Here is a 276,630-nt window from a genome sequence, read left to right as displayed (position 1 = left end):
CACGGGAATACCAAATTTTGGTATTACTTGGGCAAATAACAGCGACCAAAATGTGCCCTTGGTTGCCCAGTAATAGATGGTAAAATACCATGAAATCATACCAAAATCTTGTATGTGTAAGGGCACAACAATACCAAACCATGTTATTCCAAGGGTAAAATAATACCTCAAAATAAAACCATTTCAATACCAAGTTGAGGTCTTCTGGATTTTTGAACATTGCTTGAATACCAAAACTTGGTATTGCCATGGTTTTATTTTGAGGTATTCCCGCGCCCTTGGAAAATCATATTTTGGTATTTCTGTGGTCTTTCACATACATGATTTTGGTATGATTTCATGGTATTTTACCTTACTGGGCAACTAAGAGCACATTATGGTCGCTGGTATTTGAACAAGTAATACCAAAATTTGGTATTTTCATACCATTTTTAGTGCAGCAGTTGCAGTTAGTGAAAAAACGGAAATTATTCATATGCAACAGCCAAATCTACTCACCTAATGATTCCATGTTGTTATTAGTGATATTCTTCACCACACCGAATGCATTTGTCATTGATGAACGGCCTGTGCTTGAAGTTCTTGAAGCTTCTGAAAAATAACAAGATTGAAAAATAAGTATTATTAAAATGAAACTGAATTGAAATTCACCAAAATTCATTAATCTGTCGATTGACTCGTTTTTCAAAGTATTTGGTTATCCCGACTTAGAGATATTTCAACGTTTTTGAAAAAAATACTAGTGGGTATATCACACTAATTTTTAAAATCATCTTTAAAATTTTTGGGTTTCAAGTCATTATAGCGCAAAATTAATTAACTTTTAAAATTTTTTTAACAAATTTCCCATAGTTTCAGAGAAAATTGATGAAACCTTTCAATATTCAAATAATACCAAAATGTGCCATCCTGACTTAGAAAATTTTCCACAATTTCAAGTCATTTCTGTAGGGGGTATATCAAAAATGTTTAATATCAAGTTTGAAATTTCCGGTTTTGAATGAAAGCATTCGCTTTGAGACATCATTTTAGCGCAAAATTAATTATTTTGTCAAAATTGGTCAAAATTTTCCCATAGTTTCAGAGGAATTTGATAAAACACTTAAATACCAAAATAATACCAAAATGTGCCATCCTGACTTAGAAAATTTTCCACAATTTCAAGTCATTTCTATAGGGGGTATATCAAAAATGTTTAAAATCAAGTTTGAAATTTCTGGTTTTGAATGAAAGCATTCGCTTTGAGACATCATTAAAAGCGCAAAATTAATTATTTTGTAAAAATTGGTCAAAATTTTCCCATAGTTGCAGAGGAATTTGATAAAATACTGTAATACCAAAAGAATACCAAAATGTGGTGTTCGATCATTGAAAAATTCTGCAATTTTGCAATATCAAAACAATACCTTAAATTGGTATGATACCACATTTTGCTCTTGCATAATCTTTAAGACAAATTTTAAAGGGTCCAAGAATACCAAAATTTGGTATTGATACCAGAAAAAGGTATTATTACGCATTTCCCTTGTTATTTACCCATGCTCGGGCCAGTTGGCCGTCGAAGATATTGCTCCGTGATCGGCTACCTTTAGCGTCCTCCCTTCAAGTCCGTAAAAAGACATAGGGAGAACACTCGAATCCCGACGGTTGGACACCAATTGTTGTCAAACGAACACTTTTTAGTTTGACACCAGACGTGCATCGGCACTCAATAGCACTTGATAGTTTTTCTAAGGCCATGGCTTGGAAAAGGCACCATATCAATTTGTTTTGTGCCTAAAGTATTTTTTTGCAATGCACTATGAGGTTCTGAACGACCGATACCTTTATCTTCACTTATTCGCTAGTTTTAGTGATGAAGTGCTTTTTGAGTGGTAAATAGCACATTAAGCACTTGAAATTTTTGTGATATTCAAATCACTATTCAATTTTTGCTAATCCAAATTGCATAGTGAACAACGATTATTAAAAGCATCGAACTAAAGCTTGTTTTGATGCACAGTGAGCAAAGCTTCACTCTGCCGGTTTACGAAGGCAATCATCTCAAAATGTGGTGAAGTGCTATTGAGTGCCGATGCACGTCTGTTTGACACCCTCTTTACACGGAGTTCACACACACTAGGGACTAGAGATGGGCTTATTTGAGCGAACCGTTCTTATGAACCGGCTCAAGCTAAAGAACGAATGAGCGACCGCTCAGAAAAAATGAGCGGCGGTTCATTTTGTGAACCGGTTCTTTTCAAAGAACCGTCAAATCAAAGAGCGAGTCGAAGAACGAACCGAACGAGAGCGAATGAGCGAGAGCGAATGAACGGAAAGAACGAACGGAGCGCTTGATTAGCGTCGCTCGCGCCGTCGTCGACGTCGTCAAACGGCGTCGTTTTCGCTCACTCTTTCGTTATTTCGCTCTCGCTCATTCGCTCTCGTTCGGTTCGTTTTTCCACGCGCTGGTGGTGACGGTGCTGTGGAGAAAAGAGGGGAAACTAGGTTCTCACCGGTCGCCTCATGTTCCAATATTATATGCTTGGTGCTAGCCCGTGTCGGGGCGCCTGTGATTTTGAATCAACTGACTGTCGCCCGATGTTGCATGATCTCATTATGAAAATATCGATACATTTCTCAAATGTTATGTATATGAAGTTGTTACACGCATTCGAACATAGTTCGTATGCTAGTTTGCGGTTTTAATCCATGTATTGGACTGTTCAATAGTTTTCTTAATGCATTTTTTTCTGATCTTTTTGTTTGACGCTTGTTTTGATCATTCATTTGCTGTCATTAATAAAAGATGTTCTTTTTAAACAAAAAACTGCATTTCAAGACTATTTTATCAAGTGCAGTAAAAGGCTACCTCAAATATGCCTGTTACTGAACACCAACTTAAATATATTGTTTCACAAAATAATGGAAAAATAATTATCAAAACGATAATTCAGCTTACTTTTCATAACTTTTAACGACTGAAAGCAATAATGTGGTTGGAAATATTCACTTTTGAAGAAAACTCAAGTTTGTTAAACAAACAAACTTTATTTACCTCTCTATGAAAAAAGTTTTCGACATTTGTGGATTTCAGAGATCAATGTTTTTTCTCCAAAAAAGGATAAAGCAAATCGACGATTTTCTATGTTTTATGGACGATCTCCAATCTGTTCAGAATAAGTGCGATGAAAACATATATTTTTTTAATTATCAATCAACAAAAATCATACGAAGCGTGACACTCATGGACACTCCATTGGTCGTTTGAAAAAAAATTTAAATATCTTGAGCAGATGCTTCAGTTCATTCCAGTCTACTATCTGACTTTGAGCGAAATGAGCGAATGAGCCGTTCAAAAGAGCCGCTCATTTAAATGAGCGAACGAAAATGAGCGGCTCACAGAAATGAGCGGTTTTGCTCACCACTACTAGGGACCATCCATAGAGATCTCCACGGTTTCTCTCACGAACACCATGAACCTGCGTTAGTATTGGTATTTATAGTATTGTTTTGGTTTTCATCGATTGTGATTGGCTGAATTCCAAGCAGCTGATTTTGTTTACACTATTTTTACGCAGACATAGGCAAATCGAGTAGACGATCTCTATAGAGATATCCACGCGCGAGAGTGTGTTAGTTTGTAACAAAATTTACACGCAGACATAGGCAAATCGAGTAGAATGATTCGTCTGTCAAAATCAGCTGTGTCCTTTGTTATACCACGAGCACGTAGTAAACAGCTGTTTTTTACAGTCGATTGATCTACTCAATTTGCCTATAGAGATCTCCACGGTTCTCTCACGCACACAATGATTCTATGTTAGTATTTGTATTTGAAATATTGTTTTGGATTTGAACGATTGATTGGCTGAATTCCACGCAGCTGATTTTGTTTACACTTTTTTACGCAGACATAGGCAAATCGAGTAGATCAATCGTCTGTAAAAACCAGCTGTTTTCCACGTGCTCGTGGTATAACAAAGGACACAGCTGATTTTGACAGATGAATTATTCTACTCGATTTGCCTATGTCTGCGTGTAAATTTTGTTACAAACTAACACACTCTCGCGCGTGGATATCTCTATGTCTGCGTAAAAAAAAGTGTAAACAAAATCAGGTAACAGATTCCCAAAAAAAAGTGTCCACGTGGTTTATGCATAGCCCCCTACCAAAAGATTGTTTTGATAGTGTGCGTGAGCGCCGTGTAAAAAGTGACAGTTCGTCACTTTTTAGTTTGTCTTTGACCAACCAACGGGGTACAAAAAGTGTCAAAAGAAAAAGTGACCAACCACCGGGGGTTGAGTGTACACTGTACAGTCAAACCTTTTTTTTACGCGACCTCCTTTTACGCGGATTTTTTTTACGCGGTATTTTTTACGCCGGAAGTTACGAATAGAATATCTATCTGTTCAACGAGAGTCTGTACCGGTGTATTCACCATCGATATACAGTGAGTCAAATATTTGTCCGTAAAATTCGCGTAAAAAGCGATTTGACTGTAGCAGCCCAGTTGACAACACAATTTGACAATACAAGTTGTGTTTCTTCTAAGCGCATGTCTTGTGAAACAAACAGCAGTATTTATACGACGAGTACATTTCTCTAATTAGTTTTTAGATGTATTCTCAACAAAACTATGAGTTCCGCAACGTTTTGTCGAACTTGCTTGTCGCGGACCAGTTCCAAATATCGCTCCCTTTTCAAGGAGTCCTTCATATGTAGTGAAAAACGAAATTTTGCCAATTTGCTAACCGAGTTTATTCCATCGCTTGAGGTAAATAAACACATCGAAACAAGATAGGCGCCTTTTTACCACAGATTTATAAACTGAAGATGTTGTGCTTTTTCAGATCTCTAAAGAGGACAGTTTACCACAAATGATTTGCGGAAAATGTGCGTTGGATTTGAAACATTGTTTCCGCTTCCGCAGGAAATGTTTGCAGGCGGATTCTGTGTTGAGATCTTCACAGGAAACGAATTTTATTGTTGGAATTTCTATAGCAAATCTAGAAGAGGAAATGAGCTCTGGTAGCGAATCTGAACTCAATGAAATTGCATCGTCGAAGGAAGTTGATCCTTCTAGAACGAACACTGACGAGAAAATTGGAAGTTCAACGGAGGCTATTCCAGAATGTCCGGACAAGGAGATTAAACCCAACAAACCCAAATCCCTCGAATGTCCCTTCTGTCAAAAGGTGCTCAGTTCCGCCAAGTCCTATCGAACCCACCAGGCATTGCACTCCGACGAGGCCAACTTCCTGTGCAATCGATGTGGCGAACGGTTCAAGACGAAAATGGCCTACACGGGCCACATGGCCACGCACAATCCGAGCAAGTTCAGGTGCGAAATTTGCGAAAAATCCTACCGGCAAGCAGCGTCCCTGCGAAGTCACATGCTCATGCACTCCGAGGAACGTCCGTTCAAGTGTTCGGTCTGCAATCACGCAACGACCCAGAAAAGTAGCCTAGCGAGACACATGCTGACCCATTCCGAGCAGAAATCCTACGTTTGCGATCTGTGTGGAGAGCACTTCCGGTTCAAGGGAAATTTGGCCGTCCACAAACAACGTCACACCAAGCAGAAAGATTTCCACTGCCAGAAATGCCCGAAAAGTTTCGTCACGAAGGACGAACTGGCGAACCACGCCATAACCCACACCGAGGAGCGACCGTTCGGTTGTGATTTGTGCAGCAAAAGTTTCAACCGGAAGAGTGCGCTGCAGTTCCACCGGAAGCACACGCACTCGGTTCAGCCAAAGAATGCGTGCCACGTTTGTTCAATAATTAGCTATCCCTTAATGCCTCAAAGTCAAAGTCTTAAAAAATGTTTAGATATTAATTTGAAAAACATTTGAAAAACCTATCAAAGTCACCCCAGTTTACGCTAACTGTGCCAATTTTGAGCCAAATCGGTTAAGGTTAAGGGGTCGCTTTTTATCGTTGATATCTGCATGAAAAAAAAACGCAAAAATGTATGCAGAAAAACATCGTTTCAGTATTTTTCTGCCAGGTGGCGCGGGTCTCACCCAAAATTGTCCAAGTGTGAGATTCTTGTAGGAAATTTAAATTCCTATAATGTTGTCGTAGGGTTTAAGAAGATCCGAGTTGGTCCTGATGAGTTATTAGTTATGCAATGAAATGAAATCGTTTTTAATACTTGAAAGTAGGGGAAATATACCCTTTCTAATCAAACGCCTATCTTCGTCATATGGAGAGTTTGATGCTCGATTGAAGCTCCAAAAATACTATTTAGGCTATAAACTTACCAGCAACAGCACCGCCTCGAGTTAGCATGCAAATTTATGCCATTTACAGGCCAAAAACATCAAATTTAATGCACTTTTGATCATAATTTCTATTTTGCGAGACCATTTCTCATCATTTTGGTGGCACACACATCCACACGCAAGATCAGAGGTTAACTGCTTAACGAAAGTCGCCATCAATATCTTTGCAATTGCGCTAACGATTTCAAAGCGCTTAAGATATAAAATAGCTTCCAACTACCGGCAACATGTTCTTTTGCACATTAGTTAGTCACGCACTTGAAAAATAATCCCGAAAAATGTAAATAATTAGCATGCACCATCAAAAAACCAAACGCGCTAAGTCTTCTGACGTTTGAATTTTGAATACCCATTCCAATCGAAGGCTGAAGAAAACCGAGCGAGAAGCGAAGGCAGATCCCGAGCATGGGTAAATAACAAGGGAATTGCGTAATACAGTCGACTCTCTGGTTGTCAATATCCAAGGGACCGTCGAGGAAGAGAATCATCAGTTTACAGAACGATGCAAAATGAAGACTCGATTGAAAATATGTTTTTCTTGGTACCCTGGTATGCGAGAGAATCATGACAACGTCCATCAAACAAAAACAAACTAATGTCAAACATCCTTCAAAGCTTCGTTTGGCCAAGAAAAATGTCTATGCAAGCCATGAGAAAGTGAAATTATTGACAACCGGAAGAGATTTTTCAAGCAAACAGCATCCAAGGGACCGTCGAGGAAGAGATCCTTCAAGCAAGGGAAAATATCGAGGAATGAAGATAATTGAAGTATGCAGATTGAAGGGACTGAAGAATTCATCGATAGATGAAGAATTATTGACATCGAGAAGATCGACAGCCAGAGAGTCGACTGTAATACCTTTCTCTGGTATCAATACCAAATTTTAGTATTCCTGAACCCTTTAAAATTTGTCCTAAGGATTATGCAAGAGCAAAATGTGGTATCATACCAATTTAAGGTATTGTTTTGATATTGCAAAATTGCAGAATTTGTCAATGGTCGAACACCACATTTTGGTATTCTTTTGGTATTAAAGTGTTTTATCAAATTTCTCTGAAACTATGGGAAAAATTTGACCAATTTTGACAAAATAATTAATTTTGCACTAAAATGATGTATCAAAGTGAATGCTTTCATTGAAAACCGGAAATTTCAAACTTGATTTTAAACATTTTTTATATACCCCCTACAGAAATGACTTGAAATTGTGGAAAATTTTCTAAGTCAGGATGGCACATTTTGGTATTATTTTGGTATTAAAGTGTTTTATCAAATTTCTCTGAAACTATGGGAAAATTTTGACCAATTTTGACAAAGTAATTAATTTTGCACTAAAATGATGTATCAAAGCGAATGCTTTCCTTGAAAACCGGAAATTTCGTACTTGATTTTAAACATTTTTGATATACCCCCTACAGAAATGACTTCAGGATGGCACATTTTGGTATTATTTTGGTATTGAAAGGTTTCATCAATTTTCTCTAAAACTATGGGATTCTTTTTTACCAATTTGGACAAGATAATAAATTTTGCGCTAAAATGACTTGAAAAAAAAATCAAATACTTTGAAAAACGAGTCAATCGAAAGATTATTGAATTTTGGTGAATTTCAATCCAGTTTTATTTTAATAACACTTATTTTTCAATCTTGTTATTTTCAGAATCTTCAAGAACTTCATGCACAGGCCGTTCATCAATGACAAATGCATTCGGTGTGGTGAAGAATATCACTAAGAACAACATTGAATCATCAGGTGAGTAGATTTGGCTGTTGCATATGAATAATTTCCGTTTTTTCACTAACTGCAACTGCTGCACTAAAAATGGTATGAAAATACCAAATTTTGGTATTACTTGTGCGAATATCAGCGACCAAAATGTGATCTTGGTTGCCCAGTAATAGATGGTAAAATACCATCAAATCATACCAAAATCATGTATGTGGAAGACCACAAGAATCCCAAAATATGATTTTCCAAGGGCGCGGGAATACCTAAAATTAATACCATGGCAATACCAAGTTTTGGTATTCAAGCAATGTTCAAAAATCCAGAAGACCTCAACTTGGTATTGAAATGGTTCTATTTTGAGGTATTATTTTACCCTTGGAATAACATGGTTTGGTATTGTTGTGCCCTTCCACATACAAGACTTTGGTATGATTTCATGGTATTTTACCATCTATTACTGGGCAACCAAGGGCACATTTTGGTCGCTGTTATTTGCTCAAGTAATACCAAAATTTGGTATTCCCGTGTTATTTACCCCTGCTCGGGATAAAGAACAAAGGGTGGCCACCAACACCACCAACATGCTGGTGCAGCGCCTGTTGGAGTTAGCAAGTGCTGCCAGGAAACTTTCACTATAAATGCTACTTTTTGTGACTGTTCACTTAAAATTTCATCAATTTCGGCAGCACTAAGCAGACCCAAAAGAGCGCTGGAAGAAAAAAAGAACTAAGCTGAAAATAGAAAAATGGGCGTGGCCCAATGCACTCGACTCATTAGAATGCATTTTTGAAATATATTTTTTTAAATGCTTGTAAAAGAAATAGCATAACTTTTAATTAGGAAACGATGTTTTTCTGCGTACATTTTTGAGATTTTCCCCATATAAACTTTTTCAATTAATTGCCGATTTAAAAACTATTTTTCCATATTAATAAAAACATTTATCAAACACGATTCGTATCAAGCCCGGCAGCAATTTCCACTAAAAACTCGCATTAAAAAGAATCATGAATTCTGCATTCTACTAAAGTGTAAGGGAGTGTGAGGAGACTTGATCCCCTGTTTTTGTATCGCACATAACTCGTTTAATTTCTCACAAAACCATGATGTTTTTGCATGAATTGAAAGCTTAAACGTTCAACGATGTTTGACTGACAAGGGTATTTCATCAGATGAACTCTTCGAATCATGTTTAAAAGAATATAATATAGTATGTATATAAAACAATTCATGTATAAAACGTTTTTTTTTTAATAAATTTTAAGTGTTTTTTATACAAATCAAAACAAAGAAAAAAATCGTTTGGAGTTTTTTTGCAGCACTTTTTAGAAAAATGTGTGTAATTCAATCATTTTTTTTCTTTGTTTTCTACAATGAGTTTTAGTCAATTTTGCACAACTTTCTAGAACAACGCTAATTTGTTAACCCACATGCTGACGAGATATCGGCTAGGGATCAAGTGTCCCCGGGGATCAAGTCCCCCACTCTCCTTTACGTATTTCATGGCAGGGTTACCGGATTTAAATATTTTTTTTATAAATTACTCATTTGGCACATCTTTCAAGAACCGTGCATTAAATTTTAATCTACATTTTTTTAATTTTAGGCCTGAAAGGGTAAAACATCTAACTATGAAAAAAATTAAACAATCTTCTTAGGTGTCAACCACAATAGACGTATCACCTAAGAGAGGTGGGAGGATCCGAGCGATTTGTAAATAACCGTACACAACAAAAAAAGTTATTAGAATTTAGAAAATTAGAAAACCTAAGTAAAATTTTCTTACAAACGTGATGGTGAGGTCAAAACTTTAATAAAATATGCGCTCAATGTGATAATTAAGGTACAAGTTTTCATTTGCTCAACACGCACAATAAACCATTTTTTATTGAAAATGGACTACACAATTCGGTTCTACGTCCAATTGGGTACTAAAGCCCTATGTCAATTTTTATGTACAACGGTAAAACACACGATGAAAAGCCATTTGTGATCACTTTTTTTCATTTTAATGCAAAACAAAAAATTACAAGACAACATTTTTTCATTGGATCAACTATGGTCCCCTTGGAACGAGCTGTCAAGTAGGAACTTTTCTGTCATTAATGTGGTTAATTTTTCAAAATTGATTTTAAAATCCATTTTAAACTCCTTGTGGTTGTACAAAGGGTCATTGCACTCAGTAAAATTAGCTTTATCACTGTAAACAATAATATCAGCAATCTAAGCTTCATTTTAGAACCCAATTATCTTTAAAATGAGTCCTGCCTCGATAGAAGAAGCTATCATTTGATGATCTTTGCACCAAAACTTCTGAGAATATAGCGACCGTCCCTAAAACTTGTGAGATCTTTTCTTGCGTCTTGTGATTCCCAGCAATGGCATTTTCTCTCTATCACTCCTCCCCTTTTTTTCATAAAATTATTTTTATTAGGTCCTTTTTGGTACTGGGACCTGGTTAGGACCGAGTCGGCTTTTGTAATTACATTTGACTTAATAATTACAGAGGTTCTTGTGACTCCTCCCCTTTCCCTCGACTGTGCGCTCTCGCCGCTGAGACTCTCAATATCTGAAAACTGAAATGAAAGAACACGAACCGTTATACTGCGCTTGGGAGATTGGTTTTTGTGGCGGCTTTTGTGGTTAAACCAATGCACAGTAAAAACAAAAATATTTTTTTATTAATATTATTTAATTTTTTTTTTTTGTAAATCAATTCTGAATTACTGTAGTAAAAGTCAAATTACACAGTAGTTAAGTTAAATATTGTGTGTGATAGAAGTACAACTCTAGTTTTTTTTTTGAATATAGGTCCTGTAAACATATTAAACACAATAGTCTATAGATCCTTTAAAAAAAACTCAAAAGCTTTAAATGAGGTCATCGGCCGAATGTGTTCTCAATGATCACAATTTAAGTAGTTTATTTTGTACATGGCCTTCTATCGAATGGGGAAGTAAACCGTCGGTCCATTTGCGTAAAAGAGGTTTTGAGTGATCCACCACACATAACCTTCGGACGCCTAGAAATGAGCAGAAACTTGCAACAGAGACCACAAGAGACCCGGGGGTCGTTAAAGTGGATTGCTTTGCTTTTTTTTTGATTTTGTACATAAATTGATAAAAATCACATCAAAAACACACACTTGCTTTAAAACGAAACGGTGAAGTTTTACATACAAATAATAATCAGATTATTTCCACTGCAGGCATAGTTGTTGTACTTTTTTACAGTGCGCAGTTGCTTTGTTTTGGTTCTTTTGTGCTGGCGCCGTAATTCGACGCCAACATTTCAAAACGCATCATGTACAAACCATGCGTTTTGAGAAAACCGCATTTGAATGTTGAGCATCCATTTTCAATTCCCATTTTAATATAAAAGCAAAATAAGATGTTCTAATAATAACAAACGATGAAAAACGTTGCTTTTATTGATACTTGATCATCCAAATTCAATAAAACATCATTTCCGTAATTTTATTTGAGAAAAACAAACATAACTTCTTTTGAAATCACTATTTCCCTGCTGTCATTGAGGGGGGCGCTTTGTTATGATTCGTTTTTCTTCGCCGAATGTACATGGCACTTTGTTCATGTTGCTTTTTTTTTCGTCACGAGGTTCATGTAGTCTTTTGTTTGACAGGTTGACAGGGCTATACAAACAGGGACTGCTGATGGCAGAGATTTTGTTTATGTTACTTTATTTAAAATCATGATTAAACAGACTTAACTGAATTCGCAATTCGCAATTTTCAGTGTAAGAACGGGCCTTGACCGATCTTATGCACCAGGTTCCCGACGAACACGCACTGCCCTTACACCTACATCTCACCCTTGCTCTGAGTCAGTACGAGCAGCACGCTAGAACACGCTTTGAGTGTTCGTGCCAGGCATGCACACCTTCTTTTCCGGTTACGCATTTTAACTCGGCCGGGGGTGGTACATTACGTAGGGTTTGATGTAAGTATAAGCGCCTAACCATTTATAGTGTGCCTATCAATTTTCATTAAAGCAAAAACTGTTTTATTTTTAGTTTGAATTCAAAAACTTATTGTTATTTACTGTGTATTGTTTTCTCCTGAAATCTTCCCTATTGTTGAGTCTGTTTATCTGTTGCTATTTCTTTTGTCGCGGTGTTTTGTTACAATGTTTGGTCCTAAGCATGTTATAAAAGTTTACCAAAAATACAATAGTAATATTTGTGTTAATCCTTTAACCATTCCATAAATTGAGTAAGGGCTCAAACCTCACTTGTTTGAAAAAAGGTAAAGATTGAAAACAATTGACAGTAAAAGAGAATTTATTTTATAAAAATCAAGTATCAATAGTAAGAGAATGATGAGCGTATTTTGAAGAATAAAAATGAGAAGCTAGATGTATTCGATGTAAAATTAGACATTAGTTTATAAATAGAGATACAAAACAAGCTTAGATTATAGTAATTTTTTTTTTTTTTTTTTTTTTGGGAGGGTGATCCAGCCGCACATCGTTGATGTCGAAACCTCTAAACTGGGCCCTCGTCCTGTCACGTCCGTCAGTAGTCTTGTCGTACATTACAACTAGAACCAGATCTGCCAATGAATTAGTACACTTCGACCAAATAAACACTGACGCTGTATGGATCTGACTCCAGAATAAATGCACAGTTGTGTGTTATTCATAAGTCCAAAATTCGCAATTCGCAATTCGCAATTTTCAGTGTAAGAACGGGCCTTGACCGATCTTATGCACTAGGTTCCCGACGAACACGCACTGCCCTTACACCTACATCTCACCCTTGCTCTGAGTCAGTACGAGCAGCACGCTAGAACACGCTTTGAGTGTTCGTGCCAGGCATGCACACCTTCTTTTCCGGTTACGCATTTTAACTCGGCCGGGGGTGGTACATTACGTAGGGTTTGATGTAAGTATAAGCGCCTAACCATTTAAAGTGTGCCTATCAACTTTCATTATAGCAAAAACTGTTATATTTTTAGTTTGAATTCAAAAACTAATTGTTATTTACTGTGTATTGCTTTCTCCTGAAATTTTCCCTATTGTTGAGTCGTGTTTATCTGTTGCTATTTCTTCTGTCGCGGTGTTTTGTTACAATATTTTGGTCCTAAGCATTTTAGAAAAGTTTTTCAAAAGTACAATAGTAATATTTGTGTTGATCCTTCAATCATTCCATAAATTGAGTAAGGGCTCGAACCTCACTTGCTTAAGAAAAAGGTGAAGTTTCAAAACAATGGACAGTGAAGGAAATATACTATGTAAAGAATCAATAGTAAAAGAAAGATAGTAATTTATGAAGTCGATAAAGAAAATAACAATTGTTAATAAATTGAGGTGACGAACAAGCTTAGATTATATTGAGGGCAATTAACAGGGAAGATGAGAAGTTATTCAAATAGATAAATAAAAAAAAAAAAAAAAAAAAGGCACATGTTAACAAATTTACATCGCTGCCAAATTAAGGGAAAGCAGACAGTTTGTTGCAGCAGCATCAATTGGTAAAATAGAGTGGAAAAGCGTTGAGAAATAAGAGAATCAAATGAGTAAAATCGAAATCAAATGGAGGATAGTAAACAGAAGCCGCGTTAGAAAATCAGTGAAACAAAATAAACAGAAGATAGGTGGTAGCTGAGAATGAAGAGAAGAGAAACCCCGTTGTGCGATGTTTCAGGTACATCCACAGCAGTTGACTCAACATACTGCGAATCAAAACAATACCGTCTACAATCACAAATTACTTCCCTTTCCCACATTGTCGCGCCCCTTTCTTTTAGCCGTCTCCACTCTGACCCTCGCTGGTCAAAGGTTTACGAGTCGTTTCCACAGGCCACCAGCTAGGTTACACCTTGTCATCATGATGACTAAACCAAGCCAACGTGGAGGTAAGAAAATAGGACACTTGCAAGGAACCAGAGCCATGCTGTTTTGTCCAAACAGCACTACGGATGTAGTTGGGCTCCTTCCGGGATGTTCCTCGCCTGGGTGTTGTCAACCGACGAGTATCATCAGTATCATGCACCCTTGGCCTGCATTCATAAGTCCAAAATGTTCAATTATTCATATAAGTCCAAATATTCATTTGCGGATAACTACCTAACTTGAATTGAATACAAGATTTAAAGCAACCTACCCGAAAGCTACGCTTATCTCAAATCCCCGACATTTTAATTAATAGCAAAAAATAAACGTTTTTTTGTAAAACCTGTCTGGCTTCTTTTAAAAAAACAAATAAAAATTAATAACAGTTCACATTTTACAAGTCGTGAATTGAAAAAGAGACGACCATTTGTTCGTCAGAATTCCAGTTGATCCTCGATTCGCAACAATGGTCGATACAATCATAATCCGACAACCGTTAGTTCAACAGATCAACGAATTTAGTCCGATATCATTTCACTATTGTTTGATCGAGACTCTATGGAAATTTTGACAAATCAGAATGGTTTTTATGCTACTTGAATGAAAATCACCGATTCTGATAGAATTACTAAATTCACTGTTACTAATTTTGTCCCTAAATAACTAAAGGCAAAGTATAAAAGTTGATATTTATAGTTAAAATCCTAAATTCTACAAACACTATTTTTTAAACCCGCATCCTAACCTGACACCCACATTAAGATAGGGAAAAATCACATATGTAGCGGTTCATTGTACAAATGTGATATTTCCACTATCAGAGAACCTCCTTGTCTCGATGACAGCTTACCGGCCATCGATTAAGCCCTGAGACTACGCCAAAGTGGGTTCTCGCAGCATGAAGTGGTGTCCATGTGTAAAAATGGAAGCTTCAGCAATATACTGAACACTTCGATTTTAATTCCACATCGAATCAAATCATACTCTTTGCCAAACAAGCATCAAACCTATGACACTCATTATGACAAAGCCCAGGGAAAACAAGCTTAGATTATAGTAATGATAATTTATAGGACAGAAAAAAAGTAATATTTTTAAGTATATTTTTAAGGGAAAAAAAACAAAACAAAGTTTGTTACAGCAGTATCAATTGATAGAAAATAGTGGAAAAGCTTTGAGAGATAAGAGAATCAAAAGTTAGTAAAATTCAAATCAAATGTTGGATATTAAATAGAAAAATCAGTGAAGAATTGCGAATCAGAAGAGCAAAATAAAAATAGGAGATAGGTGGTAGCTGAGAATGAAGAGAAGAGAAACCCCGTTGTGCAATGTTTCAGGTACATCCACAGCAGTTGACTCAACATACTGCGAATCAAAACAATACCGTCTACAATCACAAATTACTTCCCTTTCCCACATTGTCGCGCCCCTTTCTTTTAGCCGTCTCGACTCTGACCCGCGGTGGTCAAAGATTTACGATCCGTTTCCACAGGCCACCAGCTAGGTCATCATGAAAACCAAGCCAACGTGGAGGTAAGAAAATAGGACACTCGCAAGGAACCAGAGCTATACTGTTCTGGTCAAGATAATTCGGATGATCTAACAGAACTACGGATGTAGTTAGTTACGCTCCTTCCAGGATGTTCCTTACGTGGACGTCAACCGAAGAGCACGCAACAAGGTCAGTGCCATTGCATGCTCTTAGGTATCAATCCTTGGCCTGCATTAAACAGACTTAACTGAAGTAACTTTTGGTCATTTTTGGTGGAGAGATAGCTTATTAGGAGTACTTTCAGAATATGCAATAACCCAGAAAGTGTCAAAATGTACATGATGCCTTTTGAAATGTTACCGTCGATTTGACAGCTGAGCAATTCTCTGAGATTTCGGTCATTCGATTTTTTTTTTTTTGTATTTTTTAATCTAGCTGAAACTTTTTTGGTGCCTTCGATTTGCCCAAAGAAGCCATTTTACATCATTAGTTTGTCCATATAATATTCCATACAATTTTGGCAGCTGTTCATACAAAAATGATGCATGAAAATTCAAAAATCGCCCATTGTGTTGCCCCGATAGTTGGCAGAATCGAGTCTTAACCCCTTCTTGTAGATTGGGGTGACGACCCCGTCCAACTTGGTCATCCGCGTACTCCAGTGCTTGAAAAGTTCGGCCAGAATTCCGTCCTTAGTATCCTGTCCTCGACGGTTCCCTCTCGAGTCTCACCGTTCAACAGCTGCTGGAAGTGCTCCTTCCTTTCTTTCATTTTCCTTTATAGGTCCCTAATTCTAATGCATTGGCGCACTACAGATGTTAATATATGGGTTTCTCCAGGATCCCTTCAAAAGATCGGCTGCGCTAGGGATACTGTTGAAATTTCAGCGGGCTTTCTCAGTGAATAAATGTCCGCCATTATGACGAAGTTCCAAATATATTTGTTTCCTTTAACTGTACCACCGAGCAAGAAAGAGTCCCCAATCACTAACCTTACGATGCTCCCTCCACAGCCACCTCGGTGATTCCTCGCACGTAGAACGCACCTTCGGCGGCGTACTGCTTCAGCTCTGCGCTCGTTTGCGGATCAAACACACTCGACGTGGCCAGCAGCCGAATGATCTCGTACTTGTCCAGAATGACGTCCTTGTCGGCTTCCTGCTTGCGGTCCAGCAAGTACTCAACGAAACCTCCCGTCTGCAGCATGTACTGCTGGCCCCACCGGTGGCCAACGAGCGCCCGGAGCAGAGCCAGGGCGGCCCGCTTGATGTCCGGGAAGGCGTTCCGGATGTAGTCCATCACCAGGTTCAGGTTTTCCTCCTCGGTGAGGTACCCGTACCACGTTTGGGTGATTGAACTGGAAAAGTTCTTTTAGTGAACAAAATTTGAGGGAACTCGTCAATATCTTACGTGATCTGATTATCGGCCGTGGCACCATCGATCGCGAACAGGTTCGTCAGGCAGCTCAACAGTCGCAGCTTGATGTCGTTCGGTAGATTCCGGATGACGCCGTGGATGTGCTTCAGGGTCTTCTTCAGCACTGCACCGTGTTTGTAGTGGAGCTGGCGTTTGCCCTCACTCGGGTACGCGATGCATCCTGGAGAAATAAAGGTACATTTTTTCAAATCTTCAAATAAAAACGTTGAAACTTACCCAAAGTATCGTACGCCGTTGGCAAAATGGTAAGATCCTCAGACAACAGGCAATCAAACAGCAGCGTGATAATCTTCGGATACCCATCGTAGATCCTAGCCGGATGAATCGTTGCAATACTGCCGTAGAACCGCATAAACCCTGGCACAAGAATCGTCGCCAACGGATCCTCCTCCAATCGTTCAATCTTTTGCATCAACTTATCAAACACTCCGTTGTTCTCCAAATATGCCATCCCGTGGTTATTCACCGGCAGCTCAGACAACACCTGCAGCACATTCAACTGCAGCAAAATGTCCTCCTCGTCCAGCTCTTGGATGGCCTTCTGAAGGAACTTCTTCATGGCGTCCAACAGCTCCCCGGACTGCCGGCCAACCTTCACGGCGACCTCGTACAACCGACACCGAACAATGTCGTTCGCCGTCAGCAGCTTCTCCAGGTTGTCCTGAACGCTTCGCATGTGGACAAACTTGGGCAGCAACGCCACCAGCAAATCTATCGAAGGCGTTCCGACGCTGGTCTCCTCCGACGCGAGGCAGTTGATGACCAACAGAATCAGCGTCTCGTTGGCAAACGCCTCCGAGGACGAAACCCGCCGCAACTCGCGCAGCCCAAACGCCTGCACGCTTGCATTCGTATGACTCAACGATTTTTCAATCACGTTCTTAACCTCCGTCGATTCGTCAATGGACAGATTGCTCATACAGATCGACAGGATGTCGCAGGCCAGCAGGGTTTGCTCGCTGAAAAAAAATAACTATTACAACCCCTTCCTGATGAGTAGTGGTGCACCAACCTATTGGAATCGGTCATACACTCGAGCAGTTCCGGCGACTTGAGGAAGCTGCTGGCGATCGAAGAGTCGTTGCTGGAAATGAGCGTGTTTTTGATCTCGTTAAGGGCCGTCTTGCGGGATTGCTCGATCTGCAGGTTGGCCAGCAGCTCGCGGCACACGTTTTCGTCCATGCTGGCACACTGGTTAATTCAACTTTCGATTCAGAAACGAACTGAACGGATTTCTAAACTGAAACACGGATGATTTGCGAAATCAAACCAAAACAGAACGCTCTTTGTTTTGGCGTTTTGGTGGTATGCACGTTTAAAGGAACTTAGGAAATATAAAATTAAATAATCAGGTTGCATCACAGACAAACAAATAACTAAAGGCAATAATATTGTAAAAAGCTATCCAACAAAGTGCACACCAAGGGGCTGGAAACTCTAATATTTCTTAAGAATACTGAGTATATTAATGATATTCCAGTATACTTGTTAGTATACTAACCGACAAGCAATAAACTGTTAGTATATTAAGATACTCTCAGTATATTGGTAAGTATACTGGCGATATGTAAAGGAAATAATAAGTATACTAACATATATTCTGATATACTGGTTGACATAATAATTATAGCTCTAAGAGTTTCCAACCCCTTGGTGCACACCTCAAACTACAGCAGAAAAAACTATCTAAGACACAGTCCCTCGTTTGAAACTCACTTGATTCTGCCAGATGTAGATTCGACAGCCGCAAACGTGGAACAAATTCCGTTGCGAGAACAAAATTTTCTCCAGCACCATCTAATTTGGTAATTGGGTACTAAAGCCCTATGTCAATTTTTATGTATTTACAACGGTAAGAAACACGATCAAAACCATTTCTGATCAGTTTTTTTTTCATTTTAATGCAAAAAAAAATGACACGAAAACATTTTTTTGATGGAACAACTATGGGCCCATTCGAACGCGCTGTCAAGTAGGAGCTTTTCTGCCAAGAAGGACCGCGAGGTTAATTTTTAAAAATTGATTTAAAATCCATTTTAAACTCCTTGTGGTCGTACAAAGGGTCATTGTACTCAGAAAAATAAGCTTTATCGCTGAAAACTATAACATCAGCAATCGAAGCTTCATTTAAGGACCCAATTCGATGGCTTATTCCACCAATAGAACTGTGTTCAAAAGATAAACAATCAACTTCAAGATGAGCATGACGTTTCTATCCAGGTTTTTAAGCGAAGATGGCGTTCGAATGTTGAACGACCGAAATGTCAAAATCGCGCAGTAGCACCAACATTAGAAAAAAAATGCGGCTGTCATGCCATGGCACACTTTTTTCGTAATGTTGGTACCGCTGCGTGATTTTGACATTTCGAGCGTTCAACATTCGAACGCCATTTTTGCTTAAAAAGCTGGATACGTCACAAGTTACACTCTCAGAAAATGGCAGAATTTGGCAGAAAAGTTGGCCTGGGATTAAAAAGTTCTGGCTCCGAGTCAGCAACGCGACCGAAACCTGAAGTGGCACACTTTTGACCATAAGCCATTGTGGCATCGTCAATTGGGTCCTAAAATGAAGCTTAGATTGCTGATATTATTGTTTACAGTGATAAAGCTTATCTTTCTGAGTACAATGACCCTTTGTACGACCACAAAGAGTTTAAAATGGATTCTTAAATCAATTTTGAAAAATTGGGTCCTAAAATGAAGTTTAGATTGCCGATATTATTGTTTACAGCGATAAAGCTTATTTTTCTGAGTACAATGAGTACAATGAGATTTTTAAATCAATTTTGAAAAATTAACTTCACGGTCCTTCTTGACAGAAAAGCTCCTACTTGACAGCTCGTTCCAAGGGGACCATAGTTGATCCATCGAAAAAAAGTTGCTTTAGTACCCAATTCTCCAGAAGATCCACTTGGTTTGTAAATCTTCTAAAATAAAGGCAAAAGTTTTATTATTCATGTTGGGCCATTTTCTTGAACATCGAGTTGGTGAGGCAGAAAAAAACGTCATTCTCCTTCGACAAATGAAAATGAAAGAACTTGACAAAATGGCCCACGATAAACAACGTGGGCTCTTCACTAATACTACTACTGGGCTCTTCGAGGTTTTGGTGACTGTCAAACGTTCTAGCAATTGGGTCCTAAAATGAAGCTTAGATTGCTGATATTATTGTTTACAGCGATAAAGCTTATTTTTCTGAGTACAATGACCCATTGCAAGACCACAAAGAGTTAAAAATGGATTTTTGAATCAATTTTGAAAATTTAACCCCGCGGTCCTTCTTGACAGAAAAGCTCCTACTTGACAGCTCGTTCCAAGGGGACCATAGTTGATCCATCGAAAAAATGTTGTCTTGACAAAAAATTTTTTTGCGTTAAAATGAAAAAAGTGATCAGAAATGGTTTTTAATCGTGTTTTTTACCGTTGTACATAAAATAGTAGTTTATGCAACAAGTTGCAAAAAGAGGATTTTTTCAGCACGAGTCGTACATTTATCCAACGAGGTTCACCGAGTTGGATAAATACGAAGAGTGCTGAAAAAATCAAGTTTTGCAACGAGTTCCATACAACATTTTCTGCAATTCCGAAAAACACCCATTGAGTGAAATTTTAAGTCAAATTTTTATGTATTTTGTCAATAAATGGTTTAAATCAAAAAAATGTTAAAAAGTGTTACTTTTCGAAACAAGTGCTGAAAAGTTCAACTTTTCAGCACCCATTTCAGTGCTGAAAAGTAGAACTTTTCAGTATTTATTTTGAAAAGTGTTGCTATTCGATTCTGTTATTTTTGGTACAGAAAAGTAGGCTATTTCGTCGTTCAAGAATGACAGGAAAAGTAAGTAGTTTCACGACGGAATTGCAAAAAATTACATAGGGCTTTAGTACCCAATTTACAGTGGTGCCAGAGGGTTGAGTGCTTTTATCCTAAATATTTTACCCTTTTACCTGATGTATGGGATACCCAAAAATGGGTAAAATAGGTAGCGGATAACACAACTCATAAGAGGACAGTTTCCTACAAACGTGTAATCAGTTTTGACATTCCTGTCAAACAAATAAACGAGCGCCGCCGCCGCGAGTCGTGTTTTTTTTGCACAAACAATAAAAAAATTGGCTTCTCGTTTTTAATTTCAGAAAAAAAATTGTTTTGTTCTTCACAAGTGACAAAAGCTCAGCATCATCGTCCTGTCCCAATGGAGACCCGCTCAGCGAACGCAGGTTTCTCCGTGGTCGCCGCCACGGGCCCAAACATTTGCCGAATCTGCCTAACCAACGGCGGAACCGGAAAACAAGGGCAAGTGCAAGGTCTGGAATCGATCTTCAGCACCGTGGTGGACTACGAGTGCAAAAGTTTGTACGGGATCCTGCTGGAGGTTTGCGCTCCACTCGGCACCCGGGAGATGCTCAACGGGATGCCGGAACGGATCTGCCGGGGTTGCAAGTGGCGCCTGCTGACCGCGTACGAGCTGTACGAGACCTGCCTGCGGAGTGACGAAAAGATGCGCGAGGTTAGCGCACGCGAGATCCAGCTCAAGCAGGTAGGATTTTGGTTTTGGTTTTGGAAAAAAGTCAGTTATTGTGTTTCGAAAGATGGTCATTTGATTTATTATTTTTTTTTTAATAAGGTCAACTCTTATTCTTCCATGTTAGCTACAATCCAATCCATACAGTATGCTACCATTAAGAACACCATGTCCTTATCTTGACAACCTTGTTTGGGGTCTTGATTAAGATTTATTCCAAACTGCACAAATCGCTTTCCCAAGAACCATACAAATTTACCAAGCGGTGCTCCTAACATAGGTGTGCAATTCACGTCAGCGTGGTTGGTGCAAAACTGCATCTCGGCAATATTTACAAGTTTTCCACTTACACACTTTCGTTGAGAAACAATAGCTTCCCGAAAGGTATAATTAAAACCATTCCAACCTGCAACGACGTATGTTTGTTGTTCCATTTGTTGAAGATTTTGGTTTACTGGCAAACAAGCGGGATGGATATGATCTAAAAGAAAAAGTAAAATCTAAATTGTGGTAAATGTATTGGCCCATCTGTCTGTATAAACCTTCGAAAAGAACAGTTTTCTTTGTACGAATTAGAGCTATGTTGTGAGGGGAACGATCCCCACCTATGTTGTGATTTTGATGTATCACTGCATACTCCACGTCATAATCTCTATCGTTGTCCTTTTTCAAGAGGCAATTCTGGTATTGTTTGAGTTTGTTTATTCCTAACCTAACGAACATACTGCAATAAAAACAATTTACAAGATATAAAAGAAATATTATTGGGTGGAATTGGATACCTTTTTGCATCATAAATGCCGATGTGTATCAAAGTTTCAGCAGCAGTCAGCACGTAACGGTGGCTAATTAGTGTTCCTGTTTGATCGTTGCTAGTTGAAACGTAAATGCAAATCCGAGCGAGCCATGGGTATTTGTGCAGCTGGTCATCAGACTCACTATCATTGTGTATTGCAAGAGAATTCCCACAATTTAGTCGGGGCAAGAGTTTAGGATATCGTTTCGTTGCATCGAAACCCTGGCCTCTTCTAATTATTTGCAAATATTCAAGATTCGTTACCGTTATAATCCAAGACAAGTAGTCGTTTAGCTGGACGGTGTTGGCTCTATAGAAAAAGTAATTTTTCTTGCACGGATCAAACGAAAGCTTGGTACAATCAACGATAACCTTCAAGTACCACTCATCCTTCAAAGAATACATGCCAATGCTTCCTCGATCTTTATTACAGATTTCAGTTTGGTTATAGTACCACGACCTAAGCGTATCTGAACATTTCTTCCTCTTATTTCTGACCTGATCCAAGTGTTGCTTGTCTTCAGCTGCTCCCCAGCCTATCATTACATCATTAATATACCCTATTCGGCCAATACATATGGGTTGTATGTAGTCGTTGAACTGGACCTTGACTCTCATCTCAAAAATGACTATGTCATTCTTGCTGTTTCTATCAAAATCAACTGGTTGATGTATTCTGAATACTTGACGGTGCTGAGCATATCCAAAGTTTAGTAAGTTTTGCTTATTAGTTCCAAACCGTACGAAAACGTTTCCACTGTCCAGCAAAGATCCATTTGCATTAATCGCGCAAAGTCTTGAAGTTAGGACGTGTGATTCGCTTATTAAGGTACCTCCGCAAGCATACTCTACGGCGCGGTTTGGCTCCCGGTGGTACACGGTTCCGTACCACGGCCATTGACCAGGGTAAGGCTCAACTACGTAGTGTTTTACCTCCTCCTCAAGGTTGTTTGCAATCCGTTGTCCGCATTGTACCTTGTTTGTTTTACTCTTTGCTACCAGCGTGATCCGCCCTTCATTAAAACGTTTATCTTGCAAACTAGTAAGCTTGGTGACGTTCAAAATCCAATTTCGGTAGACATTCAATTGTACTAATGCGACGGATTTAAAGTTGGGTTCTTTCGCACACGGAACGAATGGCGGACTTGTACAATCCACTATACCAGCAACGTACCAAGGATACGATATACTCTTAAAGATTCCTATGCTTCCGCGGTCTTTCTGGCAAATCTCAGTTTGATTGTAGTATTTAGTACTTTTGCTGCTTGAACATATTATTGTTGTTCTGTTAAATTCTTCAAACCATGTGTCGTTATTAACCACTTTCCAGCCTATCATTGTGTCAGGCCTGAAAGCTTCGTTACTTGTTAACACGCAAATTGGATGCACAAATTTGGTGGATTTAATATTGGCACTAAGTTCCAAAATAACCAGTTCGTTTTTACTCGAGCTGTCATAATCCACTGGTTGGTGAACCTACATCACGTGACGGTACTGACCGTTACCAATATCAACATTTTTTTCTAGCACCAAAGACCAAATCTCTGTTCGGTTCATTGCCTTCAGCAACCATTCCTTCCAAGATTTCATCCTATTCCCGCGTTTGTTCAATTCGTACATATGAACTCCCATCCGAACAATAAGCTCTCCGCTGTCCAGCAACGATCCGATTTCATTTGTGGCGCAAATTTTCGCACTTAAAACGTGCTTCCTACTAATCAAGGTACCACCACAAGCGTACTGCACGGTGTCGTCTTGCGTCCGACGATAAACAAGGTCAAACCAGGGGAATTGTCCAGGGTATGGATCACCGTCATACGGATATTTCGGGTAATCTGAGTCGGCCTTAGGTACGCCACACTCGAACCCATCCTTCTCCAGGATGCAGCTTCCTACGAGCAAACTCACAAATGCTATTCTACCAGTGCGCATTTCTCCAGCGGAACACGTTCACCAAAAAACTAAAGCGACACATTCTTCAACTGATGGGCTTGTCTCGTCTGAGCTCGAATATTAGGGTGCTCTAAAGAGGTCAAAAGTCAAACAAATCAATTCCCGTAATCGTGAATTGTGTACATGAATTTGAGAACCACGAAGGAATTTATTCATGAGTATGGTGCATTTGCACTATAAACGTGAATACTAGGGTGGCTCGACATGATCGATTTCACAGAACAGGCATTTTCCGGTCCCATTTGGGCCTCTAAACAACCCCCCAAAATTTGGGAGCGATTGGATTTGACCCGGCTTTCCGCAAAGCGATTAAAATTTGTATGGGAAAACCCTCTTTTTTACATTTTAATTTTAATAATTTTCATTTTTCACTCAATTTAAAAACTAACACCGTAGAAGTATAGTCCTGAATCTGCCCATGTTCGCATAAATGTCCCATAAGCAAAAATAGCAAGCTGAGAAAAACGCATTTGAATTTTGTCCCACACACATAAGGCTACGTGTTAAGTTTTCACGGAAAAACTGGGTTTCCTCCGGATTTCTAGAACAAAGTTCTGGATGTTATTAGAGCTGGGACTTCGGATCGGATATTCCGGAACTCCGAAAAAACGGATATTATCCGAAATTCACGGATATCCGGATATTTTTCCATGTAATGAAGAAAGAAGCATATTTTTCCCCAATTTTTGGTACAAGCGATGGTGTTTGGAGCAGAATAGTTCAGAAAGGAGAGGGGACAGGGAGGCCACCATGAACAATCAAAATTTATGGGATTTGAAACAAATGGATTATTTTACTTCTGATAGCTTCATAAATCACGTTAAATGCTACATTAGTTATCTTCATTATTCTGATGATTATTTGTAAAAAAGTGTGATATTACAACATAAAGCAATTCCATTTGAAAAGAGTATAAATTGAAAAACATGTTCCCCAGTCGGACTAAAAATTATTCCGGGGGTTCCTTGGCCAAAATAAATAGACCTGTATTTTTTTTTTGTTTGGCCATTAGGGTGACTTGCACCGTGCTGGTTGTCTAAAAAATTGCAAATTTCGTAAATTCCGCAAAAATCCATATTTTTCAAAAAAAATTAACTCGACATCTTTCGATATCTCGTGACGATGGGGCGGTACGATACCTTAAATTTTTATTTTTTCTGGATATTTACTAAGACACATTTTAATGAATTGTAGTTCAAAACCGTGAAAATGATAGAACATTTGGTGTTAAATGGACTTTTGTGTAACATTGGACGTCTAATTTGATGGTGTGCTCAAAATTCAGAAAAAAACGTATTTTTCATCATAAAAATTTAAAAAAAATAGTTTTGAAAACGTTCCCGTTTCTCGTAACTGAACTGTCAAAAATCGAAAGACATGTCGTTTTATGGAAAATTTTATGTACTCCTCGAATATTCAATAACCCATTAAGAAAAAATCATTTTCAAATTAGGGGAAGCTATCAACTAAAATAACCCAAAGATAAATCATACTCTTAAATATGTGCAAGTCATTGGTAGTGAATAATGGCATTTTGATAAAATGACCTTAAAAACGAAGTCTTATTTTGGGCTTTCCAAATGCTATAAGAAAACAAAGTATTTGAAAAAAAAACACCATTCAATCTTGTGTCCCGTGGCGTTTACGTCGTTTTGGCGGTTATGTGGTAGTAGAATTAACTAATTGCATTGCTAGTAACATATTGGAATTGTAAGAATAACGATCGTACGAGTGATTGTTCGTCTTGGTCGTCTAGGCCCACTTCCTCCTATGTTTTTTTTTTTATTTTTTTGTAACTTTGGGTTATTTTTCAGAGTGTATCAATTTTCTACAAAGTTATTAGCTTGCACCGCCCCGTCATTAAATATCGAAAAATGGACCTCGGATTCGTGATCATAGTCCAAAGTTACCCCATAGAGTAAAGTTTCAGGAAATCGCTTCAACTTTTCTAATGGTTTTGAGAAAAAATATCCGGATACCTACGGATACCGAATAATTACCCGTCTATCCGAAGCTCCGGATATCCGGATACATTCGAAGTCCCAGTTCTAGATGTTATAGGCTTTTCGGAACGAGCATACGATTTTGAACGAAACTGCATCAATAACTCAAAAGTGATGAAAATGCATATAGAGTTATCTACGTGCGCATGTATTGCGTGTACGTACACGAAAAAGATTGAGGTTAAATTTTGTACCCGCCAGCAAAACAAATGGTGCGCTAGTGTGCGTGAGATCGGGCTTAGATAACTCTATGGGACATTTCGAGCCAAACATTTCATTTGGGCACAAAACCAAAACGTAAACATTTGGGATTATTCCACTATTTCATTCATTAGTACACTCCCTACATGCCCTCCAAGAATCAGATTGATAACAAACAATTTCCTATTGAAAAAATCAAAAACACAAAAGGGCACATAACAATGTTCAATCCAAACCAGAAAAAAAAGTTCAATTGTGCCCTTTTCGTTTTCGTTAGTTTTTCGTGGTTAAGGAACTTTCTATGTTATAAAGTGAACTTTGCATACATTCTTAACAATAATTCACTTCAAAACAAAGTTTGGTTTACGTTTCACCAAGGATTTCTTCAGAAAAAATACACTTTTGAAGAATTTTTATGTTTAACATATCTTATCAACACTGTTCGATCACAAAACTTCACCAATTATCAAAATTTCCGCTGGATTCCACATTCCTGGATTTCTAACTAAACAAAAGGGCCCATAAACGACATTCAAAACAACAATCGGGTAACAGCGCTTTAGTGCTCTTTTAGTTCTCTTCGAAATTGCGTTTAGAAAGGGCCCATTATAAACAACAGTTGGAGAGTTAAAAGGGCCCGAAAACGATATTTTTTTAAATTATCAGTTTTATTGCGAAAATCAACATAAATTAAGAAGCATCTAAGCAGAGTTGAGGATAATGATGTGTTTTATCGTATCATCAGTAAAAATACCATCAGTCAAGCTTTCTTTTTAAATAGGAATTGCAACAAGTTGTCCACTTTTTGCTAGCGATTTTCTTGAATCGCGGTTTTTGGTTTTGTGCCCTAATGAAATGTTTGGCTCGATTTATGCGATCAGGGGCAGTGAATGTCCTCTAAAACTTTCCCGAAGAAGGTATGGTCCTATCATGCTTCTGAAAAAGATACAGAGTTTTTAAAAGAGGCATTTCAAAATAAGTGTTGAAAATTATAACAGTATCAGTTTTTCACATAAAATTTCCTGGGGAATCGATTGCACATGATAAAAAAACGGTAAAAATGTTAAGATGCTAGTTTAGCAACTTTCCGATCAGTTGTATTTTTTCTCTAAATTGCTCAACAAAATGAAAGAAAATTATCTGTTGATTTGGCTCAAACTTTGTGGAGGCCTTCCCTATCACCAAAGAAGCCATTTTGTGTTAATGGTTCACCCATATCCATACAATTTTGGCAGCTATTCTTACAAAAATGGTACGTAAATATTTAAAAAAATCTGTAACTTTTCAATATTTTTTTTATTAATTTGGTGTCTTCGGCCAAGTTGTAGGTATTGATGAGGACTATTCAGAAAAATTGACACATGGAAAAAAATGCTGCTTTTTTTTAATTAATTTTTTTTCACAAAAAATCTTTTTCAAAAATATTTTTTTTTAATTTTTGTTTTTTTTTCAATTTCAAACTTATGGGAAATTATTTACAGGGTGGCCACTCAAGTCGGGAAATCGGGAAAGTCGGGAAAAAGTCGGGAATTCGTCAAAATCCGCCAAAAATCGGGAAAAAGTCGGGAATTTATGATTTTATGTCAAAAAGTCGGGAAAAGTCGGGAATTCTGAGCTTTTTAACTCTTGAATAAATTTTGTAATATTTTGTACAATTTTCAAATTGAATTCACTCATTTCTGCTTTAGAAACTAACTTTAAATTTAAGGTTATTTTCACTATTTCAATATTTGAGTATGGAAAAGCTGTTTAAGACCTTTAAAATCTTTATGAATATTGGAGTCTTTCACAGAGATTTTCAAAATATTTTTTTATGAATCAAATGATCGCTTTTAAATTTTGTTCACAAAACAAGAGGTAAAGTTGATGAAAAACTAATATAAAAAAGAGCGTAATGGCTAGCTTAGAATTATGATTCTATTCCATTTTGTCACATAATTGAATATTTGAAACAGGATTCGAACTTGAGTTTGGCAATAGTTTTTTTGGGTAAATATTTGTAATTGTTTAACTAAATTCATTAAGTAATTTAAAATGTGTTTTTTTCCAAATGTTGCCCTTGAACTTTTTTTGTGAGTATGGGTAAATTACCTACCATAGATCAGAGGCGACTCGTCCACCTGTTCAACCTGTTCATTGAACAGGTAGCCGATTTCAAGCGGATAATTTTTTTTTATTTAATTACCGCGGTGTTTTTCAACCAGCAACATACAATTACAATTTTTGTTTGAATATACGTTAACAAAATCGACGCCGTAAGTTCAGCAGCGCTGCATGCACCAAAAAAGCATTGGCCCGCCACTCTTTACTCTTTACCTCTCTTTACATCCCACCAATACTAAAGCGAGTCAGCCTGGCGGGCCACGCGCAAATGCTCGTCGCGTTCACACCGACCCTCTGAACGTCGGGGAAAAAATCTCCATACGGAAAAAATTCAACACATGTAAAGAGCTTCCTATTCATACGCAGCGGCATTATCGATGTGTTGGTAAATCTGGTTCAATCTGAGAGCGTGAACCTACAGCATTTTTGGGAGAGAGCGAAATGCCACCCCCTGGCCCCAGCTGACTTAGCTCGCTCAGCTCTGCTGGGAGCTGCTTGCAAAAGGTAAACAAGCCAGCGCGTTGACAGCACGTTGAGAGCATGAATAAATGAGAGAGCGCGAGAGCACCACAGATATTGCTCTATATTTGGCGCACTTTTAGGCATCAGGCTGTTTTGCGCAGACTGGTGATGGCTTGTTTTAAAACTGGAATGTTCAACTGCGCGCGTTGAACCTCTTCGATCTTCTTGGTTACTAGTGGATTCTTGCTCTACTGGAAAGTGATGTAATGTTAAGTTTAGATAGTGTGATTGATAAATTGAATTGAAACAATTGAAACAAAAAAGTACTGTGTTTTTTCCAGACTCGGGACACATGAGAAGAACTATGACAGTAGATTCAACCATGATCGTTATTTTATTTTCAGGATGGTTGTATTTAAAGCGGATGCAGTCCTAAAAAGTTTAAGAGTTGATGCCATTAAATGCTCCAAAAACGACTGTGTTTATTCAGACTGTTGGTCCGGTTCACTCTAGTTGAATATATTATTATCATATATTGTAGCATGAATTTGTCCTGAAAACTTTTTTTTCACTGATGCTAAAAACAAATATTTTAATTATCTCGGATTCATGTCAATATAGTTTTGTTTTTAACATCAGAAGCCCTTCTTTTTATTCAGAAATTGAATTCCAAAACCATGAGGACATAAGCGATACGACCTGGTTCTAAAAGTATAAAGTAAAATGTCAATTTAATTTTTAACCAAGTTAGCTCAATATTTGTTGGGCCTAAAAGCCCAACAAACAGTTTTCCTTTGTGAAGGATGTGGATTTTTTCTGAACGTCATGATGAATAGTTTTGAAATTTTGTACAATATTCAATAACTTCCTTGAATTTTGATAAGGATGGCAGAGCGATTGCTCTATTTTCTTCATTCACCACGCTAATGATTAAGTCTAAAAATACATTTTAACGGGATAAAAGTCTTAATCATACGTGTAATCAATTATTTGCATAAACAGAAAATTTTAATAGTATAAAAATAATAAAACGTAAAAATAAAAGCCATTTGGAAAGAAAAAGCTTCAAAGACATTTTTAAAATAAAGATTCATAAATTTACTACGATCTATGAACAATATTTATTAAAAACAACATTGTAACCGGGTCGACTTCAAGCACGAAGTCAAATGATCCAAAAGAGTTGAACCAGCCTCCGGCTGAAAAACTTTATAATAAAGAATTTAAAAAAATATCATTGAACAGGTACTACATTCGGGCACGAGTCGCCTCTGCCATAGATGAAGCTTGATTTTCAGTTTGCGGAAAATTCAAATATCGAATATAATCCAAAATTGAAAAGATTTTTACGTTTTGAAAACATAAAGAAAATAATGAAATTGCAAAAAAAAATCCAAATTGAAATTTTTAGTTCTTGCATAATTATTTAAAATAATGTCTCTTCAAACAGTCGCTTAAAATAAGTGGGAAAGCATAAAATCATATCAAATTAAATTTTCATTTAAAAAAAAATGGTAAGCAAAGTCCTTTTTGCATCGTTATTCGACCTACTTACCAAAAACCAATATCAGAAATGCTCAAAATTGTTCATCTACACGTCCTTCATGCCCCAAACTTAAAAAAATTGAAATGTTGTCTCATTTTCGATAAAAACTTAAATTAGTGTCAGAGGTCACGGTGGCTCTTACGGCTTTTTGAAAACTCACCCGAGATTTGTTGTTTAGTTTCTGTATTTTCAAAAAATGCCTATATTTGGATTTTTTTTAATTCATTGAGTTTTTTTTTCGGTGGTTAATATGGACTTTTCTTATAGAAAGTTTTTTGTTTAAAATAATTCTTTAGATAAGAAATGCCTATTATTTGAGCATTGGAAAAGTCTGGAAAAAAGTCGGGAAAAAGTCGGGAATTTGAAAATGGAATTTGAGTGGTCACCCTGAAAATTTGAAATTAAACTTGCCTTCCGATAAAAATATTCACGAGACTAAAAAATCAAGTCTGTCATATAGAAATTGCCAAAAACCACTAAAAACCCTATTGTTTCAACATTTTTTATTTTTAAAGCCGCTATATCTTCACAAGGCTTGGACATAGGACAATTGTCAATATGGAGACTTTTATGTAAAATTGTCTGGGGAATCGAATCCCACTATCGGTTTTTGAAAATTTTGACGTTTAGACCACTTTACATAGCATTCTGCATTTTTCGTGAGCCTTTTTGTCACATTTTAGGCTATTATCACAAAAATTGTGAACGAAAAAAATCGTGACATCACCTTCAAAATTTAACTTTTAAACTTAAAAATTGAGAAATCTCATGGAATTGGCGTATATTTTTCTTCCAGTGTATTTTTTTTTCAAAGATCGTCTAATTACCTACAAGTTTGTCTTTGACCATTTTTTGATACGATGTAACGGCTTAGAGATACAGCAAATTTTATTTTACAAAATACAAAAATATTTGAAACCCTTACGCCCTTCTCAAATGTCATTTTCGAGTGCAACTGGCTCGATATACACAAAAATGGCTTATATAAGCGTAGGATAATATGTCTACAAAGTTTCATTGAAATCGGAGAGGTTCGGGTACAAAAGTACCAGAAAAATTCCTGATTTGAGCTCTATAGGACCTTATCGAAAAAAAGTCTAGAAATGACTCTTCTGGGTAAATGTTTCACAGTGGAGTAACGGAAAATGGCATAGTTTTAAAAACTTGTTCATGTGTTTTTTTTTTTCAATGAGACATAGTTTTTTTTTCGGAATTTCGAGTACGTCATCAAATTGGGCGTCCAATTTTACATAAAAGTCCCTTTGACACCAAATTTCCATCTCATCACCATTTCAGGCTGCATGTTCAAAATTTGAAAGGATCGTATCGCCCCTCCGGCACGAGATATAAAAAAAACGGTGCCCAGATTCGTGATTAGGGACCCCTTAGGACAAAGTTCCACGCAAATCGAAGAGGGGTCAGGGCAGCTGCTGTGTGAGTTGGCGGAGAAAGGCCATATGAGAAAAATTCAAACCATTGCCAAATCTTAATGGCACATTTTGAAAAATATCTACCTATCAAATGCAGCCAAGAGAATTGGAATGGATCAAATTTTATGACATGCAAGCAATTTTAATTTTTTTTTATGTTTTCGGACCTTAAACTTCAACTCCCGGTTTGCCCCACTTCCATTTTTCGTATAGGGCTTATATTTGGCATGATTTTATCCAATGTATATACATACAAACGCTGAAAGTTCTACATATAGAAATCGGAGCATTTTAAACCCTGAACCCGAGTCAAGTCATTTCTTCAAATTATAACGTATTTACTGTATATAGTATAACAATCGTTCAATCTTCTCCCTATCTATCTATATTCAGGCCATGCAAGTGGAGAAAAAGGAAGAACAGCAGGTCGTCATCAAGCAGGAACTGCCCGACGGGGACGAGCAGCCAAGTTCCCAACACACAGAAAACGACACAACCATGGAAGACTACAGCGACGCGTCCGCTCTGTTGCTCGAGAGTCAGTTCTACCCGGATGCGGAAAGTTCGCTGGTCGCCCCTTCGCCGAACCTGCTGGAAGAAATGGCCCCGGCCGTGGACCTCCAGGAAACGTTTTTCGAAGAACATTACCAACCCGGCGAGAACGGGAACCACAAGTGTGGCATTTGCGAGGCAGAATTCCAGTACAAGAGTGCCGCCCGGACGCACATTCTCCAGAAGCACGACCCGTCGAAACCGTTCAAGTGCGACGTTTGTTTCATCTCGCTGACGACGGAACTGCGCCTGATTCGGCACAAGGCCTTGGGGCACGGCGTCGGAGTGATCAAATGTGACCAGAGTGCGGAAGACAAGGACGAGTCCGGCGCCACGATCTACACGTGCAAGATCTGCTCGAAAACCTTCACTTCGATGGTTCGCTTCAAGCGCCACAAGAACGTCCACGTCGCGTACAACAGACCGTTCAAGTGCGACGTCTGTCTGTACCGGTTCTCAACCCGATCGCAGCTTCAACAACACGCGAAAACGCACCAGGAAAAGCCCGAAGGCACCGACCAACCCGATCAGGACCAGTGGCCGTGCGAGTTCTGCGAGGAAAAGCTACCCAACAAACGTGCCCAGACGATGCACGTCCGGCGATTCCACCCTGAGCAAAGTCTCGCCGTAGAATCTCCCGCCGGAACTGCCACTTCCACCGGCAGTGACAAGAACGAGTACAAATGCATCATCTGCTCGGAGGCGTTCGCCCGCGAAAGTGTCCTCAACACGCACATGAAGATGCACGAGCTGATCGCCCTGGAGAAGGAAAAGGAACAACGGCAGCAACAGCTGGAAGCGATGCTCAACAAGCGGGAACAGCAGCAACAGCAGCAGAATTCCGCGTTGGATTCGAGTACGACCGCGGTCGGCGCCATCAGCTTCAACGAAAGTCTGACGACGATGGCCAGTGGTAAGAAACGTAGCGACGCCGATATGCTTTTTGTGTGCATCGTCTGCGAGCAGGAGTTTGAGGAGCGGGATATGCTGTTGAAGCACCAGAAAAGGCTGCACAAGGAGCTGGAGCTGAACATTGTGTCGAGTGGGGCCGCGCAGGAACAGCAGGATGGGGCGGCGGAGGAAGGTAAGAAAATAATTTCATTTGAATAAGTTACAGTTTCGGCCGTCACAAATGGGAGCGTTCTTTTATTACGTAACGCAAAATTTTGGATTTTTTACGTTTATCAATTACGAAAATTTTGGTACCCTAACATGTATAGGTCATCGCTGAAACGTTCAAGTTATCGCAGTTTTAGTGAAAAAAGTCGATTTTTTCCCGGTTTCGCCATTTTTCCATTTTTGCGCGTGGCGCGTCGAAAAACCCAGTTTTCATTTTCAAAAAATCGTATCTCAGAGTATCGAAAACTTCACCATTTTTTGATATTATTTGTGAAATTTTCCGATTAATCCGATAAAAATATTTTTAGACATAGGCTCTTTGATTCCGAGACCTTCAAAACAGCATTTTAAGTTTTCATACGACCTTTTCAAATGTTAAGCTAGATTTTTGAAACTTTTTACTATTTTTCTCAAATAGCCAAACAAATCACCATTCTTTTGCGTCTAAGACAGCTAAAATCGGATAAAATGGCGCGGAGTTATGATTTAAAAAAAAATAGTTTTTGCGAAAAATGATGAAAATTGCCATTTTTCGGACCACCCTAACACGACGTATGTCACCCTAATGGCCAAACAAAACAATACGGGTCTAATTATTTCGGCCAAGGAATCCTCAGACAAATTTTGAGCCCGATCGGAGAACTTTTTTTTCGAATCATGCTGTTTTCGTGGGGAATTGCTGAATTTGTAAAAAAAATGTTTTACTAAGTTCCTTTTTTGATTTTGTACATTTTGATATTGAATTTTTGAATCAATGTTGATTTATCTAGTTGCCAGAAGTTGCCAGTAGCGGAACCGTTTTGAATTGTCAAAGCAGGAACATCGTCAGAAGCAGCAAGTATTGTAATCGATCATTAGAGAAATCATTGAGCAATTCTCTACGAAATCGGTCTTTTTTCTTCAATTTTAATTTTTGTATTTTTTAATCCGACTGAAACTTTTTTGGTACCCAAAAAAGCCATTTTGCATCATTAGTTTGTCCATATAATTTTCCATACAAATTTCGCAGCTGTCCATACAAAAATGATGTATGAAAATTCAAAAATCTGTATCTTTTGAAGGAATTTTTTGATCGATTAGGTGTCTTCAGCAAAGTTGTAGGTATGGATACGGACTACACTGGAAAAAAATGATACACGGTAAAAAAAATTTGGTGATTTTTTTATTTAACTTTTTATCACTAAAATTTGATTTGCAAAAAAACACTATTTTTATTTTTTTTTATTTTTTGATATGTTTTAGAGGACATAAAATGCCAACTTTTCAGAAATTTCCAGGTTGTGCAAAAAATCATTGACCGAGTTATGAATTTTTTAATCAATACTGATTTTTTTCAAAAAATCGAAATATTGGTCGCAAAATTTTTTCAACTTCATTTTTCGATGTAAAATCAAATTTGCAATCAAAAAGTACTTAACTGAAATTTTGATAAAGTGCACCGTTTTCAAGTTAAATCCATATTTAGGTGACTTTTTTGAAAATAGTCGCAGTTTTTCATTTTTTTAAATTAGTGCACATGTTTGCACACTTTTGGAAAAAAATATTTTTAAAAAGCTGAGAAAATTCTCTATATTTTGCTTCTTTGGACTTTGTTGATACGACCTTCAGTTGCTGAGATATTGGTTTAAAAACAGGAAATTGATGTTTTCTAAGTCTCACCCAAACAGCCCACCATTTTTAATGTCGATATCTCAGCAACTAATGGTCCGATTTTCAATGTTAATATATGAAACATTTGTGAAATTTTTCGATCTTTTCGAAAACATTTCAAAATTTTCAAATCAAGACTAACATTTCAAAAGGGCCAAACATTCAATATTACGCCCTTTTAAAATGTTAGTCTTGATTTGAAAATTTTGAAAATAATGTTTTCGAAAAGATCGGAAAATTTCACAAATGTTTCATATATTAACATTGAAAATCGGACCATTAGTTGCTGAGATATCGACATTAAAAAATGGTGGGTTGTTTGGGTGAGACTTAGAAAACATCAATTTTCCTGTTTTTAAACCTTTGCATTGCAATATCTCAGCAACTGAAGGTCGTATCAACAAAGTCCAAAGAAGCAAAATATAGAGAATTTTCTCAGCTTTTTAAAAATATTTTTTCCAAAAGTGTGCAAACATGTGCACTAATTTAAAAAAATGAAAAACTGCGACTATTTTCAAAAAAGTCACCTGGGTAATTCTCTACCAACTCACACGAAATCGGGAAAAGTTGCCCCGACCCCTCTTCGATTTGCGTGAAACTTTGTCCTAAGGGGTAACTTTTGTCCCTGATCACGAATCCGAGGTCCGTTTTTTGATATCTCGTGACGGAGGGGCGGTACGACCCCTTCCATTTTGAACATGCGAAAAAGAGGTGTTTCTCAACAATTTGCAGCCTGAAACGGTGATGAGATAGAAATTTGGTCAAAGGGACTTTTATGTAAAATTAGACGCCCGATTTGATGGCGTACTCAGAATTCGAATAAACGTATTTTCATCGAAAAAAACACTAAAAAAGTTTTAAAAATTCTCCCATTTTCCGTTACTCGACTGTAAAAATTTTGGAACATGTCATTTTATGGGAAATTTAATGTATTTTTCGAATCTACATTGTCCCAGAAGGGTCATTTTTTCATTTAGAACAAAATTTTTCATTTTAAAATTTCGTGTTTTTCTAACTTATGTTCTAAAATTGTAGAGCAGACAATTACAAAAATTTTGATATATAGACATAGGGTTTGCTTATAAACATCACGAGTTATCGCGATTTTACGAAAAAAGTTTTGAAAAAGTTACTTTTGCGTTTCTCTTTGTTTCGTCGTCCGTGTCTGTCGCGGGTGACCATAAATGGCCATGATCGATGACGACCAACTTTTTCAAAACTTTTTTCGTAAAATCGCGATAACTCGTGATGTTTATAAGCAAACCCTTATGTCTATATATCAAAATTTTTGTAATTGTCTGCTCTACAACTTTGTAGAACATTGTTACACTCTAAAAATAACCCTGCAAAGTTAGAAAAACACGAAATTTTAAAATGAAAATTTTGTTCTTAATGAAAAATGACCCTTCTGGGACAATGTAGATTCGAAAGTACATTAAATTTCCCATAAAATGACATGTTCCAAAATTTTTACAGTCGAGTAACGGAAAATGGGAGAATTTTTAAACTTTTTTAGTGTTTTTCGATGAAAAATAAAATTCGTACGCCATCAAATCGGGCGTCTAATTTTACATAAAAGTCCCTTTGACACCAAATTTCTATCTCATCACCGTTTCAGGCTGCAAATTATTGAAAAACACCTCTTTTTCACATGTTCAAAATGGAAGGGGTCGTACCGCCCCTCCGTCACGAGATATCAAAAAACGGACCTCGGATTCGTGATCAGGGACAAAAGTTACCCCTTAGGACAAAGTTTCACGCAAATCGAAGAGGGGTCGGGGCAACTGCTGTGTGAGTTGGCGGAGAATTACCCACCTAAATATGGATTTAACTTGAAAACGGTGCACTTTATCAAAATTTCAGTTAAGTACTTTTTGATTGCAAATTTGATTTTACATCGAAAAATGAAGTTGAAAAAATTTTGCGACCAATATTTCGATTTTTTGAAAAAAATCAGTATTGATTAAAAAATTCATAACTCGGTCAATGATTTTTTGCACAACCTGGAAATTTCTGAAAAGTTGGCATTTTATGTCCTCTAAAACATATCAAAAAATAAAAAAAAATAAAAATAGTGTTTTTTTGCAAATCAAATTTTAGTGATAAAAAGTAAAATAAAAAAATCACCAAATTTTTTTTACCTTGTATCATTTTTTTCCAGTGTAGTCCGTATCCATACCTACAACTTTGCTGAAGACACCAAATCGATCAAAAAATTCCTTCAAAAGATACAGATTTTTGAATTTTCATACATCATTTTTGTATGGACAGCTGCGAAATTTGTATGGAAAATTATATGGACAAACTAATGATGCAAAATGGCTTCTTTGGGCATACCGAAGGCACCAAAAAAGTTTCAGTCGGATTAAAAAATACAAAAAAAAAATCGAATGACCGAAATCCTAGAGAACTGCTCATTGTAAAATGCATGTGTGGTTTGTTGATTTTCTTTTAATATTTTAATTACTTTTTTTATGTAAATTTCGTTACGCATTCCCTCTTTTCATCCCTCAGGTATTTTTTTAAATTAAATTTAATAATTTAATAGTTTTTTTCAGTTTGATAAATTTCCATGTTTTACCACTTATTTTATGCGAAATGTTTGGAGAGACACATTTTTTAAACATATTTGCAATTACTCAAAATTTCTTGGAATTTTTTATTTTGCAACGTGAAAAGGTTTTTAACATATATATTTTTTTCGTACAAAACGTCAACGAGTTTATTTGATATTGATTTTTTTTGAAGCTTTATCCATAGTACCTAATTTACCCATACTCATAAAAAAAGTTCAAGGGAAACATTTGGAAAAAATATTTGAAATGACTTATTGAATTCAGCTTAAACATTGAAAATATTTACCGCAAAATAAAACCATTCTCAAATTCAAGTTGGTTTTTGCTTAATAAAATTTAATCTGGATCTTAAAATATGTTATAAAAATTTATAAGGCCGCTGCAAATATTGTTTTCATATTTTCTCTTTCACCTCCATAAAGGTGGGCTCAAAGTTTTAAGCAGGGTTGCGAATGAGCGAGCGCTCACGGAAGGCTTGCTCGCTCCAGCTGGAGCGTGAGTTTTTATCAGGTAGCTCGTGCTCGCTCACGCTCACCGGAGCGTTTTGCGCTCACGTGAGCTGGTGAGCCAAAGTAGGTAGTTGTTTTTTCCTGTTGAAGTATCTGCCTGTTTGAAACGAAGTTTCCAGAACTATCTCAGCACAGGCAGCAAAAACAAACAAGAAAGTGGTCGAACAAACAAAAGTAAGCAATGAAATAGATTTGGTCAGCGAACCGAAATTTACGTTTTATTTAAAATCTAGACATTTTTCGAACAATTAACAAAAACTAAATTCATAATGTAAACATTCATATTGGACCATATTGAATTGTTGTTATGTACAAAAAAAATGACAATTTATGTATATTTTAATTTTTTTAAATTATCTTTAAAACAGTTACAATTATTCATGTTCAAAAAATCATATATAACTTGTAATTGAATATTTCCAGAGGTTTGGTTGCGGAAGTGTTAAATAAAATCCACTTGTTGGAAGAAGAGCCAACCTTTTTGTGGTGAAAAATATTGACAATTTATTTGATTTGAGTCAAAAGGGTTATTTCAACCATTAGCAATTTTGAAGCTAATATTTAAAAATAGAACTGTTTCAAAAATGTTACCCTATTTTCTGAAATGTCTGCCAAATAATGACTAACCTTATAGAAATGATCATCCGTTTCTTATCACTGAATCATTTAAAGATTTAATAAACGGAATAACTTTTTTTAATAGTAGCTCATTCTGACCCGCAATCTGGAAATGTAGTCAAAACACTGATTAGGTACCTAAAACAGTTTAATGTTATATTTTAATCAACGAAGCATTTAACATTGAATCGAACTTACCAAAGCATAAATCCTCTTGAATCAATTCATTGTTTTGTAAGATTTTCTAATGTTTACAGGCCCTTTTACTTAGGCGTCTATACCCCTCCCCCCTAACCTCTCTGCGAAAATAAGGCCTTTAAATTCTAAAATATTTATACATTCAACTATATGTCTGAAAAATGATTTGACCCTTGCGAATCCAACTTTTTATTTTAAAACATGGTTGATGAAAATAAGCTATTCCAATTCATATATCATAAAATTTGTTCACAAAGTCATATTTCCTCAGCCCTACTGCACCTTAAGCAAAAAATCCATCTAGAATTGAAAAAACTTTCTCAAAACGTTAAATGATTAGCGACACGTCCAAATGAGCGCTCCGTGAGCGAAATATGAGCGCGAGCGCGAGCGTGGAGCAAACGCGAGCTGAAAAAATCGGAGCAAACGTGAGCGCGGGCAAACGTGAGCTAGCTCGCGCAGCGCTCCTCCTCACGAATGAGCGAAAAGTGAGCGCTCACGAGCGCGTGAGCGCGTGAGGAACGCAACACTGGTTTTAAGGTACAGCATAAGTTTTGCGTGTACGTACACGAAGCGTTTTCAGGTAAAAATTTGTACCGGCCAGCAAAAACAAATGATAAACTAGTGTGCGATTGGGCTTAGATAACTCTTTGGAATTGATGTGCATTTAACTGAATGCCATTTTTGTTAATATTACTATAATTTCCAACATATTTGGATTATTTGAAAATAAGTGTAGGAAACATCTTTAAAAATAGTTCATAAATCTAAATTTCATCTGAGGTTTGCATTTTCTCAATCTTATTTAAACAATACAACTATAAAAAGTCTGGTATAACAAAGCTTTATTACAACAAAAAGTTACAATTCATTGATCTAAACTAAAAGTTGCTCCAATGCCGCACCGAGGTCCGAATGCTGGTCCGTGAACAGCGCCCCCACGATCTGCTATACACTACAAAGGGAAGGAGTCCAATCTGGGGAAGAAATAATCAAACAAAAGGAATTAGAATGATCATAATGAATTATACAATAGATTTAAAGACAACTACCAAAAATGCTCCCTTGCAGTTAGTTTCGTTAGCCAGTTGTGATCTGTGGAATAAAGAAAAAAAAATCATAATAAAAACATTAAATAGCTTCGAAAAAGATACGAGTTACATTGTCAATTTGAGAAACTGTGAATTTAGCAAACCAACATTTCAAAATAATTCACACAAACCTATACAATCACAGACCTTTTTACGGATTTTGGTTTGTATCGTATAGATTTGCATGAATGAAAATGAAATGACGGTTGAACAAATTTCATCAGCTCAAACTATCAATGTTCAGGTCTATCTACGATAGAAAAAGCACACAAAATTTGGAAATTCTACCAAATTAGCTCTAAACTACATTCTAAACTAATTCAACAGTAAACAGAAACGCAACCAAAGAACAAACACAAAAACAAGAAAAATATTTTGAAAACAGTGAAAATTTGGAATATCGCAATCTCAGCAACCGGTGAAAACCACGGTTACCGAGACTTTGACAGTTGCCGAAAGTTTGAACTTTTAAATTTTGTACTGTGGGCAATTTCTCATTGGAAATCGTCACAGTTTTGGCCAAAATCGTGTCATCAGGGTAAATTTCGGTTCCCGATGGCGCATCCGCCGGAGTCGAATCCACACCGGGTTGGTCTAAATCAATGTAATGAGATTTTTCTATACCCAACGATGGATTCGACTCCGACGAAGCCGCCACGGGTTGGTCGAAATAATTTTCATTTGGAATTTGGAAAGCCCATGATGGACCCGGAAGTGCCGGATCCACCACGGATTCGATCGAATTGCTAGGAACGAAATAATTAGTGAGAGAATTTTGATCTGATAGTGATTCCGTTTCCAGAATCACCCCAGCAGGTCCGAAATAGTAAACCTGATTAGAGGTCCAATCGTCGAGTGGTTCCGTAACCGGGATCGCTGCGAAAGCGAGTTCCGCTAGCGATCTCGGTTCGTGAACCACTGACGCGCGGTCTAGCTCGTTGAGCCGCTCGAAATAGGCCACTGCGAGTTCTGCCAGGTCATCGTCATCGTCCCGGATGCCCGATTCGACATCCGGGTCATAGGCCAGGGCTGGCCGGGACCGCCAGACACCCATGCGGTGCGCTAGAAAGAGAGAAAAGAAATTGCGTATTAGAAATAGTAGAATACGACCGTACGCCGCCATCTCCAGTTTGGGAATGAGGGGTTTGGTAGGGGTGCACTCGGGTATATACCTTTTCGGCTTGTTGATTCGTTGCCAAGGGGGGCGTTGCCAAGCGCGCGCGCAGCTATTTATGTTTTTCATTGCTCACGCATAGCAACGGGGGCGGTGCTTTGGTCGTAGTAGCCGTTGCCGTTGTTGACTTTTTAGAATAAAATTTAAAAATTCAAAACTCGAACTGATTGATCTTTTCTCTATTTTCAGCCCCGGTAGATGACTTGGAAGACAGCGCACGTACCAAAGATCCGGAACAAACCCAGGACGAGTCGATGGTGGTCGATCTGGACCCGATCGAGTTCCTTGCGACGGAGAACGGTCAAACGAAGCCGCGTGGCGGCAGCGGTGGTCCTCCATCCCTGCCCAAATGTGAACTCTGCGGGAAAACCTTCATGTACAACTGCCTCCTGCAAACCCACATCAAAAAGAGTCACAGCGAATCGAAGCCGTTCGAGTGCAAAACGTGCCACATGCGCTTCGGCTACCGAGGCACCCTCCAGAAGCACGAACTCTCCCACTCGGCGCAGAACGTCCGCGCCGGTGGCCACGGTTCCATCATGTACAAGTGCAAACTGTGCGGGGCCAAGTTCCTCGAGCAGAAGCTGCTAACCTTCCACCTGAGGACCCACCGCAGCGCACCTCCCACTCCAACCCAAAAAGCGGAACCGGAACCACCCACCACCAAAAAGGTGGAAATCTTCGCGTGCGGCTTTTGTCCGCAAATCTTCAACGCCAAGGACGAGTTCGATCGGCACCTGGTCAATGTCCACCGACAGACGCCGGCGCCACCGCCATTGAAACCGGCTCCCGGAATCAACCGGAACTCGCCAACGCCCGCGGCGGCGCGCAAGACTGCCGAACGGCGAACGCCCATGAACGAGAAAGAAACGTTTTTCGACAGCTTGTCGATCGTCAAGCTGGAACATCCGTTGGGAACGGTTAAGTTAGATTAGAATGAGGAAGTGGAAAACAAGGAGGAAAGCCAGACAATGAGCGTTTCTGAAAGAAATGTGTAGAACCTAAGTTGGAAAGATTTTCATTATGTTTAGGAAAACCAATATGAACACGTGTTACATGTGTGACCCCTTAAAACCGATTTTATGACGCGATGTGACGTCAAGTTTGTGACAGAATAATCGAGTGTTCTCAAAATAAAGTATATTTAAGACAAGATGTGACTTTTTTTTTTTCTTTTCGTCTTAGCCATTTTTAAGAAGAGTGTAACTAGATAAGCCCAAACATGTGTTTAATGCGGAAAGGCTGAAAAAAAATCGAAAAATAAGTACATATTTCTTGATAAGACCGTAGGGCTTTTGTTAATTTGATTTGGTTAACCGCGGTGAATTTTCTTGAAATAATTCAAACTGTCAAAAATCCACCAAAGCATCTACCGCATTGATCGCACAAAAATCTGTGGTAGAAAAGTATCCACCGGTAGATGCTTTGGTGGATTTTTGACAGTTCGAATTATTTCAAGAAAATCCACCGCGGTTAACCAAATCAAATTAACAAAAGCCCTCGTGTGTTGTTGAGGGTTTATTCAAATATCACTTAGCACAAAATTTTGGGACGTTCAGAATCGAAACAGTGCTTTGCGTTGATTCTTTTCATTTTGGGTTTGTCGAGTTTTTATTTAAATGCGAGTGTGTGTGTTCGGTTAAATTTCGCAAATTGGTCCGAAATATTGAACGAAGACAGCGGAAAAACGGTGGAAATGAACAGGTCTCGGCCGCCGGGGGAAATAATAGCAATGTTTTTTTTTTCTAATTTCTGATTTTCTCACTTTTAACATCAAATTAAAGCTATGTGAATCCATTTTAGTCAAATTAGATTGGTTCATTTCCTATTAGGGTGGATTTTCATGGATTTTTCGATGACCGACATCGAAAGCGGCTTTCGATGCTCGTGGTCAAATTTGGTCGAAAACTCATATTTTTCGACTAAGTTAAGTGGTAAAATAGTTTAGATTGATTGTTCATGGCAGTACGAACAATAAAAACAAATACTAATTGCCGGAAAGCCCTGAAAATGTGATTTTCCGACTTTTAATTTTCGATGCACGAGCATCGTAAGATGACCGACATCGAAAGCATAGTCACTACCATGCTTTGCTAAAATGTCAGTGCATCGTAGTTCGATGCCTGTCCTGTCAGCTATATTGCTGCCGCGACACCATGGACACAAACCAAATAACGCTGTGAAATATTTCCGTGAATATTTCAAGCAGGCAAGCGTTTCAAGCGTTTTGTGGCAAACACATGAGATTTTTCCGATGCCAAAATGGCAACAATGGAATCGGCTGATGTTGATGTCGACAAAGTTTTGAAAAGAGGCGATAGGCTACCTCAAATTATTTTAAAGTGGGTTTTTACGTTTTCAAATAACAAGAAAGAATTTTGATTTTATTTCACAGCATGAAATGTATGTCATTCAAGGAAAATGAAGTGAAAAGGAGTGTTTCCCATAAACATAGAACATTTTTAAACAGTACGCTAGATCAAAGTGTGTACGGTTTACCATGCACGGAAAGTTGAAAACATGGAAAAAATTAGATTTTTTTTTCAGATTTATTTTTATGGAATAAATATTTGATAATTGCATCATAGTTCTGGCTGAAGGTTAGAAGAGTGGGAGAAATTAAGAAGAAAAGCAAGTAAAGAAAAAAAATAAAGAAATAAAGCAATAAAGAAATAAAGAAATAAAGAAATAAAGAAATAAAGAAATAAAGAAATAAAGAAATAAAGAAATAAAGAAATAAAGAAATAAAGAAATAAAGAAATAAAGAAATAAAGAAATAAAGAAATACAGAAATAAAGAAATAAAGAAATAAAGGAATAAAGAAATAAAGAAATAAAGAAATAAAGAAATAAAGAAATAAAGAAATAAAGAAATAAAGAAATAAAGAAATAAAGAAATAAAGAAATAAAGAAATAAAGAAATAAAGAAATAAAGAAATAAAGAAATAAAGAAGTAAAGAAATAAAGAAATAAAGAAAAAAAGAAATAAAGAAATAAAGAAATAAAGAAATAAAGAAATAAAGATATAAAGAAATAAAGAAATAAAGAAATAAAGAAATAAAGAAATAAAGAAATAAAGAAATAAAGAAATATAGAAATAAAGAAATAAAGAAATAAAGAAATTAAGAAATTAAGAAATTAAGAAATTAAGAAATTAAGAAATTAAGAAATTAAGAAATTAAGAAATTAAGAAATTAAGAAATTAAGAAATTAAGAAATTAAGAAATTAAGAAATTAAGAAATTAAGAAATTAAGAAATTAAGAAATTAAGAAATTAAGAAATTAAGAAATTAAGAAATTAAGAAATTAAGAAATTAAGAAATTAAGAAATTAAGAAATTAAGAAATTAAGAAATTAAGAAATTAAGAAATTAAGAAATTAAGAAATTAAGAAATTAAGAAATTAAGAAATTAAGAAATTAAGAAATTAAGAAATTAAGAAATTAAGAAATTAAGAAATTAAGAAATTAAGAAATTAAGAAATTAAGAAATTAAGAAATTAAGAAATTAAGAAATTAAGAAATTAAGAAATTAAGAAATTAAGAAATTAAGAAATTAAGAAATTAAGAAATTAAGAAATTAAGAAATTAAGAAATTAAGAAATTAAGAAATTAAGAAATTAAGAAATTAAGAAATTAAGAAATTAAGAAATTAAGAAATTAAGAAATTAAGAAATTAAGAAATTAAGAAATTAAGAAATTAAGAAATTAAGAAATTAAGAAATTAAGAAATTAAGAAATTAAGAAATTAAGAAATTAAGAAATTAAGAAATTAAGAAATTAAGAAATTAAGAAATTAAGAAATTAAGAAATTAAGAAATTAAGAAATTAAGAAATTAAGAAATTAAGAAATTAAGAAATTAAGAAATTAAGAAAGTAAGAAATTAAGAAATTAAGAAATTAAGAAATTAAGTAATTCAGAAATTAAGAAATTAAGAAATTAAGAAATTAAGAAATTAAGAAATTAAGAAATTAAGAAATTAAGAAATTAAGAAATTAAGAAATTAAGAAATTAAGAAATTAAGAAATTAAGAAATTAAGAAATTAAGAAATTAAGAAATTAAGAAATTAAGAAATTAAGAAATTAAGAAATTAAGAAATTAAGAAATTAAGAAATTAAGAAATTAAGAAATTAAGAAATTAAGAAATTAAGAAATTAAGAAATTAAGAAATTAAGAAATTAAGAAATTAAGAAATTAAGAAATTAAGAAATTAAGAAATTAAGAAATTAAGAAATTAAGAAATTAAGAAATTAAGAAATTAAGAAATTAAGAAATTAAGAAATTAGGAAATTAAGAAATTAAGAAATTCAGAAATTCAGAAATTCAGAAATTCAGAAATTCAGAAATTCAGAAATTCAGAAATTCAGAACTTCAGAAATTCAGAACTTCAGAAATTCAGAAATTCAGAAATTCAGAAATTCAGAAATTCAGAAATTCAGAAATTCAGAAATTCAGAAATTCAGAAATTCAGAAATTCAGAAATTCAGAAATTCAGAAATTCAGAAATTCAGAAATTCAGAAATTCAGAAATTCAGAAATTCAGAAATTCAGAAATTCAGAAATTCAGAAATTCAGAAATTCAGAAATTCAGAAATTCAGAAATTCAGAAATTCAGAAATTCAGAAATTCAGAAATTCAGAAATTCAGAAATTCAGAAACCAGAAATCCAGAAATTCAGAAATTCAGAAATTCAGAAATCCAGAAATTCAGAAATTCAGAAATTCAGAAATTCAGAAATTCAGAAATTCAGAAATTCAGAAATTCAGAACCAGAAACAGAAATTCAGAAATTCAGAAATTGAAAGAAATTCAGAAATTCAGAAATCAGAACCAGAAATTCCAGAAATCAGAAATTCAGAAATTCAGAAACCAGAAATTCAGAAATTCAGAAATTAAGAAATTAAGAAATTAAGAAATTAAGAAATTCAGAAATTCAGAAATTCAGAAATTCAGAAATTCAGAAATTCAGAAATTAAGAAATCAGAAATTCAGAAATTCAGAAATTCAGAAATTCAGAAATTCAGAAATTCAGAAATTCAGAAATTCAGAAATTCAGAAATTCTGAAATTCTGAAATTCTGAAATTCTGAAATTCTGAAATTCAGAAATTCAGAAATTCAGAAATTCAGAAATTCAGAAATTCAGAAATTCAGAAATTCAGAAATTCAGAAATTAAGAAGTTAAGAAATTAAGAAATTCAGAAATTCAGAAATTCAGAAATTCAGAAATTCAGAAATTCAGAAATTCAGAAATTAAGAAATTCAGAAATTAAGAAAAAAAATTCAGAATTTCTCAATTTCTAAATTTTGTAATTTCATATTTTCAGAATTTCTTAATTTCATAATTTAAGAAATTCAGAATTTCAGAATTTCAGTATTTCAGTATTTCAGAATTTCAGGATTTCTGAATTTCAGAATTTCTGAATTTCTGAAGGTCTGAATTTCTGAATGTCTGAATTTCTGAATTTCTGAATATCTGAATGCCTGAATTTCTGAATTTCTGAATTTCTGAATTTCTGAATTTCTGAATTTCTGAATTTCTGAATTTCTGAATTTCTGAATTTCTGAATTTCTGAATTTCTGAATTTCTGAATTTCTGAATTTCTGAATTTCTGAATTTCTGAATTTCTGAATTTGAATTTCTGAATTTCTGAATTTCTGAATTTCTGAATTTCTGAATTTCTGAATTTCTGAATTTCTGAATTTCAGAATTTCAGAATTTCAATTCACCCCATGTTTGTACAGTTGACTCTCTGGCTGTCAATTTTCTCAATATCAATATGGCTCCATCTATCAATTATTTTTCAGTCCCTTCAAATAGCATACCTGGAGTTTTTTTTGAAAAGGACCCCGCCTTGAGTCAGGGGTATTCAAAACACCCAAAAGCAAAAATGAAAATTTGGTTTATGACCTTTTCAAAAAAACTCCAGATACTTTGATTTTTCGTTCTATAATTAGATACTTCCCGTTCTCGCCGGTCTTATTTTGGTCTATTTTGTTGTGCTCTACTAAATGCTGCCAAACATTGTTAATATTAATTTTATTTTGTTCTATCCGGAAATAAATTTTGAATGGTTCTAAATTAAAAGTTCCCCTGCATTTGTATAAAATTTTTATCTTTGGTTTTTCCGTGCACGTGTTGCTTTGTGTTGACGTTTCCCCAAGCGTTTCTCTCCCATTTTCTACCGTTCCTTCTTGAAACGCTTGCGGGAAAAATGGCGGTCTGCCCGTTATTTAGGTTTGAGTCATAGCTAAGTCATAACGCCATCCAAGAGCATCGTAAAAATTTCGATGCTCGTGCTTACGATGTCGTTGCATGATCCATGAAAATCCAGCCTAAAAACCCACTTTAAAATAATTTGAGGTAGCCTATCGCCTCTTTTCAAAACTTTGTCGACATCAACATCAGCCGATTCCATTGTTGCCATTTTGGCATCGGAAAAATCTCATGTGTTTGCCACAAAACGCTTGAAACGCTTGCCTGCTTGAAATATTCACGGAAATATTTCACAGCGTTATTTGGTTTGTGTCCATGGTGTCGCGGCAGCAATATAGCTGACAGGACAGGCATCGAACTACGATGCACTGACATTTTAGCAAAGCATGGTAGTGACTATGCTTTCGATGTCGGTCATCTTACGATGCTCGTGCATCGAAAATTAAAAGTCGGAAAATCACATTTTCAGGGCTTTCCGGCAATTAGTATTTGTTTTTATTGTTCGTACTGCCATGAACAATCAATCTAAACTATTTTACCACTTAACTTAGTCGAAAAATATGAGTTTTCGACCAAATTTGACCACGAGCATCGAAAGCCGCTTTCGATGTCGGTCATCGAAAAATCCATGAAAATCCACCCTTACGTTTTCAAATAACAAGAAAGAATTTTGATTTTATTTCACAGCATGAAATGTATGTCATTCAAGGAAAATGAAGTGAAAAGGAGTGTTTCCCATAAACATAGAACATTTTTAAACAGTACGCTAGATCAAAGTGTGTACGGTTTACCATGCACGGAAAGTTGAAAACATGGAAAAAATTAGATTTTTTTTTCAGATTTATTTTTATGGAATAAATATTTGATAATTGCATCATAGTTCTGGCTGAAGGTTAGAAGAGTGGGAGAAATTAAGAAGAAAAGCAAGTAAAGAAAATAAAGAAATAAAGCAATAAAGAAATAAAGAAATAAAGAAATAAAGAAATAAAGAAATAAAGAAATAAAGAAATAAAGAAATAAAGAAATAAAGAAATAAAGAAATAAAGAAATAAAGAAATACAGAAATAAAGAAATAAAGAAATAAAGGAATAAAGAAATAAAGAAATAAAGAAATAAAGAAATAAAGAAATAAAGAAATAAAGAAATAAAGAAATAAAGAAATAAAGAAATAAAGAAATAAAGAAATAAAGAAATAAAGAAATAAAGAAATAAAGAAATAAAGAAGTAAAGAAATAAAGAAATAAAGAAAAAAAGAAATAAAGAAATAAAGAAATAAAGAAATAAAGAAATAAAGATATAAAGAAATAAAGAAATAAAGAAATAAAGAAATAAAGAAATAAAGAAATAAAGAAATAAAGAAATAAAGAAATATAGAAATAAAGAAATAAAGAAATAAAGAAATAAAGAAATAAAGAAATAAAGAAATAAAGAAATAAAGAAATAAAGAAATAAAGAAATAAAGAAATAAAGAAATAAAGAAATAAAGAAATAAAGAAATAAAGAAATAAAGAAATAAAGAAATTAAGAAATTAAGAAATTAAGAAATTGAGAAATTAAGAAATTAAGAAATTAAGAAATTAAGAAATTAAGAAATTAAGAAATTAAGAAATTAAGAAATTAAGAAATTAAGAAATTAAGAAATTAAGAAATTAAGAAATTAAGAAATTAAGAAATTAAGAAATTAAGAAATTAAGAAATTAAGAAATTAAGAAATTAAGAAATTAAGAAATTAAGAAATTAAGAAATTAAGAAATTAAGAAATTAAGAAATTAAGAAATTAAGAAATTAAGAAATTAAGAAATTAAGAAATTAAGAAATTAAGAAATTAAGAAATTAAGAAATTAAGAAATTAAGAAATTAAGAAATTAAGAAATTAAGAAATTAAGAAATTAAGAAATTAAGAAATTAAGAAATTAAGAAATTAAGAAATTAAGAAATTAAGAAATTAAGAAATTAAGAAATTAAGAAATTAAGAAATTAAGAAATTAAGAAATTAAGAAATTAAGAAATTAAGAAATTAAGAAATTAAGAAATTAAGAAATTAAGAAATTAAGAAATTAAGAAATTAAGAAATTAAGAAATTAAGAAATTAAGAAATTAAGAAATTAAGAAATTAAGAAATTAAGAAATTAAGAAATTAAGAAATTAAGAAATTAAGAAATTAAGAAATTAAGAAATTAAGAAATTAAGAAATTAAGAAATTAAGAAATTAAGAAATTAAGAAATTAAGAAATTAAGAAATTAAGAAATTAAGAAATTAAGAAATTAAGAAATTAAGAAATTAAGAAATTAAGAAATTAAGAAATTAAGAAATTAAGAAATTAAGAAATTAAGAAATTAAGAAATTAAGAAATTAAGAAATTAAGAAATTAAGAAATTAAGAAATTAAGAAATTAAGAAATTAAGAAATTAAGAAATTAAGAAATTAAGAAATTAAGAAATTAAGAAATTAAGAAATTAAGAAATTAAGAAATTAAGAAATTAAGAAATTAAGAAATTAAGAAATTAAGAAATTAAGAAATTAAGAAATTAAGAAATTAAGAAATTAAGAAATTAAGAAATTAAGAAATTAAGAAATTAAGAAATTAAGAAATTAAGAAATTAAGAAATTAAGAAATTAAGAAATTAAGAAATTAAGAAATTAAGAAATTAAGAAATTAAGAAATTAAGAAATTAAGAAATTAAGAAATTAAGAAATTAAGAAATTAAGAAATTAAGAAATTAAGAAATTAAGAAATTAAGAAATTAAGAAATTAAGAAATTAAGAAATTAAGAAATTAAGAAATTAAGAAATTAAGAAATTAAGAAATTAAGAAATTAAGAAATTAAGAAATTAAGAAATTAAGAAATTAAGAAATTAAGAAATTAAGAAATTAAGAAATTAAGAAATTAAGAAATTAAGAAATTAAGAAATTAAGAAATTAAGAAATTAAGAAATTAAGAAATTAAGAAATTAAGAAATTAAGAAATTAAGAAATTAAGAAATTAAGAAATTAAGAAATTAAGAAATTAAGAAATTAAGAAATTAAGAAATTAAGAAATTAAGAAATTAAGAAATTAAGAAATTAAGAAATTAAGAAATTAAGAAATTAAGAAATTAAGAAATTAAGAAATTAAGAAATTAAGAAATTAAGAAATTAAGAAATTAAGAAATTAAGAAATTAAGAAATTAAGAAATTAAGAAATTAAGAAATTAAGAAATTAAGAAATTAAGAAAGTAAGAAATTAAGAAATTAAGAAATTAAGAAATTAAGTAATTCAGAAATTAAGAAATTAAGAAATTAAGAAATTAAGAAATTAAGAAATTAAGAAATTAAGAAATTAAGAAATTAAGAAATTAAGAAATTAAGAAATTAAGAAATTAAGAAATTAAGAAATTAAGAAATTAAGAAATTAAGAAATTAAGAAATTAAGAAATTAAGAAATTAAGAAATTAAGAAATTAAGAAATTAAGAAATTAAGAAATTAAGAAATTAAGAAATTAAGAAATTAAGAAATTAAGAAATTAAGAAATTAAGAAATTAAGAAATTAAGAAATTAAGAAATTAAGAAATTAAGAAATTAAGAAATTAAGAAATTAAGAAATTAAGAAATTAAGAAATTAAGAAATTAAGAAATTAAGAAATTAGGAAATTAAGAAATTAAGAAATTCAGAAATTCAGAAATTCAGAAATTCAGAAATTCAGAAATTCAGAAATTCAGAAATTCAGAAATTCAGAAATTCAGAAATTCAGAAATTCAGAACTTCAGAAATTCAGAAATTCAGAAATTCAGAAATTCAGAAATTCAGAAATTCAGAAATTCAGAAATTCAGAAATTCAGAAATTCAGAAATTCAGAAATTCAGAAATTCAGAAATTCAGAAATTCAGAAATTCAGAAATTCAGAAATTCAGAAATTCAGAAATTCAGAAATTCAGAAATTCAGAAATTCAGAAATTCAGAAATTCAGAAATTCAGAAATTCAGAAATTCAGAAATTCAGAAATTCAGAAATTCAGAAATTCAGAAATTCAGAAATTCAGAAATTCAGAAATTCAGAAATTCAGAAATTCAGAAATTCAGAAATTCAGAAATTCAGAACCAGAAATTCAGAAATTCAGAAATTCAGAAATTCGGAAATTCGGAAATTCAGAAATTCAGAAATTCAGAAATTCAGAAATTCAGAAATTCAGAAATTCAGAAATTCAGAAATTCAGAAATTCAGAAATTCAGAAATTCAGAAATTAAGAAGTTAAGAAATTAAGAAATTCAGAAATTCAGAAATTCAGAAATTCAGAAATTCAGAAATTCAGAAATTCAGAAATTCAGAAATTCAGAAATTCAGAAATTCAGAAATTCAGAAATTCAGAAATTCAGAAATTCAGAAATTCTGAAATTCTGAAATTCTGAAATTCTGAAATTCTGAAATTCTGAAATTCAGAAATTCAGAAATTCAGAAATTCAGAAATTCAGAAATTCAGAAATTCAGAAATTCAGAAATTCAGAAATTCAGAAATTAAGAAATTAAGAAATTCAGAAATTCAGAAATTCAGAAATTCAGAAATTCAGAAATTCAGAAATTCAGAAATTCAGAAATTAAGAAATTCAGAAATTAAGAAAAAAAATTCAGAATTTCTCAATTTCTAAATTTTGTAATTTCATATTTTCAGAATTTCTTAATTTCATAATTTAAGAAATTCAGAATTTCAGAATTTCAGTATTTCAGTATTTCAGAATTTCAGGATTTCTGAATTTCAATTTCTGAAGGTCTGAATTTCTGAATGTCTGAATTTCTGAATTTCTGAATATCTGAATGCCTGAATTTCTGAATTTCTGAATTTCTGAATTTCTGAATTTCTGAATTTCTGAATTTCTGAATTTCTGAATTTCTGAATTTCTGAATTTCTGAATTTCTGAATTTCTGAATTTCTGAATTTCTGAATTTCTGAATTTCTGAATTTCTGAATTTCTGAATTTCTGAATTTCTGAATTTCTGAATTTCTGAATTTCTGAATTTCTGAATTTCTGAATTTCTGAATTTCAGAATTTCAGAATTTCAATTCACCCCATGTTTGTACAGTTGACTCTCTGGCTGTCAATTTTCTCAATATCAATATGGCTCCATCTATCAATTATTTTTCAGTCCCTTCAAATAGCATACCTGGAGTTTTTTTTGAAAAGGACCCCGCCTTGAGTCAGGGGTATTCAAAAACACCCAAAAAGCAAAAAATGAAAATTTGGTTTATGACCTTTTCAAAAAAAAAACTCCAGATACTTTGATTTTTCGTTCTATAATTAGATACTTCCCGTTCTCGCCGGTCTTATTTTGGTCTATTTTGTTGTGCTCTACTAAATGCTGCCAAACATTGTTAATATTAATTTTATTTTGTTCTATCCGGAAATAAATTTTGAATGGTTCTAAATTAAAAGTTCCCCTGCATTTGTATAAAATTTTTATCTTTGGTTTTTCCGTGCACGTGTTGCTTTGTGTTGACGTTTCCCCAAGCGTTTCTCTCCCATTTTCTACCGTTCCTTCTTGAAACGCTTGCGGGAAAAATGGCGGTCTGCCCGTTATTTAGGTTTGAGTCATAGCTAAGTCATAACGCCATCCAAGAGCATCGTAAAAATTTCGATGCTCGTGCTTACGATGTCGTTGCATGATCCATGAAAATCCAGCCTTACATTACCAAATACATTTTCTCAATATTGCATCACCGCCGCACAGTGGGCAAAAACGGGTGAAAAAACGGATCTTTTGATGCCGTCAGTTTACCCCAGAAGTGGTCCATTTTACCCCATTTAGCGCCTTTTTTGGAGTGTTTTTCTCGAATATCTTCAACTGACGTAGTTTGTCGCACTTCTAAAGTATCTTATTATTTGTAAAAAAAAAAACACGAGAAATCGATGGGTGACACTCTCAATGGCGGCAAATGACGGCAAGGATCCATTTTGCCCCATTTACCCCCTTTTTATGTGTTTTTCTTTAATCTCTTGAATTGCTGTAGTTTCGTACAGTTTTAAAGTATGTTATTTTATGTAGAAACTCGCAAGGAATCGATTTGTGACATTTTAATTGGCGGCAAATGACTGCAAGGGCCCATTTTGCCCCAGTTACCCCATTATATGTGTTTTTCGTCAATATCTTTAACTGCCGTTGTTTTTACACTTTGAAAACATAATATTTTATGTAAAAAATCACGAGAAATCGATTGGTGACGCTCTCATTGGTGGCAAATGACGACAAATGCCCTTTTAATGTGTTTTTCATCAATATCTTGAAATGACATAATTTCTTATAGTTTAAACGTATATTATTTTATGTAGAAAATCACGAGGAATCGATTGGTGGTGATCTCATGAGCGGCAAACGACGGCAAAGGCCCATTTTGCCCCATCTATCACATTTTATGTATTTTCTTTGATATCTTGAATTGTCGTTGTTTCCCAAAGTAAAAAAAAAAGTTATTTTATACAGAAAATCACGTATAATCTATTGGTGGCGTTCTCATAAACGGCAAATGACGAGAAGGGCCTATTTTGCCCCATTTACCCCTTCTTTATGCGTTTCCTTCAGTATTTTGAATTGCCATGGTTTCCTAAACTTTAAATAAATGTTATTTAATGCAGAAAATCTCGAGGAATCGTATGAGAACACTCTAATTTGCGGCAAATGGCGAGAAGGGCCCATTTTGCCCCATTTACTCCTTCTTGAGTTGTTTTTCGTGAATATCTTGAACGTACTATGAATGGAGTACCCGACGCGATTGGTAGTGAGCAATGTATTTCTTATGGAGCGAACTGTCAAACTACCACTCGAATCGGGTATTCCATTGTACCATAACATTCCTGTAAACTGTATAGGAAATCACGACGCGTTCAAAATATTGACTAAAAACACATGAAATGGGGCAAAATCGGCCAAAGTTAGAGTGTTCTCAATCGATTCCACGCGATTTTTTGTATAAAATAACTTTTTTATAACTTTGGGAAACCACGGCAATTCAAGATATTAAAGAAAACACATAACACGGGGTAGATGGGGCAAAATGGGCCTTTGCCGTAGTTTGCCGTTTATGAGTTTCATTTGCCGCTATTGATTAGTGCGCTGACCACGCGGACGCGCTGTCTTGTTTTTGCATGCTTATTTTCATTTCTTTTATGTCGCTGTTTGTGTGCTTGGGTGAGTGGTTATTATAACTTATTGGACATCATAAGTGCAGTGCTTCTGGGGACGCGCAGTCCTGTTTTTTCGCGATAATTGTCATCGTTAATGATCGTAAAAATTTATTCTAACTGGCATCGATCGATTTTATGAAGAGTAAAGCGTCATTTATTTACTATTTTTGAAATTTGCTCGCGATATCTAAATTGAAAACAGTAAAAATATACTGATAAGTCCAGCCCATAGCACTACTGCTCGGCTGGCACGCGTTCGATAAAAAAAAACTTTTTAAATGATCAATTATCTATCTTTCCGCAGCCGGCTGCCTAAGATTTAAAATTTTCAACCGATAAACAAAATGCTCATGGTCACATCACTGCCACTCGTAAATCCTGACCTCATACCCATCTACTAACCCCCTCAAAACTCATGTGATACTTTGTCGGAGATGCAGTCGATTGGGCGGTCTCTATCACTCAAGTATCGTACTAACATTCCCATCCACTTCCCCGTGACCCTACCACTGGTCGTGGCCGGCGCCGGTATTGATCAGCATGATAGGGGCCTTTGAGAAGTTGCGAAGCGAGGAAAGATAGCTCCCACTTATCTTCCACGGCTCGTGGATGTAACTTCTGGAGGTCCTGGTCAATAACGGAGTAGTAACTGCGGGTGGGCACCTATGCTTATGCTTATGCTTATGCTTATGAGTTTCATTTGCCGCTATTGAGAATGTCACCAATCGATTTCTCGTGATTTTTAGAAGTGCGGCAAACTACGGCAGTTGAAGATAATCGAGAAAAACACCACAAAAAAAGGCTAAATGGGGTAAAATGGACCACTTCCCGTCATTTGCCGCTAGTGAGAGTACCATCAATCGATTCCTCGTAATTTTTTACATTAAAAATGATACTTTCGATAGGCAGAAACTGACGGCATCAAAGGATCCGTTTTTTCACCCGTTTTGCCCACTGTGGCGCCGTTTTGGCGGTCAGCAGCTTGAATTTTAAAATTCTAAATCCAGGGTTGTTATGGACGCGAGTTAGCGCGGATTTGCTGGCTAATTTTTTAGGATAATTTGTTTTTTTTTTTCGCACAATGCCAAAAGTTCGATTTATAGAAAGTTGTTACTGAAACAAAATTGAATTGCATAGATCTAGGGTTTTTTCTCAAAATTTATTTTCCCTTAAAGAGCACTCAGCTAGCAAAATCTAAACGTAGAAAGGCTTATAAATTCATCTCAGTTGAAAGGTTCTCCAATTCTCTGAATTGCAAACGTAAAATCCTGGAACAGAACTGCTAAATTCTAATAAAAACACAAATTTAAAAAAAAAAATTCTTCTGAAAAAGTTTTTTGTATTTTTAAAGTTAAAATTAAAAATTCAAATCATTTTAGATTGTTATAGTTTTTTATTCAGGTTCCAAAATTTTAAAAAATCCTAGATTGCTAAATTCCAAATCAAATAAATCTGCAATTCAACACATTAAAAACATAAGAATTTTAAAGTTTTGAAAGTCTAAATTTATTTGTTTATTTAACACCAACAGGCACCACATGCCCAAATGGTGTGCTTAAAACTAAGTACATGTACACAAATTATCGCCTAAAAAACAATAAAAACTTATTTTTGATGACGTCACGGGACAGATTAAAATCGAACAAAGAAGCTACAAAATTGAATGCTCTGTGTAGTCCCGTCAACGCGCTATGCATAGCATAGTTCGTCCGGCGAACAGGAACACGCAAGAACGGAGTGTTACGAAGCGTTCGAAGCGGGGCCATAATGTCTAGTCCTCGAAGAGTGGCTGGGCACTGCAATCTAGAAGTCAGAGCGTCGGAGATTACGAGTGCACGGCTGACATTTCTACGCACTGCTAAGGTGTCAAGGTTGATCAGTTTACAGCGGCTTTCGTAACTAGGCAGATGAAATGGATCCCGCCAGGGAGTCGACGGAGCGCGAACCGGATAAATCTTCGCTGCACACTCTCAATCCGCACCGCACTGTTTTCGTAGTAGGGGCTCCATACGGCAGAACAATACTCCAGCGTTGAACGGACCAGAGCGCAGTACAGAGCCTTCAAACAGTAGACATCTGTAAAACCTTTGCTGCACGGAAGATGAAGCCGAGCTGTCGCGAGGCTTTGGAAATCATGTATGATATGTGCTGCTTGTATGTGAGTTCCGTGTCAAGAAGCACGCCGAGGTCCTTGACACAGTTCTCCCGGGGAATTAATGTGCCGCAGATCTGGTAGTCAAACTTGATTGGGTTGCGTTTCTTGGAGAAGGTGATGACAGAGCACTTGGTGGGGTTGACGACCATTCGATTTGTTTCACACCAGTCCGCGAAGATGTTCAGATCCTGTTGGAGGGCTTGAGCGTCGGCTGCATTATTCACTTGACAGTAGATCTTCATGTCGTCTGCGTAGGACAGACGCGGTCCAGAGAGGGAGTGGTTGCAGTCGTTGTAGTATAGAAGGAAGACGAGTGGTCCGAGATGACTTCCTGTGCGATACCTGAAAAGGCCATCAAGGCAGCCGACAAGCAGTCTCCAATCTTGACGTTGATTTTCCGGTCGGCCAGATAGGACTGGAACCAACTGAGGAGAGTCCCGCCGATTCCCATCCTTTCCAGTTTTGCGATCGCAATAGCGTGATTCAGCTTGTCGAACGCTGCCGACAGGTCGGTGTACACCGCGTCGGTTTGCGATCTGGCGGTGAAGCTGTCGGTCACGAACGTCGTAAACGTGAGTAGATTCGTCGTTGTTGACCGCGATGGCATAAACCCGTGCTGGTCCTCGCTGATCAGGTTTTTGCAGAAGAAGAAAACTGGAGCCATGACCGCTAGCTCGAAAAGTTTCGAGACGGCGCACAGTGCTGATATTCCACGATAGTTGTCCACGTTCCGTTTATCACCTTTCTTGTGTACCGGAAACATGAAGGCGTGCTTCCAGAGCTTCGGAAATGATCCAATAAAGAGGGATAGATTGAAGAGGAGGAGGCTCCAGGAGCCCGTCGATGCATTTTTTCAGGACGATCGATGGAACTCCGTCCGGGCCTGTCGTGTTGGATATCTTGAGCTTGGCTGCGGCTTCCAGAATCTTGGAGCGATCGATTCTAATGCTGTTCAGACCCAGACCGTTTGTTGGGACGTTGCTGGCGGCGGCGGTGACTTGTTCTGGTTGCAGGTCCTCTAGCGTAAACACGCTCGAAAATTTCTCGGCGAACAGCTGGCAGATCTCCTCCGTATTCGATGCTGTTTCGTCTCCTAGGAACATAGATGACGGTAACCCGATTTCTTTCCGCTGCTCGTTGATGTACTTCCAAAATCCTTTCGGGTTAGACTTGAGTTTCTTCTGGGTACGTACTTCGTGATCGGCATGACACTGTCTACTCATCCTTTTGTAGCAGCTGTTGAGTCGCACGTAATAGTTGTGCAAAGGTAACGCCCGATGTTTGGAGAATTTTTTCAGTGCCGACCTCTTTGCAGCTTTGACTCTCCTAAGCTCGCTAGTTTGCCATGGAACACGAGCGTTCGTAACAGGTTTCTTCGGTACGTGCCTGTCGATGGCGTAGCTAAGAATGTTGGTAAAGGTCTGTACGGCCTCGTCGAGATTATCCTTGTCAAGTGTGTTCTCCCAATCAATGCTTTGCAGGAGCTCTAACATGCTGGGAACGTCTAAATTGCGATAGTCATAGCGGACTTCACAAACAACTGGCGTGTGCTCGGTGGCCAAACGGACCGGCAGGGACAGCAGCAGCGGCGGATGATGCCGGACATCCTTAACTAGCGGTGCCGGAGCGATGACTAGCGGGGTGCGGTATCTGGGCAGCTGACAAAGCAGAGGTCCAACACCACGTTGTTTTCGTTCGGGAAAGAGTTGATCTGTTGAAGCAAGGAGCTGGAATAGCTGTCCAGAAACTCCGTCACGTGCGCGGCCTGGGTTGAAAGCGCAGAGTCGGCATACAGAAAACCATCGCCGCTGGGACGCCAGATCAATCCTGGCAGGTTGAAATCTCCGAGGACGATGAGTTCATCGTAGGGGCGGGCCATGGCAGAGACGGCCAAAACAGAAGCTGCGTTGATTTCAAACACATTTGCACTGCTGGTTTGATCGGGGGGGATGTACGCAGCGCAGATGAAGACGGTATGGTCATCGAGATCGATGGCGACCCATACTTGCTCGGCACACTTCCATTCATCGGACACAACAATTCGCGCTCGAAGTCCGTGACGAACCGCGATAGCAACGCCCCCGCCATCTCTCTTCTGGCTGTTGACGAACTGCTCGCGATCACCCCTGAAGACCTCGTAGCCGTTCCCGAAAACTTGAGTGGACAGTGTGCTGGCCTTTAACCAGGTCTCCGTTACTGCGATAACATCATATGAGACGGCGGAGCATGCGAGACAGTACTCCAGAGCTCGTGTGTTCATGCCACCGACGTTCTGGTAGTAGATGTTCAGCGACTCGTTACACGGCAATCGCGACTTTTGGCCTCGTCCCGGACGCCTTAAGGGAGTGGCACTGGAAACTGGATATGCATCAGGAGGGGAAGGGCTCAGACGGTGTGCGTACTTGCCTGACTGTGACGACTGGAAGACCCCGACTCTACTTCCGACAGCAGGATCGGGATGACTAAGATGAACGCTGGCTGCGGACTGCGCGACTGTGCCGAAGAGAGTCGGGGCTTCCTCGGTACTTTGGGTCGTGCATCCCGATGTCCAACATGCCGTGGGCTGCGGCGGTGCAGCAGCTCGTAGGTCACCGTCGGGATTGTGTCGGCTCAAGCAGCTTGAAGGAGTAGCACTGGAAACCGGATATGCATCAGGAGGGGAAGGGCTCAGACGGTGTGCGTACTTGCCTGACTGTGACGACTGGAAGACCCCGACTCTACTTCCGGCAGCAGGATCGGGATGACTAAGATGAACGCTGGCTGCGGACTGCGCGACTGTGCCGGAGAGAGTCGGGGCTTCCTCGGTACTTTGGGTCGTGCATCCCGATGTCCAACATGCCGTGGGCTGCGGCGGTGCAGCAGCTCGTAGGTCGCCGTCGGGATTGTGTCGGCTCAAGCAGCTTGAAGGAGTAGCACTGGAAACCGGATATGCATCAGGAGGAAGGGCTCAGACGGTGTGCGTACTTGCCTGACTGTGACGACTGGAAGACCCCGACTCTACTTCCGGCAGCAGGATCGGGATGACTAAGATGAACGCTGGCTGCGGACTGCGCGACTGTGCCGGAGAGAGTCGGGGCTTCCTCGGTACTTTGGGTCGTGCATCCCGATGTCAAGCGGCAGCCGAATACTGGAGCTAGTGATCCATTGGGGCCGGCGCCCTGTCTGAGTTCCCGAGCGGGGTGTCAAAAACGGTTCAACGTCGCGATTGTCAGGATTGGGGCTGGCAGAACCTGATGGTGTGAGAGTGATCGGTATGGTCGCGAGAGACAGCATTGGTTTTTGCCCGTTGTCCATCACCATTGCTCGGCGAAGAAGATTTTCGTTGCAGGTCCTCAAATTCCCTAAAGCCGCAGTTGCCAGGCCAGATTGCTGGGTTTAGAATCGCCGCCTTGTGTCCAAGATTCACCGCGACTTTGAACGAGATGAACGGTAGAGTTAGCGGATCGACCCCTTTGACCAATGCGGTCACTTGAACCAGTTCGTTCTGACCGATGGCATTTTTCACGAGTCCTTCCACTTGTGTAGCAGTCGTGTGGTTGGCGAAGCGTGTCACGTACAGCCGGAACAGACTTTCTTCTGGGGGGATGCAAGTGACACTTGCACTCGCTACTTCGTTCGTCCCAAACACCAAGGGCTTCGGCGGAACAGGATTGGAGTCACGGGTACGTTTCGGAGTAGGCTTATTCCTTGGCGTACCTAATTTATTGGCAGTTGGTGTTAGGCTGCTGACGCGCTTGAGAGCAGCAGCAGCTGCTTCCCATTCTCAGTGATCAGGTCCCGCAGCTCGGAGTTTTTGCGATCTTGTTCATCCTGCATGTGGTCGACCGCATCGCCGACGGACTCCATTACGGTGCGGAAACGAGCCACCTTCATCAGCTTCGAACACTCGTCGCACATCCAAAACATATTGAAGCATTCGTTGATGATCTTCAGGAACGAGGTGTTCATCTTCAAGCTGCCCGTCTTGGTACAGCGCATATGTACGACCCTTCGCAGAAGCCCATGCACTTAACGAACGGCTCCTCATCCTTGACCTGTTTGGCGCAGTAATCGCAAGCAGAAGCCATGTCCAAAATTTCGGCAAATAATTTGTGCAGCCGCAACCAATAAACACCACCGGTAGAGATGCCCTTAACGACGATGTTGTGTTGGAGGTTCACTCAACGGAGTAAAAACACGCAGGTTTCAACCAGCAACCAGGCCACGGGAACCGACCGTTCGACACTTTCCGGGATTGGTGGTTAGCGTAAACGGACCGCACAACGCGAATAAACTTCGGAAACTTGCGCAAAACACACGTAAAATCGCAAAAAAATATCAGCGCTATCGCAAACGTAAACTATCGTCGTAGATGTAGACACGGAGAAAACTCAAAAAATTTAAAGCAATTAAAAGAACCGAAAATTATTTCTTAAATTCTTAACTTAAAAGTAAGTAAAATAAAAGTAAACTTTAAAAAACAACTGCTGAATTCTTAATGTCTGTACCTTTTACAAACTGAAAAACTGCAGAATTCTGAAATTGTTCAATGCCACAATCATTGTCACCATCTTAGATTACAGAAAATTTTATAGGTTAGAAAAATTTCGTGCTTCGATTTTTCTGAGTGACACTGGCTAAATTTTTAAATCCCTAGATTTATGAATTAATTTTTGAAATTTTATGATTTTTTTTAATTTGTTTTAGTTTAATTTTTATTTTGTTTTCATATCTCAACTTCTAAATGTTTGAATTTCTATTTAAGATTCCTTTTTTGCCATTATTATTTCAAAGTTTTTCTTTTTGGTTTATTTCATCCCAGCAAAAATAAATTTGTCCTTAAAATTTTCGTCGTAAAGATTCTAGTTACAACTTTAAATAAACGTTTGTATTTTTTGCGTTCATTCCCACGGAGCCTTTAAACATAAAACGAGTTAAGTTTTCTTGTATGTTTGTCGAGAAATTATTTTTTCTTTAAATGGCGCGGATTGGGGTTTGGAACGACGCGCCAAATGCAGATGTTTTTCCGACTCCTCCGTAACAACCCTGTAAAATCGCTTAAGATCAAAACAGGACATCGTTTCTTTTAGATTCGAGTATCCGAAGTGATTTTTTTTCGAGAATCTTGGACACTCGAGCGAACTGTAATCGTTTTGTTCAAGTAGACAAGACAAATTGAAATTTTCCGCTTCATGGACTGTCATCAGCTGCTTGAATTTAAACACAATACACAAGATTGATTTATAATTTTTATACATTTTTCGTATATTTTTACTTGACCGCAATACGTCGCGTGTATTTTTTTTTAATTGTTTAAATATTATACCATTTTTATACAAGAACTTATTTATGAAACACCAACTTCCATGCTACATAAGGAACAATTACTACACGTTCTGCACAAACAAAAATCGAAAGATAAAAAGAAGCACGAAATTTCATGTTTGGAGTTTTTCATTGCACAACAAAAACGGATATGTGTTCTTGTTTTGAGGCACAAATGTAAATCATTAATTTAATTTCAAAAAGTGAATGGAAAATCTTCTGTTGTCGTCCTGCAACTAACAATTGTTTGTTTTGTGTTGAAATTTTAAAAGTATAAGATTTTTTTTTCGTTAAAAAAGACGAACATACAGGAAGCTTTAGAAGAAAAGCAGGCGTAAAGTGGGGGGAAAATTCCGTTACAGAGCAGGAAATTGACATGCTTCGTTAATAATACTTTTTTTGCTCATGCTCGCACTTTTCCTCTTTGTTTAAACTTTTTTTTTATGATTTTTTGTTGTTTGTGTAGTTTGCTTAAATTCACTTTATTCCATCTTACGAATATGTGTTTGTTTGTTTGTTTTTTTTTTTGTTTGCGTGTAGTTTGCTGTCTTACAGATACAGTATAGTTTAGTAGAAGTAGTAGTAGTAGTGGTGTAATAGTAGTTAAGTTTTGCAGAAAAGTTGGTGTAAGATTTGAAAGTTTGTTTTTCTTATTTGTTTGATAATTGTACAATAGCTACAAATCGAATCTGTTTCATTCTGGTGTGTTTGTGTAAGTGTGCATATAAGAGTATTGATTTTTGCTTATTTTTTGGTTTTGCGACAAACTTCAGATGCTGTTTATAGTTTTTAATAGTTTTTTTTTTGGATTTCGAACAAAACAGTTCACATTTTTATCCTTTTTGTGGTTACTGTTTTACACAACAAATTTTGGTGGTGTATCCTTTAAATATGAAGCGCACATTGTTCAGCCTAAAAATGTTGCTTGTATAAAATGCAGTGTTTTCTTTTCTTCTAAATTTTTACCTTGCTTCACAACTGTGAACGTAAACGTGGTGATTATTCTCTGGATGTAGTTTTTTGTTGTTGTATAATGTGTCTAATTGTTACAAATATCGCGCAAATATCGACCGATCCCAAAAACAGATCGTACTTGGCCCAGGGTAGGGCAGAATATGGGGCTTTTAAAAAAAGGTCACGTTTTTGTGTGTGTGTGTCTGTTCACACAGACGATACGCAAAGATCTTAAATTTTCACAAATATTTGTCGAAAAAACAGACGCGCACACAATACAAATGTATGTTTTAAGGCAATCGTGTTTGAGTGGCGAGGGGGGCGAGGAGGTGGAGGGGTTTGCCGGGTGGTGGTAACACATTTATTTGGGTTATATTTTTATTTTTCGAAAAGAACAAATTAAACCACCATTTTATTTTGATAATTACATTTATTGAGTACAAATCGCGGTTGATAATTTGTTAAAAAAATGATATCTCGGCAACTATGTTAAAATATCTTTTTTGAAAAGGTCCAATAAACCAAATTTTCAGTTTTTGCTTTTTGGGTGTTTTTAAATACCCCTGACTCAAGGCGGTTTCAAAAACACCCAAAAAGCAAAAACTGGAAATTTGGTTTATTGGACCTTTTCAAAAATAACTCCAGATATGAAGCATTCGTGAAATTTTCCGATCTTTTCGGCAATTTTTTTTAAATCAAGACTAACATTTCAAAAGGGCCAAACATTCAATATTACGCCCCTTTGAAATATAAGTCTTGATTTAAAAATGAAATTATTGTTTTCGAAAAGATTGGAAAATTTCACGACTGTTTCAAAACAAAGTTCAAAGAAGCAAAATATAGAGAATTTTCTCAGCTTTTCAAAAATATTTTTTCCAACAGTGGGCAAATATGGGCACTAATTAAAAAAAATGAATAACTGCGAATATTTAAAAAAAAAGTTACCTAAAAATTGCTTTCACTTGGTGCACTTTATTAAAATTTTACTAAAGTACTTTTTGATTGAAAATTCAATTTTACAAAGAAAAATGATCTTTAAAAAAATTGGCGACAAAATTTCGATTTTTTAGTATTTTTGAAAAGTTGGCATTTGATGTCCCCTAAAAACTATCAATAAGTAAAAAAATTATCACAATAGTGTTTATGCAAATCAAGTTTAATGACAAAAAGTGGAATTAAAAATCACCAAAACAAATTTAATAGTTTATCATTTTTTCCAGTGTAGTCCTTGTCCATACCTACAACTTTGCCGAAGACACCAAATCGATCAAAAAATTCCTTCAAAAGATACAGATTTTTGAATTTTCATATATCATTTTTGTATGAACAGCTGCAAATTTGTATGGAAAATTATATCGACAAACTAATGATGCAAAATAACTTCTTTGGGCATACCGAAGGCACCAAATAAGTTTCAGCCGGATTAAAAATTACAGCAAAAAAAAAATTGAATGACCGAAATCTCAGAGAATTGCTCACGTGTATGCACAAAAATAATTGAAAATCAAAGATTTTCAACTTATTTAAGCTAAAAAAACTTTTCTGAGTGTTTTTTTCTTTTTAACTTTAATTTAATATTTCTTTCAAAATTTCGTAAATTGTTTGAATTTCTGTTTTCTTTATAAATTGCAATAATGTCAGATTTAAAAATCTTGTAAAAGTGATTATTGTTTAAATATGTAAATCTTTTTTTTTAACTTGTGAAATAGTTTTAAATTTTGAATGCAAAAAATACTGAAAACCTTGATTTTCTCATGTTTTGAAGCTTTTATTTTTTAGAAATTTTATATATTTTTTATTTTGATGCGCTTGTTGACATTAAATATTTATTTCAATTCCCGTGTTATATTATCATCCAAAGCTTTGAAAATTTCTTTTTTTTATTTGCTGTAATAAAATTTTGAGTTTATAATGGTTTCTTTAAAAAATAAAAAAAAAGTATTTTTAGTTTTTCCAAGCTGAAAAAAAATTGGATTTATTCATGTTTTTTTATCCAAAATTTATGAAATCTATACTTTTTTTTAATAAGGTCCTATGAACGAGTGTAAACCCTAAGTGTATCCCGCTTACTCCAATATGACAATAAGGTGTGAAAGCGATACACTCAATGTTTACATTTGTTAATAGGACCTAAAAAAAAAGTCGAGAAATGTTCGTTTTAAATTTTTTAGACATTATTGTGTTTTTTTCAGATTATTATTATTGTTTTATTTAATTTTTATTTTTTTTTGTTTTAAGAATGTTATTGAATTTTGTCATGTTTTTTGTTTATGAAGGTATTGAATTCATGATTTTTTTACAACGATTGTTTACATAAAAAAACTAACTACACAATCATAAAGTAATTGCAAAAAAAAACAATAATAAAAAATAGTTTTGAAAGCTTTGAAAAGCTTAGTTTTAGAGAAGAAAAAAACAAGAGTATGTGTCATTTACATTTTTAAACTTTGGTATATTATACAAATAAATAATCTAAACTATAAATATAAGAGGGGCTGCAGGCCAAAAAAAAACTTTGAAATCTATCGGTCTAAACTATTTCCTTAAAATTCAAATGAGATTTATGAAATCAATGAATAAAAATTATCTTACAAGTTTTGAGCAATTCCAACATAAAAAACTGAACAAAAATAATGAAACAATCAAAATAATTTGAAAAATTGTAAATATATTATTTTTAAAAGCAGATTCACTTCAACTAAATTCTATTTTTCGACTAAAATTTTGCAACATTTTTCGATTTAAAATAGAAATTCAATAAAAACATTAAGCAATCTGGATTAAATTAAATATTCTATGTTTCAAAATGGAGTTTCACCACAGTTTGTTGTTGCAGAGTAAAAAATAAAATAAATAAATGTTGCACTTAAGTTTCCGAAACTTTCCGTTCCGACAATCCCCTTGCCTCACCCTCCACCACAGATTTTCTACACAACAACGACGATGACGACGACGACGACACGGCGAGGACAACTCAAAGACTATAAGACACTGTGTATTTCGGTATTCCGCGCTCGTTTTCCAAGTTCAAGTCAGTTCCACGTTTTTTTTGTTTTTTTTTTTTTCTCAGCTGGCTGGTTGATGTTTGATGTTATTGTCTCAACCTCGAAAGGGCTCACACACCCACACACACTCTTCCCCCGGATCGTGCCCCATTTTTGTGGGAGGGAATTTGATAACTTTGAGGAAGCATGTTTTGGTTTGGATGGTTCCACGCTAAGTACACAATGTTTTGCGGAAATGTTTGGAAGGGGTTTGGCTTTACGAAAATTGGATAAGTACAAAAGAAGACGGATTTTTGCTCGATTTAGGACGAACGATCCGGATTACGGGTGTGTGGTGACCTTCGAGTTAGGTTCTCTCTCGTGTGTGTGTGTATAAAACGTGCGTATCACAAAATGGTTAACTTTCCTTACTTTTCTTCTGATGAATGCCAATATTGCAGCCTAGACAAATACTTTTTTGTTGTTGTTCAAATATGTTTTTGGTATTTTATATCATTGCAGTTAGTTTACGTTGCATCAAACAGTTTTCTTTTCTATTGTTTTCCGTAGAATGAGTGCAATTTAGGCTTATTTACAACTTACTACCGTCCTATAAGATCTGTTTTCCACAATTGTTTTTTAATCTGATTTCATTAAGTGAGTTTGTGTGTGTGTGTTTCTTTAAATTTGTTCTTGCTTACTTCTTCTAAGTGATATATATTAATATATATATTGGTTATGGTTTCTTAAACGCAATTTGGGAAGAAAATGTACAATAAATAATAGACCGTTCTATCTCGCGCAATTTTTGCTCTTTCTCTCTCTTTCTCAATCTCTCGCAAGAGTCATGATAAAATAATGATAAACAAAAAGGTTCCTAACTTATTAAATGATATAACTCTCATTCTTACACTTTCTTTCTCTCACTTTCTAAACTCTTTCATCAACCGTGTTTTCACCTATAAAAAATAATCTTTCAACTTAAACAACATATAACCGGTAAACTGTGTAATTTTAGTAATTCGCCACACATTTGTATTTCCCAAGAGAAGCGTATACTTGCGAAGGGAAAAGCTGTTTTGTTGCAGTAAAATCATTTAGCTTTATTTTAATTTATTACGCCAAAGTGCGCAAAAATGCTATTGCAGAATGTTAAACAAAAAATAATTACAGAAAACAGAAAAAAATAACATCACTTAAAAAAAGAAACGGAAAATAATTTAATACACACTTTTCCCCTTCTACCTCCTCCTCACAAAAATGTTTAGAGTTAGAAATTGCTTGATTGGTTGATTTTCTTCTCACAAATGGTGTACGCTCTAGTTCTCCTGCTCTATCCGTGGTTGGTGTTTCGAGGAACATTACATGCTCCTCCACGCGCTTATTCGCGTCGTCCGAAATTTGGGTTTGCTTTTAAGGCCGTTTTGCGACATTCACTCATTTACTACAGTGTTGTTGCTTGTGCTACTGCTGTTGGGGCAGATTGTGGTGTCTGCCGGGACAGCAACAGTTGTTGCAGGTGCTGCTGCAAGTTCAGCTGTTGGCGGTGGCTGTGGTTTGTTGGTTTGCTGCGGTTGTGGGGGCTGCGATCCGGGGTCAGTTACGGGGGCTTCCGTAGTTTCCTGTGGAATATAAAAAAAACATTAGTTATTTATTTGTTGAAAATTGAATAATGGGTTGAACAAAGTCGTCTAAAATAAGCCAGCACAGCAATTTTCCATTTTTTGATATTTCGAGCCGGAGGGGCGGTACGACCCCTTCAATTTTTGAACATTCGAAAAAATACGTGTTTTTCAATAGTTTGCAGCCCGTAAAACTTTTCAGGGACCTTTCCTATGACTAAAGAAATAATTTTGCATCATTGGTTTGCACATTTTGGCAGCTATCCATACAATGGGACCGTGGTGTAGGGGTAAGCGTGATTGCCTCTCACCCAGTCGGCCTGGGTTCGCTATGACCAAATAAGCTATTTTGCGTCATTGGTTCACCCATACAAGTCTCCATACAATTTTGGCTGCTGTCCATACAAAAATGGTATGTAAATATTCAAACAGCTGTAACTTTTGAGTGAATTTTCTGAACAATTTGGTGTCTTCGGCAAAGTTGTAGGTATTGTTGAGGACTTTTGAGAAAAAAATAGGTACACGGGAAAAAAATGTGCAGATTTTTTTATCAACTTTTTTTTCACTAAAACTCAATTTCCCAAAATACGTATTTTTTGATTTTCGAGGTTTTTTGATATGTTTAAGGGGACAAAAATCCGCAACTTTTGAGCCATAGAGAAACATGGTCAAAAAATCTGCCGCCGAATGAATTTTTGAAAAAAATGTGATTTTTGGAAAAAATCGAAGTTTCATGCAAAAACAAGTTTGACATTATTTTTTAATGCAAAATTGAATTTGCAATCGAAAAGTACTTTACAGATTTTTTGATAAAGGGCTCCGTTTTCAAGATAAAGCCACCGAAAGTTTAATTTTAGCGAAATATTTGCAGTTTTTCAATTTTTAAAAATAGTGACCATGAGTAACCATTTCTAAAAATATTTTTTTTTGAAAAGTTCGGAAAATTGGCTATAAAATTGTCTAAGAGATATTAAAGATTGGACCTCGGGTTGCTGAGATAGAGCCGCTTTAAGAAAAAGAAACACGGAAATTGAAGTTTTCTTAATATCACCAAAACAACCCACCATTTTCTAATGATCATATCTCAGCAGCTAATGGTCCGATTTTCAATGTTAATATATGAAAAATTCGTGAAATTTTCCAATCTTTTCAAACAAAATATTTTGAATTTGTTTAAATCAAGACTAGCATTTTAAATGGGCGTAATATTCAACGTTTGACCCTATTTTTAAAAATTCACTATTTTTTAAAATTGAAAAACTGCAAATATTTCGCTAAAATCAAACTTTCGGTGGCTATATCTTGAAAACGGAGCCCTTTATCAAAAAATCTGTAAAAGAACTTTTCGATTGCAAATTCAATTTTGCATTAAAAAATAATGTCAAACTTGTTTTTGCATGAAACTTCGATTTTTTCCAAAAATCACATTTTTTTCAAAAATTCATAACTCGGCGGCAGATTTTTTTACCATGTTTCTCTATGGCTCAAAAGTTGCGGATTTTTGTCCCCTAAAACATATCAAAAAACCTCGAAAATCAAAAAATACGTATTTTGGGAAATTGAGTTTTAGTGAAAAAAAAGTTGATAAAAAAATCTGCAATTTTTTTTCCGTGTACCTATTTTTTTCTCAAAAGTCCTCAACAATACCTACAACTTTGCCCAAGCCACCAAATTGATCAGAAAATTCACTCAAAAGTTACAGCTATTTGAATATTTACATACCATTTTTGTATGGACAGCAGCCAAATTTGTATGGAGACTTGTATGGGTGAACCAATGACACAAAATAGCTTATTTGGTCATAGGGAAGGCCCCCACAAAGTTTAAGTCAAATTAAAAAAATACAAAAAATAAAAATGGTCGAAATCGGCCGATTTCGTAGAGAGTTGCTCCGGTGGCAAATTTTGAGACGAGATTTGTCTGATCACGCCTTCCGTCGGACGGGAAGTAAATGTTGGCCCCGGACTAACCTAAAAAGGTTAGGTCGTTAGCTCAGTCCAGGTGCAGGAGTCGTCTCCCTGGGTCCTGTTCTGGTGGAGTCGCTGGTAGGCAGTTGGACTCACAATACAAAGGTCGTCAGTTCGAATCCCGGGGTGGATGGAAACTAAGGTGTAAAAAGAGGTTTGCAATTGCCTCAACAATCTAGCCTTCGGACACCTAGTTTCGAGTAGGAATCTCTTAATCGAGAACGCCAAGGCAATGCACAGTGGGCGAAATGGACCCCAAAATCGGACTTAATTGAACGCGGCTGGTTCCCTGGTATGAATAATACTGTTTCTAAAGTAAAAAAATCCGGGGAATCGATTGGTGATGGTTTCATCCACCGCAAAAAACGGCAAAGGGTCCATTTTGCCCCAATTCTCCATTTTTAAACATTTTTCTTGAAAATCGGTCTGTATTTAGAGCGGAGGCTTTATGCGGCCTTCCAAAATGCACTTAACTTATGTGAAAATGTCCCAGGAATCCAGTAAAAATAACCACTTGCACCGCAAAAATCATCTAGGGTCCATTTAACCCCAATTCCGCTATAAAAGCATTTTTGGTCGTTTTCAAATGTTAGGTCAGATTTTAAATATCTGAAAATATTTTTATCGTAAAGATCAGACAATTTTACATTAAAATGACGATTTGCACTTGAAAGTTTGACACATTTATGTTGATATAGAAATTAAACTAAATAAAATGATTGAAGAATCACTTTTGGGCCAATTTTCCCAAACGCAGAATAAACTGCCTTTTACATACATTTTATATTTATCAACATAAATGTGTCATACTATCAAGTGCAAATCGTCATTCCTATGTAAAATTGTCTGATCTTTACGATAAAAATATTTTCAGATTTTTAAAATCTGACCTAACATTTGAAAACGGCCAAAAATGCTTTTATAGCGGAATTGGGGTTAAATGGACCCTAGATGATTTTTGCGGTGCAAGTGGTCATTTTTACTGGATTCCTGGGACATTTTCACATAAGTTAAGTGCATTTTGGAAGGCCGCATAAAGCCTCCGCTCTAAATACAAACCGATTTTCAAGAAAAAATGTGAAAAATGGAGAATTGGGGCAAAATGGGCCCTTTGCCGTTTCGTGCGGTGAATGAAACCATCACCAATCGATTCCCCGGATTTTTTTACATAAGAAACACTATTATTCATACCAGGAAACCAGCCGCGTTCAATTAAGTCCGATTTTGGGTTCCATTTCGCCCACTGTGCAATGCTGTAGAGCGAATAATTTGATTTGATTTTGAATGAAAGAATGAATTTTAAGCACAACTAAAAAAAGAGTACCAGAACTTTCGTCGTTCAATTAAAACAATAAAAAAAAAATAATAAAATAATTTTCAGACTTCCAGACTCTTTGATACAGATACCGTCAAACGGTATTTTGAAGGATGCTAAACGAAAAAATATCGTCGATAATATTATCGTCTCACGATAACAATAATGGTTATTGTTATCGTCGGGATGATAACGATAATCTATCGTAACAAACGAAGTTAAATTTTGTATGCTTTTCCACATTGTTAGAGTTTTTGTATGAAAACTAAAATTTTCATGCAGGCCAAGGATTGATACCTAAGAGCATGCAATGGCATTGACCTTGATGCGTGCTCTTCGGTTGACGTCCACGTAAGGAACATCCTGAAAGGAGCGCAACTAACTACATCCGTAGTTCTGTTAGATCATCCGAATTATCTTGATCAGAACAGTATAGCTCTGGTTCCTTGCGAGTGTCCTATTTTCTTACCTCCACGTTGGCTTGGTTTTCATGATGACCTAGCTGGTGGCCTGTGGAAACGGATCGTAAACCTTTGACCACCGCGGGTCATAGTCGAGACGGCTAAAAGAAAGGGGCGCGACAATGTGGGAAAGGGAAGTAATTTGTGATTGTAGACGGTATTGTTTTGATTCGCAGTATGTTGAGTCAACTGCTGTGGATGTACCTGAGCATCGCAGAACGGGGTTTCTCTTCTCTTCATTCTCAGCTACCACCTATCTTCTATTTTTATTTTGCTCTACTCAATTCCTAAAAATATACTTTTCCTTAATGTACTAGTAATATCAAGTCTATTTATCATTTGTCTAATCTTTTTTGATTTTATTGCGAATTTATTTATTTGAATAATTCTTTATCTGTCCTATAAATTATCATTACTATAATCTAAGCTTGTTTTGTATCTCTATTTATTAACTATTGTCTAATTTTACATCTAATACATCTAGCATCTCATTTTTTTTATTCTTTTAAATACGCTCATCATTCTCTTACTATTGATTCTTGATTTTTATAAAATAAATTCTCTTTTACTGTCTATTGTTTTCAATCTTCACTCTTTTTTAAACAAGTGAGGTTTGAGCCCTTACTCAATTTATGGAATGGTTAAAGGATTAACACAAATATTACTATTGTATTTTTGGTAAACTTTTATAACATGCTTAGGACCAAAAATTGTAACAAAACACCGCGACAAAAGAAAAAGCAACATATAAACACGACTCAACACTAGGAAAGATTTCAGGAGAAAACAATACACAGTAAAATAACAATTAGTTTTTGAATTCAAACTAAAAATAAAACAGTTTTTGCTCTAATGAAAGTTGATAGGCACACTTTAAATGGTTAGGCGCTTATACTTACATCAAACCCTACGTAATGTACCACCTCCGGCCGAGTTAAAATGCGTAACCGGAAAAGAAGGTGTGCATGCCTGGCACGAACACTCAAAGCGTGTTCTAGCGTGCTGCTCGTACTGACTCAGAGCAAGGGTGAGATGTAGGTGTAAGGGCAGTGCGTGTTCGTCGGGAACCTGGTGCATAAGATCGGTCAAGGCCCGTTCTTACACTGAAAATTGCGAATTGCGAAAACTAAAATTTTCATAAATTACCGTATTTTTTCGAAAGTACTAACATTTTCAAAATTTGTTATGTGGGTATCAAACGAAGCGAAATTTTGGATCCTTTTTCACTTTATTAGTTTTTTTGTTGTTAAAAACTCAAATTTCCAAAATTTACAATATGGTTATCAAACGAAGCAAAATTTGGTTTGCTTTTTCATTTGAATTTTTTTTTTGGAAAATGCTAAAATGTTCACAAATTATCGTACTTTTTCGAAAATACTAAAATTTTCAAAATTTGCAATATGGGTATCAAACGAAGCGTAACTTTGCATGCTTCATACATACATTCAAATTGTTTATGCTTCATACAAAATTTTGCGTCGTTTGATACCCATACTGCAAATTAAAAAAAAATGAGTATCTTTGATAAATAAGATGTTTTGTAAATATTCTAGTATTTAACAAAATAAAAACTGCAGTAAAGCGAAAATGATTGATACCCACATAGAAATTTCGAAAATTTGAATATTTTCGAAAAATACGGTATTTGTGATTTTTTTTATATTTTACAGAAAAAAAGCTATGATAAAGTGAAAAAGCTAACAAAATTTTGCTTCGTTTGATACCCATATTGCAAATTTGAGTATTTTCAAAAAAACACAGTAATTTATGAAAATTTTAACATTTTCAAAAATATAAACCTTTTTAATGTGAAAAACTGCGTTGTTCTACGTATGCCGTTCTACGCATAATTGTCCCATGTCATTTTTGGACTATTCTGATTTTTTATCATTTTTAAGTTTAGTTTGACGTTTACTTTCAGAAAATCACATAAAATCTTTTTTTTTGTTTATTTAACTAACTGGCCTTTGTCAACATAATTCAGCCAAGTGTTGTCTAATTCTAGAACAATTCAAAATAATAATAATAATAACAAATTTAAGTTGACTGGCGTAGTCCTGTCAAACGGCTGGCTTGCACAGTCGTCTCTTCGGCGTGTTTGGTGGTAGAATTGGTTGATCTCGTTGTCCATGGTCATTGCATTGTTCGATTTCGATATTTTGTTTGTCGTTCTCCTCCACGCAGCTTCTTTTTTCTGCTGAAGCTTCTTTCTCAGATAACTGCCTTTTTGCCTTTCCTTTCTTCCCAACAGTAGTAAATCCGTCCTTACCATTGTCCTCAGTGTGTGTAGCAATGACTTGAGATTCAACTACTGTCGGTTCGATTGGCGGCAAAACAATCGGGACAGCTGGATTGGTTGGGGCGATTAATTGTTGTGGCTTGTTCACATGTGATGTTTTTGCTGCTTCGGAGCAGCTCTTTGACACGTGTCGTTTTTTTCCGCAGCGTCGGCAGCTGGCAATTTGACCCGTGTATGTGGCAAGGGTACAGAGGTCGCACACGGAAATGTACGAGGGAATTGGTTTAGAAAGTTTCATTTTCAACACCCGCACCCCGTTTGGGACACCGGCGAAGAAATTTCTCCAAACTTCGTCCCGTATAGTGAGTACATAAAATCTAGTAATTTGTTCGGAAAATCATTGAAAACAACACCAAGTCTGTTTGTCCCATCGTTACACTTCTACGCATAATTGGCCCACCATGTATTTTCTTACACGGAATCATTAGTTTTACTGGGCATCTTGTATCTTGTTGGCATGTAGAATAGCGAAAGGATTACAAATAAGGGTGATAAAATGCTAACAGGGGTGATTAGTGTCATATACGACGAATAAGAACCCACGGGACAATTATGCGCAGAAACACAGAAATCGATCGAAAAATTTTATTCGCTTTTAGCTCAGTTGCCTTTGCAGAACATGGGACAATTATGCGTAGAACGGCAGAAAAGCAGTCCAAATTTCGCTTCGTTTGATACCCATATTTCAACTTATGAAAATTTGAGTACTTTCGAAAAAATACAATATTTTGTGAACAATTTTAGGTGAATATTTTACTTTGAAACTCAATAGATTTTCAAAAAATATATTCTTAGGCAAGCATTGGAAATTTAACACAATATGGTTGAATTAAGTCGATTTTAAATTTTTTTTAAAATAAGTTGTCGTCCATTATCGGCGATAAGATATCGCCGATAGAACTATCGAAATAACGATAACGATAAAGCCTCGAGCCTCGAGAATTTTATCGTTAACAACCTTGTATTTTATGGTTTTATACAAACCTTTAAAATGTTAGTCTAGATATTTTGGACCCCACAATATGTTTTCTTAAAAGCCCAATTTATGACCTTTCATTTGCGTCCAAGGGAGCTGAAATCGGTTGGAACGGCGGTAAATTATGATTTTTTGTACAATGTGGTTTTTGCCCAAAAATCGACGAAAATGGCAATTTTTCGTACACCCGTAACACAGCGTAGATCACGCTAACGGCAAAAAAAATACTAATCTAATTATTTCGACCAGAGAACCCCTAGTCCAAATTTGAGCCCGATCCGAGCACTTTTGTTTTGGTCTGTTCTCTTTGCATGTAATTTTCAAATCTTTTAAATTGCATTTTTTTTTAATTTTATATATTTTTCGCTTAAACTTAAAGATGGCTGTTTAACTTACCTGCGATTCTAAAACTCTCTCCTGATGCATTGCATTCAGTAGTTCCCGTAAATGCTGATTCTCCCTTCTCAGCGTTTCTCGCTCTAAATCTCGTTCGCTTATTTTTGGCTGCAATTTAAAGACAAAGTTAATGCTTTATCGTCCAACTTTATTTGCTGTATCGAATCTTACCAATAGCTGTGAAATCTGCGCGTTCAGGCCAGTCACGTAGCTCGCTATCAGATGGCACGGTATGGTCGGGGCCAGGGCGGATGCGTGCAGCAGTCGGTTCCGACCGCACAGATCTATGCCCAGGTTCGGCTGCAGGTGATTTTGCGAAAGAGATAATAAAATTACTGAAGATTTGGATCATACAGATTGAGGACGTTGGTCATACCTGTGTACTGTCGTAATTATCGTTAACGACCTCGATATGCGAGTCCGCGGACTTGTTGTGTCCATCGCTGTCGTCTAGGTTGTTGGTGCTTTCGGCCGCCTCCGCTGCCAGTTTCTTCAGTTTTTCAGCTTCGGCTAGCTGAGATTCAAGCAAAACTGCCGCAGCTCTGCAAGATTCAAACATTATTAATTAACCGAATCGGAAAAGAAATGCTTGAACAACCAATCTTACCTAACTTCGTCAATCTCGCAGTAACCGTCCTCGTCTTCGGTAATCTCGACCTGGTCATTGTCCAGTACGGACGCAATCGGCGGAACTCCTGTACTCGTCACCGACTGCTCACTCGCCGCCACGATTCCGTTAAGTTCCGCGGCGGGGACAGCCGTCGTCTTACCTCCGGCCTTCCGGTGGCACTCGTCGCAAACCCCCGCCCCGGACACCGCCGCCACTTCCTGGCCCTGGCTAACGCGCATGTGCTCGTTCAGCACGTCCGTCAGCGACTGGATGTGGGCAAACGCGGCCAGGATGATGTCCGTCGGTTCCTTTTGGGGCGCTTCCGGTTGGCCGGCGATGTCGGCAATCGCCAGGAAGTGCTCGTCCGGCACCCGGAACATATCACAGACGACGCGCTGCTTCTCGACCAGCGTCTTGCGGATGGCCTGATCCAGGCGGCGGAGTTTTTCTGGAGAAGAGAGAGTAAAGGCATGCTCTCGTTAGGGATTTCGTGTCCAGTTTTCTGACATGGTCAGTGCCCAAGCGAAAATAAACAGACTGTCGAAACTGTCCGGAGTAAAATCAAGAGCATGCGACCTGTTTATTTCTGCTTACAGCGGTCGGATCCGAGTCAGTCAGATCGGTGGTTAGTTTATTGATTCAAGAAATGGACCATTAGGGCGCGTTCGAGGAGGCGTTCCACAACCCAAGTTCATATTATATTCTGCGGGGTTTTTGCGAGTATTCCGTGGAAACTGGTGTAGGCGCGGGCTTCGTTTCCACGAAACACTCTCATCAAAACGGGTGGCCGGATTGAGTAAATTTTAGAGAAATGGAAAAGGGCAACATTGTAGCCTCTTGGAAGAGATTGGACGTGAACTAATATTTATTTTCGGTTACTTTGGATCTTAATTTTGTTTCAGCGGATAAATTAAACAAAATATTAGTGCACTTACAATATATTTGCTGCAAAATCTATATTTTTACAAAAGGGAACAGCATGTAATTCTATCAAGTATCTAATTTTGGTAGACAACATTTTGACGTTCAATTATAGCTGCAGCCTTTAAATTATTTACGGAAAATATATTTCCCGAAATCCTTGTTATTCCGTTTATAAAATTTTTCGGTATGATGCAAGGCAAGAAACAAATACATTAGACTTTCTGGCTGTCGATCTTCTCGATATCAATATTACTCCAGCTGTCAATATTTTTTTCAGTGTGTGTGTGTGTGTGTGCAACCAACCAAACGGGATAACGCGGTCGCTTCTTACAAATTGAGTTGTTTCCATGTATTTTTAGATCTACATTCTATACATGCAAATAACTCGCATAGGCATCTGGAAGGTGTTAGCTCTGCCGAGCTTCGGTGACCCATTTCTACGCTGGCTAGCCGAGCGCGAGGTACTTCAGCTTTATCGACAAGCCCCGCCCTGAAGAACGTTTGCATCGATCGGATTCAAACGTTATTTAGAACTTCCGAACCCTTGTCAAATGGACAAGGACCCAGCGCGTATATAGTTGGTAGTAACAGTATTCCTGATTCCAGTCATAGCTCACCAAGTCGCGATGGCCTAGTGGTTAGCATTTTTGCATACCAATCCAAAGGACGGGGGATCGAACCCCGACTCGAGTGCCTTTGATTTTTCGTTCATGTTCAGAGTTTCAAGATTTATATTTCCTATACTTTCTCGTTGGGAGCAGATGGGAATCGAACCCAGAACCATTCGCTTACAAAGCGAACACCGTAACCAGTCAGCCACGGCCGCTCCTTAGCTTTCAATATTTTTTTCAGTCCCTTCAAATAGATTACTTTGATTATTCATTCTATAATTTGATAACTCCTGTTCTCGACGGTCCCTTCAATATCGACAACGAAAGAGTCCACTGCAACAAAAAAAAAAAAAATAAAATAAAGAAAAATCACAAATATCAAAATGAGATAATTCTTTATTATTAAAAATATCATGAAAAATTCCAAAAATGTCAAAACTTGATTAATATGAAAAGATTTTGAAAAAAAAAAAAACATAAGCGGCTGTATCCGATCAAAATAAGAAAAAAATAGGATCAGCTTTTCGAACATGTTTTTGAAATATTTTGGAATTGCAAAAATCTGACTATTTTTTCGAATAATGTCACCTTAAAGTGCCTTTATCTTGAAAACAGGGCACTTTATCACAAATATGTGAAGTTATTTTCAAATGCAAATTTTATTTTGAATTTACAAATCAGTTTGTTATAAATTATGTTTAACAATATTTCAGTTTTTTTTTTCAAAAATCTCTATTTCTCGTTACTTTTTCAAAAGGTCGCATTGGTTGTTTTGAAAAAGTTATCTAGATTTGAAAAAAAAAATAACTCTGATTTTGAGCAAAAGATGTCATTTTTAGTCTCCAAAAAAATTAAAAATAAACTTAAAAAAACAAAATGTAGCAGGTAACAATTTATGAAAATCTTGCGCACTACATTGTCAATGTGTTAACAGTTTGTCCAATGGAAATTTTTCTCATAATTTGACCATTTTTGGGAGCGTTCTTTTATTACGTGACGCAGTAGGGGGAGGGGGTCGGAGGCCGTGTTACGCTCCATACAAAATTTTAAAATTTGTATGGAAATTTTGTTACGAGGGGGGGGGAGGGGGTCTAAAAGTCCGATTTTTCGCGTTACGTAATAAAAGAACGCTCCCTTTCGGTAGAGCAGATCCAGCTCAAAACGCTATTTTCAAAGGAATATTTTTACTTGACCTTTTTCTTTATTTAAATCTGTTTTTGGACATGTTTTCCTAGGCTCGTATAAGCCATTTATGTGTATATGAAGCCAATTGCACTCAAAAATAACATTTGAGAATGGCATAACTCTACTGCAGTCGACTCTCTGGTTGTCAATATCCAAGGGACCGTCGAGGAAGAGAATCATCAGTTTACAGAACGATGCAAAAGGAAGACTCGATTGATTTTTTTTTCTTGATACCCAGCTATGGTAGAGAATCATGGCAACGTCCAGCAAACAAAAACAAACTTATGTCAAACACGCTTCAAAGCTTCGTTTCGCGAAGAAAAATATCTATGCAAGCCATGAGAAAGTGAAATTATTGACAACCGGAAGAGTTTTTTAAAGCAAACAGAATCCAAGGGACCGTCGAGGAAGAGATCTTTCAAGCAAGAGAAAATATCGAGCAATATTGATATCGAGAAGATCGACAGCCAGAGAGTCGACTGTAATTTAAATATTGCTGTGTTCCAAAACCGTTTCATCAAAGTAGCCAGAGGGAAACTTGTCGGAAATTTGAAGAGCTTTTTGAAAAATATGCACTGAAAGAAAAATACGCACTATTTCTACGATGTTTTTTGTTTTAAAAGATTAAAAGTAAAATTCTAGGGTAAGCCTCGCTTTTTAATTTTTTTTTTTGGTTTTGCTATCGAGTCGATCCCGCCATTTCGACGTTCCGAGAAAAACGCGTTTTAATGTTTGACCTTGAATAAACAAAAACGAGAGCACGCAATGTAAACAAAAAAAAACACGTTTTGTTTGGTTGACCATTCTGTGCTTTGCCTCGGAGTTGGGTTGTATTAATAAATACGTTATTTTTTTCTAAAAAATGGCAAATCAGCACCAATTTCGCTGAAATTTTCACCTGGAGTTTAATTTTAACCCTGAAGACACATACTTTGATGAAAATTGAATTCCCAATTTTTTTGTATCGATTTTCATATGTACCTTTTGGCCAATGGGTTCCCCTGCATGGATTGCCTCAAATCACCCTAATGAGGATCTACTCGATGTAACATTACTGGAGTTTTTTTTTTTGGAAAAGGTCCAATAAACCAAATTTCCAGTTTTTGCTTTTTGGGTGTTTTTGAAACCGCCTTGAGTCAGGGGTATTAAAAAACACCCAAAAAGCACAAACTGAAAATTTGGTTTATTGGACCTTTAAAAAAAAAACTCCAGATTTGACGTTTCAATCACAGGGTAAACACACTTAAGTACTTTTTGCTAAAGTGTTTTATTACATTATTTTTCCAATCACATATACAACTCCAATACCTCAAATTTATGCGATATTTCCCAAGGATTCTGTAGGGGAGAGTGGGGAGACTTGATCCCCGGGGACACTTGATCCCAAGCCTGTATCTCGTCAGCATGTGGGTAAAACAATTAGCGTTGTTCTAGAAAGTTGTGCGAAATTAACTAAAACTCATTGTGGAAAACATAGAAAAAAATTAAAAAATGTTTAGATTTAGTTACACACATTTTTTTAAAACGAGCTGCAAAAAACTTCCAAGAGATCTATTTTCTTTGTTTTAATATGTATAGAAAACACTTAAAAATTATTCAAACCAATATATTTTTATATATGAATTGTTTGATAAACTTATCAACTCCAAAACCCTTACGCATTTGATGTTAAATTTATCGTCATACTATTTTTACAATCAATTGTTTAAAAAAGTGCGTTTAGGGAGACTTGATCCCTGCATTTTTACAGTCACTGGAATCAGCCTCAAGATTAATTAATTGGGCTGGGTTTTCATACATAGTTTTCTTTAGTATAGTTGTACATAACTTACTGCAGTTTGAACCTTTTTTCAAAAGTTTTGTAAACAAAAATTTCCAGCTTTTGTAAACATGCTTAATTTTGGTCTAAAAAATAATATTTTAAGTTTTTAAATATTTTACATACTAAACTGGTTATATTTTGAACACAAACGTACAGGTTTTATGTGGAATTTCTGTAACTTATAGAAAATTAATAGTTTAGATGATAAAGACACATTTTTATTAAGATTTCTTCAAAATGTTAATAGGGGGATCAAGTAACCCCTAACATTTTTAAAATGCCGGTTTAAAATATTTTTCTAAAACGCTTGGCATGATTCGAAGAGTTCATCTGATGAAATACCCTTATTAGCCAAACATAGATGAATGTTTAAGCTTTCAATTAATGCACAAAGTTTATAGTTTTGTGAGAAATTGACAAAGTTCTGTGCGATACAAAAAAAGGGATCAAGTCTCCCCACTCTCCCCTAAGTGAAATTGAGATCAAAAATTATTTAAGAATGATTTTTGGCGATTGACCCGCTGGGTTGTGGAGGGCTTATGGAGTTCCACTTTCAGTATTTTTTTTACAGTATTCAGTATATTTTTAGGAAATCCAAACGGAAGTGACTCAGGAGTCAACGTGTCATCTTCCCCAAAACACTCCCTGGGTGGTCTTTCGCAAAACAAAACCATCCCATTGACTCATTCGATTTCAGCCAGTTGATTCAACAGTCACCCTTCGCCCCACCCACGCCTCCCCCCGTCAAGCTCAAGTATGCAATTCGCGCAATGTTTACCTGTCGGTGTCAATATCGGCTCAGCGGTCAGCGCGCTGCTCACGCTCACGTGGATTTCGCTCGGCGCAACCAGCGAGCACTGCTGCGTCAGGGCACAACCCTGACCTCGGCCCCGATAGTGATGACCCGCAGACCGGTCATCATCGCCGTCCGCCACCGGCGGCTTCTGCAGGTCGTCGTCGCCGCCGTCCTGTGACGATCCGCCAAACTGACTTCTCCGCTTGACCTTTTCCTTCTCCTCGTTCTCCATGTTGTCATCGCTTTCGTTCGCGGCCGCCCGGTTCTTGTTCGGCAGGGAGTCTTCGTTGTTGTTGTTGCTGCCGGCACTTCCGGTCGAGGCGTTCGACGTGCTGTGGCCAATGCTCGGACCGCTGCCAGGGCCTCCCGTGCTGATGGCCCGACACTGTTGGCTGCTGTCCTTGCGCTCGAGTCGCGGATCGAGCGGTGTCGCCGAGATCTGTTCGATCTTCTGGGACTCGGTCACCGTCTCAAAGTTGTCCTTCGGCGGATGGCCGGCGGCACCAGCGCCCGCTCCCGTCGCGTCCTCCGCGTACTCGTGGCTGCCTTTGGTGCGCGCTTTGTACGCGTCGGCCGCGTCCGAGATGTGCTTGAACCACCTGTTGATGAGAAGATGAGGGGTAGGGTTAGTAAACAACTTCTTTAATACAGGACTGGAGCGATTATTGTGGTCATGGGCTAATCAACCGTGATGGTCATATTCTACACAATTTTACAGAATATTTTTTTATGATTTTTCTTTTAGTAACAAATCAGTTGCTAAATTATATTTAATTCATCCTTTGACGCATCTACCTGGACACCAGCGACGGCCTCCGAACCGGTTCCCCTCCCAGACTCCCACGCCGTTTGTTGTGTTTCGCCGTACCGGAAGCCGTCCCTCCCAAGCCTCCACTGTCTTCGTGCTCCAACCTTAAATCCGTCAAACAGTGGACCACTTCCGCGGCGATACTTTTGCGCCGCAACCGGCCTGTCACCACCGGAACGGTCAAATTCATTGTTCTGACCGAGCGCAACACGCTTGGCTTGGGTTTTCACTTTTTAACCAATTTTCCTCATCATAATCAGCACGTGGCGACGGTTTTCTTCTGCTCTGAACAAGAGCGTGAACGAAATCTTCAACAGCGTTTTCTTTTCTTCTCTCTAAGTGATGCACTAGTTCAAATCAGTTCAGAGATGCACGCAATTTTGTTAGGACAATTTACTGGTTTCTTGGAGCGGAATAATATATGCGACGATGTGCGAATGCACTTTTTGTGGAACACCTCGTGTGCATGGGAGCTTTTGCAGGTGGGTTAATTGATAAGCTTTCTGCTTTGATTTTTCACAGCTTATAAAAACATCTCATAGTTACAAAATATAAAACAAATATGTCAAATTCCCACATGTATTTTCCATAAATTTTAATCAACTTTGTATTCGATATATGTGTTGTTAAAGATGTCGCCATTTCCTTTTTTACGTCAAAAAAATATTGCTATATTAAAAACCTAAGAATTCATACATAACTAACGGTACAGAATTGAGGCTTTGTAGTTAGGATTCTAGATTCGAGGGCATGATTCTTGAATGAATTACATAATTATAACATGCTAAACTCAAGTCCAACAATGGTTTGCTTAGAAATTTGAATCATTCTATAAATAAATACTTGTAAAATAATAATTTAGCCCATTTAACCCATAAAAACCCAAAATATGGTCAGAAATCGATATTTTGACACTAAGGGCGAATTTTGCGGGTAGATTAAAATTAAACAGTCCAAATTAAATGGCGTTAGGTCCATTAAACTTTTATTGAAAATTAGACATTTTTTTTTTTTTTTTGGGAGGGTGATCTAGCCGCACATCGTTGATGTCGAAACCTCTAAACTGGGCCCTCGTCCTGTCACGTCCGTCAGTAGTCTTGTCGTACATTACAACTAGAATCAGATCTGCCAATGAATTAGTACACTTCGACCAAATAAACACTGACGCTGTATGGATCTGACTCTAGAATAAATGCACAGTTGTGTGTTATTCATAAGTCCAAAATGTTCAATTATTCATATAAGTCCAAATATTCATTTGCGGATAACTACCTAACTTGAATTGAATACAAGATTTAAAGCAACCTATCCGAAAGCTACTCTTATCTCAAATCCCCGACATTTTAATTATTAACCAGAAAAAACGTTTCTTTTAAAACCTGTCTGGCTTATTTTAAAAAACAAAAAAAATTACAGTTGATATCTTACAAGTCGTGAATTGAAAAAGAGACGACCATTTGTTCGTCAGAATTCCAGTAGATCCACGATTCGCAACAATGGTCGATACAATCATAATCCGACAACCGTTAGTTCAACAGATCAACGAATTTAGTCCGATATCATTTCACTATTGATTGATCGAGACTCTATGGAAATTTTGACAAATCAGAATGGTTTTTATGCTACTTGAATGAAAATCACCGATTTCGATAGAATTACTAAATTCACTGTTACTAATTTTGTCGCTTAATAACTAAAGGCAAAGTATAAAAAGTTGATATTTATAGTTAAAATCCTAAATTCTACAAACACTATTTTTTTAAACCCGCATCCTAACCTGACACCCACATTAAGATAGGGAAAAATCACATATGTAGCGGTTCATTGTACAAATGTGATATTCCCACTATCAGAGAACCTCCTTGTCTCGATGACAGCTTACCGGCCATCGATTAAGCCCTGAGACTACGCCAAAGTGGGTTCTCGCAGCATGAAGTGGTGTCCATGTGTAAAAATGGAAGCTTCAGCAATATACTGAACACTTCGATTTTAATTCCACATCGAATCAAATCATACTCTTTGCCAAACAAGCATCAAACCTATGACACTCATTATGACAAAGCCCAGGGTTTTATTGAAAATTAGACATTTTAAAATGAAAATATCTCGAGGTTAAAGAAAGAGGCCCCTGATAATCGCAAAATCAATTTTCCAAATATGAAAATTTTGATTTTTCTGAGCTCTACGAGTTTACTAAAACTAAACCCTGAATTTTTACTTTAAAAGTGATGTTTGAGGTTGTGGTTTGGTTGAACGTTTTAGCAGAATGCATTAATATGAATACATAGAAACGAGTTGTTCCTTTTAATTCCGCTATATATTTTAATATCTCGACAGATACGTAATTCATCTACTACTTGCAGACTTCATCAGTGTTCTCAGAGTCGAGAACAGAACACTGATGAAGTCTGCAAGCAGTAGACGACAAACGTATCTGTCAGGATATTAAAATATGTAGCGGAATTAAAAGGAACAACTCGCCTCTTTGTATTCATAGATGTTTGATGGTTTGCTCTGCAGCTTCTGATAAAATTAGTCGTTGAAGACGTAGAATGCGAGATAAAATTGAGTTGTATTTAACAAAGTTACTTGGATTACATTACAATACTCAAAAACTTTCTAGAAGAGAATATAATTCCCAAAAATATTCCTGAAGGGATAGATTTGTTTTAGATTTTTTTAAAGCACTCAATTTAATGTTAAGCCAAGCCAATCTATTTGCAACAACTGTTCCAAATATACCAAAACCGCATTATTTTTTTCTTCGAAAATTCAATATTTCACTAAATTAGCAACGCAAGAAAAGGGCGGATAAACATTTTGACAGCTAGAACCTGGGTGCAGAATAGTTGTTCGCAAAGCGGCCTCAATTTAGAACTGTCAAAGCGGAACCAATTTACTTCTTGCAAAATGATACCATGAAGTGGCAAGTATTGTAATCGATCTATAATTTATTTTGTAAAGAATAAAAAAAAGACGATGACGTCGAGCTTTTGAGGTATTCGAAGTCAACAAATCTTAAAAAGATGTTTGAAATCAAGATTGGCCCAGTTCGTCGCTATATTACACCCAAAGGAAAAATATATCTCAAAATCTGCAACAGTGGATTTGCTGCAGAAAATGTCATATTTTATAACATTTTTTGCAGCAAGCCCCTAGATCATTTTTGCCCGCGTGTAAACATTTCAGAGATCTGCAGTTCTCACCAACACATATAATGCTGGCCCGTCCCCGAGCAACACTCCAAAGAGAAGCATATGTTGGTGCTCTTTCACTCACTTTTCATCAAGCGTCCATGGCGCGGTGGTAGCGAGTCGGATCAATAATCAAGAAGTTGGTGAATCAATCCTCATTTTACTAAGTGTTTTTTTTTGTGAAATACAACCAAAAAGCCGTCGGTAATGTCGATAATTGTCGGTAACGGGCAAAAATGTCATACTCCTATATCGCAAAAAATGCATGAGGACAGATTTCATGCAGATTCTGATATACTTTCATGCCGCCATGCATCACAATCATGCGACTGCCAGTTGGGTGTACAATAAGTGCAATAAGTGTTCTCAAGCAAAACCGGTAATAACTATGAATGGCACCTGCCAAAATAATTTGAATAATCATGCTCCGATATTATCTCTGCGCTTCAAGGATGCATAATCTCGGAACTTCCATTTAGATGATCTTCTGATTCACAAAATTCCGCCCACTTCTGACGCAATTTATCATCTCGTGGAAAACAAAAAAGACCTTTTTTGGCTGCCCATTGTTTGGTCTACGAACAAAAAAAAAAGCGCAAGTCACTAATTTTTCAAGCAAAACATTAACATCAACAGATCCAAAATGTTTCAAATCAAGTCACTTCAGCAGCAAAAAATATGTCGCGCTTGAGCTTCAATGTATCCTTCTACTTTGTTTATGTTTAGAGCTGTAGTGCAGTTGTAGTAGTGAGGAACAGTGGGGAGCATTCAAAAATCACGTTACGCATTCTGTCTTTTCAGCACCCAGGCTAGAACTATTTTACAAATTCCGAGCCAACAGGTAACTTTTTCACAAAACTCGATGTGTTAAACAATGGAGATGTGTTAAACAAATGGCCTTCCCAGCAACCTTTCTAACGGTGCGGGTTTTATTAAATAGTTCTAGCTGCCAAAATGCTTATGCGCCCTTTTCAAATGTCGCTCCAGAATTGTCCATACAAAAAAACTTTTTTGTATGGAGCGTGGACAACTTTAGGATATCTCGCCTCCCCTCTCGTGGTTTATGGGTGGTGATATGCAACTCTATTCTAAACCCGATATTGACGTCGTTTTTACCCAATTCGGCAAAGCCTTAATCTCGAATACCTTTTGCAACTTGTTGCATAAACTTGTTGTTGTGTAAAATAAATTCAGAGCTTAAAAAAACACATTCTTTGACAATTTTAAGTTTATTTCACCTCTTTTTAAAAATTGCCTCATAAAATCCGAGATTTTTTTAGGCATCATAAAATTCAATGCATTCAACTGTAAACTATTTAAAATACATTTTCCTGCGTTGATAACATTAACACTTGTAGCACCAACGGGATTAAAAAAGTTGGAAATGCAACTTCAACCGGCTGTATCTCGGCAAAAACTCAACCGATTTGGATGATTCTTGTTGCATTCGATCCGGAATGATGTCAAGATTCACCTCCAACAAGGTAGATCCGAAACAGATGCGTTTATCCTAAGTTACAATGAAAAAGGCATTTCCAACTTTTTTTACCAGTGTTCAAAGAGCCGGTGAAAATGCATTTCCAACTTTTTTGACCCCATTGGGGCTACAAGTGTTAAGCATCTTTGGATTCGGTTATATATATTTTGATATTGAAGTGTAAATTCAAAGCGAAAAATTACAAAAGAGTTTTTCATTGAAATATAGGTTTTTTGAATCTTTATTATTGTTAAATTTAACATCCTTGATTGAATTGAATATTGTATGTAAAAGAAGTTGTTCCAAAATAGATTTTAAAGTTATAATTTTGGCAGGTTTTAAAAATATACAAATATCTACATTTTTCAATTTCACAGCATTTAACATGTCTTCTCGATATATTTTTTTTTTAATTTTTAGGATCAACTCATTTGTAATGCATTGTTCAATGAAGGGTCCGGAACCGTGGTGGTAAGCGTGGTTGCCTCTCACCCATACGGCTTGGGTTCGATCCCAGATGGTCCCGGTGGCATTTTTCGAGACGAGATTTGTCTGACCACGCCTTTCGTCAGGTGGGGAAGTAAATGTTGGCGCCGGTCTAACCTAGAGGGTTAGGTCGTTAGCTCAGTCCAGGTGTAGGAGTCGTCTCCCTGGGTCCTGCCTCGGTGGAGTCGCTGGTAGGCAGTTGGCCTCACAATTCAAAGGTCGTCAGTTCGAATCTCGGGGTGGATGGAAGCTAAGGTGTAAAAAGAGGTTTGCAATTGCCTCAAAAATCAAGCCTTCGGACACTTAGTTTCGAGTATGAATCTCGCAATCGAGAACGCCAAGGCAATGCTGTAGAACGAATAATTTGTTTTTTTTTTTGTTGAATGAAGGAGTTGTAAAGAGTTGAATTAAATTTTTGTCCATAAAAAGATATTTCCCACGATTAATATCCCCATGAAATGACCACAAATCCATCAGGACAACGAACCACAGAGTTCAGTTGCGTGAACACCAGCTTACAAGCCAGTAACAACCCGTTACTAAACGGTGGCGTTCTGCAGCAGTGACAAATGGGGATCCATTATTCATGGGTTGTTAATTTCGGCTGTACGGTCCTTTGGTTCCGTGCCGAGAGAGAAGCTTGGGAAACCGTTTTTACAAGTGATTACGCACCGCTATTTTTAACGCCTCGTTTTTGGGGGCAGGAGGAGAAGGAGTAACAATCCCGCTGCTGTAACCGTTTTTTCCGGCTGATTGATTCTTTATGAAGGAGGAAAGCTCCCACTGACAGCTTGGTAAATATTGGGGGGAGGTTCACAGATTTAATCGATTTTCGGTTGAAACGGGTCAAAATTAGGTTAGATGTTTTTATTTGAAAAACAAAATATTTCAACACAGTGTTAGGATATGAAGACATTTCTTGGCATGTTTCAACTAATCAAACACGATAGCTCAATGAACTGAGGTATCTAACCGCAGAGTCGATTGGTTGCACTTTGTAGTTTATTGTCAACATTGCGGTTGATTTCACTTTTCAAATCCGCTTACAAAACGATTCAGACATTTTTATTGATAGAAGAGCTTTGATGTGGCGTTCTCCTAGTTAGGCATTTCATTGGAGTGTTTGTATATGTTTTTTTAAGGAAATAATTATAAATTCTCTTAATTTCAAACTAACATTCTCCACGATTTCAATTCTACAAACTTTACTTATTTTGATTACCACAGCCAGATGTTGTTTGAATAAACATGTAATGAGGCGGAAAACTTTGCATATCAAGTGGGGTTGTAAAACCCAGATGATCTGCAATGTGCTGAAGCAATTACAAGCAGCAGCTTTGCTGTCGCGCCATCAAATGAACTAACCACAAATAAACTTTGTCGCTGCATTCACCAACTAGTGGCCGGCTAGTTAAAGCAACTATCACATATTCTGCAGTCTCTAAATCAGTGTGTCCCGCACTCCACACTCCACCCGTGTCCTCACACTTGTGGAAAAGTGGACAGTTAGCAGAAATATGTACCTAGTAGTGGGGGAGGTCGATCGGATGTGAAATGCTCATTGAAACGTCGCCGACGACCGTCCGTCCGTCCACTAAAGGGGGGCACAAATGTGTATGTACTGGCGTACTGACGAGGGTATAGACATTTGATAGACAGGTATCCGGTACACTCTTCCAATTAAAACGTTATCATATTTTGCCCATTTGTTTTTGCGAGAGAGAGAGAGGGAGAGAGGGTTGTCCCCCTGCGGCAAATGCCGACATATGAGGGGGGACAACGTTTTAATTGATGATTACTGGGTGACATTGAACCACAATGATGGGTCGATCCTTGTTTGCTGTCACTTGAGGGGAGCCACTTTCCTAGTACCGTCAGTGGGGGTGACATTGGGTCTGGGGGGTGAGATTGGGTCAATGTGATTTTTTACGAATTTTACCATTTCTCATATTCTTCTCAATGAAACTGAATTCTGTTAAAAGGGTTGTGTAGAGGACATCTTAAGATGACTTCGCTGAAAAAATCTCGTTCCTAGAACAAATCCTGTTATTTTGGCAGCTGTCTAAAGTTGAGAAATGTTTTTGGCCAGAAATGACCTCTCGAAAAATCATTTTTCTAATATTTTTGTTGGAATTTGCTCGAAAACTACCCAAATGTTAAAAAAAACTCCACTTCAAACATTGTAGCATGTCAATACGATTCCCTCGAACAAGAAACACTATTATTGGATGGCTTGTTTTTACCATATCGTTGTATTTGAGCATTATTTTAGTTTCATTTGACCTAATGTAACCCCCTCTAAGGGGTGAGATTGGGTCAATTTTCAAACTATTGGCAATTCAGGTAGTGTTCATCAAAATCCCCTATATTTTGGGAAAATGTTAGCAAACTATCTAAGAACAAATCTCGGGTGAGTTTTTAGAAAGCCGTAAGAGCCACCGTGACCTCCGACACTAATATTTGTTTTTCGCCAAATTGTAACAAAATTTCATTTATTTTTAATTTGGGGCACTTGAAAGACATGTAGATGAACAATCTTAAGCATTTTTGAAATTTGTTTTTCGTAAGTAGGTCGAGTACCGATGTAAAAAAGGCTTCGTTTACCATTCGCTTTTACGTCTTTTTGAAAACAAATCCGAGAAATCAACGTTGAAAGATTTTCCATGTTATCAAATTGTTTTTGTATTAAGAAATTACTATAGGTGTATCGTTTTTTGACCCATAGTCACCCCCACTGACGGTAGCCAACATGTTGAACAACGGATCTTATAAACGGTTGTTTAGCGATTTTGAGTCTAATATTTAGATTTAGGAAATGATGTGCAAATTGCTTGCTACTTGGGCTATAAAAAATTAAAATATTTTTCATCCAATTTTAAAGAAGTGGGAAAATAGAGTTAAACACATAATTTTAACTATTGCAAACATAAATTTGAAGACATTTGGTTGTATAAATGATGAAATATAGCTATTTAAAGTTAGCAATTTCAAATAACGGGTGCCAGGCTTTTACTTAATCATCTAAAAAATTTGGTGAAGACTTTTTAAACCTGTCCCGCGTGCATGACCAAGGTTTTTTTTTTCAAAAAAGATAAAAATATTTTTATGTATTTAATATTTAAAAAATGTCAGTTTTTGAATTTTGTATTTTTTCGAAAAACTAAATTTCTTAATCGAGCTTCGTCAGATTGGTGCGCTGGAAGTGGGGACGCGAAGTCGTGATTATTCAGTTTAGTTTTTTTTATGTGCTTTTGTGTCGCTGTTCGTATGGGGTGAGTGCATCATTTGTAAAGGGAGCGCGTGGTCGTAAAAATATTCGGAGTGAAAAGTGATTATTTGTGTGTGCCTTTTGTCGTGAATTGTGTGTGTCGCTTGCGGGCGGTGGGGCAACGTGCTTGCTTGACAGGATCGATCGTGTTTTTATGTGTACTATTTCTTGCTAGCAATGATAATATCAGTCCTTCCTTTATCATCGTTGATCGGAGGGCACGCCGCCGGTTGAGTTTGTCGTAGTAATTGTGTTCCAAAGTAACAGGGTGTTAATTGTGTTTCCTACTTCAGTCGATTGCGGGCGGCGAGGCCACGCGCTTGCCTTACTGAATTATTTGTGTCTTGAGCGTCATTTTCGTTGAGTAATTAGTGTTTTTTGTGCTTTTGTAATCTTAATTAATTCTTTTGTCATTTTCAAAGTCCTTCCTATATCATCGGAAGGCACGGCGTCGGGTAAATTGTGTATATTTTTGTCGAATAAGGTTTTAATTTTTTATGGTGAAAAAGCCATTCCTATATAATGATCGAAAGACGCTCTGACATTTTGGATCATCGAGTTAATAGTGGAGCAAAATAATTGTGTGTGAGTGATTTTGTATGTTAACCAGAAAGACCTTCCCATAGCTTCGTTGCTCGGAAGGCTCGCCGACGGGTCTGTTATGAAAGTCCTCCCCATAGAATCGTAGCTCGGGAGGCATCGAAAAGCCAATACCTTATCCTACTAACCCAAAAAAAAATTAATCACGTGATGCTTGAAGGAGATGCTGTGGATTCAACGGTCTCAAGCGGTATCAACAAGTATATAGCGAAAAACTGTGTGCTTGGTGAGTCTGCAACTCCAACTATCGGACTAACATTCCTCCCTTTTGTTGAACTGCAGGCTTCTTGGGAATGCGCCGGTATTGACTAATAAAGTAGGGATCTTCAGAGGTTAAACAGTGAATGGATGGTTGGCTCCCACTGATCATTTTTGATTCATTGTTTAACTTCAGCTAATCTGTCAATAACAGAGTAGCAGCATTGGCAGTCAACCATGCTCATGCTCATTTCTTAATCGAGCATGCACACGGGGTATGTCTTGAGAGTAGCCATCCCAAATTTAAGCCAATTTGTTTCATCCAATCTCTAGATATCGTAGCACTCGATGTTTCGAGAAAAACGCTCAGAATGTTTGACAGTTCGCTTTGCTCACGGCATCTTGAAATATCTTCATGAAACATTCAGGCAGGGTTGCGAATGAGCGAGCGCTCACGGAAAGCTTGCTCGCTCCAGCTGGAGCGTGAGTTTTTATCAGGTAGCTCGTGCTCGCTCACGCTCACCGGAGCGTTTTGCGCTCACGTGAGCTGGTGAGCCAAAGTAGGTAGTTGTTTTTCCTCTTGAAGCATCTGCCTGTTTGAAACGAAGTTTCTAGAACTATCTCAGCACAGGCAGCAAAAAACAAACAAGAAAGTGGTCGAACAAACAAAAGTAGGCAATGAAATGGATTTGATCAGCGAACCGAAATTTACGTTCTATTTAAAATCTAGACATTTTTCGAACAAGGAACAAAAAACTAAATTCATAATGTAAACATTCATTGGCGTGAAGAGATGCACTGTTTGTTCACAAATCAAATCCATATTGTATTGTTGTTATGTACAAACATATTGACAATTTATGTATATTTTTTCAATTTTTAAATAATCTTTTAAGCAGTTACAATCATCCATGTTCAAAAAACCATATATAACTTGTAATTGAATATTTTCAGAGGTTTGGTTGCGAAAGTGTTGAATAAAATCCACTTGTTGGAAGAAGAGCCAACCTTTTCGTGGTGGAAAATGATGACAATTCATTTGATTTGAGTCAAAAGGGTTATTTCAACCCTTAGGAATTTTGAGGCATATATTTAAAATTGAACTGTTTCAAAAATGTTACCCTACAGAAAACAGATTAATGTTATATTTTAATCAACCAAGCATTTAACCTTGAATCGAACTTACCAAAGCATAAATCTTCTTGAATCAATTCATTGTTTTGTAAGTTTTTCTAAGGTTTACAGGACCTTTTATTTAGGCGTCTATACCCCTCCTCCCCTCTCTGCTACAATAAGGCCTTTAAATTCTAAAAATATTTATACATTCAACGGTATGTCTAAAAATTATTTGACCGTTGCGAATCCAACCTTTTATTTAAAAACATGATTGATAAAAATGAGCTAGTCCAATTCATATATCATAAAATTTGTTCACAAAGTCATATTTCCACAGCCCTACTGCACCTTACGCAAAAAAATCCATCTAGAATTGAAAAAAAAAAATTTCTCAAAAACGTTAAATGATTAGCGACACGTCCAAAATGAGCGCTCCGTGAGCGTGAGCGCGAGCGTGGAGCAAACGCGAGCTGAAAAAATCGGAGCAAACGTGAGCGCGGGCAAACGTGAGCTAGCTCGCGCAGCGCTCCTCCTCACGAATGAGCGAAAAGTGAGCGCTCACGAGCGCGTGAGCGCGTGAGGAACGCAACACTGCATTCAGGAGATATTGGAAATCATCTTTTGAAAAGATTTAATATATATTCCTAAATAGGAAATTTCGTGATTTTCTACATGTATATAACCTCTTAACAAAGTTAAAATTCCAAAGCCAAGACAGTGAAATTTCAAAATCGGGATTTAAATTTCAAAAGGGTGCTATATTGAATTTTTGGCCCTTTTAAAATGTTAATCTGTAATTTTTCGAAATATTTTTTTCGAAGAGATCAGACAGTATTACAAATGTTCAATTTTTTAAATTCGACCATTAGTTGCTGAGATATTGGCACAAATAGGGGGTCTGGGTGAGATTCAGAAAATTTTAATTTTCCAAGAAATTTCTAGATTTTTCAGCTCAGATGTTTTTCAGCAAGTCTAGAGGTCCAATTTACGATATTTCTTCAAAAAATGTTCAAAGAAATTTTCGGAAGTCTCCCTTCGTGGACAATTTCCATACAAAACAAATCTTTTTTTGTTTGGAGCGTGGACAATAACTGAACCTTCCTTAGGAGTCCACGTGGTTTATGGATGGTCTCTTATCAAAATTTCTGTAAAGTATATCTAGTTTTGTGGGAAATTCAATTGCGATTTTTTCGTTTTTTGCGATTGCAAATTCGAATTAATATTAAAAATTCAAGTCAAATAAATGGAGTATCTTATTTTACAAAAAACACATAAAATTACACACACTTTTTTTCAAGACACTAAATCGATCCTATAATTTCTGCAAAAGATACACATTTTGGAATATTTACGTACCATTTTTATATGGACAGCTGCCAAAATTGTATGAAGCTTTGTATCCAGGGTTACCAGGACATAATTGAAAAAAAAATCTGGCAGACGAAAATCTTACAATTTTGAGTAGGGAAGGGGTGGGAAGTCACCGATTAGTTCAAAACATAGTTGAATTGAGATGTTTTAATTAATTTTTCGGCTTCGAAATGATTGAATTTTTAATAAAATAAATAATTACTATTTTTTCGATTTTTGATTATAATGTTAATTCTAATCTAAAAATTGTTCTAAATTGACAGAAAATGATAAATCTGGCAAAATCTGTTAAAATATACTACAGATAATGATTAATCTTTGATTTGGCTGACACTTGAAAAATCTGACATTCCCAGATTAATCTGGCATCCTGGAAAACTTGCTTGTATGGGTGAACCAATGACACAAAATGGCTTCTTTGGTCATAGGGAAGGCCCCATAACGTTTTAGTTAACTCAAAAAATAAAAATGCATGAAAGCGGGCAGTTTGGTAGAGCATTGCTCATAATGTAACAAAACCTGGACAATTTTTTTTAGTATTCCTGTAATTCTATTGTTACAAAAAAAACTTTGGGTAAAAAAAACTTGCTTTTCCCAGATATAGAACAAAGCATCAAAATTTTATTAATTTCTCTAAACTTAGATGCGATTAACAATACAAAATTAAATTGTTATTAATTACAAACCCAAATTGAATCTTTCCTGTTGTTCGGTTTAAGAATAGTTCTTTTTATGTCAGTAACAGTGATATACTGGTTTGTTAAAACATCAGCTTCTGCCAATCTTTTCGCGCACAAAACGATTCGGTAAGCCATGATAAATGATACCATTACGCGGTTCCTGCTCGGTGAGTAGCAACATTTAGCACTGTTTATGATTTTTTTTTTGAAAGGTATACACAGATCTCTTTCTGGGGCTCTTCAAGGGATCAGATTTCCAGCCCCAGATTGTATTGTGTGTGTTTTGAGGACAACAAATGCAACTGGCTGACTGCTGGCTGGAAGAATATACGATGTCTTGAAAAGGTTCTCGCGTCATCTTGAGACAAAAAAAAGAACAGAGTGATGTAACGAAATTGAGACAAAATTGTGTCATTTCATGATTTGAGACGCACACTTGAGATGCCTCACAGTGAGATTCGACTCGATTTACATGTCCCGACACTGCGCGCGCGATCGTCTGAAGGTTGAGTCCCAAATCGGGGAACCAGTCAGCCAGTGCCGCCGCCGACAAAGTGTAATGAGCTCATACACGCATCACAAATCGAGGGATCATAAAAAAGTGGCCCCTGGGCTGGACTTGGTCACGTCGGCATCGATGATGTTCCGTGTTTGTACTAACTAAGGAAACAGGCAACCTCGTAAAAAGAAGAGAAGAGCGAGTGTGTGTGAGTGTGAGGATAATCGAACGTCGATTAATATAAATTATTTCTCTGGGATCTTTTCTTTTGTTATTGTTATTTTTGGCTTAATGTGAGAACCAGATTTGACTTTGTCCGATTTTGTTTGTATGGAGAGGAAAAGTACACATTATTGACTTCTTTTAAATTAATGCTTGATTTTTTTTTGCATTTGTTTACTAACTGTATTCAAATTATCAGAAAGCTCCATTAGTGTATTTTTAAACTGCCACAGTAACTCCTATTTGAAGACCACTTTTAACTCTGAGCCATCTACAAACAGTCACTTATGGTACTGTGTTGTTCTAATGGGGGAAGCACTCAGTATTATTTACTGATTTCAATGTTTAATCAATCTGACGTTATGCAATCCAAACTGTCGATTATGATCTCACAAAATGTGATTCTTACTATAGGCTGCATGTTTTATGAGCATGAAAATTGAAAAATCATTAAATTTGCGATTTAAAATAAATCAAACACCAATTAAAAAAAAGAATTTTCGCCAAACTGAACAAATTCGCAAACAACAAACAGTTCCATCAAATCACATCATCACAAGCGGTTTGGAGGGAGGAAAAGGCGGATAATGGCGGAAATCGTTTCAATTCACGTGCTAGAAAAGTGGCAGCAAAACAAGTTTAACTCCCAACCCCGACGGTCGGGTCAGGTCAGTTTGGTATGCTTTGCTGGTGGGGTTAAACAAAACAGAGGATCCTCTCCTCTCCGTTGGCACCTCATCAGACTGCGATTCCTCGCTGTCATAAATTGATGGGGTTTGCAAGCACGCACGCACGCTTTAGGGTGCGGTAAGGAATTGGAGCTTTTTTTAGTGTACGCAAACAGTGCTCGAGTGAGGAAGTGTAACAAAATTTGGCTTTGAAGCTTATAATTAGTGATGGAAGAATCTTCATCAAAAGAAAAAAAAAATGACGCTCATAAATCGAAAACAAATCGGAAGGGAACTTGGCTCTCCTCTCTCGCGCACGAAAGATCGATAAAAGGAATCTCCAAATACAGTCGACTCTATGGTTATCATTATCCAAGGGACCGTCGAGGAAGAGAATCATCAGTTTACAGAACGATGCAAAATGAAGACTCGATTGAAAATATCTGTTTCTTGACACCTAGCTATGGGAGAGAATCATGGCAACGTCCATCAAACAAAAACAAACTAATGTCAAACACCCTTCAAAGCTTCGTTTCGCCAAGATAAATGTCTATGCAAGCCATGAGAAAGTGAAATTATTGACAACCGGAAGAGATTTTTAAAGCAAACAGAATCCAAGGGACCGTCGAGGAAGAGATCCTTCAAGCAAGGGAAAATATCGAGGAATGAAGATAATTGAAGTATGCAGATTGAAGGGACTGAAGAATTCATCGATGGATGGAGAATTATTGATATCGAGAAGATCGACAGCCAGAGAGTCGACTGTATCATCATCTTGATTATTCGGTGGATCATCTTTTTCACTACTACACTTGCAGGTGTAACCTCACACGTCGAAAAAAGATCTGTCACAGTTTGTAGATGGACAATATGTGTAAACAAAACTAAATAAATTATTTTATGTGATGCTTGTAGGATGCAAGGAAAATCACACAAAATCTTCAACTGATTGATTTTATCCGAGAAGTGCGGAAGCGATTTTATTTTGCGTTTTATTCGCCTCCTCTCTCTTTCGCGGGTGAAGTAAGTTCGCTAGCGAAAATGATTTTTTGCGATTATTCCATCCCTGCTTATAAAAAAATAAAATTGATTATTTTGATGTTTCTAAAACAGTATGGAAGCCAAAAGACAGAAAAAAAATATCATTAAATTTGAGTTGTAAATTTGCAAATTTGATGTGCAATTTTACTTTCTTCAAATAAATTGAGGTGAAAAACATAAAAGAGATTGTGTAACACAATCAATTTTAACATCTTCAAAATTAGACTGATATTTTGAAATACTAAAAAAAAGGCTAGGCTTTTTTACATTTTATTTTTGCGCGGCTGGTTCTATTTCCAGATGGCTATTTTCCAGAATACCATTCTTCAGAAATTTATATTAACTTGAAATCATGAAATCAACAAAGCTTTAAATCTCAAAATTCAAAGATCCTTAACCTTCGGGAAGTCGCGTGTTTTCGCCTTTCTTACAAGTGCCCTTACAAACTGTATACAAAGTACACGTACGCGACCTCCGGTGGGTTAAAAAAATTAATAAGCAATTTTTACAAAAAAAAATCCAAAGCTTAGTTTATTTGATTGATATGTTTTAGAGGACAAAAATGTTGCCGCCGAGTTATTATTATTTTAAATGTTTTTTTTTTTTTTGGGAACAAATAGATATCTTACTAATGTTTTATTTGACATCAGTGCTTGATGTTAAATCAAATTTTTCAATCAAAAAATCAAAAACTGACCTGTTTTATATACTGAGCCGTTTTGGTGATATAGCAACTTAAAGTTTGACCGTAATTTAAAAAATAATCAGTTTTCGACCTTTAGAATAGTGTCTATAACAAGCCATAGTTTCAAAAACAAACAAAAACACAAAAACTTTAAATGAAATTTGTACCAGCCTTACAAGTTTGCATACAATTATGGATATGAAAATATATAAAACTATAAACTAAAAGTGATTTCCTGATCGGTTTGATATCTTTAGGTCAAAATGAGGACTAAAAACACAGTTAAAAACAAAAAAAATACGATTTCTTATTTCAGTTATTTATGTTTTTGTCACTTGAAATTGATCTTTTTTAAAAATATGGTCAAACCAAATTAAAAAATAATTGGATGAAAAAAAAATCAATTTCAAGTTTATTAGACTAAAAACCTAAAATTTCCGCTATAAAAATTCAACTTAATTTTTAAAATTTTGTGGCAGGCGATTTTCCGTTTCAGTTAAACCTAGCATATCAGTTTTTTTTTAAATGAATTTATCAATCAAAATACAGTGAACTCTCTCAAACGAAAAATCAAAGCAATCTATTTAAAGCAGGGGTGACCAAAGTATGGCCCGCGGGCCAAACGTGGCCCGCGAGGTGATTTTTAGTGGCCCGCGGACCCATTTAGAAATATCATGTAAAATGGCCCTGTGACCACCCAAAGTGATTTTAAAAAAATCAAAATTTATGCTATAAAAGTTATAAATGTTATGTTTTATCCATGTTTTGATCCTGAATTTGTTGTTGAAACATCTATCTTATTGAAAATTGAATGTGAAATAATGTAATTTCGTCAACATTTTCATCAAACATTTTTAGAAATAAGTTATAAAACGTTCAAATTTGACTAAAGTATAAAATTGTAAAAATGGCGATAATATAGGTATTCCATACTTATTTACAACTATTTTCTTACAGGCTGGGCCTCAAACTTATGAGGCACTTCCCCATCGGATTTCGAACTCATGACATTTGGATTATGAATCTAATTGAGAAACATCTGATTTAGGCAGACCAAAATGTATTAAATTTTTATTGAAATTGGATGAATTATTGTTGAAAAATCCTTTTACACAGTTTTTCTAAATTTGTGTCACCCCTTTTGAAATATGTTTTGCAAACAAAAATTAGAATTTTACTGAAAATACAAGTGGATTAAATTGAATACCCTTTTAATTTCATTATATTTGTGAAATCACGAATGTCTTCAGCCAAAAAATGTTCCTCTCGACTTTGACCAATCCATGGTATATGAACTTGTTACAAAATGATTTGCATCGGTCTAACCTGATTTCAATGTTTGTTGAGACGTGCAAATTACAATAAAAACCTTATGGAAAATATTTATTGAAATTTTTTGGTTTGGCCCGCAAGCTCACGAGAGCTTTAAATTTGGCCCTCCACTCAAAAACTTTGAGCACCCCTGATTTAAAGTGACTGACATATTTATTGACAGCTGGAGCAATATTGATATCGAGAAGATCGACAGCCAGAGAGTCCACTGTAACTCCATAAATATTTACACTTCGTCTCCTAAACTTTTTGGGCCCTTTTTCAACCATCCAAATTCGCACAAGTACACAAATAATATTCGCACATCGCCGCTTTGTCGGGATGGGTCTGATATGAGCTTTGCCTATCACTTTTATATTTACGTTTGTTGTTTTTATTCTTTTCGCTTCACAAATCAACAATTTCCACCGGTAATGTTTACACAACAAACTGGCGCACACTTCTCCTCTGGCCACCTCCCGGTTATGATATCAGCATTCCCGCCGGAACGGTGCACAAAAAAACTCCGAAACACAAAACTAAAAAAACGTATTCGTACGCCCAACCCTATCGCGTGAAGCTCTCCGTTTTCGTGAACCGGCCACGGCGCGGCATTGACCCGGCGGGTCTGATGGCCACCCGATCCGTTCGAATTTGTCACGACGACTTTCTTCGCCGCGCCGAAGGCCTGTCAATCAAAGTCTAGTCCACTTCTATTAAAGAGTTGCGGCGTTGGCCACACCACAATGTGGTTTTGCTATTTCCGAAATGCCACTCTAAAATCGTCGGACCGGATTTGAACCGGTCCACCCGGGGTAGCCACAACGTGGTCACGACGGTGGCAACAGGTTTTTGAATTTTGGCGATCATTCACAAATTAAAAACTTAAACTTTTTAACTAATTTTGTGAAAAATCATAGAAGTTCGCAGCAATTAACCCGCGAAAAAACACGGAACTTCCGGAACTCCGCGCCACGTTACTTCCCGGTTCAGTAACGACTTTTCCGCGCGCACTGGAAAACTCGACTGCTCGATTCGACGACGCGCCAGAGATTCTCTAACAGAGACAGCAACACAACCACTCCACCTCAACGTGAGATTCGTACCAAAAACTCAACTCTCCCGCGATCCCTCTCTTTATTTACTTGAATGTTTTGTGTACATCGAAACTCTCTTTTGCTCAGTGTGCGGTTAACTGGATGTGGTCCACCACTGGCTATGCTGCTGACACGTGTGAGAGAGAGAGTTTGAGTTTTTAGCGGACGGAAATTGGGTTGATTGACAAGCATAAATTTGTGTTTTGCAAAGTAGATTGTTGGGGAACGTGAAATTTTAAGATTCCTGGTCGATGAAGCGTTGTGGAGTGAGGATGGGTTTGAACACCTTTTACAATGATGATAAAATTAATCGACTTTGTTATTGATAAACAACAGACAAATGAAGTAGTCGTTCTGTATGCAAGTTTACATACAAATCTCGAGCAGGTTAAAATTCATGGAAAAGTATAAGTAGTCATTTTTCAGGTCAGTATTTATTATTTAAACGCCCAGATTAATACAAAATAATAACAGAGATTTGTTCGAAAAATAACTCAGTTATCAAAAGTTATTACAAAAAAAATACAACAAGAGAAAAAAAATGTTCCCGGTCCAGTAACTCACTTGGTATTGGTGTGATATGTTATTAGCAACGGTAAATAACTGACTTTGATATTGTTTAAATTATTAGCTTATTATAAAAGTTTAATATTTGCTTGGTTCCAATTAAATATTAGATATTTTCGAATACGGAACAAAAGCAGTATACATTGGCATACGGCTTACAACATTTGAAAAAATGTAAAATTTTACAGAAAACAAACAAGCATTCACGTGAGTAAATAATCAAAATAGTGATCATGTCTGAAAGTACCCAATTCGCTGTTGGTTTATTTTTTTTTTTTTTTGAGGGTACAATAATAATCACACAAAACAACAATAATTGACTTTATATAAAACTTTTAGTATTAAGACCACAAATGGCCACAATAATGCCAATGTGATAAAATTGATCAACATTTATTACAAATTGGTTCATGGGACCATTCATAAACCACGTGGACACTTTTTTGGTAATCTCGAACCCCCCCCCCCCCCTCGTGGACAATTGTCCATACAAAAAAAATCTTTTTGTATGGAGCATGGACAATCGCCATACCCCCTAAAGTGTCCACGTGGTTTATGGATGGTCCCCATGGCAAATTGCTAATTTGTTTTATGGTTAAAGTAAAATTTAACAATAAAAAACAATATTTTTTTGTTATACATAACTGCTGACTATTTTTAAAAGTTGTAATATGTCACAAGAATAAGGCGACCAATGATGGAATTTTCGCTGTTCCTTGACTTCTGTTATTGATCTACTATTTGGGTAATTCTCCGCCAACTCACACAGCAGATGCCCCGACCCCTCTTCGATTTGCGTGAAACTTTGTCACAAGGGGTAACTTTTGTCCCTGATCACGAATCCGAAGTCCGTTTTTTTGATATCTTGTGACGGAGATACGATACGACCCCTTCAATTTTTGAACATGCGAAAAAAGAGGTGTTTTTCAATAATTTGCTGCCTGAAACGGGGATGAGATAGAAATTTGGTGTCTAAGAGACTTTTATGTAAAATTGTACGCCCGACTCAGTATTCCGAAAAAACGTATTTTTCATCGAAAAAACACTAAAAAAGTTTTAAAAACTCTGCCATTTTCCGTTACTCAACTGTAAAATTTTTTTGGAGCATGTAATTTTAAGGGAAATGTTCTTTTCGAATCTACATTGACCCAGAAAAAAAGATTTCATTTTAAAATTTCGTGTTTTTCTAACTTTGCAGGGTTATTTTTTAGAGTGCAATAATGTTCTACAAAGTTGCAGAGCAGACAATTACAAAAAAAATGATATATAGACATAAGGAGTTTGCTTATAAACATCGCGATTTTACGGAAAAAAAGTTTTGAAAAAGTTGGTCGTTGTTGGTCATGGCCATCCGTGGTCACCTGCAACAGACACGGACGACGTAACAAAGAGAAACGCAAAAAGCAACTTTTTCAAAACTCGCGATAACTCGTGATGTTTATAAACAAACCCCTTATGTTTCCATATCAACATTTTTTTATTTGACTGCTCTACAATTTTGTAGAACATTGTTACACTCTAAAAAATAACCCTGTAAAGTTAGAACAAACACGAAATTTTAAAATGATTTTTTTTTTCTAAATGAAAAAATGACCCTGCTGGGTTAATGTAGATTTGAAAAGTAAATTAAATTTCCCTTAAAATGACATGTTCCGAAATTTTGAACAGTTGAGTAACGGAAAATAGCAGAATTTTTAAAACCTTTTTGGTATTTTTTTCGATGAAAAATACGTTTTTTTTTCGGAATTCTGAGTACGCCATCAAATCGGGCGTCCAATTTTACATAAAAGTCCCTTTGACACCAAATTTCTATCTCATCACCGTTTCAGGCTGCAAATTATTGAAAAACACCTCTTTTTTAGCATGTTCAAAAATGAGAGGGGTCGTAGCGCCCCTCCGTCACGAGATATCAAAAAACGGACCTCGGGTTCGTGATCAGGGACAAAAGTTACCCCTTAGGACAAAGTTTCACGCAAATCGAAGAGGGGTCGGGGCAACTTTTCCCGATTTCGTGTGAGTTATTAGAGAATTACTTTTTACCTAAGTTTGGGGATGTTTTTCATTTTTCTTCTCATTTTCGACAAGTTGACCCCGAAATTAACTTTATAGCAGTCGGCCACTATTGGTAGTGCCAACAACTAGTGTCTGCACGCACAACTAGTCTTTCTGCGGGATTCGAACCGACGACCTCTAGATTGTGAGTCTAGTGCGTGGTCCGATTGATCCACACGGACGAGACATTCTTGTTACCGGTGGTCATGATTTTCCGATAACAAAATCTAACAGTCATTCGTTAGTCCACACAAATCTCCATAATTTGTGGGTGGCCCCCAAGGTGATGTGCATACTTTTGCAGGTTTTATCAATTGTTAGTAACGTATTCCTCCGCAAAATTGGAACACATATAAAGTATCCGACAATGCAGCTTCCTTCCCTTATCGGTATGCCGATTCTCATTTCCATCATTTGTTTCATATGTACCATGCAGACAGATGTATTACCCTGCACTAGAGGCAATTCCTGTGCCCATAGAGATAATCATTATCACTAGCGAACGTCGTCGTCAACTCGATTACTACCTTGTACAAAGATGACTTGTTGCAGCATCACCAGTTTGTTCGTTCGCTCTTCCGCTCTTTAGTATGGACGGACAAGGTGTATAACATAGTCCAGCTATTGCTACTAGTAGACTCGACCGAGTCTGAAAAGAGCTCGTATGCGCCGCCCCTCTCCCAACTTCTCTCCATTTAATGATGAGCTGCACAATCATAAAATAAAGTTGCAAGGGCCGGCTCGAGGAGTACACCGAGAGCGAAAGAGAGACATAAATTTGCACGCTAAATTACTTGCGCAAAGTAATGAGTTATACGCGCATTAGCCCGCACAAGTGATTCGACAAGCTGCGCTGCTCGTCTGCTTCAATGAAGAGTTTATTTACATTCCAGCCCAACTCTGCGTTTATTGCACTAGCGCACGTGCCAAAACCCGCAGCGCATCTTCGCAACTTAGTCGAGGTGGAGGGACAAGCAAATCAGACCCAACCGTTATCTATTCACAACCTTTTACGGAAGTATTGGACGGGAGATGCCTGCAGGGGGACGAGGTCCCCTCCTCCAGTGACGAGAGACAACTGGAGGACACCTTGCAGCTGCAACAGCAATAGTGACTTCATTACCAGGTCATTATTATTGAATTGTGATGGGGAACACACACACGTGTGTTGCACAGTGGAAAATTATGCTGGATTAATACACGCAAACGAGGAAAGAAAAATTATCTGTCAAAAATGATTGGTGAGCGACAAACTCTCATTTGATGACAGAATAATTGTTAATAAGTGTGATAATTAGAAGAAATATCAGAGAACTTTCAACAGTGCAAATTCGGAAAATTATACAGTCTGTCAGTTATCTCAAGTGCCAGTTAACAGACCGACGGATAATAACTTTCCTTCGATAGTGGAAAATAATCGAAATGGACATGTGCAGCCATCCAAAGCGCCATACAAACACTAATTTCCCATTTAAACAAGTTGAGAAGCTATTTTCAGCTCACTCACTCGCTCTCTCGCTATCAATGGATAATTGACTGCCCGTGAGACATATTTCTCCAAACGTGACTCTCTGGTGCGGGGATGCTTGGAAATCTCTTCTAGGAATTGTTTTCCTTGCTGACAGACACATTCAAAAAGTTGGCTTTACACTAACACTCCGTTGGTTAGACTATGGTTGTTGTCAATCGAACAGGGTCTCTTTTATTTTTGATATCGCCTTTGAATTTCACACTCGTGCTGGAATAATACTCCCTGTAAACTGGCAGCCATTTTTGGTGAGAACATAAAGATCTCCAAACAATGGTACATTCATTCCCCATATTTGGAATAGTTTACAGATCGACCCATGATGAAAAAAATCATAGAAAATTGATAAATGGACAAAATGATTCGCTTGAACTTAAAATTTTAACTTTTTTTTTAAATGAATCATTTGATGAATCCTGCACCAAAATATCAAAGGGGAATAGCAACAGTCACTTTTACTTTGTGGGTTCTCTTCTTATGGTTCGTGACTGCCAGCAAGAGCATTCTCTTTCTATCACTCCTTCTCGTTTCCTCGCTTGCGCACACTCGTCAAAGATTCTTTTGTTTTCTCTGCGTAGGCACATTTTGTTGTGTGACGGTTTCGTGGCTTCGCTCTGTTGAGTGGGAATAATTACGAATGTGAGAATGAGAGAGAAAACGAGAATGTCGAGATGGAGAAAATTTTTGGTGTTAAGAATCTCGAGAATGAAAGATGGGAGATTAAATTTCGTGTTTAATAATTGTAGTCGCTGAGAGCTGAAAGTTTTTTTTTTATTTTCACAACCCTGATGAGGATATTTCAGAATAAAAAATACTCGCCATTTATTCATATTTAACTTTTATAACAAATCAAAATTCCATAAAAAAGCGTTGTTTATTTTGGTTAACATTTTGATAAGTTTCAGAAGAATTTAACAGCAACTGTAGAGCTAAGGAAAATGTAAATACAGTGTTTAAAAAAATTGATTTGCAATTGAAAAATTCTCCAATTTTTTTTTACAGAATTCACCGTTTTCAAATTAGGGCGTTGCAAATGCAACATTGACATCAACATTGACTCGACAAATCCGAGGGTAAAAACCAGGGATGAAATAATCGCAAACAAATCTTTTTCGCTTGCGAGCTTTTTTCACCAGCGAAAGAGAGAGAGAAAAAAAAATCACTCAAAAGAAAATTGCTCCCAAACTTCCCTAAGCAGATCAATCTTTTGATGATTTTTTGTGAATTTCCTTGTCAGCATCACCTAAAATTATTTGTTTCGCTTTGTTTACAACCATTATCCATCTATAAAATGTGACAGAACATTTTTCGACGTGTGACGTTACATTTGCAAGTGTAGTAGTAAAAAAGATGGTCCGCCAAATAACCAAGCTGATGATTTTTTTTTATTCCTTTCACCGATCTTTCGTGCGCGAGAGAGGAGAGCCATGTTCCCTTCGGATTTTTTTCCCTTGATGAACGTTCAAAGATTTTTTTTTTGATGATGATTATGCCATCGCTGGTAAAAACTTTTTTTTTTCAAAAACCCTCAAAATTTCAAATCAACTGAAAACAAATTGGAACCATTTTTCTACGGTTAAAATTATTTAAAAAAATTGTAGCACTTGAAAAAATCCACCTTTTTCTTAGCTTCCTTAGCTTGCCTTATTTTTTTACTGTTTTCAGATAATTTACCAATTGTGATAAAGGTTCATCACATAAATGTGTGAAATAGAACAAGACTTTTTTTAAGCTCCCAGAAGCTATGGGAATCCCTAATTTTATAGGAACTTTTCAAATAAAACTCTTGATATTGAAAGAAAAGCTATCTGCCAATTGAACGAAATTCTGTCAAATCAAAGGTAATTTTAAACTGAGGGAAAAACATTTTTTTTTTCAACATGCCACATTGCGTCACGTAAGTAAAGTTAAGATCTGGATTCCTTGATATCAACAGCCCGGTCCAGCACAAGTGCGCCTCCTGTTTTTCAACAAGTTGGCATGCAAACGGATCTCCATCTTCGTCAACTCTAACGGCCTGGTATGGGGCAGTTTGGCGTCAATCTGTGAGTTTTAAACTGGAAAAAATAACCTTTTTATGGGAAAGTATCTTATTTTCAGAATATTTTTGTTTACAATTTTCGATTAAAACTGTTTCATGAGAGGTAAAACAACAAAATCTTTCGTCCACTTGTCTCTGGTGTAGTCAAACAAGTCCGTGCCGTTTTCTCCAGCGAAAACCGTTCAAGAGCGCACGCGGTAGTAAAATTATAATGTTTATTAGAACGAGGGATGTCACACACACTGCATCCAGGGCGGGAAGCAAAAATGGGGACACATTTTCGTTATGATGCACTCCGGTTTTCCAGTGGTGCTGGTGGTGACGACCAAACTAGGTTGAGTTGGCCAGCAGGCTCATTAGAAGATGCACACCGTTGATGGATTGTCAGGTGGAAGAGTGGACTCATTAAATCGGAGGGAATTGTTTCACTAGTGCCGTAAGCCGGGGTGACATTGGAAGGATTTAATTAATTTTTCAACAGCTTTAGATTGTTTTAGCTGCTGTACGCAATCTTTTACGAAAATGTCTTCAAACACTCTGCTTTGTATGAATCGTTAAAATTGCATTCCCCTGCCAAAGGTCAACAAGAACTTTGTGTAACAAAAGCAGCTCTCGCTGAAAGAACCAGTCAAAACTATATTCTCCCCTTTGAAAAAGCAAACAGATTAATCTTTGCGCCGAGTTTACGAGCCATTCACAATGGCAAAAAGGCAATCACATTTCGCGAGCGCTCCAAATTATCTAAACAATTTGCTTTTCCAACTCGCGTTGAATGGCATTTGTAATGTAAATTATGACAGCATCTCTTTCGCGAGCGCAGGTCAGTACCGAGTCACACTGGTCATCGGAGATTTCCGCTTACTGCCACAGCCTGTAACGGAAACTGTGTCGAATGTCGGGGCAAGGAAAAAGTAACAATTTTCGGCACGACTGACTTTGGCAAACAGAGTTTTTCGGCGCGATTTTCCCTCCGTCCCACGAGAAGCATAAGACACACCGAGAAAAGAGCAGAAACAAAAAGATCGAAAAACGAGTGTGCAGAAGTGGACGGGGGTTTTCCGCCTCGCGCCTCGTATACAATCGATAATGAATCAATTCGAGTTGCTAAAATTAGCCCAAAACGACGGCGCACAGTGCGTTTAGCGAATCCGTTTGAACCGTGTTTCTGCCTAGTGGTACGGAAACGGAACGAAAATAAAGCTAATTCATGCGCCTAAAAATAGGTTCGGCGATGCCACTTGGCATGCGAGAGGATCGCAGCAACCGATCGGTTTGAGTGGGCATCGGTGAATGTGCCTGCCTTTTTTGGGGGAAGTTCCCACGCGTATGCCTAAATATGTCCACGTATTTTTTGAAAACTGTGGCAACGCATAATGACTGTTGAGGTATAAATGGCTCATTGCGTCTAAGGAGTTTCATAACTATAAGATGAATTTTCTATAAAGAAAATCGACCAAAATTTATTTTTGCATTCTTAATTCATGGGGACGTTAAAGGTAAGAACAAGATTGTCCGTCAGGCCTGGACGCAAACGCAAAATTCTGCGCCTGTCATCATTGCCTGCCAGTCATCGACCAAAGCAACCCCTGCAGATTGTTCGACTGACAGCTGATGGAAAAATCGAACTGGCACAGCGTTCTGCGTTCATCACTGCGTCGAACGGACAATCTTGTTCTTAGCTTAACACTTGACTGCAGACGTGCATCCGCTCTAACTCCTCTTTTAGAAGAACTTGTTTGGCATTTGGCGTAGATGATTCCCAGCATGTTTTGCCAGTGTTTAGAGCACACTTATTGCGCTAATCTTTAAGGCTCCCGAAGACCCTGAGAGTCTGTATAATAAACCAAGTGAGATATAGGTTAAGAACTGTTAAGTGCACTTAAAGAGCTTTTAAGACGTTCTTCTTAAGAGCTTATGAGAACAGTCACATGAAAATATACCTGAAGTCGGTTTTCCCAATGAACCAATGTTTTCTACACATTATTCATGCTAAAAACAAGACTTTTTTTAACTGTCAACAAGCATAATATTACTTTAAACTTAAATGCCAACCAGAACAAGTTGAGTGCCGTTAAGAAGAGCTCTTAGTGCCGATGCATGTCTGCTTGACTGTTCCCGTGCATTTTCAAATGTTCCAAGATTCTTAGGTAAGGCTGACAGGTTTTTTTAAAGTTTGTAAGAAGAATAAGGGCGGTTCGACGCTATCGCGAACAGCTTCAAAATGTCATGCAAGTGAACGACAATAATTTTTCCGACTTTGAGGGGGTCCCGTCCTTATGCCTTATGAATTGAAAGTTTAAATATTTAAAATTCAAATCGTGTTAACATTGAATCGTTGCGTTCAACACCTCATTCTGTTTAAAAAATATTTAGAATTTATTTTTCCCCAGCCGGATGTCTCAGATTAAATCGTTTTATTCAAAATTTAATAAAAGATAAAGGGGAAATGTCTCAACTGCAGCCTAAAATTGTTTGCCTTGAGAATTATACATAATATTTTTCAACAAACACTTTGACTTTGGGTCCCATCATCATCTTCTAAGGTGAATGCTGTCCATATACCTTACCCTACTAAAAACATTACAAGTAGAGGCCTAATTTGATGGCGTACTCAGAATTCTGAAAGAAAAAATAATATTTTTCATCGAAAAAACACAAACATAGTTTTAAAACCTCAAAACTCGGTGAACCTCGTTGGATAAATGTACGACCCGTGCTGAAAAAATCCCCTTTTTGCAACTTGTTGCATAAACTACTATTTCGACACTTTTTCTAAGGATCGCGATAATTCGTGATGGTCACAAGCAAACCTTTTATGTTATACATACATGAAAATTTGAAAAAAAAATGCTTTAAATTAAAAAGAATACCCTTCTAGGTTATTGCAGATTCTGAAATAACATTAAATTTCCCATAAAGTGACATGTCCTAAACGTTTTTACAGGTGAGTAACGCATAATTACAGAGGCTTTAAAAATATTTCATACCGCAAATTATTGAAAACACCAAGGTTGTTACGATTAAATTATCGAGGTTCGATAACGATAACAATAGTTCTATCGTTATCGTCGGGACGATAACGATAATCCATTGTTATCGTTATCGTTATTCCGATAATTCTATCGGCGATAATTTTATCGACAATAATGGACGATAACTTATATTTAACATACTTCTTAAATTTAATTATAACCAACAAAACTATGTTGAATTTTCAAGCTTCCTCCTAGTAAATATTTTTTTTTGATAATTTGATAAGTTTCAAACTGGGTACTGAATAGTGGTTCGCAAAACGGCCTCAATTTTGAACTGTCAAAGTGGAACCAATTTACTGTTCGCCAAAAGTAGAGAGTATTGTGATCGATCATTAAAAATGTTTTTTTTTTTTTGCAGAAATGAAAAAAAAATGTGGCTTTTGAGAACCTTGGGTTGAAGTCAAAATATCTTAAGAAAGTTGAAGGCGAAATCACTTTTTTATAATTATGAATGAAAGTTGTTTATGGTATCGATGCGGTTGTATCCATCCAGAAGCTGTCTCTATTGTTTGATTCCGTTTGAAAGCCTGGTTTAGTGAAAATCCTTTCTGTTTGTTGGATCAGCTTTGCTAGAATTAGCGATGTTTTTTCGCTAGATCAGGAAGAGCTGCAGGATTCTAAAATCAGCCAGGGAATTTATTTGCGACATCACAGAATTACACTCTCGACGCAGATCTTTGTCACCCGTCGAAAAGATAAATATTTTCTAACCGCGACGTGACAATTTTCCAGCAAAAAATGTCAAAAACTAGACAAAATAAAACGCATACTACTGATTATAAAACAGCTCATTTACCAGTAAGAAAAAAGTCATGCTTGTGCTTGAACATCCTCCTACTTTTTAGATGTAAACAAAGTGGGATCATTCGAAAATCACGTTACGCATTCTCTCTATTCATCACCCAGGTTTCAAAGCATAAATACTTTTAAAAAATCACAAGATACCGTATTTTTTTTTTGAAAGTAATACAAAATTTATAATTTGCAATATGGGTATCAAACGATTCGAAATTTTAAATGTATTTTAACTGTTTAAGAAATTTTTGAATGAAATACTAAAATTTTCACAAAATACTGTATTTTCTCGAAAATACTAATTTTTTATTATTCGCAATGTTGATATCAAACGATTCGATATTTTGCATGTATTTAACTGTTTTAGAGTTTTTTTTAATGAAAATGCAGGTAAAATTTCGTTTCGTCTGATGCCCATATTGCGAAATATAAATTTTTTAGTATTTTTGAAAAAATACGGCATTTTGTGAAAATTTGAATATTTTATTCAAAAAAACTCTAAAACAGTTAAAATACATGCGAAATTTCGAATCGTTTGGTACCCATATTGCGAAATCCAAAAATTTTAGTATTTTCGAGAAAATACGCAAAAGCAAAGTAATCCACTTAACGACACCCGGGTCTTTTGTGGTCTCTGTTGCAAGCTTCTGCTTATTTCTAGGCGTCCGAAGGTTATGTATGGTGAGTCACCCAAAACCTCTTTTACGCAAATGGACCGACGTTTTACTTCGAGAAAGTATGATATTTTGTGAAAATTTGAGTATTTCATTCAAAAAACTATAAAACAGTTAAAATACATACAAAAATTCAAATCGTGTGATACCCATATTGCGAATTATAATATTTTTAGTATTTTGGAGAAAGTACGGCATTTTGTGAAAATTTGAATTTTTCATTCAAAAAACTCTAAAACAGTTAAAATACATGCAAAATTTCGAATCGTTTGATACCCATATTTTGAATTTTTTTTTAGTATTTTCGAGAAAATACGGTAATTTGTGATTTTTTTGTATTCCATTCAAAAAAAATCTAAAACAGTGAAAATGCATGCAAAATTTCAAATTGTTGGATACCCATATTGCAACTTATAATTTTTTTAGTACTTTCAAAAAAATACGGTATTTTGTGATTTTTGTAGTATTTATAGTTTGAAACTTATTTTATTATCAATAAAATATTTACTAAGAGGAAGCTTTAAAATTCAACATAATTTGGTTGGTGTTACTCAATTTTAGAAATGTATTAAATATACGTTATCGTCCGTTATCGTCGATAAAATTATCGCCGATAGAACTATCGGAATAACGATAAAGATTACCATTATCGTTATCGTTAGACGATAATAATATCGATGATAATTCTATCGATTAACAACCTTGGAAAACACGTATTTTTTCGCATGGTCAAAAATAGTAGGGGTCGTACTACCGCTACGTCACTAGATATAGAAAAATGACCTTGGATTCGTTTACCTATTAGAGCAAAGATTCACGTAAATCGAAGAGGGGTCGGGGTAACTTTTGACTGAGCCCGTGTGAGTTGGCAGCGAATTATCCATATCTATGGACATTCTGCTACGTGTGGTACGAACAATTGCAATTTTGTACAGTTAAATCATGTTTACCAACTAGGGGAACAGCATCTAATTCCGTCGTGCCTTTAATTTTGCCATATCAGCACTTTGACGTTAAATTACAGCTCATAAAAATCGTGTTCAACTGAAATCAAGTGTTAAATACCTCAATAAGTAGTTTGAATAGTGAAAATCAGCAAATCGGATGGAGTTAGGAGCGAGTGTTTAACCTGATAAACATACGAGAATTTCCCCTAACAAAGTATTCAACTAAACTTTACTTGAGCCCATTTTTATTTTTGTTCAGAATAAGTTGAAGATTTGAAATATCATATTATTATTTACAATTGGAAATAATTCCGGTGACTCTTGAAATAGTGCACCTTTTCATGATGTTGAAAATAAACGCTTCAATGGCCAAAGTGCCTCAAAAATTTATTTTTTTGAAAAAAATCTCTTTTCTTTTTACGGGTTAGATTCCATTAAAAATTCAAATGCAAACACCAGCTCCTGTTACGACAAATCAAGCTCATACTTGGGATTTGGGCTTAGTATGCCCACCGGAACAAACAACTGAATGCTCGCCAAAAAGTCATTTTTGTTACATTCTAGTACATATAAAAGAGAGGTTAAGAGCTACTTGGTAACGGAGTCCTCTCATTTAAAGTCAGTTTAAGAAAAATCTTTAAAAAAAATCAAAATTATGGCAGGTTCTTAGTATTACTTTTGATACCCAGTATCAAAAATCATTAATTTCGATAGTTATAATGTGTAAAATTCAAGAAAATCCTGGAAACTCTATATGCGATTTGCTTTTTGTTTTTCTAGATTTTATAATTTCTTATGATATTTTTGTCATCACTAATAGAGACTGTAATTCTGGAACATGACCATCAAAATTACAACAGAAAGAAACAAATAGATCGTTGGTACTCACGTCTTGCACTCGGAACTGCTCGGTGCCGTCAGCTCCAGCATCTGCGACACGTTCGTGTTGATCAGGAAGAAGGTGTTCTTGTCGACGGCGCTTTGCCGCACCAGTATCAGGTTGATGCGCGTGATCGGGTTGAAGCGGCCCTCGGTGATTTTGCTCTCGTTGCCACCGATGCCCGGACTAGAGTGGTACTTTAGCAGGTATTTGTCGTCCTGGAAGTTGTTTAGAGAAACGATTGGTTAGAAGCGGATTTCAAGACTTTATAAGGGGGGTTCAACGTACCTGTTTTTGCAACAATACCATTAAATCTTCAAACAACAATCCATGCAGTTGTACTCCAGGATTTTTCTTCATCGTTAACGGCCCATCGTGGATAAGCTTACGTACAGTTAAGTCTATATTCTGTGAGTAATAGAAAAGACACGTTAGTTAATGTTCTGGGAAGAGTTTGTTCAAAACTTACCCTAAATTCACTAGAAGCGTCCTTATCTAAACCACTTTTGTCTAATTTGCGTTGGATTGTAATTAATCTGAAAGATTTCAAGAATTAGGCTTGAACTCAAGAAGACTCAGCAAGTCAATCTTACTTATGCGAATCCTCCTCCTGCCGGACCGCCTGATTCACGTGGTCCAGTATCCGTTTGGAGGACTCGAGCGCTTTCTTGATCGCCTGCGCCTCCGTCTCGTTGTCCGGGTGGACGCGCACGGTGAAGTTGTACAGGTTGTCGAACAGCAGCGGGTACTTGGTCAATCGCTGCAGTACCGTCGGCAGCAGATCCTTCAGTTGCAACCTCCGGCAGGCCTTGTGCGACTCGGCCTTCATCAGCAGTCGGTGCAGGGCTTCGTCCTTTTTCCGGCGCTCCTTCAGCGCCTCAAGTGCGATCTGCTGGCGGGCACAAAAGTAGGCCGCGTGCTCCTTCAGGTCGTCACCGGACTGGCCGTCGAACTAAAAGCAAGAAGTGGTTACAGTCAACCCACAGTCAATCTACGAACTCCCAAAAAGACTCACCATCAGCGTCAGCAGGTCGCCGATTTCGCGCACCACGTGGCAGTGCTCGGCCCTCCGCGCCTTCAGCGTGCTCTCGAAGGTGGTATGCAGTTCTTGGAGGCGGCGCAGCGACGGCGGAAAGAGCAGAATCAACAGTTCCGCGGGCAGGGCGCCCGATTCCTGCATGGGCCTCATGAAGATGCCTTCCAGCAGCCGGAGCGTTCGCACGTGGTTGCGCTCGGTTTGGTAGATTTCTGTGAAGAAAAAAGAATTGATCATTTGATATCAGAAGTCAGTTAAAATTATAAAGAGCCAATCAATCCACTCACCATTTATCACTTCTTGTCGTTTCTTTTCAGCATCACAGAGGGTGGCGAGTATTTCCGGCGCAATGTTGGAACTCCAGTCGATCTCGGGCTCGAAGTTGCCCTCGTCCTCGCTGTCGTTCCACTCGCGGGCCGTCACGTAACCCAGCCCGTAGCTGCTGGTTCCGCTCAGGTTGGCCGCGCCGGGCGAACTAAACAGGGCCGAGCTGTTGGCCAACGAGACGTTCGCCGAGCCCGCCGGACATGGAACGGAAGCTGAGGACGCCGCCGCCGCCGCCGACGTTACTCCGGGGCCTCCCGGACCAGCCGAGGACCCCGGACCAACCGGAGCGACCGCCTCGAGGGACGTCGATCTGCTTTCTAAGCCTAGTGGAAGACTAGATGTGGAACTGCTGGAATAGTTGTTGATCAGCGATGAGGCCTCATTTTGTTCGTCACTGTTGATGAAAGAAGAAGGTGGAAATTAGAATCGATTTATGTTGGTTAGCTTTCAGTCTTGGAAATACCCCTCATTTTCACAACTCATTGCCATCGGTCGAATTTTAGGAACACCGATCTCGGTTGTCTCCTTGTGCGAGACTAAGCGCCACTCGCCGTTTCGGCAGGTTCAATTAGCGGAACATTCGCCATTTGTCACGTTCATCGTTTCTTTCTAATGGTTCGAGCGACTTTCAGAGCAAATGAGGAAAGAGAGAGAGGCATCCCGTAATGATTTACTGCACTTTCGGGGGGGGGGGATGCAGTGACCCATATTACGAGCTTCCCACTAAAACACCGTAAACTTCGTGGTAATGGGTTCCATAACCTCAATTTTCGAACCATCGACGACCCAATTGGGGCTAATGAGATCATAACTCAACTTAAAATTCCTTTCCAATTACCGCCAAAAACAAATGTGACAATATTTACCTAATAAAAGACAGTAGCTGCCAAATCAACCTGCAAAGCAGCGGCGATGTGAGTAGTTCGCAGTATAAAACAAGGGAAGACATTGGTTTAGGTAAAACAGATCAAACAATAGACAACAAAGTTTAAAAGGGCCACATTACTTTCCAAACGAACTGTTGGCATCGCTTTCGGCGAGCATCGTTGAGTTGGTAATAAATAAATAAATAGATTTAAAATAATCTTTACAAATTGTCACATTTAAAAACGTAAAATACAAATTATCACAGGCAGGTAAACAAAAACTATCGCTGATTTTGGTGTTATACATTGGACGGCAACTGCTGGTTTGTGTCTTTCGATGGAAAACAAAGAGATGAATAGAATAAAGACAATCGAAGATGCTATATTTGCTTACAAAAATGGAAGCAAAAATCTTGAAAGAAGTAGGGATGTGCAAATTTACTGCTATGGAAAATAGTTATTGCACCCATTTGAAAGATAAGAGGAGTTCCATCCTTCTTTTGTTAATCGACATTAATTATTTCTCAATCCCATTTACGAACTATGTACAAAGTTCATCAAAATAAGTTTGAAGAATGAACTTCTTAGTAAGGCTTCCTAGACCCACCTTCACGTATTCACATCGACTCAGGATCAAATTTTGAGCAAATGTCTGTGTGTGTGTGTGGTGGGATGTTGACCAAAAAAGTGTCATCTCCGGACTGGCTCAAACGATTTGGACCGTTTTGGCCTCATTCGATACATCTTTTGGTCCCATAAGTCGCTATAGAAAGTTATAAAGTTTAGTTAAGTACTTTACAAGTTATGCTAAAAAACGATTTTAGCAAAAATCCGGAAGGTTGTAAAAAGGATAGTTTTTGACAGTAACCCCGTATTTTAAATATTTATTTTAAATACCTTTGTATTTAAAAGACGTTGAAGATCTGACAACCCCATGAAAAATTATAATCGGATCTCAGATATTTTGGTAAAAACGTTGTCCGGATCTGCTAAGCAACCTATCGTTGGATGGGTATTCCAAAAACCTTTCCAACGAGCCCAAAAGAATGAAGATCTAACAACCCTATCAAAAGTTATGCTCACTTAAGCTATACATTTTTTTGAGTAGATACGATTTTGATGAAAGTTATGACCGAACCAATCATGCAACCCATCGTTGGATGCATAATCAAAAGAACTTTTCCATGAGCACAATAGATTGAAAAGTAACGTTTTTAAAATACACTGAAACTCCGATGGTTTAACAATATTTGTTGTCACTTTTTAATTTGACGCCCTCTTTACACAGAGCTCACACTTACTACCAAACTTGCGTGCCCGGCTCTTTGAGGAAGGTGGGGCAATAATATGTACTAATATAATCCTGATCGGAACTATCTTCGGTGGATTGGAACCACTTTTCCAAAGCTGATCATATCCTGAATATAAGATAAATTTCCCGTCAAATGCAACTGGGTAGATCAAAAATGGTAATTTTTTCGCAAGGAGAATTTCCGTGACGTTATAACGCAAGCAATACACTCTTTTTGTAATAGTCTGCGTGTAACGTCACGAAATGTACAGCGGCGGCAAAAAAAAACAGCTTAACTATTTTTTTTTTCAAAGATCAATGATGGCAATCGATTTATTAGCCAATTGTTAGTTGAAATGCATGAAAAAATCAATCAATAGTTAATAAGGGGGTTTTTCTTCATTTTTAATCAAATCAGGATTATAAATGTTTACAATGTTGATCTGAAGCTAATTCAATTATTTTTTTCATTTGTCGAGGTCAAATCAAAAGAAGAAAAAAAAAATATACGAAGTGAACAACAACTCTTCCTCCGCAACTCTGGCTGTAAATAAAGTTTGTTGTACTTGTACTCGATTCGACAGTTCTGTTGGATCTTTGAGCTGAATTATACTGAGGTGCAAAACGAGGCAATTTTTTTTTCCTTTCGGAAACGAAGGCAAACACATGTGGGTAAAATCAATGTGTTTTTATTAGGAAAACGCAGCTACTGACGTGCGTGAGATGTTTTCCGCTTACGATTTGAGGTTTATATTTACGGGGAAGTTCAAGTACAACCGGGAAGAATACTGTATCTGTTGTTTTTCAGACCTCCTTGGTATTTCTAATATAACTTTTCAAAAGGACGGTAACTTCTACGTCAAATTTAGAAATTTATACTTCCAATATTAACAAGTTTAGCTCCAAACAAGCATGCACCAACGATTCACTTCAGCCTAATGTCTCCACTACAACAGCTGAGGCAAATGACTTCATTGTCACTTTAGACATCCCACGCTTTTATGTCACCAAACCGAAACACAACCATACATACACAAACGCATTTCAGACTCATGTGTCCACACTCTGCAGCTGTCGACTGGTCAACTGTCACGTATCACATAACTGTTTTTGTTTGATATTTTTTAAACTTTTTTTTCACGCTGAATAATAAAATGGTTTGAATTTTTTTTAATCGCTTTTGATTTTTTTTTTTTGATAATTCTCGTGAAGTCTTTTAACTTGATACTGGGCCCGTTTTGTTTTTCTTTTTTAATTGCAAAATCTGGAAAGGCCGAACTTTGATCATTTACTGTAAGATTCTTAGGATAGTTCTACCCAACAAAATACCTAAATATACGACGCAATACAACAACAGACAAGCTGGATGTCTTTAAAGCATCTTCACCGTTGACGCCACAACACTGACGCCAGGTAAATGGCAATTCCATATCCCTGTGACGGTTCCATTTCCTGCTAATCCAGGTGGAAACCATTTTTCATGAAAAGCGACATTCATGAGTCATATCCAATGTGTATGTTTAACGGAACCTTATAATTATTTTACAACTTTCAAAGATATCTACATTTAATAAAACATTTTTAGTGAAACTTTCAAATCGATTTGTTATACTGAAATGTTACACATCTGTTGAGTTAAATCGTGCCTAAACCAGCGTCTAATACTCACGTTCCAACGGATTGGACCCTTCTTCTGGGGACAAATCGTTGCTTCCAGGTTGGCTCCCCATCAACCTTCCAGGAGTCAATTAACTTTCCGGACGTTTCACTCAATTGTTCATGCATAAGAAGAGCTCACCACTCATATATGTATTATTTCATCTACACTTTAATAGAGAACCGTTTTTGCAGCGGCGTCCATAAAGAACTCGTAATTAACACTGATTGACTGGAGAGAACCGCAGATAAGCCCAAAATTGGGAGCAACGAAAAGCAGAAAAGTTTTCCGAAGACCACACCACCAAACAAGAAAAATGGCCCAGGTAATTTGAACGGTTCCACCAGCGGCGAAATGCAAACAGTTACGGCCGACTTTGGCTATTGGACTAATAGGATAGGGAACAAGGTGTTTATTTAACTCCTTCCAGATACACAACAACACACAGCAGTTTTCCGTTCCGACATCGGTCGCGGTCGGCCATCAGAAGAGAGAAAAAAAAACTACGAAAATAAAAGCGCGTGCGGGTTTTCCACCTTGCGCCGGTAATAGGGTGGCGAATTCGAAGGTAAAGGTTAGATTTTGTCATCATTTTTAAAGTTGAAGGCAGGGTAACAATGAGACACTTCGATTCTTCCTAACTAAACTTTTCAAAATCTATGGAAATCTTTCAAAACATGAATTGAAAGTGATTTTTGGCATATTTATTGAGTTTTAACCTCATTCAACCAAAAATACTAAGTTATTTGGTATAAACATATGGATTTTACAAAATTTAAATACTTTTTAGTATAACTTTGGTTAATAAAACTTTCATGTTAGCAAAATTCAAGGCAAGTCACCTGCTACGTAATGTAACAAAAAGCTCATGCTGATGAAAAAAAAAATAGAAAAATCGTTGAAAGTTAAAAATAAAAAGTGTTTCATTGATGACTACACTACCCTACACTGAAAAAAAAGATACACGGTAAATTTTTTTTTAGTGATTTTTTATATATTTTTTGTCACTAAACCTTGATATGCAAAAAACACTATTTTTATTTATGTTTTTCATTTTTTGATATGTTTTAGAGGACATCAAATGCCAACTTTTCAGAAATTTCTCGGTTGTGCAAAAAATCTTTGACCGAGTTATGAATTTTTTTAATCAATACTGATTTTTTTTCAAAAAATCGAAATATTGGTCGCAAAAAATTTTCAACTTCATTTTTCGATGTAAAATCGGATTTGCAATCATAAGTACTGTAGTGAATTTTTGATAAAGTGCACCGTTTTCAAGTTAAAGCCATTTTCAGGTAACTTTTTTAACACTCGAACGACCAACGCATGTCCAACTTACACGGACGCCCAAGCCTCCAAAAAAAGGTGGAACGGTAACTTCAACTCGCTGGTTCTAGGGCATAACTCAACCAATCGGGACAATTCTTGTTTCCAGTGATTTGTAAGACTGTCTTGATGATACTAAAATTTTGCAGAACTTGATTTGAACAAATCTGTAATTTCTGCGACTGAAAACATCGTTCCACCTTTTTTAAAAAGACTGCCTCCGCGGAATTTTCTGCGAATTTTTTTTTACACGCGAAAAAAAAAAGTTGGAACGATGTTTTTGATCGCAAAAATTAGAGATTTGATCAAATTAAGTTTTGCAAAGTTCTAGAATCATCTAGACATCCTAACAAATCACTGGAAAGAAGAATTATCTTGATTGGTTGAGTCATGCCCGAGAACCAGCGAGTTGAAGTTACCGTTCCAACTTTTTTGAAGCCTTGGGCGTTGGAATGTTAAAAATAGTCAAAGTTTTTAATTTTTTTAAAGAAGTGTACTTGTTTGCCCACTTTTGAAAAAAAGAAAATTCTCTATATTTTGCTTTTTTGAACTTTGTTGATACGACCCTAAGTTGCTGAGATATTGCCATGCAAGTGTTTAAAAACAGGAAAATTGATGTTTTCTAAGTCTCACCCAAACAACCCACCGTTTTCTAATGTCGATATCTCAGCAACTAATGGTCCGATTTACAATGTTAAAATATGAAACATTCGTGAAATTTTCCGATCTTAAAAGAAATTTTTTTAAACCAAGACTAATATTTTAAAAGGGCGTAATATTGGCCCTTTTGAAATTTTAGTCTTGATTTTTTTTTAAATATTGTTTTCGAAGAGATCGAAAAAAATTACGAATGTATCATATTTTAACATTGTAAATCGGATCATTAGTTGCTGAGATATCGACATTAGAAAATTGTGGGTTGTTTGGGTGAGACTTGGAAAACGTCAATTTTCATGTTTTTAAACCAGCAACTGAGGGTCGTATCACCGAAGTTCAAAAAAGCAAAATATAGAGAATTTTCTCAGCCCTTCAAAAATATTTTTTCAAAGGTGAGCAAACATGTGCACTAATTTTAAAAAATGAAAAACTGCGACTATTTTAAAAAAAGTTATCTAAAAATGGCCTTAACTTGAAAACGGTGCACTTTATCAAAATTTCAATGAAGTACTTTTTGATTGCAAATTTGATTTTACATCGAAAAATGAAGTTGAGTAATTTTTGCAACCAATATTTCGATTTTTTTTTAAAGGTCAGTATTGATTCAAAAATTCATAACCCGGTCAAAGATTTTTTGCACAACCTGGAAATTTCTGAAAAGTTGGCATTTGATGTCCTCTAAAATATATAAAAAACAAAGAAAAGTATTTCTTTGCAAATCATGTTTTAGTGACAAAAAGTGAAATAAAATCACCATTTTTTTTTACCGTGTATCATTTTTTCAGTGTAGGCCGTATCCATACCTACAACTTTGCCGAAGACACCGATCGATCAAAAATTCCTTCAAAAGATACAGATTTTTGTATTTTCGTACATCGTTTTGCCTTCCTCACTGAGGTAAGGCTATAATCCTGCTTTAAAATTGAACTTTTTATTTAAAGCTCGAAAACCCACCTTGATGTATACATATCGACTCAGAATCGAAAACTGAACAAATGTGTGTGTGTATGTGTGTGGGTATGTGTGTGTGTATGTGTGTGTGTATGTGACCAATAATGTCACTCAGTTTTCTCAGCACTGGCTGAATCGATTTTGACCAAACCAGTCGCATTCGACTTGGTTTAGGGTCCCATACGGTGCTATTGAATTGTTTGAAGTTTCGGTAAGTAGTTAAAAAGTTATGTATAAAAATGAGTTTTCGCATATTTTCGGAAGTTGAATAAATGGCAGTAAACTGAACCAAACATCATCATGCTATACATCGTTAGTTAGGTAATTGAAAGACCTTTTCAACGAGACCACGAGATTGGTAATCTGGCAACCCTGTCTCGAGTTATAACCACTTAAGTGATATTTATGTACTTTTTTGTAGCCGGATCTCATTTAAATGTATGTAGACAATGTCCATCATCCGACCTATCTTTGGTAAGGTAATCGAAAGACCTTTCCAACGAGTCTAAACATTGAATATCTGGCAACCTTGTCTCGAGTTATAACTACTTAAGTGATATTTATGTACTTTTTTGTAGCCGGATCTCACCTAAATGTATGTAAACAATGTCCGGATCCATCATCCGACCTATCGTTGGTTAGGTAATCGAAAGACCTTTCCAACGAGTACTAAACATTGAAGATTTGGCAACCCTGTTTCAAGGCTATGACCACTTATGATACCACTTATGAGCCCTTGAGTGATATGTGTGTTTTTTTGTTTTCCGGAACTTAACGAAATTAGACGAAATTATTGTGCAAACCCATCATATCACATATCACTTATTGTTGGAAAATAGTGAGAAAGGCACCAACCACATAGGTGGATTAAGTTAGTGTTTGTATGGATATCTGCCAAATTTGCATGGAAAATTATATGGACAAACTAATGATGCAAAATGGCTTCTTTGGGCATACCGAAGGCACCAAAAAAGTTTCAGTCGGATTAAAAAATACAACAATTAAAATTCTAAAAAAAATACCGATATTGTAGAGAATTGCTCTTGCGCTACATTTCATGCTCTCAGCTCAAGCCCCAGCTAATCAATCACAAATTATTCCCCAAACCAAAAAAAGGAGAGGAAAAAATATAACGACACGAATCCATTAGCGGCACTCTCGAGTGCCCTAAATGCACATAAACGCCAAATAATTTCAATTGATTTTCTGGCTCCCCTCAAAAAAAACTCTGAGCTGGTCACTCTACCCTGACAGTTTCCATCAGCCACGTAAACAAGAACTCCCCCACCCTTGACTTCCACCAGGTATGCGAAAAATGTATCAATAAAACGCAAATTAAACGACTACATCACTAAAACCGCTCGTCTGGGCCAAAGTTAAAGAAAGCAGACACGAATTCTTCCACGGTTTGGCCAGTTTAGCTTGAGGTGCCTCTATGGGATGCCTCTCCCCTTCCCTTCTGTTACTCGACTTTGGTTCAAGAACGCCATTCATGATTAGGTACTTCGAGACGTGGAACCACCCTCCTGGTTCGTGTCTTCACAAAAAAGTCATCGTTTATTCCAGAAGTTCCTCTTCCGCTCGGATTGCTCCAGCCGGCTATAACCGACCAAACTCCGGGTAACGGGGAGCAATATCATATGATACGGTTCCTCCGTCCACGTGAGATACCTCCTGCTGCTCCCCCACCTCCACAACGGAGTAGATCCTTAAACTTGTATTAGTACTAGAAACAACCGGACGTGGCGCGGGGCAAAAAAGCAACGGTTTGACACTAAACGACCGACGATCAAACGTAAACTAACCGACTGGGACCGTCTGGCGTTCGGGGGAACCCTGCACTGCTGGGGGTTGGCCAGAGTGAGTCGTCAACCTGCGCGCCAAACGAGCCAACTAATAAACGACGACGACGACGTCGGGATATGGAGAAGCAGCTGGAGCGTGGGATATTTAATCGGGAGTAAAAGGGTCTCTGGGAGGAAGGATACTACTAAATGAGTGAAGGAGGGGGGAAGCGAAAAGGGATACTTTTAGCTATCCTGGAAGGCTAGGGATGTGGTGGCACGATGATGGCAGTGGGATACAATGTTGCACAATTTTAATAACATAAAGTATTTTCGAATTGCATCTTTACCATGTTTTGAAAGATTTCGCAGATGTTGATTGTTTTAAAACTATTGAAAAATCATTAACCTTTAATTAAATCTCGTATTTTTCAGTAGTCTGTTTCTTGATTAAAATATAAAAAAACAATCATTTATTTTTTCAATCAAATTTAAGTAGATTTCACTATTTCAGTAGTTGAATCCCTAGCAAAGGCATCCTGTTCGAAATATAGTTCAAGGATACACTTTCAACCAATAGATAGAGTCAATAGAGAAGGTGACAAAATCCAACGGGAAATACGAACAGAACCTGCAACTAGAGTACCTACCAAGTCAAATTTCACACAAACGAAAAACTGAAAACACGGTGTCCCAGCCAACCGAAAACTGCCACCCATGAGAAAAACCATGGGTGTGCGTAATGAACTATTCATGTAATTTTGAAAAAAAAATATAACAATTCTGCGGGATTTTTTGTTTTTTTTTTTACAAGATTTAAGCAAAACTGGTAAAAAATGCAATTTCAATAACAATAAGATAACTAGTATAAAACCTTAAGTCAAAAGTATATTTGATATAAAAAAAACTCTTGGTAAATTTATTTTAAAACATTCTTTTCACATTCTGTTGTGTTAAAATGATTGGGCACTGAACTTCTCGACATTTTACGATCAGCGCATTTGATCAATTATATTTGGGAGGAAGAATTAAAAACCAAAATTTTCATGTAACGTTATTGAAACACGTTTAAACTATTATTATTGCACTCGATCGATATGAGTTCGAAACCAGTTTCCAAAAGTTTGATAGTTCGAAAATTTAAAAAAAAATCTGATTTTTTTAAATGAAAAAAAAAGTTCAAAATCCGAAAAAATCTATAATTCAAAAATAAAAGTCTGAAAATTATAAAAAAGCTTTCATTATTTGAATAAAATGTCCTACATTTCAAAAATCAAACAATTTTTAATTTCAAAGATTTCAGAAAAAAATATAAAAAAAGGTTTGTTCGAAACATGTTTTTAAATTCATAAGTTTGAAAATTCCAAATTCTGAAATTTAAGAAATCATATAGAAATTTCAAGCAAAAAAAAAACAAAGTTAGGCCGTTGCAAATATTTTTTGAAGTTTATGTCCCTCGACACTGACCAAAGTCAAGGGGGGAGGGGGGCAAAAAAAAGGTTTAAAAATTGAATTTACGAGCCATGGTTTCAACATTTCAATGATATTTTGTTTTAACGCATTATACACCTGTCTAGTTGTTTTGCACTAATTAGTTCGAAAAATATCTAAGTATTTACGAAAATTTTATTTTTTGCAGAAAAAAAGTTTTTGCGGTGCTGTGCATTGGAATTTCATAAAAAATTCAAAAATTTTTAATCGAGCCCAAACATGCTTAATATGATTATCAATGCAGCAGAATGCATCTTAGATTGTTTTCAGTTGATTTGATTTCTATTTTCAATTACATTTTGAAGTTTTTTGAAAAAAAAATTTTTGCCCCCTGATTTTTCGGACCAATTTTGAAGGAAGGAGGGGGGGGGGGGTGACATAAACTTTTTAAAATATTTGCAACGGCCTTACAAAATTCAAAAAAATATTAAATATTATGTCTGAAAATTAATTTTGAAAAACCTTTCTTTATTGTTATAAAGTTTCATTTCTGGAGTTTTTTTTTTTTTTGAAAAGGTCCAATAAACAAAATTTTCAGTTTTTGCTTTTTGGGTGTTTTTTAATACCCCTGACTCAAGGCGGTTTCAAAAACACCCAAAAAGCAAAAACTATAAATTTGGTTTATTGGACCTTTAAAAAAAACTCCAGATTTGTTCAAAAAATCATAACAATCTTTTTCATTAAAAACATATGTACAAAATCAAATAATTTTTAATTTCGATGATTTCAGAAAATATAAAAAATACATAATTTTTGTAATATGAATGCAAAACATGATTTAAAAAAAAAATTAAAATTTAACAAAATAAAAAAGAGAATAAAAAATATTTGGATTGAGAAAAAAATTATTTTTGATGGTATAATTTCAATCGTAATTTTTTATGGTAAGTCGTTATTTGTCGATGGTAGATTGAGATTTATCAACGTTAGATCTAAGTCTTACTATCGAGAAAACTCGATTGCGAGTCGAAAAATTACAATCGAAAAATTACGATCGAGTGCAATAATCATCACATAAAACTGTACAAATTACTTAGAGTTATTGATTTAAACGGGATGTCAAAACTTTGGGAAAAATAAATCAATTGGATAAATATTTCTAAAATGAACATAGGATACGGATTAGGATTTAACAAAACTGTTCAATTTTGCGGGCATTTCAAAGCATGATCCCCTAGGTGTACTGAGCACGAATCCCACACCCAAAGAAGTTGGCACAATTACACCCAAAGTTAAAGAACGAGGAGATAGTCCTCTCGAAAAGAAACGTGAGGAAAGTGCTAGTTTGCGAGAGTATAGTCCTCTCGCGTGTTCATTCGTTCATTGGAACAGTTCATCCTATTGAGTGGCTTATATGGACAAATGATCGTCACTTAATTACCGAACCATGGTGGCTCATACGGCAAAAACACGGTTCAATATGCCGAAGGTCTTGGGTTCGAGTCTCGGTACCGGTACTTTTTTTATAGATGAACTTTTTTTGAAGATGAATCCATGAGTAAAGTACTCTCGGTAATTTCGGGATTTATCCTCTCAGTCCGCACACAGTACCATTTTACTACCGAATCGTGCTCTTTATCCTCTCGTATCCCGATGTCCAGTTCTGGGTGCAAACATGAGCTTGATTGGTTGCTACAGGACCTGGCGCTTTGACTTTGAAGTTTAAATGGAACAACTTTGCTGAAGAGTGCAAGAAAATTCTTTAAATATTAAGAATGTTACAGAATAAATAACACCGCCACAGAAAACTCAACTTGTTCTTCTAGCCCTTCTGGCAACCATCAGCTTGATTGATTACATTTGCGTCGCGACGCCTGCCTCAATCTTTTCTGCAGGAGCAGCAAGTGCTGCCAGAAGAGAGTGAACCGATTTAACTCAAAAATTGTACAGATGATTAGGCCGTTGCAAATATTTTTCAAAGTTTATGCCTTGACTTTTCCAAAGTTTTCCATTTTTCTTGTCCCCTAATGATCCCTTACGACATTTCAAAAAAAAAATGCCAGATTGTCATAACTAAAGCGCTACCAAAAAGTTTTTAAAATCCATGTGAAAAGCAAATTTAAAATGAACAAAAGATTATCAATATGACAAAGAATATTATATAAATTTACAATTCAGGCAAAACAATGCCAAAGGACAAAAAATAAAATTAAAAAACAAACCCATTTTTGTAGCTTCACCCGCCTCTGTGTTCCTTGCAGCCAACAAAATAAAAGCGTTTTTAAATTTTGTTTGCAAACATTTACACTCTCGGCCATAAACCGTCCCGTCCGTCCGTCGGAGTTTGCGCAAAGCTCGACGTTTCGCCGACTCATGTGAACACTCCTTGCCAGGTGACGGCGGTTTGTGGTGGCGGCACGGAAATGACGGAACACCGAGAACCGTACCCCCGTTGGAGGATTGGGGATGGAGACGCGGGGGGGCGGGAGCGAATTCTGACCTAATTTCGCGAAAAACCATCAGGAAAGATGGAAAGTTTTTTTTTTGTATCCCCTTTTTTTCATATGTTACTGATGCCAGAGTGAGTTCGCCTGGAGAATGGTGACACGTTGTTCCATTTCCGTGGGCGCCAGCCATCAGGTAAAACCATGGCGGTTGAGGAGGCTGATAAATGGTGCAAAGAAAAAAAAAATCGCGAACGGAAGGAAGCACTATGCACGGCGACAGCAGACAATTTGCAATAGATAATTACAGCCCCGTCATTAGGACAAGTAATAACTTTCAATTAACAGAGGGAGGCATATTTACTTTGCATAAAACGGCATGAACTTCCATGGAAAGTTTTATAATTGTTTATGTTGACGCAGTTTAAAAAACGTAAACCTTTCATAAACTGTGCCTTCATCGGTAATTGTTTGATAAACCAAAAATTAAACATTCATATTGTGATTTTTTTTTCCAAAATGGACAAGGATGACCTTATTTTTTTAAATTACAAAAATACAATTTTGTTGAATAATTAAACTTAAGAATGGCTATGACTAAAAAAACAATGCACCACTTTATCAAAATTTTACAAAAGTACTTTTTGATTTGGGTTATTCTCTGCCAACTCACACGAAATCGGAAAAGTGGCCCCGACCCCTCTTATTTTTTTGTTTCGTAAAATCGCGATAACGTGGTTGTTGCAAGCAAACCTCTTATATTTATGCATCATTTTTTTCTCAATTGATTGCTCTACAAATTTATTTACATTGTTACACTTTTCAAAAATAATCCTGGAAATTAACAAAAAAATAAGACTTTTTTATATTTTTTTTTTTGTTCTAAATGGAAAAATGAATATTTTGGGTTATGCAGATTCAAAAAGTTCATAAAATTTCTCATAAAATGACATGTCCTAAAATTATTTAAGTTAGGTAACGAAAAAGGCAGAGGTTTAAAAACTATTTTTTATAATTCACAATCATCGGATTGCAAATTATTGAAAACACGTATTTTTTCGCATGTTCAAAAAAAAAGGGGTCGTACCGCCCTCCGTTACGAGATATCGAAAAAAAGACCTGATCAGGGACAAAATCGGGGCAACTGCTTTGGCAGTTTTCAGAGAACGACCATTTTAATCCTCTTTAGAATGACCCATTTAGAATTATATTTTACATCTAAAAATGATTTTTGATTTTCTTAGTGTGCATTTTCGATACTTTCCAAAAAATACTATTTATTAATCATAATTACTAGAGTTTTTTTAAAGGTCCTATAAACTTTTGTCTTTCATATGTTTATATGACTTAATAAAAAAAACGCTAGAGTTGTCCAAAATAGTAGTTTATGCAACAAGTTGCAAAAAGAGGATTTTTTCAGCACGAGTCGTACATTTATCCAACGAGGTTCAGCGAGTTGGATAAATACGAAGAATGCTGAAAAAATCAAGTTTTGCAACGAGTTCCATACAACATTTTTTGCAATTCTAAAAAACACCCATTGAGTGAAATTTAAAGTCAAATTTTCATGTATTTTGTCAATAAATCGTTTAAATCAAAAAAAAAGTTGAAAAGTGTTACTTTTCGAAACAAGTGCTGAAAAGTTCAACTTTTCAGCACCCATTTGAGTGCCGAAAAGTAGAACTTTTCAGCATTTATTTTGAAAGGTGTTGCTATTCGATTCTGTTATTTTTGGTACAGAAAAGTAGGCTATTTCGTCGTTCAAGAATGACAGGAAAAGTAAATAGTTTCACGACGGAATTACAAAAACAAAATTTCAATAGTTGGGAATTTTTGTCCACTCAAACATATAAAAATAGAAATAAGTAAAGGGGCGTTTTTTTATTAAGTAACACATTTAATTTTTCGGATTTTGAAGGGCCCTCCTCGTAACAAAAATTTCAAGCATGAGCAATTCTCTACGAAATCGGTATTTTTTTAGAATTTTAATTTAAAAAAAATAAAAAATAAAATAAAAAAAGAATAAAAAAAGAATAAAAAAAATGTATTTTTTAATCCGACTGAAACTTTTTTGGTGCCTTCGGTATGCCCAAAGAAGCCATTTTTCATTATTAGTTTTTCCATATAATTTTCCATACTAATTTGGCAGCTGTCGATACAAAAACGATATATGAAAATTCAAAATTTTGTATCTTTTGAAGGAATTTTCTGATCGATTTGGTGTCTTGGGCAAAGTTGTAGGTATGGATATGGACTACACTGAAAAATAATAATAACAATAAAAAAAAAATTATGGTGATTTTTTATTTAACTTTTTGTCACTAAAACTTGATTACCAAAAAAACACTATTTTTATTTATTTTTTTCATTTTTTGATGTTTTAGAGGACATCAAATGCCAATTTTTCAGGAATTTTCAGGTTTTGCAAAAAATCTTTGACCGAGTTATGAATTTTTGAATCAAAACTGATTTTTTTTAAATCGAAATATTGGTCGCAAAAAATGTTCAACCTAATTTTTCGATGTAAAATCAAATTTGCAATCAAAAAATACTAGTGAAATTTTGATGAAGTGCACCGTTTTCAAGTTAAGGCCAATTTTAGGTCACTTTTTTCAAAATAGTCGCAGTTTTTGATTTTTTTTTAATATGTGCACATGTTTGCCTACTTTAGAAAAAAATATTTTTGAAAAGCTGAGAAATTTCTCAATATTTTGCTTTTTTGAACTTAGTTGATACGACCCTCAGTTGCTGAGATATTGCCATGCAAAGGTTTAAAAACATGAAAATTGATGATTTCCTAGTCTCACCCAAACAACCTGCCAGACTCTGCCAGACTCATAGGCTGTTTTTGATTCTTATTTAAATGATTTTTAATTTTAAAATGTCAAAAATTCCAAGTTTTTTTCAGCGTTTTGGCTGTAAAAGAAGAAACCCCCAAATGTGTTTACATATTTGCAAAGATAATTTGTTTTTCTACATAGTGTGAAACGTGATTTTGTTTATATCTACAAAGTAGGAGGCTGTTCAAGCACAAGCATGATTTTTTTCTGACTTTTTAAATGAGCTGTTTTATAATCAGTAGTGTGTGTTTTATTTTGTCTAGTTTTTGACATTTTTTGCTGGAAAATTGTCGCGTTTCGATCGGTTAGATTTTTTTCTTTTTAAGGAATGACGAAGAACTTCGGCGAGAGTGTCATTCTGTGATGTCGCAGATAAATTCCCTGGCTGATTTTGGAATCCTGCTGCTAATTCTAGTGAAGCTGATCCAACAAACAGAGATGATTTTCGCTAAACCAGGTTTTCAAACAGAATCAAACAATAAAGTCTGCTTCTGGAGGGAAACAACCGCATCGACTCCATAAACAACTTCCATTCATTTTTTTTTCAATCTCGCCTTAAACTTTCTTGAGATTTCTTGACTTCAACTCCAGTTCCTCAAAAGCCACACATTTTGCATTCTCTTAAAAAAAAAATCATGATCGATACCAATACTCTCTACTTATGGCGAACAGTAAATTGGTTCCACTTTGACAGTTCAAAATTGAGGCCGTTTTGCGAACCACTATTCAGCACCCAGGAAATGTCATGTAGAATAAATAATGTTATATATGTATTCCTCTGAAATGAAAATGTAGCGTGACGGGACAGCATCGTAAAATTGGACTTTTAAAAGGCACACCAAAACAATCGCTTCAGCTTGACTTGTTAACACTCTTGCTCTTCTACACATTTTCAAAAAATGAATAACGAATCTTTTGCACCTTGAACTGAACGAATTGGTGGAAATTTAAGTTTTTGCCAGCAATTTCTTTGCGTGACGGGACAGCGAAAGGAGCAGATTTATGATAAAAACTCCTCTTCCGTTGAATGGCTTGTAGACCTTATTTGGTCAATATTTTTGGCGTTTGAGGTAAGAAAACGTATTTATAGCACATTGCAATTAATGGATCATAATAAAAAAAATGAAATTTTTCATTTAAAAAATCACATTAAAAATTAAAAAAAATAACATTTTTATATCGCTTCGCTAAGAATCGGTCAATAAGTGGAGACGAGCTGATTCTTTAACTAATAACATAATGGTTTTATCACATTTTGTTTCAGATAAAACCAGCAGATGTTATCCAAATTCATTATCTTGAAAATTTAGTTCAAAATTCTGCTCAGACGAAATTTGTTAATGCAACTTTAAATTTATCTTTCTGGTTTTGCTAACATAGGGGAAATCTACCCATTTTAATCCTAATAAGCGGTCGTGTTTGAATGATGCTGGATAATCTAGAGTCTCCCTTGAATTTTACTGAAACCAAGTACACCAACGAGTAGAGCAAGTTTTTGTGAACATTTCTGTTTATTTTCACTTTCACTAAAAGTTATTCTATTTCTTTACCAAGCATTTAACAAAAAAAAAAAAATTCCCAAGGGTATTCTAATCGAGGCGAATGCATTGGGCCACGCCCATTTTTCTAATATCGGCTTAGTTCTTTTTTCTTCCAACACTCTGTCGAGTGTTGCCATTTGCGCTGACAGTTCAAATGAACACTCACGAAAAGTGGCATTTATAGGGAAAGTTTCCTGGCATCGCTGGCTGTGCTGCTGGTGGTGTTGACGGCCAGCCTTTGTTCTTTTTTGCCTTCGTCTCTCGCTCGGTTTTCTTCAGCCTTCGATTGGAATGCAAAGTGAAAATTGAAACGTCAAACGACTTGGCGCGTTTATTTTTTTTTTGATGGCGCTTGCTAATTTATTACATTTTTCGGGATTATTCTTCAAGTGAGTGCCTTACTAATGATCAAAAGAACATGTTGCCGGTAGTTGGAAGCAATTTCATATCTTAAGCGCCGTGAAAAAGTAAGCGAAACCCGGGCAGACGGTAATAACAAAATTAATAATATTTCAATAACAAATCCTGTTAAAATAACAAAAAGTGTTATTATTTTATCCTGAAGTTCAACTTCAAGAAGAAAAAATAATAACAGTTTCTGATAAAATAACAAAATTTAGTATTGAAGTGATATTATATTGAAAATGTTTAATAACACGTTAATAAGAGGAAATGTTATACACTTCAAAAACTCGAAATAAAAGAGAAGAGAAGAAATAAAATTACCATAAATCGCACAAATGGAAAAGTTTCTAAGTGTCCATAACACAATCTGTTATTATTTTTTCTTTTGTTAACTATGTTTTGATCTTTGGGATAATTTTGTCTAATTTCGTCGGGGTCATTATTTTGGCCATGAAATAGGGTCCTTAAGCTAAAATTATTCTAAAAAGTTGAAATTTTGGAAGTTGATTTATTTAATTATTTGATATACCCCCTAAGGGACTTTGCTAAAATTGGCTAGAAATATGGGATAATTTTGACCAATTTCGTCAGGGTCATTATTTTGGCCATGAAATGAGGTCCTTAAGCTAAAATTATTCTGAAAAGTTGAAATTTTGAAAGTTGACTTTTTTAATTATTTGATATACCCTCTAACGGACTTTGTTTAAAATTGTTAGAACTATGGGATTATTTTGACCAATTTCGTCAGGGTCATTATTTTGGCCATGAAATGGGGTCCTTAAGCTAAAATTATTCTAAAAAGTTGAAATTTTGAAAGTTGATTTTTTTAATTATTTGATATAAGGGAGCTTACTAAAATTGGCTAGAACTATGAAATAATTTTGACCTATTTCATCAGGGTCATTTATTTCACCATGAAATGGGGTTTCAAGCTAAAATTAATCCGATAAAATTAACTTTTGAGAGTTCATGTTTTTTTTTAATTTTGTTATATTCCCTAACGGAATTGATTTAATTATTGAGAATTTTTGAAGTGTGAATAACAAAAACTGTATTCATCCAGAGTCGGAGTTGTCTTCAAAGTATGGATTCAAAGTCGCTTGGAGGTACCCGACTCTGCAGCCCTGACTAGTACAGAGGAGTTATGGCAGCAGCAGGTTTATTTGTAAATTACAAATAAACCATAACAATAACTTTTTTTTATGGAGACATATCAGTTCAATAACATTTTTTGTTATTATGCTGCTCCACCTCTCCGCACAAAATAACAAATCTTGTTATTCCTTCATGACCCCTTCTGTGTTATTGGTTTGTTATTGCAATAACAACATAATAACAGTTTAAGTTATTTTTCGAACAAATCTTTGTTATTGATTTTTGTTATTTTAACAACTAATCCGATCATCCCAATAACATATTTCGATCTTCTCACAATATCAAAAACTGACCTTCCCAAGTTATTTCCATCTGCTCGGGAAGTGAAAAGTTAATTTTGGCGATATTCATTAAGCGTTTGAGGAATTCTCGTGTGTGTCACTGTGTGTGCCAACAAAATGATGAGAAGTGGTCTCGCAAAACACAAATTATGATCAAAAGTGCATTAAATGTGATCTTTTTGGCCAGTAAGTGGCATACATTTGAGTGCTTACTCGAGGCGGTGCTGTTGCTGGTATGTTTATAGCCCAAATAGTATTTTTGGAGCTTTAATCGAGCATCAAACTCTCCATATGACGAAGATAGGTGTTTGATTGGAAAGGGTAGATTTCCCCTAATAAGTCGAATTTTAGCCCAGACACGTTGTGAAAATGAAGCGCTCCCAATTACTTCAAACAGAGATAACCAGTTCAAGTGGGTACTTACGTCGTTTTCGTCAGACTCGGGTCGGACGTTTTTCGGCGAGTGTTTCTGGTTTTCTTCTGCGATCGCTCCTTGTACGACTCGGACCGGTTAACCGATACCGGAGCGGACTTGGATTTAACACTGGAAAAAAGAGGACAAGGAGTTGTTGTTAGAATTATTCTTTAAAGGGTGCAAGTTCAGGATGATCTTACCTATCTCTGAACTGATCATGGTCGACACCTTGCGCGGCGAAGGTATCCGGATCAGCGGTGGAATTGTTCAGGTAGTCCGAGTGGGCGCTGGTATTTTCCAGATAACTGCTGCTGAGGTCCTGCCTCCGGTCCGACGGTTTCCGGACCAGCGAAATGTTGGGTCGGTCTTTGGGGGAGAAAAAAAAATCCAACGGTTAATTAGTCTGTTGAGAACAAAGAGTCTCCACCCAGTTGGTGTTACGATCCAGATGTGCAATTTGTCAGAATTAAGTACAACGAGCAACCTGAGAAGTTGAAGGGAGAACCGTGTCACTAATTGTGCCAACTTCCTCGACGCTTGCTGACGTACGGAAAGTAGCATTTTCCGCTGATGACAGTGCGCCGTTGTGTCCGCCCACGATTTTCAAAGTTTGCATTACTCACCCAAAGTGCCGTTTCCGTACGACCAAAGACTTCTTCCACTTTGAGCGACGGTGTAATACGAGCCTCTTGCTCGAACGCTTTAAAAATTACGGTCATATTTATAGACCAGTTTAAATTGTATCACTCAAGTTGGGGTACACAGCGGTTTGTCGCTTCAGTGGTCTCTTGCCAATGCGACCAATTTGTAAACAAAAACAACAAATTTTACAAATCCTCACAAATAAAGTCAACTAAATTTGACAGTTTGTCACCTTCAACTTGGCTTGCATTGGTCCCCAAACAACAGTCAAGGCAAACATTGCTGAAGGTAAGCATGGTTACAAAATCTGTCAAATCTAACATGTCAAAAGTGCAACATTACCATCGAACCCTTCCGCACAGCTTCCAGCGTTTTCCGCTAGGGTCGCATCTCCGGAGCCGGCCACTTGCGACGCCTGGGACGAAATCGACGAACGTTTGCTTTGTTGTTGTTGTTGCTGGTGCAGATTCTTGCGCGATTTCGTCTTGGCCAGTTTGTACTTTTTGTGGCCCGGGATGTTGCTGCCGCTGGTGGCAAATTGTGACCGGGAGTTGTTTACCTGTTTTTTTTTTTTTTGTTGTGGTAGTGTTGGTTCAGCGCGGTTCGGTAATGAACCAGATGTTGGCCGCGGGATTGCGAGGGTGGAACGTTGTTGTTTACAGTACCAGATGCGCGCGATTAATGCGCGTGTTTACAAGGCCAAGAAAAGAAAATTGCAATTTAGAGAGACGAAGCTGGGTCGGTCGTTTTTGTTCTTACAGATTTACTGGAGACCAGCGGGAATGGTCCGCTAGCGAGCGATTCTCCGTTTGGGATCACCTTCGCGAGGATCGCTGCCGGAGCATGCTTGTGGTTGTTCAGCTTGTTCTTGATCAGCGTGTTGATGTTGAGGTTGGTGTTCGATTTGGAGTTCTTGATCGTCGCTGAGTTTGTCGTTGTCTTCGTGTCCAGGATCTTCTTGCTTCCATCGAGCCGCGTCTTGGACGAACTCTTCTTGTATCTTGGAGGTCGCACGACCTTCGGCCACGTATGATGATTCTTCTCACTTTGTTCTTCCACCGGTTCCACTGTTCCGGATCCACTATCCGTAGCATCCCCACTCCCAGCAATCACTTTCTCCGTCTTGTCTTCACTCTTATTCTTCCTGCGCATCCGCTTCTTCAGCGTTGAAACACTAAACCGGTCGTCGGGAAAACTTCCCGCCCGGAACCACATTTTGGCGCGCTAAGGGTGACAGCGCACCCTCTGTCGCATATCACGCGGAACCCGCAACTGTTGGATTGCTAAGGGACAACGCAAAAAACACACGTTCACGTTCCAGAATTCAACGGAGAGTGCGCGACGGCGGCGGCGACTTCTTCAAGAAATTGCACCAGAAACCGCGGAGAGACGTGAGATTGATGGGATTTCTGGAATTGGTGTGTGTTTGTGTGTACATATTTCACGTCTTTTCACTCACGGAACCGACTGACCGACCACCGTCGTCGTAGTTGCCACCCCCTCGATTAGGTGCGAAAATCGGGTCAAACGGGGTAAAATAAGTTCAATTGTATCGATTTCAACCTGATTCCAATTTTGAAAACATTGGTGTATATGGTAGAGAACTAGGCATATTTAAAAGTAAGGCGACTACAAAAAAAAGGAATTGAGATGTTCTGGGTGATCCAAGAACTCCTTGGAGTTAAGACCTGTTTGTCTACAGCCATAAAAAAAAGACAAAAGTAACTTCAGTAAGTATTGTAGACTACTTTGCTGGTATGTCGGGATGTTCTGGGTCACCCAAGAACTCCTAGAAGTTATGATTTGTAGGGTTACCACTGTAACAAGCAAGAGGTCGCTGATTTTTTACCACGGATCATACCCGCATAGCTTCAGTGTTTATGTCATCCAAGGACTCCCTGAAGATAAGATCTGTAGGTCTATCGCCGTAACAAGCAAGACGTCGGCAATTTTGGACCATGGATCATACCCGCATAGCAACAGTGAGTATGCTGTTATGCTGGGATGTTCTGGGTCATCCAAAAACTGCCTGGAGTTATGATCTGTAGGTCTATCGCTAAATTGTTGATGTAATATTACACATTTTTTTACACAAAATTTGTCATTACATTACCCTTCCCCAAACAACCCCGCTATCCCATTTGAGAACCAACGCCGTGTACTTCTTCTTTTTCGGAGATCACCCACATGTCCACCCAGTGTGTGATGGAAAGCGTGATGATGATGGCACGATGACGAGAGAGAGAACGTGTTTGCAAGTGTGTCGGTGAATGTTTACTTGTGCCCTCCCCCCAAACACAAAGAATCTACAACCGGTCAAGAAGAAAAAGTGGTTTGCAAGTTTTTCCGACTCTTTTCCGATGAAGAAAAATTAAAAATAAATCTCGCCGTAAATTACACACGCACACATTGAGAGATGGAAACAGGCAGGTCGGAACTTTCTGTTTCGGGAATAAAAGAGCGGTTTTTTGTTAGAAATGTGAAAAATTGTGTAAGAAAAAATCAAATTAAACAACAAACAACCAGATTTGTTTGTGTATTAGTGTATGGGTGCTGATGAAAATAAACTAACAATGTTGGGTCTCACACGGAAGTCGTGTTTTGTTTGAGAGAGAATAATGTAAAAATGATCATTAAATGAGAAGGATTTTTAAGGATTTTAATGCAACTGAAAAAAAGGAAATTAAAATTTCTTTGTCTATTCCAAAACGACAAAAAAAAGCAGGCACTATTCAAAGCAACGATCTTATCAAGCCATATCAGTTGGTGTTTAGCGTTGACGTAAAAATATTGTACACACTGTTTATCGTGAATTGTTTGTCTTGAATTTTATCTCTGCTGTTTTGAAATAGTGACATCTTGATTATCATTTTTGTACAACTTTGGGTCAAGAAAAACATAAAATGTGTTTAAAAAAGGTTTAATTCATAACAAAAAAAAATGTGTAAGTGACGTTTGGCAAAGGCATACTAACTTTCGCGATAAGACTTATCAATATCGAATTCAGCAATTACCAGTTGTAAATGTTGACAAATTCATTATTTCCGGACAAAAAGCCTCAAACCCCAAAGCCCAAACCAAATCAACAGGTCTGTATACCCGATGATCTAACGATACCTCCTCAAAGCCGGAGGGATTCACAATGAGTGTTTGGTGAGCAGACGACACTCCTCGTTTCGTCTTCAACGGTGATGATGTCAAGTCAACAAGCCAACTCAAGGCACGATTTGTCATCTAATGATGCCTGTGTGTGTGTGTTTGTGTATATTCAGGAGCCCCACCGACCCTGTCTGTTAGGAAGACACTTGAAAGCCACTTGGCCGCCAACCATCAACCACCAAAATTGCTGCTGAGCGGCTGTCAGCGTTTTGCTACATCCTAAATTTCATAGACTAATAGATATGAGAAAATTTGAACAATAATCTTGCTCAAGTTATCTTATAAAAAATCAACAGTATGTTTGAAATTATTAGTTTGAACTGGTTTTTCCAACTTTCGTTTTAAATCTTCTAATGTTTAACTGTATTTTTGCATATCGTCCTGATCTATGTTCAACATAAAACAGTATACCTCTAGCCAAGATAGTCATAGTTGAAAAAATCAAAAGCCATATTAAATAACATGAAAAACAATTTTTTTACTGATTGCATACTAATAAAAATAAATTTAGTTTAATTGAAAAAATTGAAAATATGCCGATAACTTTTCGCCTCTTTTTTCGAATTAAAAAAAATGAAAATTGACGAAATAGTAGTTTATGCAACAAGTTGCAAAAAGAGGTTTTTTTCAGCACGAGTCGTACATTTACCCAACGAGGTTCACCGAGTTGGATAAATACGAAGAGTGCTGAAAAAATCAAGTTTTGCAACGAGTTCCATACAACATTTTTTGCAATTCCAAAAAACACACACTGAGTGGAATTTTATTTCAAATTTTCATGTATTTTGTCAATAAATCGTTAAAATTAAAAAAAAAGTTGAAAAGTGTTGCTTTTCGAAACAAGTGCTGAAAAGTTCAACTTTTCAGCACCCATTTGAGTGCTGAAAAGTAGAACTTTTCAGCATTTATTTTGAAAAGTGTTGCTATTCGATTCTATTATTTTTGGTACAGAAAAGTAGGCTATTTCGTCGTTCAAGAATGACAGGAAAAGTAAATGTTTCACGACGGAATTGCAAAAAAAATAATTTTCTTCACAATTTTAATGGAAATAGAAGTCTGATCAGCTGAAAATAATTTTTAATGTATTTTCCTAACTTTGCTGTAGACCTAGGATTAATCAGAAATTTCCTTTCCTAGACAAACATTTTCGAATATTTACATACAATGTTGTATGGACAAACCAATACAGCAATTCGCCACGAAAACAGCATGATTCGAAAAAAAGTTCTCCGATCGAGCTCAATTTTTTTCTGGGGGATCCTTGGCCGAAACAATTAGACCCGTATTTTTTTTTGTTTGGCCATTAGGGTGACCTACGCCGTGTTAGGGTGGTTCGAAAAATGGCAATTTTCGTCGATTTTCGCAAAAACCATTTTTTTTCCAAAAATTTATATCTCCGCGCCATTTCATCCGATTTTAGCTGTCCTAGACGCAAAAGAAAGGTGATTAGTTTGGCTATTTGGGAAAAATTGCAAGAAGTTTCAAAAATCTAGCTTAACATTTGAAAAGGTCGTATGAAAACTTAAAATGCTGTTTTGAAGGTCTCGGGACCAAAGAGCCTATGTCTGAAAATATTTTTATCGGATTCCTCGGGAAATTTCACAAAACGTATCAAAAAATGGTGAAGTTATGTTTTCGATACTCTGAAATACGATTTTTTGAAAATAAAAACTGGATTTTTCGACGCGCCACGCGCAAAAATGGGAAAATGACAAAAACGGGAAAAAACGACTTTTTTCACTAAAACTGGGATAACTTTAAAATTTCAGCGATGACCTATAGATGTTATGGTAACAAAAGTTGCGTCTTTTAATTACGAAAATTTAGGAGATAAGTGCAATGGATTTGCTTGTAAATTATTTGAAATCATTAGTATAACATCTAAAATCAATGCTTGGATACACGGAGAAAAAAGAGTTCCCAAAATCGTGAACAAGCGTTCATGAAAATGGGAACCACGAACAAAGTGTTCAAATTTCATGGTACGTTTTTCAAAATCGTACCATGGGATTTGAACACTTTGTTCGAGGTTCTCATTTTCATGAACGCTTGTTCACGATTTTGGGAACTCTTTTTTCTCCGTGTAAGTTTATGGCATGGACAAACAAACATATTGTAGTGTGTGTGAGCTCCGTGTAAAGGGGTGTTTGTATCAAATTTAAATAATTTGTGTTTCTTTTTCTATTTTTGCTGCTTCCAGTGTTGATTTAGTGTGTTTTGTATTACTTTTTGTCTTCACTTTGTTTACTCTCAACTCAAAAATGCTTGTAAACTATTTCTTAATTTGGCATCCACATCTGATAGTCTGTGCAAATAATTCTTTTTCGCATGCTGTTCGGGCATCGTTTTCTTCTCCGAATTCCCCGAAAAAAAGACGGTAAAGTATTCTTGTAGTGTGCTGGTTGGCTGGCATCAGCGAACAAACATACACACGTGCGTCACGGACACACCGACAAATGAGCAACACTTGGGAGAACAGCTTGGATCGGTTCATTCATAAGTGGCCGATGATTGGGGATCGCCGAGGAGGGTGGCGAGGCGAAGTTGTGACGGTCGGTGGCGGTTAAGCATCCAACATAAATTTGCGTTACTGATGAGAGCAATTTTTCCACCACATTGCACTAGATTGACCTTTTTTTCGCGGTCTTGCTTTTTTTATTGCTTCTGCTGGTTTTTGTCACGGCGGCGGCTCTACACCCAGCAATTACGGGTGTAGGTGATAGTGGTGGGACACACACGACAACTATCTCAAGAACACATCCTCGCAATTGATTTTAATTGCTGAGCGCAGGTTTCATGTCACGGCACGTCATTCTAGAATTTCTAGATTTTTTCAACAAGACAAATCACACAATTTAACCACCTCTTTTCCTTGTATTTTCCCAAATTCACGAGAAATAACTATTCGCCAAACATTCGCAAGGCGAAATTCCACAAACACACACACTCACTTTTCACCCCGTTTTCTTCCTCCCTCAAAATATTCTCAAACCCGCTCCCCGTGACGGTAACGCGCGCGCACGACGTCGTGACACGAACGGAACTCGCTGTACACCTCTGCGCGACTCTCGCGGAACATTGGTACTGCGCGCGAGAATGCCGCGGCACGACGGTTGAACCTCGCCGAGGAGATGTCTCGTTGAGCGCTGGCTGGTTGTTGACTTAGCGGAGAGACCTTGCCGCGCACACGCTCAGGGTGTCGTGAAGTACTCGAGCAGGAGGGTGACAACTCGGGATGCGTTTCAATAGTAGGTTGATCGTCGATTGAGCGCCACCCACAGAGGAAGTGATTTTTTTTTTTAACGGAGTTTTGGCATTTTTCAGGGGTTGTTTGCACAAATACAAATATATCTTGTCGCACCCGCCAGAAAAACGCGTTTTTATGTTTGACCTTGAATAAACAAAAATGAAAGCACGCAATGTAAACAATAACAAACACGTTTTGTTTGGCTGACCATTATATGCATTTTCCCGAAGTTTGGTTGAAGTTGGTTGCTGGAGTCCCGAGTTATAATTACAAATGTTTACGGTAGTCTAACTTGTAAGTGCGTCAAACGCGTTCTGACGTGAAATCCCTTTGGCCAGTTGTCGCACTAACATCAATTTGCAGGGAGGGACAAGATAGCACGACAAGATTGAAACTACTCCCATATGTAAAGTGAAAAAAATGCACGGAGCTTTTTCGGATTTCGTTGAATATTTCAGGATTGAAATCGAATTTTGGGGATCTGTGAAGGTCAAAAGGTGAGGCATTGTGAGCTGCACAAAATCGCGTTCTTAACTCAATTTGGCCCAGAATGCACGTACGACAAGTTAGCACGACGGCGACCATATGGGCTTTTTTTGCTCGAGAGACCACTTAGATCCCATTTCTTAAGATAATTTTATCAAATTCGAGTTCTTGAGCCATTTGAGTTCTTATTTGACTTACAAATGCAAAAATAAACGTTTTACAATGTATTTAAAATATTTTACAAAAGGCAATACTTATTTATTGTCTTTTTTATGGAGATTTTGGAGGGTGGGAACAAAAAGTTGAAATAAAATTGGTTTTGAAAAACAAATTTTCTAAATATTTTATAGAATAGTTTATTTATGGTTTTCTGTCGATAGCCCAGTTTTTGTTCTTCAAAAACCTTCAATTTTGGAGATGTTTTGCAACGGCTTTACTGCCTATAAGAGAGTATGTACAAAGTTTTGAGCGTCCAGATTCCCGGGGTTACAAAATTCCCGGAAAACGGGAAATTTTCAACTTATTTCCCGAGAAATTTGAAATTTATCAAAAATTGTTCTGATCCTGGTTTTGATTAATATTTAGCAATAAAATTGTATAGAATAGTAGGATGTAACAAAAATTACTTTTTGGCGGGCAATCAAGGGTTTGTTCCGGTGGGCATACTAAGCCTAAATCCAAAATATGAGCTTGACTGGACGTAACAGGAGCTGGCGCTTTGCATTTGAAATTTAAATGGGATTTAACCAGTAAAAAAAGATTTTTTTGCAAAAATGTCATTCTTTGAGGCATTTTGGCCACTGAAGCGTTTATTTTCAACATCATTGACGTGTAGGCCAGATCCTTGCGTATCTTTTGGTAAGATCTACATGAATAAAAAGATAAGCAATGAATTTACCTTGAAAATCTGATTTTTCACTTGAAATGCCATTTTTATGAAATCGCAACTCAAAGTTTTTAAATTTTCGAAATATGTGTGTATTGTTTGGGCACCTTTTATATAATTGGAAGTAGTCTTTTTAATGATGTTAATGATTCAGCTTAAAAACCTTGTTTAAAAGAATTTTCATAGCAATAAAAGTTGTTTGGATATTTTAATTCATATTTAATTTTAAAATAAAATATTTAAACCTCTTGCGTACATGGTAGGTCTAGTGCTCAGTAAATTTTCAACTTCAATCTGTAATTTCTCGAACACTTTTAAACAAATTAACCTAATTTTTTTGCGCATTCTTCCACATTCTACCAATTAAATTTTCATCCAATTTGATTTGGTAACCAAAAACGTAAAATAAACACGGTTTTGAAGTTGGCATAAAGGGGTACTTTAAATAACAACAATTTTCATTTCAAAAATTTACCAGAAAAATAATGGTTTATTTTCATTCCATAATATCGCCTGAAATAAGCTTTGATATGAAATTTTTAGACGAACTGATGAGTTCAATAAAACAGTAAATTGATTTGAATGAAATAAAATTGAGTTCTTTCATTAAATTTTATGCTTGTAATTTGAAAAAAAAATGCCAAAAAGTTAAGAAAATGTATACCTTAGCTTATATTTCGGAAATGTTAAAAAGTTTGATTGATATATAAGGCCATGGTTTTAAAACTGTAAAGCAAAACGGTTTGTAAAATCCAGTTTCCTGTTGTCACCATATAAAGATGAGAGACGCTCAATACGGGCTCTCCTTTATAGAATAGCCTGAAGAGCATATATCCGCTAGTCATGGTCGCTCAGGTCGACAGAATTCTATAGAAATTGATTCATTTTCTAAGGATTGCTAAAATTTGGCAATTTGCCTAACTTTTTTGGTGTTTCTGAGAACACTAGATTGACAAAAAAAACTTTTTAAGAGTTTTTTAAAGACCCGAAAAAACACCAAGTTCAGCAAAAACTGCAAACGAACAACTCCACTCCAAACTTAACAAGTTGGTATGTTGGTTGAAGCGCCACAAAACCACCGTGCACTAAGTGCGAAAAAATGACGCCAATCACACTTGGTGTTGTTACTTGTACAGTTCATCCCACCCAACTTGGTGGTCCATCAGCAACATGTGTGTGTCGTTAGATCGCGATTCAGCGAAGATCGAAACCAAAACAAAACTGATCTTAATGGGTACACGCGCGCGCAGCAAAAATTACTCCGAGTTGTTGTTTGTTCCAGGTAGTTAGGCCCTAACAGGCGGAATTTTGACGGCCAATAAATTTAAAGACAAATTTTGACTGGGCCTAAATGTTTTGGACGTTGGTTTCACCTTACAAAGTAGTGGACAATTTTGAACAGCAAAATAGTAATGGCTTTAATATTTCAAATTTTAATTTTTGTTTGAGTTCAACTTTTCATTAATAGTTGAATTTATGTTCAATTATTTTTAACTTGTAATAAAATTATTGAAAAGATTCCTCAAAGATAATTATAATGTTTACTCAACACAGTCAACGTTCTAGCTTACTAAACACATCATTCCGATCGATAGCGCTAAGCAATTGCAAATCGTTTAGCCGGTGATTAAACACGAGATGACAGTCCCATCGCCTTGAGCTAGAGATTGATTACACGTCAGATTGCAGATTCCGCAGAATGAACGATGACGTAATCAAAACATTGTGTGCGGTGTGTCACGTTTTGTATTTTTACTCAAACCTTGTTTATGGGATTCATGTGTCTTTTTCAACCCTCAAACGCCTCGTTAAAACTTTTTTTTTGGTTTCAAATATAAATAAATTGAGCCTCTTTCGAAACGAAAAACCTATTTTTTAAATTTCTGTTAGGTCAGATATTGCCAAGGGTTACCAAGTTCACACCGGAAAACGGTTCCGAAAGGTCTCTCCCGCACTAAGTAAAAATCGCGTTCGATTCTAAAATTCACTTTTTACTTTCCACTAAAAAGCTGTCATCGCCCGCCGTGATGCACCGAAGAACCGCAGTCAGTGCTCGGGCAAGAGTGCAAAAAGAGCAAATGTAAACGAAACCATAACGAAATTGGACGGGAGAGAAGGTCAAGGGTGCACTACACGGCGTCGAACACATGTAGTTTTGGTGGTAGAACTCTAGTCGAGAGTCTGCTGCTGGTGCCAAGCGCCAGGACTGGTTTTCATTAATTTGCGCGCGCACACATACATATTCCGATATTGAACCTGAAATTGTTAGTGGCGAGTTCGTAAAGTTTACCTTTTGGTATATGCAAATTAAATGATGAAAAAAAAACAAATATTTCAGTTTAAATATTCATACTTGTTTATGCTTTGCAGAAAATCAAAACGTGGATTTTGTTGATAAAAGAAATAAATTGGTCAAGCTAACGCGAAAATTCTAGAAAATTCACATAGGACAACTGTGCATATATGGGCAATACACCAAAATATTTACAGAACAAATGACACAATCGGAGTCTTAAACTTCTTCGATTGCCACTTTTGTCTCTGCATTGCTCGTAGAAAAATTCAAGTGCCATTTAGACACCTGAAGTAATTTTCTAGAGCAATAAAGTAGATACATAATTGCTCCATCTAGAAGTGAGAAAAAGGGCTGAGAATTTAATAAATTATAACTTTATCTACACAGTAAAAAAGTTTCATTATGAATGGTTGAAAAATTGAATGTTTTATTTTTTTATAAAATTTTAGCTCAATTATGTGGAACATGTTGAATTGCAAATGAAAGAATGTAAAGTTTACAATTTTTTTAGGTAATATGGTACGTTATCCATTAGTGGACCCCTTTCCTATAGTGGACCCTCTGAAGAATTTTTGATGAAAAAATCAATAAAATCCCGATTTCAAGCGTGTTTTTGTCTGCAAACCTATTATTTGGCATGTTAAGCATCTTTTAAAACAATGTTGACTGACATTGAATTGTCCTTTTTGCCAAAATATGTGTTTTGAGTTCGACATCTGAAATCAGCCATGGCCACTAGCATTTTCACAACAAAAAAAGCATTACTATTTTGTGATTGAATTAACTATCCAATCATTTTTGACTGGTTATTTAACTCCAGTAAGTCGGAATAATGTAAGTTTAAGGAACTATACTAAAATAAAGCGAAGAACTGCTCATTTTCAAGCAAAAATTAGGGCGTCCAATATAGGACAATGAAAATCCTAACTTTTCCAAAAGTTGACCCCTGTTCATTTAACCTTCAACCCAAATAAAGAAAACTGTGTATTTAAGCAAAAGTTTCTTTAAACATACAATAAATGCTTGTTGTATTCAACCTAATTGCATATTTTTTCAAGAATGAGTATAAATATAACTGTTTTCATGTTAAAAGTATCAAAAATGTATAATTAAAAAGTATCAAATTTATAATTAATAAAAACAAACTATAAATTGTACTTAGCTGAAGCATCATATTTAAAGTTTGAAATGATATTTTATAATAATAAATCAATAACAAAACATGTTTTGAAAAAAAAAACATGCGTAGTTTTATCAGCAACTGTAAACAAATCTATTGTTTTGTTTCGGTCGACTATTTATGTAATTAATATGAAAAAATGTGCATCAAAATTACTTTTTTGAATCATTTTAATGTTTGCAGTTGTTATGAAACGTTTTCTTTAATCTTTTTTGGAAATAAATGCGTTTAAATGTCTGTTAGGTTTTTTGTTGTTTTAAGCCAAATTTGTTAACAAAACATATTTGTTTATGATGAAAAATCCATCTTTTATTCATTATATCTATCATAAGACCTCCACCATGCATCAAAACACCAAATATCGGTTAAATTTGGTATAAAAATAACAGCTTTCCTATAGTGGACCCTGGTCCACAATCGGATTATGGAAAAGGGGGTCCATAACAGGCAAAAAACACTTTATTTTCAAATGGCTATTTTTCTGCTCAAAAACAAATAACTGATGAAACAAATAGTCAAAATTGTTCAAAAGAATTCAGATTTAATTATTTTGTGGGATCCACTAATGGTTAAAATGCCCTATTACACATTCCCCTATGCAATAACTATGACTTTTTACCGTGTTGAAGAAGATAGTCCGTCAGACTCAAAGTAAAACAGAATACGTTAGATGTAGAATTTGGAATGGTTTTGTTAAAAAAAATGTGAAAATTTGCACCTTTTTATGCGACATTGCATTTTTTGCACATAATATTCGCATCGCAAAAAATGACTTGCAAACAGTAGTTTTTAAAATGTAAGATTTGAAAAAAAATAGCGGTTCGAAAAAATGATTTATGAATAAACCCGAACATGCTAAACGTGAACGTGAAAAAAAGTTAAACATAAAGAGTTCTGAGAGTAAAATATCAATCAAAGTGAAACGAAAACTGAGATATGACCGAAGTTGCTAGCAATTTAAATTGCATCTTATACTCACAAATAGCATTCCAAAAGGGCGTAGCTCCAAATCATCACTGTTAACTTGAAATTAGATTCCAAATTCAAATTCAGTGGCCATAAAAACTATACTGCGAGAAAGTATTTTACTATTTTTTTGTCGAAGAAAACATTGTTCCTAACATTATAACCTATCATTAAAGAAGTCAGCACCTAGAATTCCTCGACATGGCCTCAAAATAGGACAGGCTAGTATGCAACCATGCTGTAGGAAAGCTTGAAGAAAAAACTAACTTAATCCACCAATGTGGTTGAAGCCTTCCTCACTCATTACCATCAATGGCTGTACACAAATTTCATCTATTTTTTAGATCTGGATTAAAAAAGAACATAAATATCACTTAAGTGGCCATATCTCGAGACAGGATTGCCAGATCTTCTATGTTTTGGACTCGTTGGAAAGGTCTTTTGATAACCTAACCAACGATGGGTCGGATATTGGATCCGGACATAGTTTACATACATTTTAGTGAGATCCGAATATATGAAAACACATTTTTATACATAACTTTTGAACTACTTATTGAAACTTCAATCTGTATAAAACTCGATCTATGGGACCCTAAACCAAGTCGAATGCAACAAGTTCGGGTCAAATCGGTTCAGCCAGTGCCGAGAAACATGAGCTGGTTTGTTGGTCACATACATACATACACACACATACACACAGACATTTGTTCAGTTTTCGATTCTGAGTCGATATGTATACATGAAGGTGGGTCTACGATGTTTTTATACAAAGTTCATTTTTAGAGCAGGATTATAGCCTTACCTCAGTGAGGAAGGCAAAAGTTTAAGAATTGAATTTAAAATTATTAAATGCTTTTCACCTACTAATAGGACATCAAAAATAATCGAATAACGAATTAAAATTTGAAATCAGGAGCCAAAGATAACTATTAGAACAACATTTCAAGAAATCTAACAGGTGTTGCTTCTTTATTTTGATTTCGAGTGAGTTAAATAAGTTTTACCCAAAAATATATATATTGAAAAAAAACTAACTTAATCCACCTATGTGGTTGGTGCCTTCCTCACCCTTTTCCAACAATGGGTGATATGTGATATGATGGGTTTGGACACAATTTTCGTCTGATTTCGTTAAGTTCCGGAATACAAAAAACACACATGTCATCAAAGGGCTCATAAGTCGCATCTTAAGTGGTCATAGCATGAGACAGGGTTGCCAGATCTTCAATGTTTTAGACTCGTTGGAAGGGTCTTTCGATTACTTAACCAACGATGGGTTGGATGGTGGATCCGGACATTGTTTACATACACAGAAAAAAAAATGTAAATTTACCCGACACTGAAAACTTGTTTTGAATGTAAACATGCTCAATGTAAGTTTGAAATTCATTGTAAATAGTTGTATTCCATTTAAAGAGCCTTCATGTAAAATGAGATTCAACGTAATGCTTGAACCTCATGTAAATGATTTTTTTATATTGGCTCATTATTAGTTTGAAAGCTTAAAGAGCATGTAAATGTCCAAATGATGTAAATTTCTGGAATTGTAAATTTGAAAAACATCTTAATTTAAAGTTCAAATTGTTTTGCGCGTGACAGCTCGCAAAAGCAAATCATTTCATTTGTTGTTATTGTTCGATGCGTTTGGTTCGGAGTAAGGTGCAAGTGTTTTCTTATCAAATGAAGAGTTAAACGCTCTATTTTAGTGAAAACAAATTTGGTAAATGTCACTAGTGGCTTAACGATATTCGTGAAAATTGGCAAACAATGGTCAGCGGATGTTGTGGCCGTACTACGGGAAGAATCCGGAAGGAAGTTTCTTAATAAAACTGAGTGCTAAATGTCATACATTGGTAAGCAAAATAAATAAATATTTCTTGCAAAGCATTGTAAAAGGACCAATGTAATTTGTAACCAAAGAGTATATCCTGCTCATTTTAAAGTAAACATTCCCGACTTTTTTTAATAAGGTCCTATAAACAAATGTAAACATTGAGTAAAAAAAGCAAGGGTTTTCACATTTCAATGTCCATCGGAGAAAGCGGGATACACTCAATGTTTACGTTTGTTTACAGGACCTAATCAAAACAAGTTTAGACACTCACTGACATGAGAAAATAAACTATTAACAAATCGTAATGTTCACCATCTTCTTCTTACAAATAATGCTGCCAGCGCGACCGCTCTTGCACTTTCCCACGGTGGCTCGATTCGGTGATGCTCCGACAGGTTCCCGGTCTCTCGCCATTTCGCCTAATCCACTAACAGACCCAGCCATACGGCGGATTGTGCCACCGTGTCTGCTGCTTCCTCGAAACACCTGTTCACCCTTCGTCGATCTTCGCCTCCTCGTCGACCACCTGGCCACACCGCTGCCAACATAGTCAACAATCGTGGGGAAGGGTGGCCTGGCCAGCGACTTCCGAGACCTTAAAGATTTGCCCGAAACAAATACCCTGTAGATTCCGCCGACGATGAGTATTAGAAATGGTTTTAATTTACCTCCAGGAGGGTCTGCTGAACGATGAAGGTGCAGACGATTTATCAGTTACCGAATTGCTGTTGCTTCAAAAGCTCAAAAAGTATAAACAGTTACTTTTCCTCAGATCACGGCAAGAACTGAGCAGACTGTCAACAACTACCCACTGAAAAATGTAACGACCCGATCAGTCTGATGGTTGAGTAAAATCGGTCTTACAAAGGCCGATAGGGCCGTTAAATTTCTCAGCGGGTAGTGGAATCGTGCGAGAGGGACAGAAAGAGCGGATTTGACCGATTTGACAGCTGCACGTGCACGTGAGTTTCAAATACACTGTTGACTTAAACTACTTAATTTTGGTTCTCTGTGAACGTGGCCCTTAAAGCCAAAAGGTACTCAAAATAAAGTAAATATGTATTTCTCTCAAAATAGCAACAAAAAAATATGTTTGTACACATTTTATTTATTTAAACAAAAATATACATTGTTACAAGCATGCTACACTCATTTTTTTTTAAAGCAATAATTCATGAAAATATTGGTTTTTCAAAAGTGTTGCGTCTATTTTTGATGTGGGGACTCAAAATATTTTAAGTAAAAGTTAAAAACGCTCTGTTTTATTGAAAATTACAACCCGTATTACATTTTTTTCAGCATTATTTTTTTTTTGCTCTTTCATTTGTTGAACAAATTATGAAAGGGAGTGAGACAAATAAATTAAATAAAATTTACAAGGCCTGATCATTCTGTTTTAATCAATAAACAGAACACCCCAACTTAACGTTATCAAAATATTATTGCAGATTGCAGCGATTTTTAAACAATCGTGCAACTTGTGGAAAGCTCTATACAAAAGTACACTGCAAACTGTCCAAGACATACAATTGCTTACTGTAAAAACTCGTGTGATTTTTGATCAAGTGCATCATCTGGCACTACAAATAGTTTTTCTTTGTACAAACTTTTTCAATACTTTACAATACAAATATATTTTTTATCGTGCGAATATCTAAAACCGTGACCGGCTTCACCAAAGCAAAATTGAGTTCGAATGTTGGCAAATTTGAGAAACTCCGGGTAAACGTGTGTGCAATTTAACGTAATATCTTCGCATCGTGTATGCTGTTTGTTTTGTTTGTTTGCCATCATGGCCACTGCAGTGCCGCCTACTCCGATCATTGCGGAATCAAGTTTAGTTAAAATTTTAAAAAATGTGTTTTTTGGGCATTAAATGAGTGGATGGCCACTAAGTCTGCTCCGGTAGCCAGAAGTTGGTGTTTTAGTTTTGCTCGCTACGGCCCGTGTCTATTTCGAAATGTTTCGGAGGAATGTGCTTGGACAATCCGAGGTGGGAATCTTACCAAATCGACCGCTCGGGCTAAACTATGGTAAACCGCCTCATTTTGAATGTCTTATCTACGTGATGCCTCGCCGTCCGTTCGTAAAGCCACGCCGCATTGAGACGTTGAAGATCATCACTCAGTACGGTTTGCACCACAAGCTCGAGGTCTAGCGCGTCAAGTACACGCTGGGCATGATCCCAAAGGTGGCCCCTTAGGTGCTAACCATTGAGGGGAAGGACCAGAAAACCTGTTCCAGGAAAAAGCCCTGCTGCGGTCCACATCGAAGTTCTGGACAGAGTCCAGCATGATGTTTGATTATATGCTCGGCCTGAAGATCGACGATTTCCTTCCAGCTGGGACTGGACAAGTACAACCATCTCGCCCGCGTTCTGATCTGCCAGAGATCCGTGTCCGCCAGCAGGTCGTCGTCGTCCGTCTGGATTCGCAGAAGCACATCGACTTTTCAAGTTGCCCTTCAGCGGTGCCAGTAGTAGTCCCAGCTTAGGAGAGATCCTTCAGCATTGATCTCCAAAGTTTCCTGGAGGTGAGTGAGATCATCTCTATTAAAATTGCTCAAAACTAACACCTCTCAATATGTAACATCAAATTTTAGTTCAAATTGGTTCCTTATGAATGTTGTCTGCTCTTGAGCCACTCCTTGTGGCACTCGCAGAACATTGACAACGACATCTTGCTGAGGTAGCGGTGAGATTAGTAACCAGCGATGATTCCCCATTTGTGTGTGTGAGTTGTTGTTCAGCATATTAGCTTAAAGTATACAATTTTTGATGAGGAATCTTTTTATTTTAGGGTTCTTGCAGCCGATGTCTGGTCATCTACGACATAGTCAACGGAAACAGTCATCTGAAAAGAAAATCTTCAACGCTTCGACATGCTTTGCGAGGTGGGTCACATGATCACAACCTTAATCAAGCCTAACTTTAAATTAGTAAGTTTCAACTTAAACATTCCAGGAAAAATACTAATGTGTTTGTCCAAAACTTGCCAAATTCGGTCTTTTTTTGCAATTCAATTTGCAGATTCTCAATTTATAAAAAACTATTTTGCAAAAAATTGTCCCGCTCGTGTGGATCAATCGGACCGCGCACTGGTCTCACAAGTCAGAGGTTAATGGTGCGAATCCCGCGGCGGGCGCTCTAAAATTCTAAGTGTAAATATGGGTATCCGGCGCCGTTGCTCCGTGCCGTACTCAAACACTTAGGAGCCCAGGGCGGCGAAGTTCTTGTAGTTAAAAGGAAGACACTAGTGGTTGGTACTAGTAATAGTGGCCGACAGCTATAAAGAGTCAACTTCGTTTTTTTAAGCAAATAATTTGCTGGAGACATGCTTTCTCACTTCCATTTTAATTATTGAATGCAGATTCCGCCCGTAACGCTATCTTATCTTAAAAATCTGGATACTTGATCGATTCCATGATTCGCTGCAATCGAACGTCAATGTGCTAATATACCAAAAAAGGATTAAGATAAATAAGTTTAATTAACTCCGTTGAATTTGGAATTTGATAAAATTTCATTCTTTTTATTTGCCTTTTGTAGTGAATAACAGTTAACTTATGTTTTTGATTAAAATCAAAGTACTTTATTTGATTTCAATGAAAAACAAAATTGAACTGTTAAACACCATTTCAGGCTAAGAAAGCATTTGAAATTTACATCGGATTCTAAATTCAACGGAGCAAAAAAAAATTTGGGTTGGGTAAAATTACATCGATTTCATCGGAAATTTACAAGTTTCTGAAGCGACATTTGTTCCGCACGGTTACGTCGGATGACACTTAAAATTACAATGAAGTTGATGTAAATTAGCATCATTAATGACGTGCACTTTTGGTACATCATAAATGATGTAAATTTACCGGAATTTTTTTTTCTGTGTACATTTAAGTGAGATCCGGCTACAAAAAAGTAAATAAATGTCACTTAAGTGGTCATAGCTCAAGACAGGGTAGCCAGATCGTCAAAGTTTTAGATTCGTTGGAAAGGTCTTTCGATAACCTTACCAACGATGGGTCGGATGATGGATCCGGACATTGTTTACATACATTTAAGTGAGATCCGGCTACAAAAAAAGTACATAAATATCACTTAAGTGGTCAGAACTCGAGACAAGAATGCCAGATCTGCAATGTTTTAGACTCGTTGGAAGGGTCTTTCGATTACCTAACCAACGATGGGTCGAATGATGGATCCGGACATTGTTTACATGCATTTAAGTGAGATCCGGCTACAAAAAAGTACATAAATATCACTTAAGTGGTTATAACTCGAGACAGGGTTGCCAGATCTTCAATGTTTTATACTCGTTGGAAAGGTCTTTCGATTACCTAACTAACTATGGGTCAGATGGTGGATCCGGACATTGTTTATATGTATTTAAGTGAGTTCCGGCTACAAAAAAAGTACATAAATATCACTTAAGTGGTTATAACTCGAGTCAGGGTTGCCAGATCTTCAATGATTTAGATTCGTTAGAAAGGTCTTTTGATTACCTAACCAACGATGGGTCGGATGATGGATACGGACATTGTTTACATGCATTTAAGTGAGATCCGGCTACAAAAAAGTACATAAATATCACTTAAGTGGGTATAACTCGAGACAGGGTTGCCAGATCTTCAATGTTTTAGACTCGTTGGAAAGGTCTTTTGATTACCTAACTAACGATGGGTCGGATGATGGATCCGGACATTGTTTACATGCATTTAAGTGAGATCCGGCTACAAAAAGTACATAAATATCACTTAAGTGGTTATAACTCGAGACAGGGTTGCCAGATCTTCAATGTTTTAGACTCGTTGGAAAGGTCTTTTGATTACCTAACTAACGATGGGTCGGATGATGGATCCGGACATTGTTTACATGCATTTAAGTGAGATCCGGCTATAAAAAAGTACATAAATATCACTTAAGTGGTTATAACTCGAGACAGGGTTGCCAGATCTTCAATGTTTTAGACTCGTTGGAAAGGTCTTTTGATTACCTAACTAACGATGGGTCGGATGATGGATCCGGACATTGTTTACATGCATTTAAGTGAGATCCGGCTACAAAAAGTACATAAATATCACTTAAGTGGGTATAACTCGAGACAGGGTTGCCAGATTATCAATGTTTTGGACTCGTTGGAAAGGTCTTTCAATTACCTAACTAACGATGGGTCGGATGATGGATCCGGACATTGTTTACATGCATTTAAGTGAGATCCGGCTACAAAAAAGTACATAAATATCACTTAAGTGGGTATAACTCGAGACAGGGTTGCCAGATTATCAATGTTTTGGACTCGTTGGAAAGGTCTTTTTATTACCTAATCAACGATGGGTCAGATGGTGGATCCAGACATTGTTTACATGCATTTAAGTGAGTTCCGGCTACAAAAAAAGTACATAAATATCACTTAAGTGGTTATAACTCGAGACAGGGTTGCCAGATCTTCAATGTTTTAGACTCGTTGGAAAGGTCTTTTGATTACCTAACTAACGATGGGTCGGATGATGGATCCGGACATTGTTTACATGCATTTAAGTGAGATCCGGCTACAAAAAGTACATAAATATCACTTAAGTGGGTATAACTCGAGACAGGGTTGCCAGATTATCAATGTTTTGGACTCGTTGGAAAGGTCTTTCAATTACCTAACTAACGATGTATATCATGATGATGTTTGGTTCAGTTTACTGCCATTTATTTAACTTCCGAAAATATGCGAAAACACATTTTTATACATAACTTTTGAACTACTTATCGAAACTTCAAACAATTCAATAGCACCGTATGGGACCCTAAACCAAGTCGAATGCGACTGGTTTGGTCAAAATCGGTTCAGCCAGTGCTGAGAAAACTGCGTGACATTATTGGTCACATACACACACACATACACACACACATACACACACACATACACACACACATACACACACACATACACACAGACATTTGTTCAGTTTTCGATTCTGAGTCGATATGTATACATCAAGGTGGGTTTTCGAGCTTTAAATAAAAAGTTCAATTTTAGAGCAGGATTATAGCCTTACCTCAGTGAGGAAGGCAAAACATGCCTCCTTTGAGTCAATTCACAAATATATCCCAAACCCGGTGGGCGAACATTTTGTCCCTAAATTTTCCAGTGAATTTCGCAAACCACTCATCGCACTTTTCTTCAATGTCACACACGGCATCTCGTCTCCCACGCTTGGCGCAGCTCACTGTCACTCTGTTGGTGATGGAAAATTTCCTCCAAAAATGTCTCTCTTTGGCAGCGTCTCAAGCGGGACGTGGTTCGTGAGTGACGAATGGAATGCGTGTGTGAGACATTTGTTTTCCCCATTTTTTGCTTGATTTTCACTCTCGAAAGTTTGCTCTCACACACACACAGTCTGAATAGGAAAAATCGCACACTCATCACTGGATGTGAAAATTTGAGCGGGCCACTTGAGAGGATTTTTGCACTTTAAACTTGAACGGAAAATATGAGAGTATTTTAATTTATTTTCAGTGCACAGAAAGCATGCGCAAAGCCGCTTTTTTTGGTTGTATGTAAGAATTGTGCGCAACGTACACAAACGACGAGTTTGATACAGTATTTGTGTTTAAATGAAGCATTTATCGAGTGACTTTAGTTCAAATTTATCAATGAGCATGAACTCTCTATAAGGTTCATTCGAAATGGCAAACAATCGCCAACCACTCTAAAGTCTTCATTTGGTTTATGGATAGCTTACAACAAGACATAGTCTAGAACTTTAAAGATCTGACAATCCTGTTTCAAATTATGACCACTCAAGTCATTTTTAGGTACCTTTTCGAAACCGGATCCCTCTCCTATCTCTGGATGGATTTTTGGTTGGCAAAGTTGGTTAACAAAAAGTTAATGAATTGGATTAAAAAAACGAATCTTTTGTGTAACCTATTCATGATCAGGAGTGAGGAAGGCACCGATCACAAAGCTTTAATATTGCATTTATGGCACGATTTTTTTTTTTCAAGGGAAATGAGTGCTGTGTATCGTAAATATATAGCTTTCAAATTTGATTTGATTTTTTACGGCATACGGTGAATTGACCAATCACAAGGAGGATTCAATTAAAATCCCATTTAAAGAGAGTTTGTTTTACGAAAATGAAAAAAAAACTGTATAAGACACATTCTATGGGCTAGAAAACAGTGCGATAATTTTATAACTGGCAAAATAGATGTTGTGATTGGTTTTTATAAAGTTCTAGGCTTCTCAAACAAGCTTTCAAAGTATATAAACTTAACATTTAATTCGTGTTTTCAAGCAGTTCAATCAACAAAAACCACCCAAAATCACCTCCGGAAACCCGAAATATCTCCGGCGGTCAGGAACAATTTTTCGAAAGCTTAAAATAGGATTAATTTACCGTCGAATGCAACTGACTAGATAAAAATTGATCAATTTTTCGCCAAGATACAGCATTGAGAAGTTTTAAAAAACAAAACCAATGACGGCAATCAATTTAGCAGCCAATCTTAATTTAAAAAAAAAACATGAAACAGTCTAGTTTATGTTGATTAACAGAGCAGAATCTTAGCCTTTTTACAAGCAAAAATTAAAAAAAAAACAAGATTCACCCCCGTTGTAACGTCACTGTTACAGTACAGTACTTATTCACTCGTAGAACAGAAACCAAAGCGTCAAATCCTAAAACCAAAGTTGATTCTTATAGAAAATTTAATGTACTTCCAGAATGTGTAAAAATATTATGGTATTTTCTTTGAAAATTTCCGAATTACAGCAAAAAACTGAAAAAAAGAATCGTCAAACAGTTGTAACAAAACGCCAAAATATGTCATAAAACTCAATTTTTTACTTATTTTTCAATTTGTTATTGACGTTAACTACTATTTTTTTTAAAAACGCAGTTTTCAATTTTTTATTAATCTGTGGTTCAAAAATTCTGTGTTTGCAATTGTGGCATTTTGCACTATTTGAATAAAAACGCAAGATTTAACATTAGGGGAGAGTGGGGAGACTTGATCCCCTTTTTTTGTATCGCACATAACTCTGTCAATTTCTCACAAAACTTTAAACTTTTTGCATGAATTGAAAGCTTAAACATTCATCTATGTTTGGCTAATCAGATGAACTCTTCGAATCATGTCAAGCGTTTAAAAAAATATTTTAAACCGGAATTTTAAAAAAATTTAGGGGTAACTTGATCCCCCTTTCAACACTTTGAAGAAATCTTAAGCAAAATGTTTCTTATTCATCCAAACTTTTAATTTTCTATGAGTTACAGCAATTTCACATGAAACCTGTACGTTTGTGTTCTAAATATAACAAGTTTAGTATGTAAAATATTTAAAAACTTAAAATATTATTTTTTAGACCAAAATTAAGCATGTTTACAAAAGCTGGAAATTTTTGATTACAAAACTTTTGAAAAAAGGTTCAAACTGCAGTAAGTTATGTACAACTATACTAAAGGAAACTATGTATGAAAACCCAGCCCAATTAATTAGTCTTGAGACTTATTCCAGTGACTGTAAAAATGCAGGGATCAAGTCTCCCTAAACGCACTTTTTTAAACAATTGATTGTTAAAAATAGTATGACGATAAATTTAACATCAAATGCGTAAGGGTTTTGGAGTTGATAAGTTTATCAAACAATTCACATATAAAAAATATTTTTTTGAATACTTTTTTAGTGTTTTCTATGCATATCAAAAAAAGAAAAAAAGATCTCTTGGAAGTTTTTTGCAGCTCGTTTTAGAAAAATGTGTGTAACTCAATCTAAACATTTTTTATTTTTTTTCTTTGTTTTCTACAATGAGTTTTAGTTAATTTCGCACAACTTTCTAGAACAAAGCTAACTGTTTTACCCACATGCTGACGAGATACAGGCTTGAGATCAAGTGTCCCCGGGGATCAAGTCTCCCCACTCTCCCCTATATTCCAAAGAGCATAGAATCGATTATAAATTTTATCATCATCATCATTATTCTACGCATAATGATCCCATGTCAGTTTTGGACGATTTTGACTTTATAACATTTTTAAGTTTAGTTCGATGTGTACTTTAAGAGAAACACATAAAATCTGGTACTTTGTTCGGAAACTCATTAAAAACAACACCAAGTCTGTTTGTCCCATCGTTAAATTTCTGCGCATAATTGTCTCACCAAGTATTTTCTTACACGGAATCATTAGTTTTACTAAGCATTATGTCTTGTTTACCTGTTGTATAGCAAGAGAATCACAAATAAGGGTGATAAACTGCTAACTGGGGCGATTAGGGACACATAGGGCGAATAGGAACCCACGGGACAATAGGGACGTGGCGTTACATCGTGCTGCCATCTGGTTTTTTTAAGTGCAAGAGTGGAAAAGTGCTGAGTCATCGTCTAAAAATAGACGGCGTCCTATCTCGTTCAGCAAAATGAAGTCGATAAAGTAGTCGGTTTCGATGCAGAAAAAGTGGAAAATGTGGTCTAAAAATAGCGACGCCATCCCCCTATTATGCGTAGAAACACAGAAATCGGTCGAAAAATTTCAACCGCGTTTTTATCAGTTGCACTTTTTTGAACATGGTACAATAGGGACGTGGCGTTACATCGTGCTGCCATCTGGTTTTTTTAAGTGCAAGAGTGGAAAAGTGCTGAGTCATCGTCTAAAAATAGACGGCGTCCTATCTCGTTCAGCAAAATGAAGTCGATAAAGTAGTCGGTTTCGATGCAGAAAAAGTGGAAAATGTGGTCTAAAAATAGCGACGCCATCCCCCTATTATGCGTAGAACGGCAGTGCAGTTCTCACCAACACAGAAGCAACAGAGAAGATTATGTTGGTGCTCTTTCACTCTAATTTCATCAAGCGTCCATGGCGCGGTGGTAGCGTGTCGGTTCAATAACCAAGAAGTTGGTGGTTCAATCTTCGATCTGTCAAGGTTTTTTTTTTGTGAAATACAATCAAAAAGCAGTCGGTAATGTCGATAATTGTCGGTAACGGGCAAAAATGTCATACCCCTATATCGCAAAAAATGCATGAGGACAGTTTTCATGCAGATTCTGATATACTTTCATGCCGCCATGTATCACAATCATGCGACCGCCGGTTGGGTGTACGAAATCGGCCGATTTCGACCATTTTTTTTTGTATTTTTAATTTGGTTCAATCTTTGTTGGGGCCTTCTCCATGGCCAAAAAAGCCATTTTCTGTCATACAAGTCTTCATACAGTTTTGGTAGCTGTCCATACAAAAATGACACGTATATATTCGAATATCTGTAACTTTTGAAGGAATTTTCTGATCAATTTGGTGCCCTCAGAAAAGTTGTAGGTATTGATGAAGACTTTTCATAAAAATAGGTACACGGAAAAAAATCTTGCCGATTTTTTTATTAACACTTTTTAGACCATTAATAAACCACGTGGACATTTTTTTGGGAAATTTCATTTGGTTTTTGACAGCGCGCATTTGCCGAATGTGAGACTTGTATGAGAGAACTAATTATTACACAAAATAGCTTTTTTGGTCATAGGGAAGCCCCCATAAAGTTTGAGCCAAATAAAAAAAAATACAATAAAAATTCATTTCCGGTTTTTTTAGAGAATTGAAACAGTCAAACGTAAAAAAAAAAACAATGACAAAGCATAAGATTCTCACCATCATGACAGCAATCTATTGCCTGCCGCTCTCATCTCCACCTCGTCACGGCGTTTTGGCAAGATTCTAGCAGAGTTCTCACAGAACTGGATAATCTTACAGAATTCTAGCAGAAATGTTCCACTATTCTAGCAGGGTTCTGGCCGACCCAATTCTGCTAGAATATTTCATGACTGGGAAGAAATGGACTTGGAAGAAAGAAGACGTTGATGCTAGACTTTTTATGAGGATTAGGAAAAATCTCCATGGTATCCCCACGTAACTTTTGCTTCGCGTTTAGGCCTAGATTACGCTCTAACTAAGCGATTGATGGCATAATGTGTTTAAAGGTTATGGTTATAGAGACAATTCCCGTTTGACTATTTTTTGTTTTTAACTGTTAAGGAGCCATTACACTACCGCAAACAAACAAACAAACAAACTCGCACTTTTTCGTGTTTGACAGTTTGCCAAACTTGCAAACTTGTTTGCGGCATTTATTATGAAGGCAAACATCTGATGTTGCTGTCGGGACATTAAATTACGTTCTTCTGACAAATTGCACAAAAAGATCATGGTATTCCAAAACAAAGCTGTACTCACCGATACTGAACCCGTCCTCACCGCCTCCACCGCCATCATCATCATGCTTTCTCGTTTTGTCAGCTATAAAAGAAAACAACAACGGATTAGTTTTCAATTCACTCGTTTTTTATTGCAGCTCGCTAAACGCTCGCTTCCCACCTTGATGATGATTCCGCGTCGACAGCTTGTCGATAAACTTCCCAATCTTGCTGCCTTCGGCGTTCTTCAGCTGGGCCGGCCCGGGACACTCCTCCTTCAGGTCCTTCGCACACAACCGGTGGATGTTGAGCTCGCAATCTGTTGGAGTTTTAAGTTAGGTCAGAGTTTTGATTTAGGTTTGAATTGTGACATGGACTTACTCGAACAGTGATACCCTTGGGGGCTCACACCCCAGAGGATGTTCTGGCAATGGTTGCAACGGGTCACCTCGAAGTACGGCTGCAGCCGCAGGTTGTGCCCGAGGATGTCCTGCTTGCGGTTCTTCGCCATCAGCCGGCTCTTGAAGCTTTTCTCGCGGCTCACAAAGTGGTGCACCTTGTCGACGGGGCTGTTGGGGTTCGAGCGCGTTACGAAGAATCGCTGGATCACGGTGGATAGCGCCGAGCAGAGCGCTTGCTTCTTTGGACACTCCTTGGACGAACCGTCGTCGATTTCCTTCCTGTTGAGGGTGGAGAATGAGTTTGGATTAGGATGATCTTTTGAGGAATGGTTGAAATTGCTTCTTACAAATACTGTTGTAATTTCGGTAACAACGTCTCCTCCACTATCCGCTGCTCTTTGACTTTGTCTCCTTTGGCATTCTGTAGCTGCTGGTCGGTTGGACCGTACATCGTTCCGAGGCCCGCCGTCCGCTTCACCTGGAACTCCTTCAGCTGGATGTTGATGTAGTCGCGGGCCTTGTTGCGGCTTTTGAGGAACACCCGCCGCAGGAATTCGACCTTGTCGTTCTCCTTCTGCAGAGTGTCGTCGATTTCGCGCGCCAGCGACTCGTCCACGTTGGACCAGAGCAGGGGCTGCAGGAGGAATAGACAAAATTGAGACATTATAGATACTGAAAGCAGATGCATTTCTCGCTTGAACTTACCGCTCCAGGAACCAAGAACGTTGAGTGGATTTCGTACGCCCACTTACGCATGTCTTTGACGCTGCCCTCTTTGTAGAGGGACGTGATCAGGTAGAACAGCAGGGGCGACGGATCCGAGTTGGAAAGTACAAAGTTAAGAAATACTGCCAGGTGTGCCGAGTGGGCCGGCTCCAGCAGCTGCGACAGCGACCGGAACGGCCCGTTCTCCTCGATGAAGCTCTCCTGGTCGGAGATTTCGTCATCCTCCATCGAGATGATCGGCTTCTGGGCGACGTTTGGCTGGGCGGCCATGATCGTGGTGGACGCCGCCGAAGCGCCCGTCGCCAGCTGGTTCTGCGTGGTCAGCATGTTCAGCGCTCCGCTCGCGATTGCCAAGTCTCCGGCAGTGGTGTGATCGTGGTGCAAACCGACACCACTGCCGAGCATCGACGAGCCGGACGGGTAGGGCGGTGGGGGTGTTCCCGGCGGGGAAATGTCCTGTGAGCGCTTGTCCCACGAGTCGGACGAGGTCTTCTGGTGACGCGGCACCAGCGAATGATCGCCAAACTCCTTTGCGTTGATGTTCTCCGGCGAGGACACTATCCGGCGGTGCTTCTTGTTGATCGACTGGTTGATGTGCGCCGACGGTGGAGTCGCGTTCAGGGCCTGTGGAGGAGTGAAACCAAGGTTAGTAACTCAACTCTACAACAAAATCTTCGCCAACCCTTTTGGAGATGTAACCCCCCGGAAATACAACACACGTTGAAAACCGAAAAACAAAAATCGCATAAATGAACACACCCAAAGTGCTGCAAAACGGAACACGGGATCGGAGATCCCTCACACAAGAAATAATTCGTCCTGAATTGGGGGCAGTTAACAAGGGTGGTTTCGCTGACTGAGGTACAAAAGGCATGCATGGAAGAACTATCGAGCAGTACAAGCGGGCAACAACAAATTCAATCATATAAAACGTGCAGTTAGTTACTTCAAAATGCATTAGTTCCTAGAAAAGCAGTTCCGGACGTCCGGACAATTAAAGTATGAAGCATTCTTACTTGTTTCGGACACGTTGATAGCGGTGATGTTCCGGCAAATCTACCTATCATCAAATCTCTAATTCTACTTGATATGTGGCTTCAGATTCCAAATATTTGAATGATTGCTCGCAACATTTGGTTCTTGGAAGATTACTTACCTTGACGATATTGACAAATTTGTTAGATTTAAAGATTTCTTAAGAAAATATGATCATAATTTCTTTGACTATTCCGGCATTTAAAACAAGTTTCTTCTTTACACTTACATCCACAGGGAGGCTAGCGAGCTGCTTTCCGGCCAAAACTAGAGCGTGGATGTTCGAATTGCCTGGTTGTCCAGCTTTCTTACAGGCGCACTTTATTTCCTTAAAATTTGGCCGGCCTGCCTGTGAGGACCGCCGCTTTGTCTTAGCTTTAAGCATTTTTCACCTTTGTTGGCACTTGTTATGAGCTTCTTTGCGACCTGTCTTCCAAATCAAACTAAAACATTAACTCTGTTTGATTAGCTGCTATGAAACGTTTTATTCGTCATTTAGTTGATTGAAACTAAATAACTGAACTATGAAGGCCTCTGAGTCGACGTTGGAAAATACCAGCCATACCAAGTAGCTGGACGTTTTGAACCGTACACTAGCCATAATGATTGAGTCAGATTGAGGTTGTTAACTACTTGTTGATACATAGATCTTGATAGATCTAGCATCTAATAGATATGAATTTCATCTAAACGTATTCTGCCTGTATCCGATGCAGATCCAATATTAGAAGACACCCCTCTTATAGTCTAGAATATTGAGATTTTTTTGTTTGGGAGCGTTTCACAACTTCTTAAAAATCATGCTGATCAATACCGGTGCCAGCCAACGCTCTTACAGTTTAGTGTCAATACGCACCTCCCAAGAAAAAAGGGTCAAGAAATTGCTCTACGAACAGCAGAACAAAGGTGATTATTTGGGACTTTTCTTCACCCTCTCTGGCTTGCTTTCGCTGCCGTTGCTGAAATTTTCCTTGCTTCCTTAGAAGGTTTAAAGAAAAAAATTAGCACGTTTTGCACAAAAGCTCACGGATCGTTCTGAACATTCGGGGTTCGATTCTGCCCGCAAAATAATGCCAATGGCCGAAATTTGAGCCAAATCCATCCAGAGGAACTCATCGGCCAAGGGATTTTAAAATTTTGACCATGCATGAAAATAGATTATTTTTATTTATGTATTACATTTTGAACCGAAGTAGGCGTCTTTGGGGATCAAAATAATGTCATGATTCGAAATCCAGACACTTAGTAGCATATCATTTTTGATATAGCTGGCAAAAAATCATGTAACATCATGTATAAACAGTCAGTTTTAAGAGAATGTATGCAAAATACCTATGACTTTTCAAACAATTTTTCATCAGAATTTTAAAATTAATATGACTTGTTGTGCGTCTAAACCCGGACACTGAAAAAAGCTGATTTGAAATCCGGACACTCGATTTTGTTTATGAATCGCACAAATTTGGACTGAAATGTTAGTGAATGGCATTCTTTAGGTCTTAAATAAAGTGTAAAACAATCGATATTTTATATAAAAAATTGCTAGAATTTAAGGAAATCAATACCATAAATGTCTGCATTGTGCTACGGACGCCTTCGAAATATTTCAGTGAAATGTTTCACAGTTTTGGTAAACCCATTATTTTATTTTATTGTTTTGGCATTAACTACAGCGTTCGAACAAACTTAGAATGAAAGTTGATATTAGAATTCATCAAATAACTTTGTTTTGACATTCATAATGCAAACTTATATCCAAATAATTAATAAAACAAGATGAGGTGTCCGGGTTTCAAAGCGTCCGGGAATTCGAATCATGACGTTATACAAATCGGAGCAAATTGGAGATTTAGTAGAACAAATTGTAGTTTTTTTGAATATTTTTTTTGTTTTTTTTTTGTTCTTCAAAATTGCCAACTCTGCACCGATGTCGTTTATTCAAATTCAAATTCGGTTTTATTGGTGAATAATCAAGATACAATAAGTTCTTTTGAGGTACAAAACAGAGTTTTGGAGTTCCTTACAGCTGTGTGTTACATCATAATCCATTTTGGAACAGTTATTGCTTGTAAATAAAGGTGTTACCAAGAGTAAGAAAAATTAAAAAAAAAAACTTACTAAACTTGCTAGGAAAAGGGGATAGAAATAGAGAAAGCTTAAAACTAGATCACAGTTTTTTATCCTTTATAGATGTGCTTAATCATTAATTCCCCGAGGGCTAGAAATTGCTCCGCCTTGTTACGGCAGCTCCGAAACCGCGTCATCATCTCCCCGCGAGAGCAAAGAACTCCGGCAGGGTAAAGAGATCTTCCCGGTGACTTCTTGCTGGGCCGCATTGCCGCTACCGGCCGCGACCACGCTGGCAAACGATCGCCCCCAGCCAGGAGGGATCGCTGGGTTGTCCGCTGGAACCGTACGCTGGCCAGCTGCAGGAACGGCTGCACTCGTACTTCGTTGAGGAGGGTGGGACGCTGCTGCTTTCTTCTTCCTCTTTTCCTGCTCCTCTAGGTAGGACTTGCGCGCGACGCATCCGCGGTAATTACCGGTATGGTTACCGCCGCAGTTCGCGCACTTTACGCGCGGCTTGGTTTGTTCTGCGTTTTCCCCCAAGTCCGCCTTTCGTGGCAGTGCGCACACCTCCGAGAGGTGTGACTCACCGCACTTCACGCAGCGGGGCTGGAGGTTGCAGTTCCGCGAGCCGTGGCCGAATTTCTGGCAACGGTGACATTGCGCTGCGTCCGTCGGATTTTTGAGTAAAACCGCCAGTTTACCCAAAAACCGTCCAACGCCTTAGTCCGCCGCAGGTCTTGAATCTTGACGGTGCCGCGGTCGAAGTACAACAGGTACAGTGTGTGTGTACCTGTGACTGTTGTCTTCCGCGAGAGGACTTTTATGTCTCGCGGCGTTATTCCGGCACCCGAGAGGTGCTCCTTGAGGACGGAGGTCGGGCGGTCTTGGTACCCCTGCAAGACAATCTTTACAGCGGTCTTCTGCGCGGGGTCAAATGTGTAGAATTTGAAGTTTTACGCTTAAATTTCTCCACAACCAGGTCGAAGTTCTTTTGGTCAAATGTGAACACTTGCACTGACGCTTTACCTATTTTGAGGCAGTACACGAGGCCTTCCAGCTGCTCGTCAACATCGTCCGCCAACGTGTCCAAAACAAAAATTGGTGGTGGTCGTCGTTCCTTTGGAGTAATTACTTTTTTGGCGTCGGCACTTTTTCCGTGCACGACCATCGTCGTCGTCGTCGTCGGTAGTGCTACCGTCGGTGTTGTTGTAGCTGCTTTCCTCGTCACTCAGCCTCGCGAACTTGTTACTGGTGGGAATGTTGGCGGATGTTGAAGCGCCATCGGTCGACGGATTGCCGGAAGTAGCTGAACGGAGCCTAATAGGGCTGCGATCCTGGACGCGGTAATTAGCGTGTAGTAACTTGGGGTCGAATCCTTTGGCGCTCACACTCCCCGGCGCGATGGCGGTCGACGCGGCGTTGGTTTGTTTACCTTTTTGCACACGGCCGGTAGACGAGCTTCGCGGGTTTTTCGAGGCCGCACTCGAACTGCCACGGCCACGGCCGGCCCTTGGCATTCTGTTGGAGCAAACTCGCGGCTAATCACGGTAAATTACGGCGAAAATTTTCGAAAAAACGATGGAGCACTGAGCACTTGACTGCTGCTTGCACTCGTGCGTACACGGAGGTGGCGATGTCGTTTAAAAACACCGACTGTGGCTGAAATATGCACCAGGGCTATGTTTGACCCCCCCAAGACGCCTACTTTGATTGAAAATTGAATAACCGAATTGTGTTTAACTAATTTTCATACATAGTTAAAAACATGAAACCTGTGGGCTGATGGGTGGGTTCCTCTGCATGAATTTGGCTCAAATTTATGTCATCAACCTATTTTTGATTGCAGAAGTAACCACTTTGCTTTGCGATACTTTATAAAAAAGGGGAAATTTTCGTATGTTTGACGTTAAGTTTGGTTTCTTTTCCATCCAGTTTGCCGATTATCATTACACTCTAACGTGAGCAGCTATAAGACACATACACCGAGATTCCAAACGGAGAATTAGGATAAAAGTATAAATCTTTACCACTGCGTCATGGAGGCTGGTTGGTAGTGGAGTGGCAGAACACATCTTGCTCTTCAGTAAGTATGTACCGTGTTCCATCAAACAAGATGCAACGAAACTTTGGAATCCACTCTGAAGGAACCGATTTCCAGAAGGTGCAACGGTACTCGCTGGTCCTGGTGGAACCAGAATATCGCAATCATTTGGAACAATGGGGTTAGGATCAATTTCGTACGTTGTTTTAGGCAAAGTCTAAAGTGGCTAGAGGCATTTAGGGATGTTCCGACGGGAGACATCTACTGGGCCATAAGAGTGAATTAGTTGTCTTTATCAACGAGCCTTTCATAGTTTTTGAAGTATCAATGTTCTATGTCATACAAGTCATGCCTGTAACATAGCCACCCTATACTTAAATTACACATTATATGAAGAAATATCACACATTTCTGAATATATGTAAGCACCTCATTGAAAATACATGTTTAATTAGCATACTCTGGATAATGCTTTAAATAACTGTAATATCAAGTTTTCATTTCCAATATTCCTGGATTCCTAGATTTGAGATAGAAAACCTAAAATAAAAATTTCACCCTGAAAAATGATATCTCAACATCCGGATAAGACCTTGTAACCACATAACTATTGCGAATTGCTGCCGAATATCGCAGCACTTGAAAGATACGGGATCAGTAATTGTACCTAGAGAGCCTATATGGAGAGGCGAAATGTCACTCTCAGGGTTCCAATCGAACTGTCAAATCGGGGTTCCAATCGAGCAACATGATCATGCAAGAACAAGATTGGAATCAATTTAAAATAATTTTGGCAAAAAAACGAGACTTATAACGATTACAACTATTGTAAAACTGTTGTTGATAACAGAGGCGACGCGTGGCCAAAATGTTTACCTGTTCAAACAATCTTTTCAGTTATTTTCAAGTTTTTTAGCTCAATTATTTTAAAAAAATATCTTTTATACATGATAAAGAGAAATTAGATGATGTTAGCAATATTGTTGTGAGAATTATTGATCACATGATTTTTATTGAAATACACGGAAAGGGGATCGATCGCCAAACCAGCGACCGAATTTTGCTGGGTTGGTTTTGCTGATATCAGCGAAATTTTTCTCTAAACCAGCGAAATTTTTCGCTGAAAAAGGTGGCTGCGCGAAATCAAATCCAGCAACTTGGTTTCGCTGGTTTGTTATTTCCGAAACGGTTTCTTTTCCAGCGAAAGTTTTCGCTGGTTTGATACACATCCTTCCGACAGCCGTCATAAATGTTTGTTATTGTTCACGTTCGGAAGCGATTTGTGGCAATCGAATTGCTTTAGGGTTTTTCAAAACAAAAAGCATGAAAAAGTTCTGCATCAAGTGTTCAGCATTAAAATACATACTCAACAGGTGAGGGTTCTTTTCAATGAAAAGAAGCACGTTTCCATAAAGTTCTCGCAGCAGAAAAATACGGTGCAGTGAAGCTGGGGATGTATTTGTACTGCTGCATAGATGAGTGCACAAATTGTCGCAGGTGGCAGCAAGAATCGTAGGCGAGGAACTTGACCATGGCCGCGGAACAGTTTGTGCTGTGGCAAGTAAGTACAACCTGGTTTATTTTGGCATAGGCTTCTGCCGCCAAAACAAAAAACAAACGTCGGTGATAAAAACGCTGATCCAGTGCAAAAACACTGGTCCAGTGGAAACATTCGCTGAACCAGCGGATTTTTGCCGGAACCAGTAGAATAATCTCCTGGTTGATTTTGGTACGAGCTGCTGCCGCGGAAAAAAAAACCCGGACGTCAGCGATAGAAAACGCTGATCCAGCGTGAAGGAACACCAGTTCAGTGAAGAAATCCGCTGGACCAGCGAATTGTTTCCCAAAACCAGTACAATAATCTCCTGGTTGATTTTGGTGCCATGCCGCTTTTTCCAAACCAGCGAGAAAATTTTCTGATTCTAACAAAACTGATCCCCCAAACAGCGACATTTTTCACCAAACCAGTGATTTTTTTCACTGGTTTGGTAGAATTTCATCGGTTTCCAAACCAGCGAAAAAAATCAGCGATTCCAGGTAATTTTTGTGCAGGCTGAGAAATTAGCGACATTTTTCGCTAGTTTTAGCGAACTTTATCGCGATTTGGCGATGGATCCCCTTTCCGTGTAGTAACTTTTTCAAATTACAGCAATGATCATGCCTTAAGAAGTGTAAAATTGAAATGTTTTTTTACATTGTAGTTGTCTATAATTAGCTTGTTTTGTAAATGAATAAAAAACTAAATCAAAACTCAAAAATGAGGCGTAATCCAACCACAAGTTTTTCCCTGGAATTTTCTTTAGAATGACTTCTCTTATGTTCTATTGGAATAGATTAGAGCAAAAGTTATTAATTATTTTCAAATCTCACTAAGCAAACCTTCCCGATGTTGACCATTCTAATCCTGAAATCACGTGCTCTAGTTTCCTGACCAAAACAATTAGGCCATAAAAAATGTATTTTACGTTTATCTTCAAAATTTCCCTAAAAAACTAGAAGAGAAAAATTAATATCGATGATAATAAAAAATTTCATTTAACAAAAACTCGTGCAATCGATTGGACGTTTAACCTTTATTTTTGCATTGATTTTCAAAATGGGCTTTTTAAGCATATAACAAATTTTGAATTGATAGCCACAAATAAAAAATAATTTTCATAATTAAGTGTAAAAAGTCTGAGATTTTTTGTTTTTTTTTTACTGCGTCTCATATCCCAATATAAATCCATAAAATAAAATAAAAAACATCACTTTATAAAATTTTCCGAAAAAAATTTAAACGATCAAAACTCAAGAATTCAAACCAAGTAAACATTATTACGACAGCTTATTTAAGCTTTGTTTTAATTTTTGTTTTTGTACAAATAACTTTAGAAGTAAATTATTGTATGCTTGGTAGGTTCAAGATTTCGTTCTATTTTCTTCCTAATTATTTTGCAAATCTGTCGATATGAACTTGCTTGCTCACTTTTGACAGAGCTATTTATTACTTTATTTCAGTTAAAAACGCTTTTTTGAAGCAACATGCCGTTCTACTATTTATAACAATTTAAAAAGTTTAACAAAAATATTTGAGCGAACACGCCAAATCGCCTTAGAATCATGGAACAGCCAAGCGCATTCGTGTCCATAAAGCTCTCAATGAAAATCTAACGCGCACTGAAAATCCTCCCAAGCAGTCACCAACCTGTTCGGATTTCTCCATGCACGAGTTCCCATACAACGCATCCAAAAATACACAGAAAGCCGCCCCTATATGTACACGCTGGACGGTATGAATGTGGTAGTTCAGGGTGTGCATGAAAGCTTTTGCACAGTCGACATAAAAGCGCGCGAGCCGAGACGCGAGCAGGGAGAGAGCAAAGTTCAAAGAGAGAGAGAAAAAAACTCCAGATTTTGCTCTCTCCCTGCTCGTGCCTCGGCTCGCGCGCTTTTATGTCGACTGTGCAAAAGCTTTCATGCACACCCTGAACTACCACATTCATACCGTCCAGCGTGTACATATAGGGACGGCTTACTGTGTATTTTTGGATGCGTTGTATGGGAACTCGTGCATGGAGAAATCCGAACAGGTTGGTGGCTGCTTGGGAGGATTTTCAGTGCGCGTTAGATTTTCATTGAGAGCTCTATGGATTCGAATGCGCTTGGCTGTTTCATGATTCTAAGAAGAGTTGGCATGTTCGTTCAATTATTTTGATGAACATATTTTAATTCTTTCTTCATAAAGAAATCAAAATGATCCACCTGTCCTATGAACAGGTTGAACAGGTGGACGCAACGCCTCTGGTTGATAATAATCTGGTAGTTTTCATTATGTTTGTGCTTGTTCGAAACAAGAAAAGTGCCAACACCAAAGAAAAACTACAAGTTTTTCAACCTTAAATTTGAATGACTTTGGGTGTTTGAAATTTCTCCCAGAACATTTCATTTCCCTTTGTAGGTCCCTAATTGTACCAACTTACTTCTAAACTTACGTGAGTTATTTATTTGAGACTTCGGTTGACCCTTCACCTGCGAAGTCGATGCCCAATCTAGGGAGTTCAAAAATCCACCAAAGACGTTTGTTAGTTAAGCGACAGGTTTATTCACAGGTTAGTAGAAGCGACAGGTTCCAGCAAGTCCCAAAAACCATTCCGAGGAAAAATCCAACAAAGAAAAAGCACAACGCTCGGTGAGGTGTCTTATGTACACGTGATTCAAGCCCACTCCCAAAGAAAAAAAAAAACCCATTCCCACACAGGTTCCGGGGAACTTTGGGGTGCTTCAAACGGTGCATTTTTGTGTGGTGCGACTCTCTGGGAGTTGAGAGGAGTTCTGGGGAGTCCGGTAGTTCCGGATATTCGTAGCAGGATGAAGGACAGTTGACAGTGTCTGGTGTCGGAAGCTGATAGAAAGAGTGAGCGAGCGCGAGGTTACTTACGGCGACTTGCTGCATTTGCTGCACGATGTTGAGCCGGTTCGAGAAGGGGAACGCCGACGCCATGCTGTCCCGGACGGGCGTTATGGTCGAAACGAGCGGGTAGCTCATCAGCGTGTTAATACTGTTCGGTGGTGGCCGAGCGTCCGGACTGCCAACGCGGCTATTATTGTTGTTGTTGTTGCTGCTGGTGGTGGTGCAGTTACCGGTCCCGAACGGGCCGGCAACGTTGTCATTGTTTAGGATTATGTTCTGATTGACCTCCATCATGCCGGGTTGTCGTGGCGGCAGCGGTGGAGGTTCCGCCTGCAGTTCGCCACCCCGTTCCGTACCGTGGTGGTACATCGTCGTCGGTTCGGCCTTTGCCTCGGAAGCCATACTTCCATTTTTCTTCCGTTTGGACTTGCCACTAGCTTTGCTACCTCCTCCGGAACTTACACTATTGTTATTGTTATTGCTAACGCATTGCTTGTTGCTGGCCCCATTGCCGGCGGGGCCACCTACTAGTACGGAATGATCCAGATCGGACACCACGATGTTCCGCCGCGTACCAACGGTGTCAACCGAGTCCATCGACGAGTCCAACCGTTTTGGAATGTTTCGCTGCGGCAGCGGCGGCGGAGTGTCCTGCTGCTGCTGCTGCGGATGCTTATGGTTCCGCTCCGAAACGCTACTACTGCTGTACTTTTTCTTCGTCGGCGTTCCGGAGGCCGGAAACGGGCCGCCGTGGTTCAGCCCAACGTGTCCACCTCCCCCGGTGGGACTGAGGCACTCGGAAGTGGTGATGTTCGGCGAACCGGTGTCCTTCTCGGACGTGGATTTCTTTTTCGTTCCCAAACTCAGCGACGAAAGTGACCGGGGGAAGCGGGATAGGAATGCGGGGGTGGAGGTCATTGGGGGCTGGGGGTGGTGATGGTGGTGGGAGGGCGGTTGTTGTTGGAAAAGTAGTGGTGATGTGGCGGAGGATGAAAATGGTGGAAAGGAGGGGTCCTGCAATTAAAAAGAAAGAAAAAGAAACAAACGACACGTGTGTGGTGGAATTTCGTGAAGTAATAGTGTGTGTGTGTTTGTAGTGGGTGGGCGTGAGTGTTGAGCTGAAGAAGTTCAGCGCAGATTCGATGCGATAAGAGAGTCAAAGAGTCGATCAAAAGTTCGGAAGAAGTTATATTGATTGCTGGTGCAGATTACTGACTTTGGTGATGTAGCTATATAGAGAAGAGAACCAACTTATGGAAAGTCAGAAGAAAGTATACAAAATAGCACAACAGCATCATTCAATTATTTTACAGATGCGTTCGACATCCACAAACCATACTATTCGTAATCATTGATATGTAGATAAAAGATAACTCATACATTTCACAACCTTAATCCCACGCACACGAGCGATAGCAAGACTATAAGAAACAATTTCCTGAATCCTTACAGAATTTTTATTTTACAATAAAATGTCAAAGTAAAACTCCTAGTTACTTTCACATAATTTTATTTTTTAAATGTGGCAAATCGATAAAATTTGTGTATCATCAAATCATTTCTGGAAGAATGTTTCCAAATCTCACCACACAAGCCGATAACTGATTCAGAGGTGGTATTGGGACTGATATTACTTGAGCAGGGAAACGTTAGCAGGGAAAATTTTAGTTCTCGTATTGGCCACCAGATGGCGTCATTGAAATCCAATTTCCCTGCTCACTTCACATCGTCAGCAGGGAAAAAAATGTGAAGACAGCAGGGAAAGTGAAGTTTCCCTGCTAACGTAAATAGGTTTTTTTATCTATAATTTTTATCGTAAATGCAATCTTTTCAACAATATATTTGCTTTGATGTATAATTAGTTTTTTTTACGTATTTCAATGCCTTCGAATCTGAACAAATATTTTCCCTGCTAACGTTTCAGTTACTAAGCCAGAAGAAAATTCATAGTCATGGATCACAAAAATCGGCGTTTTCAAACCAAAATAATAATTTAAGTTTAAATTTACATTCAAACTTTTATACAAAGTTACTCAAATATGTTGGTGTAATATATTTTTAAATCATTCCTGTTCTTCAAGTGTTCAGCAGTGAATTCTATCATTGGGGCGTGGCTTATTATATTATTGTGATGAGCATTTTTTATTTGTCACAGTCACCAAGCTTTTTGTTTTTTTATTTATACAATCTAAGGTCTATGTAGAACTATTTAAAAAATAAATTAGTAGTTTGTATTTAATTTTAGACTAGCTTCTTCTGAAATTTAAGTTTATTTCTGGCCCAGTAACTATTACGTTATTTAGCATGAAAAATATACATCCGATAATAAAGCTTCTCCTCCATTAGCTAAATCAGGCCTGACCAACTCTTTTTGCTCAATTTTTACATTTTTGATCGTCTAATTAACAATTGCCAACATTTTCATGATTTGTTTGCTGGAATCGATTCTCATGTGACGAGCGAACATAACTTTGATAAAAGTTTGAAAAAATATTTAAACTAGTCATTTTTATCTTCATTTTTAAGTCGAAAATCAATCCGGCTCGCGGGCCAGTTAAAAAAAACTGAGATTAAATTTCATTAAAATATACAAAAAATACTGATTTGATCAAATCAGCAGGAAATTGTTCAAATAATTACCGCTAACGTAAGCAGCGAAAATATAAAAAAAACGTTACTTAATCCACCGGAAGGTGGTTGCTGCCTTCCTCCTAAAAGCCTTGCAACCACACACTACGAAAGCTTTGGCTAACGCTTACTTAGTAAAGACACTATACATCTGAGTGCTGCCATCTAGGTATGATAAATTTAATGAACCATTTGAAAGCACTGCAGTGTTTGTGTGCGTGCACTGAGCGTAAAGTTCCGACAGCTATCCGCCGGAGCTTTCAAATTATGTAAATAATGACCCTTTTTAGTATCAACCAAAACAGTTTTTCGAACATATCTTTTAAAGTACTGCACCAAGCCGGATGAAATTTAAAAAACTAACTTAATCCACCTATGTGGTTGGTGCCTTCCTCACCCTTTTCCAACAATGGGTGATATGTGATATGATGGGTTTGGACACAATTTTCGTCTGATTTCGTTAAGTTCCGGAATACAAAAAACACACATGTCATCAAAGGGCTCATAAGTCGCATCTTAAGTGGTCATAGCATGAGACAGGGTTGCCAGATCTTCAATGTTTTAGACTCGTTGGAAGGGTCTTTCGATTACTTAACCAACGATGGGTTGGATGGTGGATCCGGACATTGTTTACATACACAGAAAAAAAAATGTAAATTTACCCGACACTGAAAACTTGTTTTGAATGTAAACATGCTCAATGTAAGTTTGAAATTCATTGTAAATAGTTGTATTCCATTTAAAGAGCCTTCATGTAAAATGAGATTCAACGTAATGCTTGAACCTCATGTAAATGATTTTTTATATTGGCTCATTATTAGTTTGAAAGCTTAAAGAGCATGTAAATGTCCAAATGATGTAAATTTCTGGAATTGTAAATTTGAAAAACATCTTAATTTAAAGTTCAAATTGTTTTGCGCGTGACAGCTCGCAAAAGCAAATCATTTCATTTGTTGTTATTGTTCGATGCGTTTGGTTCGGAGTAAGGTGCAAGTGTTTTCTTATCAAATGAAGAGTTAAACGCTCTATTTTAGTGAAAACAAATTTGGTAAATGTCACTAGTGGCTTAACGATATTCGTGAAAATTGGCAAACAATGGTCAGCGGATGTTGTGGCCGTACTACGGGAAGAATCCGGAAGGAAGTTTCTTAATAAAACTGAGTGCTAAATGTCATACATTGGTAAGCAAAATAAATAAATATTTCTTGCAAAGCATTGTAAAAGGACCAATGTAATTTGTAACCAAAGAGTATATCCTGCTCATTTTAAAGTAAACATTCCCGACTTTTTTTAATAAGGTCCTATAAACAAATGTAAACATTGAGTAAAAAAAGCAAGGGTTTTCACATTTCAATGTCCATCGGAGAAAGCGGGATACACTCAATGTTTACGTTTGTTTACAGGACCTAATCAAAACAAGTTTAGACACTCACTGACATGAGAAAATAAACTATTAACAAATCGTAATGTTCACCATCTTCTTCTTACAAATAATGCTGCCAGCGCGACCGCTCTTGCACTTTCCCACGGTGGCTCGATTCGGTGATGCTCCGACAGGTTCCCGGTCTCTCGCCATTTCGCCTAATCCACTAACAGACCCAGCCATACGGCGGATTGTGCCACCGTGTCTGCTGCTTCCTCGAAACACCTGTTCACCCTTCGTCGATCTTCGCCTCCTCGTCGACCACCTGGCCACACCGCTGCCAACATAGTCAACAATCGTGGGGAAGGGTGGCCTGGCCAGCGACTTCCGAGACCTTAAAGATTTGCCCGAAACAAATACCCTGTAGATTCCGCCGACGATGAGTATTAGAAATGGTTTTAATTTACCTCCAGGAGGGTCTGCTGAACGATGAAGGTGCAGACGATTTATCAGTTACCGAATTGCTGTTGCTTCAAAAGCTCAAAAAGTATAAACAGTTACTTTTCCTCAGATCACGGCAAGAACTGAGCAGACTGTCAACAACTACCCACTGAAAATGTAACGACCCGATCAGTCTGATGGTTGAGTAAAATCGGTCTTACAAAGGCCGATAGGGCCGTTAAATTTCTCAGCGGGTAGTGGAATCGTGCGAGAGGGACAGAAAGAGCGGATTTGACCGATTTGACAGCTGCACGTGCACGTGAGTTTCAAATACACTGTTGACTTAAACTACTTAATTTTGGTTCTCTGTGAACGTGGCCCTTAAAGCCAAAAGGTACTCAAAATAAAGTAAATATGTATTTCTCTCAAAATAGCAACAAAAAAATATGTTTGTACACATTTTATTTATTTAAACAAAAATATACATTGTTACAAGCATGCTACACTCATTTTTTTTTAAAGCAATAATTCATGAAAATATTGGTTTTTCAAAAGTGTTGCGTCTATTTTTGATGTGGGGACTCAAAAATATTTTAAGTAAAAGTTAAAAAACGCTCTGTTTTATTGAAAATTACAACCCGTATTACATTTTTTTCAGCATTATTTTTTTTTTGCTCTTTCATTTGTTGAACAAATTATGAAAGGGAGTGAGACAAATAAATTAAATAAAATTTACAAGGCCTGATCATTCTGTTTTAATCAATAAACAGAACACCCCAACTTAACGTTATCAAAATATTATTGCAGATTGCAGCGATTTTTAAACAATCGTGCAACTTGTGGAAAGCTCTATACAAAAGTACACTGCAAACTGTCCAAGACATACAATTGCTTACTGTAAAAACTCGTGTGATTTTTGATCAAGTGCATCATCTGGCACTACAAATAGTTTTTCTTTGTACAAACTTTTTCAATACTTTACAATACAAATATATTTTTTATCGTGCGAATATCTAAAACCGTGACCGGCTTCACCAAAGCAAAATTGAGTTCGAATGTTGGCAAATTTGAGAAACTCCGGGTAAACGTGTGTGCAATTTAACGTAATATCTTCGCATCGTGTATGCTGTTTGTTTTGTTTGTTTGCCATCATGGCCACTGCAGTGCCGCCTACTCCGATCATTGCGGAATCAAGTTTAGTTAAAATTTTAAAAAATGTGTTTTTTGGGCATTAAATGAGTGGATGGCCACTAAGTCTGCTCCGGTAGCCAGAAGTTGGTGTTTTAGTTTTGCTCGCTACGGCCCGTGTCTATTTCGAAATGTTTCGGAGGAATGTGCTTGGACAATCCGAGGTGGGAATCTTACCAAATCGACCGCTCGGGCTAAACTATGGTAAACCGCCTCATTTTGAATGTCTTATCTACGTGATGCCTCGCCGTCCGTTCGTAAAGCCACGCCGCATTGAGACGTTGAAGATCATCACTCAGTACGGTTTGCACCACAAGCTCGAGGTCTAGCGCGTCAAGTACACGCTGGGCATGATCCCAAAGGTGGCCCCTTAGGTGCTAACCATTGAGGGGAAGGACCAGAAAACCTGTTCCAGGAAAAAGCCCTGCTGCGGTCCACATCGAAGTTCTGGACAGAGTCCAGCATGATGTTTGATTATATGCTCGGCCTGAAGATCGACGATTTCCTTCCAGCTGGGACTGGACAAGTACAACCATCTCGCCCGCGTTCTGATCTGCCAGAGATCCGTGTCCGCCAGCAGGTCGTCGTCGTCCGTCTGGATTCGCAGAAGCACATCGACTTTTCAAGTTGCCCTTCAGCGGTGCCAGTAGTAGTCCCAGCTTAGGAGAGATCCTTCAGCATTGATCTCCAAAGTTTCCTGGAGGTGAGTGAGATCATCTCTATTAAAATTGCTCAAAACTAACACCTCTCAATATGTAACATCAAATTTTAGTTCAAATTGGTTCCTTATGAATGTTGTCTGCTCTTGAGCCACTCCTTGTGGCACTCGCAGAACATTGACAACGACATCTTGCTGAGGTAGCGGTGAGATTAGTAACCAGCGATGATTCCCCATTTGTGTGTGTGAGTTGTTGTTCAGCATATTAGCTTAAAGTATACAATTTTTGATGAGGAATCTTTTTATTTTAGGGTTCTTGCAGCCGATGTCTGGTCATCTACGACATAGTCAACGGAAACAGTCATCTGAAAAAGAAAATCTTCAACGCTTCGACATGCTTTGCGAGGTGGGTCACATGATCACAACCTTAATCAAGCCTAACTTTAAATTAGTAAGTTTCAACTTAAACATTCCAGGAAAAATACTAATGTGTTTGTCCAAAACTTGCCAAATTCGGTCTTTTTTTGCAATTCAATTTGCAGATTCTCAATTTATAAAAACTATTTTGCAAAAATTGTCCCGCTCGTGTGGATCAATCGGACCGCGCACTGGTCTCACAAGTCAGAGGTTAATGGTGCGAATCCCGCGGCGGGCGCTCTAAAATTCTAAGTGTAAATATGGGTATCCGGCGCCGTTGCTCCGTGCCGTACTCAAACACTTAGGAGCCCAGGGCGGCGAAGTTCTTGTAGTTAAAGGAAGACACTAGTGGTTGGTACTAGTAATAGTGGCCGACAGCTATAAAGAGTCAACTTCGTTTTTTTAAGCAAATAATTTGCTGGAGACATGCTTTCTCACTTCCATTTTAATTATTGAATGCAGATTCCGCCCGTAACGCTATCTTATCTTAAAAATCTGGATACTTGATCGATTCCATGATTCGCTGCAATCGAACGTCAATGTGCTAATATACCAAAAAAGGATTAAGATAAATAAGTTTAATTAACTCCGTTGAATTTGGAATTTGATAAAATTTCATTCTTTTTATTTGCCTTTTGTAGTGAATAACAGTTAACTTATGTTTTTGATTAAAATCAAAGTACTTTATTTGATTTCAATGAAAAACAAAATTGAACTGTTAAACACCATTTCAGGCTAAGAAAGCATTTGAAATTTACATCGGATTCTAAATTCAACGGAGCAAAAAATTTGGGTTGGGTAAAATTACATCGATTTCATCGGAAATTTACAAGTTTCTGAAGCGACATTTGTTCCGCACGGTTACGTCGGATGACACTTAAAATTACAATGAAGTTGATGTAAATTAGCATCATTAATGACGTGCACTTTTGGTACATCATAAATGATGTAAATTTACCGGAATTTTTTTTTCTGTGTACATTTAAGTGAGATCCGGCTATAAAAAAGTAAATAAATGTCACTTAAGTGGTCATAGCTCAAGACAGGGTAGCCAGATCGTCAAAGTTTTAGATTCGTTGGAAAGGTCTTTCGATAACCTTACCAACGATGGGTCGGATGATGGATCCGGACATTGTTTACATACATTTAAGTGAGATCCGGCTACAAAAAAGTACATAAATATCACTTAAGTGGTCAGAACTCGAGACAAGAATGCCAGATCTGCAATGTTTTAGACTCGTTGGAAGGGTCTTTCGATTACCTAACCAACGATGGGTCGAATGATGGATCCGGACATTGTTTACATGCATTTAAGTGAGATCCGGCTACAAAAAAGTACATAAATATCACTTAAGTGGTTATAACTCGAGACAGGGTTGCCAGATCTTCAATGTTTTATACTCGTTGGAAAGGTCTTTCGATTACCTAACTAACTATGGGTCAGATGGTGGATCCGGACATTGTTTATATGTATTTAAGTGAGTTCCGGCTACAAAAAAGTACATAAATATCACTTAAGTGGTTATAACTCGAGTCAGGGTTGCCAGATCTTCAATGATTTAGATTCGTTAGAAAGGTCTTTTGATTACCTAACCAACGATGGGTCGGATGATGGATACGGACATTGTTTACATGCATTTAAGTGAGATCCGGCTACAAAAAGTACATAAATATCACTTAAGTGGGTATAACTCGAGACAGGGTTGCCAGATCTTCAATGTTTTAGACTCGTTGGAAAGGTCTTTTGATTACCTAACTAACGATGGGTCGGATGATGGATCCGGACATTGTTTACATGCATTTAAGTGAGATCCGGCTACAAAAAAGTACATAAATATCACTTAAGTGGTTATAACTCGAGACAGGGTTGCCAGATCTTCAATGTTTTAGACTCGTTGGAAAGGTCTTTTGATTACCTAACTAACGATGGGTCGGATGATGGATCCGGACATTGTTTACATGCATTTAAGTGAGATCCGGCTATAAAAAGTACATAAATATCACTTAAGTGGTTATAACTCGAGACAGGGTTGCCAGATCTTCAATGTTTTAGACTCGTTGGAAAGGTCTTTTGATTACCTAACTAACGATGGGTCGGATGATGGATCCGGACATTGTTTACATGCATTTAAGTGAGATCCGGCTACAAAAAAGTACATAAATATCACTTAAGTGGGTATAACTCGAGACAGGGTTGCCAGATTATCAATGTTTTGGACTCGTTGGAAAGGTCTTTCAATTACCTAACTAACGATGGGTCGGATGATGGATCCGGACATTGTTTACATGCATTTAAGTGAGATCCGGCTACAAAAAAGTACATAAATATCACTTAAGTGGGTATAACTCGAGACAGGGTTGCCAGATTATCAATGTTTTGGACTCGTTGGAAAGGTCTTTTTATTACCTAATCAACGATGGGTCAGATGGTGGATCCAGACATTGTTTACATGCATTTAAGTGAGTTCCGGCTACAAAAAAAGTACATAAATATCACTTAAGTGGTTATAACTCGAGACAGGGTTGCCAGATCTTCAATGTTTTAGACTCGTTGGAAAGGTCTTTTGATTACCTAACTAACGATGGGTCGGATGATGGATCCGGACATTGTTTACATGCATTTAAGTGAGATCCGGCTACAAAAAGTACATAAATATCACTTAAGTGGGTATAACTCGAGACAGGGTTGCCAGATTATCAATGTTTTGGACTCGTTGGAAAGGTCTTTCAATTACCTAACTAACGATGTATATCATGATGATGTTTGGTTCAGTTTACTGCCATTTATTTAACTTCCGAAAATATGCGAAAACACATTTTTATACATAACTTTTGAACTACTTATCGAAACTTCAAACAATTCAATAGCACCGTATGGGACCCTAAACCAAGTCGAATGCGACTGGTTTGGTCAAAATCGGTTCAGCCAGTGCTGAGAAAACTGCGTGACATTATTGGTCACATACACACACACATACACACACACATACACACACACATACACACACACATACACACACACATACACACAGACATTTGTTCAGTTTTCGATTCTGAGTCGATATGTATACATCAAGGTGGGTTTTCGAGCTTTAAATAAAAAGTTCAATTTTAGAGCAGGATTATAGCCTTACCTCAGTGAGGAAGGCAAAAGACTTAAAGAACCTGAAGGCAAATCCAAAAACATAGATCCGGACAAAATCGGTCGAGCCAGTTCCGAGAAAAGTGAGTGAGAAAAAAAATTCTACGTCCATCCACACGCACAGACATTTGCTCAGAATTTGATTCTGAGTCGATATGTATACGTAAAGGTATATCTGGGAGGCTTATTTAAAAAGTTCAATTTTTGAGTGATTTTATAGCCTTGCCTCAGTGAGGTGAGGAAGGCAAAAAGCAAATTCTTAGAGATTTGGAGTTCCTTCAATAATTTCTTTACTATTAATCGCTTGACATTAGAATGTTTTTTAGAGCAATTTTACAAAAACTATGGAACATTAAGGCCAAAACTCCTAGCGACATCAATTTGAATTATTTGAAAATTAATTATTTTTTTCTAAAGTTAAATTCGTGTCCAGTGTTGGTATTATCGCGCTCTCGCGAGAAAATTTTCTCTCTCTCGAGTTCTCGCCGCGAGTCTCGAGCTGCCGAGAGAAACTCACCGATTGCTCGTGTTCTCCTCCGCTCGCGAACGGGCTTTCTCGCGAGCCAGAATTGCCCGTTCGCGAGAAGTTGAACGTGTTAGAAACGAACAAAAAACAACACAGCGATTGAAGTTACACCTCTATACCATCGCCTGGTTCGTATTCATAAGCCTGATAATCAAATTGCTAGCTTGGGGGCGAACGGCTAGCACGAGGCGCTCGCGAGCGCTCGCGGCGAGAGCGAGAACGCGAACGAAAATGCGAGCGCGAGCGAGAAGAGAAAAGTACTACAAGTTCTCTCCCTCGTTCGCGAGCGAGAAATGCTTTCCTTCTTCTCGCTCGAATTCCAACAATGTTCGTGTCTCATAATTGATTCTTTTAGCTGAAGTCACGGACGAAATCACCCTGCTTACGCGTTCCAGAATTGATTGATTTTTTTTCAAACTGAAGTCCCAAACAAATCAAAAATGTTTTCCCTGCTAACGTAACAGTTTACTGGGCCAAGTGTTACTTCAGCAGGGAAAGCGTAGGCCACGCCCCCACAACGTTGTTAGCAGTGAAAAAAAGTGAAGTCAGCAGGGAAAAAATCTGCCTATTTTTTTAATATGTTTAAACATATTGGGGCATGATATATTTTTGTGGCTTTCATGTTTTTTCAATTAGATATATTGCTTACAAATTAATATTTTCTTGAAATTACAAAAACAGAAAAAAGTTTTTCCTGGTTCATGAGAGGAACAGCCTTCAAGAGAATCAAGGCGATATTTACAATGCGGATTCAGTGGCAATGTTATTACTTAAGTAATGATAAAATGATTCATGTTAATGTTAAACTACTATATTGGTCGATTTCCCTAAGGTGTCCATACAAGTTCGGGAAAAAATATCAAATGCAATTGAACTCTCTAACTACTGCATATGAGGTGAAAGCATTGCCACCATACATGGCCCTGTAAAAAAACATAAATCTGCGGTCTTCACAACTATTTGCCCTGCTGACGACGTTGTGGGTCGTTTGCGGGACGTGGCCTACGTTTTCCCTGCTGAAGTAACACTTAACTCAGTAAACTGTTACGTAAGCAGGGAAAACATTTTTAATTTATCTGGGACTTCACTTAAAAAATTGATTCTGGGACATCTGTCTAAAAAAATATAAATTTCGAAAAAAAAATTTAAATTCTAATATCAAGCGGTTAATGGTAAATAAATATTTGCAAGGAAATCCAAATCTTTAAGAGTTATCCAACCAGAAAAGATGTGATATTGTTATTTCAAACAATATATTTATTTGAGTTTACATTACAATTGTACTTTAATGAAAAGATAGTAAAATGTGCTAGTGTTAAATTAAATAGATACCTACTCATTTATTTTTTAAATAGTTCTACAGCCTGTATAAAAAAACAAAAAGCTTGGTTGCTGTGAAGTTAGCAAGGAAAATGCTCATCACAATAATAAGCCACGCCCCAATGATAGAATTCACTGCTGAACACTTGAAGAACAGGAATGATTTAAAAATATATTACACCAACATATTTGAGTAACTTTGTATAAAAGTTTGAATGTAAATTTAAACTTAAATTATTATTTTGGTTTGAAAACGCCGATTTTTGTGATCCATGACTATGAATTTTCTTCTGGCTTAGTAACTGAAACGTTAGCAGGGAAAATATTTGTTCAGTTTCGAAGGCATTGAAATACGTAAAAAAAACTAATTATACATCAAAGCAAATATATTGTTGAAAAGATTGCATTTACGATAAAAATTATAGATAAAAAAACCTATTTACGTTAGCAGGGAAACTTCACTTTCCCTGCTGTCTTCACATTTTTTTCCCTGCTGACGATGTGAAGTGAGCAGGGAAATTGGATTTCAATGACGCCATCTGGTGGCCAATACGAGAACTAAAATTTTCCCTGCTAACGTTTCCCTGCTCAAGTAACATCAGTGTATTGGGGCCCTGGTCGAAATGAGACAAAAAAAAGTCAACAATTTAACCCATTGATTCTCGAGAACAAAGTTTGTTAGCTAAAGTAATTGTTATTTCCAACTCCCAACCCCCCAAAAATGTTGGAACGGTAACTTCAACTAGTTCCCGAGCAAAACCTAACCAATTGGGACGATTCTTTTTATGGAGTGATTGTAAGGATGTTTAGATGATTCTAGAATTTTGCAGAACTTGATTTGATTGGTCTTGGTCTTTGAGAGACACACAAAATTAAATTCTGTTGCACTGCGTTATTCAATCAAATCAATAATCAAGAATTCGGAAACTTACGCTACGAGAATATTTCTGAACTAGCAAACAAATCTATAAATGAAAGAAATATCACACTGGCAAATCAATCTACTGGAAAACATGATCAAATAATCAAAATCTAAGAAATAAAAATATCACACGCACACAAATAATCATCAACAGGAGGAAAACCGGTAACTCTACTTGACTTAATCATTCTCGATTGAAATAATCAAACTGCGAGCCATTTAGCATGCCCCCTAATGTTTCAACGCATCAACTTTGCCTTCCGTCTGTCGAAGTGAATGTTTATCAAGGGTCGGGTGGGAACTTAACTATTGTTTTTTTTTTCTGCCGCAACTCTGTAATTACAACTCTTTCTAATTATTCTCATCTTGAGCGATAAGTGATAATCTCGGTTGAACACAATAAAAAAAAATATCTCGATAAGGACTAACTAGCAGAGTCAAAGAGTGCAAAACATCTAAACGGGTAGTTGCATCGAGGTTAGGCAAGATGGTTTGTTTTAAGGTTAATCCAACGACGACATCGCTTGGCGGTCGCGGTCACGCGGCGAGGCTTTTTTTTTTGGTTAGGACGTTAGCGGCGACCATAGACTACAGAAGGTAGAAGACACAGAGTGCACAGCTGCACAGAGATCAACTCCGGGCGGGCCACAACTATGGTGAATGATTGAATGGCATGAGATTGTATTACTGTTGCTAGTTGTTAGATTGGTGGTTGTGTTTGTGTGCGCCACGACTAACACAAATGTTATTATTTAAGGCGAGTTTTGTGTGATGCTTGAATCTTTGGCAAGTTGTGGGTGGCAAGAAGGAGCGCGCGCGATTCATCTCTGCGGCGGCCCACGTGCGAGTTCGGGGTCCGCTCAAATTAATAAACATTCGACAATCTGTGGCTGCCTTTTGGCGAGTCTAGCTGACTGACGGCGGCCAAACGGAACAGATAAACAAAGACCGGACATTCGATGCATTCTGAATCTAGCGAATAATGAAAGTTTAAAGGTATGACGACGAATTCGAGAAAAAAAAACTTGTAAACGACTAACGATACAACGAAACGGGAAAAATGTAGGGAAAAACAACAACAGACAAGCAAAGGCAGGGCCGTGCCATCATGCGTTATTCGCGTTACCTCTCCGCACATCTGGCTGATCTCCTCCTGCAGCTTCTTGATTGTCGCGTCCGCCCGTATTATCTCCGGCGTGCACAGCTTATTGCGGGCGAGCAGATTTTCCTGGTTTTTCCGCTCCTGTTCCAGCATCAGTCGGAGCGTCGTTATCCGCTGGATGTCCATCTCGCGCTGTTTGGCGTGCTAAAATGTAAGAGTTCATCATTAGATGATGCCGATGAAATGTAACAACAACAATCATCTCTTTTCAAAGACGTAAGATATTTAATTTCGCATCACTTACAAAATATTACATCTGCGGTATTCAGTAATGTAATGTTTGCGGGGTTATTTATGACAGTGTGAAAATGTCTGCAATTCGTCCCATTTAAACGTATAATGAAAGGTCATAAGATCAATGTTGTACCGCCCCTTTCAAATGTTGCTCCAGAATTATAAAAAAAAAATATTTAAGTATGGGGTTTTCATGTAACCGTCACGAGCAATTATCGCAATTTTACGCAAAAAAACATTGAAAAAAGTTGATTATGGTCTGCCATAGCCCATGTTTTATCTGCTCTACAACTAACACTCTCGGGGCTCAGGAAAGGTCTTTTGATTACCCATCCAACGATGGTACGCTTTTTGCCTTCCTCACCTTACTGAGGAAAGGCTTTAAAATCACTCGAAAAATTAACTTCTTAATTCGACCTTGTAGACCCACCTTCATGTATACCTATCGACTCAGAATCAAATTCTGAACAAAAGTATGTGCGTGTGTCTGGATGTGAGTCCGTGCACCGAAAAATATGCACTCGATTATCTCCGGACTGGCTGAACCGATTTGGACCGTTTTGGTCTCATTCGATTCGTCTTGGGGTCCCATAAGACCCTAGTTAATTTCATAACGTTTAGTAAAGCACTTCAAAAGTTATGCTAAAAAAACGATTCTGGCTAAAGTTTGAAAGATTGTAAAAGGTGGTGATCATACATTTTTAGAAAGGTATTTCAGAGACCTTTCTCATGAGCTCAAAACATTGTAGATCTGATAGCCCTATCAAAAGTTATGAGCACTTAAGTGTCATTTGTACACATTTCAGAGGCCGGATCTCAAATATTTTGATGAAAAAGTTGTCCGGGTCCATCGTACGACCCGTCGTTAGTTAGATAATCAAAAGTCCTTTCAAATGAGCCTAAAACATCGAAGATCTTACAACCCTATCCAATGTTATTAGCACTTATGTGTTATTTACACACTTTTTGGAGGCCGGATCTCAGATATTTTGATGAAAACGTTGTCCGGATCTATCATGCGACCTATCGTTGAATAGGTAATAAAAAGACCTTTTCAACAAGTTCAAAAGATTCAAGATATGATAACCCAATCAAAAGTTATAAGCACATAAGTGCCCTGAATTATGAAGATCTAACTAGCCAATCTGATGGTATGAATAATGAATCAAGTTGATAGAACACTGAAAGGTCCGCCCTTTTGTATCAATTTTGGATAGCATTACCCTCTAAATGTGAGGAAGGCACAAACCACCAAAGGGTGGATTAGGTAACGTTTTTTAGTAACTAAATACTGATGCACGATACAAACAAATCCTTGGATTCGTGACCTGGGATCAACATTACCCATTAAAAAAAATCATGAAAATCACAAAAGAGTTTTTTTCCGATTTTATTTGTGTTGGCAGATTGGGTCATTAATCGAAATGCGTCAAGTGGGGACTAAACCAATCATTCCCAATTTTGTGTTTATTTTAGGTCCCTAAAAACTTAGACATCTTTTTTTGTTCCGCGCGACCATATAACACCCTAATACATCATCCTACTTTTTGGAAATGATCTCAACCGCAAAACAACCCAAAGATCTCTGGACTGCTGATACCCAGAAACTTACATCGACGGGCACGGGCGCGGTGATGCTGTTTCGCGGCGCAATTGGCGTCGTCGGCGTGATGGACGTCGTCGAAGGCGATGGCCGCTGCATTTTGTTGTTACTTCGCTGCACCGTCAGTTCCACAATGTCGGAAGCTGGAAGAAGAACAGATAAGCAAAGTGAGGGATGGTGCGAGCAACTATGTGAACAATCTTATCTTAGTATCGTTGCGCGTTGGAAGTCAATCTCTTCAGCTCCTTTACTTGACCGTTCGTTGTTTAGTTTCACCAACTTAGAGGGGAAGCTATTTTTATATCGACTGTCGCGCCTTGTCGCGTCAACTTGTTTAATAACTCAATCAGCCGAAGCCTAAACTTTCTAATTGTGCAACGTGACTGCATAATGCAAATTGAACGAGTGCGACCGCAGCCGAGGAAAGCTGAAGTTTAATTATGAAATCTGATCGTGTTTCTGTTAATTTTTATTTATCGTAGAATAGAGCCGAAGGACGATGACTTCTTAACTTTGCCTGTTTAACTTGGTTTCACTTTTTGTTTTGTTTACCTTTGATCAACTCCACCACCTCCGTATGCGTCGAGGATCGTACGCTTGTTCCATTAACCTAGAGTGGGATACAAAGTCAAGAAAAACAGAGAAGAGAAAGAAAAATGTAAGATTGACGTTCATCTGGCGTGGAAGCAGGAATGGTGAGTGGGATGGTACATTATCGAATTGCGCATTTTTTAAAGAATGCCGAAACGATTGAAATATTACTGTACATTTAAAATATGAAATTTATAATATTTACAATCTTTTTAGGCCGTTGCAAATATTTTTCAAAGTTAATGTTGCCCCGTTTATTTCGTAAAACTTCAAAATTGTAATGAAAACTGAAGTTTAATCAACTGAAAACCAGTAACAATGCATTTGCCTGCGTTTATAATCATATTGAGCATATTTGAACTCCTTTGACAGGGATGGTATTTACTCGTTTCCTCGCCGATGGCGAGGGCTTTTAGATATCGTAACGAAACGAAACTATTGGCACTACGCCCCCCGGGGCATGGCCTTCCTCTAACGTGGGATTTCTGCTCCAGCGCCTCTGACGAGACAGGAGAAACCGGGACCGACGTTTTACTTCACCATCCGATAGAAGCTCAGTGGATAAGGCGGGAATCGAACCCGCGTCTCATAGCATCATCGGATCGGCAGCTGAAGCCGCTACCCCTGCGCCACGAGACCCAGATATCGTAGATATCGTCCCTCACTCAAATCATCAAATTTTTGGCGTTCTCCCAAAACTGCATCAAGAGAGCGAAGCGAAAACGACGCCGATGAAATAGCGAGCAACGAACAAACCGATGCGTAAGACGGAAAAAAATCTCTCACACAGCCAGTCCCCTCGCTCAAAAAGCAAGAGAAAGAGCAATCGTGAAATTCTCTCGCCCGTAAGCCCTGTAGAAATGAGTTAATTTGTGTGCGTAAGCTCCAGTGTATGTATACAGCAATTTCGTGTGCGTGCCTCTCCGGTTGGAACGATAGTTTCATCGGAGCCAGCGAGAGGGTATTTCTCGTCGATGTGATGGGCTTTCGATATTCGCGATAGCAAGCCGACCATCACTCGGCTGCGAAAGAGAAGAGAAATTTTAAGAGACGAGGAACCAGGGTTGGTATTTTCTCATTTCCTCGCCGATGGCCGAGGGCTTTTAGATATCGTCCCTCGCTCAAATCATCAAATTTTCGGCGTTCTTCCAAAACTGCATCAAGAGAGCGAAGCGAAAACGACGCCGATGAAATAGCGAGCAACGAACAAACCGATGCGTAAGACGGAAAAAATCTCTCACACAGCCAGTCCCCTCGCTCAAAAGCAAGAGAAAGAGCAATCGTGAAATTCTCTCGCCCGTAAGCCCTGTAGAAATGAGTTCATTTGTGTGCGTGAGCTCCAGTGTATGTATACAGCAATTTCGTGTGCGTGCCTCTCCGGTTGGAACGATAGTTCCATCCGAGCAAGCGATAGGGTATATCTCGTCGATGTGATGGGCTTTCGATATTCGCGATAGCAAGCCGACCATCACTCGGCTGCGAAAGAGAAGAGAAGTTTTAAGAGACGAGGAACGCACCGAAATATGCATCAATGATAGTGCGATGGTGATGGTTTACCTACCCTGCGAGGAACGCACCGAAATATACATCAATGATAGTGCGATGGTGATGGTTTACCTACCCTGGGTCCTTTGAAAACATTTTAAATTTTCAGGAAATACCAATGTGCAGTCCCACGAAATGTTTTTTTTTTCATCCAAATGTTGAAACCTAGGCTTGTAATTTGATTTTATTATATTTTTTTGCCTCCTTTTCGACTTTGGTCAGAGCCGAGAGACATATACTTCAAAAAATATTTGCAACGGTCTTACTTATAATTAAAATTAAACGTCATTATGCCAAATTTCAAGAAAGACTTACTGATTTGAAACTCTCTAACTTTTCCTAACTTTTTAAATAATTGCAATAAGAAGCAAACGTCAGCAAACAACAACATCTTTTTTTGCGCAAAACAAGTTTTTGCGGTGCTATATTGCAAAGTTAGAAATTTTAAAATGATTTTTTTTTTGTTCTAAATGAAAAAAAATGACCCTTCTTTATTTTTGAAGAATCGAAAAGTACATTAAATTTCCAATAAAATTACAAGTCTTAAAAACTTTTACAGCCGAATAAAAAAAAATTGAAGAATTTTTGAAACTATTTTTTTATATTTTTTATATTTTTTCGATGAAAAATACTTTTTTCGGAATTCTGATAACGCCATCAAATCGGGCGTCTAATTTAAAATAAAAATTCCTTTAACACCAAATTTCCAAACCATCACTATTTAAGGCTGCAAATGGAATACCCGACTCGAGTGGTTTTCTCCAAAGCTAAAACATGGGTCATTCCATCTCAACTGAGTACACTTTTGGACTCGACCTTTACCGATTTGGACCAAACATGGAGGGAACGTCCATCTATCGATAGTTAACAGAAATCCCAAGTTTTGTGCTGATTAGACCATCCCTCTATTTTTGGCACCACCCTCTTTTTACGATTTTCTAAAAAACCACGGCGTGTTTTCTAGAACAACCTTATCAGGAAAAAATAGTCATCGCTACTTTCAAATGTGTCTTATAGGAAATTTTCTCAGCTGTCCAATGCTTCTAAGAGTGAAATGTTTCGTCGTGAAATTCCTGAGATATCTCTAGTTTATTGTTTTTGGTTTTAAATTCCTTTATTATTTATTGGAAACTTTTAAATAACAGTCCAGGAAATTTGTCAAATGATGTGTTTCATGTGTCTTTTACTCATCAAAATGTGCAGAATAAGACAAAAAAAACTTTGTAGAAGGTTGCAAACCGCTAAACATTTTGCAAATCATGTTTTGTCTAAGTTTTTGAATATATGGGATTTATTCAGAAATTAAAATCTTAAAACAGTGTAAAAATATATTTTGTACAAGAATTATTTGATAATTACATATTTTTTGTGTACAAATAACACGTGTCTTCTCTGATTTAGCTTGTTCAACCGAAACTATGGCAGGTTTGTGATTGTTAATGGTATTATTGAATTTTAATGAATAAATTTGATATTTTCTTAAGCAAACATTAACCTGGCACCTTCAAAAGTCATATTTTCATCAGTATAAAATAAAAAATTAAATTTTATAAAATGTTTTTTTGTTGAAAATGCACTTAAAAGTAGCACTTAAATTCGAGTCTTTCAATTCAGAATGCTGAAAACACCGTCACAAACATTTTTTTTTGTTTGAACAAAAAAATAATATTTTAACAAAAAAAAAACAAGCAGAAACTTTCTTATCAAACTATTTGAAAAAAAAATCAAGAAATATATATATATTTTTTTTATAGATGAGGTTGAAGATGAGATCAAGTTTATAACTTCTAAAATATTGCTAATCATTTAATCATTTAATACAAAAAAACTAAAAAAATCATTTCATACTAATCAAAAGTATTTCTCCTAAAGCTCGCAACAGTAATTTGCAGTTTAATTTCTAGTATTTAACATGTTTTGTATCCATGCAACTGTTTAGTGTTTGATTAAGGAAATATTATATTTATTCAAAAAAATCTTGTTGTCTTGTGTGATAGGGTTATCAATCTCAAACCTGTAGAAATTTCGGTTGTATCAGCTAATTCCAAGCTGGATCAGAGCAGACCGGTGTTATTTGTAAAAAAAGTAAATCTTTCCCAGTTCCTGAGGGGAACACCCTTGAAGAGTATCGGGGCCGGCATTTACAAAGCGGATTCAGTGGCAGTTTCATTCTCAACTTAATGTTAACATGTTAAGGTTTATGTTAACATTCCACAGGTCGCCTCCCTAAGGTGTCGTGATAAGGTCCAGTTTGTGACGATACACTACCTTCCCTTTACTAAGCAATCGATTCCAGAAGGGAAAAGATCACCAGTTGTGTTGGTCCGAGCCGGGATTTGAACCCCGATCTACCGCTTACGAGGCGGAAGCGTTACCACTGGGCTACGTGGCTCGGTCGGTGTTATTTGTACACATCAATTATGTAATAATCTTTTTGTTCTTTTAAAAATAATATTTCAATACGATTTTATTATTTTAATATTTGAATAAATCCCACATATCCAAAAAATCGGTTAAAACTTAATTTTCAAAATGTTTAGCGGTTTGCAACCTTCTACAAAGTTGTTTCTTGTCTTATTCTGCACATTTTGATGAGTAAAAGACACATGAAACACATAATTTGACAAGGATCAAGGTGATAATCAAGGATTTTAAAAGAAAAAACTTAAAATAGAGATATCTCAGAAATTTCCTGATGAAACATTTCGCTCTTAGAAGCATTGGAAAGCTGAGAAAATTTCCTATAAGACACATTTGAAAGTAGTGATGACTATTTTTTCTCCTTAAGGCTGCCCAGAAAACACGCCGTGAAAAATCTTTTTCTTTTAATCATAACTTTGCAACTACTGGAGCAAAAGACTTTCTACAGGTTGCATTTTATAGAAAATTGTCCTAGGAATTCGATAAAAATAAAATTTTAACCCTTAAATGCCCACTAATATTATATTTTAACGTTTTATGTATTAAAATTCAGTTTTGACCTAATCCTTATATTTTTATTTGATTTATTTTATTACCATCGTGTTTCCCAGACAATTTTACACAATAATCATTGTAGACCTCAAACTAAAATGAACTATTGGCGAGATACAGCGATTTTACAGAAAAAAGTATGATTTTGCGCAGCACTTGGAAGTAGGGTAGAGTAGTCATCAATGAGACACGGGGAACAATGATAAAATGGCTCTCACAAGTCGTAGTTTCAACTAATCAGGCTCATATTTGGGGGAAAGGTGTGTCTACTAGATACACATCTGCCATAATAGTGGCTTTGATTATGGACGCTCCCTTGAAAAGTTATTCATAAATGTTTGATTCTGGGGTGTAAATGTAAATTATGGACATAACATACTTTTTCGCTCGTAGGCTGCCATTTACACCAAAATTAATATTTCTTGAAATTTCTTTCGACGTTTCTGAGGGATGAATTAAAAGTGATTTTTGGCATATTTATAGAGTTTAACTTCATTGGACCAAAAATACAAAGTTATTTGGTATAAATATATGGATTTTACAAAAAATAAATATTTTTTAGTATAACTTTTGTTAATTAAAGTTTCATGTTGGCAAAATTGCTCTAAAATGTTCAAGGCAGGTCACCTGCAATGGAACAATACAAAAACATGATGTTTTATAGAAAAATGTTGATTTTCGTAGAGTGTCTCAATGTTTCCCCAGCTATCTCATTGTTCCTGCCAAGTGCGTCTACAATGAGACAGTTGAATAACTCTGGCTATACATGTCGGATCGATCTCATATTTTAGTCAATGTTAGAACACATTAAAAGAAAGAAAATGCAACCAAAAGCTCATTAAAACATGCTAATGAAAAAATTAGATAAATCGTTGAAAGTTGAAAACCAAAAGTGTCTCATTGATGACTACCCTACCCTACATGGTGTACTTTTCAACAAAAAGGGATGGATCCCACATAGTTCGGTTTTTATATGTGAGAATTTCATTTCGGATTTGAATTCATACGACAGAGTGCAGCGCAAAATCAAACTTTTCTCAGTAAAATCGCTGTATCTCGCCAATAGTTCATTTTAGTTTGAGGTCTACATTTTTTATTATGTAAAATTGTCTGGGGAACACGATGGTGATAAAATAAAACAAATAAAAACATAAGGAATTAGGCAAAACTGATTTTTAATACTTAAAACGTTATAATATAATATTAGTGGGCATTTAAGGGTTAAAATTTTATTTTTATCGAATTCCTAGGACAAATTTCTATAAAATGCAACCTGTAGAAGGTTTTTTTGCACAAGAAGTTGCAAAGTTATGATTAAAAGAAAAAAAGTTTTTTTATAAAATCGTAAAAAAAGAGGGCGGTGCCAAAAATAGAGGGATGGCCTAATCAGCACAAAACTTGGGATTTCTGTTAACTTTCAATAGATGAACGTTCCCTCCAAGTTTGTTCCAAATCGGTGAAGGTCGAGTCCAAAAGTGTACTCAGTTGACCTGGAATGACCCACATAGTGAAATCAACCTGAAAAGTATATTTAACTGAAATCGCACTAACAGAACTTAAGTCTAGTCATCTGTTGTTTTGCTCTATTTTTTCTATAACTACTGATAAACACGAAAAAACAGTATTAAAAATATAAAAAATTAAAGATTCCTACCTTGAGTATCATATCCTCGGCCATCAGTCCGGCCTTCTGCGCGGCACCACCGGGTTTCACGCTCTCCACAAACACCGGCTTATCACCGGAAACCTTCGGAAACGGACAAACGAAGTTACTACTGCGAAACTCCAACAAAACAACCAGCACTCTGCTCACTTACCTTCATGCCGTACCCGTTGGCATCCTTGTTGACGGTCAGCACCAGGCCCGACATCGACGGCTTCGACGGCGAGTCCCGGGTCGGCGTGAGCGTCTGGGGCCGGTTCTGGGACTGGTGCTGCTGGTGTTGGTGGTGGTGGGTGGCATTCCCGTTGAGATTGTTCCGGGACGAGGTTCGATTGTGGTGGTGCAGCGGTGACCTGGATGACACATAATACACACACGCGTCATAGCGGAACGAGCAGGCACAGGCAGGCAAATTGTCATGCAAAAAGCCAAGAAATGGAACCGAAAAATATGAAAAAGAGAATAAAAAAGAAGATGAAAAACACACAATCAGCACAAAAAACTAACTAATATTCGTAATGTTTATTTTTGGGTCAACGATTGGAACGGACAGGCCTGCCGGCAATATGGGCGGTTCTCTGGGAATTCATTTGATATTTTTGTGCATGATTATTATTTTAATCTTTATTTTAACAATGCTGTATTGAATCTTTTTAACTTATAAAAGAGCTTCTTATCATAAAATTATAATATTTTTTTTTAGTAAACATGTTATAATTAATTTAAATTAAACAAAACTTTCATTTTTACTTTCTAACATGAAACATTTTACCAGGGCTGCGGAGTCGGGTCATATGTCAAACGACTCCGACTCTGACTCCGACTCCGGCTTTCTCAGATTAGCTGACTCCGACTCCGACTCCGGCTCCGGCTTTGAACAAATGGTTGGCTCCGACTCCGACTCCGACTCCGGCCTACCAACTCAAGCCGACTCCGACTCCGACTCCAGCTTTCAACAAATGGTTGGCTCCGACTCCGACTCCGACTCCGACTCCACAAGTTTTTAAATGTTTCAAAAGTTAGTTAACTATTATTAGTTAATTATTTATAAAATATTGATAAATAGGATTATTTAAATACTCTTTAAGCGTCATGTTTTGCTCAAGAAAAATAAGTTAAGTAAAAGTAAAGTAAAGTAAATAAACGGAAAAAAGTTTCTAGGTTACAAGTTTTATACGTTATGGAAACAGAAATCAAAAAATATCTTCAGTTTTAGAGGCATTTTGAGAAGAACAGTTTTGTAAGTAAATTTGGATTTACTTGCTTAACCTCAAATTTGAAAATATTTTTTTCAAAGCTTATACATTTAAATACTAAATTGTTATTTTTGAATGAATAACTAAAAGAAATCTCGCCTTAATGATCTATTGAACATTAAAATTCAATTTGCACACTTTCAGACTGACATTTGTAAGAAGCACAGTGACAAGCACCTTGTTTTTTAAATGACAATTTTAAACGAAACTTTTGTTTGTTTTTTTTTTTTAAGACGTACATGGACATCACGCCATGGCTGAAGGAGATTATTATTGCAAATCAATGTATCTAAACAATTTCTTCGTGGAAAGGACGCTTAAGATGTCCTTTTCAAATATCTGTGACATGGAAAATATTTTAACCTGGAAATTTTTAATTTATTTTAATTGTAAAATTTTATACGCTTTAAAAAGGAGGTGCACGATACTTCGTGAATCTTCACCTAAAACGAAGCTTTATGGATGATCTTGCGCCTCCATCAAAATATATGAAAAAAACTTAAAATATAATAAAAACAAATATCCACAAGTACAATATTTTCTAGGTCACAAATATTTCATTTTTTAAGGTACATTGATTTGCAATGATTATCACCTTCCGTCATATTGGCGTAAGACATACAGTATGAGAAAATTCGTACCAGTTGATAATATTTTGATTCTGTGTTTTTATTTATAATATTTGAAAAATAAATTAAAATCCTATATTTTGTTCTACATATATTTTTTATTAGTTCATTTTTGTACTGAATTCTTGAGATTTGTTCAACGATAATTTGCAACGATATCAAAATAGTTTACCTAAAATCAACATCGACATCAACAATCAATGATTATTTCAAATTTGTTGCAACTTCTTTTGACATTTTTTGTTAGTTTAAATTATTTTAAATGCAACACTTTGATTTTCTTGTACTCAGTTATAAACAAAATGCGCATGTTGAGTTCCAAGTAAGAGATTGTTATTATCGTTGATTATTTGTTACTAAAGTTAAACTGTCAGTGACTCTTTTTCGATCTGCGAAAACAGTGATTACTATTTATAATCTTTTTATGTACCTCGTATTTTTTTCCTAAAAAATGATTTAACTTAAAACCTCTAAGACATTCGCTATCGGGGTAAAAGATGACTTTGTGTACTTTTTTTAGAAATAACTGGATGAAATTTGGTCAAATTTGAATTGAAAGGGCACATAAATATAGTCTGACTACATAACCAATATTTTTTTGATTATTTTTTGAATTATGATACTACATACTTGGGTAAGAGGTTATCATTTAGTGATTATAGTGTAATAACACAATTAGAGCTTTTCAATCACAATAAAAAGCTTCAAATACATAATGGCATGATAAATCAATTGAAAATATAAGTTGTTTTGTAAATTAAGCTGTTATATAGGAAATACTGAACAGTAAAAAACATATTTTTGTTGAATTTAAGATAACTCCGGCTCCGACTCCGACTCCGGGTTATCAGAAATCTTCGGCTCCGACTCCGACTCCGACTCCGACTCCAGCTCATACAATTTAGCCGACTCCGGCTCCGACTCCGACTCCAGCTGTTCGAGTTTTTACGACTCCGACTCCGACTCCGACTCCAGGTCCCCAAAAAGACCCGACTCCACCGACTCCGGCTCCGACTCCGACTCCGACTCCACAGCCCTGCATTTTACCACAAGTTTCTGAACGTGTTTCAAAGGCACTTACAAAAAGAACATTAGATAATTTGTTCACTTGTTTTTTGCTCATACACTCAACCCCCGGTGGTTAGTCACTTTTTCGTTTGACACTTTTTTAGTTTGTACCCCGCTGGTTGGTCAAAGTCAAACTACAAAGTGACGAACTGTCACTTTTTACACGGCGCCCACGCACACTATCAAAACAAACGTTTGGTAGTGTGTGTAAACTCCGTGTAAAAGGGGTGTCAAACTAAACCGTCACCCCGTTCGTTTGACAACAGTTGGTGTCAAACCATCGGCCCAAAGTCTAGATGAAATCTCACCATGTTAAAAAAAAATAAGATGAATTGCCCCACATAATTTTGTTTTCCTTTTTTGTTTGTCAATTATTTTCTCAAATTTGTAGGAGGTATTTTTGTTATTTTTTTTTTTTTAGATATTGAGAGTTTGTCAAAAACTTCTGAACAATCAACATAACCCAATTTCCCAAAGAACTGCCAAATGCGATGTCACCGCTGCGCTGGCCCCGTCGTCTACAGGTCACGGTTGAGATAATCTTGGCAAACGGCTTGGCCCACGTCATTCGGCTCAATACTTTCGACTGGACTGATGACCAAACGGATGAACTGAACTGGCCGCGGAGTGCAAAGGTGCCCGCGATCACCAATCCGGAGTTGTATGAGCTAATCAGCGAGAAATCTAGCCCGAGATGTCCACGAGATGAATTCAATATCACACACTGACTGTCCCCGTCTGCCGCTGCCGGTCACGAGTCATTTGGTGGGACATGTTGACCAACCGTTGGAGTCACCGTTGGAAGTGTGTTTGAGGAATGACCATACCGGGCTGGCTTGGGGGTAAGGTAAGTGCTAAAAAGCAGTCTCGATTGTTTAGCAAACTCAGCACTGTAGAGGAGTGCCCGCCTGGCACATAAAACTTTCAAATGCGGTTTCTTTTGAACAATTCGTGGAAGCGATCAACACCTTATTGTAAGTGGTTTGAATGATAATTAATCGGTGCTGGGTTCTGGCGACGTGTTCTAGGACTCCTGGTTTTCACTTTCCGCATAATGATCTATAAGGTCCCCTATAGTGGACACAATATCAAATGCGGAAGGCGACATGAATGATTTGCTGTTTGAAATTCAGCTTTTCGAAGCCAAGGCAGTTCACCAGATATTAGCGCCCTGCAATAGAACGACTTACTCTAATAGAACCATGCTGAAAAAAAAAATCCGTATCTTTTACCTTTATTTTTTTTTAAATTCAAACAACGAGTCAACCAAAAAGATCCCAATCAGTTCCATCATATAAATAGCCAGCTGATGCGCGCCGGTCTGCATCCCACAAACATGGCAAAAAGTCTGTGAATGAACGCAGAGAAAAACAAGTGCAACCTCTTACTATACATGCCGGCATAGCCGAAGATCGGCGGGAGATCCCGTCTGCTGTGGGAGCGGTGGGGTCCACCCATCGGCGTTGAAGTGAAAATTTAAGAAACAGATCATTACATTAGCGCACCACCCTCTCCTTTCCTGCTCACTCTTCAGACCAGAAGTAAACGGGAATTGCGCATCATTAAACGGTCGTCTACGGATTCCCCGGCCCCTTCAACTCTCCCGGCTTCATTCACGGTCACTCGATCAACGATCTGCACATTAAGGCAGTGGAAGAGAGTGTCGAATAAGATCTGAACTCAGCATTACCCTCTCAGCATCAGCATCTGTCTGCTCCACAGAGCTAGAAAGCTATCATCAGCGTTGCAAAAATGAGCCAATAATTTGAGAAAAATATATGCGATTATTATTTCATTACCGATGTGAAGTCGAGGCAACGAAAAGCGAAAAGCAGCAGAGTTGGACGAGTTTGAGCCATCGTCTCTGTGTTGAGCATCTTCGCATCTTCAGTAAGTCTCCGAAGACCATGATTGATTTGGGAGAAACTGTGGTGTGTAATCTTGATTATGTATAGTTAAAAAAGTCCTGGTGATTTATGTGTTAGGCTGGTACAAATTTTATTTAGGCTAGTACAAGTATTATTCAAAGTTTTTGTCATTCCTCAGCTCTGGTCGAGGTCGATGGGAGAGCAAAAAAATGCTTTATAAACCATTAAAGATATGCCTTGTCACAAATTTGCAGAATATCAATGAATTCATGAAAACATTCTTTTCACCTAAGTTTCACATCGTTTTGCGATTTGTGGTCCCAAAATGAAAAAAATGTAAAGCACTTCAAAATGCTCTATTTCAGCGGTTCTCAACCTGGAGTACATGTACCCCTTGGGGTACCATGAGCGGTCTCAGGGGGTATCGGAAGACAAACCCCGTAATGGCGGACATTTGAACAATATCCCGGACAAAATATTTGAGAGAAGAAAAAACAAGCAGATTAGAAACAAAAAATTAACGCAACTTTTGTTTTGCAGATTATTTAATTCAATTCGATTTAGCTAATAAGCAACTCTCTAGGAAATCGGCCGATTTCGACCATTTTTATTTTTTGTATTTTTTGGTTTGGCTCAAACTTTGTGGGGGCTTTCCCTATGACCAAAGAAGCTTTTTTGCGTCATTGGTTCACCCATACAAGTCTCCATACAATTTTGGCTGCTGTCCATACAAAAATGGTATGTAAATATTCAAACAGCTGTAACTTTTTAGTGAATTTTCTGATCTGAATTTTCAATCAATGATGTGATGTCTTCGGCAAAGTTGTAGGTATTGTTGAGGACTTTTGAGAAAAAAAATAGGTACACGGAAAATAAATTTGCAGATTTTTTAATCAACTTTTTTTTCACTAAAACTCAATTTCCCAAAATACGTATTTTTTGATTTCCGAGATTTTTTGATTTGTTTTAGGGGACAAAAATCCGCAACTTTTGAGCCATAGAGAAACATGGTCAAAAAATCTGCCGCCGAGTTATGAATTTTTGAAAAAACAGTGATTTTTTGGAAAAAAAATCAAAGTTTTATGCAAAAACAAGTTTGACATTATTTTTTTATACAAATGTGAATTTGCAATCGAAAACTACTCTACAGATTTTTTGATAAAGGGCTCCGTTTTCTAGATATAGCCACCAAAGGTTTGATTTTAGCGAAATATTTGCAGTTTTTCAATTTTTAAAAATAGCGACAATAAGTGACCATTTCTAAAAATATTTTTTTTGAGAGGTTCAGAAAATTTGCTATAAAATTGTCTAAGAGACATTGAAGATTGGACCTCTGGTTGCTGAGATACAGCGGCTTAAAGAAAAAGAAACACGAAAATTGAAGTTTCCTTAATCTCACCAAAATAACCCACCATTTTCTAATGACGATATCTCAGCAACTAATGGTCCGATTATCAATGTTAATACAAGAAACATTCGTGAAATTTTCCGATCTTTTCGAACAAAAATATTTTGAATTTTTTTAAATCAAGACTAACATTATAAAAGTGCTAAACATTGAATATTTCGCCCATTTAAAATGCTAGTCTTGATTTAAAAAATTCAAAATATTTTTTTCGAAGAGATTTGAAAATTTCACGAATTTGTCATGTATCAAAATTGAAAATCGGACCATTACTTACTGAGATATAGTCATTAGAAAATGGTGGGTTGTTTTGGTGAGATTAAGAAAACTTCAATTTTCGTGTTTCGTGTTTGCTCATAACTTTTCAAAAATCTAAACTCGTCCGATTGTGGGAAATTGTCTCAGCTTTCAGAAGTGTATTTTGGTGATTTTGGGGGCACACAGGAAACAAATTATTTGTAGCCGGATGAATGTCCAATGTCACAAAAGTTTTTGCATAAACATTAGACAGTTATGCAAAAACGGACACGGCAAAAGAAACCGAAAAGCTACGATATCTTACATAATGAAGGAAACATCAGAAGACAAGCTACTACAAACGAGTATAAGTCGAGCCACAAAATATATGCCCCAGCATTCTCGCGCCAGTATTCGAAGCTCAACTTGACAATTTGTCTACTTGGCGACGAAGCGTCGAAAATCGATGCAGTGTGATTTTTTAGCGATTTTTCCGATTAAAATTCATGCTGAATCGTCATATTTACGAACATGAAAATGCCGTCCAGCCATAAAGTAAAACCTATATCTTTCTTTAGTAAGAAAGGCAAAAAATATTTGAATGAGAAAAATCGCTTCACTCGATATGAAATTTTATTAATTTAAATAAAGTGTACCGTTGATTTAGTTTTTTATTAACTTTTTTCTTTAAATTTTTGTCTCAAATCTGGAAAAGAAAGAAAGAAACTACCATCTCTTAAAACAATTCAAAAGGTTGGTAAAAGATTCTCAAGTTTCATTCAACTTTTTTTCCTTAGTTTAATTTTTGACAAAACTAATGTTGAACATTAATTTTTCAACCTGTCTTTTAGTTTTGTCAAAAATTAAACTAAGGAAAAAAAGTTTTTATTGTAAATGTTACGCAATAAGGTATCTAATATTTTTATTGATGTTGTCTTGGAACATATGGATCTTATTTTCAACGTTACAAAAAAATGAAATGATTTTTTTTATAAATTTTTATATTTCAATTTCAAGATTTTCAATGTTCAAAAAAGCAGTAAAGAGTTTTTTAAGAGATGAAAAATATTTGAATTTTATTTTAATTGAAAATAGTTACAACTCGAAAATTTCACTTTATCAAAATGTTTTTCAATAAAATTTACAATATTTTCAATGTATTTCAGCAGGAAAAAATTGAATCAAAGAAAAGCATGGACATTGTGTGGCCTGTACTGGATACTTGTTTTCAAACAATTCTAGCCTTAATTTTAACAATATTTTTCGATTTTTTTAAATGTCCAATAAAATATTTTTTCACTTTTTAAGTGTTTTTGAATAACCCTGACTCAATACGGTTTCAAAAACACCCAGGAAGCAAAAAAAAAAGAAAATTTGGTTCAAAAATTCCAGATTTAGTTTAAATTCTATCAATGTTCCACGAGTTACAGTTACAGAACATTTAAACAGTTAAACCGAAATCATATTTTTTAAATTAAAAACATTATGCATACAATTTGGCTTAAACAGCTGTCTTAATTCGAAACATTTGTCTTGATTTGCCAAAGATGCCGGTGTTTGATGAAAAATAATTAAATACGGTATATAAATATTCCAGTTTATGGTGTAAGCTTTCGAATTATTGTTTGAAAATTTAGTCCATTGAATTAGAATGTGTTACAGATAAACATAGTCAAAAAATACCATTAAAAATAGTTTTGGCCAGATTCACCGGTACAAAATTGTGAGTCCATAAAAGTATGTTCGTCTCCGACTCCACAGCCACTAAAAACTTTGCAAACTTTGCACCTTTTTTGATTTTTGTATTAGTATTTGATCTAGAGCTTTTTATAGGAATCATCTTTTCATGACCTTTTTGTAGCAACATGTTCAGCAAGAGTTTCCGAACAAAACGTAGGACTAGGTTTCTGTCAGACTTTAATTTATTTGCATGTTTTATCACATGAACTGCATAGCGGCCAAGGGGTGTAAATACTTTTTTTTTACATATTTTATGGAGACTTGTATGGACGAACTAATTATGCAAAATGTCTTCTTTCATATATTTAAAAATTGTCAGAACTATTGGAAGATGATTTAATATCTCTCAAAGGTTTACTTTGTATTCCACACCATACCACGAAACTTGCAACAGTTGCTTCTTTCTCAGTCTCGTTACGGAATGGAATGCGAAAAATGTGGTCCCACGTTTGCTTAATTATGGACACACCGACAAAAAAAAACAACAAAAAAAAATCCAGAGCGTCCAGCTGAACGAAAATATACGAAACACCTACACCACCAATAAAAAAAAGAGCCGAATCCGACGACTTCAGTGCAACTCGTGTGCTGAGGAATTTCCTCATCACACCACTCTCTGACTGACTGACTGCTGTGTGAAACCATACCGCCGCAATCTCCAGTTCAGCCAGCGGAACCGTCCGTCGTCGCTTCAAAGCTTCGGGTATTTTGACACCGTTTTCATGTCTCTGACATTGCTGAATGTTGTTGTTGATGTTGTGTCTTGGCCGGTTCCTCCGACTTGCCAGTGGATGATGATAAACCCGCGCTACCGTATTGAGCATTGTTGGCCCAAGTTGTGGAACACCTTGCAGTTCAGGGCAGAAGAGCCGCGCGAAAACGGTTTCGAGTCGTGGGAATTTGAGCTAACGAATCTGCCACGATTGAAGAAATGCCTTGATTCAAAACCGTATCACGCCGGCTGCGTTGATTCTGTTTGAGGTTCGTGTTGATGAACCATAACAAAAATGATGCAAAATCTAATATCCCAATGAGAAGAGGAGAAGGAGTAGAGAGTAGAGTCGGCAAAGTTTGTAAATATACGCACCGAAAGCCGCTAGACGAGAAGAAGTTCAATTTGACGATGCTAATAATAACCAATAACAACGCAATAATAGCAATGATCAGCCGTAAGTTGCGGACTAACCACAAATCCCGGCAACTGGTTGCCGGCGTTCTATCTTGTCCCACGGAAAATGTGTATGGCGTGTGTCAAGTTGCACGATAAGGCGGTTTTGTTGCAATTTTCCATAACTTTTTTGAGTTTTTTTTTTAATTCTATAAACCCAATTTATTTTAAATTCGACAAAATGATTCAACGTCAAAAACGGGCCATTTAAAAAGAAAACATCAGGAAAATGATACCAACAGCGAAAAAAAGTGTATTGATTTTCCGTTTTACACAGTAGAGTTGGTTGTAGTACAGCAGAAGATGTTGTTGACTGAAAGCGGCACGTAGAATCGAACGGATGCATATGTGGAGCCGGAAAACCAAAACATTCCTACACCGATATATTGATCGGGAGGGCAGAATTCGAACAATCGTTGAATATAATAATTCGCGTTTATATTCATCGGTAACTGTTCATTTCTTTTTTTTTTCTTACAGATGTAAACAAACTTGAGTTCTCTCCTGAAGTGCATATTTTCAACAAAATAATGACTACAAACACTAAAACCAAAACATTCAAATGTTAACTAATCGATTTGGTGTCTTGGCCAAAGTTGTAGGTTAAGATTATGAGGACTTTTTTTCTATTTATGACAAAAAGTTTAGTTTTCAATCTACGTATTATTTTTTGTTTTTTTTTTTTCTTTTTTTATGTGGTGGTGTCTCCCTACGCTTCTTCCTCCCCTGTTGATTCAGATTTGTGTTGTTGTATGAAAACTCCGTGCTCAAACTCAACCCACTTTGACGAATCATCTCTATGCGATACAACTTTACACAGTAGGTCTGGCCTGTTTCAATGCATTCTAATGCAATGGCGCACTACAGATGTTAATAATTGACAAAAAGAGTTTTAGGCGTAATCTAACCTAAGGTACTCTCAAGGATCCCTTCGAAAGATTGGCTGCGCTAAGGTTTGATTAGATTAAATTAGATAAGAAATATTAAAAATTTGACAAACATTTTTTGATAAAATGTTCCGTTATCAATCTACTGTTGGATAAATATTTTCGATTTTTAATATCTTGAAAGGAAAGCACCATTAAAAAAATATTGTTGAAAAGCTGAGAAAATTTCCTACTGACGATATCTCGGAAACTATCGGTCCGAAAATTAAAACTTTTACAAAAATCTTGCGATGTCAATAGAAACTATTTCAAAAATATATAATTTGGACTAAAATATGAAGTATGGAAAATTACCTATTAAAGACCATTTCAAAAGCTAACCCTAATTTAAAAATTTCAAAAATTATTTTTATTGGAAAGATCAGAAAATGGAAAAAAACATTTCTGTATACAAATTAAAGTTTGCATTCGCAATAAGTATTTCAAAAGTTCAACAAAAAAAATCGTCTGAAGATCACTCTAATTTTTAAGAATTTATGAAGGAAATTACTGAGTTACAAACAAATGAAGCTTTTTTCTTAATTTGAATTTTGGACATTTTTTATTTCACTTCGCATTAGGGCTATATTCTAAAATGAAGTAATTCGATAATTGGTACACTTTAGTTAAGGGTTGAAAATTGTATGTTTCGGATAGAAGAGATCCAAAGTCTGAATTAGTTAAAATAAGAATGAACATAATTTGTTGCAATTGAGCAAAACAATTGAATCGATAAAATTGAAAAGTTACTGTAAAATACACAAAACAATAATTGGCGTTTGTAAAAAAAGGCCTAAAACCAGGTCTCAAACTATCAGAAAAAGCTAAAATTGGCTAACATAATAGAATATCAAAAATCAACAAATTTTAAAAAATATGAAAAAACGCATATCAATACAGCAATTCCCCACGAAAACAGCATGATTCGAAAAAAAAGTTCTCCGATCGGGCTCAAAAATTTTCTGGGGGTTCCTTGGCCGAAATAATTAGACCCGTATTTTTTTTTTTTGCCCATTGGGGTGACCTACGCCGTGTTAGGTGGGCCGAAAAATGGCAATTTTCGTCATTTTTCACAAAAACCACTTTTTTCAAAAAAATCATTTCTCCGCGCCATTTCATCCCATTTAAGCTGTCCTTGACGCAAAAGAAAGGTGATTAGTTTGGTTATTTAGGAAAAATAGCAAGAAGTTTCAAAAATCTAGCTTAACATTTGAAAAGGTCGTATGAAAACTTAAAATGCTGTTTTGAAGGTCTCGGGACCAAACGGACTATGTCTGAAAATATTTTTATCGGATTCCTCGGAAAATTTCACATAACATATCAAAAAAAGGTGAAGTTATGTTTTCAATACTTTGTAATACGATTTTTTGAAAATAAAAACTGGGTTTTTCGACGAGCCACGCGCAAAAATGGGAAAATGACGAAAACGGGAAAAAATCGACTTTTTTTTCACTGAAACTGCGATTACTTGAAAATTTTAACGATGGCCTATCCATGTTATGGTACCAAAAGTTGCGTATTTCAATTACGAAAAATTTTCGATGAAATTTTCATGTTATCGCAGTTTTAGTGAAAAAAGTCGATTTTTTCCCGTTTTCGTCATTTTTCCATTTTTGCGCGTGGCACGTCGAAAAACCTAGTTTTTATTTTAAAAAAAAATTTATCTCAGAGTATTGAAAACATATTTGAAAACATTTTGATATGTTATGTGTTCCGAGGAATCCGATAAAAATATTTTCAGACATAGTCCCTTTGGTCCCGAGACCTTCAAAACAGCATTTTAAGTTTTCATACGACCTTTTCAAATGTTAAGCTAGATTTTTGAAACTTTTTGCTATTTTCCCCAAATAGCCATACTAATCACCTTTCTTTTGCGTCAAGGACAGCTTAAATCGGATGAAATGGCGCGGAGATATGATTTTTTGAAAACAGTGGTCTTTGCGAAAAATTAAAAAAACATCGGACCACCCTAACACGGCGTAGGTCACCCTAATGGGCAAACAAAAAAATAGGGGTCTAATTATTTCGGCTAAGGAACCCCCAGAAAAAATTTGAGCCCGATCGAAGAAATTTTTTTTAGAATCATGCTGTTTTCGTGGGGAATTGCTGAATATACGTAAACTTTGCCTACAATTTAAATTGCTGAAAAGTGATCTCCTGAATATGGGGTGGATAAAATTTCCGAAAACAATTCAGCAGATTAATTAAGGCGCTTTACAGTTGTTCCCAAAATAAACTCCAATGTGTAAATTTACACATAACAATGCATTCCATGAAAAATGCATCGACATAAATTAAACGTAAACGATGAAGATATCAACGTACTGAATTGAAACAACCATCATTTCTATATGACTAAATAGCTTTCTGCAGAATAGGAGATAAATAATCATTGAAGAACACGTGACTTTATTTGTTATCTTGAGACACATTCCCTGAACGCATATCTCAGTTATTTATCCTCATTTCAATAGTCTTAATTTATCCAGATGACGTCAAAGGTTCACCTGTTAGGTTATAAGAGGCTTCAATGTGTATTATATAAAGTTAAAACTACGTATTTGAAGAGTCCATACTCAAAAACAAATGTTGCCTTGATTAACTATAGCTAAAAAATTGCGCTGCGATAGCTCCGTATACTGCACATACGACCTAATCACCCCAATTTTCACCATATCAAACTGCTGGTGATTTAAATGTAGGCCAACGTCCTCCTCACACTACCTCCATGTGGGTACGGGGGATGGAGCGGGCAGTGAGTAGTGTGGGCGTGCGTTCACCTAATCTGCGATAACAGCGGGTTGATAGCGCTCGCCGCGTCGTTTACTATAGAGTCTGGTTGTGCACACTCTCTTTACACATCACGATGGCGCCAAGCCGATAATGGCGCAGGGCAATTTTCTCACCTAAACGTCACTCAGTCAGTTGACAGGCAGTGATGTGTGTTTGTTTGACGCTTTTAAGAGGTTTCGGGGGGTTAACTGGACTTTGGGATCACTTCCGGTTTTAGGGAGGTGTTGATACTCCACTTTTTTTAAGGGGATAAGGGAACTTTCCAGTACTGAGTAATGTTTGATGTTTGAACCCCGCTTGCCCCTTTTCTGGGTATTTTAAAAGGGGCTCGTGGTACGCAATGGCTTGTGCCGATATGGCGTTAAATAAGTACGCTGCACCCGCAGCCATTACATAACCTCAAAGCCACTGCAGATGACCATAACCAACGCCAGAACCAACCAACGAGCCATCGTGCGCGCGGTTGTCCATCGTCTAATTAAATCATAATTATATCAGAGTGGTACCCTCTTCTCCTGCCTCCCCTTAAGATGGGAGGAGGTAAACATAACCTCATACCGTGCGCCGATCATGATGATGATGATGATGGAGCCCCACAGTCGTCAATTTGCACCATTTGCTCGTAAAACGTTTTCTTTTAATTAGGAATCTGAACGGCCAGCTACACACCTCTTTGCGATTTTTTTCTACTACTTACTTCCTCACTTGGGAGGGCGCAAAACTAGTGTAATAGTGGAGCTCGTTAACGGTCGAGTGTGTACACATAAATTACACAAACACACACACACGGACACACGGACACAGACAGTGCAAACAGAAACACCCTCAACTCCCCTTTTTTGCGGGGGGAGACTTGACTGGGCGGGAGACTTGGTGAAAGAATAAGGTAATAATCGATATTGGTCAGGCTATTGGTAGGGTGGTGAGGTTTGTAGCGTTAAAACCTTATGTCAGACTTCAACTACTAAGGCGAACTTCATTAGATTACTGACACTTTGGCAGAATTGGTCACAACCTTGACTTATGTTTCGTTCTTAAACAGACTTCTTTGCCAAACTGGTCATGTCTGTAGCATGCCACCAACTCTCCATCTTCTGACATTCGATGACAAAAATCCCCGTGAACCGCCCTAACCGCATCGGTAGGGACCCCCTCCAATCGCAACCCTCACGGAACCAATAAAACCCGGGGCATAGTTTGGGGAAGAAAAATGGCACAACAATATTGGCCACTGACGTTGCCCCGATGTCGTCATTGGGCGTCGGCGGTGGCGCCGGTCCGGAGACTTGATGGACGTATCCTAACGTCGCTGTTGTTGTTGTTTGCAACGATCCATACACACACACAAAAAAAAACCATTCGCGATGGTTTATGTTCCGTGCCCTGACGAAAGGTGCAATTTTCGTAAGCATTTTGATGGGCTTTTATTGCTTTTTATTATTGGAGGGTAACGACAAGACATTAGTGGCCGGAATCTAAGGCCAAAAGCATACACGTGACAGCGTGGGTTCATATATCACACGGAACGATCGTGATTTTGATGAAGTCGTGGACTGAGTTTGGCAATTGTTTTATAACTTGGGATAAAATTTGTGTGATGATCAAAAATCCACAAAATTATGTTTAAATATATCAAACTACAGGGAGTTCAGGTCATGTTTTTCAATTTCATAATGTTTGATAAGCATCATTATGAGGTTTAATGAAAATTATCAAGTTAGCCTTTACATGGGTCGGCGGTAACCGTTTCTAAGGTTCAGACTCCAAATTGGTCAAATATGGGTAAGTCTCTACCAACTCACACGAAATCGGGAAAAGTTGCCCCGACCCCTTTTCGATTTGCGTGAAACTTTGTCCTAAGAGGTAACTTTTGTCCCAGATCACGAATCCGAGGTCCGTTTTTTGATATCTCGTGACGGAGGTGCGGTACGACCCCTTTCAGTTTTGAGCATGCGAAAAAAGAGGTGTTTTTCAATAATTTGCAGCCTGACACGGTGATGGGATAGAAATTTGGTGTCAAAGGGACTTTTATGTAAAATTAGACGCCCGATTTAATGGCGTACTTAGAATTTCAAAAAAAACGTATTTTTCATCGAGAAAAACACTAAAAAAGTTTTAAAAACTCTGCCATTTTCCGTTACTCGACTGCAAAATTTTTTGGAACATGCCATTTTAAGGGAAATTTAATGTACTTTTCGAATCTACCTACATTGACCCAGAAGGATCATTTTTCATTTAGAACAAAAAATTTCATTTTAAAATTTCGTGTTTTTTCTAACTTTGCAGGGTTATTTTTTAGAGTGTAATAATGTTCTACAAAGTTGTAGAGCAATTTGTTCTAAATGAAAAAATGACCCTTCTAACTACATCAAATTTCCCTTAAAATGACATGTTCCAAAAAATGTTACAGTCAAGTAACGGAAAATGGGAGAATTTTCAAAACTTTTTAAGTGTTTTTTTCGATGAAAAATATGTTTTTTCGGAATTCTGAGTACAGTCATCCCTCATATTCGGAACAGTTTACAGATCTGCCAATGTTCAACAAATCATAGAAAATCGATACCGTAAACTGGGGTGACTTTGATAGTCCGGGGTGATTTTGATAGGTTTTTCAAATGCCCGTCAAATTAATATCTAAACATTTTTGAGAATTTTGAGTATGTAAGCTTTAAGGGATAGCTTATTATCGAACATATATGCAAAAATGTAACTGTTACATAGGATGTATCAAAATTAGTGGCCAAATCAAATTTCTATCAATGTCGAGTGCATAATTGGCAAAGGGAGCGTGTGGTCGTAAAAAAATATTCGGAGTGAAAAGTGATTTTTTTTTGTTTGTGCCTTTTGTTTCGCATTTTTGTCGTGAATTGTGATATAGTTTTCGATAAAAACGATCCGAGTTCGTTAGGTTTATCGCGTAACAAAATTATTTTGATTCATCAAGAACGTCGTGTGGTGCGCTAGTCTTTTTTGTGTTGAAAAGACCTTCCCATAGCTCCGTAGCTCGGAGGGCTCGACGTCGGTTGTTTGTGTGTTAAGCCCTCTCCATAGCATCGTAGCTCGAGAGGCAACGAAAATCAATACCTTATCTAGCTAATAGAAAGAAGATAGGAAGGCACTTGATGGTTGAGTTCGTCGCGTCTATTCCGTAACAAATTCATGAACTAAATGATTATATAATTAAAAATCAGACTACGCTGTCATTGCAGCATTGCGTTTAACACCTCATTTTATAAATAAATATTATTTGGTTATATCTTTCCACAGCCGGCTGTCTAAGATTAAACCATTTCATTAAAAATTTAACAACTGTTAAACGGGAAATGTCTCATCCGTTGCAACCGATTGTTTGCCTTGAGAATAAAATATAATACCTTTCAACAAACACTATGATTTTGGGTCGCATCATCATCTTCTATGATGAATCCTGACCAAACACCCTATCCTACTAACCAATTTTCAGGTTCCTGGCGCTTGTGGGGTGTAAGCACAGAGTAAATCAGCTGCCCTAGTAGCAACCTGCGCTAACTAACATTCCCGTCCCTTAAAATCGAGATCTACAAACTGACATGGCGGGCGCCGTTGGTGGCCAATGACTGTTACCTATTCGCAACTGATCTTGCTTTAGCAATCATGGTGTTTTATCTTTTCAGCGCATTCATACATGCTGTTGATAAGGGAAACACCACTAGATCGTCGAAGCCTATGATCAGTAGTGCTGAAAGGATATTACGGTTCTGTTCAGCAACGGAGGGGCAACCATGGGTGATCTCTCATGCTCATGCTCATGCTCAAATCAAATTTCTATCAATGTCACCCCGGGCTATCAAAGTCACCCCAGTTTACGGTAATTGAACATAATGATTTGCTTTTTTCTTCATGTGAAAGCTTTTCTTGCGATCTTTCGATTGATGTATAGGCCGGCTGTACATTTTTACGTTTTATATCAAGTTTTTAAAGAAAAACATTGACCCTTGAAATCCACAAATTCAGAAAAAAAAATTCTTACGGATGTAAACAAACTTTGGTTCTCTCCAGGAGAACATTTTTTTTTTTTTTTCAAAAATGACTTCACACTCTGAAACCAATAAAACTCAAGCTTAGTGACTGATAATTTTTTGTGAGAAAATATCAATTAAATTCAGGTGTTCCACAATTGTGGGAGGCACAATAACATCTCACAATTATGGAACAGGCAATTTTGAGGCAGTGTTTTGCTGCTCTGGATAAAATAGTCTTGAAATGAGATTTTTTGTTCAAAAAGTACTATTTTTTACTAGTGAAATAGCAAGAGAATGTTCAAATGAAGGTCCTAAAAATAGCAATATTGACAAATTACCACAAAAGTGTTCCGAATTTGCGGGTGTTCCGAATATGTGGGATGACTGTACGCCATCAAATCGGGCGTCTAATTTCACATAAAAGTCCCTTTGACGCCAAATTTCTCTCTTACCACCGTTTCAGGCTGCAATTTATTGAAAAAACACCTCTTTTTCGCATGCTCAAAAATGAAAGGGGGTCGTACCGCCCTTCGAACAGGGGTCGGGGCAACTTCCGTGTATGTTGGTGGAGAATTACCCATAAATATCTTTTAAAAAAAATAGTATGTTCAGTATAACACAAATTGCGCTAACTAAATTTGGTTCCAAAATTATTTAAGGACAATTTTAAAACATTGAACATCATACTCCTCTTCGTAATACCGACAGGAGAAACTTAATCAAATGGTGGGGAGCTTGACCTAATTACACTCACTAATAGACAGTTGTGCATGTTTTGTCACCTTCCTCTCACCATTGTTACTAAATTTGTCATTCAACTTGTATGGGCTCAACCTCAACAAAATTGAATTAAAGTTACCACAAAAAAACAGTGTCTTAGCCCCATTCAGTGAGTTTCCAAGGCACCTTCTTCTCTTAATTATTGCTCGTAAAGTATCGCGCGAGGTTAGATAATCCCAGGCTCAAGTGCCAACACACAAACGCCTTACCCTTGCGACATTTTTTGACGAGCAGAGTCGTCAAATCGAAGAACTAAAGTACCTTAAAAATCGCGGTGGGTTACGTTTTGCCGGCTTGAAACTGAGTCATAATTTCTGCAACAGCGACTAAGGCTTAGAGTCGAAACTAAGGCATTTCGCAGTAGAGTGGATGTGGAAATTCCTCCTGACTTAGAGGACTAATGCCCTCCCCTCCTCGTCAAAATATGTGTATGGGTCAATCGGAACGAAAGTGAAACCGGCGTGGAGAAAAAATATAATAAAAAATTGACGAGCCGAAAAGAAAATCCCCTCAAAGGGGGGTGAAATCGGCTTCTTTTTGTACTTTTTTTTCCCGCTGATACGATTTTTCACGGTTTGTAATTTATATTTTGAAACAAATACACACAGTCATTCAGCAAACATAGACAAACGAGACGCTCTGGTCAAACAACTCCATTATGGTTGTTTTGGTCGTGTATGCCGTTTTGTATTTCATTTCTTGCTTGGTTGCAGCTGTATCTGTAAGTCAACTGCGACGACCGCTGGTGATGTTTGTTTACGTTGGTGGTCAAAAGTGGAAAACAATGGGCTGGAATGTTGGTATGTGTGACGGGCTTCAGTTGAGATGGCGAGGTAAGGAGGGATGCTAAAATTCTCCAAGTTGGTTTGTTTCCACCAGAAAGCAAAAAAAAAAAAATGGTTTATTGGACAATACAGAAATGTTTTTATGTAGAAATAAACAAATCATGAAGAGATCAACGAAGATGCAAAAAATGCTAGAAACATTTAAATTTGATAAACGTCTTTGAAACCATTTTTCTTTAATAATTCAGAAGTTTTGCCTCTGAAAACTTTTGAGAAAAGAGTACCCAAAATTATTTTCAAAAAATACACATTTTAAAACATGAAAAAAACTTTTTGAGGTTTTCTAAAAAAATAGTATTTTTCATGTTATCATGTTCTTTGGCACCACGATTTTTGAAAAGTTTAGTTTTTAACAATTTTGTTTATCATTTTATTTGAAACAACTTTTTATCATACTTATGTTAAAAATCAGTAGCTCTCAAAGTATTTAAACTTTGATTCAGTAATAAATAAATTTAACAGAGATTCAAAAATAAAATCGCTCAAACTGCGTGTTGAGCAATTCTCTACGAAAACGGTTTTTTTATTTAATTTGAATTTTTTAATCCAGCTGAAACATTTTTGGTACCTTCGGTATGCCTAAAGAAGCCATTTTGTATCATTAGTTTGTCCATATAATTTTCCATACAAATTTGGCAGCAAACATGATGTACGAAAATTCAAAAATGCGTATCTTCTGAAGGAATTTTTTGATCGATTTGGTGTCTTCGGCAAAGTTGTAGGTATGGATACAGCTTACACTACAATGATAGACGGTAAAAAAATGGTGTTTTTTTATTTAACTTTTTGTCACAAAAATTTGATTTGTAAAAAAAGAGTGCATAATTGGCAAAGGGAACGCGTGGTAATAAAAAAATATTCGGAGTGAAAAGTGATTTTTTTTTTGTGTGTGCCTTTTGTTTCGCATTTTTGTCGTGAATTGTGATATAGTTTTCGATAAAAACGATCCGAGTTCGTTAGGTTTATCGTGTAACAAAATTATTTTGATTCATTAAGAACGTCGTGAGGTGCGCGAGTCTTTTTTGTGTTGAAAAGACCTTCCCATAGCTCCGTAGCTCGGAGGGCTCGACGTCGGTTGTTTGTGTGTTAAGCCCTCTCCATAGCATCGTAGCTCGAGAGGCAACCAAAATCAATACCTTATCTAGCTAATAGAAAGAAGATCGGAAGGCACTTGATGATTGAGTTCGTCGATTATATTCCGTAACAAATTCATGAACTAAATGATTATATGATAAAAAATCAGACCACGCTTTCATTGCAGCATTGCGTTTAACACCTCATTTTATAAATAAACATTATTTGGTTTTATCTTTCCACAGCCGGCTGTCTAAGATTAAACCATTTCATTTAAAATTTAACAACAAATAAACGGGAAATGTCTCATCCGCAGCAACCGATTGTTTGCCTTGAGAATAAAATATAATACCTTTCAACAAACACTAGTAGCAACCTGCGCTAACTAACATTCCCGTCCCTTAAAATCGAGATCTACAAACTGACATGGCGGGCGCCGTTGGTGGCCAATGACTGTTACCTATTCGCAACTGATCTTGTTCTGGAAATCATGGTGTTTTATCTTTTCAGCGAATTCATACATGCTGTTGATAAGGGAAATACCACTTGATAGTCGAAGCCTATGATCAGTAGTGCTGAAAGGATATTACGGTTCTGTTCAGCAACGGAGAAGGACAACCATGGGTGGTCTCTCATGCTCATGCTCAAAAATGTGATTTGTAAAAAAACTATTTTTAATTTTTTTATTATTTTTTATATGTTTTAGAGGACATTAAATGCCAACTTTTCAGAAATTTCCAGGTTGTGCCAAAAATCATAGACCGAGTTATGAATTTTTTAATCAATAATGATTTTTTCAAAAAATCGTAATATTGGTCGCAAGAATTTGTCCACTACATTTTTCGATGTAAAATCAAATTTGCAATCAAAAAGTACTTTAGTGAAATTTTGATAAAGTGCACCGTTTTCAAGTTAGAGCCATTTTCAGGTAACTTTTTCAAAAGTAGTCGCAGTTTTTCATTTTTTAAATTAGTGCACATGTTTGCCCACTTTTAAATAAAATATTTTTGAAAAGCTGAGAAAATTCTCTATATTTTGCTTTTTTGAACTTTGTTGATACGACCCTTAGTTGCTGAGATATTGTCATGCAAAGGCTTAAAAACATGAATATTGATGTTTTCCAAGTCTCACCCAAACAACCCACCATTTTCTAACGTCGATATCTCAGCAACTAATGGTCCGATTTACAATGTTAAAATATGAAACATTCGTGAAATTTTCCGATCTTTTAAAAAAATATTTTTATGTTTTTTAAACCAAGACTTATATTTTGAAAGGGCGAAATATTGAATGTTTTTTTGATAAAAAAAAAATAAAAATATTTAAAAAATCGGAAAATTTTACGAATGTTTCATATTTTAACATTGTAAATCGAACCATTAGTTGCTGAGATATCGACGTTAGAAAATGGTGGATTGTTTGGGTGAGACTTGGAAAACATCAATATTCATTTTTTTAAGCCTTTGCATGGCAATATCTCAGCAACTAAGGGTCGTATCAACAAAGTTCAAAAATGCAAAATATAGAGAATTTTCTCAGCTTTTCAAAAATATTTTTTTCAAAGGTGGGCAAACATGTGCACTAATTTTAAAAAAAATGAAAAACTTCGACTATTTTCAAAAAAGTCACCTAAATATGGATTTAACTTGAAAACGGTGCACTTTATCAAAATTTCACTAAGGTACTTTTTGATTGCAAATTTGATTTTACATCGAAAAATGAAGTTGAAAAATTTTTGCCCAACGTTTCGATTTTTTGAAAAAAATCAGTATTGATTAAAAAATTCATAACTCGGTCAATGATTTTTTGCACAACCTGGAAATTTCTGAAAAGTTGGCATTTGATGTTCTCTAAAACATACCAGAAAATGAAAAAAAATAAAAATTGTGTTTTTTTTGCAAATCAAGTTTCAGTGACAAAAAGTTAAATAAAAAATTACCGTTTATAATTTTTTTCCAGTGTAGTCCGTATCCATACCTACAACTTTGCCGAAGACACCAAATCGATCAAAAAATTCCTTCAAAAGATACAGATTTTTGAATTTTCATACATCATTTTTGTATAAACAGCTACCAAATTTGTATGGAAATGTACTTTGAAAAAACTTTGAATTTAATTCGTAATTCATAGCAAAAATCCGAAGCCCTGCTAAGTCGACAATCTTAACCACTTCAAAGCAGGTATTTCAAAAATTATATTGACACTGCTTCTTGGAATCTCCAACGTGCGCGTGCAAATTCTAAGCTTAAATGACACAATTAAGCTTTTAGCGAGAATCGCTCTGTTTGATTGCAAACATACGGTAATCTTGAACAACCCTCAACAAGCCACCAGCTGGCTTGCTGGTCGGTTGACTTTCAAAGTTGTGTGCGGTATTGCACCTGAGAGAGAGAGAACTGAATGAGTAATCCGCGAAATGCCCCGACTAAAGTGTTGAGGCCTGCCACAACATCCCCCAAACAACCTCTCTACCCTACTGGCACACTGCGCTGATGCGCCGTATAGCAATAAACCTGAGCTGCTGGCTTAATCACGTTGGCGATGAAATCACGAGACGGAACCACCAACCAGGTAGCTGATTTAGCTGGCCCCATATGGGTCATTCCGATGCGCGGCGTCGTGGTTCAGAAGAAGTGTGCGGAGATCCTAGCAGCGATATGCAGACCCAGCAGGGTGTGTTGAAAGATTGTAAGACCCCGACCTCCCACGCTGTTGCGCAGGGGGGCGACATGCATCAATGTATTCGCGGGTTGGGTAGAATGTGCGCGATCGGTCAATCAACAGAGACAGTGCCCTTCTGGTTGACATTGATTTTTGCAAGATATTGTAAAATAGAATAAGTTGGATTGTAACTTTGTAAACAACAGAATCCGTTAGAAGTTTCTGACTTCAATTAAGTTCCCTCGACTATAACCGTATTCTCCGGCAGCCATCGGTAGTCACAGCTCTACCAACAACAGCTGATGCGGCTGAACAATCAGTTGAGCATCGAATGAGGTAATCACTTGATGTCACACACAAGCCACTCACCGGCAGATCTGTCGGTCAATATACCAAACAAAGATGGAGCGAAAAGTCACACCATCACGTCGCCGTCATCTAACCAAACACACGCACACACAATCAAACAACTTCTGAACCCCAGACCTGTGTTGACCATAGAGATGCAGGCTGGGGAGCTGTCGCTCAAGTCAATGAGCGTGAAATCTGTGCTGTTACGGCAGCTTTGACCGCCGTTCATACGGACCTTTTTTTCTGCCTTCTTATTGCTTCAATATAGATTGCTGCACACCAGCAGTACGGCACACGGCTTGTTAGAAATGCAAATTTCATCCCTGGAATTAAATCATCTATCGCAAAACAGACAGAAATGACGGCGCGGTCCAGCGGCGACAGCGATTTGCTTGAAGCTACACCCAAACAAGAAACGTGTTGCGAAAACACTACGACTTCTGCAGTGTAGACGGTATTGTTTGAATTGGCGTGACAAGTCTTAGGCGCAATCCAAATTCTTCGAATGTTTTGAAAGTTTGCGAAAGATTTTAACAAAATTTCAAGAGAATCTACCATTTTGGGTGCACTCAGCGATAGTCATTACTTGAGCAATTCCGATAAGCTCAGCGGATTGAGTGTGCGTTTACATGACTAAGCCGACAGGTTGGCCTCCGGGAAAGGTTGCCGTTGCGTGGAGGTCTTAGGTAATTTGCTGCCAGGTCATCCCGGCGTGTAATCGCGATAGAATCTAGGCAGCAGCGACGGTGCAACGACCACCACTCAGCGAATGCCTTGAACTCAAGTGGCTGAGTTATCAGCTTAGAGCTTCATTGAAGACTTCAACAGCACGTATGCCAAATTTCTCCCTGCAAAATGAAAACAACTGCTGCGGGAGTGACTACTGGTTGTCAACGCGTTGATCGGCACTTCCGCTAAAGTGGACGCAACGGCGAAGGTTGTGTGTGTGTGTGTGTATTAAATTAATCTGTTTCGTCAATCACCGAGTCAATTAAAAGAAATTACTGGGGTCGTAATTAGAGAAGGAAGAACGAGCTGTGAGCACCCACTCAAGTGTATGTGTTCAATGCACACGTGGACTGTGTGTTGGTGGGAAGGTCGTTTGTTGTTGTGTTGTGAGACTATGTAATGCATTCTGTAAAACTCTTCAAAGTTATCGAACCGCTTCGCAGTCTTCGGGAAAGTTGTTCCATGGAACACAAACTATAAGCTTTTTAGGTTAATAGGTTCTGAAAAAAATATTCAAATAAGGGAAATATACGCAACATCTTTCAACTAATAAGTTTTATCATAGGGGAGATGGGGGTAAAACAACACAACAGATTATTTTGATATCAAATTACGTTAAAAGACGCAACTTTTGGTACCCAGACATGTATAGGTCATCGCTGAAATTTTTAAGTTATCGCAGTTTTTGTGAAAAAAGTTGTTTTTTTGCCAATTTCGTCATTCTCCGGTTTTTGCGCGCGGCGCGTCAGAAAACACGGATTTTATTTTCAAAAAATCGTATCTCGGAATCCTGTTAATGAACTCCTCCCATTTTTTAGTATGTTATGTAAAAATGTCCGGGGAATCCGATAAAATTATTTCCAGACATAGGCTCTTTGGTCCAGACACCGTCAAAACGGCATTTTAAAGTTGCATACGCCCTTTTCATATGTTAGGCTAGATTTTTGAAACTTCTAATTATTTTTCTTTGAAAGGCCAACTTATCACCTTTCATTTGCGTATAAGACAATTGAAATCGGTTGAAATGGCGAGGAGTTATGATTTTTCGAAAAAAAGTGGTTTTTGCGAAAATCGACGAAAATGGCAATTTTTCAGACCACCCTAACACGGCGTAGGTCACCCTAATGGCCAAACAAAAAAATACGGGTCTAATTATTTCGGCCAGGGAACTCGCACAAAAATTTTGAGCCCGATCCGAGCACTTTTGTTTTTTTCCATGCTGTTTTCGTGGGGAATTGCTGTATATATAAATATTAGGGTGTTTCATCCAAACAAAAAAGTTCTCAGAATCAGGCAAACCGAGGTTCCCCTAGTAGAGGATACCCATAGGGACTCTCATGCCAAATATCAGCCCATTTGGTTGTGAATTGGCCTGTCCCCAGCGGTTTAAAGTTTACATGGAAATTACTATGGGATTTTTGTGCTTTTCGTTCAATCTTTTCTACAGGTCTGGGGACACCATGGATTCACTCGGAATAAAGACGGTGAACACGTGGCAGAGTATTAACTCAAGTTTTGGCTCAGAAACATACTTTAAAGTAATAAAATTATAATTTTTGATGTTCCTGTAACAATTTGAACTATTCCAAATAACGTAACATGATGATTTTATAATAAAAATGCAATCGATGCTTCCCCACGTGTTCACCGTCTGACATGGGGCGTCGTAATTTTCAGCTAGCCGTCATAGCATACTAAGGACAATGCGTACATTTGAAGGGTGAATCGTTGATTCTGGAGACACCGGACGTCGATCCAATGCGCACCTTGGGGACAGAATGGACAACCCTAATTCCTTCTGGAATTTGTTCATTGGACCATCCCCTACACACCTGTCTTTATTCCGAGTGAATCCATGTTGTCCCCAGACCTGTAGGAACGATTGAACGAAAAGCACAAAAATCCCATAGTAATTTCCATGTAAACTTTAAACCGCTGGGGACAGGCCAATTCACAACCAAATGGGCTGATATTTGGCATGAGAGTCCCTATGGGTATCCTCTACTAGGGGAACCTCGGTTTGCCTGATTCTGAGAACTTTTTTGTTTGGATGAAACACCCTAATAAATATATATATATATATATGAAATACGCGGGGTAAGACGGCCACCCATGTGGGGTAAGACGGTCAGTGCTACAAATTAACTTAATAACTTTGCTAAATCCACCCAAATACCCAAATGGTTGGTTGAACAGACTTCTATTGAACATCATAACTATTTTGGTTGAAAAGATCAAGTTTCAAATGTGAAGAAAAATGCTGTTTAAAAAATTTCATATTTTGGCTCAGCGAATTTCATGTTATTGCGACCACATTTTATGAAAAACTATGAATTTTTACTATAAAACAAACACAATTTGATGCAAAATAATTCCTTTTTGTATTTCGATTAGAATAAGTAAATCAAAATTATGTAAACAATATTAAATTAGCGATTTTTATGGAAAATTTGACAGGATTTTATACTATTCAATGAGTTTCGCTATATCACAGCAAGGAATGTTGTCGAAACGGTAGTTAGGGACCATCCATAAACCACGTGGACACTTTTGGGGGTATGGCGATTGTCCACGACCCATACAAATAAGATTTTTTTTGTATGGACAATTTTCCACGAAGGGGGGGGGGGGGGGTAACAGATTCCCAAAAAAGTGTCCACGTGGTTTATGGATGGTCCCTTAACAGCATTTTGATTAAAAACGGATAGTTTTATTGAAAATGTTTTTCCTTATCTACAAATATGTCTTAATAGTTTAAAAAAAAACTTCAAAAATATAACCTATAACAAAAAAATTACAAATTACGGTATCCGTCTAGCCCCCAAATAACTTATTTTTTAAAACATTTATTGCAAATAGCTCATCGCATTTTCTAAACTTTTCCGAAGGACATAATCTAAGGAAAACTTCAATTTAACATGAAAAAAATAAAGACAGGAAAACATATTGTTATCTAACAAAAATGCCTAAGTTGTAATTCACGAAAATTACATCCAGTTTCAAGTTCAAAAATTATTTGTTTATTTTGGACTATTTTTACACTATTTCAAACAATATGTTTGGCAAAGGTGACTCGATATGCATTATTTAGCACGAGGAACATTATTGCTAAACATGTTTTATTCATTAGTATACTTACCGCCTGGCCGTGTTGCCCCCAACTCCCCTAGTTTTTAAAACTATTTAATCTGAATTATCATAACATTTATTTTGACTTCTTTTTTATGTCAATAAACTAAAACAAATATCTCCATAAGCCAAAATATTATCCATTATTCCGTAACAACCCTGCCATCGCGTAGCCGTAACAAGCCATTACAACGTAATAACTCCAAAATGTCTGCATTCAACTCCGCTGATGATGCACACCCAATGCGTTCAAGCGCCAAAGTCATTAAAGTCCATTTTCCGTAACCGATACCGATCTCGTTATCTGTGGCGGGGGGAACACCACGCTCTACTCTCTACTCGGTTCGGCAAATCTGCCAACCATCAGTCAATCTGTGCCGACAGCCGCGCGACAGACAGACACAGAGGGGATCTTTCACTCCGCGGCGACGACGGCGGAAGAGTCCGCCTGTGTTATCACACGGCGCGAATCTGTCCGCGCGCGCCGGTTTGGCATTTCTGCGCTTTTGGCAAAAACATCATCCGCTGAAGTGGGAAGAGGGTAACAGAGGGACTGAGAAAAAAACATGTGTTTTGCAGAGAAATTCCATCACGGAACTGTTTTTGATTATCATATTGTAAGGCGAAGTAAGAGAAATAGTGGATCCCCCCAAAAGTGGATAAAACCTTTTTCAAGCTGATCGCAGCCTGGATTTCCCCATATATATATCTCAGATATGATGATTATCTCAATTCCACCTGAACCAGATTCTTAGTACAATGTTGTCCAAATTTGGAAGACGGGATATGTGATGCTTGTGATGCTGTCTCCCCAAATAAGTTTCGCTTTGAATTGAATGGTTTTTTGGAAGGTATAAGGAATTCAAATCATATTTATCTGACTGTAAAATTATAAAATTTAGGGAAAAAAATATTTTAATAAAGATAGTTTTGTAATTAAAAGTTATAATTTGACAGCAAAGAGATAAGGCCGCTGCAAATATTTTTCAAAGTTTTTGTCCCTCGGCTCTGGTCGGGATCGAGGACCCCCCAAATATGGATTGAAACAACAAGCCATAGTTTCTACATTTGCATAAAAAAGTGGTTTAAAATGCATTGTATACCTGTTCAGTTGTTTAGCAATGTTTAGTTTTCAAAATATATAAGAGCTAGTCCACGAACAGTAACATTTTTAAACCAACTAGCCATCCTCTAGTTTTATCAAGGTTTTATGGTAGCATCTTGATTGCTTAATAGTTTTATTTGGGCTTTCACCGCAACCAATAAGCAAGAGCTAATTAATAGGTTCTAACAGGGGTTTATGCCTCGGACATAAAATCTTGTGACAATAAAAGCTAAATGGCTTTCAATAAGGTTTTATGAAAGTTTTAGAGAGTTTTGAAAACCCAACGGCAATGCCATGCCAAACGGTTTTATCGCATGTTTCTTTAAAACCAAGGGTGTTTTGGCTGTCAAGTGCCATTAGGCATGCAAAAAGCTTACTTAAAACCACAAGCTCCTGAAAAAGCTTTTAACGCGGCCAATTAGCAGTGCATAAATATGGCGCCAAACACGTGTTCTGATTGAATGTAATTGACCGCCATCTTGGTTGAAAAAATAGAGAACTGAAAAATTTGATTTAAATTTGACGAAAACACTCATTTATGCTGAATTCTCTGATATGATTTATGTAGCGATAGATGTTTAATAGTAGTTTATGCAACAAGTTGCAAAAAGAGGATTTTTTCAGCACGAGTCGTACATTTATCCAACGAGGTTCACCGAGTTGGATAAATACGAAGAGTGCTGAAAAAATCAAGTTTTGCAACGAGTTCCATACAACATTTTTTGCAATTCCAAAAAACACACTGAGTGAAATTTTAAGTCAAATTTTCATATATTTTGTCAATAAATCGTCTAAATCAAAAAAAATGTTAAAAAGTGTTACTTTTCGAAACAAGTGCTAAAAAGTTCAACTTTTCAGCACCCATTTGAGTGCTGAAAAGTAGAACTTTTCAGCATTTATTTTGAAAAGTGTTGCGATTCGATTCTGTTATTTTTAGTACAGAAAAGTAGGCTATTTCGTCGTTCAAGAATGACAGGAAAAGTAAGTAGTTTCACAACGGAACTGCAAAAAAATAATTTGAACATTTTTTTCAAACAATTGCATTAAAAGATTTTTGAACATTAAAAACTATTATTACAAAATAATGATTTTTATGAAGCGCGTTGATTTTTTTTGGCTCTATCTCCCCTATATTTTTCAATAAAATTTCAACCGCAGCTGAATTTGAGCCACTAATTGCGAGAAATAAGTTTTCAAATTATGTATTTTGATTATCTCCAATATCTATTATTTATCATCGCCATTTTTGCAAACCATCTCTTTTGGCAAAACAAAGACTTATTTTTTTGCCAAAATAAAACCTATTTGGCATTTAAGACGTTTGAAGACGTATTAAATGTAAATTTTTCTTAACTCCTTACTAGGTTTTACCAAAGGTCAGTGTTGTAAAGTCTTGAACTCCTAAGTAGGTTTTATAAATAATCCGTGACAACCTTCTGCGGAGGTCCTTTTGGGTTTTAAGTGAGGTTTATCGGGGTTCTGGGCAGGCTGTTAGTGGTTTTAAAGTTGTTTTTGGCTGATAAGTTTTATAGCGGTTGTGACAGCTTTGATAAAGCCTAAAATGTTACTTGGGATAACCCTTTGTATGGGACGTCGTTTGGACCTCACCAATCTGTCTGAAATTTTCATGGGTTATTTGTACATATAAAATTAGCATCTGTTTTATCAAGTTTTATGGTTCAAAAACGTCAAAAATTTAAAAAGGATATAACTTAGGCAAAATTAAATTAAATTATTTTCATCCATTTAAATTCTTGAAAAAAATAAAGTTATAAAAAATAAGAAGCTGCCTTTTTTCTGGTGTCATCTAACTTTCCTTGGAAACGAACTTGATTTCCAATAAATGTGATTCAAAATTTTTTCAACTTTAATTTTCAAAAGGGTTTAAATGAGTGAAAATAATCATTTTTATGGATGTTTCTGTAGTAAAATTGTCTCAGAAATACGAATATGATAAAAATATGACCGGAAAATTTGATCTAAGGGGTCCCCCGAACAAAAATTTACAACCAAAAAAGTCACTAAAAGAAAAAGTGTCTATTTAATATGCTAAACTGCCTTACCCAAAGCGTTCTCAGTCTCAGATGGTAGTCCCAAATGTCCCCTTCAAGCTGTAGGTCAAACCGAGTTGATATCTGGATGGACCATTTTTTATTCGAGTTTGAAAATTGTGCTATTTTTCACTAAAATGCCAATAACTCCCTTAAGAATTGACCAATTAGGATGCTTCACACCGCATTTTGTTGCATTTTTAAGCCCTTCCAGATGTATTTTGAAATTTAATTTAATTTTGCATAAGTTATAGCATTTTTAAGATTTTTGACGTTTCTGAACTTAGGTTTCATTGATAATTTGAATATTATTGAAAAATATTTTTTCTGCCCCCTGATTTTCCGGGCCAACTTTGAAGGGGGGGAAGTCATTTTATAAAGAATATGAATAAAAATTATATTCTTAAAGAAATGAGTAAGCCAGAAATAAATTGTTTGTATTTTTTCAGAATAGCTTTTATAAATTTCCGAGAAAATAAATATAAAAAGTCGAATTATTCCTACCATTTTTGAGTATCTTACGTAAAATTGTCCAACAAACCCGATAAAAATATTTTCAAACAAAGGATCTTTGGTCCAGACACCGTCAAAACGGCATTTTAAAGTTTCATTCAACCTTTTCAAATGTTAGGCTAGATCAGGGTTCTCAAAGTTTTTGGATGCCGGACCAAATCTTAAGCTCAAATGAGCTTACGGGCCAAATATACGAAGAAGTTTATGCAGAAATGAAATTTAGTTTTTTTATGAAATTTCTTTTGAAAATTTTCGTCATTTAAAAATGATAGAAATCGGAAAATGAAAGATTTCAAAAAAAATTGAGCCCAAATTAAACAAATTGCAAAATTTCGTTTAAATTATGTTTTTTAAGTTTTAAAATACTTTATATAGAACACAATTCATGTATTTCTGAGGGATTTCTCTACCTTTCCTCTCACAAAAATCTACGATAAACTCGATCCGATAGTGCCGCCTTTTCTCCTAATAGGTTCCAACGATTACCTCTGCCATTACCCCGCTGCTGCGACAGGTTGCGGTTACGTGACTAATTGGACAGCGCAGATCTTCAAATCTTCAGCGGCGGATCATCATCTTCGCGCACACAGCTCAAATAATCCACGGTTTGGTTGATTGCGCACTTGGCTCAGACCGTGTGACGCCACCGTGACCTCACCGCAATGGCCAGTTCCTCTCGCCGACGCGCGCCCGTGTGTAATCTCGGTCATGATCCGGTGGGGGTTGTGTGGGTAGTAGTGGTTTGTGGTGTTTGATGGTAGAGGTAGCGGTGGAGTTCGCGAAAGCGATAACAGGTATGTTTACTTCGCAGTTACTTCTGTAGAAGCCGACGGCCGAGGTTTGAACCTAGGCCCTGTAAGGCCTAATCAGGGCACTCAGATGCATAAAATATTCAATTAAAATAAGATTGAAAAGATTATTTAGTTTAGATTTAGAACCAAATTTGACCACAACATAACTGAATTGATGAAGATCATATTGTCCTACTTTTTTCCAATGATTTTCATTGAGAATAGAACACCTCTATCTCAACCGCGGGAATCGTTGACGCTCCCCTTTTTTAAGAAGATACGGGAAAATCTCCACGGTATCCTTAAATAAGTAAAGACTACGAATCGAACCCCGCCGCGTGCTTTTGTATTACAGTAATTTCAGAATTCATTGATTCCAGAGCTTTCTCGTAGGAAGCAGATAGAAAATGAACCTAGAAACATTCGCTTACAAATTTTAATCCAATTCTTTCAAATACAATTGAGTGTAACATCTAAGAAGCGTGTGTGCTGTTTACTTTTTTGCACCACGAGAGACGGTGTGTATTTGTTGACGAAGCAACACAACTGCTGCCGCCCTACTAAACTTTGCTTAGCTTTACTTTCGACTTGGACTAACTCGGACTCGGACTCTGTTGGCTCACTGCGGGGTGCTAATCAGTGGTAATCGATCAGAGTGTAAATTATTACGTTCACACTCCGATTGTACGCCGATTTCACTCCTCCTTCAAGGAGGAGTGTACAACACACAACACACGTGGGGGTTTGGGCTGTGATGACGAACAGCAGGATAGTTTAGTATAGTACAGTGTGGCGGCAGTGGTCGTAGTTGGTTGTTTTAAAAGTAAATATTGACGTTAGATTGAGTTTGGTGCTGAAATCAGCGCATCGATTGAGTATAATACAGAATTACAAATTGACTTCTATGATGTTCTCAAAAATTCGGCAGTTTTTATGTTTTAAATGTTGTGAGAGTCCAATGAGTATTAGTTGTAATTTCTTAATTTATATTTTATAAATCAAACATTATTATTCCTAAGACAATGGACTCCATCTTGAGTAGTTTGACTTTCAACAGATAACTAAAGCCGATCATTAACTGACCCTCTCCAGACAAAAACCCATCAATCCGGACGGTAGGGATACATTTTACGAACTGGTCGTACAGGTTATCGCTTTTTGTGTCCCTTTTTTGAACAGTTTCAACCTCGCTGATCTTTGTTTTGCAACCATTTGGCGATCATCAAAGACCAACTGCAAGTTTCAGAAGGGTAATATTGCGGTAATTAGTACTGTTTGCAAGAGTACTGTTTGTACACTTTAATGAAGTTGACGCACACGTCAAACGGGAGCCAAAGTGGGCTTGGGGCTCCTCACTGGACATAATTTTATATCCCTCATAAGGGGACTGCCACATTACCTAATCGCGCCGTCGCCTTCTTCAATTAGCGCTATAAATATCGATGTGAGCGTTCGACGGTGATTGACAGTGTGAGTTTGACCTGGCTGGTCTCCGAACGCGTCAGTGCTAATAATATTTACTCCATTATTTTATCAGCCCAGTGAGGAAACGCAAATGACATAATAAAATTGATAATAGCACTGATATTGGAGGCAGTAGCCTTTTGTTGATATTCACACACGTTATCATTTCCGTTTTACTCTTGGTAAAGTAAAGAAGAGTAGAGTAGAGTAGAGAAAAATTAAAGTATAGTAAAGTAGAGGAGAGTAGAGTGAAGTACAGTACATTAGAATAGGGTAGAGTAGTCATCATTCCCAAGTAACATTTTTAAACCAACTAGTTTTATTAAGGTTTTATGGTAGCAACTTGATTGCTTAATAGTTTTATTTGGGCAACTAATAAGAAAGAGCTAATTAATAGGTTCTAACAGGGGTTTATGCCTCGGACATAAAACCTTGTGACAATAAAAGCTAAATGGCTTTCAATATGGTTTTATAAAAGTTTTAAGAGAGTCTTGAAATCCCAAAGGCAATGTCATGCCAAACGGTTTTATCTTAACTTCCTTAATCAAAAATATAATGTTATTTGGTAAAATATATGAATTTAACAAAATTTAAATGCTTTTTAGCATAACTTTTGTTAATTGAAGTTTCATGTTGGCAAAATTGCTTGAAAATGTTCAAAGCAAGTCACCTGCATGGGAACAAAAAAAACATGATGTTTTACTAGAAATGTATTGATTTTTGTAGAGTGTCTCATTGTTCCTGCCAAGTGCGTCTACAATGAGACAGTTGAATAACTCTAGCTGTAGACGTCAGATCGATCTCAGATTTTGGTCAATGTTAGAACAAAAAATGCAACAAAAAGCTCTTTAAAAAAATGCAACAAAAAGCTATTTAAAACATGCTAATTAAAAAAATACAAAAATCGTTGAAGTTTAAAAACGAAAACTGTCTCATTGATGACTACCCTACCTTAGGGTAGAAAAGAATAAAACAGAGTAGAGTAAAGTAGAAGTAGAGGATAGGGAAAGTAGAAGTAGAGTAGAGTAGAAATAGAATAAAAATACAGCAGAAGAAGAGTAGAGTAGGGTAAAGATACGAAAAAATGGAAATTCTCTACGAAATCGTTCTCTTTTCTTAAATTTTAATTTTTGTATTTTTTAATCCGACTGGAACTTTTTTGGCGCCTTCGGTATGCCCGAAGAAGCCATTTTGCATCGTTAGTTTGTCTATATAATTTTCCATACAAATTTGGCAGATGGCCATACAAAAATGATGTATGAAAATTCAAAAATCTGTATCTTTTGAAGGAATTTTTTGATCGATTTGGTGTCTTCGGCAAAGTTGTTGGTATGGATATGGACTACACTGGAAAAAAATGATACACGGTAAAAAAATTTGGTGGTTTTTTCTTTAACTTTTTATCACTAAAACTTGATTTGCAAAAAAAACACTATTTTATTTTATTTTATTTTTTGATATGTTTTAGAGGACGTAAAATGCCAACTTTTCAGAAATTTCCAGGTTGTACAAAAAATCTTTGAGCGAGTTATGATTTTTTGAAACAATACTGATTTTTTCAAAAAATCGAAAAATTGGTCGCAAACAATTTTCAACTTAATTTTTTGATGTAAAATCAAATTTGCAATCAAAAAGTACTTTATTGAAATTATGATAAAGTGCACTGTTTTCAAGTTAAATCCATATTTAGGTGACTTTTTTGAAAATAGTCGCAGTTTTTCTTTTTTTTTTAAATTAGTGCACATGTTTGCTTACTTTTGAAATTTTTTTATTTGAAAAGCTGAGAAAATTCTTTATATTTTGCTCCTTTGGACTTTGTTGATACGACCCTTAGTTGCTGAGATATTGCCATGCAAAGGTTTAAAAACAGGAAAATTGATGTTTTTTAAGTCTCACCCAAACAACACACCATTTTCTAATGTCGATATCTCAGCAACTAATGGTCCGATTTTCAATGTTAAAATATGAAACAATCGTGAAATTTTTCGATCCTCTCGAAATTTTTTTATTTTTATTTTTAAACCAAGACTAACATTTTAAAAGGGCGTAATATTGATTGTTTCGGGAATTTCAGGACGTTTTGCACTAAAATGTTTTTTTTTTTTAATTTTAGATATTAAAGTTTTAAAGACAACAATATTTTCAATATGTTCAATGTGTTCCATGTGGTTTCAATGATTTAATTAAGTTATCAACTAAATGCATAAATGTTCAATATAAATGTTTGTATCAATTTTGCAGCCAATATTTTGGAGGGAGCCAAGCCAAACGAAAAACCCACATCCCAAACTGCGCTGTTTTGTTTCCTATCAGGTGCGGATGGATTTAATTTTAGCCAGCAGCCCGTCAGAGTGATGTAAATTGCAAATTTATGTTATTTGTGTGTGCGGACAGTTCTCGCGTTTCAACGTTAATTTCTGAACGCCGATTTCTGTCAGCTTTCAATGCAATCTCAAAGACAAGCAAGTAACATTGTCAAATAAATAAAGCTTGTAAATTTATTTTAAATCTTCAAAAATATATATTCAAAACAAATTAAAATTAAATCAACTTGTTTTCGATTATAAAAAAAATGCAATTTTCCTCAAATCACTCAAATTTTCTCAGCACGGACGACAATGGCCGGAGTTTTCTTTTTTGTGGGTGTTGGTATCAATTTGTGTGTTGGTGGCCGGAAATATTTATTTGTAAAAGATTCGCTTGGCCAGTGTTTTCACGCGTCATCTTTGAGTCACAATTAAAAACGACGTATTAAGTCAAAATTAAAAAAAAAATGTTCTACAGTTGTTCAGAATAATGATTTTTGTAAGGCATTCATCATTCACACAATAAGTGAAAGAATTTCTTAAATTTTAAGAAATTTAGAAGTACGCCCTTTTGCTTCGGTGCTCCAGAAATGCCGGCAAGTCGACGTCGCCGTCGTTAATGGCCGCGGCCGATTTGAGGAGCGCATCAACGGCAAATTTTCGCACTCCGGCGGCCACAACCGGATGAGTTCATAATTTATTACGGGAAAGGCGGCCAGGGCACACGTGTTCGGATGTCCCCACCATCCAACACTACTGGTTTTTGTGGTGTGGTGGCGACAATTGGTGATAAAAATGGGTAATTATAATAACATTTAGGGGAACAGCATCTAATTCCAGCGTGCCTCTAATGTTGGCAGGTCAGAAATTTGACATTCAATTAAAGCTAATTTAAAGCGTTTTCAACTGAAAACGAGTGATAAATAGCTAAATAAGAAGTGAGCAAGCAAGTTTTTATCAAAAGTTTTGCAAAATTAGTTGTCTAAATAGTGAAAATCAGCAAGTTGGATGGAGTTAGGAGCGAGAGCTTAACCTGCCAAACATACGATAATTTCCCCTATATTTAAAAAAGGAGATGATTAGATTTAAGAAAATTTCAACATTTAAATTTGACAACATTTTAATAATCTTTTAATATTTTACTACAACAGTTTAGTAGCCACCATGCCCAGAGAGCTAGTTTTGAGTGGAAAATTTATCGCCCTAAACAATTGGCCATTTGGTCGCGAGCGGTTCCTCCTCCTCCAAGACCCCAGCTTTCCGATCAGGAGAAAGATTCCTCTCCCCGCAGTCTCAACGCAAAATCTGGTTAGCCACAGACCTGATCGATTATGTTGACAACTGCCAAACAGGTGTTCCGCCGTCGTCGTCGTCTGGTTCTGGTGGACCCTGATTAATTTTGCATCGCGGCGAATGGAGAGTGTGGATTGAAGTGGGCAATCGAGCTCTGGTCCCGCGATAAATCATGATTATAACAGATCTACGGGGCTAGTCACAACAGCAGCGGCAGCAACGGCATAGTTGCCGTGAAATGTGGGTCGGAAAAAGTATTAATTCAAGTTTATGTCGCCACGTGGTCCTTGGCATTCTTTGGGATGAACTTGGGAGAAGCTGTTGCCATCAACTATAGTCTGGTCATGTTAGAGATGATGCTCCTCAATATTGAGAAGTGAGAAGTGATTTTCTGATCGAAATGGTGTCTTCAACAAAATTATAGGTATTGATTGAGTAATAAAATAAACTTCGTTGAAGAAAGAATGCCTATTTTCTACACAGTAATGAAATGTGCATATTTGAAAGGTATAATTTTGGAAGGCCTCGTTTATTTTGCAACTCTACCTCAATTTAGATTGAAAAAGTGACATTACACCAGAAAGTGGTAAAATTAGCAGAGGTAAAATTACACATTTTTTCTGACTTAAAAGCTGTTTTTTTGCTGTGTAATTAACATAGTTAATAATCAAATTCTTGATTTTGAAATCGTCCAATATAGTTTTATGCCCAACGTCCAATATAAAACTAAGTTTTTCAAATAGCTGAGAATATTTAACAAAATTTCGAACAATTAGACGCTGTAACCGAGAGAAATAATATTCTCCTTATTTTCTCTTTCTTTCACTAAGGCTGGTACAAATACCATCAGGTGATTCCACCTCTTCACCGTATAAATATCGTAAGAAGTTAGGAAGATCATTTTTCGAGTAAGTTTAGAACGTTTCTTCATTAAGAAAGGCTATAAACTTAGCTTCTATTTAACTACAGTGTAAAAAATCTAGATGCATCTGGACTACAAATTTATTTTTGTGTGAGCTTATTTATGTGTGCACTTTGTGCAGTAAAACCAAGAGTAAAACAATACATTGAAAATTCCCTGTTTCATGATTGTGGGATGTTATTGTACCTTCCACATTAGTTAAACACCTACTAAATTTAACTGGCCATTACATGAAAACAAATGTTATACAACACGGTAAATTTGAACCCAGCCAATATATTGATCAAAAAATCACGTGACAAGTTTTCTAATGAAGGAACAAGCTAATTATTACAATTATCAATTTGCTATTATTTCTTAAACACTACAGAGCAATTCCAGCCCAAAACAGGAATTTTTTAGGTACTTTTTTCTCGACCCTCTCCAATTTCAATGAAATTTTGTAGACATGTTATCCTAGGCATATATAAGCCATTTTTGTGTACATGGAGCCAGTAACACTCGATAATGACATTTGAGAAGGGCGTACGTGTTTTCAATATTTTTGTATTTCGTAATTTAAATATTGCTGTATCTCGAAGCCGTTGCATCGTATCAAAAAGTGGTCAAAGACAAACTTGTAGGAAATTTGACGGGCTTTCCGAAAAAAATACACTGAAAGAAAAAAACACTCCACTTTTATGAGTTTTTTTATTTTTAAGTTTAAAAGACAAATTTGAAGGTGAGCCCACGATTTTTTTTTGCTTAAATTTTTTGTGAAAATAACCTAAGATGTTACAAAAAGACTCACGAAAAATGCAGGATGGAACAACTCACCTAAAAAAATACAAATATCATTTAATGAATCTGTTTTTTTTAAAGTGCTCTAAACGTCAAAATTTTCAAAAGACGAATACGGGAATCGATTCTCCAGACAATTTTACCTAAAAGTCTCCATATTGACCATTGTTGTTGTGAAACTTATGGGAGATTGGACGAGCTTTTCGGTAAAAATATTTTCGAAACTGAAAAATCAAGTCCGTCATATAGAAATTGCCAAAAACCATCAAAAAACCTATTTTTTCAACATTTTTATTTTTAAAACCGCTGTAACTTCACAAGGATTGGACTTAGGACAATGGTCAATATGGAGACTTTTATGTAAAATTGTCTGAAGAATCGATTCCCGTATTAAGCTTTTGAAAATTTTGACGTTTAGAGCACTTTTCAAAAAAACAGTTTCAGTAAATGATTTTTGTATTTTTTTTTGGGTGAGTTGCTCCATCCTGCATTTTTCGTGAGTCTTTTTGTAACATCTTAGGCTATTTTCACAAAAAATTTGAGCGAAAAAAAATCGTGGGCTCACCTTCAAATTTGTCTTTTAAACTTAAAAATCAAAAAAACTCATAAAAGTGGAGTGTTTTTTCTTTCAGTGTATTTTTATCGGAAAGCCCGTCAAATTTCCTACAAGTTTGTCTTTGACCACTTTTTGATACGATGCAACGGCTTCGAGACACAGCAATATATAAATTACGAAATACAAAAATATTTAAAACACTTACGCCCTTCCCAAATGTCATTATCGAGTGTAACTGGCTCTATATACACAAAAATCGCTTATATATGCCTAGGATAACATGTCTACAAAGTTTCCTTGAAATCGGAGAGAGTCGGGTACAACCGATTCCCTATTTGACATGGAATTGCTCTACACGATCTTTAACAACTTAGAGGCATAACTCTTTTTTAACATTAGCTATCCTAACTGAAATTTAAGTCTGACAATTAAATTTTCTGCCATTTTTTACACATAAAAAAATAAATGTATTGAAATATTGAGCTGTGGCCATTCTTAAGATTTACCTCTAAACTCTAAACTAAACTTTTTAATGCGATTAATTTTGCATCGAAGATTTCATGAAAGTTAATCATCGAATCGATTGTATTTGTAACGTATACTAAATTTAACTATTGTTCATACAAACAACAATACATCAAGATATAGATATATCAAGAATACAAGATATTCAAAGTTTACTGCGAAGTAGATAATCAATTGAAGCCCGTTAATGTCGTTGAGCCATCCAAGTATTTGCCAACTCTAGCAAAATTCCAATCGCTGCCCCAAATAACAACTATCCCCAACCTTCCGGAGTAGCTAACTGAATCAACTCTACGCGACTTCGAGTCAGCAATTAATCGCTTACCTTTCGTGCGGTCCAGACGATGGGCCGGTGTTATCCATTAAGGCAGCAGTTTTAGCAGCAACAGCAGCGGAATCGCCACTAGTCCCGGCTGCTCCACAACTGCTCGTCGTACGACAAAGTAATCCACCGTGGTCGCGGTTATTCTGCTGGCACAGCAGCAGCAACTCAACGTTGGTGTATTGGTGACACACGGAGACAGGGCAAATTCCAGCCTGATTTCACTCTTGGCGTTTTGATAACTCTTCTGTTATGTTGTTGGGTTTTGGTTGGGATATTCACACTCACGCACGCACACCAAGGTGAACGCGGAAATCCCCGAAAAAAAAACACAACCCGTTCTCTGTTTGCACTTCTCTTCTCGTGCCAGACGCACTCACGCACACGGCTGGAACTTCTTCTTGCGCTTTCCTTTTCGGCGTTAATCTTCTCCAGAGAGCGCACACAAAACCCAAATAACACACAGAGAAACGCGAGATAAACACACTCACAAACACAACTTTTTACTTCTTTACTTTTCTTTTCTCGCCTTCTTTACTCTTCACTTATTTCCTTTAATTTTTGCTCTCGCTGCTTACTTTTTTATGATTTTCGCTTAATTTCGATATCTCTCCTCTTCGATTTTCACTTTGGATAATTGAGGGATGGGTTTTCGGAAAATTTCACTTTGTGGTCTACATTTTCACTTCCCCTTTAACACCTCTCCCCACACGCAATTAATTGCCAACTTTTTCCTCGTTCTTCCACAAAAAAAAGTCGCGACGAATCCCCGCACAAACCCTTAATTTCTGCACAAAATTCCAATCTTTAAACCGCACACACAACACAACTCTAAACACGGCACGGAATATCGCTCACGACGACATCTAGCGACGAGACGACCAAGACTTCATGGATCTTCTCCTGCTTTGCACACGCATCCATGGAAGCATATTATTGCCGCGGAGCTGGTGCTGACTGGTTCTGTTGTTGTGACGCGGAGACTACGGTCTCGTAGCACACACACACACACATACCAGTAGTAATATGTGTAGTGACGGACGGTGGAGGTGGTGGCCAACAACAACAACAAACTGCGGTCAGAGTTGCCACTTGTGCCGGGATTGCTGGAATGAGATTAAGAAAAAAGGAAGATAAAAAATGTTTTTTTAATGTTAAACAAAATACAAAAAAAAATCGCTCTACAGCATTGCCTTGGCGTTCTCGATGGCGAGATTCCTACTCGAAACTAGGTGTCCGAAGGCAATTGCAAACCTCTTGTTAAACCTTAACTTCCATCCACCCCAGGATTCGAACTGACGACCTTTGGTTTGTTAGTCCAACTGTCTACCAGCGACTCCACCGAGACAGGACCCAGGGCGACGACTCCTACACCTGGGATTGAGCTAACGACCTAACTTGGACCTAACCTCTAGGTTAGACCGGCGTCAACATTTACTTCCCCGTCCGACGGAAGGCGTGAACAGATAAATCTCGTCTCGAAAAATGCCACCGGGACCTTCTGGGATCGAACCCAAGCCGACTGGGTGAGAGGCAACCACGCTTACCCCTACACCACGGGTCCCGATATTTTTATTAATGACATCATATCACCTATATTCTGACTATTTTGTTAATAGTTTTCTTTTGTTTCCTAATAAGCAAAACAGTTCATGCTGTCGAAATCCTTGTGCACCCCTAAATTTTTTTTTCGCAATTTGAAAGACACTTTTGAATAAGTTTGTTTCAGGAAAACGTTTGTATGGCCACTTTAGTTTGGCGTCTGTGTGTTTGGTCGGTTCAAAACCAAAACAGTTTCGAAAAGTATTACTTTTCGAGGCAAGTGCTGAAAATTTCAACTTTCCAGCACTCAAATGAGACCTATAGAGCAATTCTCTGAGATTTCGGTCATTCGATTTTTTTTGTATTTTTTAATCCGATTGAAACTTTTTTGGTGCCTTCGGTATGCCCAAAGAAGCCATTTTGCATCATTAGTTTGTCCATATAATTTTTCATACAAAGGAGAATGGGCAAATTTGGTCCAAGTATGTACACGAACGGGACCAACATTTTTCGAAAGATCTCGTCGAGACATGAAAAAAAGTCTTCTGGACCAACTCTCTAAACCCCGGAGTTCAAAAGTTACAAGTTGTTGAAGTTTGAGCATTTTGGGTTAAAATGTACAAAAAATCGTATTTTTGCTATTTCTAAAATCATTCATAATATCTCTGTTTCATTATGGATTTCGATTTTCTTGACTTCATTCGACGCGTATCAGCAAAAACTATGAGTTCTGATATGTCTTAGCACACAGAAAAAAATAATGTAAATTTGGAAGCTTTAATTTTGGAAGGTTGAATATTACCTCTTTCATGATATAATTTTACCTCAATTTAGACTGAAAAAATGACATTACAACAGAAAAGTGGTAAAATTACACATTTCCAGATGTAAAATTACACCTTTTTTCTGACATAAAAGATGTACCCCTTCCCAGATGTAATATTACCATGATTTTTTTTTCTGTGCATGATTGAAACATGATTTCTCTTGTTTTTATCCGTTTGAACCGTTTGTGCAAGAGGCATCCCATAGAAACAAGTTGAAACTTCAAGGTTTTGAAACCGGATCTAACCCAGACTGCTTCAGTGAGTATGGAAGGCTTCAGTGCAATGTTGTAACAACTTATTGGGATGGTCTGAGTCATCCGAGAACTCCTTGGAGTTAAGACCGGTGAGTCTACCGCCGTAACAAGCGAGATGGTGGCGGTTTTTGACCACGGATCATACCCGCATGGCTTCAGTGAGTATGGTAGACTACTATGCTGATGTGTTGGAGTGTCCTGGGTTCTCCTAGGACTCCCTGGAGTTAAGAACTGTGGGTCTACTACCGTAACAAGCAAAATGTCGACCGGTTTTGACAACGGAACATACCCGCATAGCTTCAGTGAGTGTGGTAGACTACTTTGCTAATGTGTTAGGATGTCCTGGGTCATCCAAGGACTCCCTGGAGTTATGATCTGTAGGTCTACGGCTGTTACAAGGACTCCCTGAAATGGTTCAGAACATCCCAACATAACAGCAATACAGTCTGCCATACTCACTAAATCTTTGCGGTTATGATGCGCGGTTAAAAATTATCGACCTTTTTCTTGTTACAAATGACCCAAATATCTAAACTCCAGGGAGTCCTAGGATGACCAAAGACATCCCAACACATCAGCATAGTAGTCTACCATACTCACTGAAGCCATGCGGGTATGATCCGTGGTCAAAAACCACTGACATCTTGCTTGTTACGGCGGTAGAATCACCGGTCTTAACTCCAAGGAGTTCTCGGATGACTCAGACCATCCCAATAAGTTGTTACAACATTGCACTGAAGCCTTCCATACTCACTGAAGCAGTATGGGTCGGATCCGGTTTCAAAACCTTGAAGTTTCGACTTGTTTCTATGGGATGCCTCTTGCACAAACGGTTCAAACGGATAAAAACAAGAGAAATCATGTTTCAATCATGCTAAGACATATCAGAACTCATAGTTTTTGCAGATAAGCGTTGAATGAAGTCAAGAAAATCGAAATCCATAATGAAACAGAGATTTTATGAATGATTTTAGAAATAGCAAAAATTAGATTTTTTGTACATTTTAACCCAAAATGCTCAAACTTCAACAACTTGTAACTTTTCAACTCCGGGGTTTAGAGAGTTGGTCCAGAAGACTTTTTTTCATGTCTCGGCGAGATCTTTCGAAAAATGTTGGTCACGTTCGTGTACATCCTTGGACCGGCTCCCATACAAATTTGCCCATTCTCCTTTGGCAGCTGTCCATACAAAAATGATTTATGAAAATTCAAAAATCTGTATCTTTTGAAGGATTTTTTTTGATCGATTTGGTGTCTTGGGCAAAGTTGTAGGTATGGATAAGGACTACACTGGAAAAAATGATACACGGTTAAACAAATTTTGATGATTTTTAATTTAACTTTTTGTCACTAAAACTAGATTTGCAAAAAAAAAACACTATTTTCATTTTTTTTATTTTCTGATATGTTTTAGGGGACATAAAATGCCAACTTTTCAGAAATTTCCAGAATGGGCAAAAAATCGTCGACCGAGTTATAAATTTTTGAGTCAATACTGATTTTTTCAAAAAATCGAAATATTGGTTGAAAAAAATTTTCAACTTCATTTTTCGATGTAAAACCGAATTTGCAATCAAAAAGTACCTTAGTGATTCTCAATATTTTGCTTTTTTGAACTTTTTGATACAACCCTTAATTGCTGAGAATTTTCTCAGCTCTTTAAAAATATTTTTTTCAAGGGTGGGCTAACATGGACACTAATTTAAAAAAAAAAATGAATAACTGAGATTTTTTGCGACCAGTATTTCCATTTTTTGAAAAAAAAAACGATAGAGCTATCTAAGCCCCATCTCACGCACACTAGCTTACCATTTGTTTTTGCTGGCGGGTACAAATTTTAACCTAAAAACCCTTCGTGTACAAACACGCAATACATGCGCACGTGGATAACTCTATTGATTCAAAAATTCATAACTCGGTCAAAGATTGTTTGCCCATTCTGGAAATTTCTGAAAAGTTGGCATTTTATGTCCCCTAAAACATATGAGAAAATGGAAAAAAATGAAAAGTAGTGTTTTTCTGCAAATCAAGTTTTAGTGACGAAAAGTGAAATTAAAAATCACTAAATTTTGTTTTAGTAATTAGTATGAAACATTTTATGGACAAACTAATGATGCAATGTGGCTTTTTTGGGAATACCAAAGGCACCAAAAAAATTTCAGCCGGATTAAAAAATACAAAAATTAAATTAATAAAAAAATACCGATTTCCTAGAGAACTGCTCTATAGCTATTTTTGATGATAATAAATAACTATGCCATTTCGTCATAATATATAGACAGGTAAGTATTACTACAAATGGAATTGCAAAAAGGTTAATCAACCACAAATCGTAAATTCAATGAAAAAATACGATGAGTGCAGAAAAAAAAAATTTTTGCATCGAGTTACACACAACAATTTATTAAATTTAGAGAACAAACTAACTTTGAATTGGCTTTTTCAGTGACACAAAATAATTCATATGCATTGTGTTGAATAATTTCATCTTGACACAATTTTGTAAGATGATCAAGAAGAGTGTTGACATGTTAGGCTTTTCGATACTGTTTCATACGAGTGCTGAAAAGTTTAACTTATCGAATTCAAAATGTTGATATATAAAATATAAAAAAACAGCACTACAGTTAACCTTTAACCGAAAACTTGAAATACATCTCAAAACTAGTCATTTTATCCATCAATTTTGTTTTTGTTCTGTGATGTGCACTATTGTGCTTGGAAAATTCTGGGGAATTGGTAATGGTTTTTTCCACTGCACGAAACGGCAAAGGAATATGCTCCCTTAAATTTTTCAAACTTTTTTATACTTTTTTCTACGTTTAAAACCAATCGGAATAAGATAATTTCATAAATATGACAACACTGAACTGCTGCACACGCACACACCCACAGTCTGTTCCATGCAAAGACAATATCCCCCCACCACAACCTCCCCCTATCCCCTTTTATCACCCAACCCCACCCACATTAGCATCCGACACGGCGAGAAAATCATCATCCAAACCCAACGCAACGCAACACAACTTTATACTGATGCAAGCAAACCACACTTTTTTTTATCTGTTTACACGGAAATAAACACCAACACCAGCTCGCAGCTCAGCCCAGTCTGAGTTAAAATCTCGGAAAACACATCTCGGCAGCGGCCGATGTCTGGCTGGTTGTAATACGTTTTTTTTTTTAATTTTCTTCGAAAGAAATACAGACAGCAAGAGCGAGAGAGAGAAAAAGGAGAGAAAACGATCACGTCAAGTTTAGCGGATCATTTCTGGCTGCTGCTGCTGCTGCTGCTGCGGCTGGGGAAAATTAATTGATGGAATGAATTGAATAACTGCATGTGGAAGTTGCTGTTTTTTTTTCTTTCTTCCTAGAGATACAGATAAACTCGGCATGTAGAAGATTGATTCGTTTTAGATGCTAGAAATTTCCACAGAATAGAAAAAAGCAAGAAAAAAATGTTAAGGTTATATTTCTATGAAATCATTTAAATTTGCATTATTTTTTAAGCTAACTAAAACGCCAAACAGATAAATTCTTTTTATTGGTGAATAATCAAGCCACAATTAAGTGCAACGAGTGCTGAACAAATCAAATTTGAAACATTTTGCATGCACAAATTATGCAATTCCTAAAAACTCGTTTTGAATCGATTGTTCAAATGGACTGTTCGTTTAATCACATAAGTTAGAAGCCTACCTGTGTTTGGTCAACCCAAAAACCAAAACAGTGTAGAAAAGTGTCGTTATAAGTGTTGAAAAGTATTACTTTTCGGTACAGCTATTATTATTATTATTATTATTAGCTGTAACTGAACGTCAAAGTGCCAGGTGCACCATGGAATTACATGCTGTTTTCCTCAAATATTTAGAATACAATGTAACAATTTTAGGAACGCATAAAACCAAAAATTTTAAATAATGTATCAAATTTTACATTTAGCCATTATGGTAAATCCGTGATAGAAAAAACTATCATTAAATTTTGATTTTTCCTGGAATTCTTTTTGCTGATCATTTTGTGGCGGAAAGGAGAGAAGTGAAAATAGAGAGATGAAATTTCAGGCATGATAATTGTAGGCGCTGAAAATCAAAAACTTGGTATTTTTACAGCACCGCATTAGCTTTTGAATTTTAATGTTTCATTATGTTACGATCTTTAAAATAGTTAAAAATTACAATACTTTTAAAAAAAATAATTCAGTCAGTTCTAAAAAGGTCGCTAGGACATTTTAAACTTATTATCAATCTCTACTTATAGCTCACCAAGTCGCGATGGCCAAGTGGTTAGCATTTTTGCTTACCAATCCCTTTGGACGGGGGATCGAACCCCGACTCGAGCGACTTTGATTTTTCGTTCATGTTCAGAGTTTCAAGTTTTATATTTCCTATATTTTCTCGTTGGGAGCAGATGGGAATCGAACCCAGGACCATTCGCTTACAAAGCGATCTTCGTAACCAGTCAGCCACGGCCGCTCTCTATATTCAAAATTCAATACCTTGTAAACCAGGGGTGCTCAAAGTTTTTGGAGGCCGGGCCAAATTAAAAGCCCGAATGAGCTTGCGGGCCAAATTTACAAAATAGGTTATAAACAAAATTAAATAACGTTTTGATTTAAAAGACTGGAAAATAAATCTATAAGTTGATTTTTTATTTCTGTTATTTTTTAACATTTTCGTTAATTCAAAATAATAGAAAATACAAGCCAGAATTTCATCATTTCATAGAAAAAAAAAATTAGAATAAGTTTTAAGCACCCGTAAAGTTAAACTGCAATCTTTAACAAAAAAGAAGAGATTCGACGAAAAAAAATCATTTTATTAAAAAAAACCATTTATTATTGCAAAATTCACTAAAATTTCAATTATTTTTAATAAACCCAAACATGCTCAAATAATTCTATACAAAGAGGAATGCATTTTTAATTGATTTCAGCTGATTGCACTTAAATTTCCATTGATTTTTAAAAGTTTTTGAAAAATATTTTGCTCCTGGTTTTTGAGCATTTTTTTAAATGGAGGAAAGGGTTAATCGGCAAAAGCTTTGTAAAATATTTGCAACAGCCTTGATCCTCCGATTTCAACATTTTGCCTGCCTGAATCAGATGGTAGTCAAACAGATTCGTTATCTAACTGTAATGAGTTCGAATCCAGAAGGAAGGTTCCTAAGTGCAAAGTAAGTTTGAGGATCAGTTCATGAAGGGTCATTATTACTTTCAATTTCAAATTATGCAATTATTACATATTTCTACCAAAATCAAATTTGAACGTTTTATAATTACTTTCAAAAATGTTTGATAAAATTTTTGACGGTATTTAATAGTTACTCCCATTGAAACCTTTGAAATTGTTTTAATTTTTAAAATGTTCGAACAAAATATTTGTGTTCTAAAATGGGGATCAAAATATTGATGAGTCATTTTTATTAACAAAAAATTAGCATTAAAAGATTAAATTAATGGTAAAAAAGTATAAAATCACTTTACAAGTGGTCTACGGGCCATTTTACATGATCATTCAAAATGGGTCCGCGGGCCACAAAAAATCACCTCGCGGGCCACGTTTGGCCCGCGGGCCATACTTTGGTCACCCCTGTTGTAAACTAAAATTAAAACGTTGAACGAAATCGGTAAACCTATGTAAAATTTTCTCATTTTTTAACACTATGATGAGGTCAAAACTTTGATTTGAAAAATATTCGCTCAATGTGAAAATTTAGTAGCAGGTTTTCGTTTGCGCAACATAAACTAAACACATTTTTTACTGTAAAATAAACTACGCCAATTGATTCTACTTCTAATTTGCTTGAAAATAAGACGAAACTGGAGGGGTGGAAAATCAAGATTCTTGCTTGTTTTGGTGGTTTCAACAGTCGCAATAATTGATTTTGATCGAAAAATGTTATCCCCTGCCTCCCTCTACTCTAAAATTTATTGAAATTTTGCAATTTTTTGTTGTTACATAACTGTCGTCCAAAAAGCTTCCTTTTTGTCGCATTTAGATCAATAAGATTTCTGTTTTTGAACTACTCTAAAGTAACTTAGAATTTTTAAATCCATGATGGCAGCCAAAATAGCGGTGATGAAATGTTTAAAAAATACATTTTTTAATTCAATGGGCAATCAACCATTCAAATTTGTCTTAAATGGGGTCGCAGAACTCGAATTTGATGTTAAAAGTCTGAAAATAAAAAAAATACGAAAAAACTTGTTTTTGTTCGTGATTCGATTATCCGAAGTCCTTCGGATAATCGAACTTCGGATAATCGAAACTTTGGATAATCGAGGCTTCGGATAATCGAGTCTGAACCAAGGTCTGAACTGTGTCTCTAGATAAATGGAGCCTAACATTTCAAAAGGGCACATAACTTTTGTAAACAATAGTGTATCCCTTTCACTCAAATGACAGTTTACATAAGGTGTGAAAGAGACACACTCTTTGTTAAAAAAGTTATGTGCCCTAATGAAATGGCAAGCACTTGAAGTAAAACGGTCTTGGATACGGTCTAAGCAAGTGGTACGGCCATTTCACGAATTTTGAATTTCTGTCTTATTTTTTCGAGCGGCAGTATAATTCACAAACAAATTGTGCGCTTCCCAAACACAGACGTGAATTTCAAGTACCTAGATTACATACAGTTATCCACTGGAGTTGCACTTCCCAAGCACAGATGTGAACTTCATGAACCTTTCCAATTCAACTGGTTTTCCAATTGGGTTAATTTGTTACCATAAAACATGCATCCTTACATTGCTTTACTGCGAATCGGCACTGCTGCTGGTGTTGTTTTTGTTGTTCGTTCTGCTGTCTGCTGTCGATTTTGACACTTCCCGCAACTCCCCGCACACTGAAATCCTCTCACAAACACAGCGTAACACACACACACACACTCCCCCAACGTTGCGTATTCGTACACACGTCAAATCAAAATAATCGCACACGGGTGTGTGTTACACGCTAAACACCAAACCCAGCGCCGCGGTCACGCACACAGCCGCAACAATGGAGAGACAAAAATGTAGCTGTTCTTCTTTCTCCCGTCATACTTTCTGCTGTGGTTGTCTTTCAGCCTAGCCCCGAAAGCGACGACGACGACGATGGAGAAGAATAAAAAAAAGTAGTTTTCGAATCCGACCAAATTACGGTCCACTTCCGAGGCGAAAAAACCCTCCAAAACGGCCGGATTCGGTCACCGAAGGTGGGAAATCCACCTCCCAAGGCACTGGAGAACGCGTTTCACGACCGCACGTCACGCGCACGCACGTTCACGACGCGCACGGGCTGCCCAAAAAAGAATTTCACACACGCACTACTCACTCTCACTCTGGTGGAGGAGCCCTGCTGCTGGATTGACACAGCACGGCCTGTACAGAAACCCGAGCTGTCCACTTTGGATGAAATCGCAACGATGACTGGTTGGTTGTCTGGCTGGTTTGTGTGCACTGCTATGCTGGCTGGCTGGCTGGAAAAACTCGACGCGTGTTGTCTCGTTTTGGTGCAAACAGTTTCGTATATGCGGTTTCACTCGCACGCCGTACACCAACAAGAATCAACGAGCTCTCCGGACGTGGTAGAGTGGTTGACGAGGTCTTAGAGGTCGAACGTAAATTTACGAAACTGCTGGGTAGATTCGGTACGTTTCCCAAACACGGACGCAAGAATCGAGTACTCGCGACACAAATCAACTGTGATTTAGGAAGATTTACTGGAATTTGTGGATATACTCATGGCGAGGTAAGTAAAGGTTATCATCAATTAACGAAAGAACAACAAGACAGCTGGGAAGGATGGTATCGGAGCGAAAACAACGAGAAGCACGAGGCTGGTGAAAGAGAGAATGAAGATTGTCAAATCAGTTTTGTGGTTGATTTCGATGGAATAAGACGTGTTGTTTGTTAATTGCAAAATATCTGTATTTTTACCGTACTGTACGGGCACGAGACATGGACCTGCATGCACTTGAAGTTCTAAAACGACGAGTGCTTAGGGCAACCTTTCGCGGCGTATGTAAGAAAAATGTATGGAGGAGAAGCATATACCATGAGGTGACACAACTCGTGTTTGGTTGGCCAGCATTATTGGTCCATGAGAAATCTCTTTTTTGAGTAAAAGAAAAAATCAGATTAAAATATCTAAACCAATATTAATGGTCAGTTCGTGCTTTCCATTTCATTAGAGCACAAAACTTTTGTGAACAAGAGTGTATCCCTCTCACACCTTATGCAAACTGTCATACGAGTGAAAGGGATACACTATTGTTTACAAAAGTTTTGTGCCCTTTTGAAATGTTAGGCTCCAGTTCTCAAATTTTCTATAAAAAATATGTCAAAAACTTGCATCCTTCTTACCACACCCTACAATCCTTTATTGTGAGTCTTCTTGTGAGACTGCAGTGCCACCAGCTGGATGAATCGCCGATCACATTGATCACAAGCGTGAGGTTTTTCTCCTATCAGAAAATCAAGAAAGTATTAGATTACAGTTGATAAATCAAAGCAAATGCCTTACCGGTATGGGTCATAACGTGATGTTTGAGGGTTTCGGCCTTCCCGAATGACTTCTCGCAGTAGGTGCACTTGAACGCCTTGATACCTTGGTGAACAACCTTGATATGGCGACTGCGGCCACCTGGAAGAACGAAATTATGTTCTTGAAGTTTCTCTTGATGGATTAAAACTTACCAATAGTGGAAAAAACGGCACTGCACACGTCGCAGGGATAAACCTTCTCTCTGGTATGAGTGTTCATGTGGATTTTCAACTCCGTCACTGTCGTTTTCTTTAGCCCACAAACCGAGCACGTGTACCGCTTAATACCTGTTGAATTAAAGATTAATTTTGTTAAACTTAAGTTAAATAAATTGAGATCCCCAACCTTCATGCCGCATCATGTGGACCTTCAGCTTGCTCTGACTCTCGAACCGTCGATCGCACATCGTGCACGGAATCGGATGATTTCCGCCGTGCGAGTACTTGTGAATCTACGAGTAAATTCATGTAATTTTAAATCAACAAATTTTAAACTTCCAAACTCTCACCCTCAAATTGGACGCCGAGGTGCACGTCTTGCCGCACTCGTCGCAGATGTGCGTCGGCGTTTCCGGCTCGCTGTTCGGCTCGTGCTTCTTCCGCCGGTGCATCTGCAGGCTGACCTTTTGCTTGAAAACCGCGCCACAGTCGGGCACGTCGCACGCAAACTGCTCCCGCTGCTCGCCGGTGTGCTCCAGCTTGTGGTGAATGTGCATGTAGTACCTGGACAAGTTATTGAATAAATTATTTGAGTTAATTCCATTGCATGTTTTCTCACCACTTGGAGAACATTTTTCCACAGATGTCACATTTGGCCTCCTTCAACCCCTGATGAACTCGCTGGTGACCCTCGAAACGCTTTTGATCGTAGAAGAACTTATCACACTTGTCGCATTGCAGTTTGCTGAAAGCGAAAGATTGCCAGACTTACTGTTACAATTACAACACTCAAACTTACTCTCTCTTTTCATTCGATTTCTTCTGGCTGACCGAATATTTCCTGGTTCCGGTTCTCTTTTTGTACGGACCTCTCTTCCTTCTAGGTTTCTTTTCCTCCATTGAATCTTCGCTGTCGTAACTCTCCGAACTTTCGTCGTCCGATGACGAAGAGTCGTCCTCTTTGTCGTCATCGCCGATAGAGCTTTGAGTAAAATAAATTTATCCTCAATTACCTATTTTCAAGACTTCTTAAAACAGCTCAACCAAACCTCGCACCATCCGGCTGACCATCCTCGTCCAGCATTTCGACCTTAACATCCAGCATGTTCTGGTCAAATTCCTCCTCGTCGGCTTCACCCAGCTGAAATTGCAGTGCCTCCAGATTGGGCTTGTCGTCGTCCTCCGCAAGCGGTTCCACCTTCGAGATCTTTCCCTTGGCCGCCTTCAGCAGCTTTTCGAACGCCTCCAGACAAACCGTCCGGAAGTCATCAAATTCAACCAGCTTGGTGTAGCAACTCTGGCAAGTTACATCTGGCAAGTCCATCGTTATTGGCTAAAATCAAATAAAAATATAAAACAACTCAAATCTTCACTTAAAAAAAAACCCTCCAAGAACAAACCTTCAGCGAAGTGAGCGTCTGGTAGATGCCGGACACGGAACTGAACTGCACCGTCGAATCGTCAAACTCCGGTACGCCGCTGGCACAGACACGACAAACCATCGACGGTTGGTCCATCGTGTCGCGAAAGAAATTCGCAATTCTTTTTTAGAGGAAAAAACTTATCAAAACTTTTCCCCGTTAGAAAGTGTACACAAAGCACCGCTAGCTTGTTTTGGGCAGGATTCTGTTTTGGTTTACGGCTTCTTCTGGGCCTTGCGTCTGTCATACGAGACAGACAGACAGAGAGGCAGGGGTGGTGCTGAACTGTTGTACAGTCAGAGTATGTAGTTGTAGGATGTAACAAAATGGGTCGTTTTGCGGATATGATCCGCATGATCCCCTAGGTGTACTGAGCTCGAATCCCAAATATGAGCTTGATTGGTTGCGACAGGACCTTGCGCTTTGACTTTGAAGGTTAAATGGGATTTAACCCGTAAAATCGGTGCGTTTTGGTTTTTGCCAGTTTTGAACACCAAACAGCTAAAGCATTTTTCAAAACCCTCTCGAGCTCATAGGTCGTATTGCAGGGTTCGAACTGCTTGCAGTTTGGACATGGTGGAAGGAACTGTTTCATCAAGAGTCGTTGTGCAACCTGCGGAGGTGAGCACAAAACACAAGCTTGCGAAACAATCAACGAGAACATCGAAGCGAAATGCTTCAATTGCGGCGGCGACCATTCGACCAAGAATCGAAGCTGCCCAAAACGAGCTGAGTTTGTAAAAATTCGGCAGCAAGCGACGGCGAGGCACCAACCAAATCGTTCAATGTTTAGTATCGCAAAAAGTTTTTTTTTTTTTTTGCTAAAATTTTTACTTTCGTGAAATCTTACATTTTTAGAAAACCAATTATTACAAAACAACTGTACTTGTGTAAAATGCCCTTTAAAATACTTTTTGCAATTCCGTCTTGAAACTACTTACTTTTCCTGTCATTCTTGAACGACGAAATAGCCTACTTTTCTGTACCAAAAATAACAGAATCGAATAGCACCACTTTTAAAAATAAATGCTGAAAAGTTCTACTTTTCAGCACTCAAATGGGTGCTGAAAAGTTGAACTTTTCAGCACTTGTTTCGAAAAGTAACACTTTTCAACATTTTTTTGATTTAAACGATTTATCGACAAAATACATGAAAATTTGACATAAAATTTCACTCAGTGTGTGTTTTTTGGAATTGCAAAAAATGTTGTATGGAACTCGTTGCAAAACTTGATTTTTTCAGCACTCTTCGTATTTATCCAACTCGGTGAACCTCGTTGGATAAATGTACGACTCGTGCTGAAAAAATCCTCTTTTTGCAACTTGTTGCATAAACTACTATTTTGCAATTCCGTCGTGAAACTACTCACTTTTCCTGTCAATCTCGAAAGACGAAACAGCCTACTTTTCCCTACCAAAAATAACAGAATCGAATAGTAACCCTTTTCAAAACAAATACTGAAAAGTTGAACTTTTCAGCACTTATTACGAAAAGTAATACTTTTCAACATTTTCTTGATTTAAAAGATTAATTTGACTAAATGCATGAACATTTGACCTTTAACTCTGTTCAAAGGGTTTTTTTTTTTGGGAATTGCAGAAAGTGTTGTATGGAACTCGTTGCAAAACTTAGATCCCATTTTCTGGTGATAATTTTATCATATTCGTGTTCCTGAGACAATTTCACAGTATGTAGAAACATGCATAAAAATGTTTATTTTGATCCATTTTAACTCTTTAAAAAATAAAAATTAAAAAAAAATAAAAAGCTGCTTTTTTCTGGTGTCATCTAGTATCCTTGGAAACGAGCTTGATTTGCAATAAATGTGAATCGAAGATTTTTTTTAACTTTTATTTTTTAAAGGGTTAAAATGGTTCAAAATAAACATTTTTATGCATGTTTCTACTGTGAATTTGTCTCAGGAACACGAATATGATAAAATTATCACCAGAAAATGGGATCTAAGGGGTCCCCCGAGCAAAAATGTACAACAAAAAAAAATCACTAAATGTAAAAGTGTCTATTTAATATGTTGAACCCAAAGCGTTCTCTGTCTCAGATGTCCCCTACAAGCTGTAGATCGAACCGAGTTGATATCTGGATGGAACACTTTTTTATTTGAGTTTGAAAATTATGCTATTTTTTCACTAAAATGCCAATAACTCCCTGTAGATTTAACCAATTGGGATGCTCTATCCTGCATTTTTAAGCCCTTTCAGATGCATTTTGAATTTTGAAAATAAATTGAGTTTTGCCAAAGTTATAGCCTTTTTAAGATTTTTTACGTTTCAAACTTTGTGTCCCGATTTGCCCCACTTCCCTTCAACCTAGAGTGTTCGTATTTTGGACAGATGCTAATTTTATATGTACAAACAACCCCTGAAAAATTCAGGCAGATTGATGAGGTTGATGCGAGATGGGTATGCTTTGCTCGTGGACTCGCTCTTAATATTTACTGAAAACTGTACTACTGAAATTTTCAGTTAGTTTTTCGCTGAACTCCAGTTAAAATTTGTATGGAGCTGTCAAAGTTTGCTGAAATTTCAGCAAGTTTTCATTTACTGAAAATTTCAGTAGTGCAGATTTCAGTAAATTTAACTGAATTCAGTTACGAGAAATTGGTGTGTAGGATAGTTATTTCAATTTTAATATTTTTGCCTTCCTCACCTCACTGAGGCAAGGCTATAAAATCACTCGAAAAATGAACTTCTTAAATACACCTCCTAGATATACCTTCACGTATACCTATCGACTCAGAATCAAATTCTGAACAAATGTCTGTGGGGATGTGTGTAGACACGTTTTTTTCCACACGATTATCTCAGAACTGACTAAACCGATTTTGGCCGGATCCACCTTATTCTGTTCGTTTTGGGGTCCCCTAAGACCCTATTAAATTTTATTTTGTTTAGTAAAGTATTTAAAAAGTTATGCCAAGAAAAAGATTTTTGTATATACAAAAAAGGGTGATTTTTGCATAACCTCAAAATGCCGGGTCTTTTTGTTTACGTGCGAGAGTCGCGCCAGATGCGAAACGCCCGGTTGCCATAATGCTTCAAATGAGTGTCTGCATGTTTTCTGGAAAAGTCTGTATCAGGTATATAATTTTTTCATAAACTTATTTTCATTATTACAGTTGTTGTTCGGTAACTGGGCTGAGAACGTAGCCCAGTCACCGAATGTTGCTCGTTAACTGGGCTGAGCAAAAAATTACGAGGGGACCATCGATGCATAATATTTTCCAGATGAAATATGAAAAAAAAAGTTACTCAAATTTATTTATAATGCTTACTTTTCATATTTCTATAATTGTAACTTGAAATTAAACAAGAGTTTGAAAAAAGTTTTTTTATCTATTGAATATGATTTTTGCTTCCATTAACCCCTCGGCAATTTTGGTTTGTTTTGGTTTTATGACGTTTGTCTGCTTTTTAACTGGGCTACGGCCCAGTTATCGAGCGCCCTGTTAAAAAGCAGCCCAGTTAGACAACGCCCAGTTACCGAACAACTACTGTACTTTGTAAATGTGAGGAAGGCACCACCCACCTAATGGTGGATTAAGAAACGTTTTTATTTTTTAGAGGAGACAAAGGAACAAAGTTTCACCCAAATCAAAAAATGCAAATAAAAATCGATTTGCGGAATCGTAGAGAATCAATAATTAAAAGAATTTTGACAAGTCAAATGATATTCTCGACGGATTATAAAATGTCATGACAATCTAAGTATGTAGTATAACAAGAAATTTTAATTTCTACTAGATTTTCACAATCTTTCTGCACCCCTGCAATTATTTTTTTTCCTAAACCTAACTCATTCTCTTTCAGTGTAGAACAATCTATCCCGTTGTGTCCAAACCCAGCTGATCGCCGTCAGTCTGTCAGTCGACTTTTCCTGTAAAAGGTTTTTCACACGACTTGATTCGTGCGATTCGAGCTGTAATTTTTATTGGAAAATTTCAAAAAATTGTGATAAATTTTAGCTTATTTGTGTTGTGTTGAGTATCAGAAGGTTTGTAATCTATTTTATGTTTGAAATAAAACAAATTACATTCTTACTTATGTTTTAAAAACGTGAAACCAAAAGTTATCAGTTCGCTCGTATTGACTTCCAAATTTGGTATAAAATGCAACCATTGACACAACACTATGTTTATATTTATCCACCTGGGCACAACTCATTGTTTTTTTTTTCGCAGATTGAATAATCGCCGGACATGGAGGAGGAGCAGCAGCAGACCAAGTACAACATCATCGACGAAAAGCCTCCATTCAATGCTCCCCTCAGGGCACAGTACAAACAGTAAGTGAGGAATGGTTTAATTGCCACTTGCAATTCTGTAAATCTAATCATCTTATCAGTGAAATTGTAGTTTTGTTTATGCAATTGAAAGCAATACAGTGAAGAATCATTTTTTGCAGGGGCTTCGGCTATTACACCGTTCGAGACCGCCTTCCGGTAATTTTAACACAGGTAATAGATCAACTTTCCAAGGATAAGGAAACCATCGTGGAACATCTGGGCGAGGTAAGAAAGTTGAACTTTGCCTAATAAATTCAAGTTAAAAATGCACACTCTAATTTGAAGGATGCCCGCGAAGAGCTCAAGCAGGTGATTGGAGAAATTTCCAAACTCAAGTATGAGCTGCAAACGGATAAGGAGTTCAAACCAATCTCCTCGGAGCTGGGCGACGAACAGCTGTGGAACGATTTCATCGTGAGTTTGGGCGACTCAAACAGCTACTATTCGGCGTGTTGGCTGTACTCGGAAACGTACATGTACCGGAGGTTGAACAACATCTTCGAAGCGACGTGAGTTATGCATTCAAGGAACAAGATCAACTTCTAACAATCTTTGCTTTTTGCAGGACAAAGTTGAAAGATTTAGACTACTTTCTGCAGCAGAAGGACAAAGCCCTCACGACTGCGTACGATGCGATTGCTGCGGTGCTGAAATCGATCGAGAATTTTAACGCCAATAAAAATGACAAAACAGAGGAGGAAATTGGCGAGTTCTTTCGGAAAATGTTGAAGGTAAGTGATAAATGTTAGTTTTTAGTTTTAATCATAAAACATAAGGTCCTTATAATCTAAGTCAATGTATGGGTCATTCCTTCCCAAGTGACCACGCGTCCAACATCGACCTTCACCAAATCTGCTCATATTTGGCATGGGGGTTGTTTTTGCCCCAAAAACAAAGAATCCCAAGTTTGGTGACATTTGGTCCACCTCCGCGCCTGTGGCACCCCCCTCTGTTTCTGAGATTTTTGAAAAACCTCAAAATGCATTTTGCTAAGAGAAAAGTTTAAAAAAAGTGAACTTTTGGGTATGCATATTTGAAGATTTTTTGACGTAGAATCAAATGGCGTACTCAAAATTTACTTACAGTGTTGCCAGATATGAAAATTTTGCGCTTTAAGTTTTAAAATGCATTTTTAACCCTTTGGACTTACGGGAAAACTGACAGTTGCATTCGATTGCTGAGAGTTTTTTACAATAAATTCAATCAAAACCTCAGGGTAAATTGAATATTTCTTGAGATACAAAATTTAACCTCAATCTTTTTCGTATACGTACACGCAATACATGCGCACGTAGATAACTCTATAGAGATATCCACGCGCGAGAGTGTGTTAGTTTGTAACACAATTCAAGCAAAACATTGTAAAAGGTTCCAAGTCCATTTTCAAAACATTGAGAAAAATCAAGTTGAAATTTGCGAAAAGTTTTTCAAATCCCAATTCAATAAAACTAGGGTAATTTCAAAGTTTATTCCCTTAAAGGATGGAAAACTGTTGCTATTGTATTGCCTTGTGGTCAAAATTTCCAATAAATATATTATAATCGAGAATATTGATGAAAAAGTTTCATAGGCCCCGTCAGAAAGTTTTGATTCCACGAGATATGCTTTGGCCCTTTGCACTTGAGTTCCTTTGAAAACTGGGAAAGTTTCACTTTCCATTTTGGCCCTGGCCTAACACGATGACAGCTTGTTTATGTTGATGCTTTGTTTGTTTGTACCGTGGCCAAAACAGCCCTAACCAAAACAAATTTCTTTATTCTGTTTGGCCTTTTGCATCGAATACATTTTTTCGGTGTTTTAAATTGTTTTTTAAAGTTTTTATACGTGGTTTTTGTGTTATTTTAGGTATGAAAGATCGTCTAAAGCCTTAGGATTAACTTTGGATGTTGAAATTGAAATACTAGAGAATATTTATTTTGAGCAAATTGATGTTTGTGGAAGAGTAACTCAACTGTTGATTTGTTGATTGGAGACGTCGCGGACGGCGACTTAACATGGGTTGTCGGGGTAAGTCTCCACGCATTGTGTTTTGGATCGCGTCCGAGGCCAGTATATTCTCCATTCAAACACTGGCTTATCAGCCGCTCCGGATCGATGCGCCAGCGACGAAATGAACGAAGTGTTGGCGTTCGTGTCGTCGGATCTGCTCGTGATGTATTTACCGTCGTGGCGGTCATCGGTGGTTTACACAATTGACGGGTTGTTCCGGAAGTTGTCAACTGGACTGATCCCCGGCGTATTTATTTGTTGGCTGGGTATAGGTTAACTTGTTACACGTCGTTGTTGCCGAATTGGGGTTGCTGGTGACGCCCGTCGACGAAGTGCGGTTGCCGTTTTTTTCCATGAAGTAGTTGATAAAGCAGAGACCGTCTGAATTGTGGTTCTGCTGGGTTTTTGGATCCGAGATTTATTGGGGTGTAATTTTCGGCACTGTCCGTACCGAGAATTGATGCTGTGATCACCACCCGGACGCCTACTTCTACCGTCAACATTTTTACATCCCCTGCTACTTCCGCCGGTGGACAAAGCCGAGACACGCCCTGCCAGTCCCGCAGGACCGGCTGGACTTTCAAGCGGGCTGCTCGGACCGTTCGTCGTTCTATTCCACTAATTTGAAACAAAGGGCCATACTTTGTTTCTATTTTTGTTTTGAAATGACACTGTGTTGGTCCCTGGACCTAACACGATTTCAAAACAAAACAAATCAGTTTCCATATTGGCCGTTTGATGCCAAGGGTCTATGAGGAAATTGAAAACAAACAAAATGTGATAAACTTTGGCCTTTTGCAAAACTGGATTTTTTCACATAAAAATCAACTTTTTATACTTTTCTCGAAATGTAGTGATAGTTTTCGGCTAAATGCATCGTTTGCAGTGAAAAACCCGTTTGTTTACATTTTTGACATAGGACCTTTTACAATGTTTTGCTTGAATTACACACAGACATAGGCAAATCGAGTAGATTAATTCGTCTGTCAAAATCAGCTGTGTCCTTTGTTATACCACGAGCACGTGGTAAACAGAGATCTCCACGGTTTCTCTCACGCACACCATGATACTGTGTTAGTATTTGTATATAAAGTATTGTTTTGGTTTTGATCGATTGTGATTGGCTGAATTCCGAGGAGCTGATTTTGTTTACACTATTTTTACGCAGACATAGGCAAATCGAGTAGCCGAACTGGCCTGTAAAAATCAGCTGTTTACCACGTGCGCGTGGTATAACAAAGGACACAGCTGATTTTGACAGACGAATCATTCTACTCGATTTGCCTATGTCTGTGTGTAAATTTTGTTACAAACTAATACACTCTCGCGCGTGGATATCTCTATAGAGAAACCGTGGAGATCTCTATAGAGATCTCCACGGTTTCTCTCACGCACACCATGATTCTGTGTTAGTATTTGTATTTAAGTATTGTTTTGGTTTTGATCGATTGTGATTGGCTGAATAGAGATCTCCACGGTTTCTCTCACGCACACCATCATTCTGTGTTAGTATTTGTATTTGAAGTATTGTTTTGGTTTTGAACGATTGTGTTTGGCTGAATTCCAAGCAGCTGATTTTGTTTACACTTTTTTTTACGCAGACATAGGCAAATCGAGTAGATCAATCGTCTGTAAAAACCAGCTGTTTACCACGTGCTCGTGGTAGAACAAAGGACACAGCTGATTTTGACAGACGAATCATTCTACTCGATTTGCCTATGTCTGCGTGTAAATTTTGTTACAAACTAACACACTCTCGCGTGTGGATATCTCTATAGAGTTATCTAAGCCCGAGCTCACGCACACTAGCACACCATTTGTTTTGCTGGTTGGTACAAAATTTAACCTCAATCTTTTTCTTGTACGTACACGCAATACATGCGCACGTAGATAACTCTATCGAGCAATTAAATGTGAGAGTGTGTGCGTGCAACATGGAGTTAAACTTTTCAAAGTGCCATGGTAACCTTCACAGCAACTTCACAGAAAGTTTAACTCCATGTTGCACACACTCTCACTTTTAATTTCTCGATAGAGTCAAGACATCAGGGACGTCCGGCCAGCCCGGCAGCATGTTGACAGCTCCCATACAAACTGAGCGTACCCCGTTTTGTGGGCCCAGTGGGCCTAAGATGGCGGCCCTCGATATTATCTAGCCAAACTTTTGAAAATGGCGAATAGTTTAAATAAATATAGTTTTTGCCTTGTTTTGGTTTAAATCGACAAAATTAGCATTCTGGAATCAGTTTCTTTAAAAACTAGTTTAGAGATACGCCAAGTTCAAATATTTGTCTAGAACAGTTGAAGAGACCGTGCCGCAAAAGCCGTCACGAAAAAAAAAGTTTCCTATGCTAATTTTATGTTGCGTATTTGATGGGCGGACTCCGACGAGGCCCACTTGCTATCTGTCGTTGAATACGCGCAACCAGGGCTTGCGTAATTTCGACTTTTTTTGTGATAGCTGACAGAGCACTCCAATCGTCTTCACCACGACAACCTGATTTCTATATTCTGCTTTCGTTCGTTTCACACACAAAGGAATGAGTGCAACGCAAAGTCACTCACACAATCATTGACTTTCCTCCAGGAGAAAAATCGCCTAGAGAGCGGTCGTTTGCCATTCTACCGAGATTCCAATCATCTCTCCAATGATAGCAATCATATGATTTCTGTCACCACGCAGCATACACTAGGAAGAGAGAGACAAAAACGAGAGAAAGAGAAAGAGCACGTTGTCTCGTTCGGGCGGCTGCTTGAGTGGTGCTCATTTTTCGCTCGTTTCGTCTTCGGGTTTACGTTCACCGACCGTCGCCAAGCAATGACGGTCATGATAGGCGTTGTGTGTCAGCGATCAAATATCGTTTTGGGAAATGATCGCTGACAGAAAGCTCTATCGAATATCGAGCAATCCCGTTCAGTGATCGATCCCTTTTCAAGCATTGCGCGCAACTCACGAAAACTGTCAACTTAGGGTCCAGTTGCGTTTGGCATGATGATCAAGATCTTTATTTTTGTGAAATTGTATGATATTTAGAATTTATTTCAATGAGTTATTACTTCGGGTTTGGCGATTGTCCACGCTCCATAGAGATAAGATTTTTTTTCACTAAAAAGAATGATTTCAGAAATGAAAAATAAAGGTAATTTCAATAAAAAGTCATGTTAAAATAACTGATTTTGTTATTATTAAATCATGGCAATTTTGTAAAGTACTTACATCTAGGGGGTGTACAAAGTAAAAATATTTACCATTCGTTAACATATTGTCGTTGTTGTTGATTTATTGGCCAATAAATCAACGAGAATGTTATGACCTACATTTGCACACCTTGATTTGACAGTTGACAGTTTGACAGACAGACGAAAACAACAAAATATTGTTGGCGACAAAATTTTACTATCTAAAGAATACCGTTTGGAAATTTTCGGAGAAAAAAGTCCTGTTCGGTCCCATATTGGCCAAATCCGGGCACAGTAACACCTAACTTCCGGCGTAATGACGGGCTGACGGAGCTCAAACAAGAGGAGATTTCAGGGCCGTAGGCGAAAGCAGAAAATATTCTTTTACCAATCGTTTTCTACGATGCGGCTCGCGGAGGATGAGGATTCTATATCAATGGTTGGAAAGATTTTCCGCGTTTTTCTCCAACAATATGGCTCGAAGAGGCATGAAACTGCTCTGCCAACGATCATGACCATGATTATGTCCTTCCAATTGTTTCCTCTTGCGTGGTGGAAGAAGGAGGAAATCGGTCTCGATGTCGATAGTTTTCCTCTTGCCGCTACTTTTCATTGAGTGTTCATTTTTGCTTATTACATGATCGAGGAAGCAACGGGACAAGACCTGGTCACCGGAACATGGTCCCTTACTTTTGCGTTTACCATAGGCAACTTGTCCAAAGAGAAAAACAGTCTCAGATTGACCAAATACGATCACAGGAAGAGGGAGATTCCGTCTCAATGGAGTATGTGGCGTTTCAACCGAGGTTGACCGGGTTTGGCGGAATTCAAACGGTAGGAGGATTCAGGACAGTATGCGAAAGCTTTGACTTTGACCCATCGTTGCCCTCTAGTGCAGTTCAAGGAGAAGGAGGAGGCAATATTTACGGTTTCATCCGGGATTTTCCGGGTTTTACTTCAACTGTTCCTCTAGCGGCCATGATCATGATGATGTCCACATTGAAGAAGGAGGCAATCGGTCTCGTTGCCGATTGTTTTTCTTCTTCGACACTGGTTTCATTTGGCCACAATTGATGATCGGATTTGCTGTTTCCCTTCCACTATTTAGTTGATTTTGGACCAATCCGGAAAGTCACCGGTTCTAGCATTTTTGTTTTTCTTTGCACTCTAAATATCAGGTTATGTTATCCGGCCTGTTCAAAGAATTTGTCCAAGTTCCGTAGAAAAAGAGAAGCCTGCTCCGTTTTAAAGAATATAGTATTCATCGAGGGTTCATTTCTGGAGGAAGCAACAGGACGGGTTCTGATCCCGGAACATGGCCTCTTACTTTTGCAACAAGTGGAGCAGGAGGAGCAGAAGGAGCAAGAGGAGGAAGCTAGATTAGGTGGACATGACTTTTCGGGTAATCCTTCAACGTATCGGGACGTAGAGTCGTGTGGTGTTCGTTGGATCGATCGGAGAGTGAATCGACGCGCGCGAGCCCGCGGGAAAGTGGTAGAAAGTTCTCGAAATCATTGAAAAGGGGGTCGCAGTGTGCCTAGAGAAGTTGGGCCATCAGTCGTGTGGTGTTCGTTGGATCGATCGGAGAGTGAATCGACGCGCGCGAGCCCGCGGGAAAGTTGTAGAAAATTCTCGAAATCATTGAAAAGGGGGTCGCAGTGTGCCTAGAGAAGTTGGGCCATCAGTCGTGTGGTGTTCGTTGGATCGATCGGAGAGTGAATCGACGCGCGCGAGCCCGCGGGAAAGTGGTAGAAAGTTCTCGAAATCATTGAAAAGGGGGTCGCAGTGTGCCTAGAGAAGTTGGGCCATCAGTCGTGTGGTGTTCGTTGGATCGATCGGAGAGTGAATCGACGCGCGCGAGCCCGCGGGAAAGTTGTAGAAAATTCTCGAAATCATTGAAAAGGGGGTCGCAGTGTGCCTAGAGAAGTTGGGCCATCAGTCGTGTGGTGTTCGTTGGATCGATCGGAGAGTGAATCGACGCGCGCGAGCCCGCGGGAAAGTGGTAGAAAGTTCTCGAAATCATTGAAAAGGGGGTCGCAGTGTGCCCAGAGAAGTTGGGCCATCAGTCGTGTGGTTTTCGTTGGATCGATCGAAGTGTGAATAGGCGCGCGCGAACCCGCGAGAAATAGATCGGGAAAGCATTGAAATAGAGATTCGCGTCGTTGAATTATATGTTATATTTTCATTTCGTTTTGAAAGCCCATCCCATAGCATCGTTGCTCGGATGGCACGCCGGCGGTAAGAAGTTAAACATAATACGCGATTGAGGAATTGATAAGTCCTTCTCAAAGCGTCGCAACTCGGTAGGCAGCGATAATGTTTCACTTTTTGGTCATATCATCTTACAAAAATGAATCCTGATCTATCCTAAATTGTACATCACCGAATAATACGTTAATTCAAAATTCATTTCGTTTTGAAAGTCCTTCCCAAAGCATCGTTGCTCGGTTGGCACGCCGGCGGTAAGAAGTAAAACAATACGCGATTGATAAGTCCTTCTCATAGCGTCGTAGCTCGGAAGGCAACGATTGTTTCACATTCTGGTCATATCATCTACCAAGATGAATCCTGACCTTCCCTTTCCTTCCCCTACTAACACAATTCCCCACTTCCCGTGATGCTTGAAGGAGATGCTGTGGATTCAACGGTCTCATGCGGTGTCAACAGGTATAGAGCGACAAACTCTGTGTCTGATGAGTCTGCAACTTCAACTATCGGACTAACATTCCTACCTTTGTTGAACTGCATCTCCTTGGGGGCGCCGGTATTGACTTAAAGCAGAGATCTTCAGGGGTTATACAGTGAGGATGATTAGCTCCCACTATTCATCTGTTGGTTCATTGTGTAACTTCAGCTGATCCGTCAATAACGGAGTAGCAGCTCATTGGCAGTCAACCATGCTCATGCTCATGCTCATGCTCAATCCTTCAACGTATCGGGACGTAGAGGAATCAGTTAACCGGTCCACTGCATTTTTCTTCTTTGGTGTTTCAGAAGTAACTTGACCATTCTTGGCCGACGGAGCATGGTCCACGCTGAAGAAATGTCCAATTTCTGCTACTTATAAATTTCCGTGAAAATCCTCACCGTCAAAATTGTTTGTGTTTATGTTCAATTTGACATTTCTATTTGACAAAGGTTCAAGGATCCACAACTCAGGTAAGGTCGCGTTAAAGTATTGACGAAATATTAATCAATCAACGAACTATTATAAGCTATTATTAGTCTATCGACCAAGTTGTCCTGCCCCTAGACTTACATTTTCATAAAATACAGTTTTTTTTGGCTAAACTGCTCAAATTTTCATAAGGCTGGTACAAATATTTTTAAAAGTTTTTGTCACCCCCCCTCTTCAAAATTGCCCGCAAAATCAGGGGGCAAAAAAAATTTTTTACAATAAACTTCAAAATTTCAATGAAAATTCAAGTGCAACCAGCTGAAATCAAATTAAAATACATTCTCCTGCGTTTAAAATCATTTTTAGCATGTTTGGGTTTATTAAAAAATCTTAAGATTTTTTGAAAATTTTCGATGCAAAATCTTTTTTTCGATACAATTTTTGTTTTTGTCAGATCTTAGATTTTTGAAAACTAATGATTGCAAAACAACTGAACTAGTGTAAAATGCATTTTAAAACACTTTTTCATTTAAATGTGAAGACTATGGCTTGTTATTTAAATTTTTATATTTTTATTTTTGCCCCCTCTTGACCACGGCCAGGGCCGAGGGACAAAAACTTTTTTAAATATTTGCATCGGCCTAATCGGCATTATTCGAAACAAACGAACCAAAATTTTAAATGCATTTTCAATTTATTTGAGCGTTTTTGTGAAATACTCAAATTTTCACAAATTACCGTATTTCTTTAATTTCAATCATATGCAACAAACGTATCAAAAGAAGCAAAATTTTGCATGCATTTTCCCTTAATAATCGTTTTATTTGCAGGATACCCAAATTATACAAAATTTTCACAATTTTCCGTTAAAATTCGAGTAATTTGAAAATACATACAAAATTCCACTTCATACCCATGCAGCCAATTTCGAAAATTTCGGTGCTTTAACAAGATACAATATTATATGAAAATTTTAGAATTTTCGAAAAATACGATATTTCTTTAAATTTTTTTTTTTTTGTTAAATTCTGAATTTTAATTTTAGTTTGATTTTTTGATCGGGCACAAATTTAAAAAGGTTAAACAAGGTTTTCAGTACTATAAGAAGATTTTCATAAAATTTAAAGGTAGTAATAATTTCAGATAAATATTTTTTTTTTCAAGTTTGATCCAAGCGCCAGAATGTTCGAAAATATTCTAAAAGACTTTTTCTAAATCGATTAACATATGTAAAATAAATGAACATTCTATTCTCCTATGAATCTGTTACAAGATAGAAGAAAACTAATTTGAGTCAAATTATTTGGCTCACTAAAATTTTGTTTGCATTAAAAGAGGGAGCAAAAATTATGTTTCGCGAGATAAATGTTCTATACTCAAACCCCGATAGTTTGACACCAACTGTTGTCAAACGAACGGGTTCACTTTTTAGTTTAGTTTAGTACCCTTTTGACACGGAGTTCACACACACTACCAAACGTTTGTTTTGATAGTGTGCGTAAGCGCCGTGTAAAAGTTAGTTTTTAGTTTTAGTTTGACTTTGTCCAACCAACGGGGTACAAACTAAAAAAGCGAATGCTTCTCCTGCCTATTTTTGCCTTCCTCACCTCAATGAGGAAAGGCTTCAAAATCACTCGAAAAATGAACTTCTTTATTTGACCTCGTAGACCCACCTTCGCATATACCTATCGACTCAGAATCAAATTCTGAACAAATGTGCGTATGTCTGTAAGTCCGTGCACCGCAAAATATGCACACGATTATCTCCAGATTGGCAGAACCGATTTGGACCGTTTTGGTCTCATTTGATCCGTCTTGGGGTCCCACAAGACCCTAGTTAATATTATGAAGTTTAGAAAAGTACTTCAAAAGTTATGCTAAAAAACGATTTGGCTGTAGTTTGAAATATTGTAAAAAAGGGTGGTTTTTGTAAGAAAACCCGTCATGCTATATATTCAGCAATTCCATTTGAAAAGAGCCTAAACCAAAAAAAAAGTTCTCCGATCGGGCTCAAAATTTTTCTGGGGGTTCCTTGGCCAAAATAATTAGACCCGTATTTTTTTGTTTGGCCATTAGGGTGGCCTACATCGTGCTAGGGTGGTTCAAAAAATGGCAATTTTCGTCATTTTTCGCAAAAACCACTTTTTTCTAAAAATCATATCTCCGCGCCATTTCATCCGATTTTAGCTGTCTTAGACGCAAAGAAAGGTGATGAGTTTGGCTATTTGGGAAAAATAGTAAAAAGTTCCAAAATCTAGCTTAACTATTGAAAAAGTCGTATGAAAACTTAAAATGGCGTTTTGACCGTGTCTGGACCAAAGAGCCTATGTCTGAAAATATTTTTATCGGATTCCTCGGAAAATTTCACATAACATATCAAAAAATTGGCGATGTCGAACCGTACGTTTCCGAGATATGATTTTTTGAAAAAAAAAACTGCGTTTTTCGACGCGCCACGCGCAAAAACGGGAAAATGACGAAATCGGCAAAAAATCAACTTTTTCCACTAAAACTGCGATAACTTTAAAATTTCAGCGATGACCTATAGATGTTATGGTACCAAAAGTTGCGTCTCTCAATTACGAAAATTTTGGTACCCAGACATGTATAGGTCATCGCTGAAATTTTAAAGTTATCGCAGTTTTAGTGAAAAAGTTGATTTTTGCCGATTTCGTCATTTTCCGTTTTTGCGCGTGGCGCGTCGAAAACGCAGTTTTTATTTTCAAAATCGTATCTCCAAACGTACGGTTCGACATCGCCAATTTTGATATGTTATGTGAAATTTTCCGAGGAATCCGATAAAATATTTTCAGACATAGGCTCTTTGGTCCAGACACGGTCAAAACGCCATTTTAAGTTTTCATACGACTTTTCAATAGTTAAGCTAGATTTTTGAACTTTACTATTTTTCCCAAATAGCCAAACTCATCACCTTTCTTTGCGTCTAAGACAGCTAAAATCGGATGAAATGGCGCGAGATGATTTTTAGAAAAAGTGGTTTTTGCGAAAAATGACGAAAATTGCCATTTTTTGAACCACCCTAGCACGATGTAGGCCACCCTAATGGCCAAACAAAAAAATACGGGTCTAATTATTTTGGCCAAGGAACCCCCAGAAAAATTTTGAGCCTGATCGGAGAACTTTTTTTTTGGTTTAGGCTCTTTTCAAATGGAATTGCTGTATTGTTAGAAAGGAATTTGAAAGACCTTTCTAACGCGTTCAAAAGATTGAAGATCTGCAAACCCCATCAAAGGTTATGAGCAGTTAAGTGTTATTTATACACTTTGTTGAGGCCGGATCTCAAATATTTTGATGAAAAAGTTGTCCGGATCTGTAATGCGACCCATCGTTGGATAGGTAATCAAAAGACCTTTCCAACAAGCCCAAAAGATTGAAGATCTGACAACCCTATTAATAGCTATAAGGAATCTATGACATTTTCTCGAAACCCATATTACCGAAGGGACATTTCCCCGAATGCCACTTCCCCGAAAAGACACTTCCCCTAATAGTCATTTCCCCGAATTCCATTTACCCGAATTTCCCATTTCCCCTAATCGTCCACATTCCCGAATGCCATTTTCCCGAATGGGCCACAATCCCGAATGCCATTTACCCGATTAGTCATATCCCTGAATAGTCATTTCCCTGAATAGTCATTTCCCTGAATAGTCATTTCCTGAACGCCATTTCCCCGAACGCGGTCAAGCCGAAATGCCCGGTGCCCCGGGCGCGCGCGCTCCTGGGCACCGGGCATTTGACCGCGTTCGAAATAACATTTACAGTCGACTCTCTGCTTGTCAATATCAAGGGACCGTCGAGGAAGAGAATCATCAGATTACAGAACGATGCAAAATGAAGACTCGATTGAAAATATTTTTTTCTTGATACCCAGCTATGGGAGAGAATCATGGCAACGTCCATCAAACAAAACCAAACTAATGTCAAACACCCTTTAAAGCTTCGTTTCGCCAAGAAAAATGTCTATGCAAGCCATGAAAACTGAAATTATTGACAACCGGAAGAGATTTTTAAAGCAAACAGGGACTGAAGAATTCATCGATAGACCAGAGAGTCGACTGTGTAAGAAAAAATGATGGCAATTTTTATCACATCAAACTACATATAATATTTCTTGAAAGGTTCGTATTGGCCTTGAATGATCAACTTTCTTTTGGCTTCACTCAGAACAGACGTAGCATTTTAGGGGAAGGGGTGTTGTAAGGTTTGGTACTATTCATTCAAATACAATGAATATTGTTACAGACTATTTTTATACATTCTCAAAACAAATACCTTTTTCTTATAGACATGATAATAATAATGCAATAGAAATTTTGTTATTTTTATGATTCAGAAAACAAACCGTGCGATTTTCGTAGTACAGAACCCCGTTCACACTGATCGTTTTATTCGCATTGCTGGTTTGGGATTTGGCGAAAAGTATAATCAACAAAAATTTATACCAGCCTTATGTACCTATTTGTTCGATTTTTGCGTTCTTGAACAAAATTCGAAAAAAATTCCTTGCAAATTTCTCAAAAACAACATTTAATCATGCGGTTGAATACAAATGTTAATTGAACAACAAAAATCTAGTAATTGGGTCCTAAAATTAAGCTTAAATTTGTGATATTATTGTTCACAAGAAAAATAAGCTTTACTAAGTACAATGACCCTTTGTACGACCGCAAAGGATTTAAAAGGGATTTTTAATTCAATTTCTAAAATTCACTTCACGGCCCTTCTTGGCAGAAAAGCTCCTACTTGACAGCTCGATCCAGGGGGCATAGTTGATCCATCGGAAAAATGTTGTCTTGTCAAAAACTTTTTTGCATAAAAATGAATAAAAAAGTTATCAGAAATGGTTTTCAATCGTGTTTTTACCGTTGTTCATAAAAATTGACAAAGGGCTTTACTACCCAATTTACAACATTTAATCAACAGTGAGATCATCAGCATACCCGAAAAAGCTGTTTGTTCGGTAAAATTGAGAAAGAAAATAACTGTTAGTCATGGAAAAAGGCTTTAGCGAAAATGATGATTAGGGGATATGCAAATTCGAGTAATTTTAAATTTAAATAAACGGCAATTGGCGTAAGTGTCATTTCGGGAAACGGCATTCGGGAAATGGCCGATTAGGGAAATGGCATTCGGGGATATAGCCGATTAGGGGAAATGATATTCGGGGAAATGGCATTCGGGGATGTGGCTGATTAGGGGAAGTGGTATTCGGGGATGTGGCCAATTAGGGGAAATGATTTTCGGGGAAATGGCATTCGGGGAAATGTCATTCGGGGAAATGAGCTAGACCCGTACTCAAGTTATTTTGATAAACTTTTTTGAGGCCGGATCTCAGATATTTTGAATAAAATATGCGAGGAAGGCACCATCCACCTATAGGTGGATTAAGTAACGTTTTTATTTAGAAATTTTGAAATGAAAATTATATATGTGCTTTTTTTAATTTGATATCGTAGTTGGGTGATCAAAAATTAAACAATATTTTTTCCACCCGCCTCTTCACAGCTCAACCTCTGGGGTAACCGGTGCGACCTTTCGTTCTCGGGCGGCGCAGACGTCAAACCCGACAGCGACCCGTTCAGCTTGCTCGACAACCTGGACGCGTTCATCGTCAGCGACGGCACTCGGGCCGTTTGGGAGTGCGTCCGCGGTGCCAAGCAGAACCCTCCTGCTGCGGTGGTCGACATCATCAACGACAACTCCGGGTACGAGCTGTTTACCGATTTGTGCCTGGCGGATTTCCTGATCGAGCACGGGTTGGCCGCGCGGGTCAACTTCAACGTGAAGGCCATTCCGTGGTACATTTCGGACGTGACGCCGAACGACATGATGCTGACGCTGGAAACGCTCGAGGGGCATGAGAATGCGTTGTTGGCGGGATTTGGGCGGCGGTTGAAGAGTAGATTCGCGGAGGGGACACTGGACCTGAAGGATGTGAACAACTTCTGGACGTCGCCGTACGAGTTTTGTAGAATGAAGGAGATTAATCCGGAGTTGTACGAGGAGCTTTCGCGGTCGGACCTGGTGATCTTCAAGGGAGATTTGAACTACAGGAAGTTGCTGGGAGATTATAACTTTCCGCATTCGACGCCGTTCCGGGAGTCGCTGCGCGGATTTACACCGACGAATTTGTGCACGCTGCGGACGGTGAAGGCGGACCTGATCAGTGGACTCGAGGAAGGGCTTTCGGAAAAGTTAACCGCCAAAGACCCGCGGTGGATGACCACCGGCGAGTACGGCGTCATTCAGTTTAGCCACAAGTAAAGCGATAAATCATGCTCTGGTTTATTCAACAAACAATAGGTAGTGTAATACCGCTGATTGGTCTCTCTTTCGTTTTCACGTGTTAGTTTTGCTAGTCTAAACTTTTGATATTGTGTTCATTTGTACGAAACATTGTAACCAATTTTGGAATTTTAAAGTGTTTTTTGTTTGAGTGTTTAAAATTTCTTTGAAAAATTGTGTGTGCTTTAGCAGCAAAATAAATTAATTGTAAAAAAAATCGAGTCACAAACAGAGAAGAAATAAAGAAGCATCACAAACCTCCTCAAAACACGATCGTGTCTTGATCTTCGACGGAATAAAAGTCCAAACTGCGTCCGTTGTTGTCCAATGGAATCCGAACGTCCCGCTTGCGATCCAGAAGCTGCAGGTGCAACGGTCCCGCCGTGTCCCGATCCTCGGGCGTCCCGAACAGCTTCACGATGAGATTCTCCAGCGTTTGCAGGTTGATACGCTTTGGGACCTTCTTGTGGCGCATCTCGCCGGTGCGCTCGTTTAGCAGGTGCAGATTCAGCATGTTCGAGACGCGGCGTGTGTCCGGCAGAAACTGTTCCGGGCTGCCGAGTCCTGAAATAAAAATTGACATAAGAGCTTTGAATTCCTTGCATCAACCCCCTTTAAAACCACTCACTCTCCATGATCCGGGGATACATTCGGTGTGCCTTGAAGAACGCCTTCAGCAGCTGGGCATCGTTTCGCACCTGGGACCACTGGATGGCGTACATCTTCCACATGTCGCACTCCGAATCACGGCGCAACTTCTCCGGAATGGTCGCCCGGTTGAACATCTTCAACCCCGCAATCGATCCCACCACGCGGGAAACCGTTTCCTCGTAGCTCACGGCTGCATCTGGATCGATGGTTAAATGCTTCAACGATACTAGCTTATCCAACTCGTTAAAGAGACCGCACTGGTCCTCAATCGGATTCTCACGCAGATAAAGAGTTTCGAGTTTGCCAAACAGGTCAACCTTTTCCGTGTGTGGACAATCGGGAAACACAATCCTACCGATCCCATTCGCGTTCAGCGAAAGTTCCTCAAGTGCAGGCAACGCCCCTAGCGCGTAAATCGACTCTCGATCACAAATCTGATTATTCTGCAAATCCAAACTACGCAGCTTCGTCAGCGCCAACTCATAACCTTCCTCCGTCACAACCCCGATCCCGTTATCCTCCAGCGACAGGCTCTCCAGCAGGGGCCACATCCGAGCCAGCCGAACCAGCTCCGGCCACGACCCGAGCGCGCACTTTTTCAACACCAACTTCTTCAAACTGTGGAATTTTGTAACGAGCGAGCAAATTTCATCGTCCGACGGACTGACCAAGCGATTGTTCGACAAGTTAAGCTCCTCCAGCGTCGGAATCTGCGCCATAACGTCTCCGACGATGGTCCAGTTCCACAGGAGGGTCGCCGAGACGTCCAGCGAGCGCAGGCTTTTGAACATGGAGAGCGGGCCGGCCGCGTTGACCGGCGAGTGCGCCACCGAAACGTCCACCAGGTGGGCCAGCTGGCTCTGCTTGCCGCCGATTTTCTCCATGCCGACGACCTGGTGGAAAAAAAGGTTGCAATTAGCAAAATGTTGATATTATGGTCAAATTAAATCAAATCTTTCTGTTACATTGAAATTGAATCAACTTCCTGGAATCATCTCCAAATTTACTGTTTATATGTATTTATCTGTTCACTATATGTAACGTACGAAAACACCGTTTTACTATTTAGTTAAGACATTTATTCCGTGCCGCGAAAACGTGTGTTGACACAAGCGATCTCTCTCGTCGACTCGCCTTGGCTGCGTACTTCTGTCCGCTCGACTGACAGGCACGAGGGGCGACTCAATGCTCATCCTGACTCCTACGTCACACCCCCGCACTAAGCTAATAATACATTTTTAGATTGAATGAAAATATGTGTGGTCATTGATCAAATCCGAATCAAAGGCTGAAGTCTGAAACAGAAAAAGCCCTCGGTTACTTCCGGAGTAGTCTACCTAAATCATCACGAAATTTCCATTTCCCTCTGTCGAACCCTGCCAACTCAAGCCCTGTATCGCTATCTTCACTATCTGTCCCGTTCAGTCTAGCATCTACAAAGTGGTCGTCATCTTCGTCTGTTGGTACCAACGCCAAATCGCCACGCTGCTCCTCTGTGTCTGCCACCGCAGGAACCTCCGGTTGAAGCTCCACCTCCTCCGGAGTGGGACCTGTACCGGACACGTCGTAGACTGGGTCAACCCGTTCCTCGTTTGCAAACAGCTCCACGACCCGCTTGAACGGTGCCCGATACACCGTTACACCCGGCTGCTCCTTCGGCCTCGGGGGAACATCACTCATAGCCTTGTCACCTAGCTTGATACCACCTTCTCCTCCCTCCGGTGCGACCGTAGTGTCCGCTAGCATTTGGTTGAGGTGCCTCTTGATTTCCCGTCCACTGCTGAGCTTTACCACGTAATTCCGTTTTCCCACGATGGCAGTTACGACCGCCGGTGTCCAGGCGGCCTTGTTGGGGTTAGTGTAGTCCCGCACCATAACTCGTTCGTTTAGGTTGAACCGCTGTTCTCGTGTTCCTTTGTAGTTGTCAACCTGTCTGGACTGCCGTGTGACAATAGCTTCTCTGGCCTTTTTCACCTCCTTACTTGGAACTCCCCGATCGTTGCTTCTCAACAAATCCAATGTTGAGCGCGGTTGTCTCCCAAGCATCAATTGGGCTGGTGAAGTTCCCGTTGAGCAATGGGTCGCAGATCTATACCCGAGCAAGAAATTAGCCACTATTTCCTTGACGTTGGTAGATCCACTCGCAAACGACTTCAATAAGGAGGCCTTGAACGTTTTCACCGAGTTTTCCGCTTGACCGTTTGTTGCAGGATGCCCCGGACTTGTTAAAACCAGCCGAACGCCGTTCGCCTCCAGAAAACTCCGGAACTTCGCAGAAGTAAATTGCGTGCCGTTGTCACTAACGATTTCATGCATCAGACCAAACCGAGCGATACACTCAGCCAGCTTTTCAAGGACAAACTCCGTGTCGCACTTCTGCGTTGGGAACACTTCCACCCACTTTGACAAGGCATCCACGACGATCAGGAAACTCCAACCTTTTACAGGGCCCGCAAAATCAAGATGGACCCTGCTCCAGACTGACTTTGGTGCCTCCCACGGAATCAACTTCGCTTTCTCTGGCGATGGCCTGTTCACCAGACATGCCTTGCAGCTCCTAACGTGTGTCTCCAAATCATTGTCGACTCCTGGCCACCACACAAAGCTTCGCATCACCGTCTTGCACTTTCCGATTCCCAGATGTGACCGGTGAGCTTGTTCCAACACTGCTTTCCTTAACGCTGTCGGCACCACGACTTGTACTCCTCGCATAATCAGTCCATTCTCCAGCGACAGCTCGTTGAACACTTTTCGGTACGGACTGGCCTTCGGGTCACTGGGTCGTCTCCCGTTCAACAAACACTCCCGAATCCCCGCCAGCTCCGGATCGTTGCCAATTTCGACACGGACGACGTCATCGTTGATCACCTTGGCCTGACCAGTGTTAATGAAGTTCAAGTAGGTGTCATCCTCCTTCCACAAGGTCCACGACTCGAAAGGAGCTCGAGACGGGTAGTCTGCTATATTGCCCTCTGAGTTGACGTGCTCGATACGGTAGCTGAATCCGCCCAAAAAGTTCGCCCATCGCTGCATGCGGCTCGCTGCAATCGCCGGAATACCTTTGTGAGGGTTCAATATCGAAATCAGCGGCTTGTGGTCCGTCCGGATCGTAAAGGTGTTCCCGACCAGGTAGTGGAAAAACTTGTTCAGACCAAACATTATCGCCAACCCTTCTCGATCCAGAACGCTGTAGTTTCTTTCCGCCGCATGCAGCACTCGCGACGCAAAAGCTACCGGTCTCTCCGGTTCATTTCCGCCTTTTGCACCAAGACCGCGGCGACGCCTTCCATGGACGCATCGCACACAAGCAGCAACTTTGCATTCGGGTCAAAATGAGCCAGCATGACGTCTTCGCAAATTGCGTCTTTGACCTTTACGAACGCTTCGCGACATTCGCTGGACCACACGAACTTTGTCCCCTTCTTCAGTAGGCGATACAGAGGACTCATCATGTCAGCGATGTTCTTGACGAAGCGGGAGTAGTGGTTGACCAACCCAGCAAATGCCCTGACTTCTTGCACATTCTTCGGCTCCTTAGTCATCCGGATAGCCTTGACCCGCTCGTCGGTCTTGCACAGTCCGTTGGCGCTGATGACATGTCCAAGATACGTAACCTCCTTCTTGAAAAACTGGCACTTCTTGAGGTTCAACTTCAGCCCCGCTTGCTCCAGCACGTCGAACACCTTCGCAAGGTTCTCCAGGTGCTCCCTGTCGGTTCTACCCGTAACTAGCACATCATCCAGGAAATTCTGCACGCCCGGAATACCACACAGTAGCTGCTCGATGATCCTTTGCACGATTCCCGATGCTGGACGAATCCCAAACGGCAGCCTATTCATCTTGTACACGCCTTTGCCCGTGGATATTGCACATACTTCCCGAGATTCTTCGTCTAGCACGAACTGATTGTAGCACTTTGACAGGTCCAGCTTGCTGAACCTTTTGCCCCCGTTCAACTTGCTGAACACTTCATCCACGGTTGGTAGAGGGTGGATGACATCCTTTACGTGCATATTCACCGTGGTCTTGTAGTCCCCGCACAACCGGATACTCCCATCTGCCTTGATCACCGGGACCAACGGGGTTCCCCAACTCGACCGGTCGCACTTGGAAATCACGCCGTCTCTTTCCATGGTGTCTAATTCTTCAGCTACCTTGTCCACAAACTTGTAAGCCACCGTCCTTGGCTTCCGAAAAATCGGCCTAGCATCCTCCTCCAGCTCGAGCTTAATGGTGCCGTACTTGAACGTTCCCAAGCCTTCGCTGAAAAGTTCTGCATGGCTGCTGACCATAGACTGCACGACGCTTTCCGCATCCGCTTCAACCGAGTAGAGGGACGACACACCGAGATTGAAAGCACGAACAAAATTTCGGCCAAGCAATGGCGGGCCACCGTTCTCGATCACTGCGAAGGCCACTCTCTTGCGTGCGCCCGCGTAAACCAGGTCTGGCTCAATCACTCCTCTCACTACCAAGTTTTCTCCGCCGTAACCACTCAATTTCAACGACGATTGGCGCAAAACACAGTCCCTCAGGTTCTCGTCGTAGTAGGCTAAAGACACCGCCGATATCGCTGCTCCGGTGTCTAACTGCATCACGTGGTTCTGTTTGCCTACTCTAACTCCTAGCGTCATTGGCCTATCGACCGCAAGCTTCTCCTCCACCCAGTGTATCGAGTTGAACTCCCACTTACTTATGAAGTTCTGCTCCAAGTTGATCGCGTCTGAGGCACCCTCAGCAACGCCGCTTCCGTCCCGCTGATCCCCGAGGAAGTAGTTTCGCTTCACCGGGCAAGCTGCTTGCAGATGTCCCTTCGCGTGGCACTTTCGGCACTGGTAGTTCTTGTACCGACAGCTGTCAGCCAAATGTCCCGGCTTGTTGCACACCAGGCAGCGTCCCGCGTCGGTGCCGGCCGTCTTCTGCTCTGGAACGGATCGTCCGCGCTGTGCCGGATGCTTGCCGCGCTGGAACTGGAACAGCGATGACTGCCGGGGTTCTTCCGGCTCGTACTTGACGGCAATCTCCAGCGCCTTCTCCAAGGTCAGCTTCTCGTCTTCTTCGCAGATCCGTTCGTACGCCTTTCCTTCCAAGCCGTCCACAAATTTGTCGACCAAACTGTGCTGCAAGTGGTCCCCCATCTTACAGTTGGAGGCCAGATTTTTGACTCGAGCCGCCCAGGCATTGACGCTCTCGGGGGGGTCGGTTCCTCTTGTGGCTCTCCAGAAAAGACGACGTTCTTTGTGGACGATCACCGGTGGTGTGAAGTGCTTCGCGAACAAATCACACAGGTCGTCATACTTTTTTGCTGACGGCACCTTCGGCATGCAAAGATCCCGAAGCAGCTTGTATGTTTTCGGCTCACAGTGGTTGATGAGCACTGCCTTCTTCTTCTCTTCTTCTTTGACGTCGCAGGCCACAAAGTACTGCTCCAACTGCTCCCGGAACGCCTGCCATTCGTCAACATCCCCGTCGAAACATCGAAACGACGGCCCTTGCGCCATCCTTTCGGTCCGATTCGCGCAAATTCGATCGAACTCGTCGCCAATGTAACGTACGAAAACACCGTTTTACTATTTAGTTAAGACATTTATTCCGTGCCGCGAAAACGTGTGTTGACACAAGCGATCTCTCTCGTCGACTCGCCTTGGCTGCGTACTTCTGTCCGCTCGACTGACAGGCACGAGGGGCGACTCAATGCTCATCCTGACTCCTACGTCACACTATATGATTTATTTTAGTGTTCATATCATTCCTTATCATAGTCCTAGTCCTTTTCCTTAAAACTACCATTTCAACTAAGCATATTCGCAATTCGCAATTTTCAGTGTAAGAACGGGCCTTGACCGATCTTATGAACCAGGTTCCCGACGAACACGCACTGCCCTTACACCTACATCTCACCCTTGCTCTGAGTCAGTACGAGCAGCACGCTAGAACACGCTTTGAGTGTTCGTGCCAGGCATGCACACCTTCTTTTCCGGTTACGCATTTTAACTCGGCCGGGGGTGGTACATTAAGTAGGGTTTGATGTAAGTATAAGCGCCTAACCATTTATAGTGTGCCTATCAACTTTCATTAAAGCAAAAACTGTTTTATTTTTAGTTTGAAATCAAAAACTAATTGTTATTTTACTGTGTATTGTTTTCTCCTGAAATCTTTCCTAGTGTTGAGTCGTGTTTATCTGTTGCTATTTCTTTTGTCGCGGTGTTTTGTTACAATATTTTGGTCCTAAGCATTTTAGAAAAGTTTATCAAAAATACAATAGTAATATTTGTGTTAATCCTTTAATCATTCCATAAATTGAGTAAGGGCTCGAACCTCACTTGCTTAAGAAAAAGGTGAAGTTTCAAAACAATGGACAGTGAAGGAAATATACTATGTAAAGAATCAATAGTAAAAGAAAGATAGTAGAAATTAGAAATTATTCAAATAGATAAATAAAGAAAATGCACATGATAAACAAAATTGAAATCGCTGCCAAATTAAGGGAAAGTAGACAGTTTGTTACAGCAGCATTAATTGGTAAAATAGAGTGGAAAAGTGTTGAGAAATAAGAGAATCAAATAAGTAAAATCGAAATCAAATGGAGGATAGTAAACAGAAGCCGTTCAAGAAAATCAGTGAAACAAAATAAACAGAAGATATCTGTTAGTTAAAATGGAAAGAAGAGAAACCCCGTTCTGCGATGCTCAGGTACATCCACAGCAGTTGACTCAACATACTGCGAATCCAAACAATACCGTCTACAATCACAAATTACTTCCCTTTCCCACATTGACGCGCCCCTTTCTTCTAGCCGTCTCTACTCTGACCCTCGCTGGTCAAAGGTTTACAAGTCGTTTCCACAGGCCACCAGCTAGGTTACACCTTGTCATCATGATGACTAAACCAAGCCAACGTGGAGGTAAGAAAATAGGACACTTGCAAGGAACCAGAGCCATGCTGTTTTGTCCAGCACTACGGATGTAGTTGGGCTCCTTCCAGGATGTTCCTCGCCTGGATGTGTCAACCGACGAGTATCATCAGTATCATGCACCCTTGGCCTGCACAAATTTTTCGAACAGTTTTTATTTTAATAATATTCTAGACACATTTTGTGCACCTAACCAATCAATACATTTATCATAAATAATCATTTTATTGCTTAAAAGTTGAGTTTTCCTGAGCTCGTATATTCAAATACATGGAAGCTGTCATTTCTAACATCATTGGCCACCTAGCAGCCATTTCAAACTGGATTCGTCTATAGCTTTATCACATTTTTGTCTTTTACAAAAACACAGCGTAGTATGTAACAGAATCCGACCAGTTCTGCGACCTTTTGCTGCCATTAGATATCGATACAAACGATCCAAAACAATTCAAGCAGGAAGCACGTACTTCCTCCTCCCCCAATCAAAGCCAAACAATAACAACAACTCTGTTCCGCTCGACTGCCCAATTCACCAGAAAACTGTGACCTGCTGCTCTTACCTCAAACAGTGAAGCGTGCAGCTGCTTCTGCACCTCCTTCAGCATCTCCGCGTCCAGCCGGAGCGTGTCCTCCGTTATGATGTACTTGTCGTGGATGGCTTCCGCCAGCGTTTGTGTGGGAGGAATTTTCTCACTTCGGATCATCGATCCGGAATTTGCCTGTCTGAAAAGAAAGGGAACAAAGTGCGTGAGCAACAAATCTTGCTTTGACCAAAACAAGTGCTCGACGATGACTCATCTTGCCCCCAACTCACCCCTCCCTTCCAATATTCTCACCTTGTTTGGAAGTACTCGATCCCGTTGACCGTCCCGGAGTGCTTGCCTCGCTGGGGATCGTCCCACTCGACGCCGATCCATTCGCCGTCGGTGTTGGCAACCTGGAATCGACACAAGAGGGGGTCCCGTGTTTCAGCAACCAAGGCCATTCTCCACACCCACACCTCGAGAGAACGAAAAACTCACCTCGCCAACAAATCGGATTGTTCCGCTGAAGTTTCCAACACGGATCCGCTGTCCGACCAGCTGTTCCTGCTGTCCGTGGCTCTGTGGAATCATTGTGTTACGGGGCCGCGATCGCGCTGAATCTGCTCCGGGGTTGACCAACTGGAACGAAAATTTATCGCTTTTTCCGAACAGCAACTGTTGCGAACGCACTTTCTTCCTTCTTCTCTGACTTTTGCCTTTGCTGGCTGCCACAGAAACAAACAACAAACGTCCGCGAACAAGGAAAAATCATGAAAAACTTTTCAAAAGGGACGGAAAAAATTGAATGTGAATCTTTTTCGATGAAGGTTATAGTTTCTATGCCAAAAATAATTAACTAAAATTCTTTATAAAGTGTGTTAAAAAGAAAGTCCTATAGCAAAATTAACAATGTTGCTAAAAATCATCAGAAATTGTATATTAAGTTATTGTTTTGATGACGCCTTTTTCAAATGTTGTGCGATTAAAGTTGTGCAATGAGAAAACGTCAAATTTCCAGGAAACGTAACGCAGTGGATTCGGAAAAGGTGCCGAATTCGCGTTAGCGTAACGCTGCCGTGTGCCCAAACAAATGGAATATTCCAGTTTGACAGCTTGCCCAGAGCAGACGTGCACCATGTGTCCTTTGAGCGCGTTTTTGACGGTGTTTTTTTTGTAACTTTCGGCGACGGCCATGGCGGTGGCCACGACGGCGGAGAGTGAGTGGACGGAGCATAGGGCTGAGGATGGAAGGCCGTTCTACTGGAACGCGGCCATGAAGAAAAGTGTGTGGGAGAAACCGGACGGGTTCCAACCCAAAACGCAGGCGGTGACGGGCATGGACTCCGAAGAAGGAGGAGAGGACGGGGGCGAATTTCGTCCCGTGATCAAGGTTCGGCGCAGGAAAGCTAAGGAGGAGATCAACGACGGCAATGGCCAGGAAATGGAGAAACTGCTCAGCAACAACAAGTTCAGCCCGGTAGCGGAGAAGAGCAACAACAATGCGAACCCAGCAGCAGAAAAAACCATCCCCGTAGTACCAGCACCCGGCAAGTCAACCGGGGAGAAGATGCAGCCGCCGCTGGTGGTGAAAGAAACGAGCTTCGTCCGCCTTGCGAAGGTGGTGATGGGTACGGCACCAAAATTACGTGCTTCTCGAGCGACGACTTCGACACGGTGCAAGCCCACCTAAAGAAGAATAAGGTGCAGTTCTACACGCACGGAAAGCGCAGTGCGAGACCGCACCGGGTAGTAATGCGAGGTCTCCCGAACGTGGAACCGGATTACATCAAGGAGCTGCTTAAGACGGAACATCAGCTGGACGTCTTGGCAGTACACGCCATCAGGTGGAAGTAGCAGCTTCCCGCCATCGATGAGACGCCTTTCATCGTGCTCTTCCCCAAGGGGCACACCAGTCTGAAGGAGTTGAGTAGAAAGGTAAAGAAAGTGGGACCAGTCGTCGTCCGGTGGGTGGCCTACCGGAACAAAGAACCGCACGTGACCCAGTGCAAGAACTGCTTGCAGTTCGATCACGGAACCAGTAACTGCCATCTCAAGCCCAGGTGCAGCAGCTGTGGGGGTGCCCACAGCACGGAAAAGTGCAAAGCAGAAGAAATGGAAGTCAAGAAGTGTGTCAACTGCTCTGGATCTCACGAGGGTCTGGACCGCAGCTCATCCAGTCGAGGCAGCAGGCATCCACGCCGAAGCCGCCAGCATGGAAGAAGGACAAACAGACTCCGGCAGGAGCTGCGTTCACCGCGGCGGATTTTCCTCCGCTACCTGGAGCGGTGCCGTCCGTTGACCCTAAAAATAAACATCCTCGTCCCGCAGAAAGAAGTCGATAAGATACTGGCACCGGCGCCGGTGCATCCCCGAAGGAGCAACAAGGCGAACGGGAGCTGTACAGCGAGTCGGAGCTCGGACATTTGCCGAGAATATAGAGTACGTTTGAGGCAGTGCAAGACACCCGAGGAACAGATTGATGTGATCGCACACTTGTTGACACATGTCGCGGGAAAATGATCATCTTCTTCAGTTACGTCTTTTTTTCTTTTATTTTTTTGTTGTACCATTGTTCCTCGGTCCTTACCTGGTCACAGCACCTAAAAGGACCTAATAAAAAAAGTTATGAAAAAAAAAATAAGTGTGCCCAAAAACGTAAAGATTTTGACGTTCGGAACTTTTTCGAACTCCCCTAGAATTCTTGCTAACTTCGAACTGTCAAAACTGTTCCGCGATCAAAACATTTAAAACGAAAACATTTTGCATTTGCATGCCCGCAGTTTGGTGCGTATTATTTTTTTGCAATCTTATCAATAATTCAATTCAATTCAATTTTTATTTCACCAGTTAGCAATGTACAATGAGTTCAGTTTGTTGACAAAATAGAGCTTTGGATTTCCTTACAGCTATGAATTATTGCTTAGAAAATTAAATATGCGATTTTATAAATAGGAGCAAAGAATAAACAAAAGCAGGAAAATCAAGCAAAAAAACCTACTTCACTTGTTAAAGATGGGGGATAGGAGAAGGAAGCTTAAATGTTAAATCACAGTTGTAAAACTCAGGCTGAGTACACGTATTTCGTCATAAGTTCCCCTAAGGCTATGAACTGTTGCTCCTTATTTCGGCAACCACGAAGGCGAGTAAACATTTCTCTCGCGAGGGCGAGAAATTCCGTGATCGTGAAGAGATCACCATCAGCTACCCCGTCCTGTGCTGTGTTTCCAGCAGTGACGTTAGCGTACGTCCGAAACCCGGGTGGATTTGGTTTCCCAGCAGATCCCTGGTTGACTTGAGCTGCAGCCGATGAACTGGCAGATTTTTGCGTTGAGTTGGCTGGTTTCTTCTTTTTGTTGTTCTCCAGCTTCTCGAGGTATTCCTTCCTGGCGGTGCATCCACGGTAATTTGCTGTGTGATTACCTTTACAGTTCACACATTTGACAAGCAGTTTGTGAACCTCTGCATTGTTCCCAACTCCGAGGTTCGCTCTCTGCGGCAACGAGCACTTGTCGGTAAAATGGGACTCCCCACATTTTACGCATTTTGGCGGAAGATTACAGTTCCGAGAACCATGCCCGAATCGCTGGCACCGGTGACATTGGGCCGCGTCCGTAGGCCGCCTAGTGAAATATCTCCACGAGACAACAACATGGAAGATGGATTTCACCTTGCGTAGGTCTTGCAGTTTCACCGTTCCCTCGGTGAAGTAGAGAAGGTAGAGCGCGTAATCATTTTCGTTGGATTTGTGAAGTAGCTTGATGTCCCGGGTTGTAATATTAATTAGCTCCAGTTCCTCCTTCAGATCTGGGATGCTGATTTCTGGCAGTCCTTGTAAGACGATCTTGGTAGGATTGTCTTCAGCCACGTTGTAGGTGAAGAAATTAATGTTGTTTTTCTTCAGCGCTGATAGCACCGCAGAAAAAACATCTTTAGTTTTTGCCATCAGCTGAACAGAGGTTTTTGTCAGCTTGAGCAGATACTGGACAGTGTCGCTCAGTTGGACACCGGCTTTATTGAGCACTGTTATTGTTGAAGGTATATCCATACCAACAATGTGTATTGGCGGCAGACGGCTAGCCTTTTGTTTGGCTGGCGTTGAATTTTCGGGTGACTGGACTTCAAGGTCGTTGTCGTCGTTTTCGTCATCCGAACCAATTGAGAGTGCGTCGAACGTGTTGCTGGTTGGGATCGTTGCTGAAGCGCTGCTGCTGGAGGCTGTGGCTGGATTACCTGGAACCGGCGCGGGATGTCCAGATTTATTCTTGGATCTGGTTTGCACTGGACTTCTGGGCTGGTACAGAGGATGAAGTTTGGTGGAGTCTAATCCATCAAGTGCAGACAAGATGGCAGATTGGCTTGTTTGGTTGTTCGATGTGGAACATTTTGTCACTCGTCCGGGAGACGAGTTCCGCGAATGGCCCGAGTTTAAAAACGGGTTGCGGTGGGTCGAAGCGCCTTTCCGCATCGCGGACACACTAACTCGCGACTTGACGGTACGATCGCAACGTGAAAACGGATTTTTCGCGGAGCACAAAGAACTGTGATGTAACTGGCTCTGAAGTTGCCAGAGAAGTCCTCTTATCAATAATTATTTTCTCACTAAAAACGATTCCATTTCTGTTGGTAACATCGTAGATTCCTCGCAAACCCCAACCGCGCAAATAAAATGAGCAGTGGATTCGTAACCGAGGCCGAACTGGCGGACGCCCGCCGGAAGCGCCAGGAAGAGTGGGAGAAGGTCCGAACCGAGGATCAGCCCGAAGGTGCGTAATGATAATGGGTTTATGAAATTTTATTATCTTGATCAAAATTCGTTATTTTAGAGGCCCCGGAGGAGGAGTACGATTCCCGCTCGCTGTACGACAGACTTCAGGAACAGAAGAACAAGAAAGACATGGAATACGAGGAGGCACATAAGCTTAGTATGGATTCGCAATTAATTTGATTTGTTTAGTTCAAATACAATTGATTTCTTTGAATTGCAGAGAACATGATAAAAACATTGGATGACGACGAGGTGGAGTTTCTTGATTTAGTCGATAAGAATAAAATAAACGCTGAACGGCAAGCTCACATTGAAGAGCAGAAGGAAATGAACGAGTTCCGGCAGAAGGTTGCAACCCTCCAGGAAAAGCGATTGGAAGAGGTTCGCTAAAATTGTCGATTTTTAATCATTTAACTAACGCCTTCTTCACTTTCAGCAAATCCAACAGCAAATATCAAAACCCAAACCAACCAAAACTCCAATCGCTTCGTCGAGAATGTCCCAAAAGAAGATCCTCGCTGGAGTCGTGGTAAAGAAGCGAAAGCACGAGGAAGAACCTTCCTCCACTTCGGTGGAAGAGAAAAAACCCGAAAATGTGACTGAACCAGCTAAGCCTGAAGCTTCAAAAGCGACTCAAAGTGGAAAGTTGTCGCTTGAAATCTTTAAATATTTAAAATTTTACGCAAATTTCCAAACCCCAACAGGTCCGCCCAAGCCGGATCAACCGAACAAGAAGCTGAAATCCGGTGCCCTGCAGGTGATTGGCATTCTGCCCGGGCTCGGGTCCTACCGGGAGAGTACGGATTCGGAGGCGAGCAGCGATTCGGAAGTTGATTGTGAGGGCCACTTCGATTGGATCGGGCGGAAGATTGTCAAGGCGAATGCGGAGGGTAAGTAGAGATGAAAAGACGAAGACGGGAGTTTGATGTTAAGGAATTTCTCATGTCATAATTGAAAACGTGCATAAATAAGATGGTAATTATTCTCACTTGAAGTTTGAGCGTCTTTTCTGATAAGGTAGAAAGAAAGAAATTATGCCTTTAAGATGAATGATTTGGAAAGACATTTGTATCCCATTCAATTATCACAATTCCTAGCAGCAGGAGAAATTTGCCGAGTGATGACCTTCTATTGATTGCTTTGAACATCATCGTGATGCTGTTGATCATGCAGAACCAGAAGAACTGCAGATACCTAAATAAAGTTAGACAATTCCAACTATTTTGAAAGTTCACACGACGGGACGATTTTTGATATCATG

General features: G+C 37.8%; 9 protein-coding genes, 1 long non-coding RNA gene and 2 pseudogenes across 22 annotated transcripts; 6 read left to right on the top strand and 6 right to left on the bottom strand.

Moving 5' to 3' along the window:
- The first annotated feature begins 4,529 nt into the window (after positions 1-4,529).
- LOC119768020 (gastrula zinc finger protein XlCGF46.1-like) lies at positions 4,530-5,871 on the top strand. 2 transcript variants are annotated; one of them, XM_038258291.1, is made up of 3 exons: positions 4,530-4,579; positions 4,619-4,757; positions 4,834-5,871. In XM_038258291.1, exons 1-3 carry the CDS (start codon positions 4,539-4,541, stop codon positions 5,836-5,838), a joined length of 1,185 nt encoding a protein of 394 aa, XP_038114219.1. In that variant the 5' UTR covers positions 4,530-4,538; the 3' UTR covers positions 5,839-5,871. The 2 variants fall into 2 exon arrangements, with proteins under 2 accessions (XP_038114219.1, XP_038114220.1); XM_038258292.1 differs by having other exon boundaries at positions 4,549-4,757.
- A 10,391-nt stretch (positions 5,872-16,262) lies between these two features.
- LOC6035948 (26S proteasome non-ATPase regulatory subunit 5) lies at positions 16,263-18,083 on the bottom strand. Its single transcript, XM_001846006.2, has 4 exons — positions 17,794-18,083; positions 16,998-17,740; positions 16,755-16,941; positions 16,263-16,701 (listed from the first exon to the last, which is right to left on the bottom strand). The coding sequence occupies exons 1-4, from the start codon at positions 17,961-17,963 to the stop codon at positions 16,338-16,340; spliced, it is 1,464 nt and encodes a 487-aa protein (XP_001846058.1). The 5' UTR covers positions 17,964-18,083; the 3' UTR covers positions 16,263-16,337.
- A 2,749-nt stretch (positions 18,084-20,832) lies between these two features.
- On the top strand, positions 20,833-42,440 carry LOC6035947 (zinc finger protein 808). Its single transcript, XM_038255426.1, has 3 exons — positions 20,833-21,319; positions 32,192-33,434; positions 41,475-42,440. Exons 1-3 carry the CDS (start codon positions 20,975-20,977, stop codon positions 42,218-42,220), a joined length of 2,334 nt encoding a protein of 777 aa, XP_038111354.1. The 5' UTR covers positions 20,833-20,974; the 3' UTR covers positions 42,221-42,440.
- On the bottom strand, positions 21,358-21,983 carry LOC119767254. The gene is made up of 2 exons (XR_005277419.1): positions 21,847-21,983; positions 21,358-21,785 (listed from the first exon to the last, which is right to left on the bottom strand). It is a non-coding gene; the product is annotated as an uncharacterized LOC119767254 (long non-coding RNA).
- Positions 42,441-66,576: 24,136 nt separating the features above from the next.
- LOC6052020 (rho guanine nucleotide exchange factor 11) lies at positions 66,577-240,939 on the bottom strand. 7 transcript variants are annotated; one of them, XM_038256281.1, is made up of 28 exons: positions 240,827-240,938; positions 240,259-240,579; positions 230,891-231,993; positions 191,754-191,952; positions 191,591-191,683; positions 185,380-185,437; positions 184,837-184,970; positions 182,955-183,134; positions 169,251-170,237; positions 159,664-160,308; positions 159,306-159,592; positions 158,939-159,237; positions 158,739-158,876; positions 158,598-158,660; positions 132,882-133,047; positions 132,691-132,810; positions 113,598-114,031; positions 113,290-113,522; positions 112,868-113,226; positions 112,744-112,810; positions 112,563-112,682; positions 112,284-112,492; positions 81,017-81,633; positions 75,694-76,144; positions 75,463-75,628; positions 75,258-75,386; positions 75,087-75,194; positions 66,577-67,672 (listed from the first exon to the last, which is right to left on the bottom strand). In XM_038256281.1, exons 3-28 carry the CDS (start codon positions 230,926-230,928, stop codon positions 67,484-67,486), a joined length of 6,489 nt encoding a protein of 2,162 aa, XP_038112209.1. In that variant the 5' UTR covers positions 230,929-231,993; positions 240,259-240,579; positions 240,827-240,938; the 3' UTR covers positions 66,577-67,483. The 7 variants fall into 7 exon arrangements, with proteins under 7 accessions (XP_038112209.1, XP_038112210.1, XP_038112211.1 ...); XM_038256282.1 differs by lacking the exon at positions 240,259-240,579; XM_038256283.1 differs by lacking the exon at positions 240,259-240,579 and having other exon boundaries at positions 230,891-231,675.
- LOC119767227 lies at positions 149,341-149,873 on the top strand (annotated as a pseudogene).
- On the top strand, positions 174,975-175,507 carry LOC6035941 (annotated as a pseudogene).
- Positions 240,940-241,492: 553 nt separating the features above from the next.
- LOC6035938 (damage-control phosphatase ARMT1) lies at positions 241,493-262,784 on the top strand. Of its 3 annotated transcripts, none has more exons than XM_038251897.1 (6): positions 241,493-241,512; positions 247,817-247,920; positions 248,040-248,145; positions 248,206-248,429; positions 248,486-248,651; positions 261,737-262,784. In XM_038251897.1, exons 2-6 carry the CDS (start codon positions 247,835-247,837, stop codon positions 262,493-262,495), a joined length of 1,341 nt encoding a protein of 446 aa, XP_038107825.1. In that variant the 5' UTR covers positions 241,493-241,512; positions 247,817-247,834; the 3' UTR covers positions 262,496-262,784. The 3 variants fall into 3 exon arrangements, with proteins under 3 accessions (XP_038107825.1, XP_001846047.1, XP_038107824.1); XM_001845995.2 differs by lacking the exon at positions 241,493-241,512 and adding an exon at positions 247,432-247,629; XM_038251896.1 differs by lacking the exon at positions 241,493-241,512 and adding an exon at positions 247,718-247,737.
- LOC6035939 (zinc finger and SCAN domain-containing protein 12) lies at positions 241,843-243,923 on the bottom strand. Its single transcript, XM_001845996.2, has 9 exons — positions 243,597-243,923; positions 243,246-243,529; positions 242,996-243,178; positions 242,816-242,941; positions 242,547-242,760; positions 242,384-242,489; positions 242,191-242,325; positions 242,018-242,137; positions 241,843-241,958 (listed from the first exon to the last, which is right to left on the bottom strand). Exons 1-9 carry the CDS (start codon positions 243,711-243,713, stop codon positions 241,864-241,866), a joined length of 1,380 nt encoding a protein of 459 aa, XP_001846048.2. The 5' UTR covers positions 243,714-243,923; the 3' UTR covers positions 241,843-241,863.
- LOC6035937 (tubulin-specific chaperone E) lies at positions 262,493-271,355 on the bottom strand. The gene is made up of 5 exons (XM_038251894.1): positions 271,103-271,355; positions 270,917-271,017; positions 270,641-270,803; positions 263,145-264,060; positions 262,493-263,080 (listed from the first exon to the last, which is right to left on the bottom strand). The coding sequence occupies exons 1-5, from the start codon at positions 271,193-271,195 to the stop codon at positions 262,779-262,781; spliced, it is 1,575 nt and encodes a 524-aa protein (XP_038107822.1). The 5' UTR covers positions 271,196-271,355; the 3' UTR covers positions 262,493-262,778.
- LOC119766680 lies at positions 264,072-269,023 on the bottom strand. The gene is made up of 2 exons (XM_038251899.1): positions 267,861-269,023; positions 264,072-264,462 (listed from the first exon to the last, which is right to left on the bottom strand). The coding sequence occupies exons 1-2, from the start codon at positions 268,666-268,668 to the stop codon at positions 264,449-264,451; spliced, it is 822 nt and encodes a 273-aa protein (XP_038107827.1). The 5' UTR covers positions 268,669-269,023; the 3' UTR covers positions 264,072-264,448.
- Positions 271,356-273,301: 1,946 nt separating the features above from the next.
- LOC6035936 (PSME3-interacting protein) lies at positions 273,302-276,363 on the top strand. 4 transcript variants are annotated; one of them, XM_038257103.1, is made up of 6 exons: positions 273,601-273,743; positions 275,240-275,367; positions 275,428-275,526; positions 275,590-275,750; positions 275,806-276,014; positions 276,074-276,363. In XM_038257103.1, the coding sequence occupies exons 1-6, from the start codon at positions 273,643-273,645 to the stop codon at positions 276,201-276,203; spliced, it is 828 nt and encodes a 275-aa protein (XP_038113031.1). In that variant the 5' UTR covers positions 273,601-273,642; the 3' UTR covers positions 276,204-276,363. The 4 variants fall into 4 exon arrangements, with proteins under 4 accessions (XP_038113032.1, XP_038113029.1, XP_038113031.1 ...); XM_038257102.1 differs by having other exon boundaries at positions 273,602-273,743; positions 275,806-276,010; XM_038257104.1 differs by lacking the exon at positions 273,601-273,743 and adding an exon at positions 273,302-273,388 and having other exon boundaries at positions 275,806-276,363.
- The last annotated feature ends 267 nt before the right edge of the window (positions 276,364-276,630 follow it).

This window comes from Culex quinquefasciatus, chromosome 2 (genome assembly GCF_015732765.1).
Source record: "Culex quinquefasciatus strain JHB chromosome 2, VPISU_Cqui_1.0_pri_paternal, whole genome shotgun sequence".
In the NCBI taxonomy this organism is placed as follows: Eukaryota; Metazoa; Arthropoda; class Insecta; order Diptera; family Culicidae; genus Culex; species Culex quinquefasciatus.
This window is presented reverse-complemented; position numbering and strand designations above follow the sequence as displayed.

Coding starts and splice junctions, on each gene's coding strand:
- LOC6035937 (XM_038251894.1), bottom strand. CDS start 271,195: ATGATTCCACAGAGCCACGGACAGCAGGAACAGCTGGTCGGACAGCGG. Junction 270,804..270,916: donor ATCGAGTACTTCCAAACAAG/GTGAGAATATTG, acceptor CTTTCTTTTCAG/ACAGGCAAATTCCGGATCGA. Junction 264,061..270,640: donor TGCACGCTTCACTGTTTGAG/GTAAGAGCAGCA, acceptor TTTTTCCACCAG/GTCGTCGGCATGGAGAAAAT.
- LOC6035947 (XM_038255426.1), top strand. CDS start 20,975: ATGGAGACCCGCTCAGCGAACGCAGGTTTCTCCGTGGTCGCCGCCACG. Junction 21,320..32,191: donor GCGAGATCCAGCTCAAGCAG/GTAGGATTTTGG, acceptor ATCTATATTCAG/GCCATGCAAGTGGAGAAAAA. Junction 33,435..41,474: donor GGATGGGGCGGCGGAGGAAG/GTAAGAAAATAA, acceptor CTCTATTTTCAG/CCCCGGTAGATGACTTGGAA.
- LOC6035938 (XM_038251897.1), top strand. CDS start 247,835: ATGGAGGAGGAGCAGCAGCAGACCAAGTACAACATCATCGACGAAAAG. Junction 248,430..248,485: donor AACAACATCTTCGAAGCGAC/GTGAGTTATGCA, acceptor TGCTTTTTGCAG/GACAAAGTTGAAAGATTTAG. Junction 248,652..261,736: donor TCTTTCGGAAAATGTTGAAG/GTAAGTGATAAA, acceptor GCCTCTTCACAG/CTCAACCTCTGGGGTAACCG.
- LOC119768020 (XM_038258291.1), top strand. CDS start 4,539: ATGTCTTGTGAAACAAACAGCAGTATTTATACGACGAGTAC. Junction 4,580..4,618: donor AGTATTTATACGACGAGTAC/ATTTCTCTAATT, acceptor TCTCAACAAAAC/TATGAGTTCCGCAACGTTTT. Junction 4,758..4,833: donor AGTTTATTCCATCGCTTGAG/GTAAATAAACAC, acceptor GTGCTTTTTCAG/ATCTCTAAAGAGGACAGTTT.
- LOC119766680 (XM_038251899.1), bottom strand. CDS start 268,668: ATGGCGCAAGGGCCGTCGTTTCGATGTTTCGACGGGGATGTTGACGAA.
- LOC6052020 (XM_038256281.1), bottom strand. CDS start 230,928: ATGGATAACACCGGCCCATCGTCTGGACCGCACGAAAG. Junction 191,953..230,890: donor TCGTCTGGACCGCACGAAAG/GTAAGCGATTAA, acceptor TGTGTCATCCAG/GTCACCGCTGCACCACCACA. Junction 112,811..112,867: donor CAGGAGGAGGATTCGCATAA/GTAAGATTGACT, acceptor GAAATCTTTCAG/ATTAATTACAATCCAACGCA.
- LOC6035936 (XM_038257101.1), top strand. CDS start 273,643: ATGTTAAATCACAGTTGTAAAACTCAGGCTGAGTACACGTATTTCGTC. Junction 275,527..275,589: donor CGAGGAGGCACATAAGCTTA/GTATGGATTCGC, acceptor TTTGAATTGCAG/AGAACATGATAAAAACATTG. Junction 275,751..275,805: donor AGGAAAAGCGATTGGAAGAG/GTTCGCTAAAAT, acceptor CTTCACTTTCAG/CAAATCCAACAGCAAATATC.
- LOC6035939 (XM_001845996.2), bottom strand. CDS start 243,713: ATGGACCAACCGTCGATGGTTTGTCGTGTCTGTGCCAGCGGCGTACCG. Junction 243,530..243,596: donor AGACGCTCACTTCGCTGAAG/GTTTGTTCTTGG, acceptor ATTTGATTTTAG/CCAATAACGATGGACTTGCC. Junction 242,326..242,383: donor CCACATGATGCGGCATGAAG/GTTGGGGATCTC, acceptor TTAATTCAACAG/GTATTAAGCGGTACACGTGC.
- LOC6035948 (XM_001846006.2), bottom strand. CDS start 17,963: ATGGACGAAAACGTGTGCCGCGAGCTGCTGGCCAACCTGCAGATCGAG. Junction 17,741..17,793: donor TGTATGACCGATTCCAATAG/GTTGGTGCACCA, acceptor ATTTTTTTTCAG/CGAGCAAACCCTGCTGGCCT. Junction 16,702..16,754: donor ACGGCCGATAATCAGATCAC/GTAAGATATTGA, acceptor GAACTTTTCCAG/TTCAATCACCCAAACGTGGT.